This window comes from Rhinopithecus roxellana, chromosome 14 (genome assembly GCF_007565055.1).
Source record: "Rhinopithecus roxellana isolate Shanxi Qingling chromosome 14, ASM756505v1, whole genome shotgun sequence".
Classification (NCBI taxonomy): Eukaryota; Metazoa; Chordata; class Mammalia; order Primates; family Cercopithecidae; genus Rhinopithecus; species Rhinopithecus roxellana.
Genome location: NC_044562.1, coordinates 78864959 through 79153316, shown reverse-complemented (window position 1 = coordinate 79153316; position 288358 = coordinate 78864959). Strand labels below are relative to the sequence as shown.

At 39.6% G+C, this 288358-nt stretch overlaps 2 protein-coding genes and 1 pseudogene across 3 annotated transcripts; 2 read left to right on the top strand and 1 right to left on the bottom strand.

Moving 5' to 3' along the window:
• Positions 1-2392: 2392 nt before the first annotated feature.
• Positions 2393-29113, top strand: DHRS9 (dehydrogenase/reductase 9). Of its 2 annotated transcripts, XM_030916730.1 has the most exons (6): positions 2464-2657; positions 5187-5304; positions 14297-14666; positions 15852-16110; positions 24702-24865; positions 28490-29113. In XM_030916730.1, the coding sequence occupies exons 3-6, from the start codon at positions 14354-14356 to the stop codon at positions 28711-28713; spliced, it is 960 nt and encodes a 319-aa protein (XP_030772590.1). In that variant the 5' UTR covers positions 2464-2657; positions 5187-5304; positions 14297-14353; the 3' UTR covers positions 28714-29113. The 2 variants fall into 2 exon arrangements, with proteins under 2 accessions (XP_010352719.1, XP_030772590.1); XM_010354417.1 differs by lacking the exon at positions 5187-5304 and having other exon boundaries at positions 2393-2657.
• A 14651-nt stretch (positions 29114-43764) lies between these two features.
• LOC104655054 lies at positions 43765-49039 on the top strand (annotated as a pseudogene).
• An 11361-nt stretch (positions 49040-60400) lies between these two features.
• LRP2 (LDL receptor related protein 2) lies at positions 60401-287482 on the bottom strand. The gene is made up of 80 exons (XM_030916829.1): positions 287194-287482; positions 247456-247563; positions 245461-245583; positions 239109-239225; positions 225764-225874; positions 225311-225424; positions 223460-223576; positions 222044-222196; positions 220230-220349; positions 214202-214330; positions 211043-211212; positions 210067-210290; positions 207907-208113; positions 205194-205396; positions 203071-203211; positions 201343-201546; positions 195762-195954; positions 193905-194030; positions 192899-193029; positions 190219-190356; positions 189550-189831; positions 187391-187630; positions 186116-186235; positions 185683-185799; positions 183695-184072; positions 183224-183238; positions 182246-182494; positions 180824-181035; positions 179837-180021; positions 178268-178496; positions 175810-175987; positions 174123-174251; positions 168858-169024; positions 167694-167837; positions 162852-162961; positions 153370-153547; positions 150793-151006; positions 149086-149325; positions 146585-146773; positions 143449-144369; positions 143142-143307; positions 142583-142741; positions 141104-141393; positions 139862-140065; positions 138727-138969; positions 135864-135989; positions 133993-134112; positions 130840-130971; positions 128916-129117; positions 124889-125184; positions 122408-122924; positions 119074-119226; positions 118380-118550; positions 108517-108740; positions 107127-107304; positions 105914-106110; positions 104603-104848; positions 103780-103908; positions 102698-102817; positions 101258-101374; positions 100410-100526; positions 99248-99385; positions 96306-96428; positions 92860-92988; positions 88277-88408; positions 87181-87312; positions 85366-85509; positions 83714-83879; positions 81837-81965; positions 77718-77938; positions 76699-76875; positions 72906-73025; positions 70689-70779; positions 69775-69842; positions 69483-69603; positions 68802-68931; positions 67642-67743; positions 65870-65977; positions 62296-62367; positions 60401-62113 (listed from the first exon to the last, which is right to left on the bottom strand). The coding sequence occupies exons 1-80, from the start codon at positions 287270-287272 to the stop codon at positions 61946-61948; spliced, it is 13983 nt and encodes a 4660-aa protein (XP_030772689.1). The 5' UTR covers positions 287273-287482; the 3' UTR covers positions 60401-61945.
• Between the last annotated feature and the right edge of the window lie 876 nt (positions 287483-288358).

Sequence of the window (288358 nt, the reverse complement as noted above, 5' to 3'; positions counted from 1 at the left end):
GTACACTTTTAAAACATGAAGGCTTCATAGCAGTTCATAGTCGTTCAGAGAAACATGTTCCACTAGTGAGTGACCTGGGAGAGAGGATTACATTATTATGCCAGAAGGAAGAGGCCACTATGCATGCCCCATCACCAGCCTCACCCTCCTGGTCAGCCTTACAAGAGTGACACTAGATATACTCCAGGAATTGGACCCACCACAGCCTGCACACTGGAGTAAGTGCTTTCCTCCAGTCGAAGCTCATCTTAGAATTATCTGTGACTTAGACCATCCCCAGAATGGTGCAGTTGCAGGAAGCCTAATGTATGTCACCTGAGACAGCCTTGGATCTGAGTTTCCTCCTTACGTTTTGGTATTTGGAAGCGGGTGGAGAAGACACTCTTGGGTAGAAGTACGGGAGGCATACAGGTTTAGAAGAAAAAGGATGACTCTATCTTTAGTGTGTTGTCTATGGCGGTATCTAGCCTTCCCACTGTATACTTACATTCCACCTACAAACATTAAAATAAAATCCACAGTGCACTCCTTTGTTTTAAAGAGGAACTAAGAAAAAAACTCAAATTGTCAATTTGGTTCCGGATTTTTTTCTAATGTGATCTTTGATCTGAAGTCGATATAGGAAGAACTCTGAACAAAGTAGCACTTTCAAAGGTTGCATATTAAAGAGGTGAAATGAAAGACAACTTAGCACTTGAGATGTGAATTTGAATGTGTATATGGTTACAGTCTGGATAAGACACTGTTAACAAATGATTTCATTAACTCATCGCCTATGTGCGACCACTGGACAAGGGGAGGGGGTGTTCCGGCTGTGGTGCCATATACTGAAGCTGAACCCATGAATTGGGCCCACTGGAATTGAGGGACAAGCCAGATAGATGGCACGAATTCTAATTTCCAATATGCAAATCAGTCTAAACATTTGACTTTTTAAAAGTCTATTTGGAAAGGTTTTGAAACAGGGCTTCACTAGGCAAGATCATTAAGTAAGCAAAACTTTAACTATTGTCATAACCATTTCTTTGCCCGGGTGCATGAGGCTCTCTTCTTCTCTTAGTGACAATAACATGCTCACAGGAAGGGTTCAATATTAATTATTTACACCTTACTTCATGTGGATTTAAGTCAATGTATTATCTATGAGGTTTTATATTTAAGCCATACTTGTGAAACATTAAAGAGGAAAAAACATATTTAGCACATTTGGGGCACCCTAAATGTGTACCTGAGTAAATTTCAGTTTTTTGAGTTGTTTGTTTTTGTTTGTTTGTTTTGAGACAGCGTCTCACTCTGTCACCCAGGCTGGAGTGCAGTGGTACAATCTCAGCTCACTGCAAACTTTGCCTCCCAGATTCAAGCAATTCTCCTGCCTTAGCTTCCTGAGTTGCTGGGATTACAGGTGCCTGCCACCACGCCCAGCTAATTTTTGTATTTTTAGTAGAGATGGGGTTTCACCATGTTGGCCAGGCTGGTCTCGAACTTCTGACCTCACGTGATCCACCTGCCTTGGCCTCCTAAAGTGGGTTTGTTGTTCTTTTAGAGAAAAAAGATCCCTACTTATTTTAAAGGGTGATAGCAGTGTCCTGACTCTACCTAGACAGATATGTTCATTCACATGCACATTCCAGCTGAACCACAATAACTGCAATTTTCAAAGAAGGAATACAGAGCCTGGGAAATCGGAAGAATATGGCAACAAACCGGTACACAAGGAAACTGAAAATGAAAAATCAGCAAAGTGGCATTTGTACCTGCCTGAGGGACTACAGCAGTGAAGGTGAAAGGTGGAAGGCTAGATGGGGGATATTAGCATCATCTCTTCCCCTCCTCACCTGCAGCCTCAATACTTTCCATTGTGGTCCCAGGATATGCCAGGTCAACTGTGATCAACTCTGAAACAGGCAAACTCTGGGAGGGGAGGAGGCATCCTTTCCTATTCTCAATGGTCTCAGCTCCAGAGACCACTTTAGTAAGCTCTCCTTGTCATACCTTAAAACATAAATTAAAACCCATAAGCAATTCCAAAACCTCATTTTATTATGTTGTTTTTATCTCCTTGCTCACCAATCTTAAAAAAATGTGGTAACACAAATCTCAGAGACTGATTTCTCCTACTTACTCTCTTAGGAGGGAAGGAGTGTTAAATAAGCAAAGGCATGCTAACAGGAAGGAAAAAAAATGGAGATTATGAATAATAATCATAATTTGAAAATTATTAAAACAATGCACCTGGCAGTTTACAAAATATTTCTTTGTTACATTATTTCTGCTGCTGAATTTGATCAAGAGATTGTACTCATCATAGAATGAATATTACTGATCATTTTAAAGTCTCTTCTAAAAGTGGCTAAATTAATACAGCTGATTCCTTTTGAAACGTGACCTACAGCTTCTTGGCTTTTATGAGCTATTCAAGAGAGATTTAGTCATCACGTTGTGTCACAATGGAAGTGACTCACAGAGCAAGGAGAGAACCTGAGGATTCCTCACACATGTAGTACTCGGAGCTCTACGGAAACTCAGGCACCTCGACCTCAAGAGGATCAGCCTGGCCAGGGTGGCACAACTCTTCCTTCCCCGTGCACAGCAGGAAAGCTGCCGTCAACTGAGCAAGTCCACCAACAGTTTCTGTGTCCCACTTCATCTTTAATAAGGTAACTGATGACAGTTTTGTCATTTACTCTTTTATTTACCACGTCAATCTAAACTTTGTTTGATTTTCCTCACTCTTGCAGAATCAATCAGTAGTCTTTCAAGCTGTGGTCAACTGTCACTACTTCTTTGAATGTAACGCGTTAGAACCCAGTGATGGGAGCTGGGTCCATCTCACCATAGAAATGACCTCAGTGTGACCTGGGATCTTGCCTTAAACTCCTCCAGGACTCTCTTTGAATGTCCTTTATGGACATTGGAACACTAGGGTGTCCCAATTCAATTCATATTTTGTTATTTTCTCTGGGCCTTCTTGACACCCTCTGTGAATATATGATTAATTGGGAACTGGAGTGGGAAGTCTCCAAAAAGCACAGGAATCTTAGATGAGTTTCTTATTGAAGCAACAGATTCATGTCAACTGCAGGTCTGATCTGTTTGTCTGTCTGCTTTATCAATATTATCAGATGTGAGTTTGCATGAATACACACACATATACACTAAACTGAGGGAGAAAATGTCTTATAGGTCATGAAAAGCAGGGAAATTCCCAACAGTTCATATTTGATCCCTGGATCCTGGGGTGGCAGCAATAAGCCTGCTTCAGATATTTGCTCCCCATTTTATGATGCGATGGTTTGGTTTTTCAAATGATGATACGGCTCCTTTCTCAATGACTTGATGTTTAGGAGGCGTACATCAATAATTACATTTTAAAATAAACAATCAAGTTAGAGTTGTACAAATGGCTCTGAAATGTCCTGCTACACTATTAGACCAAGGGCACAGATTATGCTTCTGTACTATTTATCCTAGTACCCTCGGCATATATTAACTGCTCTAAAAATGTCCTTGGCTACACGCTGCATCAAATGAAAGTTAAATGTTATACCACTTATCTATTCTATTTTTAATATTCAAAGAGGGTGCTCAGATTTTAGAACAAATCTCAATGCTTAAGTACACACAAAAAAATCATTAACTCATACATTTCAAGGGTATGAAATGGGAACTGGTATTAAAACTCTTATAACAAATGTCACTGTCTTAAGGGACAGTGTTTAAAAACTCAGACCTTTTCTTCTGCTGAAAGTTCACTGTGGCTGAAATGTGCTGAAGTTTTAAACACACTTTTGGAATCTACACATATGTTCTATGCTCTAAGCTTTCCTTAAAGCCTTGTGACTACAAATGATAATTGTACACAACATATAATCTTTCCCAGCTAGCAATTTTTATGCAGAGACCATAAATAAAGTAATCATAGCTTTAACAATAATTCTTAACCTGCTAATACTGTCAGGAAACATTGTCAAAATAACAAATCTAGGAGGGGCTTGGGATAATTAATGAATAGTTATGGATGTGATGATGAATTATAGTTTAAAAGTTTTGAAGGAAGGCAAAAGAAAATCAGAGATGCTTTTATCCTTAGAACTAAAAATGCAAAATGTAAATCCAGCAGATATTCCCTACATGAGGCAGTTGGTACACCTCTGCTAGGAGGGAGGGAAGCTACGTCCTGAGGAGGCTGTCTGAGTGAACCAGTAGTGGAAGTACACGCAAACTCCAAGCCTCGTTGTCCCTCTACCCAAAGCACAGTCTGACTGCCAAGGTTTACCTCCCGTCCTCAGGGAAGCAGGAATCAAGGGCACTGTAACTAACCAGAGGAGGAGCTTCTTCATCCATTGAGTAAGGGAACTTACCCTCCCATGACAGTAAATACCAACTCAATTATATCATCAGCAGCATAATAATTATTATAATTATTATTTCAGTCAGAATCTCAAAAACGCATTGTTGCTTAACGCAAGCACATTTAACGTAGGGTCCCTTAGCTCTATTAAAAAAATGTTTTTTCAGATTTCTGGGTGGACCATTTGAACACATTTTTCACAGAAATATGATTTTTTAGTTTACGTCAGTAGGTTCCAGGGTTCATTTTTTTAAGTGTGGAAGAAATCTCTAAAAGCCACTTGGGTTTTTTAAAAAACAAAGCAAAACAAAAACCAGGTTTTTTTTTTTTTTACTTCAATGAAAAAGAAAAAATGAAAAAGGAATGTTGTGTAAGTTAACCAGGTTTACAATATTCAAATATACAAGGGGCATGCATGTTCAGTGGCTTTCAGTATTTAGAATGTCATGCAAGAGAACTCCAAAAAGAGAATACTTTAGAAAATCATTGCTCAATGCTTTCTATTTGATGTATTTTGGTAAACAACATAGTTGTTGATTCAACTTGGGCCACAATTGCAACACACTGGAAGTAAATAAAGATTCTACAAACTCCTGACAGTGTAGTTGACTAGCTTTCTAAAAGGAAACACTTCATGAAGTTATGCGGAAATAAAATCAACTGGTCTGGGTGGAACTATCTAGAAAGAACTCTACATTGCTTATAAAAAGTATACTTTACAATAATATTGAGATATTTTCTGTTTTTTTTTTTTAACTGTGTCATTTATTTTTAAGCAACAGAGGAAGGTGAATAAGAGAAGTGAAATTAATCCTATTTTTAACTTTTTTACTAGGAAAAGAAACTCAGAAAGAAAAGGTTAAGAAAAGCAGAAGTGATCAAGGAGAGCACTCGAGTTGCAATATTTTCCTTTGGCTGCTGACAGGCAGTTACCATAAAGCATTGAGCATGGGGTATGAAAGACAAAACCAGTTCTCCTTTCTTGGTTTCTTTTGAATCTGTGTGGTATAGTAGAGAACTTTTGATAAAGTGTTCTTGTGCCTGCTGTCAACTGATAATGTGTTCATCTCTTTGCAGTTCTGCCTTCTCTTTTCACACAGTTTAGAGTTCAGAGATCGAAGTTTTAGTTCTGGTCACTCTCTGGCAAGTGACCATAGTTATGACCTCTACTCTACACCAGAAATATCTTGACAATTACATGAGACAAATATTACATAAACACTTCCCAAAACTTTGTAATGTTATTGAAATTGGAAGTGTGAATATTATATATTATTATAATTTCTATTTTCCTTTTGCGCCAGTGATTCAGAGGTCTCAAAGATTAATCCAATTATCACTAGAACTCTGGAGCTAGAGTGGAGACTTCTTTCTTTCCTTCCTCTTTTCCTTTTTTGCTCTACAACACTTACTAAACATCAACATAATGCCAAGTATCATGCAAGGAACTGCTAATGTAGAGAGGTGTACGTATAGCCCAGAGTTGAGTGGGAATACAGACTGAAGTGGTAGAACACAATGGTCTGGGTATCAGTCCTGAAATTGCCACTACAACTGTAGCTGGAGTCAATTAAACAGAGTTTCTGGATGTGTTTCCTCCTCTATACAGTGGAGATAATTTTATTGTAAGGTATAAATAAGATAAATATTTATAGATCCTAGAAAAGGGCCTACAACATGTTAGGCACTCAATGAACCATAGCATTATTATCATTCCTCCCTGACTTGGTCAACCAGGAACTTGAGAACCATAGATTTGCTAGGAGGATATTTTGAATTCTGTAGTGTCAGTTGGCCACTTACCAAATGGTACCCCCAGAGGAGCTGGGGGTCAACAGCATGGGGTAAACCTTGAGAGAGGGAACAGATGGAAGGTGATTAGATAAAGAGATTTGGGTGAAGACACAGAGCCAAACCATATCAGCCTCCTATCCTCCTGATGACAAAATGACATTTTAAAATATTTAGAGAGAAATTAATGCTTGCAGCAGCAGGATATGAGTAATTTTTATAAGTAACCCAACTTTTCCACTGAGGCCATTAAAAAAAGAAACTCATCAATGTGACACTACCAAGGAGCCAATGACTAAGTTTCCAGAAAAGTAGTTCTAGTGCTATGATGTTCTGGACTCCCAAAACTAGGAAGTTCTAGAACAGTGGTTCTCAGCTGGGGGATATTTTGTCCCCAGGGGACATTTGCATTATCTGGAGACATTTTTGGTTGTCACAACTTGGGGAGGGGTGCTACTGCTCACTAGAGAGTAGAGGCCAGGGATGCCGCTAAACATGCTACGATGCACAGGACTAACCCCACAACAAATAATTATCTGGCCCAAAATATCAAAAGTATTCAGGTAGAGGAACCAATGCCTAAATATGAGCAATACATAGAGCAGACTGCCTCATAAAGTGAAAGCGATTCATCCTGCCATGAAGATAACAAGGTTTTTACTGTAATGGCAGACATTAGGTCTTTTTACTTCACCCAGTACTCTCCGAGGTAGATGTTGTATTTCTATTTTACAGGTAGGAAAATGGAGGCTAAGAAAAGTTAATGTGTCCAAGGGCCCTCTGACAATAGTGAAACTGGGATGGAACCTCTGCCTGCTTGCTTCTGAGGTCTGGGCTCCTAACTACTGCCTCCTGCCTCGAGCCGAGAGATTTATACGCTATTAAGCAATTTATTGTGCAAGAAATTGGAAGACACAGCAGATAAGCAAACAACTAGGTCAGTTCCTGGAGTTTCTGAATTGTTGGGACCAAGGGGCCACGCAGAGGTAACCACAGCTGGCATCGTGTGGTTGAGGTGGCCCTATTAGCCTTTTAGTTGCTGTTACTCATTTATTTCTCAGTGGTCAATGAACCAATTGCCTATCAGTCAGCTTTGTGTATAGGTCACGTTCCCATGGCTCTGACCCAGGTTACTGCTCAGAGGTGGCATCTTGGCTGAAATATTGCTAGAGGTCAAAGATATGTGTGTGTTTGTGATAGATTTAGTCGAGTGGTCTAGAGGAATGTGAACCTTAGAGACTGAAGAAGAACCAGCATTTTTGGACAATAATACTTGGGGTAAGGAGAGTGTTAGCAAAACTCTAGGTTAGCATTGGCAGTCCCTAGGATTCAGACTGTAGGCCTGAATGACCCTCAGTCCAGAGCTGTACCTAATGAGGACAACACATTTTAATGTGAGTTCATTCTTAACAGCAAAAAAGTTCCTCTTTGCTTGTTACCAGGGAAAAATGGGTTTGCATAGAGAAGGTGCAGACTGAGGGGGAAGCAGAGTGGATGAGGATTAAAGAGGGAATCCAACTACTTTGGTTTGAGCTTTTGTTCTTCTTTAGTAGTTGTAGAGGTGAGTTTACCAAAGCGTAGATGACAGGCAATGTGGTATACAAGTTACTATACTCCAGAATTCTGGGGTTCTTACTTATTTTGTGCATGACATCCAAAGCAGCCCAATAAAACCTTTTCACAGAAAAAAAAAAAAAAAAGTTTTACTCTCCTTTGCCAAATTTTTAACTTTTTTATTCAGAAATAATTTCAGAATTATTGAAAAATTTAGAGACTAGGACAACCCAGATCGCTCAAATATTAACATTTTACCACATCTGTCTTCTCATTCCTCTTTATATACACAGGTGCATGTATGGTTTTAACATGTTTATTTATATACATATCATTATTATTTTCTTAACTGTTTGAGAGTAAGTTGAAGACATGATGCTCCTTACTCTTTAAATACTTCAGTGTGTATTTCCTAAAAAGCAGGCCATGTTCTACATCATCACAGTATAATTATCAAAATTGGGAAATTAATATTAATTCAATACTATTTATCAAATTTTAAGATCTTATTCAAATTTCACTTGCTGGCCTAATAATGTTCTTTCTGAAAAAAGAAAAAAAAAATTTTGATCCAGGATCACATGTTGCATTTGGTTGTTGTATCTCGATGGTCTCCTTCAATCTGAAATGGTCCTTAGTCTTTCTTTTCTGTCATGACTTTGATGTTTTTGAAGAGTACAGCCATATATTTAGTAGCACTGGAAGATGTTTCCCCATGCATAATTAGCTTTGGATGCTCCACAGAAGAGCTGTTGTGTCCCTCCCTGTGCACCATATCAGAGGGCATGGGACGCTGGTTTGTTCCATAACTAGTGATGTGAATCCTTATCACTTGGTTAAAGTGGTATCTGTCCGATTTCTCCACTATAAAATTACCATTATTCTCTCTTTAATTTGAAAGCATATGACAAGGAGATTGAGATTCTATAATTACTGCCTGTTATCCGAATTTGACCTACTAGTTTTAGCATCCATTGATCATTCCTGCCTAAAACCATTGTTGCTATGTCAGTTGCCAAATGGTGATATTCTAATTCCAATTCCATCATTCCTCTGACACTTATTAGATGGCATATTAATTCTAAGCAAAACTTCTCCCTTTACCCTTATTTATTGATTGATTTACTGCAGAATGGATTCATGAATTCATATCTTATTCAATGAGTTATTATCCATTATCACTATTGGCTTTGATGTTCAAATTGTCTCATACTTTGCCAGTGGGAGCCCCTTCAAGCTGACACCTATGAACTAGTGATGTATCTCCAGCATTCATTGAGCACTTACTTACTTGTAGCATAAGATTCTCCAGGCTTATTTTGTACATTCCCAGTCCGAGCTCAGCCGTGATGTCAGCTTTTCCAAAGAACATGAACACAATGTTTAGAAATTGGTATCTGAGCCCTTGGTATGTTCATTGCTATTGGAGTGTCATTATTTCTAGCTCATCAGGTAGATCTAGAAAGTTACCTATCCATTTCTATATTTACTCACTCATATTTAAAACCAGGAGTTCATGCTGATTCTTCCAACTATAATCCCACTCCCCAGGGTTCATTCCAGTTTTCTCCCTTTTCATATTTGCTACTCCTCTTTCTGACAGTGTGAAGCCTGGCTTCCATCATCCACAACTTAGTTACAGTTGACCCTTAAACAACACAGGGATTAGGGGCACCAGTGCCCCATTCAGTTGAAAATTCATGTATAACTTTTGACTCCCTCAAAACTTAAGTCACAGTCTACTGTTGACCAGAAGCCTTACCAAAAACATAGTCAATTAACACATATTTTGTATATGTATTATATACTGTACTCTTATAATAAACTAGAGAAAAGAAAATATTATTAAGAGAAGCATAAGGAAGATAAAATATTCTTACTATTTTTTAAGTGGAAGTGGATCATCACAATGGTCTTCATCCTTACCATCTTCGTGTTGAGTAGGCTGAAGAGGGAAAAAGAAGAGAGGTTGCTCTTGTTGTTTCAGGGGTGGCAGAGGCTGAAGAAAATAAGCACATATGTGAATCCAGGCAGTCTGGATCCAATATGGGATCCAAACAACCCATATTGTTCAGATGTCAGCTGTGCTTATTTTCTCAATCAAATAATTGGAAATATTAGGGTTGTCTGTTTTCTAGTTCTGGTGGAGACATGGATTTTATGTTATTCTATTTGTTCTTCTCTTTGAATTGTACATAGTTTTTGGAGTTTGTCCTAGGAAATTTGGATTGACATGACTGTCACTACTACAGCTACCTCAGAAGTGAGAATACTTCTTTAACACTTGAAGTGGAATACATAGTATTACAAAAGAAACCTATGGTGTTGAAATACACCCAAATATTTATAAGCTTATTCTATTAACATGGTGGCAGGAACAATAACCACCACAATTTTGAAGTAGTAATCAGCATTAATCATATTTTGAGATAACTCCAACAAATGCAATGTAACATGAAAATATTTGTTATTTCTATAGGTAACAAAATCAAAGACAATAAAATACTACTGTGGCTTGTTGTTTCTTTCATAATTGAAGATTGTGTTAAACTTCAGTTACAGTTTAGAAAAAAAAAAAAGATGGGATCTTTTTACCATCCAAATGGAGAAACCCCTGAATTCTATCCACAGACTCTCTCAGAGCTCTAATGGCACCTCTTTGCCTGAGAAGCTTTCACAGATGCCCAAATCATCCATCCAACTGAATTCAATCCCTTTGGGGCTGGTAACCCAGTTTAATGCACAGGAAGAGAACATACCCTCCTTGTGGCTTCCCTTCCCCCATTCCCTCATCTACTTTCCCCTCTGGGACCTTGTGTCAGTTATTATACTATAACAGAGGAGACTATGAGGGGAGATGACCCTGTAGCCATAACTATTTCAGACGTCGGATGTTGCTTTTGGCCAGTGGACTTTTATCCCTTCCTCTCAGCAAGCATGGGCAAGGTGTGAAGTGTTGACTTTATCAACTCAGCTTGTCAGCTTGGACACTTCTCAGCCCAGCCCAGAGTGGAGTGCTACAGTCCCCAGAGCCCCTCATCTATCTCCTACAGTGGAAGGGCACAGCACTCTAGTCCCAGTGACCTTGGCAAATCACTTTGTTGCTTTGAGCCGGTTTCTGAGGCAAATAATATGCCCTCTCTAACTCAAAACGCTGTTGAGAGAACAAAACGAGACCTGTGTGGGAAAGCACAGCACAGAGTGCCTTACTAATGTATGACATTCTTTTACTGTGACTCCCTCATGCATACCCCTGGTAAAAATGACACCACAAAAACTTCCAACTCCCTGCTCCAGAGAACATAAAACCCCACAAATATTGTCTTCTTCAAATAATTCCCCTGGGAGTTTAGATTGCAATGAAAGCTACAGAATCCATTCAGAAAATGTATTAAACATTTAGCCATTCGGTGATTATTTACTGAAGCGATTTGAGCAAAACACTATACTAGTTGAATTTATAAATATAAAATTTCCTTAAAAGGTTTAACTATGTAATTTTGCAAGAGTTAGTTATACCACTTCCCTTCCCATAACTACACATTTGTAATGTATTTGAGAAGGGGAAATCCTGCTACATGGACACTGATTTGCAACAAATTATAACTCCTACACAGAAAAGAGTTGGAAAAACTATACCAAATTATTAAGCCATGGTAATCTAAAAACTTGACTACTTTAGAAATAGTTGTAGTTATACCACAAGAATCAAGTAGGTTCTCCAAACTTAACATATTTTAATACTCCTCTGACTTAATTTTTATCAATTGACAATTTTTTTTTTTTTTTTTTTTTTGAGACAGAGTCTTGCACCGTTGCCAGGGCTGGAGTGCAATGGCGCAATCTTGGCTCACTGCAACCACTACCTCCTGGGTTCACGATTCTCGTGCCTGATTCTCTACCCTTAGCCTCCCGAGTAGCTGGGATTACAGGCACCCACCACCACAACTGGCTGATTTTTTGTATTTTTGGTAGAGATGGGGTTTCACTATGTTGGCCAGACTGGTCTCAAACTCCAGACCTCGTGATCTGCCTGCCTCCACCTCCCAAAGTGCTGGGATTACAGGTGTGAGCCACCAGGCCCAGCTGAAAAGATAATTCTTTTATCCCCCTTTTTTTTTTCTTTAGCTATAGATCTTCTGGGGGAAGAAAGATAAAAGCAGAGCCCAAAATTTTCTTGAGAAGTGAAGAAGACATTACATTGATTTTTTAAAAAATCTGAAATAGTCTGTTTCTCAAACAGCAGTAAAAATAAAGTGTGTGTGTGTAGTGTTTAAAATTCTGTGTGCATGTTTATATTTCTTGATATAGAAAGAAAATTTTACATATACAGAAAAAATGGGGAAAATGCACTAAAATATTGAATTAAGTGTTATAATCATTACTATCTTCTTTTTCTCTCTGTTTTTTCTTGAGGATAAATTACTTTTACAAGCAGAAAAAAGTATATGATGTTTGAAAAAGATTCAAAGGAAAAATCAGGAAATAATATTAAGAAAATAAAGTCTAGGCTGGGCGCCGTGGCTCACGCCTGTAATCCCAGCACTTTGGGAGGCCAAAGCAGGCGGATCACCTGAGGTCAGGAGTTCGAGACAAGCCTGGCCAACGTGGAGAAACCCCGTCGCTACTAAAAGTAGAAAAATTAGCCAGGCATGGCAGTGGATGCTTGTAATCCCAGCTACTTGGGAGGTTGAGGCAGGAAAATCACTTGAACCCGGGAGACAGAGGTTGCAGTGAGCCGAGATTGTGCCACTGCACTCCAGCCTGGGTGACAAGAGTGAAATAAAAAAAAAAAAAAAAAAAAAACAGGGAAAAAGGGGAGGAGAGGAGGGGAGGGGAGGGGAGGGGAGCGGAGGGAGGAAAGAAGGAAAGGAAAGAAGGAAAAGGAAGGAAGGAAGGAAGGAAGGAAGGAAGGAAGGAAGGAAGGAAGGAAGGAAGGAAGGAAGGAAGGAAGGAAGGGAAAGAAAGAGAGAAAGAGAGAAAGAAAGAGAGAAAGAAAGAAAAGAAAGAAAGAAAGAAAGAAAGAAAGAAAGAAAGAAAGAAAGAAAGAAAGAAAGAAAGAAAGAAAGAAAGAAAGAAAGAAGGAAGAAAGAGAGAGAGAGAAAGAAAAAGGAAGGAAGGAAGAAAGAGGGAAAGAAAATAAAGTTCAAAGTCTATAAACTAGCTTGGCCTCTCAGTTCCTTTTTGAACTCAGTGTCCAGGAATAGCCATGATTCCAAAAGCATCTGCAAGTTCTGAACTTCAACTCAGGGCCTACTGATTGTCCTCTGTGAGGCATTTAAAGCCCCTCTTGAGTCTAAGGGTGGGTCAAGATTGAAGGCAAAGATATTGTGTGGACACAGGAGGAAGCTTTTTTCGGTCCAGAGGAAGAAAATAAGGTTTTCCCACATGTGGTGCTCTCTTCAGCCCCTCTCCCTTCCACAGGCTAGGAGAGCCAATACAGATCTGCTCCTCTGTGGGGAGGGAGCTGATGATCTCATTCTCTTGGGCTGCCCCACGGCTATGAGTGCGGAGGGCTGGGCCCATGGTACTCAGATCTGAGGCAGCCGGCCATACAGCCTTGGTACCCAGGCATAACCCTCAGGTTCTTGTTCACTTCCTCTTTCTGGATGGCTTGCTTTTCCCTGGCACCAATACCCCATGGTAAGAGCGATATATACGGAGGGGAAACGCAGATGCAGGCTTCTGAGGAAAAGGGAAAGAAAGCCCTTTACCTGCCTGATTTTAGGCCCTAGGCTACCTCTAGCCCTGACAAAATTAATTTTCCAAGTAGTTCTGCTGCACGTATGGTCAAAGCTTCAGTTTCACAGCATACGTTTGCTTTACTTTATCCTCTGTCCATGTGATTTTTTTCTCATAGGAGGCTGGTGTTCATGGAAGACAACATTTGGGGATGTGGGAGTCTGGTTTGGAACATGGTGCATTGGCCAGCATTTCTCTCTCAATCACTTCCCATTTATCTTGCTCTTTCTTGGTGAACTCACTTGTTGCCTCCCACTTTAATACTCCTCTGCACTGGGGTGTAATAATCTCAGAGTTGGGTTGAAGATTTATATTAACCCATTTACAATAAGAAAATGGAAGCCAAGTTGGGAATATCTTCTTAGTGGCAACACCAAAATGTTCTTCTTCTCCTGACAGTTTGAAGATAATTGGGAGTCTGATAGAACAATTAAAATTGAATTACTGTTTCTAATAGATTTTAGCCCATTCTGCAGTGGAATTTCATGAACTAGCAAGAGGTAAGATTTTACTGTGAGAATCTGTCTTCCTGATGGGCGAGTTCACTCCTGAGATTAATACCATCACTCCACACAGCTCCAGTTGGCCATGTCAACTCAATGGCTTGTGTCGATTTTGCCAAGGCTCCCACCTCCCTCTCTTCCATTTAATTTCTCTGAATACTACTGGGTTAGTTTTTGCATTATTTTAGAGGAGCAATTTATCATTTAAATGGCCATCTTCCCAACAACCAACCAAATAAGAGTTGTTGTTTCTTTTTCTGTTTATCCACACAAATGCATTAAAATATCATCAGTCCTGGGTTACAACGCCTTGGTGGTTCTAATTTGAATTTTCTTTTTCACTTTGAACACTCAGGACACCATCTTCTTTTATTATACAAGAAAGGAGTGTACCTATCACACACGGGGGAAAATGCTCTTTTGGGTGCTAGGCCTCCTAATCCTCTGTGGTTTTCTGTGGACTCGGAAAGGAAAACTAAAGATTGCAGACATCACTGATAAGTACATTTTTATCACCGGATGTGACTCGGGCTTTGGAAACTTGGCAGCCAGAACTTTTGATAAAAAGGGATTCCATGTAATAGCTGCCTGTCTGACTGAATCAGGATCAACCGCTTTAAAGGCAGAAACCTCAGAGAGACTTCGTACTGTGCTTCTGGATGTGACTGACCCAGAGAATGTCAAGAGGACTGCCCAGTGGGTGAAGAACCAAGTTGGGGAAAAAGGTGAGAGACATGGAAGTGGGGAGGATGGGTCAGGGGTAGGGGACAGGGAAGTAACTGAAGCTAAATAAAATGTGCTCAAGTTTTAAATGGCCTTTCGAGAAAATGTCTCCTAAATACCGGCTGTGTACTTCTCTAATCTTAGGATAGCTTCTGAGTAGTTCCAAGTACAGGCTGTCTGTGTGCATGAGAAACACAGCCCAGAAGACCCTTGGGCCTAAGTCTCATTGGGTGAATTTGGGGCTGAGATGAAAAGATTGACTTTCCAAGGTCTTCTCCTGTGAAGCACTATTCCCCCCGTCCCATATACAGCAAAGGAATTTAGACTAAAATGTACAGGAGAATATGGGGGCAATTCCCAAATTGCCATCTGGATACCTGGGACCCACTTCTCACTACAAAATGATTCTAGAGCTCACACATTTTCAATGGGCAGGGTTGAAAATGGCCTGAGAATTTGAGTGTGAGTGTCTTACATAGTTAAGGTAGAGTAGTGAGCCATTGGTTGTTCATTCTGCAATAGATTCTGCTGTGGTGACTGCATTCTGAACTAGAAGAAATTTTATTGGTTTTGAATGAAGAGTGAAACATTCTCAAGGATTAAGATGTTGGGATTCACAAAGAAAAAACAAATGTTTGTGATTTTTTTTTCTAGTATATCTTGATCATATGGCTGAGACTCTGAAGCTCAAAAGAATGATTTGATAAGGCTTCAGTTTTTAACACTTGAATTCCAACACCTTTAACAATACTAAATGTTTCCCATTTTAAACAAGTCAAGTGAATGACTCAATTCTTAAACAAAAATAAATGTGAAATAGATTGATATCACTCTTTGTCCATACAGAACATTATATAAATATTCTCTGGCCTTACCATCTAGCAAGGAAGGAAAAATAGATGAATTTACTCCACATCTGAGATTAAAAAGCAGAAAGACTCACTCATAGAGTTTCAGTATTTGACATTCAGAACCAGAACCAGAGTAACAGTGAGAACTTCAAGTACTTCAATTTAGCCTCCCACCCTCTCTGCTATCACTTCCCAAAACTACGAAGTATTTCAGAGTAGGAAAATGACTTCAAGGAGGAAATGGCACCATTGTGCAAAGCAGAGGCTGTATTTTCATCAAAGGTGGCAATTAAGTAATATCTTACCACACCTCTTTTTCTTCCCTCTCTGTTCTAGGTCTCTGGGGTCTGATCAATAATGCTGGTGTTCCTGGTGTGCTGGCTCCCACTGACTGGCTGACACTAGAGGACTACAGAGAACCTATTGAAGTGAATCTGTTTGGACTCATCAGTGTGACACTAAATATGCTTCCCTTGGTCAAGAAAGCTCAAGGGAGAGTTATTAATGTCTCCAGTGTTGGAGGTCGCCTTGCAATCGTTGGAGGGGGCTATACTCCATCCAAATATGCAGTGGAAGGTTTCAATGACAGCTTAAGGTAAATCAAATTAATTGACTTATTAGGAAACAATAGCTGCAAACATTTACTGAATGCTTATGTACAAGACATCCTATTTAGTACCTTTCAAAAAGTCTACCATATTTATCTCTAATTTTTGTGGGTACACAGTAGGCATATGTATTTATGGTTATATGAGATATTTTGATACAAGCATATAATGCATAGTAATTACATCAAGGTAAGTGAAGTATCCATCACCTCAAGCATTTATCCTTTGTGTTACAAACCAATCCAGTTATACTTTTTTAGTTATTTAGAAAACTATGATAAATTGTTGACTGTAGTCACCCTGTTGTGCTATCAAATACTAGATCTTATTCATTCTAGATAGCTATATTTCTATATTTCTGTACCCCCTAACCATTGCCCCTCACCCCTACTACCCTCTCAAGCCTCTAGTAACTAGTTCTCTACTTTCTGTCTCTATAGTTTGGTTTAATTTTTAGCTCTCACAAATAAGTGAGAACATGTGAACTTTTGTTTTTCTGTGCCTGGCTTATTTTACTTAACATAATGACCTCCGGTTCCATCCATGTTGTTGCAAATGACAGGATCTCAATCTTTTTTATGGCTCAATAGTAGTACTCCATTGTATATATGTACCACATTTTCCTTATTCATTTTTCTGTTGATGGACATTTAGGTTGCTTCCAAATTTTGGCTGTTGTGAACAGTGCTACAACGAACATGGTAGTGTGGATATCACTTTGATATATTTATTTCCTTTCTTTTGGGTATATACCCAGCAGTGGTATTGCTGGATCATATGGTAGCTCAATTTTTAGTTTTTTGAGGAACTCCCAAACTGTTTTCCATAGTGGTTGTACTAATTTACATTCCCACCAGCAGTGTTATGAGCATTCCCTTTTCTCACATCATCACCAGCATTTGTTATTACCTGTCTTTTGTATATATGCCATTTTAACTGGGGTAAGATAATATTTCGTTGTACTTTTGATATGCATTTTTCTGATGATCAAGGATGTTGAGCACCTTTCATATACCTATTTTCCACTTGTATGTCTTTTCAGAAATATCTACTCAGATCTTTTGCCCATTTTAAGTTGGATTATTAGACTTTTCCCCATAGAGTTGTTTGAGTTCCTTACATATTCCGATTTTTAATTCCTTGTCAGATGGGTAACTTTCAAATATTTTCTCCCATTCTATGGGTTGTCTTTTCACTTTTTTGATTGTTTCCTTTGCTGTGCAGAAGCCTTTCAAATTGATGTGATCCCATTTGTTCATTTTTGCCTTAGTTGCCTGTGCTTGTGGCATATTGCTCAAGAAGTCTTTGCCCAGCTAATTATCCTGGAGAGTTTCTCCAATGTTTTCTTCTAGTAGTTTCATAGTTTGAGGTCTTAGATTTAAGTCTTTAATCCATTTTGATATGATTTTTGTATGTGGTAAGAGATAAGGGTGTAGTTTCATTCTTCTGCATGTGGACATCCAGTTTTCCCAGCACCATTTATTGAAAAGACTGTCCTTTCCCCAATATATGTTCTTGACATCTTTGTCAAAAACGAATTCACTGTAGGTGTATGGATTTGTTTCTGGGTTCTCTGTCCTGTTCCATTGGTGTATGTGTCCATTTGTATGCCAGTACCATGCTGTTTTATTTGCTATAGCTTTATAGAAAATTTGAAGTCATGTAATGTAATTCCTCCAGTTTTGTTGTTTTTGTCCAGGGTGGCTTTGTCTACTCTGGGTCTTTTGTGTTTCTATATAAATTTTAGGATTGTTTTTTCTATTTCTGTAAAGAATGTCATTGGTATTTTGATAAGAATTGCATTGAATCTGAAGATTGCTTTAGGTATTATGCACATTTTAATAATATTGATTCTTCCAATCCATGAACATGGAATATCTTTCCATTTTTTGTGTCCTCTATAGTTTTTATTGCAGAGAGCTCTCATTTATTTAAGTTAACTCCTAGGCATTTTATTTTTAGCTATTGTAAATGGAATTACTTCCTCAATTTCTTTTTTGGATTGTTTGCCGTTGGCATATAGAAATTGTTTGCTGTTGGCAACAGAAATCTTTTTTGGATTGTTTGCTGTTGGCTACTGATTTTTGTATGTTGATTTTGTATCCTGCAACTTTACTGAATGTATTTGTTCTAATAGTTTTTAGGTGTGTGGAGTCTTTAGGTTTTTCCAAAGATAGTAAGATAAGATGATATCACCTGCAAACAAGGATAATTTGACTTCTTCCTTTCCAAATTGGGTTGGAGCTCCATTGTATGTTATTTGTTTTTGAGGAATCTCCGAACAAATCTTGCTGCTTTTAAGATCCTTTCTTTATAATTGACCTTTGGGAGCTTTGATTAATAAATGCCTTGAGGTAGTCTTCTTTGGTTAAATCTGCTTAGTGTTCTATAAGGTTTTTGTGCTTGAATATTGATGTCTTCCTCTAGGTTTGGAAAGTTCTCTGTTGAATAAACTTTCTACCCCATCTCTCTCTCTCTCTCTCTCTCTCTCTACCTTGTCTATAAAGCCAATAACTCTTAGATTTGCCCTTTCGAGGCTATTTTTAGATTCTGTAGTTATGCCTCATTCTTTTTTATTTCTTTTTCTTTTGTCTCCTCTGACTGTGTGTTTTCAAATAGCGTGTCTTCAAGCTTACTAATTTTTTTATTTTGCTTGATCAATTCTGCTGGTAAAAGACTGACACATTCTTGATTACGTGAATTGCATTTTTCAACTCCGGGATTCCTGCTTGATTCTTTTTAATTATTTCAGTCTCTTTGTCAAATTTCTCTGATAGGATTCTGAATTCCTTCTTTGTGTTATCTTGAATTTCATTGAGTTTCCTCAAAAGAGCTATTTTGGATTCTCTGTCGGAAAGGTCTCATGTTTCTGTCTCTCCAGGATTGGTCTCTTGCATCTTATTTAGTTCATTTGGTGAGGTCATGTTTTTCTCAGTGGTCTTGATGCTTGTGGATTTTTTTTTTTTTTTTTTTTTTTTAATGTCTGTGCATTGAAAAGTTAGGTATTTATTGCAGTCTTCACAGTCTGGGCTTGTTTGTACCCATCCTTCTGGGGAAGTCTTCCCAGGTATTTGAAGGGACTTGGGTATTGTGATCTAACTTTTTGGTTCCTGCAGCCATATCTTCATTAGGAGGCACCCCAAGCCCAGTAAGACTGTGCCTCTTATAGGCTCATAGAGGTACCACCTTGATGGTCTTGGATAAGATCCAGAAGAATTATCTGGTTTACCAGGAAGAAACTCTTGTTCTCTTCCCTTACGTTCGCCCAAACAAGTGGAGCTTCTCTCTATATACTGAGCTGCCTAGAGCTGGTGGAAGAGTGACACAAGCACTCCTGACCACCATCATTGGGACTGCACTGAGTCAGACCCAAGGCCTTCTGTAAAATTGCCTGGCTACTGCCTGTGTGTACTCAAAGCCCTGAGGCTCTACAATTAGCAGGTGGTGAAGCCAGCCAATAAGACTTGTGTTCTTCCGTTCAGGGTGGCAAGGTCTCCCTACACCTGGGTGGGGTGTCCAGAGGTGCCACCTGGAAGCCAGGGACTGGAGTCAGAAACTTTAGGAATCTACCTTATACTCTATTCTACTGTGGTTGAGCCAGCATCCAAACCACAATACAAAGTCCTTCCCACTTTTCCCTCCCCTTTTCACAAGCAGAGGAATCTCTCACCATAGCTACCACAATCTCAGGCCTGCAGCAAGTACTGCCTGGCTATGACCAATGTTTACTCAAAGCCCAAGGGCTCTTCAATCAGCTTGTGGTGAATGTTGTTAGGCTTGAGACTCTGATTTCAGGGCACTGGGCTCCCCTCTGGCCCAGGATAGGTCGAGAATGCCATCTAAGACCCAAGGCCTGGAATTGGAGACGCTAAGTACCCACTTGGTGCTCTACCCCATTGTGGTCAAACCAAGCTGGCACCTAAGCTGCAAGACAACGTCTCCTTTACTCTTCCCTCTCCTTTTCTGAAGCACAAGGAGTCTCCCCCTATAGCAATCACAGCTGGGAATGTCCTAGGTCACACCTGAGGCCAGCATGTCTCTGAGTCTCACCCAGAGCCCATGGTGAGTACCTTGGGTATTGCTCCTGATTTTTCAGGGCCCAAGGGCTCTTTAGTCAGCAGGTAATGAATTTTGCTAGGACTAGTTTCTTCCCTTCAAGGCAGAGGGTTTCCTTGTGGCTCAGGACAAGTCTAGAAGTGTTGTCCAGGAGGTAGGGCCTGGAATAGGGGCCTCAGGACTCTACCTGGTGCCCTATCCTACTGTGGCTAAGCTGGTATCCAAGTCACAAGACAAAGTCCTCTTTATTCTCCCCTTACCTCTCCTCAAACAGAGGGAAGGAGTCTCTCCCAGAGCTGTGGACTATGCTGTCTGGGGCTGGGGGAGGGGTGGCACAAGCACCCTCCTGGCTGCCCAAGCTGGCATCTTACTAGGTTGCTTGCCCCCCAAGTGTACTGTCTCTGAGCTCAGCACAGCACCAAGACTTGCCCAGGAATTGCAATCCTTGTGACCTGGACTGCCTTTCAAGTTTATTTAGAACCCCAGAGCACATGAGCCCACACTGCTGAGGCTTGCTGGCACTGGAGTTCTAACTACTGAAATGGGAAAGTCCTCCTCTGGCTAGGGCTGGTCTGAATGCTCCCTCTATGGGTGCTGGCTGAGTTCTGCCTGCTATTGCTTTCCACTGTGACAGGACAGCACTGAGTTCCAATGCAAATCCCACAATCACTGTGCTCTCCCTCCCACCTCAAGTACTCAGATTCTGTCTCCAAGCCTCACAGTTGCTGCTGGTCTATGGAGGAGGAGTAGCATCAACAATTCAAGACTGTCTTTCCTACCCTCTTCAGAGCCTCTTTCAGCGATATGAAGTTAAAGTTAGATCACTCATCTGAGATTTGGTTTTCTGAAGGTTTTTTGTGTGAAAGTTGTTTAATTTGGTGTTTCTGTGGGGAGGATGATCAGTAAAGGCTTCTATGTGGCCATCCTGCTCCACCTCTACCCTATTTAGTACTATAAGTTATTCCCAGTGTATAGATGATGCCACTAAAACTAACAGAGGTTAATTCATTTGTGAAAGGTCATCCAGCTGGTAAGTGGTAGAACTGAGATTCGAACCCAAGTTTAACTCCTTTTCACTTTTTGCCTTAATACATGATGCTTAGAGTGGCAGCGAATTTATATTCAACTGGTCAGTTTGTCAAATAGTTAGGGAATCATATAGAGAGGCTAGATCAGAATAGGCTTCTCATTGGTTTACTGTCAGTTGCAGACACAACAGTACCATCCTATTTAAACTTTCAGTAGAAAACCATTACTGCAGCTTGGGCGACAGAGCAAGACTCTGTCTCAATTTAAAAAAAAAAAAAGTGAAAGGTAACAAATGGTGAGACCGTGGAGAACTGGAACCCTTATATACGGTTGGTGTGAATATAAAATCATGCAGCCACAATGGAAAACAGTATGGTGGTTCCACAAAAAATTAAAAATAATTTGGTTGTGGTGGTGTGTACCTGTAGTCCTAACTACTCAGGAGGCTGAGGTGGGAAGATCATGTGAGCCCAGGAATTTGAGGCCAGCCTGGGCAACATAGCAATACCCTGTCTCTGAAAATATTTATATATATATCAGAACTACTATATGATCTAGTAATACCACTTCTGGGTATATATTCACCAGACCTGAAATAAAGATCTCAAAGATAAAAAAAAAAAAAAGAAAGAAAGAAAGAAAACCATTAGTTCTTAAATAGCTCCATGCATGCTGTCCAAGTTTTATAGCTTCATTCATTCCGTGGGAGAGACTGGGGGAAGTGTGCTTAATCCATCTTACCTGGAACCAGAACTTATCACCATCAGTTCAAATGCCCTAAAGTACGAGTGGTTCTTTCAGTCAAGATTCTGGCAGGAAATGGTGGCACATTAAAACTGGGGAAAAGGCAGAGTATGTTTAAAGGACTTCTAAATGTGTGAGGTATCTACTGAAATCTCAAAGGATAGAATCTATGGGCTAATGATAGCAGGGGTATTTCCCTTCAGAGGACTGAAGGGACAAGGAGACAGGGCAGTTTCCAGAACCTGGAGACGCAGAGGCTGTTGTCTTCAGTTAAGGGATAAAAATAACCAGTGTTGACACCACAGGAGGATAACTAATCTGACACTCTCACCTCTTTCCTGATCTCCCACTGGCACTTTCAATAAACTGAACTCAACAGAAGCCAGAGAATACTTAGTGCAGGTAAGACTCCCAGGATACGGTGCAGACAGAGGGTGGAGGAAAGGACTAGAGAAGCAAGTGGAAGATATTCAGCTGAGTGGTGCTGCAGTAGGCAAGTGAGAAGACAAAGTTGGATATAGTTTTTCCTTCGATTCACCCATTTATTTATTCGACTATTATTTGTTGAAGGCATATGCTAGAGTTTATGATCTATACAATGGACCGAGGTTTAGTTTACTAATAAAAGGTTAAAATTATTCCACTGAAATTAAGAAAGATAGAGCAACTTCATTTTACCATTTGATCAGGTTGCCAAGTTTGATTCTCCTAGGAAATAAACACAAAAATATTGGAACAATTCTTCCAAAAAACTAATGTGCATTTGAATCACCTGGGGATCTTTTTAAAATGCAGATTTTGATAAAGTAGATCTGGAGAAGGGTCCTGAGACCATGCATTTCTAACAAGCTCCAGATGCTACCCACGGTTCAGGGATCACACTTTGAGTAGCAAGGTCATAAAGAACCTCCATTGGTCTCTTTGGTTGACCTTTGGTTCCACTCTACAACCAGCAGTATCATAATAAAATTTCAGTACATGTACTTAGAGATTTACTCATTTTTAAAAAAGATTTCAACTGAAGGGTTTGTGAGCTTTGCCATGCAGCTATGCCATGCCTAAAAGTAATCAATAAAGAGTATTTTTCTTAAGTGAATCATGAATCTAGTATTTTAAATGGTGTTACGTAGGTACTCCACAATCCAGTGGCAGCTCCACAATTTCTATATATAGGAAGGTTTAGGGGCCGCAGTCCATCTGAGAGGGTTGGGGCTCCTTAGAGCTGTATTCCCCAGTATGCATACTGATTTAATATGGCTTTTACTTACCTGGTAAGCTTGGTTGGAGGGCTTAAAGCCACTTGTCCCTAGTATGTTATTTTTATGAGTGGGTGGGGAGAAAAGTCTTCCCAAATAGCCTCTTGGCACTGCTACTTCCACGATCTAGAGGAAATCAGGCAACAGATGAATACAACAAAAGTAAGTTGGGAAATCATCTTTTTTAATTTTAGTACAAGTCACATACCTTTCGGAATCTCTCAAGGTCAAGCTAACTTGCATTTTTAGGAAAATATGTTTCAAACTTTACAATAGTAACATTGCTAAAAAGCAGAACCTAAGAAAAAATAAATTACATTTTAAATTCACTAATAGAGTTTTAAAAAAGTTTTATGCTGAAGAGTTCTATAAAATGAATAAATACTTCCTTATAGTATATATTCCTGGTAGGAATATAAATCAAATTTAGTAAATGATTATTCATATACTGGTTTGCCATACAGGTGGTCCCTGACTTAAATGTTAAACATGACTTTTCAACTTTAGTTTAGATGCATGCATTATAAACTTTTCTTAGAATTTGGAATTTTGATCTTTTACCAGCAACAATATGTACAGTACTCTCTCATGATGCTGTGCAGTGCAGTGAACCTCAGCTCCCAGTCAGCCATTGCAATCATAGGGTAAAGAACTGCTATCCTGCAGGGCACTGTGTGGCCAGATGATTTCGCCCCACTGTGGGCCAATGTCAGTGTTCTGAGGATGTTTAATGTAGGCTAGGCTAAGCCATGATGTTCGGCAGGTTAGGTATATTAAATGCATTTTTTGACATAGGATATTTTCAACTTACAATGAGTTTATCAGGATGTGACCCCATCTGAAGTCGAGGAGCATCTGTATATTGGTTTGCTTTAAAGAAAGGCGCACCATGATTCCTGTAAAACCTAGATGCCTAGGGAATGAGTAGGCTTTCGGTTTTCTGCTGCAGCATGATAAAAAAAAAAAAAGAAAGAAAGAAAGAAAAAAAAGAAAAAAGCATGCTCAACAGCTCAACAGAATAGGGAGCAGGTTAGTCACATCAGGGATTATCGTATTGTGTCCTTCAGCACATCCTCATTTGTGCTGCAGTCTCCTTATGTTGCTAGAATGGAGGTGAACTTGTCCATCCAGGCTATCATTAGTTCATTTCACCATAAGGTGGTTTAAGTACTGATAAGAAACCTGTTCATAACCTGAATGTGCACTAATCAATGATGAGAGCATGAAGAACACTCTAGGAAGAACAACAGTAGACTGGGGGTGGTGTCTACCCAGATCCCTTTCCTATCCTGCCGTTAACTAGTCCTCACTTCACCACTCTAAACCTCAGTTTCCTCACTTGCAAAATGAAAGGGAGAGAGAATAAGATATTTCTTTCAAATGTACCCAAATCTGTGATTCCATGAAAAAATTCAAGAGAAAATAGTCACTCAAATAGAAAATATTTTCTAAGCAAACCTGGAGTAAACATCTTCCATGGGTTCTTTTCACAGACGGGACATGAAAGCTTTTGGTGTGCACGTCTCATGTATTGAACCAGGATTGTTCAAAACAAACTTGGCAGATCCAGTACAGGCAACTGAAAAAAAACTCGCCATTTGGAAGCAGCTGTCTCCAGACATCAAACAACAATATGGAGAAGGTTACATTGAAAAAAGTGAGTTTCTGGGTGGTGCCAGTGTCCTCTGGAGTTCTTTGTCCCTGAACAGCATGAAGGAGATTCAAATACAAATGAAATAACAACGTTCTGAGTAATACCCCAATAAGGATCTTAACCATGGATCAGGGATCTCCTATTAATTTCAGTGTCATCTCTTGCTTCTGTTTATAAACATTTACTGAGCAATTACAAACTGCCAAGCTATCCGCTAAGTGTCTTATGAATTATATCATTTACTCCTCAAAAACTATTAGAGTAATGAGTAGAGGCTTGGGAAAGTGAAATGTCCTGCCCAAGATTACACAACACCTCCTAGTCATGCCTGGACCTGAGCCCAGGCAGGTGACTCCAGCCCACGGTCTTCACCTTTGCCATACCTCCTCTTTTCGTCAAGCACCAGCTGTACACTTGGCATTTTTTAAGGATTTATGGTGGTTACAAAAGATAGAGAAGTTTCAGCCTCTGACCTTTAACTAGTTTACAATCTAGTTGACAAGAAGTAACCAAGTGAAAATGTAAAACAATGAAACAATGTAGCACACAATAAAATTGATCCTTTACTTCTTAGTGTAATCTAACAGCCCAGAAATGGTGCTAGATGATGTGGTTTCTAATTCCCCAGGGAATTCAGACCAGGAAAAGAGCATTGCTGGTTAAGAAACCCTAATGGGGCAGGTCAGGTTTGAATAAGACCCAAAGGACAGGAAATAATTACTTGGGTGTAAACTGTCTGGAGCAGGAACACATGGAGGAGGAGATGGAAGACACCAGGAGCCTTCCTGGTCAAGAGATTGAGTCAGAGATGGGAGAATAAGTCAGAGATTGAGTCAGTGATGGGAGAATAATAAAAAAGATGATATAATGACGGCTAACAAATAGTAAATATTTACTATGTACTTGTCACCATTCTAAGTGCTTTACATGGACACTCATTTAAAATCCCCCCAAAAACTCTACTATCATCTTCATTTTATAGAAATAGAGGCATAGAGAAGTAACTTACCAAATTTGTACCACCAGTAAGTGGAAGAGCTAGATTTGGACCCAGGCAGCCTGACCGTGCCATTTATGATTGGTGGTGGCACTATAATGTGAACAAGGCATTAAGGACTTTGGTCACACTCCTGTAATCAGGCCTTCCCTTCCACCACAAACTTGTTGGGTCAGTTAAAGTTTACTTGATATTCCTCAAATACTTACTGAGCTCCTGCTTTGAGTTGAGCAGGGTTCCACTAAGTATGTGTAGTTCTATTCCTCCAAACTGTGCCCACGCCTCTTGATCAGTGGACTTGGTAAGACAGTCAACTGTGTCAAGGTTCATGGTCAACAGTTTTCAAGGCAGAACCAAGAGCCAAGTCAGAACCCCCTGGAGAGGTTTTTAAAATGACTGACTCCTCCAACCACCACTACCCCAGACACACACATACACAGACACAGAGGTACACACATTATCTATATGTCAACTGAAATGTCTGGTCTTAAAACATCTTAGTGCTGACATGTCACTATAGGTTTAGAACCACTGCCATCAAATGCTCTACTTTTCAGTTCCTGACTCTGAAGGTTCTATGTAGGTTCCACCTAAGACTGAACTTAATACTTCATAAACAAAACCCCTCATTTAAAAGCGCTTTCTCTGTTTAATATTGACACCGATACTTTTTAAACGCCTTTAAATATATCACTGACTTCCATCTCCAATTATTTTTGGCTTGGTTCCTGGTTCTTGTGTTCTGTCTCAGAAATACCAAAAGCCAATGAGCTCAGTTTCGGACTGGTTGTCCTTATTAGAGTTTTCAAGTCAGGACTTGGAGATGAGCCAAAGGCACAGTCTCAAAGTAGACCACAAATGTAAGGTCATCTTTTCTTAATTTCCCGAGTTGGGATAGTAGGAGTTTAAAATAGCCACTAAGACTTATTAGGTTCTTTGAACAACTTGTGGCCAGTGGGACCTGAAGTTGAAAGAAAGATCTAACTTCATAGACTTTCCTTTGAGAAGACACAACTCAGGTATGTTTTAAAAGTATGTGAGAATCGTACGATAGCTCTACTTTGAATTTGAGGGGGAAATCTCTGTGCCATTTTCCATAATGGCTATACTAATTTACATTCTCAACAACAGTATACAAGAGTTCTTTTCCTCCATGCCCTTGTCAATACTTGTTACCTTTTGTCTTTTGATAATAGCCATTCTAACAAATGTGAGGTGATATCTCATGTGGTTTTAATTTGCATTTCCGTGATGATTAGTGATGACAGACATTTTTTTCATATACCTGTTGGCCATTTGTATCTTCTTTTGAGAAAAGTCTATTCAGATTCTTTTCCCATTTTTTAATCAGACTATTTTTTTTCTTGCTGTTGAGTTATCTGAGTTTCTTATATATTTTGAATATTAACTGTGTATAAGATATAAAGTTTGCAAATATTTTTTCACATTCTATATGTTGTCTCTTCACTCTTTGAACTGTTTCCTTTGCTGTGCAGAAGTTTTTTAGTTGGATATAATCCCACTTATCTAGTTTTGCGTTTGTTTAGTTTTGTGCTTTTGGGGTCATATCAAAAGAAATCATTGCCCAGACCAATATCAAGAAGTATTTCCTTTATGTTTTCTTCTAGTAGTTTTTGTTTGTTTGTTTTCAATAGAGATGAGGTCTCACTATGGTGCCCAGGATAGTCTTGAACTCCCTGGGATCAAGTGATCTTCCCACCTCAGCCCCCAAAACTGCTGTAATTACAGGTGTGAGCCACTATGCCAGTCCTCTTTTAGCAGTTTTATAATTTCAGGTCTTATGTTTAAGTCTTCAATCCATTTTGAGTTGATTCTTTTTATATGGTGTAAGATCCAGTTTCATTCTTCTGCATGTAGATATACTGTTTTCCCAACGCCATGTATTCAAAAGACTAGGGTTCTAAACCACCACTAATCCCTTGTAAAAAACCTGCCTCTGTAAAGGTACCTTCATTCATTATTCAAACATTTCATTTGCATGAGAACTGGGATCCTTGTAGCTTTCTGAGTGGGTACATTTGGGATGATTCTCTCTTTATTTACAGATTACAGAAGCCTGTGGTATACAAGTGCGCACTCACATCCACACATGCATGCACATACATGCACAAGCACATGTGCAACCCACATTTTCTCTAGATACATAATCCCCTAAAACAAATTAGAAATCAAACATACAACTTTCTAGGCTTAGGGGCCTCATGGGCTTTATGAAGTATCATTTGCTCATTGCTCTAAAGCACTGGCTCTCAAAGTTTGATCCCTGGACCAGCAACATCAGCATCATCTTGAAATTTGTTAGAAATGCACATTCTTGGGCCCCACCTCATACCTCAGTCAGAAACTCTGGAGGTGGAACCCAGAAACCTGAGTTTTAATGAGCTCTCTAGAAGATTCTGCTGCCCACCCAATCTCGAGAGCCACTGGTCTAAAGAAAGCACTGTAGTATCCTTTTCTGAGGAATAGATAGTAAATCCTCAAAATGAGCCTCCGTTATAACGGGCAAGTCAGAAAAAATCCCCTTGTATCCATCCTCCCCTTTGCACCCTAGACTTCCACTCTGCTTTCCCCTTCTTCCAAAGAGTAAATGTGCTTTTGTCTCTTTTTAGGTCTAGACAAACTGAAAGGCAATAAATCCTATGCGAACACGGACCTCTCTCCGGTGGTAGAGTGCATGGACCACGCTCTAACAAGTGTCTTCCCTAAGACTCATTATGCTGCTGGAAAAGATGCCAAAATTTTCTGGATACCTCTGTCTCACATGCCAGCAGTTTTGCAAGACTTTTTATTGTTGAAACAGAAAGCAGAGCTGGCTAATCCCAAGGCAGTGTGACTCAGCTAACCACAGGTGCCTGCTCCAGGCTATGAGATTGGCCAATTTCAAGAGCACTTCTCCTTTTCAACCCCATTCTTTACCTGCTCCTACCTGGACTCATTTAGATCCTGCTTATTTGGATTACAAAAGGGAGTCCCACCATTGCTGGTGGTGTCCTAGGGTCCCTGCTCAAGTTTTCTTTGAAAAGAGGGGCTGGAATGGTACATCACACAGGCAGGTCCTGCCCTGTATGTAGGCTTTGCCTGCTTGGTATGATGTAAGGGACATTGAAAGACTTGCCCATTCCAAATGATCTTCACCATGGCCTGCCCTGTGCTTATAGTCCCCAGTATTTAGAGTAACTTGTGAATGTTAAGTATCGTCTCTTATCTAAATATTAAAAGATAAGTCAAACATTTTCATGAGTGGATAGACGTGTTCTGTTACCTTGCTGAGGATGACTCTGAAGGACTGAAGCTCAGTTCTGATAAGCTTTGAAAAGGACAGGAAAAGGAAGAGGGATCAAGCATTGTGTGACAGTGGTATAAGCTAAGAGCAGCAGTAAAACATGAGATAGAACTGCAAATAGAAGGAAAGAAAAAGATGGGAAAAGGAATAAGAGGACAGCAAAAAATAATATATACCTAAATATGTATATATGAAGAGAGACTCCCCAACACTCAGACAAGCCTTCCTAGAGAGAGCTATGGAGGATGAACATCCTATTCAAGGCCACTAAGAACATTGATGCACACAGTTTTCTGGTGGAAAGATGTAATGACATAGTAACTAATCATTCCAAAAGAAGAAAAATGTCACAATGTCACATTTTTCTTCTGGTTAGTTTATTCTGATGATTGTGAAAGTAACAAGACCCAGACCATGTGGCACAACTTACACCTGAGATGGCTGGAAATCTTGCATTTGAGGTGTCTTTGAAGCCCCATGAAGATATAGAGCTAAATAAAAAGGCTCTCTTTAGCCTACAGTTACAGTGGGATTAGATCTGCATCTTGTTTGTATTCATGTTTCTACACTGAATTGACCCTGGGCCCACACCCTATCCAAAAGAAAGAGTTCCCTAAACAGACGTTTCCCGATTCCAGCAGCCAATACTGCTCACAAACGTTTGTAGAATATTTACAAGAAGCCTTCAGTGGCACAATGCAACATTTTTTGCATAATAATATAGTGTAAAGAGTCAGAGAAATTAGCTAATGCACATGTGCAAGTGTGCACATGTGCGCGCACACACACACACATGCATATACACACATGTTTAACACATTGCGAAGAAAGTCCACCTGTAATCCCAGCAGGTCAAGGCAGAAGGATCGCTTGAGTCCAGGAGTTCAAAACCAGCTTGGGCAATATAGTGAGATCTTGTCTCTATAAAAACTAAAAAGTTAGCTTGGCATGGTAGCGTACGTCCGTAGTCCCAGCTACTTGGGAGGCTGAGGCAGGAGGATCACTTGAGCCAGGAAGTTGAGGCTGCATTGAGCTGTGATCATGCCACTGCACTCTCATCTGGAAGACAGAGCAAGACCTTGTCTCAAAAAGAAAAAAAAAAGAAAAAATATTTAATATCTGCTGCTTGAAACCATGTCCATTTGAAGGTATTAGTAATTCTACTCATTTTTAATCACCTTTCTGGAAATATCTGCTTATGAGGTAAATTTCTGCTTTCAAGTTTACAACATATTGGTGACTGAAAAATCAAATTACAAACGGTGTCAGTCCACTTGTATATACATTTCATAATTTTGAAGAAGTATACACTCATCGTTTTTGCATCAAAATGAAAAAAAAAATCACAGCAAGAATGAGATGGAAGAATTCTCGGGCAAAGTTAGCTAACCTGCCTGCCTGTGAGGTCATCCCCATCTTGGACCTAGCCCCAGAGACAGCTCACTTGTAGATCTCTGGTTTCTTCTTGTTGCAGTTAACCACCCCACAGTCCATTCTTGGAGGTAAAGTTCACCAATGTTGTTTACTGGGAATCCCCTCGCCTTGAATTCACATCTTGGCTTCATTTCACTGCTTTAGAAATCTTGACAAGCTGCTCCCTGACTTTCCAGACCTCCCAGGGCTGCCAAGATACTTAGAATCTGAAGGAACTTTCTTTGCCAAACTTCTAACAATTTCAGTCATATTCTTGGGCCTACCTAACTGTGTTCTTTCTTTTGTTTTGCCTAGACCTGAGTTCTTTGTTCATTCCTTCTAGTAGCTACAATTTGGTAACTCCCTGTTTCATCCAACCAAAAAATTCTCTCCTTAAATGTGATCAGGCGTGATATTATTCCAAAATAATACCAAATATATTCACCTAAGCAATTTTTAAAGGTTTTTAAAGTACACGAGAAGGTGGGGTTTGGGGGGCATAGAGGCGTAAGTCTCTATAGAGGCACAAGACCTGTGTGGTAGGGAGAAATGGAGGGATGAGGATATCAGACGGTCACTATGTCAGGCATCTTGGGCATGGAGTTCCTAGACTTCTCTCCATCTTACCATAATCACTTCTAATTCTCTGTTCTTTTGGGGGAAATACCTATCACATTTTTATCTGTAAATATTTGAGGAAACATATTTTGACGATGATGGACATTCTTCTAAGTACTGGCCTGTAATAAGGAACATGATGGATGTGAGGCCTTCCTCCATAGAGCCTTTTGGAAATAATCCAAGGCTAAGGCCAATACTCAGGAAGCCTTAGAGGACCTTCTCCAGGAATGCACAGTCAAGATGAACAAAGATGTTGTTTTGTTCATCTAGCTTAAAGGATTCTTCCTCACTTAGTTTGGAGAGACCAAGAGAACCTCCCAAACCCTCCCTCTGATCTGATCCAAAAATCCAAGTGTGTCCTTCATCTGGGCAGCCACAATATATTCAAATCTGGAGTTTTATCTTCCCCACCCCACAGACATTTTCCCAGTTCAGCACCAACTACTGTCAATTTAATCTCCATAGGGATCTGGAGTCTGAATACCTCGCTTCATCTCCAGTGCGATCACCTGTTCAAGCTACCATCTCTTGTTTCTACTACAGCATATCCACCTTGTGCACCATCAGTGATTTCTCCTCATTGCAGTCAGAATTGTTCAAAATTAATATCTAATCGTTCTACTCCTTCTGTTGTTGGTTGCTTTCTTAAAATCTTCAATGTGTTTTCATTGCACTTTGGCTAAAGACTAAAATGCTTTATGTGAACCCTGCTGCCCCCATACTCCTCATTAGCCTCATTTTATAGCACTATTCTCTACACCTGGCCACCTCAGCACCTTTCCCATGCTTCTCCCTGGAAAGTTCCATCTTACCTGGTTTTCTAGTTTCTTTGTCCTACAGATCTCAACCACGTTCTCAGGGAAGCCCACACAATTTCAAATTCTGACCACCACCTCTTTATTCAGTTAGGTTCCCATCTTGTACACTCTCACTGTGCCCTGTAATTTTCTTCAGGAATCTCATCACAGTCTGTAATTGTATATGCATATGGTTAGTTAATACAGGTCTCTTGTATCATATCATAAGCTCCATGAAATCAGGAATAATGATGCTTTGCTTAATCTTTGTATCCCCTTACCTCGGACATCGCTGGCACACAGATCAATGTTCAATAAATACTTGTTGAATGAACACGAAAATTAGTCTATATTAGCCTTTCGAACTAAGGGTCAATTTATTACTCAAGATCAAGCTGGTCAGGTGCAGTGGCTCATGCCTATAATCCCAATACTTTGGGCGGGGGGCCAGTACGGGAGGATCATTTCCAGAGCAGCCTGGACAACAAAGGGAGGCCCCACCTCTACAAAAACAAATTTAAAAACTAAAAATTACCCAGGCCTGTTGGCATGTGCCTGTAGTCCTAGCTACTCGGGAGTCTGAGGCAAGAGGATGGCTTGAGCCCAGGAGTTTGAGTCTGCAATGAGCTATCATTGCACCACTATAGTTCAACCTGGGCAACAAAGCAAAACTCTGTCTCTAAAACAATTAAAAATAAGTAAGTTTTCACAAAAAGATCAAGCCTGCTGATCCCATTAGTTGTGCTGTCAGTGTGTCAGTTCAATCAAAGTCTCATAACTTCCTTGAGCCTTTCAGGTCTTCCTGAAGGCTCCCAGCTCTGGCTCTGCTCTCAGCCTCCCCTGATACTGAGCAGTGCTACTGTAGTGATTTCCCACCACCTATTGCAAAGGAGCCCGCCTCCATGCCAAGCCATCCTGGGCCCAGTAGGCACAGAGCAAAAAGATCATCAGGGATCATTGAGTCAATTTCTCTGCTTACAGGCAGGACATGTCTAAGCCATCCAGCCTGAAGAGAATCTCTTCTAGTTAAAATCTCTCCAGAAACTCTATAGCTTCTGTTATCTTAGGGTAGACCAATACTTAATGACCAACATTTCACCCTGACCAATAATTAATGAGAAAAATTTCCAGGAAACTTATTTAACAAATGATTACTTTTGGCTCTTTTGAACATTATTAGTCCCAGTAGTTCTCAAGAACACAAGAGATCACAGTCCCATCAATGTGGAGGAAATAGCTAAACATTCTCAAAATGAAAAACATTTTTATATTCATGATAACTCAATCTAAGCCACAGTTTATAAGGACATAGCTGACCAGGAGTTTTGTGAGTCTTTGCAGGTTGAAACGTAAGATAATTTGATATTCCTAATGCTAAAATTCTTCCTCAACTCTGCAATTCATTTTTTAAATTCCATCCTAGTAGATGAGGTACTAATACAGACAGAGCTTTAGTACAGATTCTGGTTTAGCAATGTTTCCAAGCATCTTTCTTTTTTTTTTCCTTCTGTTTTCTTTCTTGCATATAACACGTGCTCAAGCAGGAACAAGATCATAGTTCTTGCCTGATTAGTCCCTAGAAATAGCAATCCAGCCTAGAATAGTTCAGGTGAGGGCAATAGAGTGTTCTGTCTTTCTACAACTAACAACTCTCCTGAAGTGTTCCATTTTACTTCCTTTTGAGACACTGGAAACAGAAAGGATTCTGCTATGAATACATAGTGTATGTTCTGGGCAAAAACCATCTATCCCCAAATGTAGGTAAAATATTTACTTACAGTGTTCTGGGTCTGTTTTTTCCTCCTAGGTATGGCAACCGTAACTTGAGTATAATGCCACCCAATTAATGTTGATGCCTGAATTATGAACCAGGTAATCCAAACAACCTGGCTTGCCATGGGCATAATAGGATAAATAGTCATAATGATTGCTTAATACTTAAGTATAGGTCAGATTTTTAATACACTTTACTGTCTATTACATGAATGATTTCACGTAACCCTAATCATATCTCACTTATGTGTGTTTTTTAGAGATGGCGAAGTGAAATCACAGAGAGATGAGCAACTTGCTCAAGGTTACACTGCTAGTGAATGTGGGCCAGGGTTCAAGCCCAGGCAGCTTGATGTTGGAGCCTGTGCTCAGAACCACCATGATATATTATTAAAAAGGATTTGAGGCCAGGCATGGTGGCTCACGCCTGTAATCCCAGCACTTTGGGAAGCCAGGGCAGGTGGATCACCTGAAGTCAGGAGTTTGAGACCAGCCTGGCCAGCATGGCAAATTCTGTCTTTACCAAAAGTACAAAAATTAGCCAGGCATGGTGGCGGGCACCTAAAAAAAGAATTTGAGTCTTAGACAGTATTTCCCTAAACTTTGATTCTGGTTCAACAAAAAACAAGACTGTTATTAAATCAATCTAGCATGAGTCTTACCTGGCCAATAATCAATTATGCATAAAAAATGATGCATAATTTTGAGCAATATACAAAGATATACCCTTTTTAGTTTTCCTATATTCTATTTTCAAAATTTTCTCACTCATTTTATGAAATAATAAAGGCACTTAAACATCATTCCCTAGATCCTTAAAGTTTTCTAACTAGATTTCTGGATTTTCTTTCTTTTTTTCTTTTTTGATCTTCTTTCTCTTTTTGTTGTTATGGATTTTGTCCATTTGTTGTTGTTAGTTGTTTCAGGAATTTATTTGCAATCACTTTTTGCTAATTTCAATAAAGGCCTTACTTAGACCAACTGTTCTGACCCAAGGTCAACACTTCCCATCTTCCAGCTTTTAGGACGAGATAAAAGAAAAAGAGCAGAAGTCTGGGGTCCCACAAATACTATGTTGCCAGATGGCTGTATTTTTTTCAACAAATAGTGGGACAAACTTGTGGCTAGGGCCAGCCCTGGGAACACTAATGAGATAAATGAGGGGACCTTAGCTGGAATGAGGTCAGGACCTCCTGGCACTACCACACTGCAATCAAAAAAAATAAATAAATAAAAATACCAGTAAGTGGCTGGACTTTCTCATTTGGCTGGAAGAGGTCATATAGCTCATAATCTGTCTCACAGAGACACTTCCACTAAGAACATTCGCAAGATGACAAGTTTCTGCTCCAATACCACAAAAGAATGGGAGGTCACCACCTTCTAATTACCCTGTTGATTATTAGCTTTAGTTACTAGAACATTCTTTATAATTTTTCACCCAAAATTTCTCAGTGTGGATGAGGGGAGAAATGGCTATTGTTTCTGCTGTCATCATGATGATAATGGTTCAGATTCACTGAGCCTTTAAAATGAGCCAGAATCTACCCAGTATGCTATCTATGCACTTTCTCATGAAGTCTTTACAACTTTTACACAACAGATGCATTTATTGTCCCATTTTACAAATGAAGATTCTAAAATTCAAGATTATTTCACCTCTAGTAATCTAAGATTCCTAAATTCCCTCTTGATAAAATGCTCGTTCCCAAAAATAAATATACAAGAAAGCACAATTAGACAATGGATTTTAAAAGCCACAATTATTCATTCAAGTTCTTTCTGAACTCTGGAGCCACTGTAAATGAAAAACTCGAAAGCTCTGGGTGCTAAAAGCAGAAGTCAAGCCTCCTGGCCAGTCGTCCCCAAGCACTTTCCCCATGCCTTCAGACCTTGAGAGAAATGATGGACAGTGTGTACAGGCTCTTCCCACGTTGTTCCACTCTCTCCAACCCCTGCTGCAAACACCCTTTTAAGAAATTAGGCTTTTTTCATGAACAGAAATACATACAGGTACCTTCATGCTTTTTCAAATGTCAATGCTCATTCTGAATGAAATAAACAAGTGTTCTGGTCAGAAAACCCTCCAAGCACTCAAATGTTCTTTGGGCCCCCTCCCAGTTGGCCATTCTTTCACCTCCAAGGTGGAATGGAATCTGATCTGAGTTCTGTCCCTGCAAGGAGAATTTTCATCACTGATTTAGATGAAAACAAAGGCACGGTTTTGTTTATTTACCAGGGGAATACATGAGAAGACAGAATCTGGGTCTAAAATGCTGCTGTGAGTTCTAGCCATGGGCTAACAGGATGAAATGGTACAGGGAAAGGCTCTGTTTTGCTTCCAAAAAAGCAAACATGGGATTCAAAACCACATTGTGAAAATAATTGAGATATTTTATGTAAAAATCAGTTCAAAATGAATCAATGATGTGATATGACAATGTGACATAACTACTCCCCCCTTACCTCCAAAAGGAAAAAAAGGAAATCATGTTTTGACGTCTTCTTTTTTTTTTTTTTTTTTTTTTTTTTTGAGACGTCTTCTTAAATTTTAAATTTACAACATGTAGAGTAAGGTTGGTAATGGCTATGTCTACACCCAGCTGCTCAGGGCTCTGGTAAAACTTGCCTTCACTGTTGGGAGCCCTACACTTATAGAGCAACAGACACTTTGGAGTGGGCGGCAGGGGAGCAGATTATCTGAAGTCCAGGTTAGCTGAAGGAGATGGGGGGCTTGTTAGCTTGGAAGAGACAGAGGGAAGACAGTACAGCCCACTTAAAGGGGACTCCCTGAAAACAGGAATTAAACACATATCAGAGAGCACAGAGTGGCAGAGCCAGGGTCAACGGTGGAAGTTACATAGAGTCAAGTTCAGCACCATAGAGGGGATTTTTGTACCACTAGGAGTTTTATCGAAAGGCAGCTGCCATTGGCAGGAAAGCGCAGGAAGGACCACTCTTGGAATGGGGATGCTGGAGAAGGGAGTCAAGCAATATGGGGTTGCGCTTGCTGACTCGGATGACATTTGAGGATTCTGTGACTGAAAAAGTGCTTTGTCCAAATATGGTACATACCAGCATAAAGAGGCCTAAGCCTTTCTAATCACTAAAACCTTGGGATGCAACAAGCCAAATGTCTCTTGCCCTAGTTTTCATGAGGCCTGAAATTTCATTTCTTCAAGACTTGAAAGAAGTGCCTTAGCTTCTGATGAGGAGAAAGGAGGCGGCTGCTGAAAAGAGAGGGAATACACATCAAGATGAACTAAAGCTAAATTTCAGATCTTGCCCAGAAGTAGCCCCCAGGATTAGCACAGGGAAAAGGAGGCTGGAAGGATTCTTGGGGCAACCTGCAACCTGGGCATCCACAGCTAGTTTAGTTGTATGTGTATGCAGTTGTCAGAAACATGTGCTGACTTCTTAAAACAGGTGTTATCAATGGATTCAGTATAAATTGAACAAACAAAACTATGGAAAGAATATACAGTGAAATCTTAGTCTTCCTCTTCCCAGGCCTCTGGTCCCTAGCTAGTACTTTCTCCTGTGTCCTTCCTGAGATGTGTATATATAGGCAATGTATATATAACCTTTTCACCTACTTTTTATACAAATGGTAGCAGAGCTAGACTCCACATTTTCTCTACTTTGCTCTATAATGTTCACATTTTAATGAACAAAAGACTAGGAATCCTAAAAAATAATGCTCACAGTCATCATTTTCAAATCTTGCCCTCCTTAGGCAATAGATGGCTATGATTCCATCAGTTTTACTTCTTCAGTGCCTGACTTAACCAACATATTGTCAACTAAGTAACAAACACAGAGGCTCTCTAAAAGAAAACGATGTTTATTTGGGAGTAGGGCATTGCAATGGGAATGCATGTGCCATAGTAAACTATGAGTGCATTCAGGGAGGTTAAAAAAAAAAAAAAAAAAAGACAAAGAGTTTTAAAAGAAAAAATAAGGATACATAATTATTTTGAAATTGTATGTACCATATTTGGACAAAGCCCTTGTCCAGTCACAGAAACCTCAAATGTCATCTGAGTCAGCAAGTACAACCCCTTGGCTACAAAGATCAGTAAGAAGGGTGGTGCCAGTCTGAGGTTGGGCAGACAGTTCCCGGGCAGTGTCCTTGCAGAAGTATTTTTTGTGTAAGGTCGTGATGGCCTTTGTGCAAGGTTGTGGTTTTTGCAGAATCTTTTATGATAGACTTTTTCAAAATCAGGTCATGCAAACATAAGAACTCTCTCTTCACAGCCTTCATAGCTCTACTTGTGAGGGAGGGGTTTTTTTGTTTGTTTTGTTTTTAACACAAGTGACTCCATTTTGGTTGTGACAACTTCACAACATGAAGTCGTTAAATATCGATGCTGTTATTCCTTCATTAACGACATCTTGAAGTTAATATTCCCTATACTTTTGTTTCCTAGTGTATTGCAACAATTATATTTACCCTGGATAAAATAAGAAAGAAGATAATTGTATTGACTGTAAGCAATTCTTAAGAGTGTAATGTCATTTATCAACAATAGCATTTACGAGTGGAATCACCAATCCATTAATAAATCATTCTGAAGTTAAGTTACTCCTCTAAGTGAAGTTAGTTAATTATTTCAGGCAACTAGTTAGAAAATATGACCTTCCCTTTGGTGATCTAATTCCTGAAGAGTGTTTGATTCACTAAGAGTCAGTTCCATGACACTAACAGTCGAGGCTTCGAAAAGTAACACATTGATTGAAACTTTCCTTTTATTTATTTCTTAAACCTGTTCTTTCTGTTTTTTAAATGAGTACCAGAGATCCACTTACTTGACTATTGGCAAAAAGTAGCAAGTGAGGCACTAACAAAGCTGCCCTGCCTGATTCTAAAACCTAAACCTCCTTGACAGTTTGCTGCTAAGTAAACCACTTCCCTGCTGTGGGGAAATGGAGTCATCACACTGATTATTACCTTGAAATGACAGGGGAGCTGTTATGGGTCAAAATTTATACCCCCAGCAAAAAAATATATGTTGGAGTCCTAACCCCCACTACCTCAGAATGTGACCTTATTTGGAGACAGGGTCTTTACAGAGATAATCAAGTTAAAATGAGGTCATTGGTGTGGACTCTAATCCAATACGACAGACGCCCCTATAAAAAGGGAAATTTGGACACAGACACATGGGGGAAGATAATGTGAAGAGACGCATGAGAAGACAACCATCCACAAGCCAAGGACAGAGCCTGGAACAGATCCTTCCCTCACAGCCCTCAAAGGAACCAACCCTGCCAACACCTTGATTTCTGACATTTAGCTTCCAGGAGTGTGAGACAACATATTTCTGTTGCTCGAAACCCACAGCGTGTGGTCCTTCATTATGGAGCCACGCAATGATGTGGCTGGGGCGTTGGCTTGGCAGCATCATGGAGTAAAACACTCCTCAGAAGTTCATCTAGCCCATCTTCTTGTCTCTGAGTATCTTTCCTGGATAAGTACCTTTAAAAAGTGGTGAGAAATCTGTCTAGAAGCATTTCATAGGTGGTCAAGAACAGAGACTCTTGGATGAAGCTCCTGGGGTCAAAACCCATCTCTACTCTTAGCATTGGCTTGATCTTTGGCAGACTACTTAATTTCTGTTAGTTTTTTCATCTGTATAATAGGGGTAGGTGTACCTTGACAGTCACAGGAATTAAACAAGTAAATGCGTGTCAAATATAGCACAGTGCTTTTAATGTGTTGTAGCTATTAGTATTATTCATTTGGTTGGCACTTTTTCAAATTAGCTTAGGTTCACGGCAGAGCCTAGCTATAAGTTGGCCCCCACTTTGATCTGTTATTTGAATGGATTGGCCAAGGTCAAAGCTAAGGACAAGAGCACTCTGACTTTTGTTCTTCCCTATTTATAAGTTAGGTGTAACGAGAAGAGATCCTTAGCAGAACACTCAGAATGATGAAAGAGAGGAGATCTGAGACTTGTGAGGAAAACAACCGCACTGAACATCCATTCATCACCATTTTCTCAGCACCCACTGTGGAGAGTCCCACCCGTGGCTACAGAGGAATGGTCCAAGATGGAAGACTGGCCTGGCAATGCCTTCAGCTACCAGAAGGATGTTACTATACGTAGTGGCAGAGTTGCAAGTCCCTTCAGATCGCCAACCCTCCCCCTAATTTCAAAGAAATTACCAGCAGGTAATTTCAAAGAAAAGGGAATAGAGGCCCTGAAAGGTGGGGAGACTTAAATAATACTGTGACAGGCCGGGCGCGGTGGCTCAAGCCTGTAATCCCAGCACTTTGGGAGGCCAAGACGGGCAGATCACGAGGTCAGGAGATCAAGACCATCCTGGCTAACATAGTGAAACCCCGTCTCTACTAAAAAATACAAAAAACTAGCCGGGCAAAGTGGCGGGTGCCTGTAGTCCCAGCTACTCGGGAGGCTGAGGCAGGAGAATGGCATAAACCCAGGAGGCAGAGCTTGCAGTGAGCTGAGATCCGGCCACTGCACTCCAGCCTGGGCGACAGAGCAAGACTCTGTCTCAAAAAAAAAAAAAAAATAATAATAATAATAATAATAATAATACTGTGACAGATGCAGGACAGAGCAAGAGTTGGATAAGAAGAAATGGGCTTCCTCTATTGCGGGAAAGATAAGAGCGTTCAGTTACACAGCAGGAAAGCTGACCCCAGAGACTGACCAGAATAGAGAACTAAGAGCATGACACTCTCAGCCCTGTAAAGTTGTAGAAATAAGATGATAATGATGATGATAATGGTTATTACCAAATGTTGAGCAACTGTTCAGTAACAGCACAAATTGTGTGTTCATCGGCTAACTGTTAATTAAACTGTGTTAACTGTTTTGCATGCGTGGTTACCTCATTTAATCTTTCCACAACAACCTTGCAAGATGGCTATGAAGAAGAGCAGAGCAACTTATCCAACATCTCAGAGCTTAAGGGATAGCAGTTGGGACCACAGACCTCTACTTCAGACAGCTTCCTGCAGGCAGCCACCAGCAACAGATGCTGCTAAGGGCCCTTCTGGCTCTGTGGTTGTATGTTTTTAGAATATCCAAGTCACAGCCATGAGAAGTTTTATCTTTCATCAGTGAAGTCAATTCACTTGGTCATACAGAGTTTTGAACTATGAAAACTATTATTATCAAAAATAATTACTGCAGTCACTTTGGAGAAAGAACAGGTTCACATACCAAATCTTTGGTGAATTTGGGTCTGATATTTTCTATTTTTTTTATTTTCTAGAGACAGAGTCTCACTATGTTGCTCAGGCTGGTATCTAACTCCTGGGCTTAAGTGATCCTGCCACCTCAGCTCACAGGTAGCTGGGACTATAGGTATGTACCACCATGCCCAGCTTGGATCTGGCATTGGTTGTTTCTGTGTTACCATAAACTTGCAGAAATCCTTGCTTTTCCACAAGGTAATGACAGCAGCACTTCCCCCTTGCACTTTTCTAGCACACTGTAATGAAATGCAATAGAAACCACAGGAAATACTGTGGTCAGGTTTTGAACCTGAGTTATCACCCTCAATCCGAACACTGTGACAAAGGTACTGTGAATTTTTTTTAAAAAGAGGGCGACATAGTAAGGAGGTTTTGGTCTTTTTTTAGTGTAAAATCAGCCTGGGCATGATAAGAAACACCACTGGAGGAAGACTGCGGTAGCTGACTCATGGCTGATGGTTACTAATGCCTCCATTTAAACCCAAACTAAGAAAAAACAGGGGGCCTCACCTAGGAGACCCTCTCAGCTCCCAGAAGCAGTCTGATGGAGAAGGGATGTGATAGGAGGCCTGCCCTTGTGAGAACTGGCATATTTCCTATGCTTGGCATTTTATTTGACTCCAAGTTAGGTGACAAGCAGACCTTAAGTGCCTTCTGTTTTCAGAGCCAAGTAGAGATTGCATAAGATCTCCACATCTCATCCCTGGATGGTTAAACTACCGATTGCTCTCTCATTTCAGCAGGAAGTGAAGTAAGACCACCTGCACTTCTGTAAATTGGCAAGGAAGCTTGCAAAAGGTACACTATGAACCCAAAATAAGTTCATACAGAAAGAAAATGTGAATGAATAACAGTAGAAAGATATATCTTTTGTTGGATACATTTTATGTAGATATGTGATATATGCATCATCTAATATGATCTTCTCAATGACCTTATGTGGTAAGTGCCATGATGATGCCTCATTTTACAGATGGAAAAAATAGAGATGTGAGAGAGGTAAGTGTTGTGCCCAAGGACACAGACATACATATATACACAGGGACTAAACTGGGACTCAGCTGTCTGCCTCGTCAGACACTTGTGGGCATCTCCATCACCCCATCTCTTCCCCCATACACAAGGTGACTTTTCAAAATAACCTATTCACGTGTTCTAATTCACTTCCCTTTCTTGTAAGCATTTAAGCCTGTAGTAAAAGTGAAAAAGTCTGTCAACAGTTTTCTTTTTTTGGATAATCCCACATTTACCTGTGCTACCTACGCTACCAAGAATCCCTCTTTTCTCCTTCCACAGTAAAAATAGAAGACAGAAGAGTATTTTCTAATTAAACTCTTCTGCGATAGAAACGTGGCCCCAAAGAAATTGAAATGAAAATGAAATTGAAAGGAAATCAAAATTGAAAGCTAGAAGGTTTTGAGATTTGATAGGAACACGTTTTGATATTACGTTGGAGTGGGTCACTGGGAAAACTGATCCATGACTTTTAGTGAAGCTAGAAGCAAGACATGGCTTGTCCTGGTCTGGAGGTTCTGTGCCAGCCATCCCAGGGAAGGTGGACCCCTATTAGTGGATCACCTCACTCGGCCTGATCGGCAGCCCAGGTTCCAAGGATACAGCCTAACAGTTTCTCATAATTGTCAAAGAGCAAATGGCCACATCTAAGCTGGAAATGGTTGCACGAGATATTTTAGGGTAAACCTTAAGATTACTTTGAAAAATCAATTAAAACATCCAAAAACACACCAAAAAAACCCTCTCTATACTATATTTTTATAGACAGAAATGGCATATTCATGAACACAGCCCATGGAAGCAGTTTCAGATTTGGGGTGAGAGACAGCCAACAGGCAGAGGGGTCTAACAAACATTTGCTGAGAGTGGCAGGCACTTCAGAGGTTGTCTTTACTCTCACAGGATTCTCCTCATCACCCTGAAATAACACTTATTCCTGCCACCATTTTGAAATTGTCACCATCAGAAAGGTTAAGTGCTTAGTCCAGGGTCACGCTACTGGTTAATGGCTAAGTTAGGAGTTGAACCCTAGTCTCTCTAACTCCCAAATCCGACCTCTTTCCACTGCGTGAGCTTGGTCTCTGAATACTCAGTGGGCAAAGAAGTCCTGGACACGGTTCACTTTTCCTCCCAGTGGTTGTGGTCTGGATGCAGCTTCCAGGAGACTGGACAAGCTGCTTCCGGAAGCGGACTCCCTCCCCACTTCCACCCCTCCCTGCAACACCCCGGCCCAGGGAATGAGTGAAAATCAGTTGAGATTCCTCTCCTTATTCCCGCACCTGGGCTCGATTTGTTGCCAGGGTTAGAGCACGCAAGCTCAGTGCTCTCAGTTGGACACTAGGAGGCGCCCGATGCTCACAAAATCCCTGGGATCCCAGTGAGCGTCCCGCAGCCCCTGTTTGGTCATATTAATAGGAAAGGAATAAACATGGTCCGTCCTCTAAGAAGTTTCACTTACATGGACCAAAATCTACCATGGTTTGAAAGAAACCTGGTTAAATTACTGGGATTATCCAGTAGGCAAGCTGTTTTGGACAACCTAAAGCCAACATACTTTTAGTTCAGTACTATGAGAATACTGAACATACAAGGACAGGTCCCCACTGTCTGATGGAAAACCGCCATCCTCGCAGCCCAGCCATTGCTAACGTCTAGGATAACCCGGAGTAACCAGAACACAATCGATCAATGATAAACGAAATAAAAAGCCAAGTGATCAAAAATACTCCAAGGTATACAAGAAAAATAGCCCCCATGTCCAAAGCACTGCCCATCTCCCGCGCCTCAGCATTTGTTCACCCTTGTGGAGAGGGAACAGGCATGGGTGAAGTTGGCCACTTGGAGAAGCTGTTGTTTGTTGCACCCAGGAAGCCCAGAGAGCAGCAGAAAGAAGGGGCCGTGTGCTCTCATTTGGTGAAGCCTGGGACAGAGGCCCCAGGTGCCCGCCTCTGCGCTGAGGCCTTTCAAAGCTGTGCTCTTGGCAACAGCCTTTGAAATAACTGGGTGCTGGCAACACAGGCTTGGCATTAATATGCAAATAAGAATACTCCAGGCTCCCACTTCATGCTTTTGAATCGTTTTAAAAATCTAGCCACTTACCATGACTAACATAAAATAAAGGGGGAAGAAAAAGTGGTACGATCTTCGCTTGGTTTCTCCCACCGACCTCCTTGTGCTGGAGCCAAAGAACTTTTCAAACCAGAGAGGGGGCTGGGGTCTCAACTAGGAGCGGGGACCGCTAAGGGCTAAGGATATTTTCACCTCCCCTCTCTAACAAAAGCTTCGGGATGAATAATAGGCACTACTCAGCTCCGTCAATCAACCTCAGTTGCTCTATTTTCATTGCTACCGAGATGTATAAAAAGCTAAAGTTTGCTACAAAGCCCCCATCGAGGCATTCAGGAAATCCCGGGGAGGCTTACTGCGGGGATGACTGTGAGCTTGCCAGGCGGTGATTGTGCCTCCTTCCTGCCGCTCTGCCTTCCGTGCCTCTTACTTTGTTTGCCTGCTCCCCTGAGATAGGCCTGCAAAAAGACGCCCCAGATGCAAGCACATATCTATAATAAGATGTGACAGCGAGTTTGGGGAATTTGCTGGCTATACATCATTATAAAAATGAATTCTGCATCATTACCTGTTGCTTTTCTGAGACACGAACGTGAGTGGTAAGGCTCTCCTATCCCTAGCTCTCTGAGGACAAGGGCAAGCACAGAGCAGGTGTTGACTGGCCAACCTGCTGGCAAAGTGCCCTGCCAGTGGGAGAGGGACAATCTCCAATACAACCTGAATCAGCTGTCAAACTAAGCCTACTACAAACAGCTGAATGGTGAAGAAACAAACAACACTTGTTGAAGTCCTTAGAAGATGAATTACATCTGTTTCAACATTCCTGGCACCCTCTCAGAGGAATCAGAATTCACAGGTATTTCTTTGCCTTGGTATCCTCAGAGAGCAGGGGACTTCAAGTTTTTGCTATAGAGATAGTGCCATGAGATGAAGAGCTGGAAACAGGGGAGAGACTATATTTTAACTGATAGCACGGAACCAGGAAGAGGTGGCCTTGAATCAAACGGAATGGGATGACCATACTAACATGGATTTAAAAGAAATCCTCCCAGGTTCCACCTCTGCAGGCTGGTAAACAATGACCTCCATGTCCCCAGTCCACATTCACTCACCTGCACTCTCCATCTCCCAGCCCTTTACTCTCATGGTTCTGATCTCTGGCCTTGCCCTTAGTATAAGACACAAACATGCACCTGCTGCTTCTGTGGACACTACCCCTTGTTGGGGTTCAGGACATGCTACATCATGTCAATATGGCATCTTATGAGCACAGGTGTTCACACCTGTAATCCCAGCACTTTGGGAGGCCAAGGTGGGAGGATCACGTGAGCCCCAGAATTTGAGACTAGCCTCGGCAACACAGTGAGACCCTGTCTCTAGAAAAAAATTTAAAAATTGGCCAGGCATGAGGGCATGTACCTATAGTCCCAGCTACTTGGGAGGCTGAGGCAAGAGGATCCCTTGAGCCCAGGAGTATGAGGCTGCAGTGAGCTATGACCACACCACTGCACTCCAGCCTGGGTGGCAGAGTGAGATTCTGTCTCTAAAAATAAATAAATGGCATCTTAGTGTTTGAAAAACAACAGAAGCAAGAAGGTCACTTTCACCCCCCTGCCCCCCACTCTCTGGAAACCTGCTATAAAACCTAGGAAGGATTTCCTGATCTCCCTCTGAAGCAGATCATAAGACCTTCATTTGAGAGGTGCCCTCCCTATACTCAGAGAAAAGTTGCCAAGGACCCAGAGATACCGAGAAGAATCTGAACAAACAGGCCTTGCTAAGCTTCCCTGGTTTATTACCATTAGATCTTACCCATTTGTTCTCTAATTATCCTTCTCCTTGGATAATACTTCTCCACTTCCCATCAAACCTAACCATAAAAATACACGTTTCCTTGTTGCTTTGGGTCTTCATTTCTGACAGCTCCCATGTCACATAACACTTGCATTAAATAAATGTACATGCCTTTCTCTTTTGATAACCTGCCCTTTGTTATAGGGCCCTCAGTCATGAACCTAGAGATGGATGAGAAAAATGTTTTTCCACCCCTGCATTCTATTCAGAAACCTTCTCCAAGGAGTCAACACCTTTTAACACATTTTGGATTTTACCTTTCCTTATTGAAATGGGGATGGATAGTAGGAGTCACATTTTTTAGAAGGGAAAAGGGAGGCCCAGGGACCAAAGGTGACCTTCCCAGGGACACAGTACCAGAGCAATATTGGAGCAGCAAGGTCTTCAGCCCCATGGGCCAAGACTGTTTCCTGATTGAGCAGATGCGCCCATGGGTTCACTACCCTTGGCCTTTGTCCTTTCTCCCTGTTCTTGCAGATGAGCTGAGTCATCTCAGTGCCTTGGCTCCTTCGCTGAACAGTACTACAACCTCGGAGAAGCAGTGTTTTCAGCATCCCATCTTACAGAGGAAGGAACTGAGGCATAAAACAGTCTATCCAAGATCACACTGTGAATAAGAGGCAGAGGACTGAATAAGGAGGCTTCAGTGCAGAGTCACGTCTCTGCAACATGCTCCACGCTGCTTCTGGGCCATCTCTGCGATTCAAGGCATGACACAATGGGAAGAGCCCCATACTAAGGCATAGGAGACCTAAGTCTTAGTCCCAGTTGGCCAGAGATTAGTGATGTGATCTCACCAAGTTGCCTGTCTTTCTATTTCTTAAATGAGAGATGGAATTAGATCAGTGGTTTTAACTGTTTCATATAAGAAGACCCATTTTTGTCATTTTTGTCAATTCCATAGGGCACCCGCACTTTGAAAACTATCATTTGTCAAAAGAATTGTATTTATTGAGTAACAATTACTTTGTTTTCCTTTTTTTCATGTGACTGTAAGTAGTTTATTTTGTCAGGAGTCAGACCTTATTTTCCCACAAGTTAACATAAGTTCATGAATTACATGCAACCAAAAGTCATTGCCATTAACCCACGCAGCTTTGTAATTGGCTTTTTTTTTACTTTTAAGTTCAAGGGTACATGTGCAGGTTTTTTACATAGGTAAACCTGTGTCATGGGGGTTTGTTTTATGGATTATTTCATTTGTTTTCCATTTTTAACTAAGTTAAATGAGAGGTGTCAGTTTCAGCAAGGTCCTTTCTAACTCCTTTTTCTAGATTCTACTCTCTGTTTTTCTGTGTCACATTATTGATTACTTTTCTTTCTTCATCCTAGCCATCATATCTTGTCTAATAAATCTACATGTTTACTTGGTTTTGTCTAACTGGACCTCTAGAAAGTCAGCTTCTATATGGGCCAGGAATTCATCTGCCTATCCATCTCTGTATCATCAGGGTCTAGCATCAAGTATGTGTTAATTAATTTGTTGAACTAAAGATTAAACTGGCTTACTGGTATTGATGAGCCTGTTAGCTCCTGCTATTAAATGGTAAACACATCATTTCAATTTGGCTTTTTAAAGTATTGAAAATAACTTGAAGAACTCCAATTCTGCTTTTTAAGTCTGGACACTCCATGTTGGAAATGACCAGATGGAATGACCTCTAGGCTCTCATCTGTTTCTGAAATTTCACGGTCCAGTGGTTTCTTTTGCAAAGCTGACTGGGGAGATTCTGTGAAGACTGGGCACTAGACAGTGTTCTTCCCCACAGGAGCAGTTCATAGGGAGTTGAGGATTCTCAGGTGCCATCTGGCTCCAAACATGGTGATACTCAAGGCCAGGTAGCTGAACTACACTCACGCTGCAGAGACTTCTAGGCAGCAAAACTTCTCTCCCCTTGCTGGTAAAAAGTCAACTTCCTGTGCCATTGCTAACCTACACCCTTTCTACTCAGTTAATATACAGATGATAGAAGTGTATGATTTTCTTTTCACCCTCTCATTCAGAGAAAGGTGCTTGGATATGTCCCTTTATGAAGTTAAACATTAGTTTTTTAAGACTTCGCTAATGTTCTGGAAAGCTATGCATGTGGCTATAAAGATGAGAGGAAGGCAGGATGGGGCAAAAAGAAGCGCTGAATTGTGGTGCAATTGCTGTGGAGGCCTCAACCAATCCCATAGGACACTCTGAACCTGGGAATGATCCTTCTGAGTTGTCCCAAACTAACAGGAAGATCAAGCCATTGACTCAACACAACAGCCTGGCCTTGGCCCTGATCGTCCCTATAACCTCAAGGGAGGCAGCGTCCTGGCTGAGGGCAAGTCCGTCGAGGAGCACAGCTGTGAACTCTCCACTGCTGGGAGATGGGAACACAGGCCCTGGAGAGGAATCCAGAAAGAGCATTGTGGTATGTCTCTAGATTTCATCTGTTGCTGCTATCATGTTCTAGCATGCTTGATTTGTGAGAATTGAACAGAACAATTTGCTGAGCCAGACTGTGTTGCATTTAGCAAAAGATGAATTAAACTACAAATAAAAATGACCTGGCCCTCCATGAGCCAGGTTTTCTGACAGAGCAACCACTCCAAAAAGTAAACACTAGAGGAGTGATGCCACCATGGGCTTGGGAGTAAAAGTCCCTCAGAATTTCCAACTGTTGGAAGAACTGGAACAAGGTTAGAAAGGAGTAGGTGATGGCACAGGTAGCTGGGGTCTAGAAGACGGTGAAGACATGATACTTACAAGATGGACAGAGACGGTAATTGGGCCTCCAAGAACAATTGATGAAAACTGAATATACAGCCTTAAAATAAAATGTGGACCTAAATACCCAGAAGCACCCACTTTGTAAGATTTTTAACAAAAATTAATATGAATGGAGTTAAGAGTTCTAATGGAGTGGTAGACCAAGAGCCGTATCGGTGCTAGCAAAATGGCAGAATTCATAGAGCATCAAAGTGGTTCTGCTGGTGTGAGTTGACTGAAGGATACAAAATAAATTTTAAAAAGCAGAGATACAAAGTTGTTCTGCAAGAGCTTTAGCGCCTGATGATGTCTAAAGAAAATATGAAACTCCCTCAGCCACTTGAAGGACACTGTTATAGCAGTTAATCAAAAAGTAAAACCACGGGCCTTCACCTCTTCCCTCATTCATTGAAGCAGTCTTCATTTTCCACAGTAGTAAATTTTCTAGGTACATCTTACAGACCTAAAAGTACTGGAAAGAAAGCTTCCATTCAAAGGAAATTTATCTTAAGATACTGGAAATGATACTAATTTTTTGTCCATTTGAAATACATAAGTTGTGCTATGACAAATCATCATGTCAAGTGTAACCACTGTCCACGTAGTTGAGCTTCTGGGATCAAGAAAATATATTTAAATTGATTCCTGTCATAACTGGTGGGACACATCTAACTCAACTGTAAAAGGACACATCACACAATCACTTGGCTGCTGATAACATGGCCTGGGGTCTCTGCCTTCTCCCACTTCCCCCCCTCCTTCCCCCTGCAACAGCCCTCCAGCCTGGGGGGCGGTTTGTTAGAGTAGACGTGATGATTTAGGGTTGCAGCCTGTGGAGCTACTGCTGGGTATGCGGAGTACTTTGCCTGCATCCCTGGTTTTTTCATTTAAGCCTTAAATGATGCCTCTTCTAAGCCATCCTCTTGTCCCCACACTCCTCTATTCCCACCCTTGGCCAAAGCATAGATTGTAACCCTTCTACTCCCCTCTGAGATTAGCCTGTGGTGAGGACAGGGATATCTCCGTATCTTCTCTCTCCCACTTTATCCAGGGGTGCTGTTTTTTCTTCCCCCTCCTCAAGTCCCTTTTTGTACTGTCACCACCCAATACTTTCCATGACATTTCCTTGCTTTGGCCAGAAGCCAGGTAAAGTTGGAACAAGTCTCTTACCTGCCTTGTTTAGTTTTGGAACTGCATTTATTCACTTGCCACCAGCCTGGGAAGTAAATATTAGGTCTTCAGCTCTGCCACCCTCTGCTATCATCATCAGCTGATGAGTTTTTTTGGCTCAGATTTTGATAAGAAAAGAACAGTCAACCAGGGTTACTCAGACCTGCCAGCTCTCAGAGTCTTTGGTGGCTAAACTTGGAGAAAGGCCTCATGAAGACACTTGTAAGCACACGTGATCCCTCTAAATTGCTTTCTTTTCCTTTCATTTCTTCTTCAACTTTTAAAGATTGTAGAAGTTTTAAACAGGGCTCTCATCTGGACATCCTTTTAATCCACTGAAGTCTAGTTTGAAATCTGGCAGCTGGAACATAAAGAACCTTGAATTAAGCACATCCTTTGGTTTTGGTAGTGCTGCGTCTCAAGATCCTCAGCAGGGATTAAGAAAGAACTCAGTGGCCGGGCACGGTGGCTCACGCCTGTAATCCCAACACTTTGGGAGGCCGAGGCGGGCGGATCACGAGGTCAGGAGATCAAGACCATCCTGGCTAACACAGTGAAACCCCATCTCTACTAAAAATGCAAAAACTTAGCTGGGCGTGGCGCCACTGCACTCCAGACTGGGCGACTGAGCAAGACTCTGTCTCAAAAAAAAAAAAAGAAAGAAAGAAAGAAAGAACTCAGTGTGCACAGCAGAACCTGGAAATTGGTGGGTTTGACTTCCTGGCAAAGTGCTGCATTTTTCCACTTTCTGTTCAGGACCACTAAACGCTGAAATGTGGATGCCTACCAAAATAAAAGAAATTCATTGTGTACTGAAATAAAACAAAGAGCCCCACAGGAAGGTTTCCTAACACTCCTCTCTCTCTCTCCTCTCTCTCTCTCTCTTTCCTCCCATCACTTACCTTCTCTTTTTTTCTTGTCCTCTTCTCTGTTAGTTTTATTCTTAAGCTCTGCTGTCAGAGGCAGCCTTTGATGGATGTGTGGTTGGGCCTTTTGGGCCCCCTAAAGAAGAAGGCTGAGGGGACAGGGAGGGATGAGGCTTTGATGATAAGTGAGGAAAGGAAGAGGGGAACTTAGAGGGATGGAGGGATGGGAAGGAGGGGAAGTCCTCTTTTTGAGTCAATAGAGTCAGAATCCTTTTGCTGACCAGAAACACACATGTGATGGCTGTTTTAAGTGGAGGGAAATGATCCAGTCTTCTGAGGATACAGAATTTAAAGCTGAGCGACGTGGTACCCAAAGTTCTGTACTGCAGAAAGGGAGGCATTCTGATCTTGCAGATGAAAGGGGCATTTCTCTGATATCAAATGTTAGCACAGGAAGTGTGTCCTGGGTTATTTCCATTTGTCTTTACAGACCAGTGAGTCACCTGAAGACTTAAACTTACGTTCAGTGCTAGAAAGGTCAGGGGTGGTTGAAATTGTGCTGGCCCTGATGTCATGAGCTTGCTCTTCAGACCTCACAGGAAACTTGCCCAGCCCCTGTGAGATGGTCTCTACTTGCTTCTTCAACTCATTGACTAGTGAGTATTACATGTCTCATGCTGGAATGCAAAGTGGAATTTATTTGTTTTCTATTTTTGTGTGTGTAAAATATACCAATTATTTAGATTCCAGGGAATAGCCATTGAAGAAATCTATTGTAAATGTTTTATTTCAAGACAGACTTATTTTTGCAATTGTTACCAGATGTAAGATCTTGACTGTGAGTTGTCCGGGTTCTTAGCACGTTGAACAAAGAACTGAACAAAATGAACAAAGCAACAAAAGAACGAAGTAACAAAAGCACAGATTTATTAAAGCAAAAGTACTTTCCACAGAGTAGGAGCCTGTAGGAGCTCTTGTGGGAGCGGGCTCCAGCAAGTGGTTCAAGAGCTCCCCCACCCATTAGGATTTTTATTAAGATACATATTAATTTTTATTAAGCTTGGTAACGACCCTAGGTGCCCTTTAGAGGCCTCCAGTTAGTCACACCCTATGAAGGATTGGCTTGTGACCAATCAGTGGTTGAAGTGGAGACTTGGCTCATGGTCAATTAGAGGCTGAAGTGGAAACTTCCGTCTTGTTATCGCAGGAGCTAGGATGCATGCTGTATGCTGCTTAATGTTGCCTAGAACTGGCTGCACCTGCTGTTCTTTTGCTTATGCCTTAACCCTTGGTTAGCCTAATTCCCAATTCTCCTGCCTCACAACGACTCACTCCTTTGACAATTACCCTTTCCCTTTCAAGGAGGCATGAGAAAACCTCTAATTAGATTCATGGAGGCTGTGGTCATAAAGAAAGCCCCCAATTCACACACAACCCATAAGTCTCAGCCTTCTTGCCCATCTTCACCCTTCCCTCAGCTTGGGGGATATCTAGGATCCCTTGAGAAGTTATAAATGAAGAAGACAAAGAGAAAGAAGTTAAGGAAATCAAGAACAAGTTGGGACCACTAAGCCCACATTTTTGACCCCATCTGTGGTGGGGGCTGGGATTTGTGGAGCTCTGGCTCCCAGGTGATCAGGCCTTGTGGTAAGGACAAGGTCTCCGACATTGCAGAGAGCCTGGCATGGAGTCCTAGTCTTATGACTTAACTTGCCACGTTCTTGGGGTATGTTATTTAATCTCTTGGCACCTAAGTTATTTTACTGAATAAAATGGAGATATGACAGTACTAGCTCTGAAGCTTAGTATGAGAACTAAAGGAAATAACGCATTCAAATGCAAGCTCCATGAGATTAGAGACGTTTATTTCATTTGCACTATAACCCCTAATGCCCACAGCAGTATTCTTGGTGCTGAAATATTTGTTGAGTGAATGATATAGGTAAACCACTTAGCATAGAGCCGGAGCACAACCCATGCTCACAGCAACATAGCAGATGTTTTGCCAGAGATGCTTGCTGCACTCTGCTTCTAACCCAATCTGACATCCACCAACAGTTCCTATATTTGGCTCTCTCATGCAGATTTGTGCAGGGGAACTGTGAGATTATGGTGGTAGTTAGAGACTTAAGGTTGGTGCTTGGAGCCTACTCAGGAGTGGGCCCAGCCTGGATGGAGTGCCAAGCTGATGAATTTCACACAGCAGGGATCCTGGAATGTTTGAGGAGAGGCTGCTGGGTGCTGGTAAAGGGGTCCACTGGGGAGCTGGCAGGAAGCCGAAGATCCAGCATGCTTGGTTTGTTTCAAGAACTTTCCCAGGACTGGCCCAAGACCCAAGAAAGGAGGACGTTTTCTTTTTCTTTTTTCTGTATTCTTTTCCCTCCTGATTGTGTGACTTTCTGTTGCCAAACCTCAGAACCCAGCCTCATACAATGAATTCTACAGCTGGGCCACATTTTGGATTGGATGGGCTCTTGTTAGCTGGAGAGAGATCTGAACTATAAGTTGACACATTGTTTCTATGAGAAATTCATTCTCAATTCCAAACCGATGATTAATGGCCCAGGTCTCAGAATGAAATCCATTCTGTCCCCTGTCCTGGAATCCAGACAAATCAGGGCTTGTCTTTGTGTATGTGTGGGAGGGACACTAGGGAGTTCTGTTTGCATAATAAAGACCTTATAGGACCCCCCAAAGAAGAGTCAAGGTAGACTATGAGACAGACAGCCCCAATGCAAAAAATTCTTAAACAGATTGGAGGGATGCAAAGGAAGGCCAAGGATACTTTAGCTCCACAACACTGCAAAAAGTTTTCTAGCAGGGGAAGAGCTCTACTGAAGAGCACTGGCTTGTCTGAAGACACTCTATTGAGAGCAACCCTCTAAGTATTGTTCAGATTCCCTCCCAGGAAGCTCTTAAGGAATCCAGTGGCACTGTCCCAGGGAAGGAAGGATACGAAACCAGCAGAAAAGGCCTGAGGAAAGATGTGTAGCACTAGTTAAACCCAGAGAGGGAAGTCCCCTTTTAGTCATCTCATCGAAGATTTATCATGCTAGTGGAAGGGTTCTCACACCTCACCAAGAGCAGCAACTTTGACATGTCAGTATTGGGGATGGGGAGAAGACTGACCATTCAGCAGCCAAGGACTGACCTGGTCACCCAAGGGGAGGAGCCCACAAGTAGTGAGCCAGGACTATGGGTGCCCACAGCCTCCTCACTGCCAGGAGGACCCAGAATGCCCACCCCACCAATACCACCTGAATGCAACACTCTTAGCTTGTATGATTTGGGAGAACTGCAGCTATTCTTATAAAAACTCTTCTAGAGAGGGGCTTCAAGATGGCTGACTAGAAGCATTTCATACCCACCTCCTGCACTTAGAAGAACCAAAATAGTATATAGACATCACACTTCAAATACATTATCCCAGAAAGAATGATAAAATTCAACAGATAAGTGACAGGAAACATCAGAAGCAGGGGAAAAGAAGGGAGAGAGGCAGCCTGCCTGGCCAGGGGAAGTAAGATGGATGTGCATTCCCCCACTGCCAACCCAGGCTGTAGTCACTGAAGATGACTACACCATCTTCAGTGGCAGTGCCTTAGCATGGATGCTGCCATTCGTCACCTGAGCACTCCACCTAGGACTTGAGGATCACCTTGGCTCTCACCTTTGGGAGGCCTGAGCACAAGCTCAGCCAATGTGGCTTCACCCATCCCGAACTCCAGGATAGAGCACACAGCCCAGGGTTCTGGGGATTGCCCAACCCAACCCACCACCTTGAGAACCTGAACACTCCCCCCAGGGACGTGAGGTTGGACCTAAACTCCTGGCACTACCCTCAGCTGGTGCTGATCAGCAAAGGCCATCTGCAGGCCTGGAGACTGGCCTGCCCAGTCCATTGGAGCCACTACCAACATCAATGCATAGTGTCTGTGACCCAGAGAATCACCTTACTTCTGCTACTGCTATCACCGATGCCATGTCAGCTGTCCAAGGTGCCTGAGAACCCACCCACTCACCTGGTCCATCGTTGCCACTACTGGCATCTAAGCAAGCCACTTGGAAACCTAAGAATTGACCCACCAGTAACCATGAACACGGGCACCATTGTATAACACATTGGGGCAAAAAATATAGGCATACTCAGCCCACCACTGCCACCACTGTGGCCTGAATATTGGCACACTTGGCATGCTAGTCCCCAACACAACTTCACCACAGCCTCCACTAATAACCACACCCTAACTCACTACAGAAAGCACAGATACTCCTATGCTGTTTATAGTCCAAGAAATCATACAAAGACTACCCTACTTCATGCACTCAGAATCAAAGCCACAGTATCCTACCCAATCAACACCATAGATATAACTTCGGAAAAAGTCATCCCCTGCAAAAGTAATTCAAAAATGAGAAGAAACAACTGTTACACCAGCCATTACATCAGGTATCAACATAAGGACCCAGGAAACATGAAAAAGCATGAAAACATGACACCTCCAGAGGAACACAATAATCCTCTAGCCTCTAGCAATAGATTTTAATCAAAAAGAAATTTTTGAAATTCCTGATAAATAATTTTAAACATTGATTTAAAGAAGCTCAGTGAGATACAAGAGAATTCTGAAAAACAATATTTTAAAAAATCAGAAAACAATTCAGGATATGAATGAGAAATTTAACAAAGAAATAGATATTTTTTAAAAGAACCAAATAGAAATTCTGGAAGTGAAAAATTCATTGAAGGAAATACAAAAGCTCTCGATACATTTGAAAGCTTCAACAGTATACTAGATCAGGCAGAAGAAAGAATCTCATTATCTCAGAATCCCTTTTGAAATAATCCAGTTAGGCAAAAATTAAAAAAATAATTTTAAAAGAATTAACAAAGTATTTGTGACATTTGGGACAACATAAAGCAATTGAATATTTGCCTTATTGGTATCCTCAAGGGCAAAGTGACAAAGGATTAGAAAACCTATTTAATGAATAGATGAAAACTTCTCAAGTCTAGCGAGAGATTTAGTCATTCAGATACAGCAGACTCAGTAATCCCCAAAAAGACACAATGCAAAATGTTCTTCTCAATGGCACATTATACTCAGTCTGTTTAGTGTCAAAGGTAAAGAGTGAATCTTAAATACAGCAAGAGAAAACCATCTAGCAACCTATAAAAGAACCCTCAGCAAACTAACAGCAGATGTCTCAGCAGAAACCTAACAGGCCAGAAGAGAATGGGATGGCATACCCAAAGTGCTGAAAGGAAAACAAAAAAAAGCTGCCAGCCAAGGATATAATTTCCAGCAAAATTGCACTTCATAAATGAAGAAGAAATAAAGTCTTTCCCACACAAGTGAATGCTGAGAGAATTTATTTACCACTAGACTGAACTGGGCCTACAAGAAATACTCAAGGGAGTTCTAAATCTGGAAGTGAAAAAACAACATTTACCATCATGAAAACACACAAACATACAAAACTCACTGGTAAAGTAATCACATGAAGGAGGAAGAAAAAGGACTCAAATCGTACCACTACAGAAATTCACCAGACCACAATGACGATCAGCATGAGAAAAAGTAAAAAACAAAGAATATTTACAACAACCAGAAAACAACTAACAATATGACAGGAATGAACAGAGCTTCACATATCAATAATAATTTTGAACATAAACAAATTAAATTCTGAAAATATAACAGCTGAATGGATTAAAAAACATGATCCAACTATATGTTGCTTATAAGAAACTCATCATACCAGTAAAGACACATATAGACTGAAAGTAAAGTGATGGAAAGACATATTCCATGCAAACAGAAATCAAAAGCAAGCAGAAGTAGTTATATCAGATAAAACAGACCTTAAGTTGAGAACAGTAAAAAACCGAAACAAAAATAAAAAACATAGGAGGTCATTATATGTTGATAAAGGGATCAATCCAGCAAGAGGGCATAACAATTTTAAATAGATATGCAGCCAACACTGGAGCACCCAGATTCATGAAGCAAATATTACCAGATATAAAGAGATAGAGTGCAGTACAATAATAGTGGGGGATTTCAACACCCCACTCTCAGTATTAAACAGATCATTTAGACAGAAAGTCAACAAAGAAGCATTAAATGTGAACTGGACTTTAGACTAAATGGATCTAACAGACATTTACAGAACATTCTATCCAATAATTTCAGAATATACAATATTTTCATCAATATGTGGAACATTCTTCAGCATAGACCATATGTTACTCCACAAAACAAGTATCAACAAATTCTGAAAAATCAAAATTATATCAAGTATCTTCTCAGAGTGCAATGGAGTAAAACTAGAAATCAATACCAAGAGGAATTTTGGAAACTATACAAACACATGGGAATTAAATAATATGCTCCTGAATGACCATCGGGTAAATAAAGAAATTAAGAAGGAAATAAAAACACTTCTTGAAACACATGAAAATGGAAACACAACATACCAAAATCTGTGGGACACAGCAAAAGCAGTGTTAAAAGAGAAGTTTATGGCATTAAATGCCTATATCGAAAAGGTAGAAAAACTAACAACCTAACAATGCACCTAAAGGAACTAGAAAAGGAAGAATAAACCAAATCCCAAATGAACAGAAGAAAATAAATAATAAAGATAAGAACAGAACTAAATGAAATAGAGGCTTAAAGAAATACAAATCATTAACAAAACGAAAGTTGCTCTTCAAAAATTATAAACAAAATTAATAAACCACTGGCAAGACTAACCAAGAAAATAGCCAAATACACAAAATCAGAACTGAAAAAGAGTACATTACAACTGATACCATAGAAATACAAAAGATCATCAGAAATTATTATGAATAACTATATGCTGACAAATTGGAAAATCTAGGAAATAGATAAACTCCTGGAAACATACTACCTACCAAGATTGAATCAGGAAGAAACAGAAAACCTGAGCAGACCAATAAAAAGTAGCAAGATTGAATCCATAATAAAAAGTCTCCCAAAAAAGTTTAGTCCAGAACTGGATAGATTCACAGCTGAATTCTACCCAAGGTACAAAGAAGAACTAATACCAATCCCTCTGAAATGATTCCAAAAAAGAGGGAACTCTCCCTAATTCATTCTATAAGGCCAGCATTACCCTGATCCCCAAACTAGACAAGAACATAATAAAAAAAGAAAACCACAGACAAATACCCCTGATGAACACAGATGCAGAAATCCTCAACAAAACACTAGCAAACTGAATCCAATACCACATTAAAAAGATAATACACCAAGATCGAGTGGGATTTACACCAGGGATGCAAGGATGGTTCAACACTTGAAAATCGATAAACATGATACATCACTTTAACATAACGAAGAACAAAACCATATGATCATCTCAATAGATGCAAAAAAAAAAATCTCAATAGATGCAAAAAAAAAAAAAAAAGGTTGGATAAAATTCAACATCCCTTCAGAATGAAAACTCTGAACAAACTAGGGATACCTCAAAATAATAAAAAACATATATCATAAATCCACAGATAACATTGTGCTGAATGGAAAAAAGTTGAAAGAATTTTCTCTAAGAACTGGAACAAGATAAGTATGCCCACTTTTAACCAATTCAGCATAGTACTGGAAGTCTTAGCCAGAGCAATCGGGCAAGAGAAAGAAATAAAAGGCATCCAAATTGTAAAAGAGGAAGTCAAATTGTCCTTCTTTGCTGATATATGATCTTGTATCCAGAAGAATCTAAAGACTCCACCAAAAAACTCCTAGGTTTGATAAATGAATTTAGTCAAGTAGCAGGATACAAAATTAATGTACAAAAATCAGTAGCATTTCTATATACCAATAATGAGCCAGCTGAGAAAAAAAAAAAAATACCTAGGAATAAATTTAACCAAGGAGGTGAAAGATCTCTACAAGAAAAACTACAAAACACTGATGAAAGAAATTGAAGAGGACACAAACAAATGAAAAAATATTCCATGCTTATGGATTAGAAGAATTAATGTTGTTAAAATGACTATATTGTCCAAAGCAATCTACAAAGAATCAGCACAATCCCCATCAAAATACCAACACCATTCTTCACAGAATTAGAAAAAAATCTTCACAAACGGAACCAAATGGAACCAAAAAGAAGAGCTCAAATAGCCAAGACAATCCTGAGCAAAAAGAACAAAGTTGGAGGCATTACACTACCTGACTACAAAGGTATAGTAACCAAAATGGCACATTGGTATAAAAATAGACACCTAGACCAATAGAATGGAATAGAGAACCCAAAAATAAAGCCACATATTTAACAGCCAATTGATCTTTGACAAAGCTAACAAGAACCTACACGGGGAAAAGGACACCCTCTTCAATAAATGGTGCTGGGAAAATTGGTAGCTGCAGTGCAGAAGAAAAAAATTGGACCCTTATCTTTCACCATATGCAAAAATCACTGAAAATGGATTAAATGCTTAAAAATAAGACCCAAAATTATAAAAATACTAGAAAAAAAAGCCTAGGGGAAACTCTCCTGGACTTTCTTATAGGCAAAGAATTTATGACCAAGACCTCAAAAGAACAGGCAACAAAACCAAAAATAGACAAATGGGACTATAATAAACTAAAAAGCTTCTGCACAGCAAAGGAAACAATCAACAAAATGAAAAGACCACCTGTTAAATGGAAGAAAATTTTTGCAAACTATTCACTTGACAGGGGACTCATATCCAGAATATATGCAACAAACTCAAACAACTCCTCAGGATCCTTGGAAGAATCCAGGAAAGGTATATTTATTTCAGCGGTGGCTCAGTTCCCTGTGCTGTGATGTGAATATGCACTTCCATCTTCTCAACCTTTTCCCATTTCTATGTACAGGAGTATTTACTGCCCTTCCTATCACCTTCAAATGACAGTAAAGCAAGACCAAACTTTTTATCATCTGCTCTTCAGCCTCATTATAGACAAGATATGTGTGAATCCTTTCAAAGTCCCAGACACAATCTTGTTCACCTCCGTAACCTCCTCCACTAAAAAAGAAAGATCAGCCATTTCTATTTCGAATCATCATTTTCAACCAAGGCTCTTCATTAAATCACCCAAGGAACTTTTTAAAACACACAAATGGCTGTTCCATTTTCCCTTTACTTCATAAATCATGGCTTCCATCAATTGAGGGTATATTTTATGCTGGGTGTTGGGTTACACCCTATATACACTTCCACATTGGGGTCTCACAACCGAGCCCCCTATTTTATAGAGGCAGCAGCTGAGGCTCAGAGAGATTAACAGTGGGAAGATGGTTCACAGCCTATGCTTAAAGGAGCTGGCTGGGAAATCGTCCTCTTGAACAAATGACTGTTAGGGGAACACTAGTTATTAGAGAAACAGGAATATGCACTCCCTGCTCTGCCTTAGCCATGGACAGCATTCAACGACTGGCTATACTGGTGGTTACCTGGGACTCTAATATCTACTCATTTCTGGAGAGTTGTTTCCTATAACTTATCCCAGACTATCATGCACACAAACAAAATGAATGTGGAGGCTTGATTTTCAATCAAATTGCTCTGGATTCAATTCCGGGAGGGAGTGGTACAGAACTGGTGTGACTAAGAGCACTCAAAGCCTCAATCTTTTTACACAGCAAAATACAATTGATTCATGACCGGGGCTTATGAGGCACACAGAAAACATCTGATAAAATACACATTTATTAGAAATTTTTCAGCAGCATTATTTCCAGTTGTTTATCTAATCAAAGTACATTTCCAAGTAATTACAATCAGCACTCAAAATATGAGCAACAAATATTTTGAGAACTCTGGAATAAAATAATCAGTAGTATATGTTTCATTCATCCATCCATCCGTCCATTCATTCATTGTTCAACAAATGTGCAATATTAGCACAGAGAGTCAGGAATGCTATTTGCTATGGGAAAGTGTGTATTCCTGCCATGGTTCCTATTGTGCAGACTATACCCACTATTTAAGAGAAGAGCTGGAAGCCGGGCACAGTGGCTCACGTCCATAATCCCAACTACTCAGGAGACTGAGCTGGGAGGATCACTTGAGCCCAGGACTTCAAGATCAGCCTGGGCAACATAGCAAGACTCCATCTCTTAAAAAAAAAAAAATAAAGAAAAGATCTGGACTGTACAGTACATTCTAATGTGAAGGTACACATTTAGCCAAAGAGCCTAATAAAAAGCTTAAAAAGAATGGTTTCCCTTTCTATTCAGGTTCAACTTAGGAAATAAATAGTGATTATAATGATATTTTCATAGAAACAAAAACCCAGTTGAGGCTTTGCTTAACTGGTATTTTTTCTTTTCTTTTCTTTTTTTTTTTTTTTGCACCTTATTTTATGAAGACACAAATTTGGTTTCAGAAATTCAGCTACTGAGCTCCAGCTACTGGGGTAGGTGACCACCTTGAATGAGAAATTGCTCCAAGGTCCATCAAGCAGAAGAGCTCATTTAATTAACTACAAACTCAATGCAGGACACTGGCACTTAATGATATAGGATTTCCTCATAGACATCACAAATACAAATGCTGCCTTGGCAGCTAGTGAGAGAACACACATGAAACGAGAGTTCTGATTAGACAATCCCAACACACAGAAGGGCCAAACTGAATTGCTTTTTCTACCTTCTGTATTATCTGAGGAGTCTACAGTCGAGTCCAGATGTCTACACAACACATAGTGGCCCCTATCAACATACCCATTAATCAAATTGACATGTAATATTGAACATTAATTAAGTGCTAATGTGTAAAAATGGACCCAAGAGCGGGGCCTGGACTCCTTTCCTAGATAATTTGATGGGAAATACGAGCAGTGCCTCTTCTTTAGACACAGTTAAAGGTCCCAAGTCATTCCTTTTCTCATTGGATCATTTACTATAATGATCACCACCCAAATCAGCAGACACCTTTATTAGCAAATTCAGTAACAGGATAATTTTTCCAAAATTTACAAATATACAATATATTTATAGTATTACCTTCAGACAACTTCAGTGCAAAGATATACATATAGTACATTGTGATAATTATTTGTAAAAATATGAGACAGCATAAGTAAAAAAAGACACACAGGATATTTCCAACTATAGGCAAACAGAGAAAAATATATTTTTTCATAAAGTACTGAATGTTAACTTTTTTCATCTGTTTGTAAAAAATATATGTGCAAAAGTGTGTTTCTAATTATTCCCTAAATAGCTGGTATAGCTATACTTCAGAGTCTTCTTTAACAAGATTTGCAGTGTCTTTAAAAGTGTCTTCTGTTGCAGAATAGGTTGGAGTTGGGTCTCTTCTCGAAGGAGGCTTAGGCTTAGCAGGGAGCGAAGGTGATGGAGGTGGGGTCGCAGCAACATTTTCCTTTTGTTCGTTCTCCATCTAAGAACACAACGTAACAGGAATCAGCCATTTACTACCCCAAGGTCAACATACACGGTTTTTCATAAAGAAGACTATTTGTGGCCACTCTGCTCAGAATAATCTAAGTGTGTGTCCAATTTAACCAACCACATAATTTCTAAGAAAAAATGTCTGTGCTAAGAAAAGTTGTTAAAAATTACCTGTGCATAGATTGGATTTTCAAAGTTGGTAGTTTGTTTAGTTTTTCGTTTGAAGAGATTCCATTTTGTCACCTAAATGAAAAGGGGAAAACAAAAACCTCTCAGTAATGGTATGATTTTGTGGGTTTCTTTTCCTCCTGTCTCAATTTTAAAGCTTCTTCTTACTGAAGGGTAAAGCAATTTGGGACCTGGAACCATGATTCAGCCCATGTGGTAAATTGTTCAATTCCTCCTGTGGTCCCTGAACAGTAACTGAAACTCTCTGGGCTCTTTTCATCCAATGGTTTTAAATATTTCTTTGATTTTAAATTTATATATTATAGAATTTGTGCCATAGTATCTACAAGCACATCACCTGGTTACCTCAGTACAGAGAGAACACATGAAACAGACACACACAATATGCATCTGGAGAAAAAGAGATTTCTGGGACTGCCTGAAAATTGGGTGGGGATGGCGAAGCCCAACTATAACTTTTATTCCCTAAAGTAACACTCTTTGGTCAACTCAAGAGTATCTCTTCTCCCTTCACCATTCCCTCCTGTATCATAACAATAATAACAAAAACATCTAACATTTATTGAGTGCTTACTCTAAGCGTTTTATAAGTTTCTGATTTTTTTTTAACAAACCCCAGAGGTAGGTACACTTATTATCCTATATTTGCTGAGTCACGGCAAGATTCCACAACTGAATTGCAGGTAGAAGGGCAGGTAATGATTACTCAGGGGACCCAGGGGCCCATAAACTGGAGAACCCAAAGAGAATCACGCTGGACCATGGTACGCGGCCCACGCCTTACTGAAAAGTTGCCTGTCGTACTGACTGCCAGACAAGGGAACAGACAGTCAACTCTCAACAGAAGCTGAGGCAGCCCGCAGGTTTTATGGGGTGTCTCTCACTCTGTGAAAGCAGGGGACCAGCCTATGGAGGAGTGGGGAACACAGGGCTACAGAAGTAGAAGAGGTCTTCACTTAAACCCACATTCAAGTGAGTTCCTGCTTTGTACATAGTGCCCCCAAGGGGAACATGAAGACATTCAGGTCAGAGCCCTGCCTCTGGGCCCTTACAGTTCAGTGGGGCGGACCAAAATCTCCTAGATGCCATTGCTTCAAAATGAAATGGCTAACTTGGAGTTAAGCAATTACTAACAGGAGAAAAGGAATGCTGACTTTCGTTTCTGTCTCCTTGGGGGATCCTACGCATATCAATGTAACTTTTGGAAAATGATAGAACTGAATTTTTTTTTTTTTTTTTTTTTTTTTTTTTTTTTGAGATGAAGTCTTGCTCTGTCGCCCAGGCTGGAGTGCAGTGGTGCAGTCTCAGCTCATGGCAACCTTTGCCTCCCGGGTTCAAGCAATTCTCCTGACTCAGCCTCCTGAGTAGCTGGGACTACAGGCGTGTGCCACCACACCCAGCTAATTTTTGCATTTTTAATAGATACGGGGTTTCACTGTGTTGGCCAGGCTGGTCTTGAACTCCTGATGTCGTGATCCACCCGCCTCGGCCTCCCAAAGTGCTGGGATTACAGGCGTGAGCCACCGCGCCCAGCCCATGTTTTTAATTGTTAGATTTTTAACATATTTATGGATGAAAGACACATTTGTGAGACTCTGGCATGTTCAAGTCAACCTAGGTGATCTCACCCAAGCACTTCTACTGCTTTTAAGTCATGCTGGCTATTATCTCAGTGCCCAGGACGCAAGAAATACAGTAAGATCCCTGGACGTATCATGGAAGACACATTTTAGAGGGTCTCAGCCTCACTAATGTAAAAAAGTAAGAGGAGGAACCAAGGTATTATAAAGGGAAAGAGAAAGAAAGGACTACAATTAGCGAAGATCTGCTCTCCTTTGAAAGATCGTCAGTATACATTTTGTTTCTGATAACAGACATGCAGGTCAGAGGTAACACACATGCAGGCAGAGGTAACAGACATGCAGGCAGAGGTAACAGACATGCAGGCAGAGGTTTCAGCCTCCCCACCACAGTCACCTTCCTGCACCAGCTGGGGAAAATCTCTATTTAGTGAAGAAGATCACTAGACTAGAGATGGACTGAGAAAAAATGTTGAAAATACAAAATAAATCTGGCACTAGCTTGAGGTTGACTCAGGTTTGGAGGACCAAATATATGACATTCAAGTATCCATGTGTCTGTGGAAAATTAATCTTCTAAATCCATTTTTAATACAGCTTGAAGAAAAAATGTTTAGTCCCTTGAAAAATATGAGACTGAAAATTCCTTTCTAGACAATATTTATGTATGTTTGTGAGTGTGTGTGTGTGTGTGTGTGTGTGACATGAGAAGAAGAAATAAGGGAATTTGAGAAGGCATACAGAAACCTTATAGAGACTCTTCTCAGCATCAATTTAGTTCAAATTTTATTTTGATTTAAATGAGCAGAACAGAAATCAATGTTTAAGGTGATAGTGAGACTGCCAAGTTATCCAGATATCAATGTTTATAGATTATGAACTTTGAGAAATAAAGATTGTATAAAATGGTAAAATTTCCAACTACTCTTAGACTTTCATTTCTTTACATTACTTCACAAAATTGGTCGTAGAATCTTAGAACAGAGATATTCCAGATCCTAGTGGTTCTCAACTAAGAGTGAGTGCACATGTGTTGGGGGACAGGAGGTGATTTATGGGGTCACAATGAATTAGGGAAGACACTACTGGAATTTAGTGGACAGGAACCAGAAATACTGAAATTCCCTGAGTGCCTAGGACAGTTTTGTAGCACAAAGAACTGTCCCACTCAATATGCCAATAGTGCCGCCAGTGAGAAATATTATTGAGGACTCTAGCTCCAGAGGTAAAACAGTTTGTCCAGATTCAAACAGCAATATCGGGATAGCTGCATATGCATTCATTAAAACTAATGATACACATTAATACAGAGTTTAATATCAAATATATTTATTGAATTTTTTCCTGCAGAACAAATAGTGTACCAATTGCAAAGGACCTGCAGGCATGTTTAAGAAGCTCCATCTACTGGCATTTTTTTCTTTCAGTCTCCAGTATTAAACACCATGCCTGACACATCGAGAGCAATAACTTTAGTTAGATGATTGGTTGGCCAATAATTAACAGATGGATGATGAATGGGCAGAGTATGTAAATTCGTGCCATCTAGTGGTAAAGATTGGTAATAGCAGGAGCAGGAATAAAGATGCATGCTGTAGAGAAATCACGACACACAGAGAAGAATCTTTCATCTGTATCTTTGACACAGTGAAATCTTTATTCATACTGAGTCTATTTCTCAACTTCAACGTCCCTGGTCTGAAGGTACTGGATCCAGAAGTCTACTTGTTCTTCTTTGTGACATGTTCTCCCATGTTACAAGGAACATTATTCCCAACTCAATGTTAGAATGTAGCTTTATTTGGTGGAAAGTTTTTCAATCTATGACTTTTTAAAAAATTATATTTATTAACTGTCAACACATCTTGGGATCTTTGATCATGTCAGAGTCTCCCTTGTTTGCTTAAGGTTAATAACAACCCGGCCATCCCAAAGTTTTTCCATATCCCACATTATTTCAGGAGTCAGCAACTTACCTGAGTTCCATCAGCAGCTGGGGAAGTTGGGCTTGTCTCTGGAACTATCTCAGAAGGGTTTATGGGACTTCCATAATTCTTATTATCCACATTTCCAGATACAGTCACCTGTGGACATATTAAAGGCCTTTACCCAATTTTGAAAGAATTCAGTAGTAAATAAATTTGCTGTAAAGTTTGTACAAACTCTGGCTCTTTTTGCCATCTTGTTCTCCCACAGACATCATCAGGCACCATTTTTATTGCATGACCCAGAGGCCAGGACTAAACATCACTCCCACCGCCCCAAAAACAAGAGCAGCAACCACTAAGTTACCTCATACCTTAATCCTGGGAGGCAAATACATCCCTCACTGGTCCCACTCTCACTTACTACTTGCAATTTCTACTGTATTCTCTATGCCTTCTTACTCTCACTGTTGACCAAATTTTTGGATAAAGATACTCTAGTTATATACTGGAAGCCAAATCCTAGAAGAACAGCAGGAATAATTCCCCAACCTCACTGATGAACTGAGAATCCTATCTTTGGATCTTAATAATTTCTTTGAATATTAATAAATCCTATCTTTGGAAATTAAGATTTCATAGTACTACTAAAAAGAGGCTGAATTTTTGAAAAGATGAGAATAATAGAATTAATAATCTTCTATGCATTTTTCTATAACATTCATACAATTCCAAGGTTCCCTTTTAAGACCAAATTACCATGAATATATAATAAACTACAAGGCAGACAATTCACTCCTTTTCCTATATTTTCACATTCATTACTTGTTTATTCTCAAACTTGGATATGCATTTGTATACATGGACTCGTTTTATTTTAAGTTAAGATGTCAAATGAAATGTCATATGTTTTTTATCATGTGATTAAAGTTTTCATGTCTGTTTATCAAAGGATCAGGGAAAATGCTTTCAAGATTTAAACATTTCCAATCTTAAAATCACAAAATATTTGCAAAATAAACATTTCTAGCTTCTGTATTAAAATGTGCCATATCTCGAGTCCAAAAGGAGTATAGGTGTTAACAATGACAGTTATTCATTGTCACTAAGGCCATAGTTGTGACAAAGGAGACACATGTTCGCAGTTGACAAGCACTAGAAGTGGTGCTGCGGCTATTGATGCAGACCTTATGAAAAGTTATTCCCTTCACCTATATTCCTATTTCATCTCCCAGCTCTTCTTAAAGATGACTGAGTGACAAGGCTGCAACAAGGAAATTTAGATATCTGCCCATCAACTCTAGAGACTTTTGTACTTTTCAGGAAAGTATTGCAATAGCAAGCATAAGAGGTCCCTCTCCCTTTAATCCACCTCAAACCACATGCTTGGGATGGCAGCAACAACCAGAAAGTGGGCCCAGTCTCCAAATTCCTGTATAATGACCTGACAATTCTCCACTCATTCATTCCACAAGTATTTGTAGAGAAGCTGTGGTGCTTCAGGCACTGTGTTTACCAGGCCCCTGGAGGGACTCAGACCTCTCTTGCTCTGACACTACTCAGAATGAAAGTTTCTTGGTCAGCAGCCCCGGCATGGTTGCCAAACCTCCACCACTTGCAACAGAACAGGATTCTGATTGTTTTCAGGTCTTATGTCCTTGGGTTGGTCCTGTTCCTACAGATAGGGCAGCTGCAGCATGGACCACTCACTATGCTTCCTTCCATTTGGAGGGAAGGTTAGGAAAATCCTAAGAAGACATAACTCAATAGATTAACATCCAGCGACAGCAGTAACTGAAAGAAAAGACTGTATGGTTTCTCACCTGGGTTGGCTGAACCACTTTGACAGCACTGTCTCTGACTGAGTACATTGGGTTTTCAAATATTATGGGCTGCTTCCCCATTTCCATGACAAAGTCTTCACTCTGATGGCACAGAGAGAGAAAGAGAGATTACACCATACTAATCTGGTTCACACACAAAGAAAGGTGCCTTCCTCACACCTGGAGGTATGCTAGGTGCTATGCCAAAGTTACCCAAAAAAGAACTTGCAAAAAAAAAAAAAAAAAAAACCCAGCAAAACACAAGGCCTCCATATGGCAAATTGTTATGCAAAGTAACATAACATGCACTCATTTACCAACTCAAGGAAACAGAAGCATTTTTCTTATATCCAAACTCTGTTAAATAACTCACTTGGGAATTGGGTCTGGGCAACAGAGAAAAGGATAATAGTGGAAGAAGAAAAGAAGAATAAGGAGAGAGGGGAAGGAAAAAGAATGGATAGTATTATATTTTCAGGGAAGGGAAAAAATGAAAGATTTGAAGGAGACACAAAATTCTGAAAGTGGTTTCCCAATACTGATTACAGAAAGCCCCCTCAGTGCCAAGACTGTGGGAGCCCCCTCACAAAGTATTTCATTTGGTCCTCCCAGGAGGTATTATTGTACCTATTTTACCAACAGGGACAATGAGGGTCAGAGATATCAAGCTCCATGTCTATTTTCACATACTTAGTAGGTGGCAGAGCCGTGGTCTGGACAATGCCAACTCTAAAATCACTGTTTATTTCATCATATACATTGGCAGAAAAATATATGACACTAGGAAAAATATAGTTCCCTACTCCTTTTATACATATAAAATGTCATCAAATAAAAACAAAATATCATGTCCTCCCCACACACCACCCTCAAAAAAACCAGAAAGCTCTTCAATATTCAAGTTAAACTTAAGACTGTTCATGATTCCAATTCAACAGCGTGGCTTAGAGCAGGGGTAAATTCCAATTTTATTACCAATGTTTTTAGACACCTTTCAGCAACAAGCCTAATGTTTCCTAACTTGGTTTGTGTAGTGCAGACTTTATTCTGAGAGGCCTCCTGCTGTACTTCAGTCTTCTTTAGGTGAATTTTATTCTTTATAAAAAGTATTTATTCTATAAATGACAACCTTCAAATAATCATTTTGAAACCATACTCACCATTGCCATTGACCTGTCAATAGCAGTCTCAGGTCCAAAACCAGACACTCCAATATCCATGTTAAGATCTGCCCCTGATCTGAAGGTCACCCCATTCCCATTTTCAGAGGGCTTAACAAGACTGCTTAAGCTGGAAAGAAGCAACCAAAATAGTGTCTTGTTATTTAAAACAACAACAACAACAGCAACAAAAACAACAAATACAACCTTTCGTAATAGTACCCTTTCCTCCACATTGCTAAATCTTCCTTAAATGTAATGCTCAATTCCCACTCTGAATTTACACTGTCAAATATGGTAGTAAGTTCCCTTAGCTACCTGGAAACGTTAAAGCACATTCCTGAACCATGAGATCTAAAAGAAAAAGAGTCCAGCACATAGAAGGATAAAGCCTGGGCCATCACACAGCTGCCTTTTCACTTCTCTCTGACCTGAACACCTACCAGTAGGCACAACCATTTGGACTACAAAACACAGCTTGTCACTCAGGCTTTAGAGAAGCATTTGACTAAAGTTGTGATTTGAAGTGACTGCTTTACATCCTCACTACTTTTTGTTTCTGTGGAATAGGTGAACTGCGTATTGTGCTTTTTTAACTTAGAAAGAAAACTAAGTCCTTCCCATGGCTTCCTATGAATTACTTAGGCTTCAAACATCAACGTTCCCCATAATGAAACTGACCTTGGCAGCTTGGGCAGAGCAGGCAAAAGGGAGCCGGTTCTCCTATAGTGGAAGAATCCGCCAATTGCCAGAGCTCCAATTATGATGATCAAGAGGATTGTCAACAGCACAGCTACTGCGGCTATAGAAGAAGAGAGCAGAGAGCACATCAACACACGGGAGCCCGCAATCCTGGCAGAAACTGGGGACTAGAACCACTCCTTCAAAGACTGAGTTAAGTAGAAAAGCTGTGACAGCATTCAATGAAGGGGCTATGAGTAATTTCCAGGTTGCTCACATTCTTAAAACTTACTTGTTCCTGGAGAGATGCCTTTTGAAAACGCCATTTCACAATATTTTCCGGTGTAGCCGCTAGGACACCTGAAAGGAAAAACAAAATCATTCACTAGCTGTTATGTTCTTAGGCTTCTATTGTATTTTTCTGAGCACATCCTGAAGTAGAGAGAGCTTTGATTGCATAAATTACATGTTGAACAGACAATGTATCCTGCATGACTTTTGTTTATTCTGCCAAGAGAAGACAAGCAGAAAGAACAGTGCTCTGATTTTAGAAATTCACTTTTAATGGAGTAGCTGTGGCACCGATGGGGTGAGTCTGGTCACGAAAACCTGCTGGTGTCTAATCTATGCAATGCTTCCTTAGAGAGTACAAATGGAAACCATGGTTATGTTTTTTTCTTTTATATGCTTTCAGTAAATTCTTTTTAAAGACATCTATTTATCTTGCTCCATGTTAAGAGTTTACTCAACACAGTCTTCTTTCCAAATCTTCATCCCAGTCTTTCTGCTCATTATGAGTGCCTTGTGCTAAAGCAGCCCTGCAGACAGCTCTTCTCCCACAGCCCTGTTGTAATTAACAATACCAGGTGAGTAGGAAAATGCTGCTGCCATTTCTCTAACTCCTTGCTCCTCAAAGTGTGGTCCAAGACCCTGTGGCCTCACCCAAAGCTTGTTAGAAATGCAGAATCTGTGTGCATGACAATGGAGATCTTGAACCAGATCTCCACGGGATTCCTATGCACATTCTAGCTAAAGAAGCACTGCCTCAGTTCTCCGTGGACTCCCTCAAGGGAAGGCAAGCTGGTTAAAATGTAAGAATTAGTGAACTAGTGAGGTTCTTGTATTTGTTTTCCTGGCTACTTTAAGGTCTCAAATTTCCCCAGCAGAGGCAAGGTCTATAGCTGGGACCTCAACATTCAGACTTACTTGCATTTGGGGAGGTCAGTCTCATCAAAATAGCAATTTCCTCCGTGCATGCACCTGCATGGGGGGGGCAGGTTGATAGGCAGTTCGATGGCTGCAGGAAGGGAAAGCCATGCAAGTGTTAGTCAGCTGTACTCAGCAGAGTGCCCACACCATGCAATCCGGCCCGGGTTAGGGTTGGGAGGAGGGGCGGGCCAGCCAGCCAATTAGTCTCCCTGTCAAAGCTTACCTTCCCCCCCTAAGTCCAGTGAATTTCCTTAAGGTCTTGGAGAGTAACATACATTTAGTGGAAAGAAAGGAGGCAGTTTATAGAATTTTTCCCAAAAAACAATGGAGAGGTACTAGACTCTGGGGCACATATATTAATAGTTACAAGAACCTAGTGGTAAAATAATCTCTTAAAATGTTCACATTCTCATTTGAAGTTTTCAGAATTCTCCATGAACTCAGTTAAAACCAAGAGTTTAATGTAGGCCCACCTTGAAACTTCTACTAAAGGCACCAAAGCATCAGTAATTGATCAGTCAACAGGCAGTCACATAGCTACACATGAAGAGATATTTGATAGACAGCTAGCTAGAGAGCTCCTGAGTTTTCAAGTCCTCCCAAACTGCCCTTACTCCAGGTCCCTGCTCCCAGCTAGGCCCATACATACTCCCAGGATATGCCTGACGGGGTATTAGTGCTTCAGTGTCTTATATGTTGAAGGTGCTTAATAAGTATAGGTCACATGTGTATATTATTTAAAGAGTCTGGATACCCTCCTGGCTCAGTCCTTCAATCTGAGTCTCTACTTAATGTTCACTGTATCAGACAGGTCTTCCCTGAACACTATCTAAAGGAGAATCCCCACCCAATCCATCCTCATCCCTCTTCCCCTGCCTTCCTTTTCTCCATAGTACCACCTGACCTACTATATATTTATTGACTTCTCTATTTATTGTCCTCTTAGAATGTAAACTCAATACACACAGGGAGCTTGTCTGTTTTGTTCACTTCTGTTACCTCTAGCACTTAGAACAGTGCCTGAAACATAGCTGGCACTCAAGAAATCTCACTGGACTAATCGCTTAATTATTATACCAAACTGAAGCCCTATATGGAATGACTGCCATCATTCATGTGCTTACTTCGGTTAAAATTATTTAAAACAAGAATCTTGATGAAATCCGCTTGGCAAAAAGTTTAAATGGGAAAAGTAGTAGATGAGCTGACAACCAGGACCACGCTGCTCCTACAATGTGAAATTGCATTAAGTGGCAAAACAATCTATCCACGGTATAGAACAAATTTCATAAGCCTGAAATTGTCATTTTGTTCCAAATATTGCTCGAAATAATGGATTCCTATCAATATTTCCCCAGTAGTGTTGGGATGAGTGCAAGAGTAGGGGAAGAGGGGAGACAAGAAGCAGTTTTTTTGTCCCTGGATTCATTCCCTAAACCTGCCAACTTTTCAGCCTATTTGGAATGAATCAAACGGTGGTCCCTGGTCTAACTGCCTGCTCCCCCTGGTGGTAGAAGATGGTTAAGCGTTTTCCTTTCCCCATCAGCTAAAACTGGGGGAAGGCCCCAAGGATGTGAGCCATAAAATAGGCCACTAGTGAATTGCAGGATGACTTTTTCACAGGTTTTTCCAGCACCAGATGCTAGTTAGGGACACTAGTTGTTCCCGCCTGGCTTATTAACTCCTTAAAAGAGTCACTGAAAAAAGTCTTGCCAAGAATAGATCACCCACAGCATTTGGGACGAGAATTAAACCACAGCTTCCTCATGCTGGTCTTCATCTCTTTATAACATAAAGCACTTTTCAAAAGGTAGCCCTTTTTCAGTTGTCAAAACTGAACATGGTTCTCTACCCTGAGGAGCTCCAGTTAAGGTTGAGTGGATTCTGGGGCAACGGGAATCCAGCTTGAGGTAGAGGTCTTATAAAAAGTCACTCTTCAAAATGTTTTTACAAAACAACACAGCAATAGATTTAGGGGCACTGAATCTGTATTTCTACAGCTCTTAGCAAATAACTCTCAGCAGTCACTGGAACACGGTTCTGTTTGCCCCCTAAGTTCCACTCAGCTCTGTTCATACCTCCCACATCCCTTATTCCTCCTTCCAGCCATCCCCACTCTGCTGCAAGGACCCAGCATACAGGGATTCTTCAGACTCCTGCAGGCAGCAGAGGAGTGCTCCCAGGCCCCTGTGGCTGCTCCAGCAGTGCTCCTACCTGCATCACACTCAGTGGTACTCCCCTCTATAAAGCTGGAGCCTTGGGGACAGGCACAGCTGTATCCTCCAGGTCTCAGAAGGCAGAGGTGGCTGCAGATCTGTTTGCAAAGGTTGGGCACTGGAAAGCAGGTGAGAACAGCAGTTAGGTCCTGACAGAATGAATAACCTGACTACAGACATACCCAGCAACTGGAAGTAGCTCTGCCAGGTGACAGCAGAGTCTAGGCAGCATCCCAACACCTCTAGTCCACGTGTCAGTTGGCTACTCACCCTCATTTACACTATCATCTCTGCCACCACACTGCAGTGGGATAGTCCCTCTCTGGGCCCTCCGGATTTCTGTACCACTCACATTTTCTATTGGCATCACTTACCTTCTCTGCTGCCCTGAGAGGTTTGGAAGGTGAGTATCTGGTTCACTGACTAACCTGAAAATCTACTCAGTGCTAAACAACTTGAGATGGTTCCAAAGACCAGTGAGATCCACATATTATATCAAGATTTGTCACTACCCAAATCTGGATAGATCATAACAGATGGTCTATCCAAAGTATACTGGATGTGATTTCCACCCCAACCCTTCAAGGAGACTTTTCTTCTGGGTTTCAGTTACCTTAATTGCAAGAAAAGGGAATTTAGAGCAATGATTCCTCAGAATCATCTGGGAGCTATTCAAAACTATTGATGCCAGGCCGGGTGTGGTGGTTCCCACGCCTGTAATCCCACCACTTTGGGAGGCTGAGGTGGGTGGATCATGAGGTCAGGAGATCAAGACCATCCTGGCTAACATGGTGAAATTCCGTCTCTACTAAAAATACAAAAAACTAGCCGGGCGTGGTGGCGGGCGCCTGTAGTCCCAGCTGCTCGGGAGGCTAAGGCAGGAGAATGGCGTGAACCCGGGAGGTGGAGCTTGCAGTGAGCCGAGATCGCCACTGCACTCCAGCCTGGGCCATGGAGTGAGACTCCGTCTCAAAAAAAAAAAAAAAGAAAAGAAAAATTACTGATGCCCATTCACAGAGATTCAGATTTAAATTGGTCTGAGAGAGAGCTCAAGTATTACCATCAAAAGCTCCCCAGGTAAGTCTAGAATCTTATTATTTCTACCTTAGCATATATTATGATTTATCCAAGGGTTGCACTGGAGTGGATAATCTTTACATTCCTTTTCAGACTAACATTCTGTGATCCTGATTGTCCGTCATTCAAGATGTAACCATAGACAAAGCATAGCTATAAATTAATAAGACATTTTCCAAAAGCCTCCATCAATATCTGTCTCATTACCATTTTGTCAGCCCTCCAGAGTGGAGCTTTTCAAATGTGAATGTGCTACCAGTCACCTGGGGAATCTTGCTAAAATGCAGATTCTGATTCAGAAGGTCTGAGGTGGGCCTGAGAGACTGCATTTCTAGCCAGCTCCCATAGGATCCCAAGGTTCCTGGCCCATGACTCACACTCTGAGTAGCAAGGGACTAGAGCAGCGGTTCTCAAAATGTGGTCGCTGAACCAGCAGCATCAACGTCACAGGAGAACTTGTTAGAAATGCAAATCAAAACCACAATGAGATACCATCTCACACCAGTTAGAATGGCAATCATTAAAAAATCAGGAAACAACAGGTGTTGGAGAGGATGTGGAGAAATAGGAACACTTTTACACTGTTGGAGGGATTGTAAACTAGTTCAACCATTATGGAAAACAGTATGGCAATTCCTCAAGGATCTAGAACTAGATGTACCATATGACCCAGCCATCCCACTACTGGGTATATACCCAAAGGATTATAAATCATGCTGCTATAAAGACACATGCACCCGTATGTTTATTGCAGCACTATTCACAATAGCAAAGACTTGGAATCAACCCAAATGTCCATCTGTGACAGACTGGATTAAAAAAATGTGGCACATATACACCATGGAATACTATGCAGCCATAAAAAAGGATGAGTTTGCGTCCTTTGTAGGGACATGGATGCAGCTGGAAACCATCATTCTTAGCAAACTATCACAAGAACAGAAAACCAAACACCGCATGTTCTCACTCATAGGTGGGAACTGAACAATGAGATCACTTGGACTCGGGAAGGGGAACATCACACACCGGGGCCTATCATGGGGAGGGGGAAGGGGGAAGGGATTGCATTGGGAGTTATACCTGATATAAATGACGAATTGATGGGTGCTGACGAGTTGATGGGTGCAGCACACCAACATGGCACAAGTATACATATGTAACAAACCTGCGCATTATGCACATGTACCCTAGAACTTAAAGTATAATAAAAAAAATTAAAAATAAAAAAATAAAAAAGAAATGCAAATTCTTAGGCCACCTCAGGCATATTGCATCAGAAGTCCAACAGATGGGGCCCAAGAATCTATGTTTAACAAGTTCTCCAGATAATTCTGAGGCATGCTCAAATTTCAGAACTCTTGGTTCAAACAAGATGCTCTTCTAGCACAGCTGGGCTGGAGCTGTACTCCCCACTCCCACCCCCACTCCACCAGCACTTTCCAAAGGGGCCGCCCTTCCCTGAGCATCAGCTGGCTGAGATGCTTTTCCTTCAGGGGCAGCCTCCAGACTTTCCTCTGCCTTCTCCTCAGGGTCCAGAGGTGGTAGGGAGGGGAGATGGCCTTTCCAGGTGTACTGTGCCTTCCTCTCCTACCTTTAAAATGGCCAAGTGTGAAAGCTGCAAGGGCACTTCGGGTACAAAAGCTATTCTATTGGTAGGGTCTGGAGTTTTCTGGAGCATTTTGGAGACAGGTGGTACTACTTCCAAAACAAGGGAGCCATGACCTAGAAAAGGCATTTGCCACCCCTGTCATCTCATGGGAGTCTCAGCTCTGAGTTGCAAGTTTTCAAGGCTGATTAGGGTCTCAAAATATCAGCAGACTCAAGAAAACCCCGGACTCCACCCATGACTCACATGTGGGGACAGGAAGGGAGTGACTTGTCAAAGGCCACATATCCATAGCATTCAACCTGGGACTTTGGCATACTGAACACTGGGCCAATACAGCAAGATGCTGAGTTTTGGGTTGGATAGAATTGAACCTAAAAATTATTTCATTTCTGAGATTAAAACTCACCCATTTTTTATGTGACTTAGGCACACAAGTTACTAAATCTGTCTCAGCCTCAGTTTCTTTACTTGGGATGAGAATAAAATGTCTTTATAAGGTTTGGGAGGTCTTTATAAGGTAATTGAAGTAACAGATGTCTGAATTAACACTGAAGAGAGAATAGGCTATTTCCTTTCCTCACTTCCCTTTGCCTTTCATCTTGCTCCATACACTGCTGAAGGACGAATTAGCGCACAGGTAACCTGAGGAAGCAGGGCCCAGAACTAGGAAAGTGAGACAGAGGTGCAGGTAGGAAGGCACATGACTGGCCTAGCCTTGCAATGGGAAAGATAAGATTTTTGATGCCTATGAAACCCATTTTGTGACTTGTTAACCCAATTCACACTTAGCGGGGGACTGATGTCTGCTGGATTCTGTGGCCTAGAAGTACATATCCGTAACTCCAAACAATAATGAAGGCTAATAAATTTTTACTTATCTGCTGGTAGTTTGCATAATTTCATTTGACCTCCAATTTTATCTTTCTTTGGTTAAAATGGTTAAAACGCTCCTCTCCTCCAGCACACGTACATACACACACACCCCTTTCATGCACCAAGAGATTAGCCTGTTGTTATCTACTGCCATCTTCCAGCAATATAGCCATTATTTTGAAATAAGGTTTTCAAGTAATGAGGAGCATCTTGTACCAAAGTTGGTGATTACCTGACTTATTGTATCTGAGTTGATGAAAGATTCGAACTTGAGTAAGCCAAGGGTTCACTACCAGCGTTTTCTCTTTCTTTCCTTGCCCAAATTTATTTTGTTTCCATACTTCTCCCTTTTCCTTAGATATCCAGTATAACTGGTCTTCAAAGATGTCCAGGCTGTAAGGGTTCATTGCTGCTTACCCACAGGGGAAAAACAAAACAAAAGGTTACTGAAAAGAAAATACCCACTACACTCTACCACCACTTCTAGATGTGATGTCATTCTGTTTGAATTATTCCCTCATACAATGCCTTGAAGCTCTGGGAATATTCAGGCTGATTTTAGATACATGGGACTGTGAAAGCGTGCTGCACTAGGAGGTCAAGAAGATAGAAATTAAACCACATTGATGTATATACCACCCGACACCAATCATAGGGCCCTAGCTCACTATCAAGTGACTGATTTTGTTGCATTTTTGGAAAACAATTTACATGGCAAGATTTTATGTTTTCTTTTGAACCTAAGACATCTATCTGACCAAATAGAAAAAATGTGGTATGTGCTGGGTCATTGCAATTCTGCACAGTCTGAACAACAACAACAACAACAACAACAACAACAACAACAACAAAAAATGTTCCTCTCCTTCTAGATATTTACAGTTGTGCATACTGGGCAATCTAGTAAAGTGAAAATGAATGTGTCCAGAAGCGGTTAGATATGAATTAACATTGGTATACATGAAACCACCTCTACTGGGGCAACCTAACAGGAAACTCAGTTATTTCAATATCTTCTGCTGAGAAGCATTTTTTTTAAGTTGTATATAAAAAAAAAGGATTTAATTATTGCTAATGAACTCATCTGCATTTAATCCAGCAGGTGGGAGTTAGTGGGGGTGGAGGGGTGGTATCTAAAAAACTATATAAGCCGTTTCCTAAGAGCAGGGCTCCTTCTTGAAAAAACAGGCAAAGACATTAGAAATATATTAATTAGTAATTTAATATATTACATTCTAACTCATTTCTAACCTTCCTTTGCAATGACTCTCCTATCAGTTCCATCATATTTTATGGTTTCAATAACGTCTTCCTTGAAGTCACTCCAGTAGATTCGGTCATTGTTCAAATAATCAATAGAAAGGCCAGTTGGCCAACCAAGGTCCTCGAAAACCAGGATGTTGCGGTCCTCTCCATTCATCCAGGCAGACTCAATTTTAGGTTCCTTTCCCCAGTCAGTCCAGAACATAAGCCTGTAACAGAAGATTTCTTCATTGTAGCATCTCACCTGGTGGGACTTCTCCACTACGGCAGAGCACAGGGCATTACCTACAGGGAAACCAGCTGTTTGTCTCAGGGACCTGGGTGCTCAGTGACACCAGTTTTATATTTTACAGAACAAGGGGAGCAAAAATAGCGGCACAAGAGCATGTGTGATTTATCCTTCTTGAAAACTGCAACTCCTTAATAGAAAATTGGCCAAAGGATGGATATTCAGACCCTTTAAAATGCATTATGAAAGCTGTTCACTCTTCAAGAAATATTATTGAAGGCCTACTGTGTGAGAGGCACTGTTCTGTGTTCGGGATCTATCAGAGAACAAAACATACAAAGATTTCTATCTTCATGTAGCTACTCTGTTGCCCAGGCTGGAATGCAGCGGCACAATCATGGCTCACCACACTCCTGGGCTCAAGCGCTCCACTCACCTCAGCCTCCTGAGTAGCTAGGACTACAGGCGTGTGCCACCATGTCTGGCTAGTTTTTTGTATTTTTAGTAGAGATGTGGTTTCACCAATGTTGCCCAGGCTGGTCTTGAACTCCTGGACTCAAGCAATCTGCCCGCCTCAGCCTCCCAAAGTGTTGGGATTACAGGAGTGATCCACTACACCCGGCAACTCTTTTTAAATGTGTATTTTGCATCCAATTAATAATTAATTGTAGAGCAAGGGTGTATGTAAGCAAAGATGATCTGACATTGAAGAATTACCTAGACCAAGGATTACGTGATTTCAAATACCTGGAGAGGAACAGTTATGTAAGATGAATGAGGGAATGAGGAGAGATCCTGGTTGTAAATATCAAGTGATGGGGAGAGCAAGACCCTGTGTCAGTGCCCAGGAAGGCAGACCTACCCAGTGTAATCTGTTCCTCTGATTTCCAAAGCAACAAATACAGATTTTATTTCTTTTCTTAAATTTTAAATGTCAGCACTACATTAAAAAAAAAAATCTTAAAGCTCCGTGTTGTCCCAGCCAAATATGTTCTATGGGCCATATAGAACCAGCCGCGGCTTTTCAGTCTCTAGTCTAAACCAGTCATCAGGCACAGACCAAGTTTTAAATTCTACTGAGGAATGCATAGATTTTAGACAAACTGGGCTCTGGAAAAAATGCAGCCAGGGGCCTTTAAAGTCTCAACAGCTAGTAAATACCACCTTGTTTGGTTTTCATTCAAAAGGACACACATGTGAAAGAAGCTAGTCACAAAGAACCACATACTGCAGGATTCCATTTGTAGGAAATGTCCAGAATAGGCAAATCTATAGAGACAGAGAGCAGATGAGCAGTTACTGAGGGCAGGAAAATGGTGGCTCAGAGGAACAGGGTTTCTTTGTAGGGTGATGAGAATGCTTTAAAACTGATTGTGATGATGGATACACAACTCTGCATATACTAAAAGCCAGTGAATTGTACACTTTAAATGGGTAAGTTGTATCATACCATACATACCACATGTGAATTACATTTTAATAAAACTGTTTTTTTAAAGATAATAAGCCAGGCATGGTGCTGTGCAAGTAGAAGGCTGAGGCAGGGGACTGCTTGAGCCCAGGATTTTGAGGCTGCAGTGAGCTATGATCATGCCACTGCACTCCAGTCCGGGTGACAGAGCAAGACCCTGTTTATATAAATAAATTAATTAATTCAATTTCATTTAAAAGTATTAAATACTCAAAACTAAGAAAACAAAAGGTAAGGAATGGAATGGAAAAAACACACAAAAGATACACAGAATGATTTTTGTTTCCTCCATGACTTCGTTTATGCTATTCCCTGAGCTTCTGAACAACCGGCCTGGCTCCTTTGCCTATCTGTACCCAAGACATCTATCCAGATTCCATGTCAGTCCCACTTTCTCTAGGAAGTGGCCCTTCTCACTCTCACCCACACTGACCTCACATGTCACATACTTTATCACCGGTTATACTAGCAGTGGATCCCAACCTTCAACATTCAATTCAGTGCTACTTTCTCCATAGAGCTTCCCCGGACCCTTGTAAGGTAGGAGAACTATCACAGTGTTTTCCAGCAATTTCCGCATGACAATTCTCCCTTTCCATCTTATATTACAGTCAACAGTTGCTGACTAAAGGACCATGGTGTCATTTTACCCATCTATGTAAATAAGGGATAGAAACCTATGACTAATTTATAGGTCCTTTGTACGAATCAAATGAGTTTATATATGTAGGACACTTAGCAGAGTAGCTGACACACAGCAAGAATATAATAAACGTTGGCACTTTTCATTGCTGTCAGTGGCATTATCAGTAGTTGTCATCTTCATCATCCTTTGGACCCACTGGCAGATCTGATACCACCACAGAAGCTGTAAGAAGCTTTAACATATCACATATGTTTATGCTTATAAAACTTATGGATAATGAACCTTTCAAATGGATCATGAAATGAGAAGGTTGTAGGTTGAGTCTGGAGGCCTTAGGCAGTGTGAAACCCTTTCTCACTCCTTTCTTACTTCCTATCCCTCCCAGGACTACACTGAGCCATTCTAGAGAAAAAGGAATTACAAAGACAAAAATAAGAATTTCTGGCCGGGTGCAGTGGCTCACGCATGTAATTCCAGCACTTTGGGAGGCCGAGGCAGGTGGATCACCTGAGGTCAGGAGTTTGAGACCAGGCTGCCCAACATGGTGAAACCCTATCTCTACTGAAAATACAAAAATTAGCCAGGTGTGGTGGTGGGTGCCTATAATCCTAGCTGCCAGGAGGCTGAGGCAGGAGAATCACTTGAATCTGGGAGGCAGAGGTTGCAGTGAGCCAAGATCAGGCCACTGCACTCCACCCTGGGCAACAGAGCAAGACTCCATCTCCAAAAAAATAAAAAAGAATTTCTATGAGGGATATCAGAGTATGATCATAATATCAGATAAATTTAAACATTAGTTACAGAGGAAACATTGGAAACAGTCACATCATTCACACCATAGAACACACTGCATCTCTTTGCTCCTAAGATATTGTATAGATAAGATATAAGCAGCAATGACTAATGTTGAGGATGAGTCCTCATTACAGGTTAATCTTATCAGTCAAGTATTTTTCATATTTCATTGCTGAGTTTCTGAGGGTATGATTTAACATATGAATATAACAGAATCAAAGTAGTAACAGCTCATAGTGTTCTACCTACAAATACTGGCATATCTACAAAGGGCTAGACTGGTCCTGCCCAAGTAGGAACATCATTTGGGGTTATTCAAAAAACTTTTTTAAAGTGTCACTATTCTGAAGCTAAATATGTATGTAATATGTAAATACCAAGTCCTTTCAGCTTAGTGATTATTCAAATAAATGTCTTGATATGTAGAGAAAAATAACAAAACTTGTTCTCATTTACACTGAGATGATTTACAGATAAACTGCAAATTGGAACATTTCTACAAATGGATAATACATATTTATACATGTGTCATTTTAAATATTTATATATTTTGGATATAAATGTTTAATTTTTTAATTAAACATGACCAAATCCCTAGCTGAATTTCAATGAATGAGTTACTTTAAAACATCTAAATGAAAGGAAAAACAATTCTGCTGAAACCTTCATTTAAAACAGTTAAATCCACAAAGAACTTTAGAGTTCAGAGCTCTGATTTGGCAAGGAATCCACGTAACCAGAAAGATTCTCAGATGTGTTCTCAAAGGAATTTCCCGATCAGAAATGGTTGGTCCTATGTGATCTCAAGGGCATGTTATAATTCTTGAAACAGTCATAAGACGCTCCTCCCAAAAACCTGAAGGACAATTTCAGTATAACTAGGAAAAAACATTATAAGAAACATGGAATATGATAAGAATCCAGGGAGAAATATCTAGAACACTGAAGACTTCTCCAAGTACTTACCCTAGTTTGGGATTCACAGCAATTGCAGCTGGTTGATCCAGGTCAGTGGAAATCAGCCACTTTCTGTACCTTCCATCAAGTTTAGCCACCTCAATGCGTTTATTCTTGACATCTGACCAGTAAATATGCCTGAATTCAGAGGCACAAAGTTAAACAACCGCAAAGCCTAGAGTAATCATTACTGGGTAAGAGGTGTGAAGATGAAAGCATTTCATTTGAAAGTTCTGGCTGGTGAGAGAGTTGCTCAGATACCTATCATCGGACCATAGTCTCCCTCTCTTGGGGAACTCCAGCCAAGGGGACATCTTTGGCAGGTTACACTTGGAAGAGTAAGGAATTGAGGGGACTCCTGCCCTCAACAGCCAAAGCACCTGAATCACGCAGGATCCGCAGTGGAATTAACTCAATTCCAAAGACTAAACAGGAAAGTCAAATTTCCAATCTGTTTTAACTACAAGCCTGCTAAAAACACAAGATGTGGATTGTTCATCCGCAAGATAACTACCATAGACCCAGCAGTCAGACTGGCCTCTGACTGGCATTATTATGAGACATGGGCTTCTAGGTAGAAGTCATAAGGCACCGTGGGGCTGGTGCCTTAACTCTGACTGCCCATGAGTCTATTTCCTCCTCAGGAAAGAGCCCCATTAGAATCAATAGGAACCTGGTGTCAGCTCAAAGATGAGTGGAAACAACCTTTCAAAATAACAAACTCAACAAGACTGTCCTGCCTTATTTCCACTTCTGAGGCTGCAGGTCTCAGTCTCTTACAAGCAGAAAAAGTTCCACCACTTTCTTGATTCTCTTATTCATTAAGGCTGAGAAAGAGGTAAAACTTCAAACAAGAAGACAGATCTGCCATTCCCTGTTTGGTTTTCAGAAGAGAGTGTTAATGTCTGGAGTTTTGAGTTCCTGACTCTAGCAACAGTTCTCTAAGGCCCTGTTTCTTGACCAAAATTGCCGAAATGAGTCTCCTGCTAGCCTGCAGGCACAGCAGGACCCAATTAACTTCTTCAAAGATGCTCAAGTCTTCCAGGAACACCAGCCACATTTTTTAAAAGGTGAAAAAGAATTTACACTGAAAATAACTCTCCATTGTCCAGGAGGCAAGTGACCCCTGAACCTTCCCCATCAAACATGTTTACGTTATTAGTTCATTTTCAAGGAATCATTATCCCACCAATGTAAGTCAGTGCAAACCTCTTCCCTGAAGAAGGAGCTTACTAACTTCTCCACATCCGTTTGTACCTCACACACCTACCTCATGATAACCCTACTTAAGGTTCTACTTAAAAACCATCCAAAATGTGTGACTCTGGTCCCTGGGCTACTAGGTCTAGAAGAACAGGAGAGACTGACACCTCTATTAACTCAATTCCAAAGACTAAACAGGAAAGTCAAATTTCCGATCTGTTTTAACTACAAGCCTGCTAAAAACACAAGATGTGGATTGTTCATCCCCAAGATAACTACCATAGAAAAAAAAGTTTCATCTCAACTGCTTTGCTGGGAGAATTGTGAGGCTGTCCCATTTCTTCACAAAATGAACAGTGTTGCCATACTGAAAGTTAATTTTGGAATCCAGAACTCTGTTGGCAAGAATGCTATCCTAGCTATATAGTGAATCTTGACCTGGGTGCTTTCCCAATTTTTTTCATGGCTCACAAAGAATACAGGATATGATAATGTCTCCATGACATGCTGGGATAAGTGGAGGCAGTTGCTGGGGCTTCAGCAAGCCCAACCATTGCCCAACTGCACCCATGGCTGAATGTACCCATATCCAGACCCAGCCTCACTCATGGGCCATGGCGAGCAGTAGAGAACTCTAACTAGGAAAACAGAACAGGTAAGGGGGGAATGTATGGCAAATTTACCTTCCAACCCAGTCCACTGCTATTCCATCTGGCTGCATTACATATTTCAGTTTCAGGTCAACTTCCTGCACAAGATTATTGTGGCCGGATTCAAAGTTGGGGATGTAGGCACGTTTGATAGCACCAAACCTAGAGCCCTCCCCTCGCACAGTGTAATACACAACACCTACAGAGGAAAACACACAGGTCAGTTTCATATCAAGAGCATCAAGTAATGGAAGAACTGTAGTCTAATCAAGTGAAACAGTGTTCATTTATTGACATCTCTATCTCCCTCCTCACTATTGTTATAATATGAATAATTCAATAACAACTGTATAATCAAACCTTAAAACCCATCAAACTTGAGCTATGAGCTACAAATGCTTCAACTGAGAACTTAGTGAGATTTAGTCATCTCTATTTAAAAGTGATTCATTTAAACGTATTTCAACAAAGTGCTTATTTACTCTTATTAGGATCAAGTTCTAGTTTCCAAAACAGAATGTATAGAGATAAACCAGGGCAGGCTGTTGAGAATTTGAAATTATACTCAAGATCAGAGGCAATAAAGAAGCCATGTCAACGAGAAGTCCTATTTTATGTACAGACAGAAGGATGGTGGACAGCAGGCATGTTAAAAGCATAGGAAGACTGTGACTGTAGAGGCATGCACTGGACACCCGCTGCTTTCCTAGGTATGCACCATTCTTGAAAAGTGCATTGTATTGCATGAACATGTGTGAAAATACAACAATAATAAATCCTATGTTGACATAGTTATTAATAGTTTTCAAAGCCTTTCATCTCATTCAATCTTCAAAACAACTCTCAGAGGTAGGCAGGCAGAACAAGATTACTACTTTGATTTTGTAGATAAAAAATTGAGATTCAGAGAATCATTACAATTATTTAGGATCATAAAGCTAGTAGATAAGGGAGACTGGCATAAAAGATAAGTTTACAGGCATAGAAGACAAGTTTTCTGACTCCTACCCTACTGTCATCTCCCCCAACACCAGATAGAGCCATGAGAGATTCAACAATAAGCATTATTCATCTTTTTCCTTCATTCAACTAAATTTTTTGATTACCTACCACATAGAGTGCACTAGATGTTGGGTCAGATGCTAGGCATTTAGAGATAAGTTAGATTCAGTCTTTGTCCCCAGAAAGCAGATGTATAGAGGATAGAAAGATATTATGTGGTCAACTAGCTATATAACTTAGAGTAATATGTGCCATAAAATGACATAGGTTCATGGTGAGCAATCATAGAACTCTGCCAGGAGGAGTAATAGAAGTTGTCACAGAGGTGGTGACATTAAACTGGGTCTTTGAGGTCTGGGTAGAAATTTTCAAGGTATACAGTGGTAGGAAGGAACAAGATCTGCAGTATCAAGGACAAGGAAATTTCAAAATACAAGGAGATGTGAGATGGTCCAGAAAGGATAAACCCCAGTGATGGGAAGAGTTTTGGAAAGAAATCAGGAAAGATTGACTGGGATTCAAGGCCACACTAAGTCATCAGGAGCATGCTGGGTTGGAAGAGTATCCTCTTCCACTAATGCAACAAAATTCACTCATTAAACAATAAACTCTTTAAAAGTCAACACCTTAAAATTCTATAAAGTCACTTAATATCAGTGAAAGATGCCAAAGTTTATACTCACTGAGGCCTATGTCCTCGGGATCCCAATCATAATCAACAGCTTGGATATATTCCTCATCTTGAAGATACTCTGAGAACCTCTCAGATGAGAGATTATATTTTCGAATTCGGACATTGTCAGGCAGTAGCAACAAAGGAGAGCTACCTATAAACAAACAAAGGGCTACTTTATCTGTTTGAATTATACTTTCCTTAAAGTATGATATAAAATGCACAGTATGTACCTGCCCCTTTTTTAAAGAACATGAGTTTCTATAGGAATCGGACTACCTCTGTTAATCAATAAAGTTGACTATCCAACTGGGTTGCAAAATCCATGAGTTGACATTCTCATCTCCACTTCAAGTGGAACGCTAATATGTCTCTTAGGGACATTATCAGTTCTTTACTCTTTGTACTCAGTGGTAGTTTGGAACAAAGCTAGACTGAGAACCCTACGTAGAGTCCTCATTTTCACTGAATTGTTTTTATTTACTGACATCAAAACAGACAAGACTGCAGACATTCTATCTCACAGAAGAAACTTTTATAATCTTACTAAAACTTTACCAGAAAAGTCTCATTCCTTATGCTTTCCTGACAGATTTTATGATTCTTTTTAGCAGGTAATCAGCTCTATGACCCAATTTAGCTCCTAGTTAATGAAAAATAAACCTGACTTGTCCTTGATTTAATTTTTTTTAACCTAAAGCAGCTACTTAATGGTGACTCATCCCAAGATGCACTGTCTAGAATTTTTTAAGTTTAATTTACTTGCATAATGTCAACTGAATCCAATTTAAGTAACTTTTAGAAGTTCATTTTACGTATTTCCTCTATCTTGACATTATATTTTACATGAATATTCCAATTTGTTTCAGTCATGTCCTTAGTTAAAAGATTTAAACATTTAAAAATTTGCTGCTTAATTACAAGACCAACTGTTCAAATGCTTTCATTCTGGTTTTTATTCACTGTCAAGAGTGTTTTGAGGGTAAAATATTTAAGTATGCTAGTCAAATGTATGCTTTAAAAGCTCAATTTGTATGAAGAAATTGAACAGCCATTTTGGCCATTTACTCTTAATTTACAAAATAAAGTGCTATTTTCTTAACAAGTTCCTTAAACTCTAGTACAAACTTCGAAATCAAAATAAAGACCCATGCCTCTTAGCTAGGACATGATGATTTAGATCAGGCCTCTGGAATTTGGAGTATAATACTTCTGACTTACATTCTTTCTCTGTTTTTATCAGGCCCGATTGTCAGATACTGGCATCAACTTAAAATGTAAAACTCATGATTGAAGTTATGACTGTGCCAGACTCCTTTCTGCCTGTGATCAGTAGTCCATGAACAATACAAAAGGGACATGTCTGCAGAGTATCGTTGATTTGCCCCAGTTCATGAGCCCTCTTGGACTATTGGGACTCAAATCTTATTCTCAGTGGAGTGGTAGCTAGAGGGCCTTGTTACTTTCCTTCTATTGATGACCGTCCCACAGGCAAGATTTTGTTGTTGTTTCAGCCTTAAGAAAGATGACATCTTGTCCACTTTTTGAAGTTTTTATCAAGGTGGACAAGAGGCTACACCCATTATAAGTAACACCTGGCTCTTGTTTGAACTGATGCGTATTTGTTGGGGGATGTAGCTATTGTTTTAAGCTGGCAGGGGAGGAGAGCGAAGGAACGACTAAAGAGGTGTTAGAAGAGAAGCAGCTGGCGAGTTAAAAAGAAAAGAAAAACTCTGAGAATCTAAAGTTTCTTTCCTCGTATAGTGTACTCAGCAGTATTTATTTCCTCCAAAAGTCAATTAATCCTGACATGAACTCATCATACCCTCAGCGGCACATCGTTTTCCAGGGTGGTCACTCATAGACGTGAAGCCATCAGCACAGACACACTCATAACTTCCTTTGATATTTCTGCAGTGCTGGGGACACGTCCCAAATTGCTCACATTCATTGATATCTGTAGGCAAAGTAAAACCAAATATGCAACATCTGCTCCCATCCATTCCTTAGAGACCTTGCTTCTGTTTAAATCCATATTCACTAGCAATGAGGACTGAGAAGGATACAGATGAAAACAAGCAATGATACAAACATCTGTGAAACACTAAGTTTCAGATACTGTTTCACATGCTTTCCAAATATTTTCCTTGTTTAATCTTGCCAAAAGACTTTAAGAAGTATGGATGATTAAGCCCACAGTCCCAAAGCTGATAAGCAATGGAGACAGGATTTAAAACTCTATGACTCTGCAATAGCAGAGCACATTTTCCCTTTCAGAAGCCATATGTTGTGTTGTATTGTTCGATGTCCCTTCACTTCTGCTAACCAGCTTCAGGAACAGGAGTCATTGATTTGCTTTTTCAATTGCGTTCTTAAGCTTCAGGTCCAAAAGGAGCTCTTACAATCTTCTGACTATGACATATCATGAATTAGAAACAGTAAATTAAAATACTAAAAGGCATCTAAAATCATGCTCATCACTCACCATCTTGATAAGCTACCTTCTGACTCCATACCTTACAACTCATCTATGTCTGGCATAAGTAGGTGTGTATAAATATGTGCTGGTTGTTAGACTTACAATGAAGAAAGTAAGCCTAGTTTGTTTTTTACAAAAACTTGGATTTCACACAGTGGTGCAATAAACAGCCATCATCACCAAGGCCTTCATCATTCATATCAATTCCACAGACTCTACTGAGCACACAGTATCTGACAAGCACTTAGGTAGGCACTGGTCAGATAGCATGCATACAGGTGGGGGAAAGCAATTCTTGAGTAGTTCAATGACCTAGAACCACGAAACCATGAGTATGGTACCATTAAGGGAATTAAGTAGTGATTTATTTAATAAAGGGGAGTGGTGGAGAACCTTAAATGTAAAGTTCACCTAAACAGGAATTGGAAAAAATATACTCTACCTAGACAGGAGGTTCTGTCAAAAACATTGGTTTCGAACCCAGCTGTACAGGAGCAGATAAATCCTCCTTCATTTAATTGGGTACAATTTTGCTCGCATATATTTTCAGCACATGTTCTTTCTTTTCCTTTATCTGAGAAACAAAATCCCAGCATTACAAACCAGATCAGCCATAAATAACAGTCAAGTGGTGTATCAAAAGGAGCACCTACTCATAACCAACTATAAGACATCTTGAGATGACCCCTTTCCATAAGACTTTAAGAGGACAGAGGGCACTGGGGGAGTCTGGATTCCTATTTCTGATTGTGGCCTGAATACCGTTTAGATAAATGCATATAATGTTAAAACCTTGAGGTAATTTTCACATTATATGCAGCACTCCCAGGCTCATCCTCAGAGCATTCAATTTTGGACTCCAGAACTATGAAGCCTGACACTCCATAGCTGTTATCACCTGCTCTACTATCTTTAATCCTATCACATATAGATAGATCGATAGATAGAGAGATAGATGATAGATCGATAGAGAGATAGATAATAGACATAAATAAATAAATAAATAAAAGACATGGATACATATAGATTAGAACAAAATTACAAATAGGAGGAAATTATAAAATTTTAAGAAGACTATAATTTGCCTAACATTGACCAATTGATTATATATGTATATACACACACCCACACACAAATATATATGTGTATATCAAGTGTTGACCAGGGTGCAGTAAAATACATAGAGTTCTAAGTCATACAACTGCTCTTAGAGCCATAAATTAGTACACAGGGAAAGCAATTTTGTACTATGTATGTATGCATCAAGGCCTTTAAAAATATTCATACTCTTTTACCCAGTTATTCCATGTTAATGAATTTTCCCTTAAAAAGGAATAAAATATGCAGTATAATTTATGTTTAAGGATTATAACAATATTTATAATAAGAACATTTGAAAACTTGAATGTATGTTCAGTGATAGGGAATAAATTATTTTATAGTATACTTTAAACGAAGACATTACTGATGCACCATTACTTTATGTAACACTAAAATAGAATATGTCTGGAACTTACACTGTCATGTTATTAATTGTAAGATATATATCTTGGTTTCAAAGACATTAAAATATAAAAAAATACATCTTAGAAGCAATAAGTTATGATTATCTACATGATGAATTGCTATGTGATAATTAAAATTTATAGCTTCAAATGATACTTTGACATGGGAAATATCTATAATAAATTGAAAAAAGACTGAAAAATTCCGTTTAGTATAGAATATTTCTTAATTTTTAAAAATACTAAGAGTTATTTCTTACATATACAAGTGCAAAAAAAAGATAGCAAAAGTACACAAACTTTAAAGGTTAGTTCTCTTTTAGTGATGGGATTCAAATGCTTTTTACTTTTGATTATTATTGAACTTTCACAGTTTTAAAAAAAAAAAAAAACTCAGTTTATTTTTGTAGAGCCCATATAAATGATCCTTGTTATTCTGATCCAGATGTTCCAGGACAGACTTTTAACAGCTCACACTCCACCCTAACACTTCAGTGTTCATCACTGCCCCGAGAGCTTGTCTCTACCAATATCTATCCAAGCCGTCTGGCTTTCATCCTTGTCATTCTTATCAGTTTGCTTCTTTCATCCTCCATCTATCCCCAAACCTAGGTCTTACAGAAAAACTGGTGAAGATGAACACAGATAGTAAGTGATAATGGGGGAAAGAGAGGCAGTGGTTATCTCCAGTAAAGATTTAAGCTTCATCTACCTCTCAAATAAAAAGTCTCCTGGTCATAGGCTTCTGAGTATTTTAGCCAAAGAGACTGTGGTACCTCCTGGTTCAATTCTTTCAAATCAAAATAGATTTATATCTATCTGTCTTCTATAGTATGCACTGAAGTGAACTTAATCACTCTCAGAGTCCTTTAGCGTAAATGACCATATCAGTATATGTGGTCTGAGTAGATTAAAAACACTGAGTTTCAAAAAGAAAAATAACCAAAATAAAGTACAATGAAATTCAATGGAATGCTGCCCTTGGGGTGCAGACTTCAAGCTGTACACATGAAAGTCTTATAATAAAGATCCTAGCCTTTATTATAGGAGCTCTTAACAGTTGTACATTGCTAAAACATCTATTTAGATTTTCTATTTTTTTCATGAGCCATTTTCAGACTTTTGTGTCTTTCTAAGAATTTGTTCACTTCATGTAAGTTGTTTAATTTATCGCCATAAAATTTGTCATAGTATTTCCTTACTTTTAAATTTCTGTGAGGTTAGCAGTGATATCCCCTCTACATTGCTAAATGAATCTGACCTATGCTTATTAACTTGGATATCATGAAGGCAGTCACATAACCTCCATGGGTCTCCCATGCATCACTAGACTTTGTAATTTCCCCCCAGCTCTGAAATCTATAAAGGGACTAGGGGTCCCAGGAGTCAAGAATTTCTGGAGCAAGTGATCCACTGAATGAGTCATGCTTTTGTGAAGCAAGAGTCCTTAACAAGAGCAGAAACCACACGACACTGTAGGATTCTTCCTAAAATGTGAGGGCTTTCTTATCATTGTTTTCATTTGAAAATGATCACCATTTTAACCCATATAACTGATTTCCCCAAACCCAAACATATGGCACTCTATTTATAAAAGAAATACCCTACTTTCCATTTTATGAAGAAGGAATAAGAACTACCAGAGAAACAGCAAGTCAATCTATCTTTATGACCACATAAATAATATTTGCAACCTGAAGTTAACTTCTTTCCTTTATACCTGTATGGTGCTAGAAAAAATGCTAACGTATTTTCATCCCCAAAAATTTGCCAAGAGAGTAGATTTTAGGTGCTCTTACTACAGAAATATTTTTTTAAAGATAACTGTGTGAGACAATGGATATGTTAATTTGCTTGACTATAACACGTCACTATATATATCTAAACGTCATGTTGTACACCTTCAATTTTAAAAAATCGAACAATGTGTCTCAAACACTTCAGTGATGCTTTTGGAGGAGAAGAAGAGGAAGGAGGAGGAGGAGACGGAAGAAGAAGGAGAAGAGGAGGAAGGAAAGAAGGAAGGAGAAAAAAAGAAAGGCAAATAAATTAACAGCACCCAAGAACTAGTATTTGAAAAGAGAATTCTATGCCTCAAATTATTAGTCCAGAGAAATAAGACTGAATTCCATATCACATATCCACTTAATATCTGAAAAGAGAAGCTGCTTCCATACCTGAATTAATGTTTGTGTTACTTATTTCGTTTAAAACAAAAAAACCTGCTACTAATTAAATGCCATTTGAAAAGAAAGTACTGTAGTCTATTTGAAGCCTTTTAACTGGCACAGGCAATTAAAAGAGAAACCAGTGCTTGACTATTGGACCCAAGTCCAACTTGCAAGTACTCCAAACTCCTGGAACTGCTCACCTATCAGTCTCTGCGAGTTAGAACCCAAACTTGCCATTCAGTTTTGCGAATTCTATCACGTTCAGCTTTTAAAATATTTAATCAAGTCACTTAATTCTGTCAATAACTCCAAGTCCCACAGAAAACGTATGTGAAATAAATGGCAAGCCAACTCAATGTGGCTGGTTATTCACACCCCTTTGTAACTCATGCAGGAGAAAAATTGATAGAAAATCCTTTGGATGCCTCAGAAAAAAAAAATCAGTTAGAGCCCAAGAAGTCGAAAGCACATGGAGCTCACTAGGATGACTAAGTCACAGGCTCCTAGAGTTTGAAGAACGGCCTCCTTTTTCCTGTGAGGAAACCAAAGACTGGAAAAGTCAGTATGTGCCTAAAGTGGTACAGCTAGTGGCGGGGGTCCAGAGGCCAGCCCTCCTAACCTGGACTCACATGACTGCTCCAATTCTGCCTCTGCCATTCTGTGTGACCTCAAGCAAGTTACTTAAGCTCTCTGAGCTCTATTACATAGACAATAAAAGCAACTCAATGGGGCTAACTTGAGTAACACATTAAGTAACATATGTGAAAGCACTATGTGGGTCATAAATGGACTACAAAGGTGTGACTCAGTAACATGTCATTCTAACATTTCCATCAAAACATTGAGCTAGAATTGTTCCTTGGTTATGTTCATCATCCTTTTCCTACACAAAGTGCTTCCTCTACTTTCTTTCTTTTTGTTTGTTCATTTGTTTTGAGACAAGGTCTCTCTTTATCACTCAGGCTGGAGTACAGTGGCACAATCACAGCTCACTGCAGCCCCTGCCTGCACTCAAGCCATCCTTCTACCTTATCCTCTCGCGTATCTGGTACTAGAGGTGCGCACCACTACACCCAGCAAATTTTTGTGTATTTTGTTAAGACGGAGTTTCGCCACGCTGCCCAGGCTGTTCTTGAACTCCTAGGCTCAAGTGATCTGTCTGCCTCGGCCTCCCAAAGTATTGGGGTTACAGGCATGAGCCACTGCACCCAGCCACTCCCTCAACTTTAAAAATAAAAACAAATGTCCCTTCCCAGGTCCCCTGTGGCATTCCCTTCTTGCTCAAACACCCTCAGAAGCGTTTTCAAGTACCAAGGATACTACATTTGGCTTAAGATTTTTTTACTTACTGCAACCCAGTTCATCAGACCAATCACCACAGTCATCGGCATCATCACACACATTGTCATGTGGAATGCAATGTCCATTGCCACACTTATATTCATATTCCGTACAAGGTTTAGGGGTTGGTTTTCTACCTGTATGTAAGAACAAATTAAAATCAAAACTTTTTCTTTTGTGAAGCAAGATACTTCCTTCTACGACAGAGGCAGTTTGTGCTTACCAAATAAATAAGTGCTTCCCTACATTTCCCAGTCTCCCTTGCAGGTGGGTTAGGACCATGTGACCAGTTCTAGCCAATGTACTGTCAGTTGGAGGTGCCATGTGTCACTACTGGGCTGAAGCAATGAAAAGCGCACGTGCCTTCTCCATGTCTCCTGTGCTACTGCAACAACCTTGGAAGCCATGTGTTCCAGGCAGCACAGCTGCAAGATGCAGGCGGGCTGTGGAACCAGCATTGGCCTTTATATGAGTGTTCAATAAGCCTTCATTATGTTGCACCCCTGAGACTTTAGGATCTGTTGGTTGCAACAGCTAGTATGAATTGTTTCGAATAACAGAGTGATGAGGGAAGTAGAGTACTTCCACAACAAAAACATAAAATATTTGGCATTGGATTAACAGTCAGGAGGCAAGCAACAAGGACACTGATAGTGGAAGCAGGAAAGATGGAGATCATGTTATGCAAAGTCAAAGCATTTGATAAAGCTATCGCCTCAGAAAAACTGGAAGGCAGATCACATGCTTACTGAACCTGTCAATCATGGAGTGAGGTTAGAAGACAGAATGTTAGTAACGTGCATTGATTGCCATTCCTGAGTTTGGCAAGATAGTATAAGAAAGAGAGAAGCTAAGAGAAGAACTGGTTAACTTACAAGCAGAAATAAAATAAAGCCCAGAAATTTGCTGTGTGAGAAAAGCCAACTGTATCTACATCCCAAACAATAAAAGTCTGAAGTTTAAAAGACTTTGAGACACGAAGGCCCAATAAAACCTCCTCATTGGATAAAATGACTGCCCATCTATTTTTCTACATGGATTGGATATAAGTGACAATAAGTTCAGACAGAACTTATATGAGGGAAAGGAAGCAAAGAAAAAAGCAGATTTGAGAACTATGGCTCAAAAAGAGCATTAGATCAGGTTACTAACTTTTAGAACAAGCTAGAAGCAAACAGATCAAATGTCTGATAGGTTTCTGAGAGCAAGATATAACCAAATAAACCAAAATGCTATGACTGTTTGAGACTTGAAAAACAAAACAAAACAAAACAAAAAACTATTGGGCTCCTGGCCTTCTATAAGCAAGAAGTGGGGTGAGAAAGCTGTGCGGGTCCTAATGGGAGCATATTTCCCCTTCCCTCTTCATTTGAAGAGGAAAATAGACAAAGAAAAACTCTCAAAGGGTAGAGTCAGAAACAATGAGAGACGTTTTGACACAGGAGCTGCTGCCAGAGCAGAGGCATGAGCTAATCAATAAATACCCTCCACTCTCCAAAGAAGGGACCTTTACAATGTCTGCCCAGAGTGACTATGTGATTTACTCTCCTTTCCAGGCCAGTGTGCTTTTGAAAGTGAAGGTGGCGCTATTCATAATTCCACTGGGGCAGCAGACATGAATCAGGACTGTCCTGTGCCAACATGTGTCATCCTAGCCTAGTGGGACTTCAGAATTGCTACAGATTGGTGATTGCCACGACTCTCTAATTCTTTCTTTCCCATGGGAGTGTTTATTTCTATTGCACTGCCCCTGTTCCACCGCTACCTATCGGGCACAGATGGCACCAATTGTTTATTAGTTTATGGGTCTCCCAACCAAGAGGAACCACATCTGGAACTGATTGAGTGGCTACTGCCCATTACCCAGAGGTCCTGGATTTCAGTTTCTGAATGGACTAAGCTATGTCCCTTGGGAAGGGGTTAAGGGTGTTCCACGTATGAGAAGAAAATCGTAAAGGAGTATTTAGTGACACAAGGGTAAATTGTATGAGAATGCACATTCTTCCGTTTTCCAGTCTCCCTCACAGTTAGAGCGGGGCCATGTAACTGGTTCTGACCAATGGACCACAAGCAGGAGGATATCTGTCATTTCCAGGCTCAGGAAGTTAAGAAGCTGTGTGCTTCCACCATGTTGATCTTCTCCCGCCTTGGCAACCCTGAATGTGTTCCTGATGGCATAATTATAGGATGGAGGAAGGTTGCTAGACAGTCATTAAACTTTACATGAGTGAGAAATGAATCTTTGCCATTTTAAGCCATTGAAATGTTGCAGTTTGCTTCCTGTGGTGGCCAGTAGTGGTTTCCCAGACTAAAATCCTGCTCCTTGAAAAGAATAAAAGTTTATGGATTCTGGGATTTGACCATGTGCTACAAAGTCTTGCTCCATTTTTTTTAAAATGGCATTTTTAGTAGAGGAAATGGAAAGAGATTTTGGGGAAGGGGGAAATCTCAAATTTTTTTAAAATATTTTATTTCTGGGCTTTCATCCTTTTGTACTATGCCTCAAATAAATTAATGCTATAACCACAGATTCATCTCTGCCAATAATAATAATAACAGGAATACAAACTTGAAGGTGGCAGTAGTATCAAAGTCCTCCCTGACAGACAGTCCCCTCTGGGACGGGGGCTGGAAGTAAGCATTCTGTGGCAAAGCATTCTAATACCACATCAATACAAGAAATAGAAAGTGGAAAAATTAGGAATTTATCTTAATTTTCCCAGGTAATGTCTTTTTGGGGAAAAAAAAATAACTGGAGTCAGGGAAATGATTTTCCTCACTGACTTTTTTCTAGGCAAATTAAATTGCCCAGAAAATTGGTCAACTTTCTCCTTCAATGGATAGATTTTAAAACATTTTGAAAGTGCAGGAAAAACACAGATATATCAATGCCTGAAATGTTAAATGCAGCCAGTTTGAAACTTCTATCTTAAACTAATCTATCATTTTTCTCTTCTGGGAAATGAATTTTCATTTTCAACAAGGATATTAGATAAGCTCTGTTAACACCAGGGCTGCCTTCCTTCACATGATCTCTGCAGCTGGGCACCTGCCTAGATTAGCAATTAGCAACTCCTGAAGGCTGAAGAATGATCAAATCTTATATCTGAAAAAATAAACTATTAATTTGTGAGGTGTGGCTCAACCAGTATTTAGTGCTTGTTCTCAGTTTCTTATGAGAAAAGAGGAGGGGAAGGTTTATTAAATGTTTAAACAAAGACTGAAAAATCAATGGATTTGCCAGCATTGTGTTCAAATGAGACAGGAAGAACAGGCAGGGTTACATGTAAGCAATGCATGTGTTTGTATGGTCTTGTAAACAATTATGTCAGCAGAGATCTGCAATCATGGGCACAACTCTATAGAACAAACTGAAACCCCAGAGGTACATTTTCCAAACTGCAGACCACATGGAGTCCTTCCTTTTTCCTTCTCCCTTTTGACTTTTGCTTACAGTGCTCCTCTGTCTCATCAGTTCCATCTCCACAGTCATCCACACTGTTGCACACCTCATGACCATAAATGCAGCGATTGTTGTCACACCGGAAACGGTTTGGTGAATTACAGGGAACATTCACTGAAAGGAAAGATGGAAAAATGAAATTACAGGTTAACAGTAGAATCTAAGTGTCAATATCTAAAATACTCCAGTGCCAGCACCAGGCTTGCTTCATTCATGCACTCATTTACTCATTTGATCAATCAGCAGATACACTATATATCCAATACACGCCAAGGTACTGTGCTAGGCACTAGTTATGATGGGAAACAAGAAAGACACAGTCTTTGTCCTCATGGAACTTTCATTCTAGTAGAGAAACAGACTTTTCAAATTAACCATTCAATTACAACTACGAAACATCTACTGGGGTGATCTGACATAAGTTAGGGAGAGGAAGGCTTGGAAGAAACTTCCCATTGATTCTGAGTCAGAGAGGAGCATGGCAGGTCACTGGACCTGAATAAAGGCCTCTGTTGCTGGAACATGGAGTGTGGAGCACAATGGTGGCTGTGAGGCTGGACAGGCTGGCAGTACATGGGCTCTTATCCTAATAGTCAGGAAGTCATTTGTTTGATCCTTCTGATGGCAGTTGTCATAGAGTGTCTAGAGCCTGAGTCTTTTACTGAAGCTTTAAATTGTGTTGGATTTTCCTTCCTGAATTCTCTCACATCTTACATTTAAATTCGATATCTCACAATCAAACCCTGACACACTTGCTGTCCAGAGTGAGACCTCTAGCTGCTGCCTGTACAGCTATGAGGAACTCAAGGGTAGTCCCCAGGTCCCCTACTTGTTTGGTACAGGGAACATGGTTCACTATACATGTACCACAAATTCAGTGAACTCAACATACATGTGGTCTTCACATGTGATCTTCCACATGGAGGATTTGGGCTGTCTGATTTTCCTTCTGCCATTGTATCACGCATAGGGATCAAGAGGAGAGACTTGTAATAAGATTGGTTGAGGGGAAAAGGTCAGATCTAAGAGCTGGTTCTTGGAAGTATTGTTAATAGAACTATTGCAATAATTATTTGCTGTGAAAGGCAAGTTCAATATTATAAAACAGTGTTGGAAATTGTTTAAGGTAGCTGTGTCTCTGACTCTCCAAAGTTTATTTTTACTAGCTATGGGCATTTTACCTTACGGAGAGAAGAGATTTCCTAAGGACTTCTTTGAAAGTTAAACATGTCTAAGATATGTCTCAAGATTCATGAAGTTCAAAGCAAAACAAGGCTAGTTCCTAAGAAGTAAAGAAAAATGTTGGGATTCAACTGCGAAATATAATGAACACTAAAGTTTTCTGAGGAGAAACAAAATGCTAAGACATATCATTTTCACAAGTCAAATCTCTGGGCTAAAAATGAGTAGTGATGAAGCTGGGAAAGGGGATGGAAGATGCAACGTGAACTTCCATCAGGAGTGCTTCTCAAGGTCATGTCTCCTAGGTTAAGGGCTTTTACTTACACAAAATCCTGACACTTTAGTTTGCATCAGAATCATTTGAGGGGCCTGTTAATGTATAGATTGCTGGGCCCTTAATTTTCTCACAAAATTAAGGCCATCTTGGGGAAAGAGCTTAAAAAGCAGAGTCTTTGAGTTAATGTCTTTCCTTCCTCTACTTCTCTTGGGCTTGATTTTTTATTTCTATTTGGATAGGGTGCATCCCATGAACCTGCATTTCTAACATGTTCCCAAATGGCACTGACATTCCTAGTCCAGGGAAGACACATTTGAGAACTATTACCCTAGAGTTTCTCCAATGACTCCAAGCATGTAGCAAAATGACTGAAACAACTCTATTTTCGCTCACTTATTAAAATCAGTAGTTCTCAACCAGGGGACTAAACTAAAAAGCTAAGAAGCTTTTTAAAAATACATATGTTTGGCCGGGCGCGGTGGCTCAAGCCTGTAATCCCAGCACTTTGGGAGGCCGAGACGGGCGGATCACGAGGTCAGGAGATCGATACCATCCTGGCTAATACAGTGAAACCCTGTCTCTACTAAAAAATACAAAAAAACTAGCCGGGCGAGGTGGCGGGCGCCTGTAGTCCCAGCTACTCGAGAGGCTGAGGCAGGAGAATGGCGTAAACCCGGGAGGCGGAGCTTGCAGTGAGCTGAGAACCGGCCACTGCACTCCAGCCTGGGCGGCAGAGCAAGACTCCATCTCAGAAAAAAAAAAAAAAAAAAAAAAAAACCAAAAAAAAAAACATATGTGCAGGCTTCATTCTTGGAGATTCGCTTCATCAGGTCTAAGCCTAGGGTGAGGCCAGGGCATGTGATTTTGAAATACCCCTCCTCCACTGCTACTGATATGTACCTAAATTGAGACTCACAAACAAGCAGAGTTTAAAATATACATATATATATGTGTGTGTGTGTGTGTGTGTGTGTGTATATATATATATATATATATATATATATATATATATATGAGCATCATTCAGCAAGAGGGAATTAGATGGCCTTGACTTACCATGTTAAAAGGAAGTGACCGTAAAGATTAAGAAAGTCTTAGCATTTTCTAAAGGTGCTCCAGGAAGCTCTAGGGGTTTGGAGAGGTTACTTCCAGGGGCACCCAATGTAGGATACAGCAGGAGAGGTACAGCTTCCTCCCTACCCTTCCTCAGACTTCAACCACAACAGATCTGCCTTTATTTATGCACACTGGGTTTTCCAGCAACATTTCCTTTAAAGACATTTTTTCTAAGATCATAAAATGTTTAAAAACATGGAGGTTTTCCCAACTTTCTCAGGTTACAGAGAGAATTGAAGCTGGAAGACCCAGTGAAATAACACCAATACTTACCCTGTGTCCAGTCCTAAACAATGTAAGAAACACTGAGATTTGACAGACAAACCACTCCCATTCATTCCATTTCTCTCCCTCTTACAGCACAGGTGAAGTTCTTCATCTGAACCATCGCCACAGTCGTCATCGCCATCACATTTCCAATATGGTGGGATACAAACATGGTTTTTGCATTCAAACATAGTAGCCTGGCAGTATGCACCATCGGGAAAGCGTGTAGCTGCCATGGGGGAGAAGACATATTCAAATTATTATACAAATTGACTACTTTTGGAAAGCTTCCTGCTATTTCTCCTTTGGCTCTTGCCATTATAGCCTGCTCTTCTTTATTCATCAAGATGTATAGTGGCCTTGACCTGTCTGAAAGTCGAATGGACTATGTCTTAAGGGCAGTTGTCAGAGCTCAGTTTCCAACGGCATGAATCATCCATGGCATGGACAGCACTGGACTTAGTCTCTACAGGCAAATGTCAGGACTGGTTTTACCCACATACATTTATAAAGTCCTCTTTGGCAACCACATCATCAACAATAACCATCATAGATGGTTATCATGGATGATGGTTATTGTTGATGGATCGGCAATAATGATGTATCAACAGTTTGCATTTATTCAAGTGAGCCATAAAGATTCAAATCTGAGTAATCATATTAGCTTTCCAGTTTTTGTAGGGAAAAGAAAGAGAGATCAGACTGTTACTGTGTCTACATAGAAAAGGTAGACATAATAAACTCCATTTTGATCTCTCTCAGTCTTCTCAGTCTCTTGTCCCACCTGATGAGAAATACCCAAAGGTATGGAGGGGCTGGCCCCCTTCAAGTTTTAATCATTTTTATACCCCATCATGTGACTGAAAAAAATTTTAATGCCATAAATTCAAAATGTTCTAATACCCAACCCTTGTTCTTTATACTAGTGTATTCATTGCTTGACTATTTTTTACCTGAAATGTTTTTTATCTAATTAATGATTTGTATAGTAGCGGATAATATATACATACTTTGTTAGCACAAATTACTGAATATATTCTCCATTTAAAATAGCAAAGAAATGCACTTGAACGGCCATTGTGAAATATATGATTATGATGACTTAGAACTCAGGTGAACTGATCATTAACAGTGCATGCTGACGAGACAATACCTATGGCCTTTTAATGTAAGAAGTGGTAGCTGACTGATGTCTAAACTATCATATTCATATTCTCAGGTAAATAGTACTACATATGTGTCTAGGGACTTACGACAATCAGCTTCATCAGAGGCATCCAAACAGTCAGCGGTTCCATCACATTTCAATGCACTGGGTACACAATGTCCACTTGTACACTGAAAATATTCAGGATGGCAGGTCCTCATCTCTGAAGAGAAAAGACTGTCATTCTGAGAAGGCCTTGTCATTTTCAGGCAGAGATTAGGTACCTGGAGTACAGTGGGTACTCCATCACATTCCTATCTACACCCTGTGACTGGCTCACAGCAAACCCACAACTTGTGATCAGCATATTAATACACTCTCAAAACTCACACTTTCCCCACTCAACATATGGAGATGGAAGTACCTAGCTCCCTTTTATTAAATAATCTCCAGCTCTTAAGCTTTTCCTCAGAAATCAGATTTCTCCAATTTTCAATGTTTTCTAATTTTCCTAAGACCCAACACCAAATCAGTAAAGAGCTATAAAAATTACTTTGGGTTTAGGATTCCTTTCTCAATGACCTGATCTCTACACAAGACAGTCATAATAGTACGTGTATATTCCTTAAGGTGACTTTCGGTGGAATAGTAGCAAGATCAACGTCTTTGTTCACATCGCTAATGCAGATTAAAATCTACTCCTAAGAAGGGTTGATATTAAAATTAAATTTTGTAATTCCTTGCTATTTTCCTCTATTATGACTGATCTAGACTGCTATGAGTTGAGAATAATGCATAGAAAATACAGAGCAGAAGATACTGTGTTATGCTAAGGTTTATATATTACACATATACTAAAATCATTTTCCTCTAAAAGCCTTATAAACACTAATGTGAAGCCCCTACACTGTCACAGTACAAAATTCTATGGTAAGCTTCTCAAATGACAGTTACCACAGTCCCGTTCATCTGAGTTGTCCCCACAGTCGTTGTAATGGTCACAGATCCATCGTGAGGGAATGCACTGCTGATTGACACATCGAAACTCGCTCTCCGTGCACTCCCGGGGCGCTGGAAAGGAAAGGCACCTGGCCATGAGTGTGCACCAGGAATCACACACAGGAGACATCGTGTGAGCTGGCCAAAGTGCCCGGGTGCCCAGCGCCCTCCTGTGTCCCAAGCCCCAGAGGTGTGCTTAGGCAAATCATTCACCCTCCAAAACTAGACCTTTCACCTTAATTTTGAGTCTCTAAAGAATGGCCTTTATTAAGAAGTTTGTCCATAGGTGATTTTTTTATCCCTCTTGCTTGCTCTCTCTTTTTTTTTGGAAACAGGGTCTTTCAACATTGCCCAGGCTGGCTTTGAACTCCTGGACTAAAGTAATCCTCCCAGCTCAGGCTCCTGCGTAACTGGGACTACAGGTGTGTTCCACCATGCCCAACTTGATTTTATCTTAATTTTTTTTATTTCATGAAACTCTAGATAACCTCTTATAGGATTCAACATGAACTTTTATTAATAAAAGACAAAATGCCAATTGGATTACCCTTTTGTATAAGTTTTTAGCTAATTGATATTTGCAGATGTAGTCAGCTTCCTAAATCTCTCATTGCCTATGGCAAGTGGTGATCACTTCTTTCTTCCAAAAGATAAATAACATTAGAATGTATTTCATTAGTCAATTAGAAATTGATGCATATCATGAGTCAGTGATATACATTCTGGGCAGGGCTTCATTAAGCTTGTTTTCAGAACATACATTGAGTGTGTTCTGACCATCTAGATTGATATGATCTCAGCCTCTTGACTTCGTTTCCTCAACCTCCCTATCCAATGCCTTGTAGTCAATACCTTCAACTGGGAGAAACTAAAACCTGTCTTGTTATTTAACTATTAGCCCTCCTAAAACAGTCAGCTATTCTAGGAAGTGTAATAATGCAAACACAAGTTTTCTCTCCTCTCCTGTGAAGGCCATTTTGGGGAAAGAGCTTAGGAAGCAGTGTCTCTGGGTTAGCACCTTTCCTCTCTCTACTTCTCTGGTCCTGGTTTTCTATTTCTATTCTATTTATCTTGTTATATTTTTCCTTTATCATAAGTCACCACAACTTCTTTTGGAAAAAAGAAGTTGGGTGTGAATAAATTCGACACAGAAAAGATATACTTCGGTAAATACCTTCATCCAAAAGCTTGATTTGAAACACCTCAGAAGGAGAAGATGCTTATGTCTCTAGTGGAAGAGAAAGTAGAAATGTACTGACCAGCAGAAAGAAAGAGATCAGACAGCTTGATATCCTACCCATTGAGGATCAATGACATGGACAGTTGAATTATGGACAAAAAGCAAACATCACAGCTCTGGTGGCACATAAGGACCATAGGACTGTGAACACTCACCACAGTTCTCCTCATCTGAGTTATCTCCACAGTCATTTTGCCCATCACACTGCCAACGGAGAGGGATGCAGTGGTGATTTTTACAGCGGAAATCCCCCACAGGATGGCATGTCCTCTCCTCTGCAAAGCAGTCATTGCAAAGACTTCATAAACCATTGGCAGAGAAATGCACAAAGTAGTATTGGCTTCCTTGTGAGACAGTCTGAGAATTGTATTAGCGCACTCTTGAAGCTCCCAAAGAGAGGAATGCCAGCAACATTCATGGTCAATATTCCCTCTTTTAGCTACCCTGAACCTATCCTACCGCTTGAAACTCAATCCATTCCCTTTGGTAGAAACCGTGCAAAGAATGAAATGGTATGTGGTTTGTAATTTGCAACAAAGACCTGGTATGGGAGGCTAAAATGATGCCACAATAAATAAATATTTTGATCATATTATCTTCAGTCAATTGGACTCAGTGTCCTTAAAAGGATTTAGTATATTCTTTACTTCTCTTCCAACTAAACCCAACACACATACTCACAGATGCTTTGGTTTCAAGTTAGACTATGACTAATCTTGACAAATTCCATTAATTTATCTGATTTTCCCATGTTACCAGAGGGACTACAGATGTCCAATAGATAACAGGGAAAATCAGAGAGACTTTCAGAATATGAAAATCCCCAAATAAGAAATATCCTAATTTGGAAATATCCTTTTTAGAGATAGATACCAAGTCTTTTCTGTAACCCCTTTCTACCAATTTCAACCAATTTATAAAATTAGAGAAACAATTTAAACTTGTCAAGTATGAGTAAGAATTCTACATCTAGAAGAAATTACGCAAGTTTCTAACATCTTAATAATGTCTTCCTCAATGACAGCATGATTTAAAATGCTATAAATTCAATACTCCCGGTAATCCTGCAAAATGCTACCAAATGTAACATGTCATTAGAAGAATCAACCATTTTTTATACAGAGGTAAACAAAGAAAAAATGCTATGGAAAATACATTCTCATCTCTCATCTAATAAATGGCGCATGACATGTGGACTTGCTTGTCCCTCCCTCCACTCCCCTGCAGCCCCTCCTACCACAGCCTTGCTCATCACTGTTGTCCCTGCAGTCGTCTACACCATTGCACACGGCCCACTTTGGGATGCAGCGGTAATTTGTTCTGCAGCTGAATTCTGTGAAGTTGTCACAGAGATGGGCAGAGCTCACTGAAAAGGGAGGAGGCATCAAAGTCAGAACTAGAGGTACAAGAAAGCACGTTTCCATTGTCACATGGAGGCTGTGGTACTGAGGAGTAACAATGACCATGTTACCAAGAAAACTGACTCTGGCGTTGTGTGTCTGCTTTAGATGTGATCTGTTCACCATGAACAGAAAAATAGTTCCAAGTTTCTCACTATCTCAGCACCACTCATTTGTTTTACAGTATAATTTTGTGGGTGGGGTTGGGGAAGAACAGGGTTTGAAGTTAAAAACCTGGGTTGAAGTGTTAGGTCTGACACTAAACAGTAATGTGACCATCCACTTAATGTGAACCTTAGTTTCCTCATCTGTAAAATGGAACTGGTTCACACCCACCTTCCCTACCTCATAATATTTCTCTGTGGCCCAAGTGAGAAAGCAGTAGATATACAACATGTAAGTTCTTGGTATCATATTCTGGTTGGTTAGACATTCTATGTATCAAAAGGAGGTATTAGCCACTTGAGAAACAATGTCTGGTTCCACCTGCAAGTCATATAGCTATACTCTGCCATTCAGTGCCAGAGTTTGCAGGGAGTGCCAAGGCAGAGCATCCCATCGGGCTGAAAAAGAAAGCTCCATGTCCTCTCTCAGTCCCCATGGAAGTTTCCTCATGTCTCCCTGCTCTGGTCATGCCTTGGCCCTCCTGTAGGAACTTACTGCATTCTTCAATAGGCTCATCCGAGTGGTCTCCACAATCATTATCCACATCACACTTCCAGGCCTGCGGGATGCAGCGGCCATTAGCACACCGAAACTGGCCCGGCCGGCAGGTCCTGCTAGCACAGTGGGAACTGTCTTCATCTGAGTTATCCTCACAGTCGTTAAACGTGTCACATTGCCAGGATTCTGGGATGCAACGTTTGTTGGCGCACTGCCATTCATTGGAGTCACAGTGGTGATTCTCTGAGAGCAGGGACATTTGGTTATCAGCTTGGAAGGCATCAAGAATGAAAGCTCCTAACTGACATCAATGAATCCTGGATAGCAGGATCATGATTTCTTTTTAGAGGACTTATTTCCGAATGTACTTATCAATCAGTACTACTACATGGAGCACTTCTTCTTTGACTATTACTGTCTCCCTAATTCTTAAATATCTTTTTATTGTATAAAGACTTAAGAGATAAGAACTGAACGCCCTGATCTGTTAAGCATACCTTCCTCAGTCCCTATTCTACTGGAAAATAGTCTTCAAACTTTGTGTTTGTTACTGCTATTGATGTGTTGTTTTTAGTTTGGGGGAATTTTATTTTTTGCCTATTTGATTATTTATTTATTTTTCTTGAGACCAGGTCTTGCTCTGTCACCCAGGCTTGAGTACAGTGGCATGATCTCGGCTCACTGCAGCCTCGACCTCCCAGGATCAAGCTATTCTTCTACTGCAGCCTCTCAAGTAGCTGAGATTACAGGCACATGCCACCATGCCAGGCTAATTTTTTGTATTTTTTGTAGAGACAGGCTTTTGCCATGTTGCCTAGGCTGGTCTTGAACTCCTGGGCTCAAGCGATCGACCTGCCTCAGCCTCCCAAACTGTTGGGATTACAGGCATGAGCTGCTGTACTCAGTCTTTTTTTTTTTTTTTGCCTTTTAAATGGAAATGTAAATAAATATGGCAACTGAGGGTCCCTGTTAAAAATGGGGGTGGAAACCTCTCATTTCCTCCTCAATGTTAACTCTCAAAGGGGATTCAATGCCTAGCACATGGTGAAGAGCCACCAGTAGAGACAACTGATTATCTACTTCAACCATTTGCCTTGTAAAAACCTTAAGATTTCTAAAAAAAAAAAAAAAAAAAAAAAAAAAACACTTCATAAAAATAGAAAAAGGGTGGAGGCTGAGTTTCCTTCTAGGACTTTGAACTGGTTTTTAATTCATGATATTCAGGAAATACCCACAGAATCATGATTGTATACAATTATACAATCAACATAGAAGTGGGGAAAAGAGGCATAAAGCAATTCAACACACCACAAAGAAGACGGTCTTCATCAGACCCATCAGGGCAATTTTGGTGAGCATTGCATAAAGTCTGTGGGCTGGTGCAGTTGCCGTCATTGCACTGGAATTGTCCTAGTCGGCAGAAGCGCTGCGGGCAAAGGGCCAGTTCATCAGAGCCATCTGAGCAGTCTTTCTGTCCATCACATTTCCACCAGATAGGAATGCACCTGCACAGAGAACATACAGCACTTCTTTAGCAAACCACCAGGGGCAACAGTTATCTGGAGAGAAGGAGCCAACACTGAATTCCAAGAAATGACATGTATGAGTTCTCTCGTGGTCCCAGAAGAGGATCAATTAAATCTCACTTACAATGGTGTATTTTCAGAGAAAACATAACTTGGCAAGATAGAACAGGTTTCTTAAGATCCAAATACAAACTAAAAATGTGCTTTAAATATGATGAATAAATTCCTTCCACAAAAAACAATAAATAAATACAGAGTGTATGTTTTGAGCTGTGTTCTAGGAGCAGTGATTGCTTCAGATTGTTTGCCAGGGTGATGTAAAAGTATTGTTTGGGAAGTTGGAGGGCAAAAACAACTGCTGAGGGTCTTTCTCACAATAAATGTATGCTAGATTCTTAATCTCAGATATCTTATTTAATCACTACAATCGTCTACCGCTGCATCTTAGATGCTATGATCTGCATTGATGCCTCTCTCCATGCCACTCTCTAACTCAGGTCCCCTAGTCATCAATGGCCTGTGGACATTGTTAAGGAAATAATCTGTGGCCATGTTTCATAGCAAACACAAATGATCAAAAATGGATTTGAATGTGTAACCCTAGATCCCCTGGCATAGGCAGCTAAGGAGCTAGGCTGGCATAGGCATGGAAAAGACAGTGAAATTCTATGACTTCTGGGGAATATTTTTCAGTATGTACTTATATATACTCTGGCTCCAACACTCAGGACAATTAAAAATGAGAAATACATGACTTGCTTCCTTTCTATGAAAGTTTGCATATATAGGCATAACAGTTTGGTTAGCAAGCTCCTTCTATTCATGGAAAATATTATCTGAAGTTGGAGGCTGAGAGTCTTGCTGTGTTCCACATAAACCAAGTTAATTAACCAAAATCTTGTCTCATTAGAAAACTCCCATCCCTTGGAGCCTTGAAGGTCAATGTCTGTACAAGGGCTAGAGAGGCACTGAGGAGAGGGGAAAGAGAGCCTTACTTTTCATTGTTAGCACACAAGAACTGGGTGCTGGAGCACATGGGCATGCAGTAGGTGCTGCCACTCAGCTGAAGGGTGCGGAAGTCATCTGGACACTCACAAGTGAACCCTTTTCCTCCCGGTTTGATGAGGCAGAGATGAGAACAGCCACCATTGTTGGTACCACAGGGATTGCTCACTAGTGGAAAAGGAAGAAAATATATGTTCATTTGCTTAAAGAGAACATCAAGCATAGATTAGCTGATTACACATCTTGACATTAAACTTATCACCTCTTAGAGAATTAAAACAACCCAACTATCCTAGATTTATGATTTTCCCAAAAGTTCTTAAATAAAACGGATGATAGAGTTATACAAGCAACAACCATGTGCTTTAAGAAAGCTCATTTATATGCTACCAGAAGTGAGCTATACCCACTGGTGTTTCTGACTAGAAAAGATGTGTTTCCCCAAGTCCTGGGACAGCAGGCAGTAAACTTAGCTTATATTCATTTTCCTAGACCTAGGTTAAAGTTTTAATTTCCAACAGATGCTATATTCATTCCCTCATTCTAAGTATATAGGTAACAGAAGTTTGGCCAAAAATAATGTGGGTGAATAAACTGAGCATCATCTTTACTAATTTTCCAGGTCACCACTTTGAGATGAATATTTACTTGAACTTCTAATAAAAATTATATGAAGAACATTAACTTCCAGAAAGAAATAACTAAATTTCTTTATTTTGCTAATTCTCATTTTTCCTTAATTCCAAGTTTATCATATGTTTTAGCAAGACATCACAACAAAGCAGACCTACAAAAAACAGTCTATCCCCAAAATATACTCCAGACCTTTACTAGATTATCTCTAAATCATAAAGTTGCTTTAATTGCGTAAAAAGGGATATAAGTTTACAATCCGATAAAAACAATTTCTCTTACTTAAAAAACACTAAAATGCACTGCTCTTGACATTATCTTCTAGAAGATAAGAATAATATCTATTTTATACACAATATCATATGCATTTATTTAGTATTTAGTATTTAGGGCTGAAATGCCATATTTTTAATTCCTTTAAAGTACATCAGTCCTCCCATAGAAATAGAAAAAATAAATATGGAAACATAATAACTGTTAAATCTTATCAAAAACAAAGGAAAAAAAAGATGATCTTGAAGAATTTAGCGAGTTTTAAGAAAAAGAAGAGTTCTAGGTAGTCTTTCCAGGGAAGAGGGATAAACTCTCAAGATACTTGCCTACTGTCAACTTTCAGCATATGCTTTGAAGAAAACACTAACAAGTAACCACAAACTCTTTGTAAATCATAAAGTTCATGCTTAAAGACAATCATGACATACACATAACCCAAGGCAACCATGCCAAACCCCTCAGTCACCTACTCACCAATGGGCTGCCTATATGGATGGTAAACATGGATGTCAAATGGTCTGTGTGTTGTGTTCACCAGTGTCTGTCTATTTGATCCATCATATTTGTTTCCCTTTTCCACTGTCCTTGTATTCCAATCTGTCCAATAAACAGTATCTTCAAAAATGGTCATAGCGAAGGGGTGAGGCAGTGTCCCATCATACACTGTGTGTCGACGGTGGCCCTCCAAATCAGAGTACCTGCAGCAGTAAGCAGAAACAGTTACGTGATGAAGGTAATCCTTCTCCTCTAATGTCTTGCAGGATAAACGAATTCACAAATCAACAAAATTCTACCTCCTAGAGATAACATAAGTTCAGATCCTCAAAACTCCTAGTCTTTAATTAAAACAAAAACTAAACTTAAAGGATTTATTTGAATTGAACAAAAGATGTAGAAGTGAAAAGGCAATGCTTAACAAAATAGGAATAGTGTCAGGAGTTTAAATAATCACTAATTCCTAACCACGGCTGCCTTCCTGCAGATGAAGCTGGTATAGCTATTGTAGGTTTACGGCCTCTTATGTTGATGTTCCTCATTAAGCACCCTTTTGATATACTGGGGTGAACACCATTCTTGTTTCTTCCAACACCATTGGAAGAAATCAGTAGATAGCAATATTGTACTGGAATTCTACCTTCTCATTAACATTCCGGAGGGGACGCTATTCTAGGAGATAGTTAGGTTCTCAGTATAACCTGAGGGGAACACAACTCAGAGGCCTGCAGGGTTAACTTTGCAAACACCAGCAGGACATTTATTATTAATCGTGCCATGGCACCATTAGCGAATACTTTTCCAGATGAACAAACCTCCAGAAAAGGTTCTCTGATTTCAATATATTACAGAGGATCCACAGCCAAATTCCCAAGTCCTCTCAGTTCCAAGGGCTTTCATTACTATGGGTCTACATCAGAAATCATTTCTAAAATAGTGACAATTTAATATTTTAAAAATTTGGAACATATCCTAAAATTCAAACAGGAGATAGAACAAGCTATCAACTAAGAAGCTTGATAATGTTAGCCACGCAATGTTAAAAATATTTCCTAAAATATAATTTATGGTAACTTATAGAAGCCATAGGAAAACTTGAAGATGTGCTTGACCTCTGTTGATAAGGATGCAGGTAAATGACCAGAAATCGGGGGGCGGAGCAAGATGGCCGAATAGGAACAACTCCAGTCTCCAACTCCCAGCGCGAGCGACACAGAAGACCGGTGATTTCTGCATTTTCAACTGAGGTACTGGGGTCATCTCACTAGGGAGTGCCGGACAATCGGTGCTGGTCAGCTGCTGCAGCCTGACCAGCGAGAGCTGAAGCAGGGCGAGGCATTGCCTCACCTGGAAGCGCAAGGGGGAAGGGGATCCGTTTTCCTAGCCAGGGGAACTGAGACACACAACACCTGGAAAATCGGGTAACTCCCACCCCAATACTGCGCTGTAAGCATACAGGCATTCCAGGAGAATATATCCCACACCTGGCCGGGAGGGTCCCACGCCCACGAAGCCTCCCTCACTGCTAACACAGCGGTCTGCCGCGATCTATCGGCAAGGCAGCAGCGAGGCTGGGGGAGGGGCGCCCGCCATTGCTGAGGCTTAAGTAGGTAAACAAAGCCGCTGGGAAGCTCGAACTGGGTGGAGCTCACAGCAGCTCAAGGAAGCCTGCCTGTCTCTGTAGTCTCCACCTCTGGGGACAGCCCACAGCTGAAGACCAACAGGGGAAGTAGCGGGAGCCGGTGCAGACGCGAACGACTCTGTCTGACAGCTTTGGGAAGAGCCGCGGATCTCCCAACGCGGAGGTTGAGATCTGAGAACGGACAGACTGCCTGCTCAGGTGTGTCCCTGACCCCTGAGTAGCCTAGCTGGGAGAAATCCCCCACTAGGGGCAGTCTGACACCCCACACCTCCCAGGGTGGAGTACACCCCTGAGAGGAAACTTCCAAAGGAAGAATCAGACAGGTACACTCGCTGTTCAGCAATATTCTATCTTCGGCAACCTCTGCTGCTGATACCCAGGCAAACAGGGTCTGGAGTGGACCTCAAGCAATCTCCAACAGACCAACAGAGAGTCCTTCTGACTGTCAGAAGGAAAACTATCAAACAGGAAGGACACCTATACCAAAACCCCATCAGTTCGTCACCACCATCAAAGACCAGAGACAGATAAAACCACAAAGATGGGGAAGAAGCAGGGCAGAAAAGCTGGAAATTCAAAAAATAAGAGCGCATCTCCCCCTGCAAAGGAGCGCAGCCCATCACCAGCAACGGATCAAAGCTGGTCAGAGAATGACTTGGACGAGAGGAGAGAAGAAGGCTTCAGTCCATCAAACTTATCAGAGCTAAAGGAGGAATTACGTACCCAGCGCAAAGAAACTAAAAATCTTGAAAAAAGAGTGGAAGAATTGACAGCTAGACTCATTAATGCAGAGAAGATCATAAACGAAATGACAGAGATGAAAACCATGACACGAGAAATACGTGACAAATGCACAAGCTTCAGTAACCGACTCGATCAACTGGAAGAAAGAGTATCAGCGATTGAAGATCAAATGAATGAAATGAAGCGAGAAGAGAAACCAAAAGAAAAAAGAAGAAAAAGAAATGAGCAAAGCCTGCAAGAAGTATGGGATTACGTAAAAAGACCAAATCTACGTCTGATTGGGGTGCCTGAAAGTGAGGGGGAAAATGGAACCAAGTTGGAAAACACTCTTCAGGATATCATCCAGGAGAACTTCCCCAACCTAGTAGGGCAGGCCAACATTCAAATTCAGGAAATACAGAGAACGCCACAAAGATACTCCTCCAGAAGAGCAACTCCAAGACACATAATTGCCAGATTCACCAAAGTTGAAATGAAGGAAAAAATCTTAAGGGCAGCCAGAGAGAAAGGTCGGGTCACCCACAAAGGGAAGCCCATCAGACTAACAGCAGATCTCTCGGCAGAAACTCTACAAGCCAGAAGAGAGTGGGGGCCAATATTCAACGTTCTTCAAGAAAAGAATTTTAAACCCAGAATTTCATATCCAGCCAAACTAAGTTTCATAAGTGAAGGAGAAATAAAATCCTTTACAGATAAGCAAATGCTTAGAGATTTTGTCACCACCAGGCCTGCCTTACAAGAGACCCTGAAGGAAGCCCTAAACATGGAAAGGAACAACCGGTACCAGCCATCGCAAAAACATGCCAAAATGTAAAGACCATCGAGGCTAGGAAGAAACTGCATCAACTAACGAGCAAAATAACCAGTTAATATCATAATGGCAGGATCAAGTTCACACATAACAATATTAACCTTAAATGTTAATGGACTAAATGCTCCAATTAAAAGACACAGACTGGCAAACTGGATAAAGAGTCAAGACCCATCAGTCTGCTGTATTCAGGAGACCCATCTCACATGCAGAGACATACATAGGCTCAAAATAAAGGGATGGAGGAAGATCTACCAAGCAAATGGAGAACAAAAAAAAGCAGGGGTTGCAATCCTAGTCTCTGATAAAACAGACTTTAAACCATCAAAGATCAAAAGAGACAAAGAAGGCCATTACATAATGGTAAAGGGATCAATTCAACAGGAAGAGCTAACTCTCCTAAATATATATGCACCCAATAAAGGAGCACCCAGATTCATAAAGCAAGTCCTTAGAGACTTACAAAGAGACTTAGACTCCCATACAATAATAATGGGAGACTTCAACACTCCGCTGTCAACATTAGACAGATCAACGAGACAGAAAGTTAACAAGGATATCCAGGAATTGAACTCATCTCTGCACCAAGCGGACCTAATAGACATCTATAGAACTCTCCACCCCAAATCAACAGAATATACATTCTTCTCAGCACCACATCGCACTTATTCCAAAATTGACCACATAATTGGAAGTAAAGTACTCCTCAGCAAATGTAAAAGAACAGAAATTATAACAAACTGTCTCTCAGACCACAGTGCAATCAAACTAGAACTCAGGACTAAGAAACTCAATCAAAACCGCTCAACTACATGGAAACTGAACAACCTGCTCCTGAATGACTACTGGGTACATAACGAAATGAAAGCGGAAATAAAGATGTTCTTTGAAACCAATGAGAACAAAGATACAACATACCAGAATCTCTGGGACACATTTAAAGCAGTGTGTAGAGGGAAATTTATAGCACTAAATGCCCACAAGAGAAAACAGGAAAGATCTAAAATTGACACTCTAACATCACAATTAAAAGAACTAGAGAGGCAAGAGCAATCACATTCAAAAGCTAGCAGAAGGCAAGAAATAACTAAGATCAGAGCCGAACTGAAGGAGATAGAGACACAAAAAACCCTCCAAAAAATCAATGAATCCAGGAGTTGGTTTTTTGAAAAGATCAACAAAATTGACAGACCGCTAGCAAGGCTAATAAAGAAAAAAAGAGAGAGGAATCAAATCGATGCAATAAAAAATGATAAAGGGGATATCACCACTGACCCCACAGAAATACAAACTACCATCAGAGAATACTATAAACGCCTCTACGCAAATCAACTAGAAAATCTAGAAGAAATGGATAATTTCCTGGACACTTACACTCTCCCAAGGCTAAACCAGGAAGAAGTTGAATCCCTGAATAGACCAATAGCAGGCTCTGAAATTGAGGCAACAATTAATAGCCTACCCACCAAAAAAAGTCCAGGACCAGATGGATTCACAGCTGAATTCTACCAGAGGTACAAGGAGGAGCTGGTACCATTCCTTCTGAAACTATTCCAATCAATAGAAAAAGAGGGAATCCTCCCTAACTCATTTTATGAGACCAACATCATCCTGATACCAAAGCCTGGCAGAGACACAACAAAAAAAGAGAATTTTAGACCAATATCCCTGATGAACATTGATGCAAAAATCCTCAATAAAATACTGGCAAACCGGATTCAGCAGCACATCAAAAAGCTTATCCACCATGATCAAGTGGGCTTCATCCCTGGGATGCAAGGCTGGTTCAACATTCGCAAATCAATAAACGTAATCCAGCATATAAACAGAACCAAAGACAAGAACCACATGATCATCTCAATAGATGCAGAAAAGGCTTTTGACAAAATTCAACAGCCCTTCATGCTAAAAACGCTCAATAAATTCGGTATTGATGGAACGTACCTCAAAATAATAAGAGCTATTTATGACAAACCCACAGCTAATATCATACTGAATGGGCAAAAACTGGAAAAATTCCCTTTGAAAACTGGCACAAGACAGGGATGCCCTCTCTCACCACTCCTATTCAACATAGTGTTGGAAGTTCTGGCTAGGGCAATCAGGCAAGAGAAAGAAATCAAGGGTATCCAGTTAGGAAAAGAAGAAGTCAAATTGTCCCTGTTTGCAGATGACATGATTGTATATTTAGAAAACCCCATCGTCTCAGCCCAAAATCTCCTTAAGCTGATAAGCAACTTCAGCAAAGTCTCAGGATACAAAATTAATGTGCAAAAATCACAAGCATTCTTATACACCAGCAACAGACAAGCAGAGAGCCAAATCAGGAATGAACTTCCATTCACAATTGCTTCAAAGAGAATAAAATACCTAGGAATCCAGCTTACAAGGGATGTAAAGGACCTCTTCAAGGAGAACTACAAACCACTGCTCAGTGAAATAAAAGAGGACACAAACAAATGGAAGAACATACCATGCTCATGGATAGGAAGAATCAATATCGTGAAAATGGCTATACTCCCCAAGGTTATTTATAGATTCAATGCCATCCCCATCAAGCTACCAATGAGTTTCTTCACAGAATTGGAAAAAACTGCTTTAAAGTTCATATGGAACCAAAAAAGAGCCCGCATTGCCAAGACAATCCTAAGTCAAAAGGACAAAGCTGGAGGCGTCACGCTACCTGACTTCAAACTATACTACAAGGCTACAGTAACCAAAACAGCATGGTACTGGTACCAAAACAGAGATATAGACCAATGGAACAGAACAGAGTCCTCAGAAATAATACCGCACATCTACAGCCATCTGATCTTTGACAAACTTGAGAGAAACAAGAAATGGGGAAAGGATTCCCTATTTAATAAATGGTGCTGGGAAAATTGGCTAGCCATAAGTAGAAAGCTGAAACTGGATCCTTTCCTTACCCCTTATACGAAGATTAATTCAAGATGGATTAGAGACTTAAATGTTAGACCTAATACCATAAAAACCCTAGAAGAAAATCTAGGTAGTACCATTCAGGACATAGGCATGGGCAAGGACTTCATGTCTAAAACACCAAAAGCAACGGCAGCAAAAGCCAAAATTGACAAATGGGATCTAATTAAACTTAAGAGCTTTTGCACAGCAAAAGAAACTACCATCAGAGTGAACAGGCAACCTACAGAATGGGAGAAAATTTTTGCAACCTACTCATCTGACAAAGGGCTAATATCCAGAATCTACAAAGAACTCAAACAAATATACGAGAAAAAAACAAACAACCCCATCAAAAAGTGGGGAAAGGATATGAACAGACATTTCTCAAAAGAAGATATTCATACAGCCAACAGACACATGAAAAAACGCTCATCATCACTGGCCATCAGAGAAATGCAAATCAAAACCACAATGAGATACCATCTCACACCAGTTAGAATGGCAATCATTAAGAAGTCAGGAAACAACAGGTGTTGGAGAGGATGTGGAGAAATAGGAACACTTTTACACTGTTGGTGGGATTGTAAACTAGTTCAACCATTATGGAAAACAGTATGGCAATTCCTCAAGGATCTAGAACTAGATGTACCATATGACCCAGCCATCCCACTACTGGGTATATACCCAAAGGATTATAAATTAGTCTACTACAAAGACACATGTACACGTATGTTTATTGCGGCACTATTCACAATAGCAAAGACTTGGAATCAACCCAAATGTCCATCTGTGACAGACTGGATTAAGAAAATGTGGCACATATACACCATGGAATACTATGCAGCCATAAAAAAGGATGAGTTTGCGTCCTTTGTAGGGACATGGATGCAGCTGGAAACCATCATTCTTAGCAAACTATCACAAGAAGAGAAAACCAAACACCGCATGTTCTCACTCATAGGTGGGAACTGAACAATGAGATCACTTGGACTCGGGAAGGGGAACATCACACACTGGGGTCTATCATGGGGAGGGGGGAGGGGGGAGGAGGGAGGGATTGCATTGGGGAGTTATACATGATATAAATGATGAATTGATGGGTGCTGACGAGTTGATGGGTGCAGCACACCAGCATGGCATAAGTATACATATGTAACAAACCTGCACGTTATGCACATGTACCCTAGAACTTAGAGTATAATAAAAAAAAAAAAAAAAAAAAAAATGACCAGAAATCAGTCAAAATCTTATTTATTTATTTATTTAGAGACAGTCTCATTCTGTCGCCCAAGCTGGAGTGTAGTGGCACAATGTTGGCTCCCCGCAACCTCCTCCTCCTGGGTTCAAGTGATCCTCCTACCTCAGCCTCCTGGGTAGCTGGGACTACAGGCAGGTGCCATCACATCCAGCTAATTTTTGTAATTTTTGTAGAGACAGGGTTTTGTCATGCTGCCCAGGCTGGTGTTGAACTCCTGAGTTCATGCAATCTGCCCTGCTCAGCCTCCCAAAGTGTGGGGACTATAAGTGTGAGCCACTGCACCTAGCCACCACCTGTTTTTTTTAAAAATCATAGACCAGAAAGTAGTCCTGAGACCTTCCCTTTCGGTTCCTTTGTAATCTCTGTAGAGAGACCTCAGATACCTCTATGAGCATTTTTTGTCAAGAGTAGAACTACATGGCCATGCATGGTGGCTGACGCCTGTAATCCCAGTACTTTGGGAGGCTGAGGCAGGCAGATCACCTGAGGTCGAGAGTTCGAGATCAGCCTGACCAACATGGAGAAACCCTGTCTCTACTAAAAATACAAAATTAGCCAGGCATGGTGGTACATGCCTGTAATACCAGCTCCTCGGGAGGCTGAGGCAGGAGAATTGCTTGAACCCAGGAGGCAGAGGTTGCAGCAAGCTGAGATCATGCCATTGCACTCCAGCCTGGGCAACAAGAGTGAATCTCCATCTAAAAAAAAAAAGTAAGAGTAGAACTACAGGCACAGCTCCAGTGATGTGTTGGTGCATCCCAAGATGTACAAGGAATCAATTGGATGCTCTATAAAAATCTATTGCTTTATGTGTCTATGAAATATATTTCTGAACACAGGCATTGCTACCTCTCCAAGAGGTAACCAATTTAACATGGCTCATGAATATTAAAGTTTCCTTTATTCCCAGATCACAGGGCCTCATATTATGATTTGACTTTTAGACTGAAATCTACTGCCTAAATTTTATAATCCATCTACACAAATAATCTGTATTAGATTGTATCAAAAAGTGAACAGAATATTGTACAACTAGAAAATTCCTTTTTTCGTCTCTAATACTCCTAGAAACACTGTCTAAAGGTATGCTGAGTGAAACCTACTAAGCTTTCAAAACCAAGAATAATCTATAGGATCCAAAGAACAATAGAAGTCAGTTAGAAAATCATTGAAGCTTCTTTGAACATCTTGATGCTTCTACTAATTCAATATAGGATTGCATGGAAAGCTAACTCAGCTCTCTGATGTGCCTTTTAAGAGAGGATACACACACTGTGAGAAGGGCTAAGAGTATTACCATCAGTATATCACATCAAAATGATATAAGTAAACTAGAAATAATATTTCACTGCTTCTAATTAAAGTTAATCTCTACCCTAAGAGTGAGTTAGTATCTGCTACAGTAAATTCTGCAATGAGAATGCTAAGGGCTACCTTAGTGTAGCAAATGAACCAGTTCAAGAGAAAGTTCTGGAATTGATTAATTATGCTTGCCATGAGCACAGGAAGAAAGAGCACTAGCATGTGTGCCAGGTATTCCTTCTTTTTCAGTGGCATGTCCCAAGGGAATACGGTGTTAGAGAACTCCAAACTTTTCTACACTGACTTTGGCAGCAAAATAAACATAACAGAAGAAAGGAATTTTTAAAAATAAAATAAAATAAAAAACTTTGAAATAGCTCTACTGAATGAACGGCATTTCCATGCTTTTGAATGCAACAGGCTGTTCCTGGATCACTATCCATAAATGCTTATGCAGAAGACATTACTATGGTCCAACTAGGCCATAACTAGCAAAATTCAAACTAAACCCTCAATATGGGTATTCTTGATTAACTGTTAATTAATAATGCATATCATCTTTTTTACAATGAGTATTTTTATTGAACAGTATATTTAACACACTTAAAAAAATTATCCTATTACCAGAAAGATGTAAATGCCTTATCATATTGGATTAATGTTAACAGACTCTACTGCTACCTAAAATACTGCATTGCACTTAACCATAAATGTGCCAAAATATTTTAGGGAAAGTTTTTCAAATCCTTTTACTCTTTTCCTTTCCTCAAATACTAAAATTTATTAATCATGTATTTCATAGGGGAGAGCAAAGTAAAGAGACAAAAAAATTAAGATGAGTTGTACACTGAGCTGACTACCATGGGAAGAGATTATTAGCTCTGTTTTCTAGATGAAAAAAAAAAAAAAAAAAAAAAAAAAAACAATAAGAAGTGAAAACACCAGGTCATAAACCCTGATCCATATGATTTAAAAGTTCACCCTCTTTTTACTGCACCATCCCATAGAGCTCAGCAGTTTAAGTTAGAAGTGTGACTTCCTCCCAATGACTTCCAACAAACAGGTCTGTTAGACAATACAGGGGACTAATAGACTGGAATCACAAGCTCTGATGTTTGAAATAAACAGTCACACAATTGTTTTATGCTTTTCTATGTACGTACTCTATGTAACCCAAGTGGGCATCTGCCCAGTAGAGTAGATCATTGGTGTAATCAATGGTGATGCCATTAGGCCACTCTAACTTGGTGTAGATAATCACAGACTTGTTGGTTCCATCCATGCCTACTCTCCCAATGTATGCGCGGTGACCCCAGTCTGCCCAGTAGATGTACCTGTCAGGGCAAACACAAAAGATCAGTCCCTGATGCCAAAAGAAGTCAGTAGCCAAAATACACACCTTTTCTCCATTTAGAGAAATGGAGTCTACATTCTGTAGAGTCCCTCAGAAAGGAAAGAGAGCTAACAGCAAATAATCTAAAAAAGAAAAAGGAAGGGGACAATGTACAGAAAATGTTCACAAATAAACACAACTAACTGAATTTCAGTGGCTTTGACATGGAGAGTCCAGTAAAGAAATTGGTTTTCTGAAACCACAATTTTCTTTGCACACAGCCAAAATACATGACTCGAAAAGTGCAAAAGTGTGTCAGGGCAAAGAAAACAGAACAGCTGATGATGATGATTTGAAGAAGCCATGCTTCTACTCATTATACTAAACGATTTACCAAGTAGGAAAAGCAGAAGACAAACCCCAGCAAGACATTGGCCTTGAGATAGCTATATGAACAGCCTTTTTGGTAACAGAGGCGGAATAAGGAGGTGAAAGAAAAGCCCAGGATTGCAGGGAGACAATACCCATATTGAGGGTGAAGGGCAAGTCCTCTGGGATTATCAAAGCAGAAGGTGTTGTTGGCATCCACACAGTGCTGGGCCAGCATGCGGCGGTGTCCACCATTGAGGTCAGAGACAAAGAGGCCATCCAGGCGGGCATCCAACCAGTAGAGCTTTCTAAAATGGAGAGCCAGGAGTTAACCAATATAGTCACTCTGTGAAATGGGATATATTTAGTCACCCAGTTTCCTATCCAAGCTACCTGAGAATCACAGACAGTTGTTAGAAGTCACCTTTCTTCAGGCAAATGAGGGCAGGGGAAAGTAGGAAGTTGGTATTCCTGCAGTAAGGCAACAAAGCGTGCAAGACTGTGTATAATAATTCCCACTTTAAGGTGGTGTCATGTAGAAAATACTGGGGACACACCTCATTCGATGGGGCTGGTTTTACTTTCCTCATGCAGCATAAGACACCCTCTCCAGGCAATGCAAAGGCTTAGCAGAACAGGGAAGCAGAGGTAAGTATCATGAATTACAGTTTAAATGGTGGAGTCAAGGAAACAGACTTGTCTAAGTGTGTCACTGAAACTGCACAGAGAAACTCTGAATTATGACATGCTTAAGATAAAGATTATGACACCCTTAGGATAAAGAGACATCCCTGCCTCTGTCAGACAGGCTGTCAAAATGAGTTTCTTAACCTGTGACACGTTTTACTTAATCAAACCTAAGAAGCTTTAGAAACATATTAGGATCTATTAGAAACTGCTACCGCAAGGATATTTCTGTTATAAACACATTTTTATTTAATAAAATTTATTTTTCTTATAAGTAAGTGTTCTTAACCCAAGGTCTTTACCCAGAATCAGAGAAGCCAGCTTTGAGGATCTGTGTACTTTCTAAAGGGGCCCACGGTTTTCACCAGAGTCTTATAGTATCCATAACCCTCCAAAGGGTTAAATGCCCCTATAATGAGAAGGTCATTTAGGATTCGACAACCAATTCCAACCAGAAGGAGAATGATTTCCCTTCCAAAAGACCTGAATGCCTCTTTGCAATAAGTACGCCCTTATCCATTCATGCTGGATATCTGAATAGTTACGATAGTAGCATTGCTTCAGTCTTGAGCAAGAAGGAATGAGTATCCATATATGCACAAGTCTTGCCAGTTAATTCACTTGGGGAAATGACTAAATCCTGATGAATGAGATGGCTATAACCTTGGATTCCATCACTAGACACTAAGAACAGTAACAATAATAGTAGCTAATTATTGAACACTTGCTAAATGCCAGGCCTTAGACCAGGGACTTTTTAAAACATTACATTATTTCAGATCACAACAGGCTTAGAAGGAGTTGCTATTATTATTCTTGTTGTATTATTATTCCTGTTGCTATTACCATTCAAGTCCTGGTAGACTGGCTACCCCATAAGGCACTCTACTCTGTTGAGCTTACTGTTTTTCCATTAATTTCTCTTTATTCCACAGTCAAAAGACACCCTGTGAACAGATTCTTCTCAAGAAAACATGGAGAAGATATTCCATATCCACTCCTGGAAAAATTAAGATAACTGAGAGCCAACAGTATCTTGCAATGTACATAATGGTGGTTTAAAAAGTTATATCAAATGTAAGCAATGAAATGAAATGAAATGAAACCAAACACCCTAATGTTGACGCAGAAATCTTTACTAATATCGGAGAAGAAAATTTGTTGCTAATTTCAGTGTAGCTAGTATCTTAGAACTGCCCCCTACCAAAGTAAACATAAATGGGCTCCGTTCTGCCTTTGCGTTTTCAGGAACATTGATCCTGGTTGTGCACCATCCGGGACTTTCAAGAAAAGTTTACCCTACCCTCACCCAGACTTTCTTGGCCATCTTCCTCACATGTATTTAATTCTCTTCTGATGAAGAACACACCCTGATAGAGAGGAAAGTAGCTGAAATCCGAGGGAAATTTCATTCTAGCAGTTTCTCAGAGAGAGGGCTGAATGGCAATATCTTATAGTTCAAATACTGTTTTTTCTGCACTGGAACAAAGGATGGTGACAAGAACAGTACCATGTTCAGTTCTGTTCCTGGAAATCATTAATCACTATACTTTCTGACACGTAGGATATGTGAAACAGGAACTGATACATACAATAGGAATGCTTAGTCAATGTTCCATTCATTATTCAGCAAGCACTCAGCACCTATGTCAGGCCAGCTACTGGTCAGGGAGAAATGGGAAGCCAACTCTCCCCACCCAGTTTAGGATCTTTACCCTTAAGGGGGTCAAATAGGATGATGTGGGGAAGAGTCCTCTGGAGGTCTGGGTTGATTGCAACAAGAGCCTTTACAGCATAAGTGCCTGCAGATTGATGTCTATTGACCACAAGGCCAATTAGTTTATGCTGCCAAGAATCTGATAGATTTGATATTCAATAGAAATGTTAAGAAGTGTGGCTGATCTGGTAGTTTAGTTAAAATACCACTGGCCTGCCTTAAAGCCTGTCAGTTTCCAGAAGGGCAATCTCAAAACAAGAGTCTCGTGTTAGCCATTCTCCAGTTCTCATGACCAGCCCATGCTGGGAATTACTAGCATTGGTTGGTTTTTTTGTTTTGTTTTGTTTTGTTTTTTTTGAGACAGGGTCTCACTCTGTCACTCAGGCTGGAGTGCCATGGCATGTTCTTGGTCTCTGCAACCTCCATCTCCTGGGCTTAAGGGATCCTCCTACCTCAGCCTCATAAGTAGCCAGGACTACAGACATACACCACCATGCCTTGCTAATTTTTTCATTTTTCATAGAGACAGGTTTCGCCATATTGCCCAGGCTGGTCTTGAACTTCTGGGCTCAAGCGATCCTCTCATCTCAGCCTCGCAAAGTTCTGGGATTACAGGTGTGAGTCACTGCTCCTGGCCAATGACTAGTATTGTAAGCAAGCCTATGTACCTCAGGAGAGCAAGGGCCATGTCTGCCTTGATCCCCTCAAAACCCCTGCTGCTTGTCATCACACTGGGCATGCGGGAGGGACTCAGGAAGTGACGACTGTGAATGCACCGGTGAATGCATGAATTGTCCCTTCATATCATCTCCAGTTAAGTGAATGGCCAGCAACAGTGAATTCTCTTCCCTTGCAATTCCTGTTTCCATAAAAATGATACTATAAATTTTAAAATAATTAGATATTCTCTTCTGTATCTCTCATTTGAGTATCAGATACAAAGCAGAAAATAAATCTGCAGAAACACTGAATGTATCTGCATATTAACCCAAGTTGAAAAATTAATTTCCTATCAACATGAAAACATGGTTAGAATTTTTTTTTTTAATTTTTAACTTTTAAAAAGCTCATCAGTGTTTTCTTACCTGGAAACCCACTCTACAGCCAGACTTTCTGCAGCTGGTAGTCTGTGGTTTATGATTGTCTCCTTGTTTGTCTTATTCAGAAACATTCTCTCAATGACTTGCCTCTGTGTATCAATCCAGTACAATCTCTTTTCTATTCGGTCAAAATCTAACGCCACAACATTGCCCAGTCCTTCCAAGATGAGGGAGTAAAAATAGCCATCTATAGTTAGATTTCTCAAATAGTAACGGTTGCTAAAAATGAGATAGGGTTCGATGTTACTGTTTTGCCGGCAGGTCTTTCCATCTGGTTCTCGGAGGTAGCCTGGGGCACACTTACAGATGTAGGAGCCTATTACATTCTCACACTTCTGGCTACAGACAAAAGGCATCTCTGTGCATTCATCAATATCAACACAAGTCCGCTTGTCAGACATAAGCTTGTAACCAGGACGACAGGAACAATAGAAACTGGTTAAGGTGTCTGTGCAGTTGTGATCGCAGCCACTGATTGAAGGGTCATGGCATTCATTAACGCCTGTAGGTAAAAGGCAATTCTTAGAGATCCTAAAATATCAACAACCAACTCACTATAATGGTTCAAAGTCAACATTCTACTAAATAGTGCCAATTCTTAATGAACTATGCTAAGACAGACAACAGAGACTTCCAAATACTGTGGATTATTGAAAAGTCACTATTTTTCAACTTCCTCACCAACTTATTCCTTCATCAGCAGTTTAAACAACTAATAGAGGAGAAATGAGAAAGAAGAGGAGAAGAAAAGAGGCTGGCCAGTGTGCTGGTCAAACAGGGCTCAGGGAAAATTTTCTAAATGCTCTGATTTGTAGCATCTTCCAGTGTGACTGCTCACACCATGGTCAAGCTCAGGCTTCCAGTGTGACATCACTGAACACGGAACCACAAAGAGATACACACATTTGCCTCTCACGAGATGGCAAGAGCTCAACGCTAGGTGCAACACAACACTACACGTCCCTCTGGCTGGTCCTGTAACACGTGGGCAACCTCACCCAAAAATGATCTACAGAGGGAGGAGCACATGTTCTTATTAGTTCTCTATTCATCAAGGAGCAATAGATTAAAACTTCATGCACTGCATAATCCATGATCCAAATATCAGACCAAGCTCTGCCACTAGTTTACCGTGCACCCCCCCAAACAATTCATTTCCTGTCTATGGGCTACAGTCTTATTATCTACAAAGAGAAGAGGGTACAGAAGATCACTAGGACTCCTTCTAGTTTTAAGAGCGAATGTTTCATAGGTTTGGAAGAGACCTAATGAGATCACTTCCTCTTCAAACTAAAAATTTTAATTTCAATTATGTACTATTGAGAATTTAATTCTTACCGTTTAGGTAAGGTAAAATTAATTAAAATGCAATGGAAATCTATATGAATTAGGACTAAACATTAAAAAATTCCATATGATTTTTGTATAAATGTGTAATATAGCACATGCTTTTCTTAATTATTAAATGGTTTTTGAAACTTTGGTAGAAATTTGTAGAAGTTTCTCTTATAATAGAACAAAAGCCAGTTTTAGATGATTTTTAAATTTTTTTCATTTTTTTTTCTTCAACTTTTATTTTAAGTTCAGGGGTACATGTGCAGGATGTACAAGTTTGTTATAACAGGTAAACACATGCCATGGTGGCTTGCTGCACAGATTTTTTTAATATTATGCCTAGATATTCTCTTCTCTACATTTCCACAGTAGTTTCTGTCTAGCATTTAATTTTAATGTTATTTCATATAAATCTTATATTTCATATAAGGACAAAAACTACATTATATACTTCCGGGTCAATTAGGCAAATGCTTTCAATGAGTACTGACGATTAACCAGTGAAATGAAGAAAACAAAATAAATGAAATGATATGGTCTCTCTCTCTCAAAGTATTTAAATTGTTATTACAGAGACAATACCAACATACATGAAACAATGATTACCAGGATTAAACACCACAAACAGGATGAATTGCCAACATTATGGAGTTCAAGATGGTGCTAAGCAAAAAATACCAGTGTTATGGATTCTCAACTGCTTTACTTGCGGTGGTTGGGGTGAGAGGGATATTAAACTCTCCCATTCAATTACCTGAGGACAAAAATGAAGAACAGGCCAAGGAGTCCTAGCAGAGGGATGCTTCAGGCAAAAAGTCATCACAGGGATTCAAAGAGAATCAACACGGTTCTCTTCATTCTCGAGCACCTTATTTGGCAATGTTAAATGATGGCCTGAATATTTGTCCATCTTCTGTTCTCTCTAATGACTAAGTAAAGAATTGGTCCAAAAAAATGTGTGTCCCCATCTTATATGCCAAGAAACCTTGGTACCCTTTGCTATACCAGGAATAGTGATTTTATGGTAACTTTGTAGTTAGAGGACAGGTTGGAAAGTCTAAGTCATAAAGGGTTGAGAATCCATATTCAGTCTCCCCTGTATCCTTTCCCCAAATCCTCTGTTGTACTCACCACAGCCTTTCTCATCGCTGTTGTCCAAACAGTCATCCAGGTGGTTGCAGAGTTTCATCATCTCGATGCAGCGCCCATTGTCACACTTGAACTCATGAGGCGGACACGTGGGTTCTGGGGTGTGGCACAGGTGCATCAGCTCATCAGATCCATCTCCACAGTCATTATCCTCATCACAGACGAAGGTTTTACTAATGCAGCGCCCGTTCTGACAGGTAAACTGATTCTGCTGGCAGGTCTGGTATAAGCAGCCCCTCTCATCACTATAGTCACCACAGTCATTGTGCCGGTCACACCTGTATCATGAGATCCAGTACCACTTTTAGAGAGGTTGACAATAAACCTCAACTGTTACGCACTTGGAGCTTTGTTTCCTTCTCCATCTACCTAAATGCCAGATCAACCATTTTAAAAACATCACCAGTGTCCCACCAACATGGGACATGTACACATATGTAACAAACCTGCACGTTGTGCACATGTACACTAGAACTTAAAGTATAATAATAATAAAAAAAGATCACCAGTGTCCTTGGTCCCCTTTCCCCCAACATCTTCATCTACCCAATTCCAATTCCAGAAGAATCCAATATTTGGCATTCCATACAACTTCCTCAGGAGCTGGCTGCTACCATTAGAAATGCTACTATTAAATGCTACCATTTAATAGCTATAGACCATTAGGAGGTCTGTAGCTATTAAAAATAATTGTATTCATTTTTTCCTTAGTTGATAAACTAATCAAATACAACTTTTGTAATTTTGGCATACATCAGATCTATGAGACAGCTTATGAACACTGGCACTATCTATGTTCAACAGATAATGAGATAGCCAGTGGGTACTGGCAATGTACTGGGTAATCACATGATAAAAGTGCCCATACCCAAGTGGATACTCATAGGGTGAGTGCTACCTACATATTATAAATAATATTATTGGGTGTGTCCTCTAAGAACACATATCTTCCCACTGGAATAACGTTTACATTGTTAGTCCTGTTCCTTCCATCTTTCATTACACTCCTGCCATCTATCATGAGATGTGAGTCTTCATGGTGATGTAAATGAAAGCAAGCTAGTAGGTTAGTATGGCACACTGGCAAAGGAAGAAGGCATGCCGTAGTACTAGAAGCTATCTCGAGACCTAACATACGCAGGCATCATTATAACAATATAGTTTCCTGAAGTTCTGTGAGCCAAACTGGCCTTTCTTCTCCATATTACTCCAAGATCCCATAAAAGTTATGATGTCTAAAGGGGGTCTCACATAAGCATAAAGGAATCTTTGATAAGAATGAACAAAGCTAATGGTTTTGAACAATTTAGCATAGAAAGCATAGGAGTGGCACATAGAGCATTACGAGATGTGAAGGCAACAACGGTGAATGTGGTCAGTTTTACAACTGACCTATAACCAGGCCTGCTAACCAGCACTGCCATCCATAAACCCAGGGCCTTGTCAACATGATTTACAGCAAAATGTGTGCATGTAATTGTGAAGAAAGCTGTGGTCAAGGCAGACTGGCTCGGCTCCATTTGGTCTCCCGGGAGCTATTTAACTCATTTCCAAATGGCTTGAAAACACCAGTGCTTTCCTTTCTCTAATTTAGATCCAAAGCATGAGAAAAAACAAGTCACTAAGCAAATCACCAAGCTTTCAGACACTATTGCAAGTCAGTATTCCCGCTCACCACCAAATTGTCACCCCTCAGTCTTATCATCCATGTTTTTCAGCAGCATCAGTAATGAGTCAAGAAAAAAGAAAAAAAAGTCAATAGGAAAAATGATCTCCTGTCCCACTGTACAAAATGGACAGCACATTTTCTGCCAAGCAAGCAAGGAGATGCACACTAACAGCACACCTAGGGGAAGCTACTCCAGACACACAGATGTTGGACTTATTTAAAAGCTGATAGCTCAGGTTTTCAAACAAACAGTATTATTTTTCTCTTCTACTATAGCCCTTTTCAAGGAAATTCAGAAATCTCAAGAAAAAAAGAAAGAGAGAGAGAGAAAGGGAGAGAAAGTGAAGGAAGGAACAAGGGAGGAAGAAAGAAAGGGAGGGAGGAAATGTTACTGTGCTGTGAGGTCATAGTAATGATAAAGGAAGAACCCTGAAAGCTCAGAATGGCAGGAATAAAGGAGACAACTTGGAGTCTGATCAAAATCAACACCTGCTACAGTTCTTGTGCCTAGAGTCTAAGCCTAGGTATTCAGAATATATTTACATCTAAGACTAATGCAACTAGCTATTTACCAAATTCAGAAAAACTATAGAAGTGCAACACAATAGAACTCTTGAGCAGTAGGGAGAAAATATAGACAAAGAATTATCCACTTTAGCTGAAAAAAATAAAAATCTACACTTTACATCCATGTTACTTAAATACAAACAAAGCATATTCTACTGCAGTTTCAATACAAAAGAAGACAGCTCCATCTCTTGAATGTCTTCGGATTGTCAGTTCACAAACTACCACCTCTCAGCAATGTCCACTCATCAGAGGATGAATCATGCACAGAGTATATTTTCTTGATAGCATTTATCCATTTGCTAAATTACTGCTGAGTCCCTGCTCCTTCACCTCCTCCTCCTTCCTCAGGACCACCACAATAAACACACAATCGTACACCACACTGGACTCCAGTGGTACGTTAGCGCCTGTTGATGAGCTGTCCGCCCCTCCATTCAATGGCCCCTGCGACTCTGCTGCTCTAATCTTGTGCCTACTTAGTGTATCTTTCCCATTGTCTTCCTTCGCATGCTGTAAACTGGCCATTCCTGTTGCTCTCAATGTGCCTCTGTGTCCCTTAACAGTCCTTGGCCCAAGCAGTACCTCTTCATGGCTCCAGTTGTGCCCAAATGCCTAAGACATACTTTCACCTCAGGAAGTCCTACTATATCAAACTCACCTTCCACCTTGAGCAAGCTCCTTTCTGGACTCCCCTACTTTTGCTAATGTTCTTACTATTCTCCTAGTCAATCAGGATTGAAACTTACAAATTGTTCTTCTTCTCCATTTCCTTCCATAATCCAAGTATTTGTTAAGTGGGATGACGAGAAGTTGGGATGTTAAGAATGTATATGAACTGTTTGAAGAGGTCCATTTGGAGAAAGAGGTAAGAAGTCAAACAATGGAACATTGCAGGAGAGGTCCCCCAAACCAGCAGGCTGTGAGCCGAATCTGTTTGACCCACACAGTGTTTTAAGAATTTTAAAATTTGCTTCCAGCTTTAAAATCAGACTATTTCATATGAAAATCCAGATTTCCAACTTCTCTCAAAAACAGCATCAGAAAATTTGGCCTCCCAGCCCTCCTGCATGATATTGATCAATGTCTGCATCCTTAGTTGGAGACACTGTGTCTCAGTTCACTCCACCTGCCTCTCCTTGACCCTGAGCCTAAGAGCCAACCTCTATTTATCACTCCACCTGCCTCTCCTTGACCCTGAGCCTAACAGCCAAGCTCTATTTATCACCATGCTTATGCTGTTATTTTTCTTACAGCAGAGAAAGGAGAGTGAAACCATTCTTGTAATACCAATGCCTCTACTCCAAGTGGAAAATTAAGCGGGTCACCAGCTTCAAGAAAGAATTCTTATCTCAAGCCCTCTCCACTAATCTCCCCGGCCCTCTTTGCAAGGCCAGATTCTGTCTTTAACAGGCCCTAGGCATTTTTGCCTTGTTGGGCTCCTTCCTCCATAAAAATATTAAAAATTGTATTTAATTTTAAATTGTTAATGATATTATATATCAATAATTTATTTAAGTATCTAACTTCTTTTCATTTTAATGCAGTAATACTGGTATAAACCCAGATATGTTAATATTATACATTAAAATACTTTCTTTGATGTAAAAGGGTTTTTTTCCTCTTGATTTTAAAAGGAATCCAAACATTTTCATAGGCCACCAAAAGCAACATGGGCCCTGGGCACTGTGGTCACTGTGCCTAATAGGTAAGTGAGCCCAGACCCCATGGACATTTGAGGCTTGCTGGGTAACTTTTGAATCCTCAATTCACCTGAATATCTCTGGGATACACAGTCCGTAACCACAGGTGAATTCATTTTCAGAGCAAGTTCTCCTGGTGCAATTCTGATTCTCATCGTAGCCATCAGTACAATCCACATCGCCATCACAGACCCAAGCCTGAGGAATGCACTTCCTGTCCGGAGGTCTGTCATTTACACAGAGAAACTCCGAATCCGAGCAGTTTTGATTCTCTGAAACCAAAGCACGCAAGAATCAGAAAGCATGAGAGCTCAGTGCAGCAGTTAATTCTCTTTGCTTTAATGTTACTTACCATTCTAAGGATGAAAGGAAATGGGAGGAAAACACATAGACAAATTACATTGCTACTATAATAATAGATCATAATACAAATACCTCCAAAGGTTCCATTTTAATTGCTTTGGACCCTGGCTTTTTCAAAGAAATCAATATAATAAAACGTCTCATTTATTTTTCCATAAAATACATTAGAATGGTCATACTTTCTCCCTTAGGGTTTCAGAAAACCACTACCATTTTGTTAATCGGACACGAAATGCCTTATATTTTGGTAACTTTTTTTAGTTTACAACGTATAATCACACAAGCACAATGTGAGATAGGTATTTTTACACCAGTTGTATAGATGAGAAAACTAAAGCCCAAGATGATTAACTGGATGTCTCAAAGTCACAGAACTAGGTGAAGAGCCAAGGCTTCAAACCTAGGTCTTTCTCCTCCAAATTTGGTGCTTTTTCAACTACATTATAGCTACCACCCCAAGCAGTATTGAGGTGAAGAGGAAAGGCATATGTTAACAGAGTTGTCAGAAACCATGATGCTATGAGGAAAGAGATGAGATGCTGACATCGAATCATTAGTGTCCACAAAATGAAAGGACAAGTGTTTTATCCAGTCTCGTTGCAGGTGAATAGGAAACAAAAGAAAGGAGATGCTGGTAAAGACAGCTGGGAGAAATGCACATGCCACAATCCATGTATGTGCAGCTGTCAACCACCCATGTCAGCGGATAGGGTGGATGGAGTAAATGTGGAGTTGTGACCCGCCCCCACAGTCACAACACAGGAGGGTGCCATCAGACGCAAGCAGCAGGGAGTCACTGAGTCTATTGCTCTACCATAGAAAGACATTCTGATTAATTCTTGGACTACCTAAGACTTCCATACCCTGTTGGTAATGAAAATGATGTTCCATTTTCTACTCAAGAGGCATAACACCCCTCCCTCCATACGGCTTTAAGGTGACGAAGGAAACTAGAAGCAGTCCATTGTCATACTGTGAAGGTTGCTATTAAGAGTGGCCAACCACTGGGTGCAGTGGCTCACGCTTGTAATTCCAGCACTTTGGGAGGTCAAAGCAAGAGGATTGCTTGAGTCTAGTAGTTTGAGACTAGCCTGGGCAATATAGCGAGACCTCATCTCTACAAAAAAATATAAAACATCAGCCAGGCATGGTGGTGGGCCTATGATCCCAACTACTTGAGAGGCTGAAGTGGGAGGATCGCTTGAGCCTGGAAGGTGGAGACTGCACTGAGCCATGATCCCGCCCCTGCACTCCGGCCTGGGCAACAGAGTAAGACCTTGTCTCAAAAAATAAAAAATAAAGTAGCCAACCAAGTATTTGTGGGGTTTTTTTGTTTTGTTTTTTTGTTTTTGTTTTTGTTTTTGTTTTGCCCTAGAAATGTAGGACAAATGTTTTGTCCATTAGCCAAATGTAAGAGAAAGAAAGTAAACATAAAGTCATTTTTCATTACTCTGAAGCATTTAAGTGGATGATATCAAACACTCCCAGCATGGAGAAACAAAGGTAACATTCTATCAGTGTCCATTCAATTAAATAGAAATCTTCGATCGTACTCTCCAAACACAGAAAAACAACTCTACTGCATTTCCCTGGAATGTGACTCTGCAATGGAATTAATCAGCTTCACTTACGACACTGGTGCCTTTCATCCTCATCGCTCATATCCCCACAGTCATTATCACCATCACAGATCCATTCGCTTGGGATGCACCTCCCCCGATCACACTTGAACTCATCGGCGAGGCAGGTTCGTTCTGGGTGACCTGAAAAGAGCAATAGCATTCTCAGTGAAAAGCGTGGTTTGCAGTCCAGGAATCTGGAGACAAGCTGGCTGGAGCATGGGTTGTCTAGACAACCTGAACCAGAGCATTATTTCGTTACATACATCTAGGGTAGTCCTCCAATAAGACTAGTACCAGTGACCAACAGTTTGAGGTAAAAGTAGTCAACTGACAGTGCAAAGCCCTAATTATCTTTGGTGACTAAAATGAGATACAATATTCCCTTATGGGTATGGTAGAGAAAGAACACTTCTTTTCCCAGGGAAGATAGGAATTACCTACTATTTCACATGTTTCTATTTTAAAATCTACTTTTCATCCAAAACCATTTTGTTTCATGCAAACTCTCCCCAGCCTGCACTCCCCATCCTTGCTCCCTTTCCTTGTTTCCATAATACTTACCACCATCTTTCAACATACTAGACAATTTACTGATTGGTTGCCTGTCTCCCCTCTTTAGAATATTAGCCCATGTGGGCAGGGATTGTTGTCTTATTCACTGACACAGCCCAAAAGTTCCTAGAACATGGCTGTTCAATAAATACTGAATTAAAATAAGTCACTCCTCCACTTCAAATTAGCCACCACTGATTCAGATTCTTTAACCCTAACCCTACATGTTCCTACTTAACTAATCAAGGTGTCATAAGCTCCCAAACCCAGGGTGTACTGGAATTAGCCTAAGGCAAGAGAAAATATAAATGCAACTGATAAAGACATAGCCTAATCATAACAGTAAGAAGAAACAGGCTTTTTTAGAAGCTGCTATGAAAAGTGTGTACATTGATCCAGACCTATTTTTTTGTTGTTGAGACAGAGTCTCACTCTGTCACCAAGCTGGAGCACAGTGGCACAATCTCGGCTCACTGCAACCTCTGCCTCCCGGGTTCAAGTGATTCTCCTGCCTCAGCCTCCCGAGTAGCTAGGACTACAGGCGCCTGCCACCACCCCCGGCTAATTTTTGTATTTTCAGTAGAGACAGGTTTCACCACGTTGGCCAGGATGGTCTCGATCTCTTGACCTCGTGATCTGCCCGCCTCGGCCTCCCAAACTGCTAGGATTACAGGTGTGAGCCACCACACCAGGCCTGACCCAGATTTCTTGAAGAGACATATCCCCTTTGACACAGCAGCACCACTTGTGGACATCTAGACTATATGGATCTTTCCACATGTGCACAAAAAGGTTTCTAAAAGGATGTTCATCCTGGCACTGTTTTTCTTAGTGAAAAAATGGAAACAACCTAAATGTCCAACCACTAGGAAAAGGATAAAAATACATGGAGACCATTCATATTTCAAAGTATTCTTTGGCAGTGTACAGGAATGAGGCAGGTCTGCATTTGCTGACATGACGTTAAGCTTAAAAAATAAAAGCGAATTGCAGAAAATATGTATAGTAAGACCTCATCTGTTTTTTTAAAAAACTATATATCAAGATATATAAAAGTAAAGTAAGATATATAAAAGATAAAAGTAAGGAGAATTCACACCCATCCTTAATAGTGATTATCTTTGAGGAGTGAGGGGATTGGAGAAGGGTGAAAAAATGTAAATTTTACTTTTTTGTACATCGTATTATTTCTTTAAAATATATTTCTGAACATTATTACTTTACTACAATAAGGACATATTCATATGTGGGTTATGTGCTTATTTTATTTAAATAGATCAGGTCATTAGTACTCATTGCTATTACTATGACTCTCATTACCATAGAGAAGTTTAAAAAGTCATATTAATTCTTCATATATTTGAACCAATAATTCATACATTTGAACCAATCTCTAAGACTATTCTACTCATCTGGTAGTTATTAATTATTTCCTTTACAGGTCCTCAAAACTCTATGCGCCCTTTGCTTTCTATAAAACTTTCAGTGTTGGGGAAAAAGAACGTAGTGAAGCACTCCATATACCACTCTCCATCCAACACAGAATTTAAACCTGAGAGAAAATTGGAATCAAAAATAGTGTGACTTCAGCTATAAAACTATACTGATGATCCTAAGAAAATATCCTGAAAATAAAATGTTTTAAATATGGTGTTAATATTTACTACAACAATATATACAACAGAGAAATAAAATAAAAGAAACCTAATGCTTAATAATAGAGGCAGTTAACTTGATACTATAACCACTCAGTGGAATATTATAGTCATTAAAAGGAGTATGAAGACAAGGATGAGCAAACTTTTTATTAACTAGGTAGTAAATATTTTAGGTTTACAGGCCCTATGATCTCTGTTGCACCTACTGGACATAACCATTGTAGAAGGACAGCAGCCATAGATGTTATGGGGCTGCATTTGAGTAAAATGCTATCTATAAAGACAGGCAACTGGCCCACAGCTATAGTTTTCTGACTCCTAAATAGCAATATGATTTATTGACAGGTTTTTTAAAGCAAAGTAGAAGATTGTGTTTTTATATTTTTACAATGACGTAAAAAATGTGCATGGATATAGATTAGAATTTGTGAAAGCCAATAGCAGACTCCAAATGTAAACAGGGCATAACTGTCCCCAGGAATACAACCAAAGGCCCCTGCAACTTCTTGGGCCTCTCGTGCACAGAGACAGAACAGGAAGAGGATGCATGCCCCTAATATACTCCTTCCGCATGTATATGACTCCAATCACTTTTGGGTCTTCTTACAGCTTTGTGGGCCAGCACTCAACCAAATTCAGAAACTTCAATTGAGAGTCAACTAAAATTAAGTTCTACCAGCTAAGCACTGTATTAGGTGCATCACCAATATAATTTCACTTTATCAGCATCAATCAGCAGCTTCCACATCCTGATCAGCTCCCCACACAGTGCTCTGCACTAACAGGTCTTTAATGAATATCTGCTGAGCAGTGTCAGCATTCCAGATGAAAGCTGGGACAGGAAGTGCAAGCATTCAGCAGTCATGACCCTGGTCTGTATTTGAAGTGGTTGGAAGAGACTGAAGTTGTCTAGCTGCATCGTGATGTTTTTCATGCTTGCTTACTCTCTTACCGCAAGAGGCAGGTTCATCAGAGGCATCAAAACAATCTATTTCCTGATCGCAATACCAATGTTGAGGAATACAGCGCCCAGATGTGCATTGGAACTCACTGCTGCTGCACGTGTGAGTGGCTACAGGAGGGAAAGAAGATAAAATCCATGAGCAAAACGCAAGCATGTTCCCATCAGTCTTAACCTGCCTCTATCTCTGAGCTAGATAATAGTTACCAAAAAAGGAAGACTGAGCCCAGAAAATGGGTGTTTGTGTAAGCTTTCTGTGGGGAGCGAGAAGTACGGGAGACAGAAGGAAGTCAATCCTGCCCCAATTCCCCAGCTGTTTTTTCCGGATTCCAGAAATCAAAAAAAAATTGTATTTGTTAGAAATGCCAAAGAACTATCTTTGTGATAAATGAAATCACAAATTGTAAGTCTTGGTTTTATTTTTTCTACTATAATGTAAAATTAAATAAATTCCATTGCAATAATAATTAAAAGCAAAACAATAATATGACCATATCTAAGTTCACTCCACACACAACCTTTTAGCCATGTTAGATAATAATTCTAGAAAGTCGGCAAGGTTATCATCTTATTCATCCTTGGAATACCAGACTTTTAGTTGAGTAAGTGGGAAACTCTGCCTATGTTTGAACATTGACTCTTTTCTCGAGTAACTTTAGGTAGCTCTGGTCATATGCATTTTCCAAATTGTTATGTGGGTGCACATCTAATTAAAGTCTTGCAATTATTCTGGTCTATGAGGCTCTCTTGCTTTGGCTCCTGATATCTGATGATTTGCCAGGGGAGAACTGACATGGAAGCAGAGGTCCCTGGAAAGTCAGCAATAACTCCTATCTGTCTAGCCCTATCTAGTGGCGGCATCCTGATTCTGCTTCCTTGTGCTGCTATTATTACAACAGATTCCTCTTCCTGTGCTGTACCCTAGCTTGGTGACAAATAATTATGATGTCCTTTGGTTTTCTTGGGAGGGGACCATTGACAAGAGTTTAACTACATATACCCAGAACAGGGAAGGGCAATCACTAAATCCTTAAATTATGTAACTATTTATAGTAATAGTCTCAAAGTTATCAAACTTAAGAAAGGCTTTTTAATTTGAGCTATAAATACAGGAAATTGTTTGAATGAATCAAATTGCTAAATATGAAATAGAGATTTCTGAAATTCAAATGTACCTAGGAGATATAAAGATACTTTCAGTTACTGGTCAGGCACGGTGGTTCACACTTGTAATCCCAGAACTTTGGGAGGCTGAGGCGGGTGGATCGCTTGAGCCCAAGAGTTCCAGACCAGCCTGGGTAACACAGCGAAACCCCATATCTACAAAAAATACAAAAATTAGCCAGGCGTGGCGGCACATGCATGTAATCCCAGCTACTCAGGAGGCTGAGGTGGGAGGATGGCTTGAGCCCAGGAGGCGGAGGTTGCAGTGAGCTGTGATCATGCCACTGCACTACAGCCCAGGTGACAGAGTGAGGCTGTCTGAAAAAAAAAAATAGTTTTCAATTACTAATAGCCACTATAATAATATTAAGAGTAAATTATAAAGGCTTAACAGGCAAATTCTGCCTACGTAGATGAAGGTGAAAGGCTTTCAACACTGGGAGAAATGGCTCTCCAATAGTAGCAGATCTCTGGAAGAAATATTCAGGGTCTGGGAATTCCAGACAGAGAACAGAGAGAAAGAGTTTCTCATATCCATGCAATCACATCCGAAAGCAGCTGCTTACCACCTCTACTTAGAAGGTCAATGTGAAATGCCAACTGAAATCAGCCCAGATACCCAAGCTTCATATCTTTGTATTAGCTCACAACATGCATCTCTGGAACAATGGAAAGAAAAGCAGTTTTATCTTACTCACTGCAATAAGTAGGGTTTTCATCACTGTTATCTCCACAGTCATTGTCTCCATCACACAAATAAATGCGAGGAATACAAATATTTGAATTCTGACATTTCGTGTATCCAGACTGGCAAGTGCGATCAGCTTGAAAAAGACAACCAGATAAATATTTGGAATATATCCACCAAATATGTATTATGAACAGTATCCATGCTAACAGATCTATTGTAGAACTCAAACCACTGGAAGGGCGGCATTTTCAAAGCTATCAGAAAGGCAGGATTCATGATACTCATGTTACTTATAGACTCTATAGTAACAAGACACATTTCCAGCTGATACTGGGGAGAAGGGAGAGGAGATACTGATTTGTAGCTTAAATCAACTGTTTTCACTAGTTAATAGTATCAACGAGAGTTCCAACTCTTGGTAAAATAAACTATGGCATTTCCACACAATGGAGTAATATGTAGCTATTAAAGGAATAAAGAAGATTTCTATATACTGATAAGTAATGACAGCATAATCTTCAGGATATATTGTTAATAGTAAGAAAGCAAGATTCAAAACAGTAGGCTATATTTTGTGTAAGAAAAATGACGATATAAGTGTATGTGTGTGTGTAGCAAGAGAGAGATGCTTCTACTAAAAACAAAAACAAGAAAAGATAAACTAACAAAAATTGTCATCTCTCTGGATAGATTGAGAAGAGCACAGAGGAAGCAGAAAGGAGAGGAAGAAATGAAGGACTTCTGTAAATGCACCTCGTCATGTAGTTTTAACTTTGGAACTATGTATGTTATTTTGTACAAATAAAATCAATAAAATAAAAATGAGAAAAGAAAATAACATTTGGAAAGAGCAATAGATGAAGCTAACTATATATCAAGTTGATAGAATAACCCTAAAGAAAAAAAAATTCAAATATCACTAAAATCAGTATTTTGACTGCATATCTCTAGTGGGACATAATCTAAAATGCAAGAAGAATCTTGCATTTAGTAGATTTAGTGTTAATAGTATTATTTGAGTGGTTATAATAATGTTGAAATTATTATAGGCATTTTGAAATTACTATATAATAAAACAAGTAACTATATTCATGTCAAGAGAAACCATGATTTTAAGCATGAGAAGAGATGTGATTATAAAATCTAAAATGCAAACAACCTGTAATCTTAAATTTAAATGGGAAATATCAATAAAAAGTTTTTTCTGGCCAGGCGCGGGGGCTCACGCCTGTAATCCCACCACTTTGGGAGGCCGAGGCAGGTGGATCACGAGGTCAGGAGATTGAGACCAACCTGGCTAACACGGTGAAACCCCATCTCTACCAAAAAATGCAAAATATTAGCCAGGCATGGTGGTGGGTGCCTGTAGTCCCAGCTACTCAGGAGGCTGAGGCAGGAGAATGACGTGAACCCGGGAGGTAGACCTTGCAGTGAGCCGAGATCATGCCACTGCACTCCAGCCTGGGCGACAGAGTGAGACTCCATCTCAGAAAAGAAAAAAAAAAAAAAGTTTTGTCCTTAAAAGCTGTATTTCCTAGCTCTGACCATTGAAAAGGACTAGAAGCAATGAAAGCTAAGTAGGAATGAGCACCCCAACCCTGTGATAATTTCTAAGAATCACAAAGGGAATGAGGTCTCCTTGGAAAAGTGGTTAATTCCAGGACTGGGACAGGAAATATAAGATAAGCTTGAGCTATAAGAAGATGGATTGGGGTCATGTCAAAGAACAGAAAATCCAACTTAAGGACTCTCATTGGCCTAAGTTTGGACAACCGTGTACTAAAAAGAACAGTTGACAGCACTGTATTAAAACTCATCAAATACATAAAGATCAAAGAGTTCAATATAACACTAAACTACACTAAACAAAAACTTAATTATCCTGTGTCATCAACTCATTACTCGGAAAATTGACAAGCAAAAGGTATTTATCCTGTAGATTATAATTACCAACAAAAGCTGACAAGGGAAACATCTTCTTTATCAAACTTCAGCTAATAAATGTGGCAGGAATACTATAATTTTAAAGTGCCCATTTCATAACCCTTAAAGAAATAATGGGTTTATGGAACAACCACCCATGGATGCTAAAACCATTGGGTGAAAGGAGGATGGGAGTTTCATAAGAGAAGATTCAGGCTGACGCCAGAATCCACTTAAAGTGGGGCAACCGAACATCATGTGCCTCATGAGGTGATGCAACAGGAAACACACAACTCCACCTCTGAAACACTCTTACCCAAAGAATTGCACCTGTTACTATCAAAACTGTAGGTCTAAATACCAGTTCATAGGAAATAAGAGGGATAGGATAAATTAAATGGATCAATTATGCAAGTAGTCAAATCCAGAATGTGAGATATTCTACAGGACAAATCACCCAATCTTTCTAATGAATCAATGACATTAAAAAGTGGGAAGTGTTGTGGCATAAAAGAAATTGAAGAATTATAACAATCAAAATCAATGTGTAGATCTCATCTGAACCCTAACTTGAACAGAGTAACAGTAAAAATACATTTTGGGGATAAGTAACAAAATCTGAACATGGACTAGGTACTCTGGGATATTAAGTAAGTACTGTTGATTTTGCCAGGCATTATAACAGCATGGTAGTTGTTTTCTAAAATATCATCAGTGAAGTGCATGTCTAGGAGTCACTTTAAAATACTAGAAAAAAGGAGAGAAAAATGAAACAAGATTGGTATTTGTTGATACTTGCTACCGTGCCTAGCCAAAAATTTACATTTTAGATAAATACTTTGGCTTTCTTTTTTTTGGAAAGCCTTTTGTTTTTATATAATAATTTCATCTCCCATGATCCAAGACTTCAGACCCAAAATCACAATAAGCACTTAAGATAAACTTACGGCAATTTTTCTCATCTGAAGTGTTATTATCATGGCAGTTGTCTACACCATTGCAGACAAACTCACGAGGTATGCACCTTCTATTATTGCACATAAACTCCGTGGTGGCATTGCAGTCCCTGAACAGGCACCCTGCCTCATCACTGCCATCACCACAGTCATTGTAGTAATCACAGCGGTAAGAGTATTGGACACATCGCCCATTGGCACAGGTGAAGGCTGTCGGTGAGCAGGTGTGAAGTGCTAAGAAGAGGAAAAACATGAGAACAAACCCTCTTGATTAAAGCATTATCCTAATTTTTAAAAAGATACAATTAAATAAAAGGGACACTTTGAATTTACCTTCCAAGGCAAAAAACGCTGCAAAACGGACTGCATGCAAAGTGAGATAACACTTTTAATTAGTTAGATTAAGCAAAATATGTTGCATACCTTTTTTAAATAAATTGTTTTATGCACAAATCAAGTAATTTCAGCACAAATCAAAGTGATTCTATTTCTCGATAATCTCAATTTATCTCAATCACAGAAAAGCAAGCAATTATAGTTTATTTCAGGAAAATAAAAACTCCTAGCCCCTATCACAGTCTGCTAGGAAAAGGTAACCAACCTCAGAACTCCCTGAGAAAGTCCACCATGTTTTATTCACTCTATTCAGATGGAAGCTGAGGATTGGAAGTTATTTTCATAAAATTATTGAAATAATGACCTTTGTGCTATGAAAATTAGTAAAAATGATACGTTTCCTCAGTCCCAAGCTAAGCCAGGCTTAGCATGCACCATGTCTCATGCTAAGGGTTTTTTACATGTTGTTTCTCCTACTCCTCACAAGAACTCTAGTAGTAGCTCCATTTTACAGATGAGACATCTGAGGCTTGAGATATTAAGTAACTTTCCCAGGGCTACACAGATTACAAAATACAATCACCAGGATGATGACCGTGCTTGTGCTCTTAACCACTACAGGTGTGATTTAACAGAAACAGTCTGGATTATAAGAGCAAACATTTTTCAGCTCTACCAGGATGCCTAGGCACACAGTTCAAACCCATTCACACACAGCAGGATTCTGTACAAAACACTTGACATCAAGAAGCCATTAGCTCCTATCAAAAGCGCCAAGAGTCCAACTCACCACAGACACTTTCCATCTCATCACTGCCGTCCCCACAGTCATTGTCATTATCACACTTCCACTCTAAAGAGATGCAGCGCCCATTGGAGCAGGTGAAGGAAGATGCACCACATCGTTCACCATTGTCCACAATGCAGTGCTTCCTGTTATTGGCCAAATACCAGTTGCCCTCATGTGGACACTGGCACTCAGCACCATTTGGACCTGAAGAAAGATAATCCCAGAAGAAGCAAAAGATGGATACAGCCACCGTTCACATTGTCCCCTACACAATAGCACTTGCAACAGCTTCTACATTAAATGCTCCCTAAGACAAGCCATGGAAATTCTGCCCATTAACCTTTTAACTATATTCTGAATCACTTTTCCATGAAGAAGAGCAATCACCAATTTCTAATAAATGTGCTGATTCCTTCTAAACAACAGGAAATATCAACGTCTCTTCTCAGCAAAATTTGCAAAGCAACAACATCTAAAGGCATATCTTCCCATGAATTTGCTGTTCTTTATAAAATGCACAATGAAGCATATGATCCCACCCACAAATACCACCAGAAATATTTCAAACTATAAATAATACCTCTTAAGCAGAAAATGTACATCCTTTTATAAGGAACACAGGCTCATTGACAGAATTCCTAGTCAAGACATGAAGTAGGGCAGCCAAGCCCTTCATCTTTCTTTCTAACTGCATCAAGCTTGTATTTAAAATGCCTTCATAAGCTGAGTGCTGTGGCTCACACCTGTAATCCCTGCACTTTGGGAAGCCGAGGTGGGCGGATCACTTGAGGCCAAGAGTTTGAGACTAGCCTGGCCAACATGGTGAAGCCCCATCTCTACTAAAAATACAAAAATTAGCTGGACGTGGTGATGTACGCCTGTAGTCCCAGCTACTAGGGAGGCTGAGGCAGGAGAATTGCATGAACCCAGGAGGTGGAGGTTGCAGTGAGCCGAGATCCTGCCACTGCACTCCAGCCTGGGCAACAGAGTGAGACTCCGTCTCAAAAATAAATTAAAATAAATAAAATAAATAAAATGCTTTCATAAAAGGGCTCCATATAGAATAGAAAGGAAGCCTGCCAAGTCTTCCTCTCAAAATACAGTCCCAGGTCTATTTTATAAATTACCCTAAAATCAAGGAGAATTTGAAATTTTTTTCTCCTGTGAGAACTTCAGCCTTCCTTACCAATCGTATTGTGATCATTATTCTCCATGTTTTAATTTTCATGGTCAATGCTTTACCTGGTGCACAGATATGGCTGCAGCCCCCATTAAACTGTTCACAAGGATTGTTACACTGTTCTTTCTGGTTCTTCACAACAGTGTTGATTCCCCTGGGCTGGGAGAGCAAATTTGTGGTCATTGCAATCTGACCTGACCCGTCATATTTGTTAGCTCGGTAAATTCTTTGTGTGTACAAGTCAGTCCAGTAAATATACTGGCCATAGAGAGTCAAGCCGAAAGCATGAACGGCTGCATTGACAACGACTTCACGATCCATGCCTGTCAGAGTGCTGCGTTCAATCTTCTGCCTAAAATGAAGCAAAAAAAAAAAAAAAAATTAAAAAGTTGAAATCTCAAATGAGTTAAGTTTTCAACTGGCAACCCAATACATGTGCCTCATGATTGTTTACACAAGCCCCCAGCTTTCTTTTCAAGTGGGGCATATGACAGCTAGAAATGTTTCTTCTGGAGATGGGAGGTCTTGTTTGCTTATCAAACAATAGACTTTATAAAATCATTGACTTCCAAATATGAATAGTAATCCTACAAAAGGAACCAGGTTGACATTAGAAACAGGAAAACATGAAATAATCCATGTAATGCATGGAACTCAGTGTTGAGCACATAGCAGACTCTCAATAAAACAATAACTTTTCCATTCCACTTCCTTAGTGACTTTTTCGATTTGACATTTATTGAGTACCTTGAGGTGTTTACCTAGAATAATCCAAGCTTAGACCCAAAGCATCACTGCTTTGTTTCAAATAGGAGAATAAAGAAAAGATCAGGAGGTTAGGAGCTTGGCATCACAAGACTAAAATTCCAAAGAAATATGCAAGAAAAAGTAAGATTCCCAGTATGCAGACACCAGCCATAATAAACAAAATCATTTCATCCCTTCAACTATTCCATTAGGATGACTGGAATGTGAGACATATGGGGGGTACTTGGAGAAGTTACATATAAAATTAGAGTTGACAAAAGGAAAATATTAAGAAATGTGCTGAGGAGAAGCTTGCCAGAGAAGAAAGGGTCTATTTGAAAAGATGACCAAAAGTCAAAGAACAAAGAAAATAATTTTCTAAAAGACATTGAATGCTAAAGCCCAGAAAAAATCTTAATATCAATGGGCATTTAAAAGTCATTCAGATTTTATGGCAGTTACCTAGGGCCTGCAGAATGTAAGTTGAGTAATTTCATTTGTAATTCTAAATTGAGAAAATACATTTATAATTATAGCTGAAATTACAGATATATTTAACAAGGCACCTTCACATGTCTTTTAGTTCATAATTATTCAATGCATGATATAGATAAATTTTCACAGGTATGCTCACCAAGTTACAATATAAACATAGTTCCTAAAACTGTGATTCTATATTTTGGCAATGTCTATCTGGCATATTATATTTTCATAACATGATGCAAATCCCTCTTCTTTGGAAATGGGAGGAAAAACTCTTCTTAACATCCACATGAGTAACCAGAGACACCTACAGACTAGCGTCCACCCAGTACAGAAGGTCCTCCTCATAGTCCAGAGTCAGCCCACTGGGCATGACCAGGCTGCTGTTCACAATGGGTACCCGAAAGTTTCCTCCCAATGTGGCTCTCTCGATTTTGGCATGCATATCCCAATCAGCCCAGTACAGGTACCTAGTCATACAAAAGGAGTCAATAATTAATTCACAGGGAACCTCATAGTCCTTAAAAAAAAAAGAAAAAGAAAAGAAAGAAAAAAAGAACAACATTCTTTAATTGCAAATTGCCAGTAACATGGCAAAAGAAACCCCATTTCTACTTACGCAACTCATCCAAAAGGAATCTATTGAGTCAGGGTGTTGACTTCCTAGTATGTTGCCAACCTTTCTGCCATCAAAGGGAGCTACACGCTGCACCCTCCTTCCCAGGTAAAATCATTCAATATGCTTTCACCCTTGGATCTGTAGCCATGGTGTTATAAGCCCATAACACACTGGCTATCTATGAACATAATTTCAGGCCCCACTCTTTCCAGAAATAAGCAGACAGAAATATAACAAAGATGATGGCATACCCTTGGCAGGGATCTAACACAATTGCTCTTGGTTTTGGAACGCGGGCTATCACAGTGCGGTTAGATCCATCTTCAGCCATGGAATTAATCGTCTGGTTGAGGTAGTCACTGTAATAAATTCTTCTAGTAATCCAATCAAAGGCAATGCCATCAGCAGTCCCTATACCTGGACACATACCGGCAGACACACACACAAGCACACACAAAGACATTAGAGTCTCATATGCATTGGAAACACTCAGTCATCCATGTGTGTTGACCCCATTGTGTCTACTTGCAGGATAAGTAGCACCTGGAGTGCACTTACCTGAAGCAATGACAGTTGGAGTATGGATCCCTGAAGACAGGCTGACATAGGAAATCTGTCCAACTCCAGAGGCTAAATTTTGTGTGAAGTAGATTCTATCACTTACACTGTCATAGTCTAGAGACATGACAGTTCTTTCCACATTTATTGTTTGGAAAGGTGGGCTATGGTTTTCAGGGTCCAAGTGTAAGCTTCTCAAGGAATTAGACAAAGCAAAGATGAGGAAATTTTCTGTTGAAATGGCACAATTCTTGCCATCACTTTCCAGGGTCCCAAAGGCACAGTCACATTTTGGGGTGTGCGATCCAGGCAGAGCAAAGCAGAGATGAGAGCACCCACCATTATTTTCCAAGCAAGGGTTGTTGTTGACCTCTGCTGGCGACTGGGGCTGGACTTGCTTGTCAAAGATGGTCACATCTCTTAGCCAGTTGATATTGTCTCTTATCACTGTGGGTGGGTCTGTGTTCTCTGGTTCCTTGCTGGCTTGGAAGATTTTTTTCAAATTCCTATCTACCCATATGATAGAATTTCCAAAAACAGTGATGCCATAAGGAGTTGGGTAACGACTGCCGTAACGAATCACCTCAGAGTTCTCTCCATTGATACGAATCCTTGCAATTATATCTAAAGAATCATCAACCCAATAAACGTAGCCATCACTTCGGTCCACTGCCAAGCCCCGTGGGGTGACAATGCCCTCGGACACAAGCACAGTTCGATTGGTACAGTCAAGGAAAGAACGCTCAATCTTTGGTCTCTGCCCATAGTCAGCCCAGAAGAGGTATCTGTTCTTGGGATCTACAACGATATGCCTAGGCATGTCCACTGTGACTTTAAGAAGAACACGGCGGTAAGTAGTATTGATCCGCAGAACTTCTATCAGTGTTTCAGAAACAAAGGCATTGGTGAAATAAAGATTTCCTATGGGAAAATGAAAGTGCATGCTGATCAATGGAGAACCAAGAAGAAAAAAAGGGAGAACTTTCCAAATTCAGAACAAAATGTATAAGGTTGAAGTTTGGGTCACTATATGTTGTCTTTTCCAAGATGATAAATAAATGTCCCAGTCTAGACTTAGAAAAATAAATTCTTACTCCTAGGAATTATAGAGATTGCGTCTTCCAATTTAGAGAGAAAGTGCCTATCTTCAGCTTCTAAAGTAGATTAGAATTCATAGCAACATCATAACCCACTTTCTACTGAAAGGTATACTCTCCAGAATGTCCCCCCTTTTCTACCTGAAGCTCTAAATGCTCAATACCAACTTGAAACACTCTAAATATACATTTTCATAGGACAACTTCTACCCCAATATGATAAAAGTAGCAAAGAGGGAGCACCAGCAACATCTTAGGTTGTTATTGATGTTATCAAATGCTCTTGGTGCTTAAGGTTAACATGAAGTTTTTCCTTAGTCTTTCTAACTAATGTAGGTGCTTTCATCTCATGGGCCTTCTAAAAGTGACCATAACAAAAGTCCATTTCCCTTTAAGCCTTATGTAAATGCTAGAATAAAAAGATAACTTTGTGAAAATAGTATAATAAGTAGAGAATGGTCGCAAATTATTGATTCCATGTAGTTGAAAGCCTGTTGTTGAACTATCAATGCTAGTACCAAGACACACATATTTTGTTCCTATATCCGATTCAAACCACCTCTGGAGAAATCAGGCCAATGTGAAATATGTTACTGATACATTTTTTCGTTACCTAACTCTACGTGTTATGTATGTATTTGCTCATTTCCAATCCTTTAATCCAGGGTTGGCAAACTTTTTCTGTAAAGGGCCAGATAATAAATATTTTAGGCTTTGCAGAGCATATGGTTTCTTTAACAAGTACCCAACCCTGCCACTGTAACATGAAAGCGGCCATAGACAATACACAAATAAATGGGCATAGCTGTGTTACAATAAAACTTTATTTACAAAAACAGGCAACAGGCTGCATTTGACTCACAGACCCTAGTTTGCTGACTACTGCTTTATCTATACCCTCAGAAATAGCAATTTCTAATCAGGAACAGGAGTTAGGAACCCAGTTAAAGCTTTATTTAACCATACTACCATATTTACTTTTTGCAATAAACTCTTATTATATAGTACTTAGATTTTCATAATACATGTTAATATTTCCCTTTTTTTTTTTTTTTTTTTTTTTTTGAGACAGAGTCTCACTCTGTTACCCAGGCTTGATGGCAGTGGCATAATCTCGGCCCATTGCAACCTCTTCCTCCTGGGTTCAAACGATTATCCTGCCTCAGCCTCCTGAGTAGCTGGGATTACAGGCACACACTACCACGGCCGGCTAATTTGTGTGTTTTTAGTAGAGACGAGGTTTCACCATGTTGGTCAGGCCGGTCTCGAACTCTTGACCTCAGGTGATCCGCCTGCCTCAGCCTCCTAAAGTGCTGGGATTACAGGCATGAGCCACCGCATCCTGCCTACATGCTAATATTTTTAAGTGATGCCTACTTACCAAGCTTGATCCAATGATATTGATTTTATGTAGAAATGGATTATATTCCAAAACATATAATACCACTAATTATGAGTGGTATTCTTACTCAAATGAGTGATAAAAATGAGTGGTTATTCAAGCTTATGTGCATGAATCAATACAACTAAGTTAATATAATACTGGACCAGGTACTTAAAAAAATTGCTAATAAAGTATCTCATTAAGTGATTTTTATATATGAATAAAAGGAAGCAATTAAGAATTTGCCAACTAAAATTGCTCAGCTTCAAAGTAAATGAATGCTGTTCCATGGTTTATATTTTTATATCCCTTTCTCTTGAAAATTTAGAAAATTTCTAATGCAGAAATCAGGTGCATATCTAAGTGTAAAAAAACCAAATCCACATAATTTAATATTTTAACCATTTTTGTCTTCAGATTATGTTAATAACAGAAGAAAATGATAATGATTAATTTGTTATGAATCTGTAAACTGAAACACCATATCATTTATCAAATAGACACATAGCTTAATCTAAATTCAATGTATCTTAAATCATCTTAATAATTGTCTAGAAAAACAAACCTGTAGCACATGGAGTTAGGCTAAACTTTCTAGCATAAAATAAGACGACAGAGATGCAAATCCATTAAAATCACCATACAGCTTACATACCTGCTACCCAATCCACTGCAATACCCCGGACTCCATTTTCTCCTATTCCATGTGTAACAATGTTCATCAAAGAAGATCCATCTGGTTTAATTCTACGGATTGCATTATCAGATGCCACTGAGCTGCTAAAATCACACCAATAAATAAAGCCAGAGGACACATCCACATCCACATGCAGTGCATTTCGTCCTGGAAGTTAAGAAACGATCATTAAACAACGCTGTCACTGCAAGTAGAACTTTTAAATGTCTGCCCTTCCTCTCAAACCCTCATTCCCAACCCCCTGCTCTGAGCATCTCCCCATTACAAAATGAAACCCTTTTTTCCCAGTTGCAGTGAGCAGGCCTACAACCCACATCTTGGTTTCTAATACTCTTTCCCACAATAGGGAGCTCTGGCTCCCGGGAGAAATGCTGGTTATAGATTTAGGTAGGGAAGGTACGAAGTGAGCATGAAACATCTTATTGTACCAAGAAACAAGGCGTACACAGAAGTATACAGGTGCTCACTTGAAGAGGCTCCCTGGCCAAAATGGATCCACTAGAACATCAAAAGAAGGATTACAGTAATTGACTGTAACACACTGAATTTAAAAAATAAAAATTTGACCCCACGATGATAATAAATTTTCTAAAAGATAAATTGGGGAGAAACGAAGAGCTTTCCTTTATAGAAGAATATTATCTAACAAATATAAAGGGAATGCTAGAATAAGAAAATCACCATTTTGCAATCCTCAATTAAATAATCATTTCAAACAAGGATCATCAATGGCTGCCAAAACCAACGGGTAAAACGTACTTGAGAGCCAAGACATTCACAGGGCCCAAGTGTGACTGCATAGATTTCACCCAAATTAAGAAGGAAAAAAATACACCTTTAAAAAGCAGCAATGTAGCAGTGACCACCTTAACCAGTGATCAAACTCAAACGCCACTAAGAGCAGGACAAGCTGACATTATGTTCTTCCTGATAAGATTCTGTATCAACTAACACAGTATAACCTATAAAGTATTTTTGCTAAATGTATTTAACCTTGATCTAATCAAGCAATCAGACCTAACTTCCATTTCATGATAACTACAGGGTAAAAAATGAAAGACAGGCTAAATATTCAGACAAATCCTCAGTGTGGGATTCTCAAAGACAGCAGGTCTGCCTCTTTAAAACATCAATGTCATAGCAAAAAGCTAGAGGCAACTACTCCAAATTAGAAGAAACTAATGAGATATTCCCAGTGCAATGCATGAATCTTGATTAGATCTTGGATGGAACAAAACAGCTATATATAAAATGTTGTGAGGCCAACTGGAGAAATATGATTATGAATATTTAATAATGCCCTTTGAAACTGTATGCTAACATACGTAGGGGTAAAGTGGCATGGTATTAAAATTTATTTTCAAAAGGTTCATAAAAATGAATGTGAATGCATATGCATGTACACACACACACAGATTGAGAGCTCAAATGTGATGAAATGTTAACAACTGTTAAATCTTGGTAAAGGGTATAGGATATTTGCTAAATCTTTCAACGTTTCTGTGTTTGAACTTTTGTTAATGAAAAGCTGGGAGAAAAAACGATTGAATTTGTCATATCTGTTCAAGATGATAACTTAGATCCATAACTTTTTAGATATGGAAAAACAAAGATGAGTCATGTGTCCACAGGAACATGACCATCAGGCAGGAGGATGTGTGGGACTGGAAGCTCTCTGACTCCTTTCCCCTGGTTCGTTTCTGTATTTTCTGACCATCTCTTCCAGCCCTTCATTCACTTCATCCTTTTTTCCTTCCTTTCTACCCTGTATTTCTATCTCTAGCCTGTGACATTCTCCTAGCAGTGTTAGAAAATTCTTAGTTCCTCCTGTGCCAAGGTATACCTAAAAACCTTGGTTCATCTAGGAAGCAAGTGATCATTTTATACATTCAGAGTATGTAAGCACAAAGTGCTGCAAAAATATGATTACTAAAGAGGGACTAATACTGTGAACTCTTTTGCTTCAATTCACCAAATATATATTAATAAATCATATTTGTGGACTATTTCATTACCATATTAAATAATAGTATACCTTCTACCGTAAATCTCCATTAATAGAAATAAGGCATGGTTCTTCAGAACACTAACTCTGTAGTACTTCTTGCAAACCCATGCTACATTCTATATTGCTCTAGGCCTGTGGTTCTTAGTGTGATCCAGCACCATCAGCATGCCCTGGGAGCTTATTAGGAGTGCATTTCTCTGGCCCTACCCTAGACTACAAAATCAGAAAAATCTGGCGACGAGGCCTGGCGCTGTGTTGCTGTGAGCCCTCCAGGTGATTCTGAGACACACTAAAGTTTGAAAAACACTTTAGGCTGTGCCAGTTGATTTGAAGGGAAAGGAAAGCTTCCTTATGCACTGAATCCAGACATGAAGAAATGTTTTCATGGCACCAGGGATTTCAACCTGGTGCCAGATGAAGTCAAATCTTACTTATATTGGAGTTGGCATACCTTGGCCTGCCACTGGCACCATGGTTTCTGAATGATCTGACGATTCCAAACTAAAGCCCCTGATTGCAGACAGCATTGAAACAACAATGAAAGAGTTATATGGAGAGCAGGACCGATTATCAGGATTGAGTTTAAATCCAGTGGCACAGGCGCAGGAAAACAATCCTCCTGGTACAGGCAGGCAAATCTGCTGACAGGCATTCATGTTGTTGCTACAGCCATTTGAGGATTCGGCAGCATCTAAATGAAAACAAAATCCGTTTGTAACTTTTGATCCTAGCTACTCGCCACCCCATCTCAAATTTCTTTAATTGGGTCACCAAATAATTTATTCTAAAAATTAATAACCAACATATAGTAGCTGAGCTAATCTAAAAACAGTATTGGAGAGACTAGAGCTTATACAATAACACCTAAAGGTATGAAACCAGTAACCCAACTATTGTATAATAGTTAGGGAATGGGGCTTCAATTGTCTTTTTCTACAAATCATGTGAGGATTACGGAGGTCAGTATATAAATCTGTTCATAATTTGCCTATGAACTGGCACTTAAAAGAATACGTTCAGTTACATGATCAATAATGTGATTATTTGTTTTTTAAAATATATGAAATAAGAAGATTTAAAGAATAATCCTTGAATTAATGGCATTCCCAGTGACCTGGATGAAACTGGAGACTATTATTCAAAGTGAAGTAACGCAGGATTGGAAAACCAAACATCATATGTTCTCACTGGTATGTGGGAGCTAAGCTATGAGGACGCAAAGGCCTAAGAATGATACAATGGACTTTAGGGACTTGGGGGAAGGCTGGGAGTGGGGTGAGGGATAAAAGACTACAAATAGGGTACAGTGTATACTGCTCATGTGATGGGTGCTCCAAAATCTCACAAATCACCACTAAAGAACTTACTCATGTAACTAAACACCACCTATACCCCAAAAACCTATGGAAAAATAAAAAAAAAAAGAATATTCTTTACAGGAATAAAACATTAATTTTTATTGTATGTGTTTCTTTCACATGCAGTTAAAAAAAAATATCTAGTGACAAACCTAGGTTATAGGACAGGAAACAAATTGTTTGATCATCTTTGGCTGAAGACGAAAGCTATAAAATACATCAAAAAATATTACCTGTATCATAACACTAATTTAAAGGGGTAAATCAGAAGTTAGATTATCTTTTTAAAAAATGTTGAAATAGGCAACACCCAAAAGTATTCCTTTTAAAACTAAAAATTCCATCCCATTAACACTTTCCCAGCAGGCATCCAACTAATATGCCCTGAGCACCTTCTATGTGCCAGGCACTATTCTAATCACCGAGTATTGAGCAGTAAACAAGACAGACAAAATGCCTGCCCTTATGGAGGTTATATTCTAATAAGTAACACAAAAATAGAAAACTGATAATATGTCAGGGAGCTCCGTGAAGCAAAAGCAAAGTAAGGAATTGAAAGTAATGGAAAGAGAAACGGAATAAACTTACTCTAAAGTCAATCTGGCCTTTCAGATGCCAAATTAGCCCTTGGCACTTAACCATGCTTAAGACTTCATTAACATTTTTTTAATATTTTGGGTAATTTCAATTTGTATGCACGTGTATGTACATGAAACTGTGTGTGGGTGTGTGCTTACAAATGTAAGTTATGTGTGAATATGCATTATACACCCACGAATGTATTTCAGTGACATACTTACTGCGTCTGTGATAAACTCGAAGACCCCTCAGATTTGGAACATTATCTCTCAAGACTATTTTGTTGGCCCCAGTGGCCTTGTCAACTCTTTCAATGACCTCATACTGTTCATCAGTATAATAAAGGAAAGAATTATAGACTGCAATTCCCCAGGGGTGAGAAAGCTGGTGTACCAGGATCATTCGATCTGTTCCATCCACGTTTCCTCTTTCAATCTAAAGGAACGGAATTTTTGTTAGTTTCATGTATTCATAGTGAAATTTTTGAATATTTAAACATTAATATTCTCCTAATTATAATGTCTCACATTTATCCAGCCCTCTATCCCTTACAGAGACTTTTCACATCTACTTTCTGATTTGATCACAACTACACCAAGCAGCAGGTCAGGAAAATATCACTGTGCCCATTTCACTGATAATGAAGACAGAGCTCACATGAGTCAGTCAACCTTTTCAGGTGGCGTGGTGAAGAAAAGGGAGCTAAACCACTAGTCCCTGCATGTGATATTCTGGTCAAAGATGTACTCAAACATCTAAGTGTGGGCCATTGCACAGGAGCTGACTCACCCTGAGTTTAACAGCTTCACTGACAATTTCTGTAATACAGATCGGAAATATGCCCCCAAACAACGACAGAGGACAGCAAGACGGGACGGGGCCAAAAATGGTGCCATTATATTGGAACAGATAACAAGCTTTAATTAAAATGGCTTTGGTAAACTGGAAAAGAACCACAAGAATAAAGTCCCTAAGGGAAAATGATAAGTAGTCAGCTTCTTTTGGAAGAAAAATGAAATGTAGATGTAGCTGGTTTAATTTCACTCCAAAAACCTACCTCAAGTGCCTGCTCTGTGCCAGGATCTGGGCTGGGTATTGGTGAGAGACACAAAGTGTGGCTTTACTGCCACGGCAGACAAGGTAGCCCAGCAGTTACAAGAGTTGTTATGCCCTAGAAACTGATCAAAGTTCTAGAATTTAGAACATAAGGAACATGAGCTTGGAGGAGCGCTGCAGAGGGAGCGGAGACCAGGGCCAGATTAGCTGAGCAACCTCACAGAAGTGTTGGGAGCTAGTCCTCAGGGCAAGGCTCCAAGCTGAGCCATGATCCAATTTGCTGACTGTGGCTTTATGAAGAAAACATGTCTCCAACACGAAAACAGGTTTCACCACTGAAGGCCATGCCTAGTCAAGGCCAGAGAGAGCTTGCTCAGAATGGTGGAGGTGGCAGAAAAGATCTGGGCATGAGTGACAGGCTGAGGATGGATTGCAGGATTTGGTGATGATTAAACCAGGAGAGTGAAGGAGAAATAAGGGAACCACACTAGGAGAAAGGTTGGAGAGTCACACCACTAACAAGCTCGCACATTCAGAAGCTGTGTCCTATCAGATGTGTGTACAGAAACCATACCATGTAACAAGAGCTTCCTCATCATTGCACACATGTATCCAACTCTGCAAAGCGTTTTCACACACATCATCACTTCTTTTTAATCTCCAAAGCTTACCACCATTATAGGTCCATATTCGGAGTGAAGTTAGTACTTGTTGAACAAACAATGAACTGAAAGCCAAACCTACTGCACAATATTATGAAAAGCATCAATGTCAAGGATCTGAAATAATTACTGTTAAAAAGCAAGGAAGGGACTAGTATATATTCAATTTAGCACCCAAAGCAATGCTTCATCAATAATTATTATTGAGCACCGTCTATGTGCCTAGCCCCAGCAACATAAGCACAGCAGTGAAGGTCAAATACTATTCCAATGAGTGAATGAGACTTTACAGTTTCTGCTTCTTATTGTAGAATATAATGAACCCAACCTTGGAGTTGAAAATTACCACTAAAGAAAATTTCACATGTGCATTAATCATGTTAGAATATTAGAGAAGAATGTGTAGCTATGAGGGGATACTGAGCTCAGAACCTTGCTACATTAAATAAATAGATACACACATACATACACACACACATAGGCAGATACATGGAATATGCCTATATCCTATACAGGTATATAAATTCTATATTCTATATATAATAGATATATATTCTGTATTCCATAAATACATATTCTACATTCTACAAATATAATAGATATATATTCTGTATAGCATATATAGCATCTATATAGATTCTATACACCATATAGTATAGATATATATTCCACATTTTATATATATATATTCTCTATATATATACAGCTGTGTATATATATATTCCCTACAATTGGAGAACCCATAGTACTTTCACAGAAAAACACTGAAATCACTAAACCATGAAAGAAACTTGCTCTGAAAGGACAAGTAAAAAATGACAAATGGAATTAATTTATCCTGAAGAAAAACAAACATTGGTGGGAAAATTAATAAACATTACCCTATAGGGAAGTATCCACATACTCTAAAGAACTGAACTTCAGCTAGGGGCAAGGTATGTGCAAGGGAAAGAAGTTATTGGGAGAAAGGGCAAGTTACCAAGTAAGATTGTTCAAGAACCACTGCCTGACAGCTCAGAACACTCAGCATCAACTACACCAGCTCAGCATAAAGACCAAAAACTGAAAGGGTGCTCATACCACTCCTCTTCCAGTGACTGCCCAGTAGAGTTTCTGCTCCTCGATGTCAAGGGTGACACACTCCAGGTGTTCGAGGTTCCCAGTGAAGAGAGTTTTTACAGAGGTGCCATCCATGTTAGCACTGGCAATCTTGGCAGGAACCCCACTGTCAGTTCCCTGGTCTGACCAGTACAGCTTCCTACAACCATGAAAAACACCAGCATGTAACAAAACAGAAGGTGGATTTGAGTCAGTGACATAAATGACAATGTCTATTACTCGTCCTCAAGATGCTCACAATATAATGAGCAAAAGCTGAAAATCAATATCTCGTTGCATACAATGTGGAGGGGTACTTCACCAGTGTTCTACCAATGTCAGTATATTTATTTCTTAGCTATAATCGGAGTAGAGGCCATTTAAAATGGTGTCTGGAATAAGAGGCAAGGGTTTCCCACTGGCAGCTGAACCTTTAGCAAGGTCAGATGTGTGGGAAGCTTATGGACAAGGAAGAAGCCTACATCAATAATCCCTCCATCTTCAGTACATAGTGAAGGCCAAAGCTAATATAAAAAGCTGCCAAGTACACTCCCTGATCACTTATCAGGCCTCATTCAGTTCTTCTCCAAATCACCATCTACCACAGAACCAGCTACTTAATTACCTAACCTGATTTCTGTGATGAAAAATGCAAAGACTTTTGAAAACTGACACAGAAAATAGGAGAAATAATGAGTAACACTTTTCTGTGAGAGTGGAATCTCATTATCATGCTGTTACGGGGTCAGGAAGACTTCTTTTTTCTTTCTATTTCACAGCGATCATGTACACATGAACCATAATCACACAGCATTGCCAAACCCATGATATATGAAAAATGTATTAAAGTATATGAAGGGCTGCTTTCCATTTCCACCAAAGAAAAAATTCTACACTTGTACCCAACTTTTAATTCCTTTTGGTTGCACCTCCTTCTATATCTTCAATAGATAATCCTCCTACATTCTTTTCTGAAAAGTCCTCAAACCCCTTCATTTAAATAGTCTTTATTCACCTACCTCTTCCACCACCAAATCAATATGCTCATCCCTTGAATTTCATCTTCAACTCTAAACTTCTCTGTCTCTACGTTCTCAAACTCTGAAATGCTCTGCTTTGACCAAAAACTCATTTCTTCCTTGCTTTAATTTTTCCTATTAAACTTGTTTTTTGCCTTTAAACCCTGCCTGAGCTCCCAACCCTCCAGTCCCTCTATACCTGGACATCATATGTAACCATTTCAACAATATTCTTATTTATTCTTTTGGGATCCCATTGTGCCTAAGCTAATCTCCAACCCTGGGTTTCTGCCATTTTTTTTTCTTTCTCCTCTCCCATTTCAGATTACCAAGAATTTCCTGGACATAGCACAAAACTTTCATGAATTCTGAGTTCACTAAAAATTTAAGTTTCCTAATCTAAGCTGAGGATTCTCATCCCTAGCAGATTTTATATCATGTCCCCCATATTGACTCTTTCAAGTCATTCCTGTTCTTCATAAATTTCTAATTCCTTCCCCATAACTTTCACTCTCAATCAATTATTTCTTCATCATTGATCTTTCATCTGCTGCTAAAGAATACGCTCAGGTTTCTCTATTCTGAAAGACATTTTCCTGTTACATTTTGACCTACAAGTTTATCTTTCTCTAACTTTCCAATACAAAACTCTTAAAAGAGTATTCACATTTCCTCATCCTCCTTCCATTCTTTTAACTTCTACTATCTCTATTGAACATCCTCTCTCGAATATCACCAGAGACTCTGTGATCGCCTCAGCTCTTTATTAATGATCATCCACAAAGATATTTTTCTGCAACAACTGGTTCAGTAACATTTACCACAACTTTCTCAAGACTTTCTCTTCACTGAGAATCCAAGACGTTAGATCCTCAAGTCTCTGTCTTTTTTCTCCTCCTATGTCCTCTGACAAAATTCTAAGCTCTTCTAATTGTCTCCCAACCCAACTGGGTTGCTCTTAGTCACTTGAACAAACACTCTATTTTCTGTCCCTTTGCTCTTGACCTTCTATCCTTCATATCACATGATATATGATAAAAGCTAGCTCTGCCTAGTGAAATTCTACGTATGCTTTAAGATCCAGTCCAAATGATGTCTCTTCCACCAAGCTGAAAGGTCGCCTTTTTATAGCACTATCATCCCAATTTTTTTAGCCTCTCTTATGGCTCTTAATCATATATGAACCTGGGTTATTGTTATTTATACATGGGCCTTATCCTCCTTACTAAGCTATAAATCCTTAAGGTTGCAAAGGTTGCAAATTAGGTCTTTAATCCTTGTATCCACCCTCGAAACTCACCACCATGACCCCATGAAAGAGACTGCTTCTACTTGCCAAAATTAATGTATTCCTCTTCTCTCTAGGTAAATAGGTGGGCTGCATGTCCTTCTGTGCAGTTAGCTGTGGTCATGTGACCCAATTGTAACTGAAGGGGTGTGAGCAGAAGTGGTGCGCACTACTTGTAGGCCTGGCTCATAAAAACCTCCCAGCAAATTTCTGAATGTTCTTTCCTTTACTGCTCAAAAGATGCTGATACTTAGAATGACCTAGGAAGCCTCCTACTGAAGATGGCAGAGCATCCATCAGCCTGGGTCCTGGAATGACTATGTAGAGTAGAGCTTCCTCCCATCTTCTGCCCAAATCCCACTGCCCATATAAAAGACAAATAAATTTCTATTTTCTTTGAGCCATTACATATTTTGGAGTTTATTTGCTTCAAAAAGATGCACAATGCAGAAATGTCTGATAAATGAAAAATAAATAATAAGTGAACCTGAGTTTCAAAAGTAGAATTTAAAACCTAAGATGGTCCTTCTTCTAGAAAGAATAACTGAAAACTAGTACAAGCCAGCAGGCACAGAACAGACTGTTTGCTTCTTGTGCCATTTAAGAATTGGATTTGGTTCATTTCAACTTTGGTGAATCTGGCAATTATGTGTCTTGGAGTTGCTCTTCTCGAGGAGTATCTTTGTGGCGTTCTCTGTATTTCCTCAATTTGAATGTTGGCCTGCCCTACTAGGTTGGGGAAGTTCTCCTGGATGATATCCTGAAGAGTGTTTTCCAACTTGGTTCCATTTTCCCCCTCACTTTCAGGCACCCCAATCAGACGTAGATTTGGTCTCTTTACATAATCCCATACTTCTTGCAGGCTTTGTTCATTTCTTTTTCTTCTTTTTTCTTTTGGTTTCTCTTCTCGCTTCATTTCATTCATTTGATCCTCAATCGCTGATACTCTTTCTTCCAGTTGATCAAGTCGGTTATTGAAGCTTGTGCATTTGTCACGTATTTCTCGTGTCATGGTTTTCATCTCTGTCATTTCGTTTATGACCTTCTCTGCATTAATTAGTCTAGCTGTCAATTCTTCCACTCTTTTTTCAAGATTTTTAGTTTCTTTGCACTGGGTACATAATTCCTCCTTTAGCTCTGAGAAGTTTGAAGGACTGAAGCCTTCTTCTCTCATCTCGTCAAAGTCATTCTCTGACCAGCTTCGATCCGTTGCTGGCGATGGGCTGTGCTCCTTTGCAGGGGGAGATGCGCTCTTATTTTTTGAATTTCCAGCTTTTCTGCCCTGCTTTTTCCCCATCTTTGTGGTTTTATCTGTCTCTGGTCTTTGATGATGGTGACGTACTGATAGGGTTTTGGTATAGGTGTCCTTCCTGTTTGATAGTTTTCCTTCTGACAGTCAGACAAGGGCAGCCAGAGAGAAAGGTCGGGTTACCCACAAAGGGAAGCCCATCAGACTAACAGCAGATCTCTCAGCAGAAACTCTACAAGCCAGAAGAGAGTGGGGGCCAATATTCAACGTTCTTAAAGAAAATTTTAAACCCAGAATTTCATATCCAGCCAAACTAAGTTTCATAAGTGAAGGAGAAATAAAATCCTTTACAGATAAGCAAATGCTTAGAGATTTTGTCACCACCAGGCCTGCCTTACAAGAGACCCTGAAGGAAGCCCTAAACATGGAAAGGAACAACCGGTATCAGCCATTGCAAAAACATGCCAAAATGTAAAGACCATCGAGGCTAGGAAGAAACTGCATCAACTAACGAGCAAAATAACCAGTCAATATCATAATGGCAGGATCAAGTTCACACATAACAATATTAACCTTAAATGTAATGGACTAAATGCTCCAATTAAAAGACACAGACTGGCAAACTGGATAAAGAGTCAAGACCCATCAGTCTGCTGTATTCAGGAGACCCATCTCACATGCAGAGACATACATAGGCTCAAAATAAAGGGATGGAGGAAGATCTACCAAGCAAATGGAGAACAAAAAAGAGCAGGGGTTGCAATCCTAGTCTCTGATAAAACAGACTTGAAACCATCAAAGATCAAAAGAGACAAAGAAGGCCATTACATAATGGTAAAGGGATCAATTCAACAGGAAGAGCTAACTATCCTAAATATATATGCACCCAATACAGGAGCACCCAGATTCATAAAGCAAGTCCTTAGAGACTTACAAAGAGACTTAGACTCCCATACAATAATAATGCGAGACTTCAACACTCCACTGTCAACATTAGACAGATCAACGAGACAGAAAGTTAACAAGGATATCCAGGAATTGAACTCATCTCTGCACCAAGCGGACCTAATAGACATCTATAGAACTCTCCACCCCAAATCAACAGAATATACATTCTTCTCAGCACCACATCGCACTTATTCCAAAATTGACCACATAATTGGAAGTAAAGCACTCCTCAGCAAATGTAAAGAACAGAAATCATAACAAACTGTCTCTCAGACGACAGTGCAATCAAACTAGAACTCAGGACTAAGAAACTCAATCAAAACCGCTCAACTACATGGAAACTGAATAACCTGCTCCTGAATGACTACTGGGTACATAATGAAATGAAGGCAGAAATAAAGACGTTCTTTGAAACCAATGAGAACAAAGATACAACATACCAGAATCTCTGGGACACATTTAAAGCAGTGTGTAGAGGGAAATTTATAGCACTAAATGCCCACAAGAGAAAGCTGGAAAGATCTAAAATTGACACTCTAACATCACAATTAAAAGAACTAGAGAGGCAAGAGCAAATACATTCAAAAGCTAGCAGAAGGCAAGAAATAACTAAGATCAGAGCAGAACTGAAGGAGATAGAGACACAAAAAATCCTCCAAAAAATCAATGAATCCAGGAGTTGGTTTTATGAAAAGATCAACAAAATTGACAGACCGCTAGCAAGGCTAATAAAGAAGAAAAGAGAGAGGAATCAAATAGATGCAATAAAAAATGATAAAGGGGATATCACCACCGACCCCACAGAAATACAAACTACCATCAGAGAATACTATAAACACCTCTACGCAAATCAACTAGAAAATCTAGAAGAAATGGATAATTTCCTGGACACTTACACTCTCCCAAGACTAAACCAGGAAGAAGTTGAATCCCTGAATAGACCAATAGCAGGCTCTGAAATTGAGGCAACAATTAATAGCCTACCCACCAAAAAAAGTCCAGGACCAGATGGATTCACAGCTGAATTCTACCAGAGGTACAAGGAGGAGCTGGTACCATTCCTTCTGAAACTATTCCAATCAATAGAAAAAGAGGGAAACCTCCCTAACTCATTTCATGAGGCCAACATCATCCTGATACCAAAGCCTGGCAGAGACACAACAAAAAAAGAGAATTTTAGACCAATATCCCTGATGAACATCGATGCAAAAATCCTCAATAAAATACTGGCAAACCGGATTCAGCAGCACATCAAAAAGCTTATCCACCATGATCAAGTGGGCTTCATCCCTGGGATGCAAGGCTGGTTCAACATTCGCAAATCAATTAATATAATCCAGCATATAAACAGAACCAAAGTCAAGAACCACATGATTATCTCAATAGATGCAGAAAAGGCCTTGGACAAAATTCAACAGCCCTTCATGCTAAAAACGCTCAATAAATTCGGTATTGATGGAACGTACCTCAAAATAATAAGAGCTATTTATGACAAACCCACAGCTAATATCATACTGAATGGGCAAAAACTGGAAAAATTCCCTTTGAAAACTGGTACAAGACAGGGATGCCCTCTCTCACCACTCCTATTCAACATAGTGTTGGAAGTTCTGGCTAGGGCAATCAGGCAAGAGAAAGAAATCAAGGGTATTCAGTTAGGAAAAGAAGAAGTCAAATTGTCCCTGTTTGCAGATGACATGATTGTATATTTAGAAAACCCCATCGTCTCAGCCCAAAATCTCCTTAAGCTGATAAGCAACTTCAGCAAAGTCTCAGGATACAAAATTAATGTGCAAAAATCACAAGCATTCTTATACACCAGTAACAGACAAGCAGAGAGCCAAATCAGGAATGAACTTCCATTCACAATTGCTTCAAAGAGAATAAAATACCTAGGAATCCAACTTACAAGGGATGTCAAGGACCTCTTCAAGGAGAACTACAAACCACTGCTCAGTGAAATCAAAGAGGACACAAACAAATGGAAGAACACACCATGCTCATGGATAGGAAGAATCAATATCATGAAAATGGCCATACTGCCCAAGGTTATTTATAGATTCAATGCCATCCCCATCAAGCTACCAATGAGTTTCTTCACAGAATTGGAAAAAACGGCTTTAAAGTTCATATGGAACCAAAAAAGAGCCCGCATTGCCAAGACAATCCTAAGTCAAAAGGACAAAGCTGGAGGCGTCACGCTACCTGACTTCAAACTCTACTACAAGGCTACAGTAACCAAAACAGCATGGTACTGGTACCAAAACAGAGCTATAGACCAATGGAACAGAACAGAGTCCTCAGAAATAATACCACACATCTACAGCCATCTGATCTTTGACAAACCTGAGAGAAACAAGAAATGGGGAAAGGATTCCCTATTTAATAAATGGTGCTGGGAAAATTGGCTAGCCATAAGTAGAAAGCTGAAACTGGATCCTTTCCTTACTCCTTATACGAAGATTAATTCAAGATGGATTAGAGACTTAAATGTTAGACCTAATACCATAAAAACCCTAGAAGAAAATCTAGGTAGTACCATTCAGGACATAGGCATGGGCAAGGACTTCATGTCTAAAACACCAAAAGCAACGGCAGCAAAAGCCAAAATTGACAAATGGGATCTAATTAAACTAAAGAGCTTCTGCACAGCAAAAGAAACTACTATCAGAGTGAACAGGCAACCTACAGAATGGGAGAAAATTTTTGCAATCTACTCATCTGACAAAGGGCTAATATCCAGAATCTACAAAGAACTCAAACAAATATACAAGAAAAAAACAAACAACCCCATCAAAAAGTGGGCAAAGGATATGAACAGACATTTCTCAAAAGAAGACATTCACACAGCCAACAGACACATGAAAAAATGCTCATCATCACTCGCCATCAGAGAAATGCAAATCAAAACCACAATGAGATACCATCTCACACCAGTTAGAATGGCAATCATTAAGAAGTCAGGAAACAACAGGTGTTGGAGAGGATGTGGAGAAATAGGAACACTTTTACACTGTTGGTGGGATTGTAAACTAGTTCAACCATTATGGAAAACAGTATGGCAATTCCTCAAGGATCTAGAACTAGATGTACCATATGACCCAGCCATCCCACTACTGGGTATATACCCAAAGGATTATAAATTATTCTACTACAAAGACACATGCACACGTATGTTTATTGCGGCACTATTCACAATAGCAAAGACTTGGAATCAACCCAAATGTCCATCTGTGACAGACTGGATTAAGAAAATGTGGCACATATACACCATGGAATACTATGCAGCCATAAAAAAGGATGAGTTTGCATCCTTTGTAGGGACATGGATGCAGCTGGAAACCATCATTCTTAGCAAACTATCACAAGAGGAGAAAACCAAACACCGCATGTTCTCACTCATAGGTGGGAACTGAACAATGAGATCACTTGGACTCGGGAAGGGGAACATCACACACTGGGGCCTATCATGGGGAGGGGGGAGGAGGGAGGGATTGCATTGGGGAGTTATACATGATATAAATGATGAATTGATGGGTGCTGACGAGTTGATGGGTGCAGCACACCAACATGGCACAAATATACATATGTAACAAACCTGCACGTTATGCACATGTATCCTAGAACTTAAAGTATAATTTAAAAAAAAGTAAGATTAGATAGAGAAAATCTTGAAATTATACTTATTTAACTAAAAAAAAAAAAAAAAAAAAAAGAATTGGATTTGGTTTCCATGTCATCCTTGTTTGAAACAGCTAATACAAATTACTTCTTCAGTGCTCTCCTAGGCCTAAGAATCTGATGACTTTCAAACATTAAGCCAAAATCCACTTGGAATTATGTGACAATCTCTTTAAAAAAAATCAATGCTCATATTTTACAATTCATTATTCTGGTTTATAATATGGTATAGTAGATCAACAGAATGAAATAGCCAATCAAACAGACCAGAGAACCCCAGCTGACATCCATTAAGTCCATTTTCTCCTAACTGGTCTCCCTGGGCCTGGCCTCTCTCCACATCAATCCTGACCAATTTTTCTAAGATACAAATTTGGTTCTATCACTCCCTTTCTCACAATTCCTTGCTGGGAAGAGAAAACCAAATACTACATGTTCTCACTTATAAGTGGGAGCTAAACATTGAGCACACATGGACATAAACATGGGAACAATAGACACTGTGGACTACTAGAGAGGGGAGGAAGGGAAGACAGCGTGGGTTGAAAAACTAACTATTGGGTACTATGCTCACTATCAGGGTACAATATACCCATGTAACAAACCTGCACATGTGACCTCTATATTTAAAATAAAAGTTGAAATTTTAAAAAAATCCCTACTTGCTCCTTATTACTCAAAAGAATAAAGTTCAATTCCTTAGCATGATATTAAAGGCCCTCCATGATTTGTCCCCAAATGACCATTATCTACTGTATCTCCCATGTGGTCAACAGCTCCCTACTCTAAGCCTCTGGTTCCAGCTCTCCCCACAGTCATGCTAAGTGCCGCCATACTTCTGTGCCTTCATTGCTCCCTCGGCGTCAAGAACCACTGCCTGGTTGCAACCCATTCTCCGCCTACTAGAAGGCTTGTCATCCTTCAAGGTCTACTGCAAATGTTACACATTCCCTTAGAGCTTTCCGTGTCCTTTCAAAGTCAGAATATTTTGTCAATTCTTATAATGCTATTTTTAAATTCCTAAAAGTCTTGCTTGTTTGGAATTAATTTTAAATCCAGTGTTGTTCATTTGAAGACCACAGAATAAAATACAAACAGTATCCTGCACACTAAATATAGGTCAGAGCTATTTCTCTTCCTCACTGAGATCCATTGTTTTTCAAATGTTAACATATGAAATCAGAAGATGTCCTAAATCAGAAATCTTCCATTTTGTCAGACCCTGACATTAACAAGAACAATGCTGCATAGAAGACACGTGCCATTTATGAATACTCACCCACGAGCAGGATCAACAGTTATGCCAATTGGAAAGCCAACTCCAAGAGCTGTCCCATCATTGGCAATCAGTGTTTTTCTGTATCTGATATTTCCGTAGAGTGTCAAAACCTATAGCATAAAATAACTTATTAGAACTGAGTTTCATAAGGGGAACCAAAGGAAACTGAGATGAAGGAGAACTTATAAACAAAACAAATTCCAAAGCACAATTAGGGACGAATGAGAGAGGGTTTGCATGAGATTTCAGATCATCTCTATTGCACTTCAGGGAAATGAGGACATTAGCTCAATAGAAAATGAGAGTAAGAGAAGCAAAATCACCTCCCAAGTTCCTACTTCCAATTCACCTAAAATTTCAGGAGGGAACATTTTTATGGATAAAAGGAAGACTCAGTTGGGAAAACATACAGAGCCACCGCCTGAAGAAACTGCAAAAATCCTTCAGGAAAGCTAAGAGAAATCTCTGGAAGAGACAAATGAGAACCCACAGCTTTCCTGCACCCCGATGACCAGGCCATGGCACTTGGTGGCCAATTACTGCCAACACAGTTGATCAAAATAGTCCAAATTTACTCAGAGGTACAGTGAATTCTGTTCCAAGTCAACAACCTAAGCTGAAACACATGAGCTGAAATCTCTGCCCTGCCAGTCCTGACTGTACAACCTGAGGCAAATAAATTCACCTCTCTGAAATTGATCAGTCAAATATGGATGAAAGTATTATCTTCTGCATCGACCTCAGGTCTAAGAGATAATACAGGTAAAGCACTTAGCACAGCACCCAGCACAACTGTGTTCAATAAACTTCTATTGTTTAATTGGTCCATCTACTGGTCACTTACTATGTATGAGGTATTGGAGCAAACATTATTGTATGATCCTTACAATTCTGTGAGGTAGATCCCATCATTTTTCTCAATACAGATGAAGAAAGAGGCCTAGAGAGGTTGTGGCTTTCCCAAGGCTGTTTGTGATTATTACTGTTATAATCGCAGTGCTAACAGGGCCCTGATACAGCACATAAAAATACGGTTTATTGAACTAGAAGGAAGTTTCTTATGGTAATGAAGCTATTTAATACGTACCTAAGACAGTCTAAGAGACAACTAGTAAGAAATCAGAAAATGCCTGTTGATTTTTGCATTAAGATTTTTCTATAAAATCGCTTTTCAATACAAATAGATTATCTGTGTTTCTCCGTCTCTCATGCATGTGCACATGTGCACATGCATACACACACACACACACACACACACACACACACACATTCTTCTTCTCTCCGTCATTCTTTTCCCTAAATTTTTTTCTCTCTATTGTCTGGTATCTTTCACTCCTGCTTGGACTAAGGTAACTTTTCTTTTCTCAGTTTGCCTCTTTCTGCTACAATTTCTCTCCTTTTCCTACGACTAAGGATCTCTTTGGTTCAAAGTTCCTTTTCTTGTTTTCTGGAATATGCAGAGCTCTCTCTCTCACGGCCACTCTGTAGGCTTCACAATTCAGCTATAAAATTTCTTTTAGTGGATGGGCACACAGCTACCCCTAGTGGATAACAGTTTCTTCAATGTTTCTCTTATTTTCAAGTTGGAGTTAAACGCAAACTACTCTTAGGCAGGAAGGCATATTATACAGGTAAACAGATAGTGAATACGATTCCTATTTTCTTAATTAATCCAACAATCACCCGGAAGAATTACTTACAATTTAAATGACCTAAGGGGAAACATTAGTAAAACCATTAAAAGGGCAATTTGCCCTTGGGTCATTATTCTCATAGGTCTTTTATGGATCTTCTAAAAATATTGATCATTTGAGGGAAACAGCGCTCTGTATTTACAGGATACCTCAGTGTTATGAAGTACTTTTACTTACTCAGCCATAAATTCCACTGTACAGATGAGAAAACAGAGGCTCAGAGAAGTTAATTTGTCCAAGGTCAAAGAGTCAAATAGCTCATGAGTGGAGAAAATGCAGTGCTGTCCCCAGTCACAAAATGCATTTCCATGTTTCAGGGTCTTTGTTCAACTGTTTTTCTCTGCCTGGGACACATTTTCCCTATGTCTTCATTTGGCAGAAATAAAAACAGTAGTCCCCCCTCATCCCTGAGGGACACATTCCAAGATCACCAATGGATGCCTGAAACCTCAGATAGTACTGAACTCTACTATGTTTTTTCCTACACATACACACCTACGATAAAGTTTAATTTATAAATTAGACACGGTAAGAGATTAACAATAATCCGAAAATAGAACAATTATAACAATATACTGTAATAACAATTATGTGAATGTGGTCTCTCTCTCTCTCGCCTTTTAAATATCTTATTGTGCTGTACTCACCTATTCTCAGGCCACTGTAGGTAACTGAAACCTCAGAAAGTGAAACCCTCGGATAAGGAAGGATGTATTAGTCATCTTTCAAGACTCAGCTCACAAGTAACCACGAATGGGAAGTCTGCATGCTCTCTCCCCTCACTTATACCTCTGCTTCCAATCACTAGCACTTTATATTCACTGGCCTTATCACACTTATGACACTGGAGCACAGGTATTTGTTTATGTATCTATCTCACAGATATGTGAGCTACTTAAAGACAGAAAGAAAACATGTTTTATTCATCTTGGAATAGCCAGGACCAACTGATCCATAGAAAGCATTTCCTAGTGCTCATTAAATGAATGAATAAAATAAGCAAGCAACCCAGATTCAAAGCAAGGTCTTTGGACTCCAAATCAGAATAATTTTCCTCTGTACCTCACTGCATCGGGGCATAATTAGAAACTTTTGGTTCATGTGGTTAAAGTGGCCTTACCAATCCACACACACATGCATGCTCAGTTATTCTCCAACTGGCTGCTGTTGCAATTGTACCTAACACTAATGGGAAAGACACGTTCCCTGCTTTTGGAAAACTATCAGTTTAAAAGAAAAGAACCCCATTTACTAATCAAGAGACCAAGAGATAAAATAAGAGCATATTAATTGCCGTTTGGAATTAAGACAGCTTTGTACTGGGTGGACTCTAGAGAGATGTGAGTTTCGTAGTAAGTGTCTTAGGCAGTAGATGTTGCCGATGTGTAATGGGAGGATGATAGTTTTAGTTGAAATCATGAAAAATACTTTCTGCCACTGTCAAAGAGGGTTAAATCAGTCTGGATTGCCAGAGTTGTAGTTTATAAAAGTGCAAACAGAGAATACTGCCTAGGAATTAGAGCAGCAAAGCTGACCATTTAAGACAATCTCTTAGCTTCTGTGGGCCTTGGTTTCCTATGTAAAAAAAAAAAAAAAAAAAAATAGAGCTTGAACAGAGGAGTCTCCAAGGGGCCCTTCACATTAACACCTGGTGATTCTACCTGGTTTGAGATATTTGTGCGTACTGCAAATTTCCCTCTCATCACGAATGGCTACCACACCTGCCTGACCTCAGGAATGTTGCGAGGATTAAATTAGATGCTAGTGAAAGATCTTTGTAAACTCAAGCACTGTTCCAGCGAGAGAGCTCTTTTCTCTGCCTGGGACACCTTTTCCCTATTTCTTCATTTGGCAGAAATAAAAACAGTCGTCCGCACTCATCCATGGGGGATACATTCCAAGATCACCAATGGATGCGTGAAACCTCAGATAGTACGAAACTCTACATAGGCTGTGTTCTTAGTCTACAGAGAGTGCTTTTTAGTGTAGACAGGTGCTCTAAATTAGCCACCAGGCTGCTGTGTGCCTTCCTCATCTTCAGTATCTTTCTGAATGCTCCAAAGAAAAACCGGCTTGCCAGCTGGTGCCCACCTAAAGCAGTGGATTGTCAGGGCTCTGCTAACTATCCCCCACCAAAACCTTCTCCTTGCTTTGAGAAGTTTCACTTTCAAAATTATTATGAATTAATAATCCCTTCCATGTTTTATCCTTCTCTCAGAGTGGAGCAAACCAACACTAGTCAAGTTACCTCTGACTTCCTTCATGTGATTTCATACCTGTGCCTCATCTAGAATTTCTTCTGGGAATTAGAGTAAAAAGAACATTTATCTTGAAGAAGAGAGTATCAAAGGAATTAGAATCGAGTTTCTACTTTCTGTTTTGCTGTTAGAAAAACTGTACTGGAGCCATAGAAAGATTTCCATCTAAGAACAGAGGCAAACTATAAATTTGGTTGAGAACTGAAATAGCATTGAAGATTAGATGAGGAAACATAGTAAAAATTCCCTGCTTACCATAATCTTCCCTTTATGTTGAATTCCCTATGTAACTTTTACTGATCTTCTTATATATTATTTTTTAAATTACCTAAAATACTTTTATAGCAACAAGGTAGTATTGATAATTAGGAGGAAACAAAATAAAGCAATAGAAAGTTCAAATAATTTATTTTTGCCAGCCAGACGTGGTGGCTCATGCCTATAATCCCAGCACTTTGGGAGGTTGAGGCGGGTGGATCACTTGAGGTCAGGTGTTCAAGACCAGCCTGGCCAACATGGTGAAACCCCATCTCTACTAAAAATACAAAAAATTAGCCAGGCATGGCAGCACACACCTGTAATCCCAGCTACTCAGGTGGCTGAGATGGGAGAATTGCTTCAACCCAGGAGCTGGAGGTTGCAGTGAGCAAGATCGTGCCACTGTACTCCAGCCTGGATGATAGAGTGAGACTTTGTCTAAAAACAAACAAAAAAATTCAGGTGGTTTTCCTCTTTCACTTCAGAGACTTTGATAGTTAACACTAATATATTTTCTCTTTTTCTTCTTGCTTAAAAATGATTCCAAAAACCACATGAGATCTATTCCTGAGACTAGAGTTTACATCAGTTTAAATCCAATGTTTGTGTAAATAGTATTATAGAATCATTACCTCAATTGACTGAGTTCTAGGATTGGTAGAATAAAGGTTTCTTGAAACCCAATCTAAGGCCAGGTTCATAGAAGGCCCCACCATAGATACAGAAGCAAACACTGTCCTGTTAGTGCCATCTGTCTTCACTCTGTGAATTTCACCCTGGAAAGAAAGACAAGGGGAAGTGAGCAGTTCCAGGGCCACGGCTCCTACTAAGAACGCTTTCTTCACTGTGGCTACAGCCAGCTGCTGTATTTCTTGAACACGCCTTACACTCAGAGGAAAGGCAAACAAAGGTTCAGCACCATTGGGTAGGCTTCAAACAATTTTTCAGTGTGTCATTGGAATACACAAGGCTTACCATTCAGGCTATCTCCAGTACTGGCTACAGAGATAGTTCTTAGCTACCACAAGCATATGAGTCATAAGAAAAACCCAAGTCACAGATGTGGATCAGAAGGCTAGGAGTATATTTTGTATATGGGTGACAAACATGAAACACAAAGATCTTTCTTCTCTTCCTCCTTTATAGTCTCCTTGCCCTTTCCCTATTGTTACAGGTTTTTTCCCTGAAGGTTGAAGAAAATGTCCTATGAGGAAGAGAACTGGAAAAGTGTTCATTCTTACCCTAGAGGCAAATATTCTAAAGGATTCTAAAGGAAGGCCCCAGCACCACATCAAATGCTTTCACTAAATTCCCTTAGGGAACTACTACTTTTGTCTTGAGTTTTGATCGTTTTTATATTCGTCGAATATTTTCTACTAGCTTAAGACTTCTCTAGGGAGTTGCCTAGTATTTGTTGAGACCTTAATAAATCAATCCAATGCATAATCCCAGCAAGCATTGTGACTGCTGCTTCTTGGCATGTATACTGTGGTCAGAAGCAGGTAATTCAGTGCAGGGCGAATCACAGGCACGTCTAGAAAATACTTGCTGAATAAGTAAATAATACACAATAGCTTAAATTTGTTTCTCTTTCTAAAGCTAAAGAGTTTTATGATTTTTGCTCCAGACCAAGCTCACATTTATACCCCTCATTGAATCAAAAAACTTAGGGATAAATTTATTTCCACATCGTTTCCCTTTCACCCACACAACAAAAGTTTGCATATAAAAAAACATCAGTGCAGGCAGGCTCTTCAAGAATAAATTATATACTTTGAATGTTATTCAAAACTTACTGGATTTTCAACCCAATAGATGTATTGCTCAGCGTCATCAAATTCAACATCTAAACCATTCTGTATCCCTGCTATGGGGACCATAGCATCATTGCTCTTCACATCAGGATTGAGGGAGATTCCAAAAATTATATGTTGCCTTACAGTTATTAAGAAAGGTTGATCATCTGTGAAAATAGAAGAATATCAGTCAAAATCATATCCCACTATTCCCAGACATTTAGAGTAATGGAAGGCAGTAGCCTGTTACCATCATATGGGCTAAAATGACATTGCAGCATTGCAGCAATAAATATAATGTACTTCATCAGACAACCATGGGCCTTTCACAGGATTTCAGTGGGCTGCTGGACCACAAGACCTCCAACCCCACATACAACACTGTCTAGACTTTTTCAAGGCAGGTTGGTATTTATGTTACTCTTCATTGAGTCCTTACTTACACTGATAAACCACCCATGTTTGCTAAACCTCACAGACAGGACATTCTTCCACTTCTACACACAGACAAACCTCACTAACACTGATCTCAGGGAAAGGAGAGTTGAGTTTTGAAAAACAAAAAAGTGAAAAAAATCATTTAGACTATTCTTGTGAAAGGCAGCTTACTAGTTTTAAGAATGTTCAGAAAATAAAACAACACTACAAAGTGTTGCCTAGTATTTATTGAGACCTTAATAAATCAATCCAATGTATAATCCCATCAATTGTTACTTGAGTAGTGTCTCTCTTCCTCATAAGATTTTAACTCCCAAAGGTCAATGACTGTGTCTGATTTGCTTATTATTGTGTCCCAGGGCCTGGTACTCAGAGCCTGGCATAAAATATTTGCCCAATAAATGTTTGCTAACTAAATGGATGACCACATGACTACATCAACGTAGAAGTGAATATGTAAATAGTATCTTCCAAAGTTCTCAAAACTGTCTACACATTGTAATTTAAACATTCCCATAATATCTTAAACTATCAGTTCACTTAGCCACCTTAACAGATAATAAAAGTTCCTTTTTCAGAAACAATTTAATCTTTATCCTGATCCCCATCAAGAGTGGGGTTTTAAAATTCCTCTCTGAGAAAAGGAAAACTTTTGAATCTAAGTTTTGTGTTAAGATATATGTATAAGATATATCACATATTAAGACAAAGTATAAAATGATTAATCATTACATAACTTTCATAAGCTAAACATGACATTTTCATTATTTTTATAATCTGGGAAACTTTCCATCTTCAGCAGGATGACTTGGTCATTTTTTCTTCACTTATTTTTGCATCTCATTAGCTTTCCTTGTTCCTATCATTTCTATTACTGAGAAATAACCCAGTTTTTATTAACCTAGGACAATTTTAAATTTAGTCTAATGTAAATTTTGCAACTAGTAATGCTTTACATTTTTCAAGTACTGCAATGTATAGTCTTCCACAACAAGCCTGCAAAGTTGTTTTCAGCTGGAGCAAATGAGATTTGCAGGAGCTCTGTGACTTCTGCAGGAAACAGTAATAGGAGATGGAACCTGGCCCATTCACTTCCAAGCCCTTCCTCTCTCAGCTGCTCCACATTGCCTCTCTTCTGAACAACTGCAATTGCAATAAAAATCGCCTCTCATTGATTGAGAATGTGCGCCATACTGCATGCATCAGGTAAATATTTCCCTTAATTTATCTCCCTCAAGTTTCCTAAGTTTGTTTGTTAGACAGGTCCTCCCTCAGTTTGCAAATAAGACACAAAGAAATCAAGCAATTTAAACGAGGTCACACAACCAGACCTCCTGAACTCCAGAATCTACGTTTTTCATCACTACACTGCAAATACTGCAGGCCAGGTACTATTTATTGAGTATCAAATTACCACTCATTTCATTTGGTTTAACTGCAATTAAAAAAAAAAAAAGCTAGATTATGAGTTTCAGCTGTACCAAGAAATTATCTTGCGATGATATTTAACTATGTATTGATTATATGTTATTAATGTTCATTGGCTCAATAGAAACAATACCTCTGTCCCAGTTTTATGGGAGACTTTAAATTCTTACTCACTCAAAACCTGATTCTGCCCTTTTGAATGGCTCATCTCCCTTTGCTTAATTGGAGTAATTCTCAACCAAAGCATTGTTTAGGGCCTAAAAACTTTGCTTATCTCATCCATCATACATGGGCCTTCTTGACTCCTCCATGGCACTCTTCCCTTAAGCACCATCTGCTTCTACTCCTTCCTGGGGATCATGTCTCAAGCCCTTTATCTGATAACTGCTGGTGTACTGAGAACATTTACCACCAATGAACATTTGCAGGCAATGGACCAGAGAGCAGGATCTCCTGTAACTCTGTGCTGGCTGAAACTGTGAGCGTCATGGTGGGGGATGATGCCAGGGGAGTAATAGAAAGGAAGTGGCCAGTAAGACAACAGGTAGCACAGGGAGGTGCCTGAAAAGTGCTATATGGGAAAGCAAAAAGAATTGATTTCACACACTGCACACATATCTAAGGAGCAAATGGGTAAGAAACAGAGGACTGGGGAAGGAACAAAAATGGATATTGGAGAGTTTGTCATTCACTCAACATTTACTGAGTGCCACCATGTACCATGAAGTGCCACAGGCAATAAGCATACATCTATAGAACAGGTAGAGGCTTTATCGTCAAGGAACATAGCATCTAGAGGGCAAGACCAAGTATACGAGCCCTTACAATTCATTATGACAATGGCACGAAGGGGTAGGCACAGAGGCATCTAGGGTTGCATGGAAAGGAGTTCAGGAGGTGGTGACAGTTAAGTAGGTCAGTGTGTCTCTGTTTTTTGAAATTAAAGATCATCTCTTCATTTCTATTTTCCATGTCATAATCCCATTAATGTTAGTGTCAGTAGAGTCATGAAGACATTATAGCCAGGAATGAGAAATCAATGTTGTAATTGAATGACAATATATATGATCCCCAAACCTAGGTCCTCCTTAAGTCATACCCTGCACAAGCTGATCAGTACCGCAGCCTTCACTGGAGCAAGGACAAGGAGTGTTCTCTTATCTTGCACAAAATCACTGAAGCAAGTGCCTTGTGCCCGAGACTGAGTCAGAAGTCTATTTGTATTTGGAGTAATTTTAGGGGTGCTGAGGTGATGTTTGGCTTGAGTTTTGTTTGTTTATTTGGTTTTGGCATTGTGAGGAATATATTTTCTAAATAATTTAAAAAGTCTCATACAGAGAAAGCACTCACTATAACATAAAATTAGAAATAAATAGAACCATCTCATAATTGCCCTATCCAACTGTAACCACTATTGGCACTTGTGTGTTTTTGCTTCCAGACTTTTTTAATGCATGTTTTTACAGGGCCAATATTGTGCAGTATCTGCTTATTTTACTTAACAGTATCACAGAAGCACTTCCACATATATTCCAGCCACTTAGTAAACACCAGTTTAAAAGCTATTCAACAGTCAAATCAAGTAAAATGTTTCCACCTATAAATGTTAACAAGTTTTCTAAACTTCTTGTTGGGAAAAAAAATGTGGAAACCTTTTATCGGTTAACATATATTGGCAATCAGTTACTCAGCTGGTGCTCTGAAACCAGCTGGGAAATCCTAAAAAACAAGTTCAGTAAACTTCAGTTCAGTTGACTTCAGTAAAGTCAACCCATGAGAGAACCACTAGTGGAATTATTTGTGAAACAACAAAAGGCGCTATTTAAAATTAACACTTATCAATCATCATCAGAGAGTAATACTGATTACACCAACCCCCAATGTGCAATTCAACAATCTTTGTGTGCTGAAAGAATGCTTTGTATCTGAAATGTCTACAGCCCAGTTTAATCTTCTCCTGAAAGACTCTAGGGACACACTAAATTAAACAATGTCAACCAGGATTAGGTACATAATGAGTCTCTGAGGAAAAATGGCAAATGCCAGTCCCTCTGTGAGAATTACCAATAATTAAAATCTTTCATCATGAAAGTATCATTGCACAATATTACATGCTGATGGAATTTGCTTTTCAGTAAGCCTACATCTGCATAATATCTAAACACTAAAAGTTTCCTGAATTTAGTATATATTTTCCATTCTAGATTAGGACTAGATTTCCTTCTAGATTACGACTCTATTATCTCTTAATTTAGGAATATGTGATAATTAAACATTTAAGTTGAACTTGTCTACAACAATTTTCATCAGTATCAAAATATATTCATTCACTTCACTGAGAAATGAAAGGGAATTTGAGTTTAGAGTAAGTTCTTAGATTTTTAAGCAATAATGAATTATATTTTTAAGTGTATTATACACAAGTACACACTCCAGAAGAAATCTCTTTTGTGAACTGGCTGCAACTTTTCCTTCTTTTCTTACTCCCTTAAGTACTTGGTATAATCCTCCACATACTCTTCAATCGACCCAATAAAATATCTCTAGGATGAGATAAAGATTAAATTGCTCAAATAGTCACTTGTAATATCTCATACAGACACAATTCTCCTTCTTAAAGTATCAGATGGTAATAGTAACAGTACTGAAACTGGAGTCAGAAGACCCAGGCTAGAACACTCGTCAACTATTGGTTACAAGAATGAAAATGAGACAATGGAACCAGGTGCAGTGGTTTAGGTCTGTAATCCCAGCACACTGGGAAGCTAAGGCAGGTGGACAGTCTGAGGGCAGAACTTGAAGACCAGCCTGGGCAACATGGCAAAACCCCATCTCTACAAAAAATACAAAAATTAGCCAGGTTTGGTGGCATGTGCCTCTAGTCTCATCTACTCAGGAGGCTGAGGTGGGAGAATCACATGAGCCTGGAAAGTGGAGGCTACAGTGAGCTATGATTACACTATTGCACTACAGCCTGGGCATCAGAGCAAGACACTATCTCAAAAAAAAAAAAAAAAAAAAGCGTGAGAAAGAGACAATGGACATGAAAAATGAAGCTGTACACAAACGTTGAGAATGTTTACTTCTTAGGTGCAGAATTTGGACCTTCCCATTACCATGGATTGTCAGAGAAGTCTAACTGTACCCAGGTGAGAGAAAATGCGAGGTTACAGATTGTTCAATCACATGCACAGATAACATTAGTTCCATATACAGAAACTATATTACAACCAAGGCACTCAGTGACATCACCCCATACAACACACATCATTCTGCAGACACCTGAGGAATCAAAGGACACAGCACACGTTCAGTCGCAATTGGGTTTAGAGTTCCCACTGCTTGGCACAAACTATGACCAGATCCGTCTTCAGAGCACACATAAGGAGCATACTATACCTCTCAAGCAATTCAGGAGATCAGGAGACAGACTCCATCCTGAAGGACAAACACAGGAGTAAAAATGAGGCCCCTGTGAAGAAAGCAGGCACAGATGGCTACAGCGGGAAAAGGCACATGGATTCACAGCTGTATGAGAAAGAAAGAAAGCACCAGTGAGTGGAAAACCACCACATTAAAATCAAAACAGAGTCATGCTCTTAGCGTCTTCCCACAGGCCCCAGTACTGAGGGGCTTAAGTACGATGTTACCTCTGTTGTTTTCTTTTGTTTTGTTTTCACTGAACTACTTACAATTTCAACTTCCCTAGCATTAGGCTTTCAACTTAGCATTCATAAGGGACATGAGAGAGAAGAATGACTCAAGGTTACAGATCAATCCAGTCTATAACTAGATTATGAACAAACAGCCACTGAATAATCTGGAACTTGTAATAGAAATATGATGCTAAGTAATCTGTCTCCTTGCCTGACCTAAAAGAGATCTTTTTGCATTAAAATAAAAGTTGTGTGTTTGATGTGTGACCTTGTAGTTTACCTAGAGTTTTCCAGATTTGGTTAGATAATAATCTTTTATTTTTCTACTGATGATATCTCTGTGTGTCTCTGCACCTTGAAAATCAGGATTCTGTGTGGCCTCCACACACAGGATGTTCCATAGTTCTTATTACACATACCATGCTATTAATAGATTATTAATCCATTCATTCACCAGAAAAATGGTAGGTACTCACTGTATACCAAACACCATTCTAGGCACTGGGGACACTATAAAAGTGGAGTACATATTCGAGCAAAAAGGAACAGAACTAAACTGAGAGAGAGAGCGAGAGAGATTTCAGAACATGAGGGTAAAGAGCAAAAGAATTATGAGGGGGCAGCTATTTTAGGTAGAGTGGTCAATGAGGGCCTCCCTGAGAAAGTGACATTTGGGTAGAATCCTAAATGACACGCTGAGCAACTCATGCAGAGATCTGGAAGAGAGATGTTCCAGGCAGAGGGAAGAGCTAGCGCAGAAGCTGAGAGGCGGGAGTCGCCTGCTGTGCTTTTAGACCATAATGAAATCCAATGTGGCAACAGCGAGTGGGAGAAGAGAACAGGGAAATAGCAGCAACCACATGCTGAGGTGTGTGAGAAATAACTGCAGAGTTTTGAGAAGAGAGGATTAAGTGAAGATCAAGTGACTTATCTCCCTCTCCCACCAGAAAGAACAGTACGGATGCCAAATCTTTCACCTAGCCACCCATACCATGCACTTTAGGATGACTCGTGCTGGCTACAGCAGAGCACCTAGAAGGCAGTGCTGCCATAATAAACTAGTCCTAAAAGTAAGCTGCTTTCAATCACAGAGTGGTGGTGGTAAGAGGATCAAAGGCACTATCAGTTCTGTACTCCATTTGTCAGCTGAGGAAATGGAGACTCATGTGAGGGTCACAGAGGTAGTAGCCAAATGCTGAAATGATATAATTCAGATGTGCTGTTGTTATATCCAAGGTATGAGTTTTCCATGGTAAATAAAAGTAATGGCAATGTCAGGACTGGGGAAAGTATAGAGTGGGGTGGTTTGTAAAGAGAAAAAGAAAATGTATTGCCCAAACAAATGGGTCTGTAACAGTGTGCATTTAGCATTCCCAGAGTCAGTGTTTTCCAAGCTACTCCCAGGCAGGAGGTTTCTCTGCACCACTCACAATTTGGTTGTTTCGAAGGATGAACTGCAACAATCCCAAGGGGCCATTGAATATTATACATTACAACTGACTGGTTCCCTCCATGCCACTTGTTGGCTCGCATAACCCGACGAGTAGCACGGTCAGTCCAGTACACAGAGTCTTCAAAGAGAGTTAGAGCATAGGGATGCCGTATAATCTGTGAGGCAGAAGAGAACAGTGAGACTTCATCCAAAAATCAAAGCCAAGGTGCACTGAGTCAAAGAGGATATGTGCTCAAGCAGATGCTTTCCTTTAGCATGTCATTATTAAATAAAAACACAAGGAAGTCATAGTACAAAAGAGCGGCAAAAAATACACAATTTATCCTATATCCCACTAAACCATTCAAGATCCTTTCACATACACGTGTCATTTATTCTTTATGTTTGTCTGGGTAATTACAGTGGGCATCTATTTTACAAATGAAAACAAAACTGAAGCACAAAAAGCAAGATGACATATCAGGATCACCTACTAGTTAGAAGTTAGATGGAACTAGAGAGCTTAGAGACTCCTCATCTCCCACTCCCACACCCCAGCCCTCACTCCATCATCAGCACCTTGTGCCTGCTAGTTCCACTGTCTTGTGCTGCCACTCACTGATTCACATCAATCTGTTACAGTTTAGGTGCATCTTTCCTTCAAGTCATAGCAACTATACAATGGCAATTTTTTCTTTTTTTAAAATTATTTTTTATTTATTTTTTTTAAATTTTACTTTAGGTTCTGGGATACATGTGTAGAACATGCAAGTTTGTTACATAGGTATACGCATGCCATGGTGGTTTGCTGCACCTATCAACCCATCATCTAGGTTTTAACACTCACATGCATTAGGTATTTGTTCTAATGCTCTCCCTCCCCTTGCCCCCCACCCACCGACAGGCCCCGGTGTGTATGTTCCCCTCCCTGTGTCCATGTGTTCTCATTGTTCAACTCTTACTTATAAGTGAGAACATGCGGTATTTGGTTTTCTGTTCTTGTGTTAGTTTGCTGAAAATGACGGTTTCCAGCTTCATCCATATCCCTACAAAGGACATGAACTCATTTCTTTTTTATTACTGCATAGTATTCCATGATGTATATGTCTATCATTAATGGGCATTTGGGTTAGTTCCAAGTCTTTGCTATTGTAAATAGTGCTGCAATAAACATATGTGTGCATGTGTCTTTACAGTAGAATGATTTATAATCTTTTGGGTATATACCCAGTAATGAGATTGCTAGGTCAAATGGTATTTCTGGTTCTAGATCCTTCAGGAATTGCCACACTATCTTCCACAATAGTTGAACTAATTTACACTCCACCAACATTGTAAAAGCATTCCTATTATTAATCGGGTTCAATAATAGCTCTTTGATAAAATATGTATTTTCTTTATTTTCCCATTTAACTTGTGAAAATAAATTTATTAGAATTTATTGAATAAAAAATATTACATAAAGAACAGGACTGAGAAATATAAATCTAGTTAATCTTTTTTTGTTTTTTTGAAAACAGGGTCTCACTCTGTCACTCAGGCTGGAGTTCAGTGGCACAATCACAGCTCACTGCAGCCTTGACCTCCCTGGGCTCAGGCGATCCTCCCACCTCAGCCTTCCAAGTAGACAGGACTATAGGCACACACCACCATGCCCAGCAAATTTGTTTTTTTTTTTTTTTTTTTTTCTGTAGAAATGGGGTTTTGCCATGTCACCCAGGCTGGTCTTGAACTCCTGGGCTCAAGCAATCCACCAACCTCAACCTCTCAAAGTGCTAGGATACAGATGTGAGACAATGTGCCTGGCCAAGTTAAGTTATAAATTTTTGCTTGACAATTTTTTTATTTTATTTTATTTTATTTTATTTTATTTTGAGACAGAGTCTTACTCTGTCACCTAGGCTGGAGTGCAGTGATGCAATCTCAGCTCACTGCAACCTCTGCCTCCTGTGCTCAAGCAATTCTCCTGTCTCAGCTTCCCGAGTAGCTAGGACTATAGGCATGCACTACCACACTGGCTAATTTTTGTATTTTTAGTAGAGATGAGGTTTCACTATGTTGACCAGGCTGGTCTCAAACTCCTGACCTCAGGTGATCCACCCACCTCGGCCTCCCAAAGTGCTGGGATTACAGGCGTGAGCCACCACGCCCGGCCACTTGACACCATTTTTAAAGGTATAGAAGCAACAGATTCACATCTACAGCTCAACTAAATCACACGAGCTATAAAAATCCTCCCTGGACAAGGCACAATCTGACCATGAACTGGAATGAAAATATTCATTTTTCTGTTACTCATATGGGATAGACTGCGTCTCACTGTTGCTGGTATTTCCTGGATTGACCTGACACTGTCTATGACACAAAAATTAATTTCTTAGCTTTTTTGATACTCATGTGATTTCTACCTATCCACAACTGTAGTTTTAATTTGGTTTTCCTCACCACCAACTTACCAAATCACTGGCTATCACCTGTCTCCGATGGTGTCCATTATAATCACAAAAGTCTATGTAATCAAGATAGGAGTCCATGAAGTAGAGCAGTCTGTTGGGGTAGTCAATAGTTAAGCCACAGGGCCAGAAGATCTTGTCCTGGACAATGACAGTGCGCATGCTGCCGTCCATGCTGGCCCGCTCGATGCGAGGGTGGTGACCCCAGTCAGACCAGAACAGTAGATGCTCACTGGGAAAGGAAACGAGTTACCAATTGGAGGGGACGTATTTAAATATTTAAAATAACTGTCATTTTAAATAATACAACATCCTATTTATGCCCTGCTTAAAATAAATCATCTCTGGTTCAGAATATGTGCACAGAGTTTATTATTTCCTCTAAGCGTCACAAAGTAAAACTGTCATAACACAATCACAACCCATCTGGGTATTTTTATAATGTTTCATAAAACATGTAATACATAATGTCATAACGTAATACATTATGACATTGAAACGTCTCAATGCCAATTCATGTTTGTTTATAATCCACAAATAGTTGATCTAGAAAAATCCATCTGTCCTTGTTTGTCTACCCTGTCATGTTTTTAGATAAGGAAATCAATTTATTCTTCATCAGGGATCCATAATAAATTTCACTGGTGTGTAATACTTTACAATATCTAGGAAGTCAACATCACACTGAACATAACTTGCCTAATTTGCCACCCTGCAGCAAAGAATCTAAGTTATCAAATATAAGTAAATTCAGGGAAAGAAGCCCTCAAAGATTTCCAAACGCATGGGAGAATTTGTCTACCTTCCCTTTAGGACCAGTAGGCAAAAACTGCCTTCATTATATGACTTAAAAGGGAGCTCTCATAAACTACATAAAACTGAAGCAGAAAAATCCAGCTTTTTTGTTTTATAATCATGAGTTATCAAAGTTACATCAAACTGGCCCTTCTATGGACTATTACTGCATGCAGTAATTAGAAACTTAATTTTTTTTTTTTTTTTGAGACAGAGTCTTGTTTTGTCACCCAGGCTGGAGTGCAGTGGCATGATGTCCACTCGCTGCAAGCTCCGCTCCCCCAGGTTCATGCCATTCTCCTGCCTCAGCCTCCCGAGTAGCTGGGACTACAGATGCCCACCACCATGCCCGGCTAATTTTTTTTGTATTTTTAGTAGAGACGGGGTTTCACCATGTTTGCCAGGATGGTCTCGATCTCCTGACCTAGTGATCCGCCCGCCTCGGCCTCCCAAAGTGCTGGGATTACAGGCGTGAGCCACCACACCCGGCCAGAAACTTAATTTTTAATTATATGACATTTTGAAAATTGTATTGCCAAGCTAATAAATCAATGTGATCTAAAAATAAACAATCAATTGCTCTTACGTACTTTATGAAGAAGATAATTCAGATGAAGGAGAGATAGCAATACCCAGTTGGACACCTACCATGTTTAAACAAGGGATCATTTTAAATTTTGCATATCAGCAACATGCATATCAGCTACATCATGTTATTGTTGTTTTTCCCTCATCATAACCATGTCAAGGCAACATAATTAGAAAAAAAAGTCTTACTTCATTCTGGGATCTAATGCTAGTCCTCTTGGATTTGTTAGGTTTTTACTAATCAGCACAGTCCTGTGGCTCCCATCAATTTTGGAGACTTCAATTGTTTCCAGAGCATAGTCTGTCCAGTAAAGATTACGACCTACCCAATCTATTGCAATCGTTTCAGTCAAGATGATGCTACTGTCAAATACCTAAAGACAAAAGTGAATAAAGACTGAATTCTAGAGCAAAAAAATGAATGCAAACATGGATATTATATAAAAATCTAGATTAAACCATCTAACTTGTCCTATAATTACTTGTCAGGATTAGAAAATTTTGTCCTCTCATGTAGCTAACCACCAAATCAACAGTAGGGTTTTCCAAGAAAAGTATACAAGATTTTGTCCCACTGAATATTCTAAGATAACTTCATTGTTGGGTTAGTGCATAGTTTCGTTTTGGTTTCAAAAGGTTTTGCAATTAAGCAAAAGCTCTATCCATTTGTTTAGTTGGCAACATTACGAAACATTATAGTGTTTGCATGCAAAGAATAATATCTCTGTTAATTAAGCACCAATAATTACAAAATAAAGTTGTAAGAGGCAGAGGAAATGTAACTATCAGGAGCCAAGAAACTGAAATTCTGGGAGATGGATTGAGAAATATCACTAAATTAAAGTTAAGAAAAGCAACCCCTTAACTTTCCTGCATTTTCCTCTGCTCTCATCCACAAGAAAAGACTGCAAAGGGAAACTTAAAGACATTGTGAGGTCTCTGCATCACTGACCTGGAATTCAGAATCACACATCTGCCTTCAGAGGCCACCCTCCTATTGAAAACAGCCATAAATTCGTAGTTATGAACATGCAAGTCTCTTGGGTGTTATGTGGCCCAGAAGGTACCATGAGAGCTACCCGGACTAGGTATGGCCTTCTCTCACTGGTGAATAACAGCAAACAGACCCAAGACAGGGGAACTGGCCAGGCCAAAGGTCAACAGAAATGTACTTACTACTCTTCTGTCCGTTCCATTTTGAAATGCACTCCAGGTTTTACCCTGAGTTGCATCAGACCAAAAGATACGACCACTAATTGAATCAAAATCAACAGCTACAATGTAAGAACCATTCTCGACCAATGAATAGATATTGTGGACCTGTGAGGTGACACTGTCGGCAATAATTTTGTTCTGACTTGCCACAAGTAACAGCAGATTCTCAGATGCTGTTCAAGAAAAAAATGCAAAAATTTCAATGATACTGGGAGAAAACACAAAACAACTCTTTAAAACATTTGATTCAATACTTTTGGTAACAAAAAGAAGGTGTAATTCCAAACTATAGTAAGTTGGTGGGGAGGGGAGGAAGCCCCGTAAGAATGATTTTAATCACTTCATTCCTAACCTTAATAGTTAGCTGGTTTTCATGAGTCCTTAAAATAGACTTTCCTGGGTTATATTTAAATGTGTTTCTAAATACCAGTCTAGAGGAGACTATGCTTACATTCTTCCTTTTACTGTATTTATTTTTGTACTTTGTTTATCTTCCTTACTATTTAATAGATTGTAGGGTTCTGGACAGCAGGAATCATGTCTTAAATATTTCTGTTTTCTGAGGCTCTCAACTATGGCAGAGAGTTCTAATTCTCCTAACACCCTGTCTCTTCTTTTTCTTTTCAGTAATAAAGCATGCCAAGTTTTAGCTTGGCACAGACTCTCCAGCCAGAGACATTTCTCTCCCTCCACTGAAGTTTGGATGACCACATGACTAACTTCTGACCAATAGGATGTGAGTAGAAATTATGAATCAAATTTCAGGTCACATTCTAAAAAAGGAAGCTGCTTGCCTTCCACTTTCTCTTTCCCTGTCCTACTTTCTAAGAGAAGCTAAAGCCTGGAGCATTGGAACGCTTGATGTAAGTCACACGATGATGATAACAGAGCAGACCCATGCCGTGGACTGTCTGACATCCAGGCTCCTACTACATGTAAAAGAAAGAAACTTTCTCTTTTTGTTTTAGTTTCCTCTATTTGGTCACTTTGAAAGTGGTCAAATCAATGTCCTAATACACAGTAAAAATCACTTTCTTATAGCAGAAACTGAATTAATATTGGTTGAATTCAATTAATGAAGCATTATATAAAGATGCTTAACTACAGTATAGAAGTCATTTTAAATGATATAAAAGCCGATGATTTAAAAAATCATCGACTTGTATATGTTTTAACCTCTATTTTCCAAAATACACCAAGATTTTAATGTGTATTACCCCATTTAATCCTCACAAAAAATTGAGGTTTAAAGAGATTGCATAATCTTTCCAGGATTCAAGTCGATCTAACTCCTAATCAACATTGTCAAATGCCTACATGTGCCATTTGATTTTAAGCTCTGGGATGTGCTGATAAACTGGCTAGGGTTAATTCAGCAATTACCTGTAACTTTGCAAGTCCTCCCATCACTTTCTAACATGTAGCCTGTATCACATGAGCACCGGAAAGAACCTCTCATATTGTAACAGTGCTGGCTGCAAGAGCCCGGAATATCACATTCATCTATGTCTTCACAGGTCTTAGAATCATTGGCAAGTAAGAATCCCAATGGACATAGGCATTTCGCCCCAAAGGGCTCTTGAACACACTCGTGAGTACAACCACCATTGAAATCTGAGCAGCTGTTCCCGTCTAGAAAAAAAGAAAGAGAATAATGAAAAAAGAAAATCAAGAATCTTTGCTTCTTTGATTCACTCTTATGCAACATTTATTATGCAGTCTCATGCCACCTTCAATATGACGCCCAGACAAGAGCAAAGTGCAGCATTCACTTGGGTGAGTTCCACAGGCTGTTCAGGGTTTGCTCTAATTTGCCTGAGGACTTACCATCCTTCATATCTATTGGAGTATGATCACCTTCTTCACCACAACCCGATAGTATAACTCCATTTAATGCAATGAGAACCCTTGGAAAAATATTGTTGACATCAAGGAAGAAAAGTGTCACTGATAGAGCATGCAAAGACACCTAAAATTGTTTCTCATTTTCTGCCTCTGAAATTCTTCTATCTATACAGAAATGGAAGATAGACAAACATTTAAGAGAAAAGACTAGAAAATCTATGAAGTGAACAAATCAAAGAGGAAAGGTCATTGAAACATTAGAGTACACAGATCCAATAACACATCATCATGCCTTAGTTTCAGGGCCAAAATGAAAATGCCTAAAGCCACCCTAAGACAATTCACATGCCTGGGGATGCAAACACCCTCTATTTCCATGTGTACTCTAACATATTTGTAAGAGTCGTAACACAGACATGCATTAGAAAGGGAAGTGAGTTAATATAATCAGGACGTTTTCAGAACAAACACAACACATATGAAATCATAAGAATGTGAAATACTTCACAATCATACCTGGCTGGGGTTCATCTGAGAGTGAGCATTGATTAAAGAGGAAAGAAAGAAATGACAGTAATTAGGATTACATGCCAATCACAGCACTTTAATCACAGCAACACTTCATTTTTTTGTGACAAGTTCTGATTGAAATTAGAAAATATTAAAGTTAGAAAAATTAATAAGCACATTGCCAACAGAACCAAATTTAATTTGACAATCTAATGGCCTCAATTTAGTCTCATTTTTTGAAACAAAGACATAAAAAGAAGTAAAAACACATAACCAAGTACAAAAGATTTAATCAGAAAATTATCCAATGGTGATGTATTTGAATTCAATTATGGTTACCCCCTACACAGATGTGAACTCAGAGAGGAACTGAAATACTTCCTACAAAGCTACACAGTGACTGTGACAATGGTGATGCACACCAGGCTACTGTTCAGAATGAGTTTATGGCCAGTAAACTGTGGTCAGGAAACTTACTGCAAAGTGGGGACTCATCTGTCCCATTGGGGCAGTCAAAGATGCCATCACACACTACACTGAGATTCACACAGATGTTATGGCCAAGACACTGCCATTGCCAACTAGGACAGCGAAAGGGCTGAGTAGGGCAGTCCTTCTCATCACTCATATCCCCGCAGTCATTGTCCCGATCACAGAGCCATGCCCTGTGGATGCAGTTTCCGTTGTCACAGTGGAAATATGATGAAGGGCAAGTCTTGGGGACACAGGCATTGTGCTCATCAGATCCATAGAGGCAGTCTGGATGCCCATCGCACTCCCAGAAGTTCGGGATGCAGATGCCATCTTCTTGGCATTGAAATTCATCTGAGTGGCACATACCAGGAGGCCTGGTTGCTAGAATGAAAACATGGGGAAAATGGGCTTGTGAATGTAATTTGTGATCCCTTTTATAGTCTACACTTAGAGGAAATTATTTTGGATCCAACAGTAGGTTTATAGTAATGACTATGACCAAATTAACATTGAAGGCTAAATGATATAGAGTCTTCTCCCACATCACAGTACATAGAAACATTTCTGTGGCAACTAGAGGATCTGACAACAAACGAAGTACAGAATGCACAACTGCTGACTAGCAGATAAGTACCTGTGTCAAAAGAACATTCTGTTTCCTTTTCCTGTGTTTCTAATGTTCTTCCAATTGCAGATTCAATAATAAAGTTTATCTATTTTTCTATGAAAGAATCACTAGAACATTACAATACAGCTTAAATAGCTATGATTACTTTGAACTTCATGTGTTTAATATCATGTTTGGGTGTTACTATTTTCCCTCAGATGAACTATATCCAATGAAACCAGCACACACTAAGTAAAACTAAAGGTAATGGTAAATACTCAATTCTTTGCAAACTTTCCACTGTTCATCGAGCAATCCTGGAGAGACAGGTAAGAACTGCACAGGGGTAAACCAAAACTCTCTACCAGGGATCTCACAAGGCAACAGCAAGCCAGCACCAATTGACAGTTTAACCTCAGTTCATCACAGAATTTTATGTTTTTAATGTGAAACAGGAAAATTAGTGATTAGGAATTTCTAGATGTTGTGCAAACTATAAAGTATATAAGCATTTTATTTAACTTTTCATTTCAATCCATGGCTTTATACACTACCTTTCTGATGCAGGAGGAAAAATCACGAAAACTTACTTTTTATGGTCTGAAACACCATTGTTCAAACAAATAATCAACTCACTGATGAGTTTTTGCAAGTCTAAAATTCATTTAAAACAAAAAGTGGGCAAATAACAAATCATGTGAGTATAGGTTTCCAGTCTGTGAAGATTATAGATCCATCAGAATTATATTGTATGAAGTCCTACTTGAATCCCCCAACTGGAAGAAATTTCTTTTCTCTGAACCTCCATAGAATTTTGTCTGTGCCATTTCTAAGACCCTTGTAACTGTCTATCTTGCTTAATTGTCTCTTGCCTTCTATAATCTCCCTTACCAGAGTCTAAGGACAAAGGCCATAAATAACATCTTAGCAGATATTCAACACATAATAGCACAAAGAATGAGTTCATCAGAGTCAATACTAAATACAGCTCCATACCATTTCTACACCATGATTTGAGCTCACTTCTGAAACTTAAAAGAAACCAGTAAAATATCTTTATATGGAGTAGAGCCTCAAAAGTTTAAACCCACTAACGTGGGAAGTCCTAAGAAAAACTAAAAATGAAAACAAAAATATCTAAGAAACATTTAGCCCATCTAAGACACTATTTGAAGTATCCATTTATACAACGACTTGATTCACTAATTACACATTATATGGCAATGTCTACTCAATTTTACTGTATGTTCAATACTGCATTCCTTCGAGGATACTTTCCCCCAGTTTGTCTGAGTTAGGGAAAATGTGTGGCAATATCAGTATCAATACTGGCAAAAATGAAATGACCCCTTTGTCTGAAACATGCTGGGTTTGTGTTACTTACGACAGCCTGCTTCATCCGAGTTGTCACTGCAGTCAAAAACACCATCACAACGATTCGTGACGCTAATACATTTATCCCCACTGGCACACTTGAATTGAGAAGCAGTACAGTTTAATACTAAGAATGAAAGAGAAAAGCATTAGAAATTAACTCAGGGCTAAAATGACTAAACACTGAGATTTTTCTTTTTTGTTGTTATACTTTAAGTTCTGGAGTACATATGCAGAACGTGCAGGTTTGTTACATAGGTATACAGGTGCCATGGTGGTTTGCTGTACACATCAACCCATAATCTACATTAGGTATTTCTCCTAATGCTATCCCTTCCCCATCCCCCACCCTGCCACAGGCCCCGGTGTGTTATGTTCCCCTCCCTCTGTCCATGTGTTAACATTGAGATTTTTCTAAATAAAAACAAAAGCAATGCACTTACCACAGCCAACCTCATCAGATCCATCAACACAATCCTTGTCCCCATCACAGACAAATGATAGGTCAATACATCGATGGTTGGGGCAATTAAACTGACTAGGCTGGCATGTCTCTGTCGAATCTAATGTCATCCGAAAACAAAACCAACAAGTTTATTTCCTGTGCAACAAGTACCAGAGTCAAACTAAAAATGGGAAGTTATCTCAATTGTACATGGGTTCAAAATTCTTTCAAATCAGCCACACTATCAAAGTCAGCTAAGCAAAAGAACTCAAAACTAGGATAGGTTTTAGAATTGAGAATAAAAGATTACAGGGCAGAGTCAGAAACTGTTATTACACCTTGGAAAATAGACCACATTTAGAAAGTAAGCATCATGTGCTTGGACTGGGACTACATTTAACGAATACTACGAAGTCCATGACTCTAGACCAAAGCCAAGCAATGGAGCCCAATTAGGCAACAAAACCAGCATGACCCACATGCCTAGTAGCAACAGTGTGTAGATAGACCCCCCAAACTGGATGTAAAAGTCTAAATAGAACAATTCTAAAAACCAGGGTCCTACCTTGCTGTTAAGACCATAGCCTCGGAGTCGGATGCAGTGGCTGGCCCCACCCACAACATGAAATTATATTAAATACAGACTTATAGGGTATGAAAGCTAGAAGGGATCTTAAAGCTCATCTATTCCAAATGATAGTGACTTGCCTAGTCGTGCAAACAGAACTAGAACTTAGCCCAGGGAACTTTGCTCCATCTTAAACTATTATTGAAGACATGAAATAAAACAACAAGCTAAAGGAAAGCAGAACTGGCAAGATGGAAAACAGGTGGATAAGATCAATGGAAATTTAAATTTTCTGTGCCTCTTTATTTTGATGTCTTTTTGCTTGTACTAAATGAAAAAGAAACATCAATAGCGAAAGGTCTGGATATGTCTATATGACTTTTAATATTGTTTTAAATATATAAATAGATAGTTGAGGGATTTTCACTTTTCAATTCCTATCTGAATTGAAATGTTTGGCATCAGAGGCAGTCCTTGCTTTGCTTCCATAGAACTCAATACTTACAGGTGGACTCTAAGCATCCCATGTGCAGGCACATGCCTTTATCCTTATAACCTAGCGATACAGAGATTGACAAGTGGAATAGAAGTACTAAAGAGACAATGAAAATTGTATGAGCCTTAGAGGAAAGAATGCAAGGCTGTTTGGTTGTTGACGTCTATTTACAAGGCTGACCAACCAAGAGAAACTAGTTCAAAACTTACTGCAGTTCTTTTCATCAGATCCATCCCCACAATCATTGTCTGTGTCACAGACCCAGTTCTTTGAGATACACTGGTGATTATCACAGGTGTACTGGGTGTCAAGGCAGGAAGCAGGTGCGTGGGTGGGGCAGTTGTGCTCATCACTGCCATCCACACAGTCGTTGCGCTTGTCACAGCGCCAGTGTGCAGGAATGCACTCCCCATGGCCACAGGTGAACGCCGAAGATGAACAGGTATTATCTACAATAGTAACAAACTGGTCATGAACAAATTTGTTCTTACAGACTTTTAAATGAGTTCTTGCCTTGTAAAGGCTCAGTTCACCTTTTATAATGGAGGCATTGTATATAATAAGGAGAAATGTTCATCAAGTGATGTCATCATCATTAACATCATCATTAGGTGGCATTTATTTGGTATTTATCATAGAAAAGGCATTTTTCTAAGTTATGCACACACACATCATATAAGTTCGCTTTAAATCCTCACAAGAATACTATAAGGCTGGGCACGGTGGCTCAAGCCTGTAATCCCAGCACTTTGGGAGGCCGAGACGGGCGGATCACGAGGTCAGGAGATCGAGACCATCCTGGCTAACACGGTGAAACCCCGTCTCTACTAAAAACTACGAAAAACTAGCTGGGCGAGGTGGCGGGTGCCTGTAGTTCCAGCTACTCAGGAGGCTGAGGCAGGAGAATAGCGTAAACCCGGGAGGCAGAGCTTGCAGTGAGTCTGTCTCAAAAAAAAAAAAAAAAAAAAAAGAATACTATAAAGTACATATAATTGTCTGTATTTTACAGATAAGGAAATTGAGGCTTTGAGAGATTTAGGAACCTGCCTATGATTCACAGTCTGGTTGGACTGACTCTAAAGCTTCATCCTTAACTTTCAAGCTGTTACTTCCTCCAACCACAATTTCAAATTCAGACTATAGAAAGCTTGAAAATGTGTCATATGAAACGTGCAAATAGATAAAACATTAAGGTAAAATATTGTGCTCTTAGAAATGAGAAGATAATACACAAAAAGATGAACATTTAAGAAATTTCAGAAAAATGTACAAGTGAGCACTTTACTCTTTCAAATCTGTCACTCCTCTTTCTCTCCAAAAGAAAAGTTATTATTAGTATTAATTTCACCTTGATAGAGATTTCTGAGATTTCAACTGTCCTCTATCTTTTTTTTAATTTGAATATAATACTTTTGCCTTCTGCAATAGTGTTTATTTGGCCTCAAACTATATAGACTAGATTACCATCAAAAGAAGAATATAAAGGTTAAGATCACCATTTCATTTTTTATTTATTTTACCCTAACATGGGGGAAAAGGAATATAACACATGATATTTTCCAAAGGCTACGATTGCAAGTAGTTATTCCGTGATACTATTGCCTCAGTTGCTGAAGGTTAGGTCTAGTTTGTTTTCATTGTTGTTGTTTGTTGGCTTATTTTTTTGAGGCAGGGTTTCACTCTGTTGCACAGGCTGAAGTACAGTGGCACAGTCTTGGCTAACTGCAGCCTCAACCTCCCCAGCTCAAGCAACTCTCCCACCCCAGCCTCCTAAGTACAAATTTTTGTATTTTACAAATTTTGTGAAAATACAAAATACAAATTAGCTGGATGTGGTGACATGTGCCTGTAGTCCCAGCTACTTGTAATTTTGTTTTTTTGTATTTTGTAATTTTGTATTTTGTAATAGCCCCAGCTATTTGGAATTTTGTATTTTTTTGTAGAGACCGGGTTTCGTCATGTTTCCCAGACTGGTCTCAAACTTCTGGACTCAAGCAATCCTCCTGTCTCAGCCTCCCAAAATGCTGGGATTACAGGCATTAGCCACCTTGCCTGGCCAGATCTAGTTTATTTCGATTTGACTTTTTGAGAAGTTTGCCAAGACATAATGACTGCATTGGTCCAAACAGCCAATGTCAAAGGAAAAAATTGTTGAAGATAGTCTAAATCAAGGCTAGAAACCATCCATAACATTATGAATGAAATTTCTTGCTTAGCTTTCTAAAAGCCTTCAAAGTACTTGTCAAGAATCTGAAATTCTAAAAGATATTTTTACCCATATAAATAGCCCAAGGTTTTATTTATTTTCTTTAAAGACCACCTCTACTCTATTCATCCCAGGAAATATCGCCAGTACACAGCTACTTACTAAGTGTGCCACATAGTTGCTCATCACTGTTATCATGACAGTCGTTGACTCCATCACAGCGATAGTAACTGGGCACACATCTGCCATTTTTACAGGGGAAGGAGAATACGCCACACTGCTCCGTGGGTGGTTCATTGGTTGGGTCCCCCTCGCATGTCAAGTGATTGGAAGCCAGCCTCATTCCATAAGGGCACCCACACACTCGCTGGAAATTTGGCACCGGGAAGCAGAAGTGGCTGCAGTCACCGTTAGGATGCGTGGGTTGATTACAGGCGTTAGAACCTGCAAAAGCCAAGCCCCAAGGGAGTCAGTCATGTACATTTTCACTAGGTGGGTCACGGGTTTGATTTGTGAAGGAAAACAAATGGGACAAAACATTTTTCAGACCCAATGCTAAAAAGTAGCTTCCTCTTGGAAATCAACCTGCCAAATATAACACTCCATTTAGGTAAGGAAAAGTCCCAAAACGTGTTTTTCCTGACAACATGTTTAAGGCTAGCTAGCAGCATTGAACAGAGATTCAAACTCTTACACTCTTAGATTATGTGAACGACAAGAATATAAAACTATCAGGAGCTAGACCTTCAAGTAATAAGTACTTAAAAAGAACAGGAGCCACTATAACAAATAAATAAACCCATACAAAAAAAAAAAACTGGGCAATCTCACCAGTCTGGATGTTGACATCATATGATTTCAAATGCAGTATGTAAGCAATGCCACTTCGGATAACTGTCATTTCTCCACCATCTGTTTTCCTGACTCGGATAATGGCACCCAGTCTCCAGTCAGTAAAAAATAAATGCTCTGAGAAGAAACATGGGTAGGTTAATATTTTCAGTCACAGCTAACTTATAAATAAAGCACTTGAGAAAATGCAATAGGCTTGTAATGCTTCTTGCAGATACGATCATCTCCCCCATAAATATCTGTAATATGTTTCTGTTACCATTTTCCATGACTTGTTACTCCCTAGTAATGCTCTGTGGAAGTCTGTATGTTAATAATACCAGGGTTCAGGTTCAGGCAAGCACACATGGAGTTTTATGATGGCATTTAGTAGCAACTGGGTTTAGTTCTGCATAGGTAATAGTGAAAATAAGAATCGGAGAATTCTTCTACAGAGCAACTCAATGAGGCCTCATAGGTCTGCGCCTGCTAAAGCACTCACCTGCTGAGTGCTCGTAGGTAAATACTACACTGTGTAAAGGAGACAGTCTGAATCATTCCTGAGATCCTTCCCAGGTAAAACAGTTCATATTCTATGTTTCAATGACAGCGCTTAAATTGTATTTTTTTTCCCTTGACTTAAATAAGAAGCCATTGAGAAGGAAAAGTACAGGTCTAGATCAAAAAGGAACTTTCATTGTATGTTTGAGGATCGATAAAAATCTCAACACAAATGTGCATTCACCTATAACCACACTACTAATGTTCCATGATGCTCAGAACAGTAAGAGAGAGGCAACGTAAGACTCTAAACAACAAAAATTTAATCATGTTCACTTTACACTAACTACTGCAGCAGGAAAGTAAACATATATTTTTAAAAGAAAGAATTGCATCAACGTGGATTTTCTCTTTAATGATAGTTTAACTAGAAAACCCTAATTAATCAGAAAATGCTTAAGATGTCATAAATTTTATTCGACCAATTTCCTTATATGTGCTCTAATCAATGACCAGTCAGTCACTGGACTCCCTAAATCTTTCTAGAAACTGGCAATCCCAGTCCCACTACTCACAAAGGTATCCTAATATACTTGAATAAGTAAGGAGTTCAATAAATCTTTTAGTTCTGTGTGGTGCACAATCAAGAAGATCTAGCCCTTCAGTAAAAAGGTACATAATTTCTCTGATGTTGCACAACAAAAGAACTTTCCAAAAGAAATTCGCAATAAACGGCAATGTTGAAAGAAACAAATAATTATTGCTATTTTGGGAATGTTGTGTTGCCCTCATGGGTATGCATTCAATTTTTTTCATACTGATGAAACCAAAAGATACTAAAACTACATTTTCTTGAATCCCAAAACATCCCATCCCAGAGCAGAGAAAATTCAACATTTTCATAATGTTTCTATGTGACAGCAAATAGTATGTGTCTGACATCATTAGTAAAAGGGAGTAAATGGACGGCGGCAGCAGGAGGGGGACGGGAGGAGTATTTATAATTAACTCATCAAAAATCTCATGAGCATTTTTTAAATACCACACACTCCTCCACAGATAAACAGACAGCAGGACAAGATATGCAATATACTAACTAACTATTCATTCTACACACACATTCTATGCATGTGAGAAAGTCTTTGATTTATAGTGAGTGTCTAGTCTTTTCAAGCACTATGCTAATTATTCAAAGTAGGAGGTTTCAACCAGGGACACAACTAGCATATACACAGGGCTTTTGGTGGACCTAAACAAAACATGACCCCTCTAACTACAGTAATCATGGTTTGTCAAACAGACCCAGGATAGATTTCGGTCTCTCCTCACCCTCTTGGCCTAGCATTTTTATGCAGTGCACAAGCTGTACAACCATTCACAGAGCTCCTGTTTTCAAGACTAAGCAAACCACCTGTTTCATGGTACCAGGCTACATTCTTATTCCCAGCAACTCAACTCACAACAGCAAGCCTACGCTCAAATGGGGAGCTGAGAAGGCAGGTGAGCATTGGCTGTGCTCATTGTGACTATAGTTCCCCAGAATTCATGCTTCCCAGTAATTTTCACTAGTAGCATGAAATTATTTGGAAAGGTTGATGAAAAAACAATTATGTCTCACTGTTTTTCATAAAGCATAACCTAACACTTCTATAAAACAAAGATGATGTCAGTTCTCCGACATTCTGAATAAAAAAGTTTCAAAGTCATTCAGTGAACATATAGTTGATGAATACGTGTAATTGTTTTTTCCATAAGGATTTCTAATGAGATTCTTACAAACACTGGAGAATAATGAAATGCACAATGATGACTATAAACAGCGCTTGCTGTTTTATTCTTGAAAATGAAGGCAGTAATTTACTGTTTCCTCATGTGATACTTGTATAACTAAGTAGTTGGGATGTTGAATGGTATAATACATGTAATCTACAAAGTGCTGTACCCATATACATTGTCAACATTATACAAATATATGCAAAACAAAAATCACACTCTAAAAATGAAATACACCATCAACAAAACGAGTGTTTTGTCTATATATAATAGCGCTAGTTTAAATTTTTTCATTTTAAAGTGGCCAGCTTTTCTGGGATTGTGACAATGCCACATGAGGATGAGTTTACTGTTGTAACTTGCAATGTATAAAAACAATACATACCTTTATTGCCTTAAAACATACCTCCAAAGATGGCAAGTCCAAATGGATGTGTCATCTGCTCTATGTGGCCCAGTCTTCTTCTGTCTAAACCATCAAAGGTGCTGTGCTCAATTTTATCAAAATAGGCATCCACCCAGTATAATCGTGAAGCACTAAAATAATAAAATGTTTAATTATCTTATCCAAAAACGATCAGAGCACCCTTCACACAAACGGCATTCAAAAACAGTTGACACATTTATTAAACAAAGTTTTTAAAATTTAAATTATATTTATTAAAAATTTAATAGTTTTATGTCCCCCAGAAAGAGACAGCTACTTTCATGAAGTGACTTTCAATCAATTGTCTTAGAAAACTTAAAATGTTGCTATCTTTGAGCCAGAAATTTTATTTTCTCCTTGTGAAATCAACAAGTTAAGAAAAACATTGGTAGTAATCTATGTTTAAAAAGTTAATATATTTCTTCCATTTTTTTCTCCCATAAGTTACTTTGGCATTTTCATCTTTATAAACTTATTTACTCTATTCCTTTTCCTATGTTCCCAGATAGATCATCAATTTCTTGAGAACCATATCTTATACTTTTAAAGTTCTCCCAAAGTGCATGTAAGCAAATGTGCATTTGTTGATTAATTGACTCCAAAGATTTCCTAAACTCAAGACGCTCCCTGTAAGAAATTACATACAACCTACAGTTCATCAAATCTGTACCCTACTTCCAATGGGGCTTGGGACCCACCACCCCCATCTTAAGTTTCCACTAAATCTTATCATTCAGCTTCCTCTAGTAATTTTCTCAGAATACTCATGAATTAATTAGTTTTCACCCCAGCAGTAGCTGGCCAACTATGTTTATGTTCTTTGTGTTCTTATTCAATATCCTTCTCCCATCACCAATTAATTATTTAAAATTCCACGGGGGCAAGCAGTACCAGTTTCCTTACTCCATCACATCACCCAACCTGCCTCACTATGTGTTCTGCAGTAAAAGGGAACTAAGTCACAGGGATGATAATTCCTACTTACGCCCAATCGATGGCTAAGCCATTGGGCCATCCAAGAGTAGTGTTTACTATAGGCAAGAGGTGAGATCCATCACTCCATGCTCTCATAATTTTAGCAGGACGGAACCAATCAGTGAAGAATAGATACCTAGAAAAAGCAGTAGTAAGTCAAGGCTGTTAACATTGGGACAAACTACATGACTTCCAGAGATTTAGAACAAACAGAGATTCTCCAGATACTGCAATTAATTTCGTTTTCTTTATATGCTATCAAGTTTAACATATTTAGTGTATAACTGACATAATTGTCAGTTAAAATTTAGTTGTCAACCTGTAACCAAAGTCACAAATACAAATGGCATTTAAATGGGCGTTGAGAGAAGAGAACCACTGTCTTAGATTTTAGGAACTAAAACTATTGTCACCCAATGTATTCTCTAACAAGACACAATTCAGGTTACCTGAATACTAATATGAATATTCCATGTTGTTAAAATAAAATAATAAACAACAAGCAGAGCAAGAAAACAGATTTCAATCTCTTTCTCTCTGGATTAAACATTCAGGATCTTCTAGTCATTCTTGCATAAGAAATTGATAAATTTGCAGGAAACCATTCATCTCAGATGAAGAAAGCATCCAAATCAATGCAATGCAAACAGTATCTGACCCAAGGCATTTTTTCAATATTCTAAAGAGTGGGAAAAAGATAAGTCTAGAGGCAAAAAAAAAAAAAAAAATCTTTTTCTCTTTTATGATATCCAGAGGAATCAAAATTAGTCTTTTCCAAAACGTAACTTTCTGAAATGTAACTACTTCATATCATTTTAAACAAGAGTCATCAGGAAAGGAATTCAACAGTTTTTCAAAACCAAAGGCCAAAAGTTTAAGTTAAGACAAATCCATTTAAAAAATCAACTGTTTAACTTGCTAAAGGGCAATGAAATTTCTTATCAATAATAACATCAGTTTTAAAATGTGTCTCTTTTATTATCTTACAGAGAGAAAATTAAAGCAGACACTCTAGACGCAGCAAACAGACTTTTTTTGGGCACACAGGCATTCCAGTCAGACAGGTCTGGAATTTGAATACTGACTGTTGCCTAATAGCTGCGGGCTCTTTCACAAGTCACTTTATCTTACTGTGTCTTAGATTCATTCTCTCTAAAATGGGTATTTACACATACCTCCTTCACAAACTAGCTTTGGGATCTGATGAGATTATATATCTAATGGAAGCACAGGGGTGGATGTTCCCTGGGTAATCAGGCGTTAGTGAGTTACCGGCCATCTTTTTTATCATTCCACTCATATACAACACATAGCTCAGATTTGTTCTAAATAAACACAGTAGCTGTTAAACATATGTAAATAAGAAAGGTAAGAACCAAAAAGGAATACTGTGAAGTCTTCTGTCTTTCCTTGTTTAGTACCACCAATTATAGAATGGTAAAACATGAAACTCTGTGGTCTGAAAAACTTTTTATTCTGAAAACTACTGAATGATTAAGCAAGTTTTGCTAAGCTTATATCAATATATTAAAGCAGGGAAAGAATTTGGATCTTTCCTGTCAATTCCGTTGCCGATTCACTCCTTCTCTACTGAATCTCTATCACATTGTTTGGTCCTCTGCAGTTGTGAAAAAAACTACACTTCAGTGAAGACTGGGAAAGCCAAAAGTTAGAAGAACTGTTTTGGGTTTAAAAACAATTCTTTTACTAGTTTTTGAAGGAAAAAAGAAATAAAATTTAAGGTGATTTCAACTTATACAGTTCAATCTTATATCTGCTGAACTTACCAAATTGCTAGGGCATCACTTTTCAATGACTGTAAAAGACATACAGTTTCAAGCTCTTAGGAAAACATGAACACACTTACCCGGCAAAAGGATGAACTACCACTGATCGGGGGTTATTTAAATACTGAACTACTGTGCGTCTCGTTTTATCAGCTAGCCTCATGACACTGATACTTTTGTAATGAGAGTCTGTCCAATAGAGATTCTTTGAGATCCAATCGAAAGCCAAACTTTCAACATTTTCCACCCTGTTAGCTGCGAGAATTTCTCTTCCTATAAGTTAAAATATGGACATGTTTTAAACTAAGTATATTTTGTAAGACATCAATTTTCCTACTAATGCATATTGAAATTTTGTGTCAGAATTGGAACATATTTCAGGAATACATGTGGAATTCTTTTAAAAAAAAAAAAACTCTGTAAGCTGCTGAGCAGTAACATGAGATAAACTTAGAATCTATCCATTCCTCAAACTTTGGATCTCAAAGAGTAGATATGATACTGACAAACAGAACCAGGAATGGTATGGCCTGGATTTACTCCCATGTGCAACCTTCCAGAAAAAAATTTCTCACTGCAGAATATCTGAAGAAGAGATACCTGAGTTCACCTACTACCACCCGGAGACGGCTCTGATAAGCTGACACCACCAGGTACGACCTGAGGGTAACCTTGAGGTATCACCGCCCAACCCTCTCATCAACAGTCTTCCACAGCCACAAAGTTGCCAAGTTTGGAAAAGACCAGCAGAGATACCAGAAAGGAAATCAGAACTGATTAAAAAAAAAAAAAAAAAAAAAACCACTTTCCTCTTTATGGAGTTGTTATGCCTTCTTTTCCCCTCTTTTTTCTTTTTCTCACTAAAGAAAATCTGAATCAGAATAAACAGCCATACCTCTTTCTTTTGCGGTAGGAAGAAAAAAAAATCTTACTACTTTTTCTCTTCATTTATTCAGCAAATTGTGAAAAGAAAGTTCTCTGTGTGATAGACAACCAACTATATATTTAGAAAACACAATATTGCTAATACTGTTAATAATTACAGCTTAGATTAAATGAGCACTTACTAGGAGGCAGAAATTGGACCGAGTACTCTACATGGATTCATCCATCCTCACAGCCACTCAATCAAGTAGGCATTAGTATCGCTCCTATTCTACAGATGAGGGAACCAAGTCAAAGAGAAGTTAAGTATCTGGAAAGAAGTGTGGACACCACCCTCAAGGTAATTCATAGTGAGGTGGTGAAAGAGGAGGAGGCAACTAGGCCATGAGACAAAAATAAGAGTAATAGGTGCTGAGATGGAGAGATGCATAGGATGGTCTGAAAGCACAGATTCCCAGTGGACCACATGGCAAAGCGGAGGTCTGGGGTGGTTGACAGAGACAGAGACTGAACACTCCACATGTTCTAGGAGTATGCCTGGACGTTAATGAGTTAATGGTAGAGGTTAAAGGAGATAGAAATATTCATGATGACCACCAGGTGGGGATGGGGCACTAAGGAAGGGGTGAGTGGTCATGTCCTTCCTCTAAGGCATGTGAGAAGTTGGATGAGGCATCCACTTAGACATGTTGGTTTAGAGGTGATTGTAGGATATCCAGGTGATGTATCCAAAAGGCAGCTGGCACTATGGGTCTGAACCTCAGACAGAGAACTTGCATAGAGGTTTTTATCATGACCTACAGAAAAGTTTGCTTGGTCTTTCCCTCATTCCCCAGGTTAGGAGGAAAAACACTCAGTAAATGCACTATTATAAAAGTCTCCCCCACAATTATTTATAGTTGTTACATAGATAGTAATCAAAGGCATGAAAGGTGTGAAATTATTCAGAAAAAGGAGGATCAATGTTGAACAACCGATTTACAGCTTTTTATAGAACAGGCAAAAAAGAAAAGATCTCCAGGGTACACTAGAAAAAAAAAATGATCAAGAAATAGAAGGAAATCCAGGAGGATACTGTCATGGAAGAAAGAATTTTTGAGAGAAGATGGCCGAAGTACCAAATATAGATCTGAAAGGCATTATTTAATGTAGCAAGAAAGAGACTAGAGGTGACCAGGATGAGAGGGGTTTCAGCCACCTGGTGGGCAGATTGCGAGAGATGAGTAATCAGTGAGAAATATGGAAGAGGGGATAGGAAAGTGCAAATCAATCTTTCAAGAAACTTGACCATGAAATGCAGAGAAGGACTTATCACTAAAGAGGAACGTGGAGTGAAGGGTAAGTTGCATATTTTTTTAGGATGGGAGAAACTTGAGCATATCTGATGACAGGGAAAAGTCAGTAGAAAAAGAGAATTTAGAAAAGAGAAGGTATCATTGATGGAGGGAGTTTTCCTGAGGGCTTCATTCAGCTAATCCTGACTTTTAATATGACTTCTTTTTCTTTTTCCTTTTATTTTTCTTTTTCTTTAGAGACAGGTCTTACATCGGCTGCAGTGCAGTGGCATGATCATAGCTCACTGCAGCCTCCAACTCCTTACCTCAAGTGATCCTCCCAAGTATCTGCCACTACACCACACCACCACCACATTGGTTAATTTGATTTCTGACTCATTTCCTGCATATACTGGGTACTCATCCAAGAAAAAAAAAAAAAAGAACAATGTAATGCCTCCCTCACCAAAGCTTACAGAGTCAGCATACCACTGACGATGAAGAATACTTTAAAAGGTTGTTCAGCATATGGACTTGAAGTTTACCAAAAATACAATGAGAATTCCAGATCAACAAAGCAGAAGGAAGCTGACTTGTGGAGGTGCCTATGGGAGACTTGACCTGCATGCAGCTGAGAAACCCAGTACTACCTTTTGCTGAGCACTAAGCTCAATTGCACTTCTCCAAGCTCAGTAGGCCTGATTCTAAGTCCTCAAAAAAGATAATTTCTGGTTCAAAATAGCAGATTGACAAATGAAACATGTTTATCTCCTCTTCCTACCAAACGCTACTTAAAAGACAGTAAAATAACAGCAGATGAGCAATTCCAACAAATATTTTAAAAGGTATTGAAGGAGTGATAACTCAATCAAGAAGGGGAAAATGCTACAAACTAAGTGTCAACAGAAGACAGACACACACCCACATATGCAGAAGCCTCAGTGCACTCACACTCAGAGGCACCAGGTCCTAAGAAAGGCAGGGGCAAGGAACTAAGGGGCTCAGATAAAGTCAGGATAAGGAGCAATCCAATGCCCAGGTCCCTCCCAGATCCTGAGTGTCACGCCACTCCTCTATCTCCTCTAATGGACCACAGATCTTCTTTTCTGGAGGAGCTGAAGCAGAATGGCTATGGGTTCAGGGCACAGTCTTCAATGGAGAACTGAGATGGACGTGGAACTGAGTACAGGAGGATTATAGGAATACTGAAAGGGTGCCCTCAGCTCCCTTTCCTCTGCCCACTCCCAGAACAGACCACCATTTCCCCACATCTTCCCCTTACCCCAAGAAGGAGAATGAAAGCATCTATGAAGGAGAAATTAATCACCCCCAGAACAGACCACCATCTCCCCACATCTTCCCCTTACCCCAAGAAGGAGAATGGAGGCATCTATGAAGGATAAATTGATCATCTCCAGAAAAGACTCACTAATGCTGCCTTGGGGAGCAGTCTGGCAACCAAGCCACCTCCCTGTCTGAAGCTTACCAGCTGACAAGGCCTATCCACATGTACAGACTTTCAGGTCAGGTTTTATAACCTTACCCTAAATACCAAACTAGCAACTCGGACATTTGGAGAAAGCTTCTATCACAAAGAAGAAAGGTGAAAAGAAATCAAAAGGAAAAGGAATCCAGAGAAAATGGAAACAGAGGAGGTTAATTTTTAATGTCATATCCATATCCATATCAAGGTCATATCCATAGAAATGGTACTCAGAATGGCACTGGACTCAGCGCTAGATATTAGAGGTCACTGGAGCAATGTTTTCAAATTCCAGATTTAAATTAACTTGCAACCTGTACCCAGCCAAACAGTCAAAAGGAGAGCAAAATAAAACGCTCACAGACATTTAAAGACTCAAAATATATGCCACCTACTTATGCTTCTCAGGAAGCTATTATATAACATGTTTCAGCAAAATGAGGAAATAAATCTAGAAAAAGAAATAAACGGCCTACCACAAACAGAAGGTCCAGCACAGGGGAGCAGCAAAGAGAAGTCAGAAGATAAGAGCTGTACACCAGGCCAGAGAAAACAAGTCCCAACCAGAACACAGTATAGGGGTCTCAGAAGGAAAAAAAAATTATAGGCTGTTTTCTGTCTTTGTACAGGCATTTGATAGAGCTATTGGAGCCTTTGGGGAAAATGCATGATTGTTATATTTTAAAACTAAGCAAATGAAAATAGGGCAATTGTCAAAAATTGTCAAGAAATGTCATCCTAGAATTGGCTGTGCAGTGAACAATATTTATATTTATATTATGTTTATAATATAAACACATATTATTAATTTAACCAGAAGTATAACCTAGCTTTTTAAGGAGAATGGGGGAAGGGAACTCAGAAGCTGGGACAGAAGAATGATGTAAGAAAGCAAAATGCTCACCTAGAACAAGGAAGTAAATACCAAAAATGATAAATCAAGAAATAGAAGTATAAACAAAGCAGTTAGAAACATGGAGACAAACAAAAGAAGAAACAGTCAAAAGAACTGTTCCCTCCCCAGAGCAGGTCTGGACTGGGGACAGGGCAGGGTGGGCAATATGGCTTTATACTGATAACAGATATAATGATATCCAACATTTACTGAATACTTACTATTTTCTAGCCATTACTCTAGGTGTTTACATGTATTAGCCAAAAATTCTCTCAACAACCTTATGAGCAATATATGACCTGCATATTTTCCAGATTAGAAAATTGAGGCATAAGGAAATTGAGTAACTTGCCCAAGGTTACAAAGCTAGGAAATGTGGGAAGCTGGAATTTGGAAGCAGGCAGCATAGCTCCTAAGCTGGCCCTCTTAGTTGGTATGTTATATTGCTTACAGATTTTATTACTAATACAAGCCGAACCATTGGCATTTACATAGTCCAGCATTCCTGAAGAGATGTCTTCCCCTTTAATCAATCCGACTGCTTGAGTATGAAAAACAGCTTCTAGTCAATTAATCTGTTAATGGCTCTCATATACTTGACATTCCTTTTATGTTAATATTGGTCGTTGTTAAAATACACACACATTCGTAACTCTTTTTTTTTTTCTTTTTTTCGAGATAGGGTTGCACTCTGTTGCCCAAGCTGGAGTGCAATGGAATGGTCATAGTTCACTGCAGCCTGGAACTCCTGGGCTCAAACAATCCTTCCATTGCAGCCTCCCAAGTAGTGGGGACTACAGGTATATACCACCATGTCTGGCTAATTTTTTTCTTTTCTTTGGTACAAGTGGAATCTCACTATGTTGCCCAGGCTGGTGTCAAACTCAAGCAATCCTCCCATCTCTGTTCCCAAAAATAACTTGTTTCTAAAATAAAGGAAAGGTGTTTGTTTTACCTTAATCCATAAAAAAGCAATAAATTTATTTTCTCAATCTAAAATTATTTAGGAAGCTTAGTAAAGACTCTGCTTAAAAATTAGATACCGAGTTTTAATTATCAAGTTTTAAGTATCATTACAATAAAAAGGCAAAACATGCACACACACACAGAGAAACCTTTCTCACCTGTGCCATCAATCTTTTGTTTAAAAATCATGTGTTTTGACATATCTGAAAAAAAGATAGTGCTGTCCTGGGCATCAAAATCAATCCCAACAAAGAAAGAAGGATTCCCCGAAACTGGAACCATGACATCTTCCTGGGTAGACAAGGTGAACGGGATCCCACGAATAGCAACTTGGGATGAAAAAATGAGGAAATTCTGAACAGCTATAGGAAGAAGAACACAGCACAGTCAGCCACAGCATGGTTCTTTCCCCTCCTCCCAAATTCCAAATAAATGCATCCACAGAGCAAACTTTAAATTACAAAATATAATTCTGAAATAAATGTAAAAATAAATTTTTGGAAAGCATAGTTAGAAATAATAGAGGGAAGAAAAAAGATAAGCACCTATGAGGGTGATACGAGTATTAGAATCTTCCTTCTTCCTAAGAAATGTATCCTTAACATTTATTTATATGAAAAACGATATCCATATGCTTAATTTATAAAATAGTATTAGCTGAACTCTATAATAATTCCATAATAATCCTCAAGTTGGATTAACTTCTGCATAGAGATCTACACCAAGAACCTTACTGTAGGTACCAAGATAATTAACAGCAATCAGAAACATAAAGATATAAAGGAGTGAAAGCAGGGAAGGAAGGGGAGGGATAAAGGAAATAGGTAAGAAGAAGTAATGTTTAAAATCAAAGAGGAGATTGTGACAGTATGTCAGGGAATCAAGAAGATGAAGGAGGTATGGCCAAGACGAAGATAATAATTGCAGGTATGAAATTTAAAAGCAAAATTATTAGACAATGCACTATTTTGATATAATAGTTAGAAATACACGTTTTTTTTTAAATGAGGGTGATTTTTCTGAATCTAAAACTACCTAAGAAGTTAACAAATTTGTCTGGTTAGAATAAGAGAATTTACATACTACGCTAGAAACAGCAACATCTGGAGAGCAAGAATTTGTCACATGCACAGAAAGGAGAGTTGTAGAAGGGAAAATAAGAAAAACAAATATTGTAGGAGTGCATTTCATCATTAGCTAGGGCCCAGGCAATGGCTTAAGTATGAATAGATGTATAAGAAACCAAAGAGGAAGAAAGGAAACCTTCAAGGTAAGAATGAAATCAGGAATATGGAGGCAGATACGAGAAAGTTTGAACTGAAAGATGAAAACCTGTGTGAGGAACTGAGCTACCCCAATGCTCAGGGGTTCATTTTGGAACACAGAGAGAAAGAAAAAAAGCCAGATGGAATTCAGATGTGATTACCTGGTTGAAAGCGGCATACGTGTTGGTCTAGGAGAAGTCAAAGTGGGGAGAAGTACAATTCTTCCCATCAAAGTTAAGGCTAACATCTAAAGTGGAAAAGGTATACATGGTATAGAAAAGAGTTCAAAGTTCAACCACATGGAATTTCAAGACCATAGTTAATAGGAGAAAAAGGCTTCAGGAAACAAACAAAGGGGAAAGGGAACCCAAGAAAACCTTAGATGTGGGATTAAAGCAAAATCCCAAAAGACAGAAATTTACATTTTCGAACATAGCTCTGCGTATAGTAGAAGTGGTGCCTACCAAGGAAGATATTCTGTGGGCTACAGAAAGCTTATCTGCAGTGAAGAAGTTACACAGGGAGCTGGTCCAGTTCAAGAACAGCAGTTAGTCTAGTTAGAGGTTTGGACACACATACACCTGTGCCACCTGCGAAAAACGTCCAAAACAGACTTCTTACCAATGCAGCGGCGCTCATCCGTATCCAGCTGGAAGCCGAACGTGCACTTGCAACGGAAACCCAAACCATCATTATCTGTTCTGTGGCTGAGGACACAGACCTGCTCACAGCCCCCATTGTTATCTTTACACGGATTGGTTGCTGGAGGGAAAAATGCACAGGGTTAAATTGCAATTAGAAATGTGTAATTATCCAAGACACGAAGCCACTTCTAGCCCTTTTCACCTATAGGTGAAATAGAGTAATGGATTAGCAACGTATTGAAAACATTACTACTGGTTACTACTGAATACATCCACATCTGGCTACACTAACCCTCCCAGTATCACTGCTGCTCTCCTATCCACTCTCCAACTGATGGTGGCAAAAAAAAAAAAAAAAAAAAGAAAGCACTCCTTAAACTTTCTCCCCAATAATTATGTCAGAGTATGTCTGCTATCCTCCATGATTAGAAATAACTGCCAAAAGAAAACCCACACTTCACTGCTTTTTTTTTTTTTTTTTGCCATTTGTAGGATATAATAAATATTACTCACTGGATGCTTACTTTGTAAGTAAACCAACTTAGTAACCAATAGCTCTAAGAGGTAAGTATTAGTCCTCCAATTTTACATAGGAGGAAACCAAGAATCTAAACAGTTAAATAACTTGCCGAGCATTATTCAGCAGCTAAACAGCTTGACTGGGATTCAAAGCCAGATCTGATTCCAAAACCTTAAATGTCTGCAACACAAACTAATTAATACTTCCAAAAGCCACTCTCAAAGTAGTGACCTTAGGAAGATCACTGCCACAGCTAGAAATTTTATATCTGCTTTTAAAATTGTCTTCTTAGCCTTTGACTTATTCTTTAAAATATTCTCTTTATCTTCTCGGGTGGATTGATTTGGGGAAACAATAGGCAGATGTCATTCTGAGCCAAATAATGAAAATAGTAATTTGAGTAATCACACTGATCATTGATCTAGTGGATCTAATGTGAGGGCAGGTGTGAGGTTAGTTGTGAGTTGAGTGTAAAAACTATTCCAAATAGATATTTCCAAAAACGTTTTCAGATAAAATATCTATTTTTAGACAAATATATATTTTCCCAGGATGGTGACACTGAAGGATATTCATCTAAATGTGTCAGTTCCAGTGGCTGGGCTTTTGTTAAGTTAACTGCATTACTTTGTAGTCTTTCTTCATCCCAAATAGATCCATCACTTAACATGAGAGTTTTAAAGCAAATCTGTTTTCCTCTAAATTATTGTTCACCAATATTAAACTTTCTACCAACATAGTGTAGTTTATGTTTCTTTTTCTTTGATCCATAAGCAAATACAGAAAAGAGCCATATACAGTCCAGATAGACATATCAAAGCTCAAGCTATAACCTGGAAACATAAACAAAGCTTATGATAGGCCAGGTACAGTGGCTCACGCCTGTAATCCCAACACTTTGGGAAGCCGAGGCAGGAGGATCGCTTGAAGCCAAGAGTTCCAGATAGTGAAAACCCCATCTCAGAAAAAAGAAAAAGAAAAAAATACATGGTAAAATAACAGAAGACTAAGCAGTGTCTGAATCAAAATATTTCTTTTTTTAAATAAGTGACCAGCCAGAGAAACACCAAACCCAGCTGGCCTATGACAGATTAATCAGAACCAAAGAACAGGTGCCATACATATGCAACAGAGAAGAAGAAAAAAAATGGCTCTGACACTGCCTAAAATGGACACTTAGACATGTCATTTTCTTCTGTGTGACCTGTTTCCTTAACTGTAATATTAGAAGTTTGAAATAGATGTTTTTCCCAGTAGAATGAGGATAGGTATTTTGGTTTGGTTTGTGAGCTGCTATAGCCCCAAGCATCTTTGCAGGTGCCAATAAACATCTGTTAAATAAATCTCTAAATTCCCTCTAGATTTGGCATTTAACTCTGAAACACATCAATTTCTCCAGAATGCTCCTAATCTGTAGAACCAGTTTCATAGAGTTTAACACTCCGGGTAACCAACCCTTCATATACTTGAGAATGCCACCCAAATCACATGAGACCCCTCATTATTAACTTTCAAAGCTTTGAGAAAATCTTTCCACCAAGTCCAGTGCCAAGCATGGTTACCACTGTTCTGAGGCTTACCATAGGGCTGTCTGAGGGAATGGTAAACAGTCACTCCATAGGGCCTCAGGGAAGCCTGGTAGTATACTTGTGGGTTGGTCTCTGCGAACTTGTTTGCCTTCAGCACGGCCATCTTTGTCCAATCAGTAAAGAACACCTGACCTTCAAATAAACTTATTCCAAAGGGATGAGGAATGAGGGAGCCTCCATGAACTACGGTCTTCCTGTTATAAAAGACACATATATATCATACAATGTGTTAGTTTTGCTTTATTATCATTAAAGCTGTAGTTAGTTCAATTACATGCCTGAAAAGCTAAATAATTTCTTGTCACAAATACGGAATAGACTAGAAAAGGTATATTTTAGATGTATACATATTTCCATCTACATATGATAGAAGGATTTTCATGTTGTCTCTTGGAAAAGATGCCTGAGACTTATATTTCAGTCCCAGTCAATCCTTTAGCTTGTCCTAGACTTTTTTGGAATTTACTGTTTTCCCTTTTGATCTTCATTCCTTTTAGGTTGCCCCACATCTAAAAGGCTAAGATGTGAAATAGCATGTTGAATACCATAGGTGAAAGAGTATTCCAAGACTTTGGAAGTCTGGGAAAAGATGCCTTCGCCAATTATTTTCCACTGCACCATTGACCATTTCCTAGCAATTAGGGAGCAGGACAGTGAGTGGTAGGATTAAAGCCTCAGCAAGCGCCCAGATCTGCTCCTGACATCACTGTAAGGAGAGCAAGAAGCAATGCCACTACCACTGTTATGCATCTGCTTGATGGAACTATCAACTGATCATACTTGCAATGGAGGCCCAAAGCCACTTGACTGGGAAGAAAATAGAAGTAAAATTAGGCACTAAGCAAAGAGAGGAAATCAACAACACCCCCCCATGACTACGTCTCCACAAACCATGATTCAGTTAGACACATGAACAGAGTGAGGCAGAAGATGGTTGATATGGGAAAACTCTTATTTTCTTTATTTTGGCGTAATACAAAGACCTCAAAGAAAAATATTAGCATCCCCTGATAACTAAAAAGGACCATAGAGCTCTAAGAAAAGACTTAAAGATATTAAAGCTGGGAAACACACTAACGGGGAGTAAACAAAGAAACCTAAGGTGGCAGGTTAGTGTACACTTTGAAACATTCCATAATGACACGGTACATTAAGATTAGAGAATAGTTTCTTTTTCAGTTAGCAAATTCCAGAACCCTGAATGCCACCTGCTGGCAAAGCGAGAGGCAATGACTTTATGATTTCAGCTGTACTTGTGAGCTTTAATATTTCTTTGATGTTTCTTCACAGCCAGCAAACCACTCAAATCTTTTCGAAACTCCATTGATTTTTATCTTTTATGCTTTACTTTTTTTTACTTTAGCAAAAGTTAGACTATATAATGTAATGCTAAAATATCCCAAAGAGAAAAAATTTAGGCAATTTCACAATTATTTTATGTGACTTATTGGGTTAGCTAATTTTTTCATAAAATTTATTCATATTCCCCTTATGGAAGCCAGTTTCAGTGATAGGAAGTAACCACATTAATACCCAATCACTTCATTTAACGAAGCAGAGATTGTTCTAAGGATATATAATCCAGTGGCAAACTGTGATATTATCCTTACAAAATGGAAACATAAGAGGAAACAAAACTATAATATTGCTTTCATTGAGAAAACATAAAATCAAGTCATTGAGGAAAATTAAATTAACCAGTCTATTTGCTGAATCCACCCAAGAATAATATTTTGGGTCAAAATTTGAAGAACATGTTTTACCCAATTTTTGAAAATACCAACAGGAGAGGATCTAAAATAGGTTTTTTACATTAAGTTATAGTTAGCTCTAATCAGAGTACAAAGATGAAAAAAAAATGTGCCATATTCAGCCAGGTGTAGTGGCTCACATCTGTAATCCCAACACTTTGGGAGGCCGAGGCGGGCAAATCACTTGAGGTTAGGAGTTTGGGACCAGCTTGGGAAACGTGGTGAAATGTTATCTCTACTAAAAATACAAAAATTAGCCAGGCATGGTGGTGTATGCTTGTAATCCTAGCTACTGGGGAGGCTGAGGCAGGAGAATCACTTGAACTTGGGAGGCGGAGGTTGCGGTGAACTGAGATCGCATCACTGCACTCCAGCCTGGGTGACAGAGTGAGACTCCATCTCAAAAAAAAAAAAAAAAAAGAAAGCCATATTCTGCATTCAAATATTGCCGTTTAAGTATCTTTGTACACCAGGTAAAAGTACAATACAAAGAATTTCTCCTTGAAATTTGAAATATATAAAAGCAGAGTAAAATCCATTTAATTCCCAGTAGGCAACATCAAATACCTAATAAAACATGCATTTATTAGGGGAAGGTTAGAAAATTAAAAGGGAAAGTGATCTTGAGAAACAAAGCACAAATGAACTCTGGAGTAAATGAAAATAATGTGCATCATCTGGGACTAGGCGAGTAGTTGGAGAGGAGAAATCAAAGAACAAAGGCTGGAGGTTATAGTTAATGAGGGTTTACCTCTTGTGTTATGGGACACAAGAAGAGTTAACAAAACGGAGCAAGTCACTTCATGCAAATATCAGTACAAAGGTCATTAAAGCTATCATGCCAACCAACAAAGCAATATTTTCATTCTGGTCCTTTGATGTTTCTCTCCAGCCATTTCAAGCACTTTCCCCACAACTTATAAAACCATAAAGCCATACAAAATACTTCTTACCTTTGAATTCCATCATAAGTTACAGTTTCAATGTAATCAAACCGAGAGTCAACCCAGTAAACACGCTTCGATATCATATCCAGAGTTACCCCAGCAGGCCATCCCAGCTTCGTTTTCACCAAGTCTTTACGGTTGCTGCCATCCATGAATGCCCTTTCCAACTTAGGTTCCCCAGAAAGGCTCTCCCAATCTGAGAAAAATAAATAACTACAAAAGAAAAACAGAAGATGAAAGAATCTGGTATTTTACAAGTTTACCCGGGAATTTTTTTTTAATAGTGTGTTTGGATCAATGGAAATTTTATCCAGCTGATTAGAGAACCACAGTATAAAGCAACAGGGAAATTAAGTATTTTAAAAAGAGAGAGAGAGAGAGAGAGAGAGACTGCGGGGGTCAATCAGGAGCGTCAACAGTTCCAAATAGCAACTACTATGATGCACTAATATGGCAGTCTAAAAGTTCATATTCAGCCAGCCAGGCACAGCGGTTCATGCCTGTGGTGCCAGCACTTTGGGAGGTCAAGGCACAAGGATCGCTTGAGGCCCATATTTCGTGACCAGCCTTGTCTGGAGCCATGAGGCCCGGAATTAGCCGACCTCTGTTGCTTGATCTCCGCAAAGCGGAGACAAGACGGCACATTTCCGGGTTCTTTATTGCGGACCTTTCCCGCGCGCGCCTAAGTTTTTCCCGCGCGCGCCGAAAGCTTTTCCCGCGCGCGCCTAAGTTTTTCCCGCACGCGCCTAAACTGTTCCCGTGCGCGCCAACCTTTCCCGCGGGCGCGCAAACATTTTCCCGCCCAGGAAGATATGCAGCCTAGGGCGCAGGCTCGATCCCGCGCCCGGGAAAAGTACAAACCCATGGCGCATGCGCGATTGTAATTTGAGTAAGCCCAGCCTCCTGTCACCGCCCTGGCCCAACCTCTTCCTCTGCCAGCCTATATAAGGCATTGCACTGCCACCATTAAACGAGACTTGATCAGGCTATTTGTCTTGTCTCCATTTCTCGTGTTTTCTTGTCTCCTCCATTCCCACTCCCCCTTCCAGGGTCTGTTTGACTGTCCTGCAGGTCGGGACACAGCCTGGGCAACATGGCAAGACCCTGTCTCTACAAAAATTAGAAGATTAGCTGGGCATGATGGCACTTGCCCATAGTTTCAGCTACTCCGGAAGCTGAGGTGGGAGGATTGCTGGAGCCCAGAAATTCAAGGCTGCAGCATGCCATGATTGTGCAGCTGCACTCCAGCCTGGGCAACAGAGCAAGAACCTGTCTCACAAAAAAAAAATCATATTCACCTTCTGAACTTCCTCCTCTGTTTCCTTTATCTGTCCTTTGCTTCTCTTTTTTACGCCCAGGAAAACTTACAAATACCTTTTAAAAGAAGCTATCAAGCCATTTTGCTCCTCAATTTTCCATTCTGAAGCATAGACAGAGAACATTTCCATCATTTTCAAGAAGGATAGCTGATATAATGAAGCAGAACTGAATAATCATCATTCACCAAGACTAAAATAGCCTAAAGCTTATCCGAGGGTCCTAAGACCCAATTGTGAAATTCTAGGAGAAAGCTACATCTCCTATAACACTTCTCAAATGTGAAGATTGGGAAATTTGAATTTAAACCTGAAGAAAAGCATTATCAGTGATTCTGGGTTGATTCAGATGAACAACTTGTAATGAGATATTAGCATTGATATCTCAATCCCAGCCTGTATCAAGAAAGTTCTGAAAGGAATAGTTCCAACCTCCTTTCCCATCTTTAAAAATCTTTACAGCGAATTCAGGTTAATCGTCTTAAAAATAATGAAACATAAGTAATGTTTAGTTGTAATAATAATATTAGATTTAGTTAGAACACAGAATCCAATCTCTTAACTAGGAAAATGTGGCAAACACTAAGAATAAAATTCATACCCCCAAAACAACTAGTATTTTTAGTACACCGGTAGGTGTGTTTGGGTGACATGTCCTCACATAGGATTATATTTAATAAACTCTCTTAAAGCTTATAAAAATAAGGGCACAAAATAGACATGGGTTCTAGAGTACAGAGCCTAAAAGAAATCAGAATGAGCCTTCGATTAATCCAATGGATGTTCAATGTATAGAGGGAGAGAGAAAATTCTGAAAATGCAGGAATCAATATGTTTTCACATCACTTACCCAACAGTTGGGTCCACGGCAATTCCTCTAGGATGCCCCAAGTTTTCAGTTATAAGGGTAACCCGGTAGCTTCCATCCAAATTTACCATATCTATGCGGTTGACCTTGGTTTCCACCAGATAGATTTTATTATTAACCCAGTCCACAGCCAGGTTCTCTGGGGTTTCAACAGAAACATTGAGAACCTCTTGGATATTTAAACCATGAATGTCAACTGAAAAAACCTGAAAGAAAAACCAAAATTATTATATTTCTTCAGCATCACTAACTACATGGTTTGTTTTGATTTTTTAGCTATAATCAAACCAGAATTGCTAAAAATCTAAATTCTCAACTTTTAGAAATTTCATGCAAGTTATTTAAATAATTGAGAATTGCATTAATGGTATAATAAAATGTAAGAAGAAGAAATAAATAAAATTCCATAACTCTTTAGGAGTTTCTGAAATTTATGTTTCAAAAATCTCCATTGCATTACTCCAAGATGAAATTAAACCCATCACACTTTCCAAATAAGACAGTGGAACAAAATTTTGGCCATTAAACAAAATACTGTCAATATTTGTTACTTGATCCCGAATTACAGTTCCATTTAGAAGATGCAGGTAAAAATCTGATTTTTATCATCCAGAAAAGCAGTGTGCTTTTTACATTTTAAATGATCAAATTTCAAAAATTACCACCAAATATCTATCCAGTTTTGAAAGAATGTCTACTATTTCTTTTAATTAGGCTCTTGGACTCCACTTCGAATAAAATTAAAAGTTGCTCAAGGCTAATCCATATAATAGACTGCTTTGTTTAAGAGGTCACATGTAATAGTATAGCATGGAAAAGGTGCTGATTAACATAAAATATCTCAAGGGCCTTTTTTGTTAGAAAACAAAGGAACTTTCCCCTCTACTCCCTCTAAAAGTGAAAAGCTATCAACACTTTGTGCTCAGGGTTCCATTCAGCTCCTGCAATTTCTATTTACCTTATTTTGCACAGTGTCTGTCCAAAAAACTCTTTGCAGGTGATAGTGGAAAGCCACACCCACGGCCACTCCACGATTCTGAGACTCCACTAGGATCCGGAAGCTCCTTCCATGAATATCACCAATTAACAAATCCCGACCATTGGAGAAGATAATGGAGGCCTCGCCAACTAAATGTGAAGAAGGAAGGCATCACCACTCCTTCAGGTGAGCAAGGATGGTGAAGTAGCTTACAACTGATATGCTTTCTGCTTTTTCAAATGCTATCTTCTACGTTGTCTTACCTGATTTTAACATAAACCTCTGAGGCAGACAGATAGCTATCATTCTATCCATTTTACAGAAGGGCAAATTGAGGCACAAAAAGGTTTAATGAAGTGTCCAAAATCTCAGTAAGTTAGGAAGAATTTGGTAAGAATTCAAGCATCCTGGATGCTAGTCCAATGCACTTTCAATGACACTGAGGAGAGTATTTCTCAGAAGTTTTCAAGACTCCTTGATGATATGGGCTCCTTAGCCCCATGTGCAACTCTAGATTTTGTTAAACACAGAAGACATTTTAAAGATTACCAAGAAATCACTCTGAAAAAGATGGTAATGGTGGTTCCAAATCTGTCTATATACTCACAGGTATGCAAAATGATCTATGAACAAGGTTTTTTTTTTTTTTCTTAAATCAGAATTTATTTCAAAGTTTCACTTCAAACTTTTTTTTTTTTATACTTTAAGTTCTAGGGTACATGTGCATAACGTGCAGGTTTGTTACATATGTATACTTGTGCCATGTTGGTGTGCTGCACCCATCAACTCATCAGCACCCATCAATTCGTCATTTATATCATGTATAACTCCCCAATGCAATCCCTCCCCCCTCCCCCCTCCCCATGATAGGCCCCGGTGTGTGATGTTCCCCTTCCGGAGTCCAAGTGATCTCATTGTTCAGTTCCCACCTATGAGTGAGAACATGTGGTGTTTGGTTTTCTGTTCTTGTGATAGTTTGCTAAGAATGATGGTTTCCAGCTGCATCCATGTCCCTACAAAGGACGCAAACTCATCCTTTTTTATGGCTGCATAATATTCCATGGTGTATATGTGCCACATTTTCTTAATCCAGTCTGTCACAGATGGACATTTGGGTTGATTCCAAGTCTTTGCTATTGTGAATAGTGCCGCAACTAGATGTACCATATGTCCCAGCCATCCCACTACTGGGTATATACCCAAAGGATTATAAATCATGCTGCTATGAACAAGGTATTAACTGCAGTCTTATTGGCAATAGCAAAAGATAAGGAATGATATAAAAGTTCATCGGTAGAGGACTAGTTAAACAAATTATGAACGTCAAAAAAAAAAGGAATATTATGCCATTATAAAAAAAATAATAATAATTAAGGCCGGGCACAGTGGCTCACATTTGTAATCCCAGCACTTTGAGGGGCTGAGGCAGGAGGATCATATGAAGTCAGGAGTTCGAAATCAGTCTGGCCAACATGGGGAAACCCCATTTCTACTAAAAATACAAAAATTAGCCAGGCGTGGTGGCGGGGGCCTGTAATCTCAGCTACTCAGGAGGCTGAGGCAGGAGAACCACTCGAACCCAAGAGGTGGAGATTGCAGTGAGCCAAGATCTTGCCATTGCACTCCAGCCTGGGCAACAAGAGAGAGACTCCATCTCAAAAATAAATAAGTAAGGCTGGATGCAGTGGTTCACGCCTGTAATCCCAGCACTTTGGGAGGCCCAGCACTTTGGGAGGCCGAGGCGGGTAGATTACGAGGTGAGGAGATCAAGACCATTCTGGCTAACATGGTGAAACCCCATCTCTACTAAAAATACAAAAATTAGCCGGGCGTGGTGGCAGATGCCTGTAGTCCCAGCTACTCGGGAGGCTGAGGCAGAGAATTGCCTGAACCCAGGAGGCAGAGGTTGCAGTGAGCCAAGATGGCGCCACTGCACTCCAGCCTGGGCAACAGAGCAAGACTCATTCTCAAAAATAAATAAATATAAGTAACTAACTAAATAAATAAATGAATAAATAAAATAATTAAGAAATAACTTCATGTGCTGATATGGAAAGCTCCGGAAAATATCTTAAGTACATTCACAAGATGCAGAACTGTGCATATAGTTTACTACCATATATAGATATACAAATACATTTAAATATCTATATTTGTACAATCTTATTTATTCATTAAAAAACCTCTAGAACTGAAATGAAGAAACAGCAATTACTCATGGGAAAGAGGAAGTGAAAACCATGCAGAGGGGAATAGGTATGGAGGAAGGCATCTCACTACATATCTTCTTATAATTTAAAATATGTGAACATATAAATATGTTACTTATGCAAAAAATAAACAAATTGAAGTGTTAAAAATCTGCTGAACCTAAAAATTACTACACAGAAAATCAGGTATTTCTATGCAAAAACAAGTAGAAAATGGGCCATTCTTCAGTTGTGGGAGCAGTTAAGTTTCAGAAGACATCAAAGACACTTCAAAATCAAGTGTGAAATAACTATTGGAAAATAGGAGTTTATACTGACACCTTCGTCCAGAGAAATTGACAGTGACAAAATGCTTTGGAGCCCTCATCTATGTTTTGCAGATTTTCTCCATGACTTTTCTCTACTACTATTTACTACTCTCTACTTTCCATACTCTTACATTGATTCCAACAAAGTACCCAGAATTAGGGCATTCAAAAGAATTTTAATCCAAATTTAGCATGTCTATTTGGAAATACCCCTAAATTTTGCAAGAACACTGCAAAAATTATTTCTGTAGATAGTTGTCACCTACTTTTGTGGTAGGTAATTAATTAAAAGTTAAATGTCCAAGCCAATCAAATGTAGGCAGAGCATTTATTCCACAATTAAAGGTTGGTGATATCATAGCCTAGGTCAAAGTAAACAAGCAACCAATTTAAAAATATTAATAATGGTCACCATTAATCGACAAATTGGTCCTTAATAATCAAAGAATGAAATTAATGTTAACCAATTTTTCTAGGCAACAGGAGCCATCCCTGATTTGTAATGATAAAACCCTGCTAACAGCATAAATGCTGATAATTCTGCTGTCATCAGAAGGAAGGAAAGAAGCTATTAGAATCTGTTTCCTGTTCACAGATTCAGGTGTCCATAATTTACTCACAGGAATCATTAGCTTTGCAATGCTGTCCACGCTCCAAGATATACCCTTCTTCACAGTGGCACAGGTGATGGCCAGGTCGGCTTTCACACTTCTGGTCACAAATTCCCCATATCTGGCAATCATCAAACTCTGCCATATGGAAAATACACATTTGTAGTCAAGGTTATCAGCATTTATTGAGCACTCTCTGACAAAAATCCTAGATAAGATGGCCAAGAATGTAGTGTTGCCCGTGTCTAAATAAACACCCTCTGGAGCTAGGCACAGGTTCTCAGAATTTATAACAGCCATCTTCATGTAAGGAAAAAGAATATTTACATCATTTTTTAAACCTACATGAAGGATAACTTTACAGAAAATGCACAACACTTCCTGAATTCATAGCCCTATGGTATTGCATTTCATTTATTAATGTTAGTTTACAAATATATAAACTTTGGTGTAAATGTTTCCCTTTAATACTACGCTTTCCAAAATGGTAGCCACCAACCCCCTGTGGCTATCTAAATGTATCTTTAGATTAATTAAAATAAAATAAAATTAATAATTTGCTTTCCTAGTCACTTGCCACATTTCAAGTGCTCAATAGCCACATATGACTAGTGGTTACCATGTTAGAGAGTGAAGATACACATTTACATCACTGCAGAAAGTTCTATTGGACAGCACCATTTCTCAATAAAGTAAGACCTGCCTATAGACAGTCCCTCAAGAAGACACAAATTTATGACTGCAATAAAGTATTTGGAAAGGTCTATTTACCCAGTTCTCTTTCCTCTGATGTCAAAAAATTACAACCAAAATTAAATTGAACTTATTTTCAAGACATCAAAAATTTCTTCTCCTCTACTTATTGGTTAACTTATTATTCACTCATTTAATAAATGTTCATTGAAAGTCCCTTATATGACAGAGCTCTGTTCATTACCAGTTCTACTGTGTAAAAATACTTCCAATATAATTGACATAAACAATAGAATATAGAGTGGAGAACACAACAAAATATTAAAAGAGTCTTTCTTAAAGACTGTAAGTCTTCAGGGGTGCAGAAATTGTCTTATCCTGGGTACACCTAACTTTCCAAGTCCATGTCCACTCTCCATCATCCTTTACCCTGCTCTCTTCCCTGGAGGATGGCCCATGCAAACTATAACAGTAGAGTTCCCACACCCTCTGGTTTCAGGAAGTTCTCAAGTAGATTACAATTTCTGAAACCACTGCACTCCCAAGTCTAGAATTCTCCAGAGCTCTATGATCTGATTACATTTGAAGCAACTGTCAGAACTGTGAATTGGGTTCAACCATTCCTGCTGGGTGGCCCACCATTCCATAAACCACCAAAAGCCCAAGGTTCTTCCCTTTTCTTTTCTGTTGCCCAGGCTGGAGTGCAGTGGCACAATCTCGGCTCACTGCAACCTCTGCCTCCCAGGTTCAAGCAATCCTTCCACCTCAGCCTCCCGAGTAGCTGGGACTACAGGTGCATACCACCACACCCGGCTAATATTTTTGTATTTTTAGTAGAGACAGCATTTCCCCATGTTGGCCAGGCTGGTCTCAAACTCCTGATCTCAAATGATCAGCCCGCCTTGGCCTCCCAAAGTGATGGGATTGCAGGCATGAGCCACTGTACCCAACCCCAAGAAGGTTCTTCTAATAATCCCATTTGCCTGCAGATTAAACATAACGACATGAGCCAGCATACCTATCTTTCCAAAGACTGTGACTAACCAAAGGAAAAAACCCCAATCCGATCTGGACACTAGCAGGTTGAAAGGCCACGTGAGGGTGTGAAATGCCCTCACTGATGATTCCCTTCTGTCCCCTCAACTCAGCCCTGAGAAAGCTTCACCTAAGGCTTTGCCTCAGCAGGAAAAGAAGTACAGGACATTCTCCCTCAAATCCCCAGAATGTCATAACTTCATTTTGAATGCAAGATCCATGAGACTACATCTAAGGATTTGGAGTCACTCTGAGAAGAAGTTCTGATGTCAAACAGAAGGAAACCAAAGGTGGAGAAGTCATAACTAGGAATTCTCTAGCACAAATGCCCTTCCTATCACCTGCACTACAAGTGGTTTAAAGATTTGAATGAGTGGGCCAGGCACGGTGGCTCATGTCTATAATCCCAGCACTTTGGGAGGGCAAGGTGGGAGGATTGATTGAGTCCAAGGGTTTGAGACTAGCCTGGGCAATATAGCAAGGGTTTATCTCTACTAAGAATTTAAAAAAAAAAAAAAATAGCCAGGCATGGAGGCGCGTGCCTGTAGCCCCAGATACTCAGGAGGCTTAGGTGGGAGGTTGCAGTGAGCAGCGTGATTGAGCCACTGCACTCCAGCCTGGACAACAGTAAGACCCTATCTCAAAAAACAGGATTTGAATGAGTGTGTAAAATTGCTGTCACTTTTGTGACAATAAGATTGTATCCTTGGATCACTATAGAGAAATATGAAAGTTAATTAACATCCATCAGCAGCCAGAGTGAAGACAAGAAAAATAAAAGTAGAATTGAGGGTTTTCATGAGAGTAGAAAAGATAGTGGAAACCACACAAAACACTGAAACACTACTTTACAATCCCCCTCTCACTCCAATACCTTTATCTATTTTCTTTCCTTTTTATTCTTTGTCTCCTCCCACCAACAAATACTGCTGTGAAAATAATTCAAAAACCCCTTTTTAACCGAGACCCTCTTGGCCACCCTCTGATCCATCTGGCTGTGTGAAACCCCACTATGCTGAATGACCTCCCTGCCCTCACTCTGCACCACGATGTCATTCTGTCAACAAACAGCATGTCCTGTCAATCAGAAACAATGAGCCCAGTAAACTGCTTCAGCATGCCTCAGAGCTTCCACTGCCAGGTCAAGACTACCAGGGGCAGATGAATGGTAGAAAGACACAAGATTTCGTGTCAAGATTATTCAATGTTATTCTTGATTACCACCGAGGTATTCACTGGGGAGCCATGTCTAAGATAATAAATGGTACATAGGTTTCCAACACCTGAAGCCTCTGTAATGTGTCAGCCATGCAGAGGGTTATAGCCATACAGAGAGTATTTGTTGAAATGAAATGCTTGAGAGAGCAAACCAAAGCAACAATTCCCCTAAAAATTCAGCTCAGCTGAAACAAGTGTAACTGGTTTCCTAATGTCATGTATTTAAAGAGTTCTCTATAAAGAGAGAAAAATAGTCTTCTTTGAAACAAATGTGAAATAAATGTTAACCCAGCCTCAAAACTCAGAGGCAAATGACACATTCTTGAAGGACAGCAAAGGTCACAGAAAAGGTCTCTGCAGGTGGCAGGGGGCCTCATATTCACAAAGGCCCTCAAATGTAGACTTTTGAGATTATCTCCAAATGAGGTTGTCTGTACTAAAGTCCCAGAAATGCGCTGGCGGGAATGAAAGAAGATGTCTGTTGTGGAACTTAGAATTAGTGCCCCAGTATTAGAACACACTACTTCCAACGTGTTATTAATGTGCGGTACGTTCTCTAATCCTGAAATTATCTTGTGCATGCATAATACTGCAATATTCTGTCTTACATTCACTAGTAGGTTAAATGCAAAATTTTATAAAACAACAACTTTGTTATGACAGCCTTTCACTTTGTAAGGGGCTATTGAAAATTGAAGTGGCCTGAATTTCTGACATTTAGGAAACCCTAGACATTTGGAAATACAACCCAAGGCTCACCACAGACTTATATGTTGGAAAATATGGAAAATGTGTTATCTGGGCTCTAGGGTGGAACAAAACACTGAGAACAGCTTGTGGGGCATCACAAGACTGAATCAGGGATTCTGAAAGAACAAATCACTTTTCCTGAAAGGACTTCATGGCCTATCAAGTTTCAACTGTAAGACAACTCCTCTTTGGGAGTTGATAAAGGAAAAAGAGAGAAAAGCTGATGTAATACTGAGAATGTGGCTTCTGGTATTTCTATTGGAACTTCTTTTCTACTAAGAGAAAAGGAAAATGCCTAGAGAACTAAAAGGCTGGGAATGGGATTGGCAGCTGGGTAGAAGTGAAGGGGGGCAAAGGAGCCTGACATTTGCCAAAGACACAGGAGCAGATTCACACCCACAGCGGATTCAGCCCCACTCTGAGCAGAAGCGAGGCTGCCCCTCTGCCCAGGGCTACCTGAAATCCAGGCAGGACTCCCAGAGTCAGGTCACCACCTAACCAACAAGGGCATTTGTGTGAAAAGTATCTGTACATTACTAGAATGCATCCCTAATATAATGGTAATGATAACCATAAAACACAAAAAGTGGCCCCCAATCTTATTTAAGGCCAGTTGCAGATCATAACTTTTATGTATAAAATGTTTTAAAATGATTAGAAATGCAGGGGCCTTCTTAAATTATTCCAGAGTTCACTTAAGTCACTTGATCTTAAAGTACCTTGTTTAATACAGTTACTTAAGAGGAGCAATTAGATGGGCAACTTTGGGACTTGGTCCTGACATTAAAAACCTACAATTACCTACTATGAACACAAGGAAAAGCTCACATGGATTGCTTTCGTGGATATGAAAATCCAGTTTTTCTTGGCATATGATAAGTAAGTGAGCCCAACGATTATAGTTTTCAGTAACGCTAAGGAGCAGACTTTCTCAAGAATTTCAAGTTTAATTTGCAAACCAGAGTTTATTTCTGGTATCAATACATTTTTCTGTTTGCTAGCACTTCTGCTGAAAATAATAATAATAATAATAAAATAAAGAAAAAAAGAAAGGTTTTTCTGGCTATGAGTAGTTAGTAAGATTAACCATGTTTGACAAAGTATAATTATGTTGGAAGCCATGAGCTGAGACTAAAGACTTTGAATAACTTCATTAGGTTTATCTAAATTCAATATTTTTTTACCAAATTTTACCAAAGAGTTCTAAAATATTAACATTTTAATATTTTAATAATATTAAAATAATAATTTCAGAAGAAATACTTTTCTAGGGAGCGTTTCTCACACATTTCATGTTTGTTTTTATCTCAAAAGCCCTAAAGAATATCTCATATTTCTAAGGAATATCAAAAGAATACAAATATCCTGGGAAAATTCTGAATCACTTTGGATACCCATAGAAGACTATCAGATTTAAATGAATAGTTTCAATTGCCTTCCATATGCCTTTTCCCAACAGCAGTAAAAACAGTTTTCTTTAAACCTCTGTGATCACTTCCTGCTAGTATGTTTGTTGTTCATGTTGTTCAGATCGAAGGAAAAAAAGATCAGAGCACCAAAAACTCACTAAGAAAATGGAAACTGATGATAGTTGGCCATGTCTAATTCTCCCATGGTAAGGCCCCATCCTAATCACAGTGAGATACAAAGATGGCATCAAAATCAAAAATCTCCCAATGGGAGAAATCATTTCTGAAGTCAGAGAGGAGAGATATGAGGAAATAGTTGGTGTACCGGTATCTAGTTTAATGCCAGCCACCATCTGGAAGCATCATGATAAAGAATCTGCTCATCTCGAATGATGGTTCCAAGTAGATGTCACAATCAGTGGAATGAGTAGCCAGCCCAGCATAGGCACTGACCCACCAAGTGTAGTCACCTGAGCAATGACCTGGTGATCCTCTGCTGTGATGTTTGTGCATCCTGGAGAAGAGGCCAGGGGAGTAAGGTAGGGGTACTTGCTGGGCTTAAGCAGCAGCTATCTACCAACCTCATGGAAGTAGTTCAGTATTCAGTAACCAGATGGCTGCACCAATCCTGATGCCAAATACTTGAAAAGAAAACAGAAAAGGACTACCACCCTCAACAAGTAGTGGATAGGTTCCAGGTAGCTAGTCAACTCGCTCATGACAGAACCACTCTTTTGTCTTGTACACCACACCAAACCTTCTCAGAGTTAAAATTCCCTATTTGCCAGGTTTTCTGTGAGGTCTGGGTTGCTTTGTTATGACTGACCATGACGATTCTCCACAAGTGCAACCTCCTTGATGTCAGAGATCAGGGGACCTGTCGATGTACTCTAATGAAAGACAAGTAGCCCCCACCCCCCCCCATCACTTACCAACACAGGTACGGCTGTCATTGTGGTTGATGATATAACCTGGGGGACAAAAACACGCTCCTCCATAAGGCGTCGCATGGCACTGGTACTGGCAGTTCAAGGCAGAGCACAGAGTCGTACCTAAACGAAGAAAAGAACTTTGTTAAATGAATGGTGACTTCTGGACAACACTGATTAACCTAATAGCTTCTTTTTCCATCAGTAGCAGCTAAGTAAGCATGTAGTAGATGTACAGAAAAATCTGTCACCCTTCAAAGCTTACTGCAAAACTTGGCAATAAAAGCTCATCTGAGACAGGATGATTGCTTGAAGCCAGGAGATCAAGACCAGCCTGGGTAACATAGCTAGACCTCATCTTCACAAAAAGTTAAAAGTATAAACATTAGCCGGGAACAGTGGCTCACACCTGTAATCTCAGCACTTTTGGAGGCCAATGCAAGAGGATCACTTGAGCCCAGAAGTTTGAGGCTGCAGTAAGCTATGACTGCACCACTGTACTCTAACCTGGGTGACAGAACAAGAGCCTGTCTCGAGTGGAAACAAAAGAAAAAAAGAATAAAAGCTCCTTTTTAAAGTTATAACTATGTGCAAGTGTAAGTCATTATAAGTCTTATTTATGAAAAAAAAAAACAGGTCATGCATGGGTCTATCTTTGTGTCTACACAGTAAAAAGGGCTAAGAACTCCCAAGTGACTGGAGCAAGAATGAGCCTAAAAGTATTAACTGTGGCTGGCTTCAAGAGATGGGATTTCAGGTGATTATATTTTTTTCTTTTGGTTAATTTTTATTTTCCAACTTTCATACTGTGACTACACATCTTTTATTAATTTTTGAGCCTTTTTAAATGGGCTTCCAAATGAAATAGAGAAAAAAAAACCATAGAGGTATCTGCCTGTTTAAATATTATGTACAATTTTTGTCAGGAAACAAAAAATAACCTTGGGGTTGCAGTTACATGGGCACTTCTAGGCAACCACAGATTTAGTCAGAGTATATTATTGATGAAATCAAGGTTTTAAATGGTATTCCCTTACAGGACAGTCAGCTGTCCACAGAGTTGATGGGTTGTTGGTGGGGTGAATATTCTACAGTCACAAAAAAGGAGGAAAAAATCCCTAGTTCCAGTCAGTTTCCTCATAAATGAATATGGACACACAAATAACACTGTTCGTGGCCAACTCAGTTTTGCCGTTGGAGAGTAACTCAAAGTACGTAACCCAGGAACCAGAAGGTTTTTTTTTTTTTTTTTTTTTTTTAGTACAGGCAGACAAGGCCTTTTTCCATAAGTATACGCCAGGTAATAAAATCTCCAACACATCTTTAAGGTCATCAAAATTGCCATTGAAACAATCCTCCCTGTGTGTGTGTTAGGGATTAGGGACGGGGAGTTTCTCCAAAACTTGTTAAGCTCCTCCCATCAATAGATGGAGTCTATTTCTTCCATCCACTCTGGGTTTGGCCAAGTGTCTTGCTTTGAACAATAAGACTTGAGCAAACTTGGCATAAGTAGAACCTTGAAAGTACTTGAGCCCGAGGGTTTGCTCTTTCAGTCTCTGGGTCAACAAAGCTAGGCTAGCCCAGGCTTTTACTGCAACATCCTGACGTTTGAGTGAGCTGATATAGGCCAGAGAAACTACTTAGCCAACCCACAGAACTGTGAGAAATAAGACGACACATTTGTCAGTTTAAGCCACTAAGTCTTGGGGTGCTTTGTTATGCAAACGCCAACAGATACACTGTATTTGAACATCTGTTCTAGAAAACAGAAATATCTTTATCTGAAAGTTACCCAGGTAAATGCCTATTATACTCACTACAGTATTTTCCAGTAGTAGTACTGTTTTCATCTTCTCTTCCTGGGCAATCTAAAATCCCATCACAAACTTTATAAATGGAGATGCATCGTCCTGACTCTGGGCAAGACCATTCTCTTGGGGAACATTTATGAACACCATGAGAACTGCTTTCTGTGGGGGGAAAAAGAGAGAGTTACAGGCCACAGGGGAGGTACAGCAAGCTCTTTTTCAATCAGTGGTTAAAAGGGGATGTAGAGCAAGTTGGACAAGAGAAATCCATAAATGATCTATATTTTACAATAAGTTAGTGATTTCTAACTCTACCACTAGTCTTTTACTGAGATTCTAAGGACAGGCGTAATGGAATTACTCCACTTTCCCTGGAAGAGGCAGCCCCCAGCCGGGTTATAAGAGTAAGAAGCAGATACGGTCTCAATTATCAACAAACTAGATTCATAATCCCCTAGGAAAAGATGCAGTTATTTAAATCCTGAATTATCGAAGTAGGACCATCAAGTTAGGTCCAGAATTACTTGAGTTTGTGGTTGAGCTTTTTGATTTGCTTTGTTTATTTAGTGAAATGTCAATAGTATAAGAAAAACCATAACCCAAATGTAGAAAAACCACTTTCTGGAACATAAAAACATAAAACCATGTTTTATGCTCCCAGAACAAGTATTTCCCTTATCATACCTGGGATTGGAATGGTGCAGGTAACTTACTGTAGGCTGTGGGTATTAGTAAGGGCTAAATTGTTGGAGGTGCTGCTGATGATATCAGCAACATAAAAGGGTGAATATCAGTAACGTAAAAGGGTGAATATCACTGGCAATTTCCTTCTCACAGAATCTTTAAGCACTTCTCTGGATAGTAGCTTCTCCTACACTTACCAATCCCCAGCTCCACCCCACATGTTCCTAAGGTGGCCTCTCTTTCACCACTAAACGTCAGTGACTCATTTGGGAATCAGAATTTACAAAACCAAAACAAAAAAATAAGCTGAACTGTTACCAAGGTTCAAAGTCATTTTTAAAGATTGTAAGGTCTAAGACAAATGACATTTTCCCTATTTTCTCTCCTTCCCCAGCCTATTAATTTTATATAGGTAAATCTATTTAAAACAGACAGTCTTAAAGGGAGAAAGTCAGACTGAGATATAGAAGAGGGAGAGACTGTCCTACCTATTTTGCCTTAAAGATAGAAAGGAGAGGATTATAATTTAATCTGTATTTGAGTTCTGAATCTTCTTAGGAAAAGTTAGTGAAGTCACCTCCTTCTTCCCCACCCACTAAGTACCTAAACAACTCCTTCAACTCCAGCCAGTCCTGAGGCTTGCTTGTCACACAAAATTTTTAAAAAGGAAAAGAGAAAAAGCAAGCACTGGAAAACACTTGAAGAAAATGCTTTTCAGTAGGAACCTCTTCCCCTCCTTACCACATCCATCTTCATCTCCATTATCTTTACAGTCATCTTCTCCATCACAAACCCAGTTCTGATAAATGCATCGGCCACTGGGGCAAGTGAACTGGTAACCACCGCAGGTCGGATAGTCTGGAACAAAGCAACAGCTGCACTCTAAAGACACAAATCACCTGGAAAAACTCAAAGTGCTCTCACCTCAGTGCCTAAGCAGAACTATTTCTTAAATATCTTGACAAAAATTTTAAAAAGCAGGAAAAAAAAAAGAGAGAGAGAGAAAGAAGGTAACAGCAGCTTTGGGTCTAGGAAATGAATTCAGATGCCGGTTTCTGTTTTTCAGGATTAAAAATTAGATCAGCCTGGGAAACATGGTGAGACCTCATCTCTACCAAAAACACACACACACAAAAAAAATAGCCAGGCATACTGGTACATGTCTGTAGTCCCAGCTACTCGGGAGGCTGAGGTGGGAGGATGGCATGAGCCTGGCCTGGGGATGTGGAGTTGCAGTGAGCTGAGATCGTACAACTGCACTCCAGCCTGGGTGACACAGTGAGACCCTGTCTCAAAAAAGAAAAAAAATTAAAAATTAAAAACAAGATGGTTTGCAATGTGTTGGCACAGAACAGAAAATGCAGACAAAGATGCTGCAGACATGACAACATCCAATGTTCTCATATTTTACTATAAGCTCCGTAATTGCTAATCTATGACCAAATGATTCTGAGTCAACCATTCCATGATGTCACATTCTCTATGATTCTCTGTCGCTGAAATAAGCCCAGGTTCCAGAAAGGAAGTCAGGCATGACTCATTGAAAATTAGGGTGATATCGAAAATATTTAACAACACCCTAAGGCATGGGTACCAACCAATCAAAAGAGGTAAGGAGGGAAATCATACATTCTAGTAAATAAATCACCACAAAAAGCTGTCAACTTACTGGAAATAGTAAAACTCTTTCACAGAGTCTTCTAACTTTACTCATTCTGAAAAAATAAGTGGAGGTGGCAACAAGCAGACAACAGCATGGACATAAAAGCAAGGTCAGAGTGAAGAAGTGGAGGCAAGAAAGCCACCTATACCACACTGTAACTTTCAGTCTGGGCGCAGTGGCTCATGTCCATAATCCCAGCACTTTGGGAGGCTGAGGCGGGCGGATCACTTGAGGTCAGGAGTTCGCGACCAGCCTGGCCAACATGGTGAAATCCCATCTCTACTAAAAACACAAAATTAGCCGGACATGGTGGCGCATGCCTGTGATCCCAGCTACTTAGGAGGCTGAAGCAGGAGAATTGCTTGAACCCAGGAGGTGGAGGTTGCAATAAGTCGAGATCACGCCACTGTACTCCTGCCTGGGCAACAAAGCAAAACTCCGTCTCCAAAAAAAAAAAAAAAGAAGAAGAAAAAGAAACTTTCCTGACCCTCCAACTTTAATGCAGTAGAAATTTCAAAGTAAAGAGGAGAGTTAGAGCCACTCCTAGGGAAATTCCTTTCCCTTAAAAACACTTCTCTTACTCGACTACCAAGGTTCTCAGAGGTACGGGTCATTTGAGAATGCAGTGATACAATATATCCTGTACCCCTGGAGCCTAAGGAAAGAAGGCAAACTGTCCATCACTAGCCCTTTACATCTACGCAGATCCTTGAAAGATAAAGGAGCCCAGGTCCAGCAACACCACAAAGGCTCGTGTCATGGCCCCTAGTGACCTGTGACCTTCTGATTCCATCTGCCATCAAATGTAGTGACTCTTTTCCTTGAAAAAAGTAGTACATTGGTGGGGGAGGTGGGAATAAAACAAAACCAAACTGAAACAAAACAAAACACTCCCAACAACATGACCCAGCATAAAGAAATCACCGTACTGCAAGCATGTTCATCACTGCCGTCTTGGCAATCACTGTCATGGTCACAGACATAAACGTGAGGGATACACTCTCCACTGCCACATGAGAACTCATTGTGCAAGCATATCTCAGCTGCAACAGAAAGTTAGGAAGGGAAAGAAAAGAGAGAAGTTAACTCCATTGTAGCCATTTAATCTCAAAGGAAGATCATCTCCAATTTAAGAAGGGATTCTTATTAAGCAGTGGTGTGCTGGTAAATGTTTAAGAATCAGTTATCCAGGAACAAAAAGGCCCTGGTTTGTAATGTTTGCTGATTTCCAGTGTGTAAATACTCCTACCAACGGCTGACTTCAAACTACCAACATGAATTCACTGAAACTGAACTTGGGAAGAGATGCACATAATTGGCTCTCTCAAGCCAGTATAAACCAGCTTCAGCACACCATTGCACATCTTGTGCGCAATACTTACTGCAGTTGATTTCATCTGAGGAGTCCCTGCAATCAACTTTCCAATCACACTTCTGACTGGTGTTATAGCAGGCTCCATTGTCACAAGTAAGCTGCTCACATGTTGCGTATTCTATTGTTTAAAAAAAAAAAAAAAGGAAACAGCAAACAAACCTTAAATTTCCTTCAGCAAACATTTATTGAGTGATTACTATATGCAAGTCACTAAATGCTGAGCACATATTGATAGACACACAAAAAAATATGCTCCCTGGCTTCATGGAGAGTACGGCTGGACAGGGGAGACAAATATTAGTCAAGTAAGACACAAATGGTAAATTACAAACTGGGATAAGTGCCAATGTGGAAAGTACAGAGGACTGTGAGACTGCATAGCAGAAAAGTCTCCCCTAAAGAAGTGACTTTAGAGCTAAAAGATGAAGAATGAGAAAGAATTTAACTTTAGCTCAAAATGGAACATTATTTTACATAATACAAATAACATCCCAGGAAACTAAAGTACCACCGCACAAGCTTGGAAGAAAGAAAAGCCATTTCTTCCACTGGGGGGTGGAGAAAGAAAGCAGGCCTAGAGTTCAGGAGCCCTGGTGGCCCAGAGGTACCACTCGGCAGCTATTTACTGTGACTCAAGCTTCATGTCCTATGTTTCTACTTCCCTATCTGCACATTTGGATAATCTACTGCACAGGGTAGAGAGGCCTGAAAAGACCCTGTCTGGTGAAGCATGTTGAAAAGCATAATGTGCCCTCAAAGCACAAATTATTGTTGCCATGTTATGTACATGTGACCACCTCACTGCTACTCACTGGACCTGGTTTTCTAGGTCACAGTGGAAAATCAGGAAGTCCCTTACAGGAATAACATGCTATCTGTCCCTCCTCTCTACTTACCAGACTTGGACCACCTGTCTCTCGTGACTTCTTACTGGAGGCTTTATTCTGTGGATTGTTGATCTCTTTCCCCCATGACATAACGAAACTCCCTGAGATCAAGGATCCTGTCTTACTCATTTTAGAATCCCCAACACTTAGTACAGGGGTGGTGGAACATTACTCACTGTGCTCAAGAAATGTTCAATATTGCTATTATTTATCACAGGTGAACATTTTAGTCATTTGGCTTTTTAAAATATTTTGAAGTTCTGCCTTTTATGGCCTTTGAATACCCTCCTTTTCACAAATGTGATATCTTCCTTGGTCTGACCATCTTTTTCATGAAAGATTATTTTTGTATTGATTAGCAGGTCATCTTCTGATTTCTTTTTAACAAAGGAAAAGGTATGTCTTAGTTAACTTTGAGTCTCAATTTTGCACTTAAGAACCCCATTTGAGATTTTATAGAGATATAAATATATTGAAGATAATTCTTTGGATAGTCCCAAGTCTTTTCAAGCAGAAGCTGTGTACAAAATTCTGTGCTGAAACTGTACTAAACTTGTGCCATGTTAACAACCTGCACTTTTTAAAAACGGACTCTCCAATGATCTTTTTTCTTTTCTTTTTTTTTTTTTTTTTTTTTTTTTTTGGTATAGTAAAGGAATAAGCCTAACTCTTCTCATCTCCAGAGGTTCAAAGTTAGTCTGTTAAGTGTCCTTAAATATCTCAATTGCCAGAGATACGTATAGTCGATCATATGTTAAAATGGAAGGTGTTTTTAAATAGCTAGTTAACATTTAAAATTTTTTCTGAATTTTATTTTGTTTTTTAATAGTCCAAAAGTGAGCCGGTGCCTAGAGTTATTGCTGTATTTCCTCGCTGAGAAGATATGCCTTACAAATGTACCTTCAAATGGGTCACACAACTCTCCCTTCAAGTGATGTTTACTAATTCTGCTTTCAAGAGATGCAAAAGACCAGGTGAGGCCAGCAAGCAATTCCTTTGCCCTTGTGAGCCAGATAGCTCCTAGAGTCAATGTGTTATCTAGCCTTTTAAGAGCAGGAGAAAAACCCATAGAAAACCCAGCTCTTTGCAACAGATAAGCTACTTGTCAGGAGGAAAATTAATCTGGGCTTGAACAGTGGCTACTTCATTTAAGGTGATAATTATAAAGAATCTGGAATAAGTGTGCTGGGTGGCTCTCTCATTTTCCTCATCCTGCTTTTTGAGAACCAGTGCCAGATAATTGAAAGGAAAAGGATTAAAACAGTAACCACTGACATGACTAAAAGTTTACTGACATGGCCCCATCCCCACCCAACAAACAAGGCCAGCTTGATATCATCAGGGAGGGTATTGTGATGGCCAGAGGTCAGCAGTTCGACTTTTGGAATGAAGAACGAACAGCTTTCTTGTCTCCATCCACACTGATAAAGAATCTCTCTCAATCAGCAGGGGACCCCTCTCAACCCCTGCACACCTTGATCTCTTCTGTGCATAGTTAACCTGAGATGTATACTTATAGGAAAGATTGCACAGAGCTCACTAACTCCACAAAATACTGAAAATACTTGGAAATATGTTTCCAAATGGTTTTCCCCCTTTGGAGATCCACACAGAGAGAACAGGTCCAAACTGTTAACACTGATCAAAGAAAGAAATGAATGGATTCTACTATCATTGCTAAAGATGTTAATGAGTTTCAGTCTCTACTCCAGAAAACAATAAGTCACAATCCTTTGAGCTTCCAACTGGGAGATATCTAAAACCTTATTTTTTGGTTTATTTGCTTGGCAAGCCTGAGTCTAACCTTCTTCCCAAAGAGCAAATCCATCATGTGGCTAAAATGTCCTGCAAGATTTTAAGTATAGGGTAAAGTGCAATATGAGAGGCGACCATATAAAAGAACACCAAGGAAACTCTTATTTCTGAATTCGGTTTTAATGGAAAGATCAACAAGTAGCTATAAAAAACCTTAAAGGTCTGGGGTTTTTCTTTAAGGTTTTCCTAACACAAAAAGGTGAGAATATCCTTCCTCACACCACTCCTTGCTTCCCCTTTCTTTATTTTCTCCCGGTCCCAAAGATACATGTTCAGATTTGTTATCCCATAATTGGGAGCTGCCCCCAAAATATGCAGACAAGAGTTTTTATATTTTTTCACTGATTTGGTTTGGAGCAAGAAAGTTCCATGCTATAGTTCTGTTTACATAATCAGGGAGGAGGGTGTAGAAATGTAGTTTGAAGACCTTGTAGACCTCTTAGAATGGAACTCATTTTAAGCAGAGTATCATACAGCAGAATAACATACAAATATAAGGCACTATTCATTATTATCTTGACAGGAAGACTGTAGACATGTTTTATTCTCACAATTTGACAACATGGCTGAAAAGAACATAGAAAAGATCATTATTATGAAGAAGGGATCTTAAAAGTAGGTTAGGAAACTTAAGCCAAGATTGGGAAACACACACACAAAAGAACTTACCGATACAAGTCCAGCCCAGACACCTGGGACTTTTCAAGGTCCTAGAGTCGTCCTTTATAAGTTACTTTATGTTATTTACTCTGGCTCCAAGACAGATTTATCCAGTCAATGTAATGATTTGCCAGAAAGAATCTACCAGTTTGGCCACGAGCACTTACTTGCAAGTACTACCCACAAAGTTGAACAAGCAATCATCATCATCATCATCATCATCATCATCATTATCAATAACATATGTTAAAAACTATGTGCCACACATGTGTCAAAGTAGTCAATATGTATAAACTCACTTCATCTTCATAACAACCTCATGAAGTAAATACTATGATGACTCCCATTTTATAGAGGAAGAACTTGAGGCATTAAGAGGTTAAGGAATTTGAGAACGATCACATAACTGGTAAAGTTGGAGAGCCAGAATTCAAATCCAAGCAACTTGGCTCCATAACCCATGTTACTAACCATTGCCACAGATACAACTACCACTTACAGGCTGCAGAGTAAGTAACAGGAAGAAGCGAAAAATTAAAGAAGAAAGAAATTGAATGGAATGGTAATAGGAAGTTTTTAAAAGAGATTATGACAAGAAAAAGGAGAAACCCAAGAGGAAGGGGGGAAGATTTTCTTTCTGCCAGACAGTTTCCCATCCACATTAGGAAAAAGGGAGAAGTGAGGCCAACTCTAGTTTCCCACAACTTATGGCATAGTCAACAAAGTACTTCAGTATGATATAATCTAGGAATTCTAGGAAACCTACACAGGAAAAACAACTTTCCAGAAGGAGTACCAGGAAAAACAGGAGAGTCAATACCAAAAAACAGGCCATAAAGTTAAAGTCTCACAAAGGTACCACCACCACTCCCCAAGCCCCCATTCCTGGTGAATTTCAAGTCCCTAAAGTGACTGCCATCATGGACTAGCTCCTAGGGAGTGTAGCAATATACAAGGGGAAAAAACAGAGAAGTATTTCCTGCCTCTGTCCAAAAGTAATTTGAAAAAGCGTTCAATAAAAAGTTATATAAAACCAGATTTATTAAAAAAGAAATTCAGAAAAAAAAAGAAAAGGAAGGAAGGAAGGACAGGAGGAAGGAGGGAAATGGAGGGAGGGAAGGGGAGGGAGGGAGGGAGGAGGGAGTAAGGAACGAAGAAGAAAGAAAGGAAAGTTAAAGGAAAGAAAGAAGGTAGGACGAAAGAAGAAAGACAGACGTGAAGGAGAAAGAAAAAAAAAAAACACATAACGACAGTAAAAAGAAAGAACAATCACACAACAGAAAACAACACAACATCAAGCAAGAAAGACCAGAACGACAGACCAACGAAGGAAGAAAGAAAGAGAGAAAGAAAGAAATTCAGCACCTTGGAAAGAGAAAGAAAATATGGTCATCCCCGAGGACTAGTAGAATTGAAGTAACATCAAGTTTAGTCTGGGTGGCTTTCAGGAAGCCAAAGCAAAAAGAGAAACAAACTAAATTATTTAGTTTTACTTAGCTCACTCCCTTTGTACTAGCTGGGTCTTAAGGCCCAGACTCCTTGCTGGTCTTTATCCATGGCGACCTAATCTTAGCCCTCAATTAGAAATGTGCCTGAGAGCGTTGCTGCAAGGATTCCAGATCCACAGCACTACCTTCTTCCCATACACAGAGCTGTCACCAAAAACTGCAAAGGAGATAAAAACTGACATAGTTCCTTATTTCTTTTAAAAAAATAAATAAATAAAACCTCACACAAGCTATATTACAAAAGTGGCCAAGCAACAAGATGGAAAAATGTGCATCAAATGTTCCAAGGAAGAGTACAAAGAAGTAAGATGCCTTCTAAGGGGTAAACAAATGTTTATAATGTACATCATGTTTAGTGGCACTGGGCTACATGTTTCCATTGAAGGCCAGACAACACCATGGTTCCATACCTTAGTAGTTATTCCCAGGGACCCACCCGGGCAGAACAAAAGACAAAATCTAATCAAAGAGACAGGAAAACTAGCTGCACCCCAGCATTATAAGAGTAGCCACTTTCCAATCACTAGAAATGGCGTGGTTCAGCCTCCCTGCTGGAAACCTAGCCCCAAATAATTTGAGTACTTATCAGTAAATCATTGCTGGGTGAATGTCAATATCCTAGAAACCAGTTATTCTACAGAGTGATGCCTTCTTCTTAATTAGAATTCTCTTGCGTTCAACATATATTTATTGAAATGTGACTTCATAGATACTGTGCTAAAAATTAAATTAAAAGGTAAACAAAATTATAAGTGAAGTAGCAATTCCCACAGCATTTTATTAATCAATCCATACAAAAATAATTATTGCACACCTATAGGTGTGCAAGGTACTAAAGAATGAAATAAAATCCCATTTCTCCTGGAACTGACATTCTGTTTGGGAAGAGTGGAATTACAGCTATTAAAGTAAATGTAGCAATGGGAAAAAAAGTTCCAAAAATAGAGCTGGGTAAAAGGTAAAGAGTAACTATGGGGACTAGCTCTCTGAGAAGTGACATTTGAACAAGAACTATTCGGCTTAGCATAATGGCGGTCATTGGTAGCATTGAAAGAATGTTTTCAGGAGATTGGTGAAGATGAAGGACTATTTTCAGTGAGTTCTAAAAAAAAGGACAATCAGTTGGATATATTACATAGGTTAAAAAAAATTTTTTTTAAAGAAAGAAACAGGACGCGAGTAAATGGAAACAGCCGTTAACGATAATGCTAGGAAACTCTGTTGTTAAAGGGAGCAGAGTAATTGGCAACAGCTAAAAGGGATCTTAGGATCTTTTTAAAGACAGCGGATGTTTATAACATCCTTGTATGATGGAAACTAAATAAAAGAGAGTTTTCTCTCCTTCCTCCAGGTTTCAGGGCTCTGAATCCTATCTCAATTGTGAGAATGCTAAAAAGGTACATGTGATGTGACAGGTAAGATGGGGTCCTTTGGAGAGTCGCCTGCTTCTTCTTTCTAGCTTCAGGGAGAGAGAGAATAGCAAGGGCAAGGCTCATTGGGCAGCTTAAATGTGGAACTGAGTTTGAAGAACATGTTCTTCATGCACCCTCACAGTCCACAAAATGACTTTAAGCATCTTCTTTATTCCCCTCCCACTGTTCCCTCAGCTGGAGTTTCAGCAGTTAGAGATATAAAGAAAAATGTTTAAATTCTAAAGACCAGAAAGTCAATAGAAATAAAACTTCTGAGACAAAGCAGCCCCAGTTGCAGGCAGACCAAATACTGCTGATTACCGGCAAGAAAGCCTTCATTGTAACAGGGATTTTACCCTTTCTTTGGCATTCCTAAGTAACAAAAGAGAAGTGCTGCAAACCAACGATAATTAGCAATAGTTTTATTCACACCAAAATCATTCTAATATGGTGCTTGAAAAAGCAAAATAATCTTTTCACTTAACAGAAAAAAAACTGTACTATTTTTGAGCAACTGAAGGTCACTTCAATATATTAATTGAATGACCTATAATTGCTGCATTGTTCTGATGTTTATCTTAGACCCTGCATGAGTGGTTTTTCCTTGATGCTAATCCCATTAGAAGTAAAATGGACCACAGTTTTTAATCTCTCTGTTCCTTTAAAAAAAAAAAAAGTTAATTGACAAGCCGTTTAATATAAGATGCCATTTTACAGATGACCAGATTGAATAATAAAAGAACTAAGGGTGAAAATGAGCTTTTACCTGTTTCGCAACTATATATATATATACACACACACACATACATATACACACACACACATATATATTCAGAAATTTTTCTAAAAGGGTAAAATAACCACCAATACCTTATGCATATAAAGACGAAGCAGACTTTAAAAAGACCAAACGCAGTAAGAATCACTCATACTATACCAAATTTATCTCAAAAATAATCTTTTTGTTGAGACCCTAATACCCTCGCCTTCCTCACCATCTCGACCATTCTCTCACCTCCTCTCTCCCTGCCTGCCTCCCTAAGAGGACTCGTACACACCACTCTTTGTTCTGTAAAGGAATGCCTGGAATGGACACAAGGTACTCTGTCTTGGAGCTCAGTGTCTTAATTTTAGAAGCTTGAAAGGGTATGAACTACAACGTAGGGGTCTGGAATGACAGGCAGGGCTATGAACTACAACATCAAGCTCCCTAATCCTTTTGAATATTGGAGGAAAGAATTGAGTCCTTCTTTGGAGTTTTTCCAACATCCATTACTATTTTTAGGTGGTTTCCAGGTACCTAATATATTCATTCCTATAGGCCATTCTATTTCTGAGAAATAGAAAAACAAAAGCCCCATTCACAGGCTGATTCTAAGTTTGTCCACAAGTAATGATTTCCATGCATCGTCACTGCAGAAATAATAAAGTGTCATGTCTCATGGAGATGATTTCTGACTAAGTCTCACTTAATCTTTGATCACATGAAAACATTCTAATTTAAAGCAACTAATAACAGCTGTTAGATACCTAATGCAGCATTTAAAATAACTAAGTACTGCTATGACTAAATGGATTTCAGCAATGATCATCAATGGCTACTCACATCACAGACAGCTAGCTATCCTGTGTCTCCTAATGAAAATACACACATTTACATATAAAGTATTCTTGCCTTCTCTTGTTTCCGCCCCCCCCCCCCACCTCCAAGAAAACCCTTGCACCTGTTCAGTCTCCCAAATTAGTGGTTCTCAACTGGATGATTTTGCTCCTGGAGGACATTGACAATGTCCAGAGTCACCATACTTGGAACTAGAAGACAAATTAAGCCCTATCTCTACTATACAACCTCAAACAAGTCACTCTTCTCTCTGAAGTTTTCATTTATTCATAAGACATTATAATAGTGCCTGCCCTATTGTCCTCATAAAGGAACCTAACAGTAACAACTAGAATTTAATAATGCTCTGAAATTTACAAAAGGCTACAAAATATAACATATGATTTATCATTATTATTAATCAAAAGTATCTTCTTCATTTGCCTCAATGAAGAATCTACTGTGTGCTTTACAATTTTGTGACAATTTTGGATTGTCACAACTGGGCAATGCTACTGACATCTAATGGATAGAGGTCAGGGATACTGTTAGACATTCTACAATGCACAAGAAAGAACTGTCCGGTTCCAAATGTCATTAGTGTCAAGGTCGAGAAACCCTGCTCCAGGTCTAGCTACTAATTGCCAGGAAATACAGAGGACAGAGAACATGTTAAAGGACATCAGGGAACACAATGAGCACAACCCAGACTGTGGGAAACTCCAGGACAAGTGACCTGGGTTTTTTTTTAACAAGTAAATTGCAAGGGGTAAAGAACAGAAATAGAAGGAAACCCCACAAATTGAAAGGCTTATGAGACACATCAACTAACTTGAACATAAATATTTTATTTGGACTTCAATTTAAATAATCAAACTGTAAAAAATAACAAGATGATTGGGGAATTTTAAAAACGGACTTGATATCTGATTATTTTAAAGAAGAGTTGTTTAATTTTTAGGTGTGATAATGATATTATGTTTATGTTTTAGTCCTTATTTTTTGGGACAAATACTGAAATATTTACAGGTGGAATTATATAATGTCTAAGAAATACTTCAAAATAATGGGGAGAATAAAGAGAATAAATAAAACAATACTAGTTATGAGTTCATCATTGATGTAATTATTTGATGCATAAAAAGGGGTTCACTATACAATTCATGCTTTTGTATATGTTAAAAAAAAAAAACCTTCCATACTAAAAAATGTTTAGACAATAATATGTAAAAATAATAAAATAGCTAAGTAACCTTTAAACAAAAATAAGTTACACATTTCTATTCCTAAAGCAAAATCTTTTAAGAGCACAGACATACGGTTGAGACCTAGGTTAAAATCCTGGCTCCCCTACTCTTACATCTTGATAATCTTTACACTCTCTGTAAAACAGAGCTGGTCCTCATACCCGCCTTGCAGCATTGATGTGAAAAGTAGGCAAGATGGTGGCTGGTGCTCGGTGACTGGCAGTTCCCTATCCCATTTTCCACAAGAGCTTTAAACAAAGAAGGAAAACAAAATGGGACCACTCCTGTGGCCCGTCCCCTATACTAGCATTTTCTAAGGCTTTGATCTAGGCCATTCATTTCCTTCTTGTACATATCTGACTGTGACCAGATCAAAGCACTAACAAAGAATAAGAAGATTCTTTTCTACCTTTCCCCTGATTTCTGAGGTGTTTTATTTTTATTTTATTTTTTACACTCTTTCATAAATGAAACTTAGCAATCAATAAACAAGGTAGAGGGAAATAGGAAAGAATACCTCACTGCAAAATCCCTTACATGCATGTGATTCATTTTAGGCCACAATGTGCCCTGAAGGGTTCATAACTTACATGATTCCAGAAACAATAAGCCAAATTTAGTTTTCTTTCCTTAGTGAATCATTATTTCACCAACTATTTGTACTTAAATTTTTTTAATTAAAAAAACTTGATTAAAATCTCCTGCCCAGATATAATAGCTTATAAATCTCACTTCCTCTGCTTCATTCCCTTTTACAGCAGCCACTTGCATATTCGTAGCCTGCCAGGTTTTTGCCAGAAGGTTCACTGGCAAAGTTGTGAGCCGGTTGTATTAGTGACTTTAGACTTGGCTGCAAACATTCTGTTTCAGGTGATTTTTATTTTCCCCAAAGTAGCAATTCCTTTAGTCCCACTGCATTTGCAATGAAGCACTCATTTTCATCTACTTGTAAATAAGGGATAAAGACACAGACTTTTGGCTGGTGGCACAGGCCTCTGGTGGTCTCTTAACTCGTACAAGATAGGACTTTCTCCTTCTGTAAATAAAGCCCTCCACGAAGAGCAATCACCATACTTGGAACTAGGAGACAAATTAAGCCCTATCTCTATTATACAATCTCAAACAAGTAACTCTTCTCTCTGAAGTTTTCATTTATTCATAAGACATTATAATAGTGCTTGCCCTATTGTCCTCATAAAGGAACCTTATAGTAACAACTATAATTTAATAATGCTCTGAAATTTATAAAATGCTACAAAATATAACATACAATTTATCATTATTATTAATCAAAAATATCTTCTTCATTTGCCTCAATGAAGAACCTACTGTGTGCTTTACAAAGCACTGAAAGGAGAATCCTTGACCCCTGAACTTGCTATTCTGTGGCATCCAGACACATGCCACCATCTCTAAACTTGCCAGAGTTTAGTCTAAATTCTTTGCATAATTTCCAGAGTGAAGGTAAATCCAAAGTGGAAACACTGTAATCTCTTTCAAAAAATAAAGACACATACACATGTATGTTTATTGTAGCACTATTTATAATAGCAAAGACTTGGAACCAACCCAAATGCCCATCAATGATAGACTGGATAAAGAAAATGTAGCATATATACACCATGGAATACTATGCAGCCATAAAAAGGAATGAGTTCATGTCTTTTACAAGGACATGGATGAAGCTGGAAGCCATCATTCTCAGCAAACTAACACAAGAACAGAAAACCAAACACCACATGTTCTCACTCATAAGTGGGAGTTGAACGATGAGAATACATGTATACAGAGAGGGGAATATCACACACTGGGGCCTGTCATGGGGGTGGGGGTCAAGGGAACGGAGAGCATTAGGACAAATACCTAATGCACATGGGGCTTAAAACCTAGATGATGGGTTGATATGTGCAGCAAACTACCATGGCACGTGTATATCTATGTAACAAACCTACACATTCTGTACATGTGCCCCAGAACTTAAAGTAAAATAAAAAATAATTAAATAGATAAATAAGAATACTTAAGATGAAAATTAGAACAGAACTATACTAGGAACTGTGCGAGGAAATGGAGAGACAAGGACAAATAGCACAGACGCTTCTCTCAAAGAAAAATAACATGCAAGGAAGAAAGCACTGGAGAAGCATCTTTTTAAAAAATGCACCATGTGGTCATGGTATGGATGGAAGTATAGGTCTTGCCTTTGCACATATACAAGTATGTCTTCCATGAACAGTATAGTTTGAAATGTACAGTGACTAGAAACAATTTGCTTGCCATAATCAATGTATGTTAGCTCCTACCCTAGTCACGGCACCATATTGGGAAGTTTAACAAAGTTTACACAAGATAGCTCCTTTATCAGAAAGTGTAAAGTCAACCACTTGTATCAAAGGAAGGAATTTAGAGACAATCCAGAGAACTAAAATTAAATCAGAATTATAAAACAATAGAGGAAATATCCCATGATAATAGGCTAAAACCTTAAATTTTCAGTCGGAGACATAATAACTGAAAATAATAACTGAAAAGTTTATGATCAAGGTTTCTAAGGTACACAAAAATCTGCTCACCAATTAACGGAAAACTGGGATAATTCCTTGAAGTTTGAAATATAAATTTAAGAGCAAACAAAAGGAAGTACAGTCATGAACCGCATATGGCTCTTTCGGACAACGACAAACAGGATGGGTTACATGTACTACAATGGTCCCCTAAGATTATAATACCATATTTTTGCTGTACCTTTTCTATGTTTACATATGATTAGATACATAAATACTTAACATTGTGTTCCAATTGCCTATAGTATTTAGCACAGTAACATGGTGTGCAGGTTTGCAGCTGAGGAGCAAGAGTAAATGCCTAGGGTATATACTGTTTACCCTGGGTGTGCAGTAGGTTAGACCATCCAGGTTTGCTTAACTACACTCTATCGTGTTCACACAACAACATAATTGCCTAACAACACGTTTCTCAGAATGTGTCCCCCTCATTAAATGACACATGACTATTGCTTTACATAGCACATAGTAAACTTATGAAATGCAGGAGTGCACTAAAAGGCCTGTCAGAAATATATACAATATATATATATTAAAAACATATATATAAACATATATATATTAAAAACTCAAGGAACTTATGGAAAAATTCATAAATGATAGACTTGTAAGAGCTTTTAAGAGAAACTAGGGGCCAGACACGGTGGCTCATGCCTGTAATCCCAGCACTTTGGGAGGCCGAGGCGGGTGAATCACCTGAGGTCAGAAGTTCAACACCAGCCTGACCAACATGGTGAAATGCCATCTCTACTAAAAATACAAAAATTAGCCAGGCATGGTGGCGCACGCCTGTAATCCCCGCTACTCAGGAGGCTGAGGCAGAAGAATAGCTTGAACCCGGGAGGCGGAGGTTGCGGTGTGCCGAGTTCATACCACTGCACTCCAGCCTGGGCAACAAGAGTGAAACTCCTTCTCAAAAAAATAAAAAATAAAAAGAGAGAGAGAAAGAAACTGTGGTATGTCTGACATTAAAGACAATTATATGGACTATAGGACTGACACAGCAGACTAATTCCTATCTTCTCGTATCCTAACAGTTCTATAGAAGCCTCAAAAGAGGAAGATTATTCTTTACTTCCCTGTTACTACATAATGAACTATGATTGCACTTTCTTATTTTGGTGTGGTAATACTTATACATTATACATAGAGTACTATGATTTGTATGTCTTATTTTGTGGTGATCAGTTACAGACAGACATAGTGTGCTGCTGTTATAGGAAAAGCCATTTTCAAAATGTAACACTTTTCCAAAGATAATCTGAAAAATGTTGAGTCCATAAAAGCAGGAAAACTAGTGAGAAATTTGACCTAGAAACTTACTATAGCTGTGCAATAACAGTTAAAATTGACCAAACTAGATTCTGTACTTGATGTATTTATCCTTCCTGTTGGAATCTATGTTCACATTAAAAGTTTCTTACCATAAAAAATACAGAAACTTGATGCACTAAGGCAGAACACTCTTAGAATGTCTTGTTAAAAATAGACTCTTATCAGAACATCACCTCTAATCCACAAAAGAATCTGCCAAGAGATTGCAATAACAAGAGGCATATTGTAGGCATTTATGTCCATCAGCAAATCTAACAAATTGATTAAAATGCCAAAGGGACAAGGGTGAAACCAAACACAGTGCAAGGACTAAAACAGACTTACGGCAGTCATTCTCGTCAGCTCCATCTGGGCAGTCTCTGACGTGGTCGCACCTGTATTCACCTGGGATACACTGACCGTTGGAGCATGCTATCTGATGACTTGAGCATGTACTTTGTGCTGTGAAGAGAAAAAATTATTACTTAATTTATAATTATTGCTACACACAGACGAATCTATTGGCATTAACAAGGATATTGGAAAGCAGAAAGTTCATGGGGACACAAGATAAAGTACCCGCTACCACCAAGCTGAGCTTACAATGCAAAAGCAAAAGTATAATATTATCAAAATGCCCAGAGAATAGTGTCCACATTCAAGCGTGCTACGTACACAATTACATTATCAACATGTGTAAAGAATACAATATAGATTTTTAAACTATATGGTGAAAAGGTTAATGAAATAAAAATTTTGCAGATAGGTATTAACCAAGGACGGGCAAGGTCCCCCCCAACCCACCCATTGAAATCCTAGTATAAACAAGAAGGAAATATACCAAAGCTTTAATAGCAGTTATTCCAGAGTGGTGTGAATATGAATATGAGTGATTTTATTTTTTCTATATAGTTTCCTCTATTCTATAAACTGTTTACATTGACCATGCATCAATTTTATAAAGAGGAAAAAAAAATTTTAAGCTAGCTTGATTTTATCCCATGTTGATTAACACAGGTGAAAGCAGGGCATCAGCAGTTCATCAAATTTGCCTCCAGATAAAACAGATAAAATCCAGTGAACTGATGCCCACAACCATGATGTGAAAGCTATCCTGTAAATCTGAGGCAGGAATTACCATAACATGGTAACATTATCTTATCGTAGGATTTTAAATCATCTACATACAAAGAGCTTTGGGGGGAAACGTGATCCACTAAAAATTATAATATAATCCCCTGATGGAAGAAAAAAGGTTTGCCCTCAATTTTTACAGAGCTTCTTATACTTACATATAGTATAGCTATTTAGGTTCAGCAAAACTTGGTTTTCTGATAATATTAGATATCTGTTAAGGAATGTACGACCAAAACTTAACATGAAAAACCTTTTCAAACAACAAGTAAACCTGACACTATGGCTCGTGCCTGTAATCCCAGCTACGGGAGACTGAGGCAAGATCACCCGAGGCCAGGAATTCAAGACTAGCCTGGGCAACATAGTGAGATCCTTATATCTTAAAAAAAAAAAAAAATTTAGTTGGACACAGTGGCTCACTTTCAAGTAGCTGTAGTCCTAGCTACTTGGAAGGCTGAGGTAGGAGGATCACTTCAGCCAAAAAAAACTTCTCTTTTTATGTAGTTACAGTGAGCTATAATCATGCCACTGCACTCCAGCCTGGGCAGCAAAGCAAGACCCCGTCTCTAAAAAAAAAAAAAATATGTAAAAGGTAAGTAGACAGTGACAGTTTTCAAGGTGGTACTTGAAAATTCAAACATAAAAAAATTATCATGTGATAAGATACTTTATAAAACCATAATTAACACCCTTCTCCATGCTTAATTGATTACATCTTCCTTGTCATTTTGTTCCTTCTTTCTGTTTAATTAATAAAATGGTGTCATATAATTCTGGAATAGCAAACAAAATTTTTCCAGTCAGCCTATTTCTAACACTAAATAATTTCATATTTTCTCTAAGTACCTGATACCTGTGGGTCCAATTTTACTTCTATTAATAAAGGTAGAATAGGTAGATTTTTCCAGAAGGCACTTAAATGTCTGAATTATGCCCATGGCAGAGAGACAATTTTATCTGAAAAAGGTTAAAGAGATTAATGCTTCCTCATTAAATTTCCATATAATTTATTTAAGTATATATTGCCAATTTTCACATAAAATTAAAGAACTTTCTTTTATTCCCGAGAAGGCAAGTCATGAGTGTCTCAAACAAAATATGAAAAGAAACTAGGTCAGGTATCAGTACTATTTCAATTACCTTGGCTTTCTTCTTTACATCAAGCCCAAATAATTCTAAATTTTGTGCTTAGGTTTTCAAAGGGCTTATGAAGGAGCAATTAAAAGCTCATTCAAATGTGAGGAAACAAATTAAAATTATATAATTCCATCAACCAATCTAATGCTGAGATTCATCTATTCATTAATTACACAAACATCTGTTGAAGGTCTATTATGTACCACACAGTATAGCAATATGGGAATCTGCAAATGAATAAGGCACAATCCCTACCCTCAAGAAGCTCATAGTCTTCTAGTGGACGCTTTAAGGAGTAATTAGAAATATGAAAATGGACTATAGGCACACAGGAATGATAGAACCATCAATCTGGGAACTTAATGCACTCTGGGATGGCAACATGCATGGGGACAGTTTCCTTGAAAAGGTGATACCTCCCTGGGTCTTAAAGAAGCAGCAGTCAGGTAGGCCAAAAGCAAAGAAGAACCATCTAGCACCGAGCATTCAGCATTCAGGCAGCTTGCACAGACACAAAAGGCTAGGACACAGCATGGCACGCCCACAGGAACTGAAAGCACTGCTGTGCCCAAGTGGCCACTTCAAGGCAAGAATAGCAAATGACAGACATAGGAAAATAAGCACCAGCCACATCCTGGAAGCCACTGTAAACCATGTTAGGGAATTGGAACTTTCTCCTGGAATTAATGGAGAGCTACCAAAGAATCTTAGTTAGATCAACATCAGTGTCAGAGAGAATCTAAGGATGCACAGGACTAGAGGCAGGGAGGCCAACCCAGAGGCTACTGCTGACACCCAAATGAGAGATGTTGGCAGTGGGAGCAGAAATAAAGAGATGGGCCAGACATGGTGGCTTACACCTATAATCCCAGCACTTGGGAGGCCAAGGTGGGTGGATTACTTGAGGCCAGGAGTTGGAGACCAGCCTGGGCAACATGGGAAAATCCCATCTCTACAAAAAAAATACAAAATTAGCCAGGTGTGGTGCCATGTGCCTATAGACCCAGCTACTCAGGAGGCTGAGAAGTGGGAGGACCATTGGAGCCCAGGAGGTCAAGGCTACAGTGAGCCATGATTGCACCACTGCACTCCAGCCTGGGCAACAGAGCAAGACCCTGTCTCAAAAAAAAAAAAAAATCTGTCCTTACAAAAAAAAAAGAGAGAGAGAAATAAAGAGATGAACTTTAGAAATATTTATAAGGCAAATTAGGCAGGAGTTGGTGATTCAATGTGGGCAGTGAAAAAGAGGAAGGAATCAAGAATAACTTCCAAGTTTCTAGCGTGGGTGCTTAGGGGATTGTGATAGCCTTTTCATGCTAATTGATTATATATTTCATGTCACTTACAGCAATCTTTCTTCTTCATCTAATAAAATATTTTCATTTTGAAATATGTTTCACAAATTCAACAAGTAAAAGAGCTTCCATCTGCCTATTTCTGATAATTTAAGACTGATTTCGTATTTTCTGCCAGTGCCTCATAGTGGGTTAAATGCTATTTATATTAATAAAGATAAAATATGTAGCCTAGCAAATATAGAAGGAAAATCCAGTTCAGGAAGGAAGATGATTATTTTCAGTTGGGACACCTTGAGTTCAAGGCACCTTGCAGAGGTTCAAAGGTAGTTGAGTATAAAAGACTGAAGTGTGGACAAAACTCTGGGTTGTAAACACAGATTTAGGTCTCATCAGGCCACAGAGGGTCACTAAAATCATAAGAATGATGAGACTATCCTGAGATTATCTAGAATGAGAAAAGCTGCTCAGGGCAGGGCTCTGAGCAACACCAATACTCAAGGTCTGAGTAGAAGAGGAAAATAAAATGGAATGACCAAAGCAGCTCAAAAGAGAGCCAGGACTGCTGGGAGTCATGGCAGCCAAGGGAGTGGTGTCAAGAAGGAGGAATTGTCTCCAGAGTCAAGTGCAGTCAAAATGCCCATTCAGTGTGACAAGGAAGGAAAAGTGCCCATCGGCAATCAGGAGTTCTCTGGTGACTTTAGTGAACACAGAGGTGGCATATTCTGTTTGTGGTTAAAAGATATCTAATGGAGAATTTTTATATCATTAAAAATGGGATAATTGCCTTATGAAATCCATGGTCATTTAAAATGATACACAATATTGTTTTAAAATGACTGCTATAAACTTATCTCCAGCCTCTTCTCCCAAGCAGTTGCCCTTAGTAGTTCCAATCCCCTCTGTATTATTATTAGCAAAGGGTCATCCACCACACACTGAATCGCAAAATAAAGCTCAGCTTTCTTCCCACTCTGTGAGAGGAATAAGGGAAAATAAACTCAAAACTATATAGCCAAAAGATGAACAACCCATCATTTATGCATTTAGTATCTATACTGTTAAAATGTCTGTACTGTCAAAAGTGATCTACAGATTTAATGCTATTTCTATCAAACTTCCAATATTATTTTTTACAGAACTGGAAAAAACTATTGTAAAATTTATATGGAAACAAAAAAAAGCCAAAAGAGCCAAAGTAATCCTAATAAAAAGAACAAACCATAAGCATCACATGACCCAACTTCAAACTGCAGTGTAAGACTAGAGTAAGCAAATCATCATGGCACTAGTACAAAAACAGCCACGTAGATCAATGGAACAGAATTAAGAACAAAGAAATAAAGCCACACACCTACAGACATTTGATCTTTGACAAAGTTGACAAAAATAAACAATGGAGGAAGGATTCCCTATTCAGTAAGTGGTACCGGGATAACTGGCTAGCCAGATGAAAAGAATGAAACTGGACTCCTATTTTCACCATATACCAAAATTAAATCAAGATGCATTGAACATTTAAATATATGATGTCAAATTACAAGAATTCTAGAAGGAAACCTAGGAAACATCATTCTGGACATTAACCTTGGCAAACAATATTTCTCCTCAGCCTGCAGATGGCCTATAAGTTTTGGAAATCAGACTGGCTCCCCTTGCTCCTCAGCCTGCAGGCAACCTATTGGGAGACCTTGTGATCATGTGAGCTAACACTTAATAAACTCCCATATATATATAAAAAAAAAAAAAAAAAAAAAGAACCTCTTCTCTACTTGAGAGAATGTCAGGTCTTCAGGATGCAAATTTTGAGACTTGAGCAGCTTTTGTGCAATCAAGAAAGGCCAATAGGATAAATATGGCAGAGCAAAAGAGTGAGGAAAAACTGGATAATGTTACTGAGCTGGGAATTAATCAACCCTAGAACAATCCTACAGTTAGGTTTCTTATTATGTGAGATAATAAATCCCCTTTTTGTTTAACTTTTGTGAGTTGTGTTTTTCTTTCCTTGCAGCCAACAACATCCGCAATGATACAAGAATGATTTTAAATTATACAAATCTCCTTAATAGAGAAAGGAATGGAATGATACACATGATAGACAAATTGCTCACAGGTCGCCATCTTATATTTACCTGACATGACTCTCATCTGAAATTACTTTCAGGCCAGGCATAGTGGGTCATGCCTATAATCCCAACATTTTGGGAGGCCAAGGCAGGAGGATCACTTTAGCCCAGGATTCCAGACCAGCCTGGGCAACGAAACAAGATCATATCTCTACAAAAAATTTAAAAATTAGCTGGGCATGGTGGTGCACACCTATAGTCCCAGCTACTCAGGAGACTGAAGCAGGAGGACTACCTGAGCCCAGGTGTTTGAGGCTGCAGTGAGCTGTGATCGCACCACTGCACTCCAGTCTGGGTGAGAGAGTGAGACCCTGACTCTAAAAATAATAATAATATAAAAATAAATAAAATAAAATTATCTTTAAACCTATTAAAACAGTCTTTTCCAGTTTGATCCCAAAGAAATTAGAATTTAAAGGTTTTTTCGAGGTAACTGAACCAAACCACCTCAATGTCCAGAGATGCCTCAGTTGCCAAGATCTGCTTCATCGCTACTATTTTCTTTCTTGTTCCAACTCATCCTATGGTGGCTGCAGCAGCAGTCACTGAAGTAACCACCAAGAAGCCCTCCAACAGACCTACCTACTTCCACTAAGTCAAAAAGAAGAGAGTTTAATATTGGGGCAGAGGGGGTGGAAAGTTTGAATACAAAGTATGCCACAGAGCCAAAGGACTCATTCAGCTGTCAACCACACACATGAAGACACCCAGCTATACACACCAATAAATATTTGGTTTCTTTCTTGAGCATAACATAATCAAAATTAAAGACTGGGAACCTATCTCATTTCCAAATTGCTGGGGTATATTCATAATTCTTCAGTACATCTGTACTTTCAATATCATCCAACCCCTGAATGAGATTGCTGGCATAGGTTCCCTTATGATTTAAGGCCCCGCTCCACATTTATAAAGAATCATCCCATAATGTGTAACCTCTCTGTGACAGGTTGGGTTTTAGGTGTCCACAAAGCCAAGCAAGATTCCTCTCCAAACACTTACAGCAACCTTGATGTTCATCTGAGCCATCATCACAGTCTTGATCTTGGTCACACACCCAGGAGTTGGGGATGCATTGTCCCTCACTCTGGCACTTGAAATAGCCCTGCTGGCAGGTCACAACAGCTAAAACAAACCAAAAGAGAACTCATTACGGCAATCATCCTCCCCACTATACTAGCAAGCAATGCTTGTTCCAGAAGAGTGTATCATGTCAACTGCCGTTCAATTTATTTGAAGGCAAATAGTAAACAACCCTTATACTAGAGTCTGTGGATGCCAGAGTTCACTTTCAGATAAACTCAGCAACAGCATCACAACAAACTCATGAACCAAAGCAACTTAAAAACACAGAGAATAAAACAAACAGCAGACATACACACAAATTATGGTAATGGTGTTAGATTAAAAGCTTCACTCAAGTAAAAATTAACCATGAGTTATTGTTAAACTATTCGTTTCATAATAACTAATAGTAAAGTATCATGATGAACTGGAAAATTCATGAGATTTGGAAAAGAAAACCCAGAATCAAATAATTATTATTTCCATGATTTACTTGCTTTAGGATCTTTGGCAGGTTCTCTGAACCTCAATGTATGCATCATAAAATGGGGACTATACTCATCTCACGGTTTGTTGTGAAAAATAAGTTAAATAATGTATGTGAAAGCACCATGTAATGTTAGTTGCTCTCACTAGCGTCATTGGTATTGTTGTTATTGTTATTATTTTTACAGGTCAATAAAATATAATACAGGTAACAACCTCTGAAGAGTTGTTGGCATAGCTGTTCACTTATTCCTTTACCCCAGATACACTGCTCTTGCCTTTTTGCTTTTATTGTTTAATCAAAATGAACTCAGTAAGGAGGCAAACAGTTAGCACATGATCGTGTCTCTACAAATATAGTTTAGTCCCTTGTTCAGAGTGTAGTCCACAAAGTAGCAGCATCAACATTAGCAGGAAGTTTACAGAAATGCAGAAGTTCAGGTCCCACCTCAAAATACGGAATCCAAATTTGCACTTTAATGAGCTCCCAGGTGATCCATTTGTGCATGAGTGTTTGAGGAGCACTGTACAGGACCCAGTCCTTACCCTTCCTCCCATTTTCAAATGCATTGTCATCTAAATGACACACCAAAGTTTGACTGCTATGGTATGCTATAAGATGACCAACAATTCAAAACAAAAATTTTTCACCTGCTTTCCTGATTTTTGAAAGATAACCTTCATTAGTTCACCTGCTGAAATGAAGGAAATTGCAGATGTATGATTGATCACCTATGGGAAATTGGGAAGAGCAACAGGATCTGTGCACAGACTTACCAACTGTAAGAACTTTAATAAATGACTTAACTTATCCAAGTCTCAATTTCCTAATCTGAAACCTACCTCAGAAGATTAGTGAGAAAACTAAATGACAAAATGTATGTGAAAGTCATTTAATAATTAATTAGATTTGAGGTTTACTACATTATCATATTTTTAAAATTTTTTTAAACTAGAATTTTTAAAAAACATAAATCACACTAACCAATTATGTGATTTCTTTTTGGTAATTCCAACAAGTTACTCTACATCCTTTACATAAAAATGGACTCCTCCTTGACTTACAAATCATAGTAGTTCAGATAACATTTTTTATTTGTTCTTGTGGGTGCACAAAATTCACAGAGTGAATATCAGTAATAATGACTTACAGGCTTCAGAAAACTGCACCCAAATATGTTTCCATATTGAAGTTGTGGTCAGGGATAAGGGTGAGATAGAAACTAATGTTCTATCATCAATGTGAATTGAACCCCTACTTCAGAAGGGAATGAAATTATTGTTAATGCCACCAGTTCTCTATTTAACCACACAGATCTCAAAACACTTTGGCCCAGACCCGGCTCTGTCACTAAAAGGCATACTCTTCTCTTTGTTGCAGGTGAAATCACCACGAAGCACTTACATTACTCAAAATAGAACTTAGCCTGGCCCCTCCTCACTTACCACAACCAATTTCATCCGCATCATCTGGACAGTCTTTGGTCCCATCACACCTCCAGTCTGCAGGGATGCAATGCCCACTTCCACAGCGAAAATGCTCACTGTCACATTCTGCAATAACAGACAGAAATTTTAAAAACGTATGCCATGCAGATATTTAACCGAAGAAATATAAATTTTTGATAAAAATGAAAAATTATTCAACTAATTATATAATCAAAGAAATACAAATTAGAAAATTAGGAAAACATTCTCCCAATGATAATATAAAAATATTTATTTGAATATCCACAGGAAGAGAGTGATTTTCATACATAGTTGATTAGTGTATACCTTGATGGAACTCATTGGGAAAGCTGTTTGACAACATGTATCTTGCTTTTTAAAAACACTTGATCTTTAATTTAGCACTTTTACTTCAAGGATTTTTTTCCTAAGGAACAAATCAAAGAAGTAGACAAAAATGTATGTATAAAGATTTTCATCACAACATTATTTGTAACAAAGGAAATTGCAAATTTCCTAAATGTCCAACAATAAAAGGATTTTTTTTTTTACATCTCTTTTTGACATATTAGTAACTTATAAAACGGTTATGGAGAAATTCTAAGTACTTAGATAAATACTGATAATGTAATGTAACAAAAACAAGGATGTAAATTTTTACTGATAACAGAGTTACATATGCAAAGAAAAAAAAAAAACAGCATAAAAAAGACCAGAATGTTAAGAGTGGTTATCTCTGATTGATAACATCATGAGTAACTTTTCATTTGCTTGACAATACTTTTTTGAGTTCCTCGCCTTATTTTTTAAGTGATTTTTTTATTACTAAATCATATACAGCAGGTTATGGCCTTTCATTCTTAGATTCAGACTAATATTTTGTCTTAATTTTTAAAAATTAAATTATAACTTGCCAGATCTATAAGCTCATCTCTGCAAACAATTTTTTTAAACCAAAGAGCCAAAAACAAAACAAAACAAAATCTCTGCAGCCAACCAGAGTATACAAACTTGACACCAAAAGTTTGACAGCCCAAGTGGCAGTGATAGTCCCTAGTGATACTGGAAGGACAATATAACTTAAACAAGCTCACTTCACTGAACAAATATATCCTGTGATTTTCCTAGGTCGCCCCAAAGGACAAAGTTCCCCAAATACCTGGCCAGTGACCTTCCCAAGCATTATGTGCCACACAGAAAAATTTTTCAAAGAGAGCAGCCACTACTAGCCCCACTTAAAGACTCAAAATTATTTTATTCTTTCACAAACTCATGGGATAAAGGAGCAATTTTTGGAGTTGGAAGAATAATTATATCTTCTCCGTGTATTTAAGCAATCATGCTAAATTACCCATTTCAGTTTTTGGCTAATTAACCAAAATTAGGTAAATATACAGATCAATTACCTACTCCTAAAATAAATAAGCAATGTGCTGTCCTGATTTGTGTAAATGCAGGCATATCAACAGCATGACATAAACATAGTTAAGTAATCTATTTCTAGGGTATATAGGCTACTTTGTTCATGGAATGTTCAAATCTGATTGTCTGGTAGTGACATCCTGATTTATAATGTATGCTGCAAATGGTCAGAAACTTCGCTTGGCTAAATGGTGGTACCGAGTGGTACAGGAGTACGTACACCCAAATACCTTCTATAGACTAATGCATGATGGTGGTTGGTGGTGCAGGTCTGGGGTTGGTGGTGCAGGTCTCTTATCAACTACCTTTAAAGCACAACAACCTCCCTTGCAAAAATGCCCCTAAGGAATGTACAAATTCACTCTGGAATCCCAGAACTTCTCATTGGATTTTGTTCTACAAAGCAATATTTCCATGGGAGATTAGGGGCTTTGGAGGTTTAGCTATTAACACAACATATATTAAATCACTTTTATCAATTAGGTCTATTGTTAGTAATCCAACATAATACATTTGTAAGTTCAGTGTATTTGTCTCCCTTAGTATCTGAGGTTGTAAAGGTAGTATCTTCTGGTTGAAAAATTATAACAATCATAAAGAACAGTCCTCTTACAGACAGTTTCATATTGCTATGGAGAAAAGAAAAGTATAAACGTAGAGACTGAGTACTTAGGAGGAAATTATCAGAACAATATATATTGCCTGTTTTGAAAATATATATAATTAATGCTATTTCTTAAGCAACTTTTATTACAAGTCCCATTTTTGAGGAGTGGGGTGGGGGGACTTGTTTGTTTTTGCCAAGCTAAAATGCCAAGTTAAACACATCATGAAAAGAACACAAAATAGAGACCCAAAAGTCATTTTATAAAACACTTTGAAGTCAGTTATTTAAAATCACACATGTGAAAAATGAAACTAATGGGGAAATGTTGCGATTAAGTAATTTTTATGGGCAGTGATTTTCACACTTGATCTCCTCACTCCATTATCTAATATATCAAATCCAATTTACTCAGTTTATCAACAGATCTATAATTCGTTTGTCAAATTCACCTTTTCAGTAGTAACTTCGATGCCTGTTTCTAACTCCCAAATGACTATTGTTTGGAAATATCTCTCCAGAAAAAACAAACTGATACTTTATCATTGCTGGCTGACCTCTCAGCAATCAGCCAAATGCTTCACTGGCCTCAGAAGCTCATTCTCTCATAAAGGGAGTATGTGTTGTTTAAAAATAAACCAAATATAAACCACTAGTGGAAAGGTCTGGATTAGGTCTAATAACAATTGCAAATGCCCCTGACTTCAGTTGGTCCATATGCACTTTATTTTGAGTGTTTTGTTTTAAATAAGTAGCCTTTATTCACAAGCCCTCCAAAAGTTTTATCTAGATATTATCTACCTTTTTGTTATTTAAGTATTTGAAGTTTAAAAAAAGGGGGGGGGGGATGATTTCATACATTGGAGCCACCCACAGGGAGAAAAAAAAATCTACATAGAGCCAGTTTTAAAACTTTGTTCAGAAAATAGTCTCAAAACTGCCATATTCAACCAATCCAGTTTTAGCCAAGAAGTAACCTTGCAAACAATCATTTACGTAACTTGAAAACATTCTCCAGGAGCCTCTCTGGTTTGGGGGCTGCCTGATTTTAAAAAAGAAAAAAAAAATCCCTCTAGTAAAAACCAAGGATGAAAGGAGGAAAATACAATCCACATTGAAATAAAAACATTTTGTTAAGAACCAGGCAATCATCGCAAAGGAACCATTAGAACCAAATGAACACCCTATCTCTCCAGCACCAACCCCTGCCTGTCCCATGAATCAGAATAGATGATGCAAAGATGAAAAGTAGTACTCATATGGTGCTTAAATGGCACACACCATTCTAAGTGCTCTGCCAACATTAGCTCATTTAATCCTCATAATAACCCTATGAAATAGATGCTGTTATTATGAACATTTTGCAAATAAATAAATTGAAGCACAGAGCAATTCAGTAACTTGCCCAAGATCCAACAGCAAATATGTGCAAAGCAAGGATTTGAATCTGACAGTTCTGATTCCAGTATTCGTGCTACTTGACCACTACTCTATGTTTCCTTCCACCAAAAGAAAAAGTTTATTCCACTAAACTCAAGAATGAATGGAAAAATCTGATTTTTTACCCCCAAAGCTGCTCTCAGTTAACATTAACTGAGTTCATTATTGGGCTGGCGTAGAATCCATAGTGCTCATATACTTCAGTTGGAGAAAAAGAGTAGTCTACTTGGTGACTAACATAGCATTAAAAAATTATTGGGCTTAGGAAACATTGCAGCAATCAAAAGCAATGCAAAAAAAAATTTAAGCATTTTGATATCTGTAGTAAAATTTATATTAGATGTAGGAATAAACTTGTTTCCCAACCTCAACCTCATAAAGAGCCCAAAGCTAGGGAAAAAAAAACAAGAGTAATCCTTTCTTCATAAGTAGCCATATTCCAAGCTTCCTGGGTAAGGGTTGGACTAAGAATGTGTTAAGATAAGATATTAGAGTAAGAGATAGCACCCAGAGAAGAGAAGTCATTTGCCTGTTTGTTTTCCACAGCAAGGAACAACACTGGATTGAGAACATTCCTCTGTGTCATTTACAGCCTCTGGCACAGCACCGGGTGCTCATGGAATAGCTAATGCATGTTCGTCAGGAAGTGTAGAATTCTCTTTGTAAAACTCAGCCTGCTGAGACCATAATATATCAGAGATATAAAAGCTATCAGAGCAAACAATGAGACTTTAAATAGAAATTTACTATCTTAAATCCATAGAAAGAAAAATGGAATCTGGAATAATCTGAAAAAGAGGAATATCTAGAAGTTTTTATAAAAAAAAAAAAAAAAAGAAAGAAAGAAAAAAACATTGAGTCATAATAATAGCAGTTTCATTCTTTTACCCTTTCCTTGTAAGTTTCCTTTTCCTTCCATAAATTCTCTTCTTATAAGATAAAGGCAAGTGGTAGTCAATGGAACATTGTCCAAAGTTAACAGAGTAAGGTAATTTCTATGGCAAATCCTATTTCCCCACTAGATCCTCTTAACACATACTGGTCCTTCCAAACAGTTGGTCTACCTGAGGAGGTACAGTCCTCTTTTTAAAAATGTGTACGACTAAATCACATTTTAATAGTCCCACCTTTACTGAACTCAAAGAAACAAACAAATTTAAGAGGCAATTCCTTAACTTATCCATAATTTTTGCTTCACTTTTTCTGTACTTAATTTTGATTCCTTTGGTATTGATAGACATACTTCTGATATTCATAAGTTGGCTGACAGTTTACCACAATTCCCATACCTTGCCCACATAAACAAGGCCAGTCCCCTTTTGAAGATTTAGGGTCACTGGCTTATTTCCAAAACTTTACACTATAGTGATGATAGCCAAAGGTAGCAAATTATATGGAGCACCCTACCCTGTCTAGTGTCAAATTGATAGAATAGTCAAGGATTCAGTTAATGAAACTGAAACAAGACAAGACAGCAAACCAACCATTCTCTTTCTGTGCAACATTTTAACTGCCTGGTTTTCCTTACAGATCACCAAATAGGTGGCAGGAATTCTTTTGGTTTTTTTTTTTTTTTTAATCCAGTTTATAAACCACTGAATAGACTGCTTTGTCCCAATTATTGTTTCAGAGTCCTGATGTTTTCTTAGAGCAAAACAATACTATAAGGACATTTCAAGAAATCAGAGATTTGGGGACAAAACCCACAACGCAGGTTGATGCATTATCATGTAGACATAATTTAAGTGTAAAAATAAATGAATAAATAAATAAGGACCAAAAGAATATGATGCCAGATTCACTAAAGCCACAAATAAATTCATAACTACTATGTGCAGTTGTCTGAGGATCAGTGGAAGAACAAAGAAAAATAAGATATGGTTCCTTTTTGACAGAGCGTATAAGTTTAGTGGTGGCAAAAGTGATTTATATGTTATAAATTAAATATCCATGCAATAACAATAGCTGATATTGTTTACTGAGTACCTACTATGTGTTAGACAATATATAAAGCTTTATACATATTCACTGGATCCTCATAGAACTGTATGATGTGAGTTTTATACTTATTTAACAGAAGGGGAACCTGAGCCTCAGTGACATTAACCAACTCCCCCAGGGCCACAAAGGTAAAAAATGTCAAAGCCTGATATAGCCCCAGGACCTGTGTGATTCCAGAGCCTGTACTTATTTCATCATTTCATGTCCTGCAAAGCAAATGACAGCATCTGTTCACCCAGAACTTGCCAGCAATATTTTCAGTGTTTCCCATGCATTACCTTACTTATCCTCACAACAGCTTTGTGAGATGGTATCAATAGCCCCATTTCATAGATGAGGACAACGAGACTTGAACAAATCTAGTAGGTAGTGGAGCATGGATTTACACTGAGGCAGTCTGACTCCAAAGCTATGCCATATGACAACAGACAATTTGGTTCCAAATAAGCAATGGAGATAATAAAAAAACAACTGGCCTTGGGGGGAAAAAATAACACTTCAGGCTGGTGTCATCAGAGAAGTCTTCACGAAGAATTATAAGACTACACTGGGTCTTTGTGAATGAGCAAGATTTGGGGAGATGAAGAGGGAGACCAGGCTTTGTCTGTAGGGTCAAAACAACTTGACAGGCCAGGCATGATCCCAGCACTTTGGGAGGCCGAGCCGGGCAGATCACTTGAGGCCAGGAGTTCAAGACCAGCCTGGCCAACATGGTGAAACCTGTCTCTAAGAAGAAAAAAAAAAAAAACTTGACAGAAGCTTAGCATGTGTGAGGGTCAAATAAGTGTGGCCCAAGCAGTGGGGACCTCTTGGAGAGTGGTAGGCAACAAGGCTGAGAAGATGGAGAAAAAAGAGCTTTGAGTGCCAAGCCAAAAAGTGACTATCAAGTGAGTATGAGGGTGATTACTCAGGAAATAACTGTGTTAAAAGTGAAGGTCACTCTGAGTAGGTAAAGCCTGAACTAGCATACAGACTTTGACCATGAGAAGAGCTTGGAGCTCCACTTCAATCACCAGAACCTCACCACAACCATGAGCCCAGTGAGCAGGCTGGTAGGTGCTTCACCAAGAGGCTGCTAGCAGAGAAGGGTCTCACCTTGCAGCCCCTCCAGCTGCCCCAGGAGGATCCAAAGCAGGTCTACTTGCATGGCAAACTACCAACAGGTTCCATGAGGCAGGGGTCCCCTGTCCCTGGGCTACAGACCGGTACTGGTCCGTGGCCTGCTACATAGCAGCAGGTGAGAGGTGGGTGAGCAAGCATTATTGCCTGAGTTCCACCTCCTGTCAGATGAGTGGCTGCATTAGACTCTCATAGGAGCACAAACCCTACCATGAACTGCACATGAGAGGGATCTAGGTTGTGCATTCCTTATGAGAATCTAATGCCTGATGATCTGAGGTGAAACAGTGTCATCCCAAAACCATCCCTCCCCCACCACCACCCCGCTGTCCATGGAAAAATTGTCTTCCATGAAACCAGTCCCTGGTGCTAAAAAGGTTGGGGACCACTGCCTTAGGGCATTGCCAACAACATCCTAGTGACCATCCCCCACCATCCTCTCCAAGCTGGACGTGTCTGCGTATCCAGCCCACAGAATCCAGTCAGCTCTCAAGATAGTTGATCTCAAAGATTACTTAAATATTTGCTTAGTAATTAAAATAATGTGCCCTTCCAATAACCAAATGGCAGCAGAATGAGATGTACTACTTGAGCAGCCTCTCAATTCTGAGCAATGAGAGATTAAAACTGAGCCATTTATAACTGAGCTACCCTTCTCCGTTTCCATTTAAACACTAGTCACCTGTCTTTCTCCCTGCCCCCAAGGCAAGGCTCTCACATCCCACTTGTTTTTTCATTATGCACCTCTCACCTCTACAATCAGGCAGTCCATCAGCACTACGGAACATTATAAGCAAAGTCACACTTCTCAGAGGTTCTTCGGAGGATGCTATCGCCATTTAGGTTGGGATAATTACTCACTTTGCAGAACTGTCCTGGGCAAAGCAGTATATACACCATCCCTGGCCCCCACCTGTGGAACACCAGTAGTGCCCCGCCACATCACTGTGACAAAACACACTCCCAGGCACGTCCATGCCGCTTGAGAGTGGCAGTACCACCCCCAGTGGAAAACAACTCAGAACCTCTAAGCAGCTTCGACAGTCAGAGCTCAAAATTATCTTAGCCCACATGAAAGAGACCATAAAAAAAACCATAATAAATTCTTCCCTTCTAAAGATAATAAAATTTCTTAAACAGCAATCCCACTCCTCCCCACCCATCAATAAGAGCACCTAGGATTGGGCAATTGCACGCTGCATCTGCTAGTACCAGCAACTGGAAACGAACTCCCCTCGGAGTGTGATAAAGAATGTAAGTTCCAGAAAGGCCTGTTTAACCCTGGAATGCTCCATTCCATCACACGTCCACAGGTCTGCCCCTTCAAGGGGAAGGGACCACACTGGAAAAACACAAGCATCTGAAATCCTCAAGTAGTTCATCATTAATATAAAGGATTGTGGCTATGAAAACCAGTCATAAACACATCTGCGTTATGGTGCAAACTTTTCCCATCCGTATTCATTATCAGAGCAAAAAAAAATAATTTCTCCCCACCCCAACTGCATACACTCACAAAAAAATAAAAATATAAATTGACAATCACTCAAGTGCCCAGACATTCAAAAGAATGTCCAAGTTTTTACTAAGGACGCCGAGCAATGAAAATTTCCTATTAGCGAGCATCAAAGCACTGAAACTGTATTTGTATCAGTCTTTTCTGTGCTCCCCCTGAATAGCTCATGCAGTGCTTCCTCTATCAACTAAGTCACTGAGGTTCCTAAAGAGGAATCTTCCCTCCACATGGAAGGAAACTAAGCCCAGGACCTTCATCTCCTCTGCCCCCGATCCCCACTAGGGACTAACTGGTTATTTACATCTTTCATGGCAAAAGAGCTACACTTACAGGATGTTGAAAAGAGCACTATCCAAACAGAAGAAAATTTAAGATGGCTTGCCTGCCCAGGTAAATAAGGACCCAATGAATCAAACTACTTGCAAGAATAGCATGCCCTTCAGCACCTGATGACTTAACACACCCTGTGCAAAAACTACAAATCATTCCCATTTCAGAGCACATTTCCAGTCCCTATCACCCAGAGAATTCCTATACGGCTTTTTGATTAGCAATATAAATTACTGGAAAATGGTTGAGTGGAATCAAACGCTGAAAAAGAAAATGGACATTCATGAGAAATAGATGACAAGAGAGACTTTAGAAAGGCAGCTTTCTTGCTTAAGGCTTCTGAATGGTGTTTCAGACTAGCATTAATAGATAGCATCAAATTAGGGTTTTTCTGATTAATTAGGTCCAAGTGTTGAACCATAAATCAAACTGACATCGATATGTTAAAGCTATAAGCATCACTTTCATTTTGGTCATCTTAATAATCAGATGAGATCACCAGGTTATCAAATGAACAATAGTTTGATACTGCAAATTATGATAATAGCAACAAGAAGAGAAGAAATTGACTGTCAATTGGTAGATTTGGTAATTCCCCATAGTAATAGGCTAAATTATTTATAACCACTAAATGGACCTTCCTGACTGAATCATACAAACACCTTGCTGTATTCCTTCTCCCTAACTCCATGTTATTTAGTTCTTGACTATTGCAATAGTTACAACAAGCTCTAAAGACATGAGAAGAGAGAGAAGAGGCAAAAATCGGGAGAAAAGGAAAAGGGAGAGAAAAAGAGAGAGGGCAGAAAGGAGAGACGTTAAGGTTAGCAATCAGTGTCCAGACACTAAATTTCATAAGACCTAGTATCTTGCATCCTAACCTTGGTTTAAATGACACCTGGCATCTTGCACCTCAACCTCAATTTTGTACAAAATGGCAACTCACCCTTATTTGGCTATGGCCCAAATTCAGACTGAAGCAGTATGTAATTGCTAAGTGGGCTTATAAGTCACAAGTTACATGATAGGAATTAAATAACTTCCATTCTAAATGTGTAAATTTTCAGAAAGTAGAGATCAGGTATATACATAAATATATACACACACACATACATACACACACACACATATATATAATTGACTCTAACGAAATCAATGCTTCAACATCAATAAGCAACTCTGATGACAACTCTTATCAGAAATGTTTATGCTTGGTGATGGTGAGGCTCACTGCATTGTTATTCACACAAACACTACACTTTATCCACAGTTCATTCGTTAGATGAATAACTGAGTTGCACACACACAGGCATGCCTCAACCTTGACCATTTAGTGATGGTCATGTATGGCTTCTGCCAACAGAGTAAGAATTTTCTTAAACTATTAAGAAATATTGTGCAGCAAGAGTGCCAAAAAGATTTTCAACAGTAAGTTTAAAAGCCTCTTCTTGGGCAGTAAGTACTGATAAACATCTAGTAAACTGAAGTCAATATTTTTAATAAAAATGTAATATATCATTCCCTTTTTTAAAAACTAGTTTTGCTGTTGTTTCACACAATATTTTTGTATTTTTCCCCTTTAGTGACAAGTTATGCCTTGGAAAGGATTTTATAAGCAGAAAGTTCAAAATTCTCCTGCCATGACCTGGATATATGAACTATAAAGAACAGAACAGATGAGACGAAGTGTATTCCCAGGGCCTGTTACAGGACCTCCTAGTACCCAGCCTACCCTCAATAAATGAACTATATATGGTGTGTTAGAATATATGTGTGAAACCAAGATGATGTCCGAAAGATAACAAAGAGATCTACAAGGAAGGTAGGAGGGAAGGAAGAAAAGAAGGAAGGAGGAAAGGAAGGAAGGAAGGAAGGAAGGAAGGAAGGAAGGAAGGAAGGAAGGAAGGAAGGAAGGAAGGAAGGAAGGAAGGAAGGAAGGAAGGAAGGAAAGAGGTGGGTAGGCAGGTAGGGAGGGAGGGAGTGAGGGAGGGAAAGAAGGAAGGAAGGAAGGAAGGAGAGAAGGAAGGGAGGGAGGGAGGGAGGGAGGGAGGGAGGGAAGGAGGGAGGGAAAAGGGCTACAAGAGTACATCTTACCTTACAATCAAAAACTGTAATGTGTATTAGAAGCGATTTACTAATATAGCATAATCATGATTTTAATTTCCCTATACAGAAACAAATGTAACACCAAATCATTGCCTTGTAAATCTATAAAGAAGGACCTATTATATTTGCAAATACTCTCATGGTAGAATGACACTAAATTTCCTGTGTCTCCCCTACTATATTGCTTTTAACAGACTGAGCAAAAAGAACTTCAGAACATGCCTCACCAGCAGGTTATCTTTACGCCAGAAGTCCCTTGGCCCTGGTTTGTTATGCCTGGGCTCAAATAGCATGAGCAGGCCTCCAAACCACTTTCAGGCTCTGCCAATGTCATCACTTCGTGTTATAATGTGATTGTGATGACTTGAAACAATCCAATAGCTTGTTGACACAGAATCAACAATATTACATTGTCACCAACTGATACCCACGTGTAATAAAGTGGTGTTCAGGTTTCTGCACAGACATGATAAATTTATAATGTCCCCATATTAGTAGCAACATGAATAAAATTACAAGTTTATCCGCAATGACTGTCAGAAATGGAAGGAAAAAAAGCAAAGTATATTTCCTAAGATTTTGCCTACTCTGTGCTTTAAATATCATTAGTAATTACAGTAAAAAACCATTGTCACTATTATAAATATAAAATGTTAGAATTTTAATGCTAAAAAAAAGTATGGCTTCAGTAATAAACTAAACCAGAAATAAAATCTCTACTAACTGACCACAAATAATTAAAGCCATTTGCTTACTGGAGTTTTGTTTGTATTATACTTTTTTAAAAGGCAATTAAATAAAATGATATTAGAGAGTTGGTCAAGAATAGAGTTTTCAGTGACCATCTCAATTCTGAGTGTTGGGTACCTATAGTTACAGTCTTGAATTAGCATGAATGAGCTAATACACAGAACATGGATCCATAGGCATTATAACAATTAAGTAAAATTTAAATTAAATTCAGTAAGAATGGCTAAAGTGAGAAGAATAACAATGGAAAAAACAATAGCCAAAAAGCCAAGAGATGTATGGCTTTCAACTCTGGCAAAGCACTGACTGTCCCTATGTCATTCCAAACTCTAAGTTCCATGAGGGCAGGAACTGTTTGTGTCTCATTTACCACTGAACTTTCACTCAATAAATATTTGTTACTGAACTGGTTTAGCTTGGTGAACTTGAATTTAAACTGATACAGTGTGCAGTTTTCTTACCTACAAAGTTTCTGACCTGCAAAATCAGGTTATGGTGAGGATTAAAGAGGTCCCTGTAAACCTCTGGCACAATGCCTGCAGCGCAGCCGTCCCTCCATGAAAAGTAGTTCCTTCCGGGGCATTGCCACCACTCATCTAACATTCTAAGAGTTGTTCCCCTACTATCTGACTGAGAGAAACTTTCAAAATCTAAGCCACCTTCCTCGGTAGGATGCTCAACGCTGAAAGCACAGATGGTGGTGGTTGCCTCCACTGACCTAGTCTTGGGTCAAGGGCAAGAGTGAAAATCAAGATTTATTCTAAGAAACACAGGTCAAACTAGAGCCAAAAGCAAGCTTGCTCCCAATTTGCTATTTTCTTGTTTATGTATTTTTATGTTGATTTTCTCATTTATATATTGTTCTATCTTCCTACAATGAGCATTTTTATTATTTTGTCTATTGTAAATCATTCATATTTCAGGTATTCCTCTGGAGTTTTACATGAAATACTGTAGGTGTATAATTCCAACACCAAAAAGAAATTAATGATAAATATACAGGCTTTCCCAGAATGGACCTTAAGTCATTATACTGTACATTAAACTTGGACATTGTTATCTTTCTATTATCATAAAAGGAGTTCTGTTAACCTCAACTCATGCCTTGGCATAAGCCATAGAATTGAGGACATAAAGAAATTCAGGATTAATCTACTGAAACCAAGCTAAAAAGTTTCCCATTTAAAAAGTCTGGCCAGCACAGTAGCTCATGCCTGTAACCCCAGCACTTTGGGAGGCCATAGCAGGAGGATCTCTTAAGTTCAGGAGTCCATAATCAGCATAGATAGCAGAGAGAAATCCTGTCTCAATAGAAGAAGAAAAAAAAAAAAGTTCAGTGATTCTCCAGGTCCCATGTTTAAAAGAATTAATTTCAAATTTTTCCTAAAAGCATTAAAGGCCAGGTGTGGTAGATCACTCCTGCAATCCCAGCAGTTTGGGAGGCCAAGGTGGGCGGATCACTTGAGGTCAGGAGTTCAAGACCAGCCTGGCCAACATGGCGAAACTTCATCCCTACTAAAAATACAAAAAGTTAGCCAGGCACGGTGGCGCGCACCTGTAGTCCAAGCTACTTGGGAGGCTGAGGTGGGAGAATCTCTTGAACCAGGGAGGCTGAAGTTGCAGTGAGCCGAGATAGTGCCATTGCACTCCAGCCTGGGTGACAGAGTGAGACTTTATCTCAAAAAAAAAAAAGCATTAAAAATATTCACTATCCTAATTCTCTAAACTTTCTCTTATATAACAGAAGAATGCATCAAATGTAAAAATATTCTTTGACTAAAATAACATAAAATAATTCCTTTCTAATTCATTCAAAGAAAAACTTAATATTATCTTAAGTTGTTACCTTATTTCTGGTTGAATAAGAATAGATTTACATAAACCTAGACATCCTGTCCCTGCAAAAGAAGGAATGAGGCCAGGCGCAGTGGCTCGTGCCTGTAATCACAGCACTTTGGGAGACCGAGGCAGTTGGATCACTGGAGGTCAGGAGTTCAACACTAGCCTGGGCAACATGGTGAAACCCCGTCTCTACTAAAAATACAAAAAAATTAGCCAGGCGCGGTGGCATGCACCTGTAATCCCAGCTACTCAGGAGGCTGAGGCAGGAGAATCACTTGAAACCAGGAGGCAGAGGCTGCAGTGAGCTAAGATTGGGCTACTACACTCCAGCCTGGGTGACAGAGCAAGACTCCATCACACACACACACACACACACACACACACACACACACACACAGAGGAATGAAATACCCCATTGCCATGACCCCACTCCTATTCTTTTTCAGTAATGAAACAGACAGACCTTACCACCCTCCAAAGTATTCTCCACTGCACAGAGCAAACACTCCAAACTAAATGCAACCCAACGAACAGGTACTGAAGCTCTGGTAGACTATTTATCTTTGCACTCTTAAGGCAGAATAACATTTGTCAGGAAACAAGCCCTCTTGTCCACAACCATTTGGCTATCCTCAAGCAAGCCAATACAACTATCCCATCTCCTTCCAGAAACCAAGAAACTAAAGTCAGCCAGTTCTTCCTTGGGAAGAGTTATGTTCACTCTGTTTACTATAAGCACTCAACACTTCACAAAGTTTAGTGAGTAAGGTTACAAAGAGGGAAAAGCAACTTAAACTTAAAAGGCTGTTCTGATAGTCCAGGAATGAGACGATTAGAGCCTTATCTAGTTAAATGGCCCCACCTCCGCCTGACTTCCCCCACCCTTGTCTAAAAATCCTTTCCTTCTCTCTCCCTCAGATCCCCATAACATGACTCGAGTTTTCATGGCTCGTGACCCTGGCCCCAAAAATCTGCTCCCAGGTGAACTTATTCACAGGAAGGTGAGTGATTCTTAAAGCCTTCTACGGGTATTTGCACTTTCAGCAGAAAACAGAAGCCCTCCAAGGAATGAATTTTCTAATTGTGGCATTTCAGGTATTCCTAATGCCTAAATACCTTCCTCACTGGCTTGATGGAGCAGATTGTAGGGGAATAGAGTATCTTATCAGGGCTCCTAACATCGTACCACATAGGTTGTGGCACCATGTATAAGGCCATCTTTGCTAATGCCAGAAACCTCATCAGCAGTGAGATAGCATTTTTCCATAAAAGCACAGGCCAGTCCAAATACAGTCAAAGGGCCTTTCAGGAGAATTTAGTGACATCTCTGGATCAGCACAATGTATTTTAGATTAATCTGGACTGAAGAAAAAGGCCCTAAGGAAATATTGCAAAAGCAATGACTCCAAAGGTCTCAAGAGAATTCATTAACACATGAACATGATTAATGAAACACTGTCATTTGGGTTCTGTTGTAAACTGAAAGCCCTTATTCTACTATTTGTAACTCAAAGAACTCCTTCCACTGGAAACAAAATATTCATCCATTCCACCTAAAGTGGAATATGTGTTATGTATGCATGTACATCTACATATATGCACACAAGAGAGCCCAATGTTACCAGGCGTACTGATCAAGAAACAGACTTGAGGCCAGGTATGGTGGCTCACACCTAAAATCCCAACACTTTGGGAGGCTGAGGCAGGAAGATCCCTTGAGCCCAGGAGTTTGAGACCACCCTGGACAACATAGTGAGAGCTAGTATCTACAAAAACAAAACAAATTAACCAGGTGTGGTGGTGCACACCTGTATTCCTACCTATTCAGGAGGCTGAGGTGGGAGGATTGCTTGAGCCCAGGAGTTTGAAGCTGCAGTGAGCTATGATCATGCCACTGCACTGTGCTCTAGCCTGAGTGACAGAGCAAACCCAGAGCAAAAGAAAGAGAAAAAGAAATAGGGAAGGAGGGAGGGAGGGAGTAGGGGAGGAGAGGAAAGAAAGAAGGAAGGAAGGAAGGAAAGAAGGAAGGAAGGAAGGAAGGAAGGAAGGAAGGAAGGAAGGAAGGAAGGAAGGAAGGAAGGAAGAGAAAGAAGGAAGGAAGGAAAAAAGAAAGGAAGGAAGGAAGGAAAAAGAAGGGAGGAAGGGAGGGAGGGAGGAAGGGAGGGAGGAAGGAAGGAAAGAAGGAAAGAAGGAAGGAAGGAAGGAAAGAAGGAAGGAAGGGAAAAGAAAAGACAAGACAATATGCATTCCAGAAGGCACACTTTTATAGAGTGCTCATTTGGCCATGTGTTTGTTTACCATCACTGGCTTAACTCAAGAAGTTTCAGTAAATTCGTCCACCTATTGATTCAACTACTGCTACATATGAAATCATTATTTCTCCAAGTATTACAGTCTGTATTTTCCTTCCTCCATTCTGCCCAACATATCTGAAAGTCAACAGCTTTTCCACAGAAGGTTAAGAGAGAAAATCTGGATAGCCAGATGGCTGCATACTACTGGGAAACTACTATAATATTACAGTAGGGCGAGGAAGGGGAAGAGCATGCGAAGACTGCTTAGAAGCCAACTAACTGTCCAGGAGTGAAGTCCCTCTAGTCATATACTAGGGGTTCAAACCACTGCTTCACCTCTTACTAACTCTCTGACAGCCATTTTAATTTCTGTGCCTCAATTTCCTCATCTAAAAATGGAGATAATAAGAGCTCTTACTCATAACATTAATATGAGGGTAGAGTGAGGATTATGGGTCTGGCATATCAGTAAGTGTTTAATAAAAACTGATTACTGATACTACTTTTAGGCTAGTGTTTTCTGATCCTTTAAACTCCAAATATTGTCTCCCTCTCAATTCTACAGGCTTTTTATTTTTTTGCTTCATAAATATTTGCTTATATAAGAGTTTATACATATACATAGCTCTTCTATATTCATCATCTGCTACCTGGTTGGAAAATCTATTAAAATAACCTAATTATGTAGCTCATTCCCCCAAAAGCTAATTTAATACAGAAATTTGAGTATTTTATTATTACTAAATTTTATTATTACTTTTATTTTACACTATACTCTCTCCTCAACTAAATCTTGCTGATGTCTGAGATTCACAAAAGAACAACATATCCATATTCAAGGTAAAATTGAACTAGAAAAATAAAACTTAATTCACAAAGATAGTCAAGTTTACAGGCACACATCCATTCCACATACTTTCAAAAATATATCATTACTTAGTGAAATAAAGTAACTCTTTGCTAAATTATTTCTCTGGTTGATACTAGCTGTGTTTTTAAGACATTTTCAACAATTATAGTTCAAGGGTGTTTAAGAAATTCAGTAATAATTAAAAAACACATGCTTAACTAAATAACATTAACCAGTTGCCTAAACATAGCTATCTTAATCCAAAGAAGTTGATAGTGGCAATATTTATTGAATCACTGAGTTATACAATATAGAATTACTAACCCGTTACTAGTATCTATGATTTTAAAATTCTCCTCACTTCACTCTGATAAATTTGGAAATTGTTTCTGACTTGATGACATTTTGAAAAAGGCCAAGCATGGGGGAAACATAGAGACCACATCTCACTAAAGGAAAAGTCCAAAGCTTTTCAAAATGCAGACTGCTAAGGGTGTTGTCCCCATAGCAATCCTCGGGTAAAGGGAATTCCAATATGAAGAAACCAGAGAATAAGCAATTTTAACCTCAAAAGCACAAACTTACGGATACATCTATATGGTATGCATCTGTACTATATAAGGTCAAAGATTAAAAGTGACCTTAAAGTTGAATTCCAGCATTCTTTTAGTGCATATGATATATCTACAATTTCCCATCTCTTAGAGTCATTTAGAATAAGTTTTATCCTTCTTCATATAATAGTTCCTCAAATATTTGGAGAGCTAGCCATTGTTCCCCTATTCTTCTTTTGTCCAAAAGAAACATCTCCAGTTTTTCCATCATTCCCCCATAACATTGTTTCCAGTTTTCTCATCATTCTTGTTTCTCTCTTTCAAATAAGGTTCAAATTTTCTATGCCTTTCCCAAAATGTGGTGCTCAAAGCTGAAGAGAAGATGCCCAGTGTCACCCAACCAGCTTTGGCCAGGACCAGTCGTAGCATACTTTAACATTCATTTCCCTCTTCCTCCTCAGTAATAGAACCCAGCGTTACTCAGGTGAACCATGTGCTGAGCTAAAAAGCTACGTTTTCCAAACTTCAGCCAAATGTGGTCATAGGACTAAGTCTTAATCGATGAGATCAAATGCAAGCAGTCGTGTTGTGTGGGACTTCTGGAAAGTCTCCTTTAAACAGAGAAGGCATATCCTTCTTTGTCCTTCTGCAATCCCACTACCTGGCATAAAGAAAGGATGGCTATGGCTATACCAGCCATTTTCGACAATGAGGTGACTTCAGGAATGGGAGTCACCTGCAGAGTACAGTGGAGCCTGAGTCTCTACTGGTATCATGGAAGCACCAGACCAGCCTTCTACTGCTGGTTATATGAGAATTAAATGTTTGTCTTGTGCAAGCCAAATAAAATCCTCTCTGCAACAGAAGCCCAGAGTAGAACATGCCTATTACCTCCCCAATGTGATGGAATTTACTATAACACATGTTGTTCTTTTGACTTTCTATTAAACAAAGATTTCTTGAGTGCCTGCTTATGCCTGGCACTGTGCCAGACACAAGAGCCCAGAGGAGCTAGGCATACTCTTAGCATCAGTGGTCCTATTCTATGCCTCTTCCAAAATGTGGTACTCTTCTAGAGGAAGAGATAAAATGCATACACAAATGATTGTATCTCATGGCATGATGAGACATGCTGTAAGAGAGGTTCAGATAACATTCAGTGGAGGTCAAGAAAGGTCCTGTACAGGAAGGTGCATTTAAGCTACAGATAGATGGATCTGAGGGGAGGAGATGCCTCACAAAGGAAACAAACTAGAACTGGCACAGAAACAGGGAAGTGCAAGGTATGTCCAAGAAAAAGCCATATTCCTCATCAATGTCACTGGCACGTCTTCAAATGACAAAGATTGTACTTGAGGCAGATTCGCTTTTATGTGAAGTAAAAAAATAAAAATAAAAATAAATTTGCAAGATCTATGACACCCTCTAAAGCCACTAAGTGCCTCCATAGAGCCAACTCAATTCCCCAGGCATTTATGGAGTACCAACTGTTTTTTCATCAAATAAGAGTTTCTTCCAATCTGCAAAGCAAAGCCATCTTAATTTTAAACAAATTTCATCCAACATTTTCCATATTTTAAAAAATGCTTGGGCCGGGCGCGGTGGCTCAAGCCTGTAATCCCAGCACTTTGGGAGGCCGAGACAGGCAGATCACGAGGTCAGGAGATCGAGACCATCCTGGCTAACATGGTGAAACCCTGTCTCTACTAAAAAATACAAAAGAACTAGCCGGGCGAGGTGGCGGGCACCTGTAGTCCCAGCTACTCGGGAGGCTGAGGCAGAAGAATGGCGTAAACCCGGGAGGCAAAGCTTGCAGTGAGCCAAGATCCTGCCACTGCACTCCAGCCTGGGCGACAGAGCAAGACTCCGTCTCAAAAAAAAAAAAAAAAAAAAAATGCTTGAAGGTGATAACTTGTCAATATTCTGCTAAACTGGCAGAAATGTTTCCAGGATGTATATTCTGATATTTAACAAACTATAAAGCACAAAGTAAATGTGGTTCTCCTTTTCCTCTTATTATTGATTAATTTAAATTTACAAGAAAATAAATCTTGTGGGAAAACAGAGCATTAGAGTTAAATACGCGAGGCCCAGAGCCAAATATCCTACTCTGCCTTAGTTCATTCATTAGTAAAAAGGGGATAGTAATGGTATATACCTCCCTGGACTGTCATAGAATGAAATGCTATAGCTATGGTGACTATATACCAGGCATATAGTAAGTTTCAGTGTATGACCGCTCTTATTACCAATAGCATCCCTTCCTGCCTCTCTATTCACTTCCTATCAACCAAGATGAGCTCTCAACAGAGGCACTACTGCCATTTGAGCCCAGACAATTCTTTGTAGTATGGAACTATCCTGTGTATTGCAATGGTTTAGCATTCCTGTCCTCTGCCCTCCAAATGCTGGCAGGGATACTCAGGCATAGTGACAATCAAAAAATGCTACATGTTTCCAAACGTTCCCTGAGGGAGATGAACCAACTAGGAATCAATGAACTAAAACAAAGAAAATATCACACACCGTGCCCAGATGGACAGTAAGCTGGAAATTTTTCAGGCAGGAAAATTTAAAAAAAAAAAAAACCCCATTGCATATTTATGGATGTAATTAGCATACACATACATTGAAAAGACATGTCTAATATTCCCAAAAATAAAACATACCAACTTATAAAACAAATAACAGGAATTATCAAAAACAGCAACAGATAAAAGCTTTCTCTTTGTTCCATGGTGACTCTCTCCTTTTCTCATCACTTCCAGGTGCACAAGTCTAGTTCTGCCCTCATCATCTGTCACCCAGATAATCCCAGTAATCCTCTAACTTAACTAGTTCATCTGCTTTCTCTCATTGCAGCAAGTATTCTTTTTATAAAATGAAAGTCTGATCATTGTACTTCCCAGCTTATATTTCTTCAAAGGCACCAAAATTCTCAGCTTGACATACAAAATCCTCCACAGTCCACTCTCCCAGCTCCTTCAAGGCTCAGTTCATATGGCATTCTGTGCGGTCTTCCTTGGCCCTTGGTCCTCTCAGGCCTAGCTGACTACATCACTGCCTTTTCTGTGCTCCCAAACTTCTATTATAGACCTCTCACCCTGTAGCACAATTGTTTATTTGCATGTCTTATTCATCTATGCATGTCAGTTCCTGACAAAATATGCTTGTAATAAATGTGTGTGAAATAAATACATCAGTAATTATTTTAACTGTAATTATTAACCAAGTCTAGCTTGACAGCTTTCTCACCTATTGAACATCTCACTACCCTTTTTGGAGTTTCATGAAATAATAAGAAACTCTTACAAGAGAGAAAACTCTTCACTGACTGTGATTCTTACATGCTCTGCCTAAAACCTCTCACAAAATCCAGTGCTCCTCTTCAAGTATAGTCTTCCCTGGGCAAATCCTTCTCCTTGCCCAGAGGACACATCTGACCTCCACTGAGACCCACGCTTCCATCATTCCTGTTCTCAGAGTTACAGAGACATCATCAGCAAGTTCTGCATAAAACCAAGTTTACAGGAAGCATGCACAGGACACCTAAAATGGAAACACTGGGTCCACCAAAGTTTGAACTTCTTGGCAACTTGACATTTGGATCTGCGCCTTTAAGACCCGGGAGGTGAAGAACCAAACGTTCTTGGGGGAAGAAAGGCAGGTGGCAAGGCCTGTCTTCTAACAATTTTTGTCTAGTAGTTTCATCTCCTTTAAAAAGCTGTATTTTTGCCCAGCAATTTCCATGGATAGAGAATTTGACAAGTGGTTTCTTTATTTCAAAAAACCACAGCATGGTGGCTGCTCTGCTGCATGACCTAACCAAGAGCTGGTCAACTATGAATCATTTAATATCAGGTTCCCTGTGGGGCCAAATGTTTACTGAATACTCAGCAAGTGTCAGGAACTTGCATGTTCACAATGTTCTTTAAATACTCCCAGGTACTTGTAAGGTAGAAATTACTAACACCCATTGTATAATCCAGGAAACTGAAGCTCAGAGAGCTTCAGGGGCACACATCTGGAAAGCAGTCAAGCTAAATCTCTGAGCTCTGATTCCAGACTGTGTCCCAGTATCAGAAAGGGTTTGGCCACAGGTTAACTATGTCCAGGGTAGATCCTGCTGAGACTGGAGATCCTTAGGGAAGTTGGGAAGGAGTAGTGGGGGTACGGCCAGGAAGTTTCTATAATAATAGGAAGAGCCCAAAATTTTGCTTGGCAGCCAGAGATTTAAATTTACAACAGTGGCTTCGGCTCCATTTCACAATTTAGTCTACCCTTAATATCTTAAAAGAAGCCATAGAAATTTTCTCTTTATAAAATGTGAGCATAGCATAGAATTTTTGCAAATACACAAATATTGACTAACTCCTCAAAACTTATTCAAGATGCCTTCTTGAAGCAACCATAAATAACCCTATATCATCTGTCCTACAGTGAAAATCCTCAGAGAATGCAATGGCATATTCAGGGGCATAGGATATGGTTTTATAATTTTCCAGCTCATATTTCTTTCTTTTTTATGATTATTATTATACTTTAAGTTCTCGGGTACATGCGCAGAATGTGCTGGTTTGTTACATAGTTATACACGTGCCATGGTTGTTTGCTGCACCCATCAACCCGTCATCTATACTAGGTATTTCTCCTAATGCTATCCCTCCCCTAGCCCCCCATCCCCAATAGGTCCTGGTGTGTAATGATCCCCTCCCTGTGTCCATGTGTTCTCGTTGTTCAACTCCCACTTATGAGTGAGAATATGCGGTGTTTTGTTTTCTGTTCTTATATTAGTTTGTCCAGCTCACATTTCATTGGAGACAAAGACATGTAAGTTATGTAAGCAGGGAAGAGAATTTTCGATTATAAAGATTCTAAAAAGTAATATTTTAATTGTATATTTGTGTGGTATTTTTTAATGCAATCAAGCTTTACAAATGAATGCAATCAGTATATCCCAGGATTTTGTGAAATTCCCTCTAAATAGAGCATGTAAGATACCCATTAAAGTTTATTTTTAGCTAAGAGCCAAACCCTGTTTCATTTTATTATACCCCTCATCGAGTTTTAACTTAGAAAAGATAAATAAAACAAGACATTAAGTGACTTAATAATAAAAGCTTATCCTAGAGTGTGTTTCAGGATTACTTTCCACACCCACCCCAACCACTGCTCTCCCTAAATCATTCTTTCAAAATGTGCTGAGATGAAGGAGCAAAGGTGTCTAAAGCCTGACTTTTCCTTAAAACCATATATTAAAAGTTTCCCTGGTGTGCTCCTCTCAAACTAAAACTGGCTTATGATTAAGAGTAAGAGTGGCAGGGAGGGAATGAGATGAGAAGGAAACACTCTCTAATTTGTCATCAAAAAAATAAATCAGAAAATAGCCTTTAATCTTAAGAGTACAATTTACTGATTTAGTCATTTATTTACAAAATTGATGGAAATTGTTAACAAGGAGTTAATTGATTTAAGTCACCTGATTACCACAGTTAATTAACCACACTGACTTAATCTTCTTTGAAAACATCAACTAATCATTTCCCAGGTGTCAAGGGGTAAATCGTTAAATAAAAAATAAACCTCTGTCCTCCTCTTCAAGAGAGATTTCTTGAGTGTGTTTTCTTTATGGATTCCAATCTAGCAACAAGCCAAGTTTAGGGAAATTTTGTTCTTACATGGCTATACTGAAAGAGCTGCCATCTTTCCAGAGTTTTTTCTCCGTTATAATGAAGGAAAGGCAGTCTTGCAACCTTACCATGTGTGTCATTTTGAATTACTTCAAAAATGAGCAAGGAACACTGCGTAAATAAAAATGAACAAATAAAAGGCAATGGAGACATTCATCTGGGAAAGTCAGTTTTCAAAAAAGGAAGCTAAAAACCACTTTATTGGGAGGGTGTGACTACAAAGGAGTAGCACAAGGGAATTAGTGGGGGTGACTGAACTGTTCTAATCCTGATTGAGGTTGTGGCTACACAAATACATACATGCATTACAATTTACAGAACTGTACACATACACAGCAATTTTAGCCTATGGTAATTTTTAAAATAAAATAAAGCACTTCATAAAGGCCAACTCTCTTTTTCACAGATAGAAAAATGGAGGTTTGACCACTTGGCCCCACCTCAAAAGGAAAAGAGGGGACGGTCAAAAAAAAAAACCGAGCAATGTTAGAGAAACTCAGAAAAACATCCTACATGACTCTTGTTGCTCTTGTTCTGAGTTAGCAGAACCATTGCTTCTCTTCAAAAACAAAACAAAACAAAAAAGTCAATTGTCTTTGATCCACCAATGTGCCCATGGAACAGGAAGGCCCTGGAGGGAACCAAAGTCCCAGGTCACTGTGACAAGTCACACTTAGACCTCCTGAAGGGAAGAAGTAACTACAGCTTTAATAAAACTCCATCCTTCTTCCTATCCCTTTCTCCTTTCTTCAATCACGGCAAAATGCTTGAAAACTAAATCTGGATTACAGTGGGATTTTGTTGCACTTATTCACAATCAGCAACAACTATTAAAGACCCTTTTGATTTCCCTTACAGGGAAACGAAAGTGTTCAATACAATATGATCCTTCTTAGCCCAAGTCCCTCTTGGTGCCATGTTCTCTCGTCTGCACTGTTGGGTTTAATTATTTACAGCTAGAAGCATCTAACTTCCACTGTCTTTTAGTTAGTACGTTCAATTTTTAAACCATGCATTTTGTTTTTCACTAGAATCTTAGCTTTCAATGATTACTTAGCAAATTCTTTCAACACCTCACTGCACCAAATATTAGGGAAGAAGTAAATTCTTATATCAGAAGTGACCTTGAAAAAAAATGCAGAATTTTGGTACATCAAAACCAATCATTTAACAATTGACTTGGGACATGTGTATATTCAACTTTACACATTTGCAAATCGTTTTTTTATTACACAGTAACTTAAAAGAAAAACAGAGCTAGGCACAATGGCACACACCTTAGTCCCAGCTACTCAGGAGGCTGAGGCAGGAGGGTTGTTTGAGCCTAGGAGTTTGAATCCAGCCTGGGCAACATAGTGAGACCCCCATCTCTAAAACATAAAAATTTAAAAAATTTTTCAAAATAGAAAAAAACAGGATTCCCTATAGCAATCATCATGGCCTAGACAAATTATAACTGCCATGTACATTAAAATCCAAGGGTCTCTTCTCAAACTTACCAGGCACTGTTGAATCCCCAACGAATGGTTGATAGAGTCTTGCAACTGTGTTGCTTTTAAGGACAACTTTTCCTATTGTTGTAACAACTTAATTTCAATTGCTAACTAGAGGAAGGACAGCCACACTGGAAGTTTGTAAGTTCTATCTTTGAGGCCCTCCCAATAGATCACAGCTGAAATTCCCCATAAAGCCATTCTAAGAAAAAGCACAAGCATAATAACCTTTTCTTCCCCAGAAAAGGAAGTTGGCTTATTTTCAAGACTATATTACAACTCTGGTGCCTTCTTTCCCTCTTTCCTCCCCATTAAAACATACCAGCTTTGTGTCTCCTTCTCTCTGAACCTCGCTCTGACAAACATTTACTGTGCATTGCTATCTCAACTAACTAGTTTACCCTACAGGAGTGAACATTTCCACATTGTAATAGGGGTTTCAGGAGGAAACAATGTCTTACTCTGAAGAACTGACTTTAGTAATGACAGAACAGAGGTCTTTGGCCATAGTGAGAGATACTTTGGGGCCAAGAAGCCTTTAAGCACACCCAGCACACAGGAAACGTCTTCTCCATCTCTACAACAGCAGTCTTCTCTGGGAAGTAAAGAAACTCAGCTCTCACTTGGTTGTTCATTTTTTTCTTCAATGACTTTAAATAAGAGAACTTAATAATTTTTTCATTAATAGTAAACAACAACAACTTCGGAAAATCTATGGATGACTGCTGTCCCTACTGGAAGGTTAGAATTGAACGCTCTGATTAGGTAAGGGTCCTTTGAATTAAAAGACATATAATTATAGAGGAAAACAAGAGGTGTTCCCAGATAATGAAATAGTAGTATAGGAGAAACCCAGCAGCAGACAGAAATCAATCTGTACCTAAAAAGTACAGTCTTCTAGTCTTCTAGAAGGAAGTGGAAATATACTCTGTTCAACAGTAAGCTGTTTTGGATGTGGTTTACGTTGAGGGACTCTCTCTATACTCTGCAGTACCTAGTTACATCATGCCTAGAGCATGATAAGGCTACAACATATGTTGAATGAATGAATGAATGAATGAACTGCCAAGAGTAGCATAAAAATGTCCAAAAGTTGGGTCGCAATGGTACCAGCCTCTAAAATGAGGTCAGCTGATCATAACATGAGAAATTAAATGAGACTTTGTTTGATTACGTACAGAGGAAATATCTTCCACCTGCTCCAAATTATCAATGGTGGCAACATATGCAAATAAGGGTTCTGGGTTCAAATGTTGGTTCTGCCACTTAGTAAATGAATCACTTTGGGTAAATTACCTCACCTGTCATTGTCTTGGTCCTTTATCCATAAAAGTTTTACTGTTACTACATAAGTAGGTAAACTAATACCTACAAAGCACCTAGGCCAGTGCCTGGTATAGAAAGCACTCAAATAATTTAGTCATTTTTATTGTGGCTTATTTCCCAACTTCTCTACTCATCTATGTGTGGAACTCCATCATTCTCCTGCCTCCAACCTATTTGTTACGTACAGAGTCCTCAAAAGAATGGGGATTGAGATGAGGGAGACTATGCCCAGGAGACAAGTGGCCATGGGTCCTTTTCAGCAGTCAGGGGCCCTCTTGGGCTGTGCCCATTTTTCCTTCATTCATCAGGAACAAGACCCATGAATGTCCTGACTTGACATGTGATGTTCTTTCCACCACAATCCATGCTGCCTCCCTGAGTGGAGAAACCACTCCCCTCTTCAAAGAGGGCCTTTTGTTTGATCAAGGCTGTTTTCACTGTGTCATGGTCTCAGACAGCTTTCTTTTGTATTCTGTTTAAATACAGAATGACAGTCCACTAACATGAAGTCTAAAAACGTTGGCTTATCTTTTTGTAAAAGCTACTGTATCAAATCTGTCCTAAAAATAGCAGAATGACCCATTCTGTATGTACAGGGGAATTCTCGCAGGGTAACCAAGTATCTGGGATGGAAGTTACAAAGAAGGAGGCAGATTCAACTACTCTCAAATGCATTGGGAATCACCAGCAGGGCGGGAGTGGGAGGCATTGGGGTGGAGAAAAGGGGGGAGTCAAATGTAGAGAAACAGCGTTGCTAAGCCACTTGCTTTGATAGAGACAGCAATTTTCCTTTTCCTCCATCAGGACCCTGACTGGGCCTCCAGGGGCCTCGAGGAATTAAGAGCTGGTAGTACCAGGGAATGGTGATGAGCTGAGGATGCCCCTTCTTAGCACTCATGGTGGCATCTGTCCATTCATTTATTCAATGTATATTCCTTTATTTAGCCCTTTTCTGGACACTAGGGAAAGCAATGGATAAAAGAGATGAAAATCCCTGCCCTTGTGCCATTTACATCTTAGGGAAAGGAAGATAATAAGTAAGGAAACAAACAAACAATTAAGTTACATACCTTATGTCAGATGGTGGTAAGTGCAATGGAGAAAGTAAATCAGGAAAGAGGAGATCAGGAAAGAATCAGAGAAGGCCACACTGAGAGGGTGACCTATGAGCAAAGACCTGTAGGAGGAACGGAAGTAAATCATGCACCATCTGAGGCAAGAGCACTCAGGAAAAGGGGGAGCAAGCACAAAGGCCCAGAAGTGCTCATCATGTCAGGGAAAACAAGGATATCACTGTGCCTGGTACACTGTGCCTGGGGAGAGGAGAAGGAAATGAGGTCAGGGAGGTGATGGGAAGGCCAAATGGTTAGGGTCTTGTAGATCATAGTAAGGACTTGGACTGTGACTCTTCATGAGATGGAAAGCAGTGGTACACCCAGAGATGTGCCATGCAGCTTCCCCTTATAGGAAGGACCAGCTACAAGGAAGGACTTTCTTCCTGCAATCAGCTCCTTTGGGGTCTGCCTCAGCTATAGAAAGCTACCTGTCCATGGTCGTGTCCTTCCAGGACTAAGTGACTAAGCAAGGCCATTTCAGCCTGACACAGGACACTCTAATAGGCAACTCTTGCTCCAGAGCTTCCTCTGGGTTGACCAAGGGCTGCCAGAGTTCAACTTCTTCTTCTGCCCATCCTGCTTCCTCCCTTTCCCTTCACAGGCATTGATCTTACTAAATATCATATACTCCAAGCTGCATTTCAGTGTCTGTTTTTGGGCAACCCGACTTGTGTATGACAGAAACCATGGAAGCTTCTGAGCAGAGGGGTGCTGTGATCTGACTGATGTTCTAAAAAAGTTGCTACAGCAAGCAAATCAGTATGGAAGCTATTGCAATCATCAAGGCAAGAGAGAGCAGTCAATTGAATCAGGGGGGCAGAAGTGAAGATGGTGAAAAGTAGTTGGATTCTAGATATATTTTGAAGATCAAAACAATGGGATTTTCTAAGAAATTCTATATGGGGTAGAAAAGCAAAAGAAAAGTCAATGTAGAATACAGTTTGAGGCCTGAGGAAGGATGAGGAAGCCATTTGCTGAGATGAGAAATTCTACATGGAAAGCAGGTTTGGGCATTAGTGGAGATCATGAGTTCAATTTTGGGCATGTTAAGTCTGAGATGACTGTTGGCCAGCCAGGTGGACATGTCAAATGAGCAGCTGGATACATGGGTCTAGACTATAGGGTAGTGGTCTCGATTAGATTCATAAATTTGAAAGCTGTCAGCATGTACATGGTAAAGAAGTACATACGGAGTCCTCAAAAGTATGGGGACTGAGGCCAGGCACAGTGGCTCACGCCTGTAATGCCAGCACTTTGAGAGGCCGAGGGAGGAGGATGACTTGAGGTCAGGAGTTTGAGACCAGCCTGGTCAGCATGGCAAAACCCCATCTCTACAAAAATACAAAAATTATCCGGGCATGGTGGTGCGTGCCTGTAATCCCAGCTTACTTGGGAGGCTGAGGCAGGAGAATCGCTTGAACCTGGGAGGCAGAGTTTGCAGTGAAACAAGATCATGCCTCTGCACTCCAGCCTGGGTGACAGAGCGAGACTCCATTGAAAAAAAAAAAACAAAACTATGGGGACTGAGATGAGAGAGACTATCCCCAGAGGACAAGTGGCCCTGGGTCCTTTTCAGCAGCCTGGGGCCCTCTTTGGTTGTGCCTATTTTTCCTTCTTTCTTCAGGAACAAGACCCATGAATGTCCTGACTTGACATGTGATGTTCTTTCCACCACAGTCCGTGCCGCCTCCCTGAGTTGGGAAACCACTCCCTGCTTCAAAGAGGGCCATGAGACAGGATGAGGCCACCAAGGAGGCAGTGTAGCTAGAGATGAAAACAGGTCAGGAAAATAGGAACAAGCATGAGATACCCGGGGAAGGCGAGCAAGGAAGAAAATAAACCAAGAGAATACAATTTCTTGAAAATCTAATTGTTTCAAGGAGGAAGTCAGGATATACTGTGTCTGATGCTGCTAACCAGTTAAATAAGACCAGAGCTGAAAATAGATCATTGGATTTAACAACATGGAGGTCATGAGTGACTTTGACCAAAAAGAAAAATCTAGCATGGATGGGGACTAAAGCAAAATGGCATGGATTTGAGGAAAAATTGAAAGGTAATTACAGTGGATATAGGCACATCTGTACAAGAATTTTACTGTAAAGTGGAACAGAAAAAAGAGAGTGATAGCTAGAAGGTAATGCAGAAGACAGGATTTCATAAAAGAAAGAGGGACAATTGCAGAGAGGTGAGAGGGAATGGGATCTAGAACATGAATGAAATGGCTGGACTTAAGAGCATGGAAAATTCTTCCAGCGTAATAGGAGGAAAGACAGAGGATATAAGTTGAAGTTCAAATGATGATGGCTGAGTTATAGAAGTTTATGGAATTCTCTGCTGGTTGCTTCTATTTTCACAGCTTTAAAAAGCTCACTCTATATCTAAGGAGGTGATGTCAGAGGTTTGAGGAAAGAGGAGAAGACATAAGGAAGCAGGAGAGGCAATGGACAGGCTAGGAAGCAAGTCCTAAGCTTGAGATTGGCTTCATGAATGTCAAGCGAGGCTAGTCAGTATAGTTGTGTTTTTCTCCTGCCATGTTTGGCTACAGAGATGCAGATGTGGAGAATTGGATTTAACCACAATCAGGGTCTTGCCAAGCACAATAGAGCCAGATAAAGGGGCCAAGCTGCTGAGGGCGTATGTAAGCAGGGAAGTGAAATTAATCATGGCCATAAAATACAAGCTGAGGAAGTAAATAGGTGAGGGATTTGAGGGACGGTGAAGAGGCGGTAGGATCAACAAACTGTAAGTCCCAATGAGGTCAACAAATAGTTGAGGCTAGGATACAAAGGAAATGAGCTATGAAGTTTTTCAATACTCCCGTTCCAAACATGGAACAGACAGCTTCTCTAGAAGCCAGTGGGCTGTGACAGCGGTGCTCTGAGATGAATTCCTGACATAGGTGAGAAAAGATTAGAAGACCTGCAACAGTTATTTACCTCAAAGAATCTAATGAATCTAATGTTCTTAGGAGGGTCTGGGGAGAACTTCAAAGGTGACCAAGGTAAGAGCAAAACATAACAATTAAGACACAAACAGTGGCACATTTAGGGAGAGGTTCAGAACCTGCCACACTGGCCAAAAATGGAGGTGGCCAGGAATGAGGGCAGTACTTCATGTCACCCTCAGACTTAAAAGAGTCCTGTCCTTGTTGTAGCTACCTTGTAACATTCCCATCCAAAAGAAAGAGATTAACAGAGTATATTTAACTGCCACTGAAGAAATTTGCAGTGGCAAGTCAGTTCATCTGTAAGTCTGTTTATAAAACTGAAAAATGAGAGGGTACCTAGATTGGATGTTCCCAAAATTTGTCCAGCCCTCATAATCACCTGGAAACTTTTAAAAATACAGATTTTCCACATTTTCTTTATCTAGTCTATCATTGATGGGCATTTGGGTTGGTTGTGGCACATATACATCATGGAATAATATGCAGCCATAAAAAATAATGAGTTCATGTCCTTTGCAGGGACATGAATGACGCTGGAAGCCATCATTCTTAGCAAAGTAACATAGGAACAGAAAACCAAACACCGCATGTTCTCACTCATAAGTGGGAGTTGAACAATGAGAACACATGGTCACAGGGAGGGGAACATCACACACAGAGAGGGGAACATCACACACCAGGGCCTGTCAGGGGGTGGGGGTAAAGGGGAGGGAGAGCATTAGGACAAATACCTAATGCATGTGGGGCTTAAAACCTAGATGAAAGGTTGATAGGTACAGCAAACCACCATGGCACATGTATACCTATGTAACAAACCTGCACGTTCTGCATATGTATCCAAGAACTGAAAGTAAAATAAAATAAAATTTTAAAAAATGCAGATTTTCATACCCCTGCTTTAGTAAGAGTGGGTTTTAAGAATCTATATTCTTTTTTAAGTTCTTCAGGTGATTTTGATGATATGCCAAGTTTGGGGAGCTAGCTGACTTTATCTAGGGTCCTTAGAAATTATAACAATCTGTAAGTTATTGTGATGAAATAATACTTTCGAGAACATAACTAAAACCTTCTCAAAGTTGGATTCCCCTAGATAGGATCAAGGAAACATGTAGCCCCATTTGCCCTGGCAGCCATATCAGAATCATATGGAAAGCCAGACTACACACAAAGGTGAAACTTAGAGGGGAGTAGGGTCAAGGAAAACACAAAGAAAGAGAACTGGAACTCTGACTGCACCTCGCCTGAACCCCACTCTGCCTCAGTATTTTTTACTCACATAAGCCAACAAATACCCTTTATTGTGTAGGCCATTTTGAGTTGGGTTTTCTGTTTCTTGCAACAAAAAGCATCCTCCACACCCTTCCCCACATCAAAATTAAACCATGCTAGCATGTATCACCTCCCTTCTAGTGAGATTAAAATGTGGGTAGGATTGCCATATTTCTGATAAAGTACTTTCATTCTTAAATTCAACTTTAAGAATTCCCTGATAAAATAAATGATTTTGGCTGGGCATGGTGGCTAGCGCCTATAATCCCAGCACTTTGGGAGGCTGAGGCAGGAGGATCATTTGAGCTCAGGGGTTTGAGGCCAGCCTGAACAATATGGAGAAACCCAATCTCTGCAAAAAATATAGAAATTAACTGTGCATGGTGGTCCATGTCTGTAGTCCTAGCTTCTTGGGGGGCTAAGCCAAGAGGATCGCTTCAGCCTGGGAAGTTGAGGCTGTAGGGAGCCATGCTTACATCACTGCACTCCAGCCTGGGTGATAAAGTGAGACCCTGTCCAGCCTGGGTGATAAAGTGAGACCTTGTCTCAAAAAATAAAGATAACGATTTTGATTTTTTCAACCTTTACTCAGGAAATTTTCTCCTTGTTAATGACATAAAAACCAAAGAACTGGGCCCAAAGTGACAGGCAAATCACTGACACTATAAGACAGAATATTTTTATATAGGAATTCAAGAATGTCCAGCATAACAGAAGTGTAGCTACTTTCCTTTTTGTCTTTTTCAGGTTTCCTCAACACCTTCAAAAGTACATATGCTGTTACTTAATGTGAATCAGTAGATCAGTGAGGAAAGACTTATTTTCAAAGTTACTAGGAATCTTCATGTGCTATTGGCTGATAGGACATAAATTTAAAGGAGATCTTGCATATTGCTTACAAACTTGGATCTCAAGATCTGGACAATAAATGCACCATTGTATCCATGGTAACAGTGGCTCAACTATTCAATGCACAGAATGGTAATTACATTTCCTCCTTTCATTCATTTCTCACTGTTTCCAGTAACCTTGGGGTCAGGCATGACCTGAGGGCTAATGACCAAAAGTGAAACTTCAAATTGTCTAATCTGTCATTACCTAGGAAAGACTTACATTTCTTTGCACTGAATTTCAGTGCTATCCTAAATCAGAAGTGCCCTAATATAAAAGTTAGCTGTCTTACTTTTAGAATGATAATATCTCCATTTTCTCAGCAAATGTGATTAGAGATAAGACTTAAATTAGAGACCAACAAAGTAATCATCAGCAAAGAGTACACATATCTGGCATTTCTGAATTAATCCAATAAGGTATGATGGATACCTGTTCTACCATTTATGAAAGAAGTCCGTAGGTGAAGTGCTAAGGACACTCAGATATGCACCAAGATGTATTCTGTCTCCACAGAAGCATCTTAAACTGTCTCTAAACTCTTTGAACTTCTTTCTCTCTACCCTATCCTTATAGCCAAGGACTAGTGCTTGGAAAAGGGACAAAGTCTTAGGAACACAAACATTGGAGTGAAGTAAATTGGAAAAGGAGCAGGAGCCTAAGATTCACCAAAAAAAAAAAAAAAAAATGAAATACTACACTGGACTCAAGGGATCTTGTAGTCTGATCTCTCAGCTCATTTTCCAGAACTTTCCTGTCTATCACAAAGCTCTGCTCCAAATAAGAAAACTAGGATCCAAATAAAGCTTCTAAAAGTCCTTCTTTCTCCTGTTCTCCTTCTAAACTTAAAGTTGCAACATGGTCACATGGGCACAGATCACCATGTCTTTTTCCTTAATGTTTCCAATACATTTCTCCTTTCAATTCTGTAAGTTACCCCAGGGCTGCCAGCTCTTGAGAAATTTCTGCAGCTGTTTCAAGTGTGTCTTCACATATAAAATGAAAATAACATCATCAGTCAATTTTATCTGATAAGGTATACCGGACACTTTATATTTTTGCATCCCAGCATCTGGTCACCATTCTCCCAATAATTACCCCCATTTCTCTCTGGACTCCACCCCTTAGTACATGATCTCAAAGACTGAGAATATAGCCCAGGCTTAAGCCATGGGAACACAGCATGACCCAGGATTCAGTGGTTGGTTCTTCAATGAGCTTATGACCTAAGCAGAGCCCCTGAGATGCAACTGAAACTTTTGCTGGGAATAGTTAAGATAAAAACTCTTATTCTTTCCCAGTGGACATGATCTGATAGGAGGTGGCTCCAGAGCCACTGACAGCCACTTTACATCAAAGGAGAACATGTTTAAGAATGGAGTCATCTCAGAACCAGGAGATGGAAAGAAAAACAAGATTGGCATGACATAGTTTGAGCCTCTATTTTTTGTTAGGTTGAACCAAATGAAATTGCCAATATTTGACTATTGCTGCGCAGGAAAAAAATCAATCTCAAATGGATCAACCTAATTATCTGTATCTTTTCAACTATGTATTTATTTTCTTTGAGACAAGGTCTCACTTTATCGCTGAGGCTGGAGTGCAGTGGCACGATCACAGCTCACTGCAGCCTCAACCTCCTGGGCTCAAGGGATCATCTCACCTCAGCCTCCCAAGTAGCTGGGACCACAAGGACACACCACCATGCCTGGCTAATTTTTTGTATTTTTTGTAGAGATAGAGTCCCACTATGTTGCCCAGGCTGGTCTCAAACTCCTGGGCTCAAGCAATCCACTCACCTCAGACTCCCAAAGTGCTGAGATTTATAGGCATGAGCCACCACACCCACCCTCAACTATGTATTTCAATAAATTTCCTTTTTAGCTTCAGGCAGTTTAACTTGGTTTTGCGACATTCACAAACATAACAGTACTTGAATAATATGTGAAGTTGTGGTAGCCACTATAAGGATGTAACAACATGCACAGATGCATCATTCACAGACCCACTTGTAAAGAAGGTACCAAAATACTGCAATACCTTCCTCCCCTCAAGTTTGGCAAAAGTAAAATTCTCGTAAAGGGTAATAATGATGAATGGAAATATACATCAGACTTCACACTTTATTAAACATTTCACATTCATTGCCTCTGCATAACCACCCCGTGAGGTAGATATATGCCCATTTTACAGATAAGAAAACTGCCCCAGAGCACCCAGAGTGTGTGGTACTGGATTTCCCAGATAATAAAGGGCAAAGCGAGGCATCAAACCAAGATCCTCTAAATTCAAAATCACAAGCCCTTCCCACTTCATCTCAAAATGCTGTAACTGTCAAGAAATTACTTAGGAAACATTTGCATTAGGAACATATGAAGAACCACTGAAATGCTCTTGACATTTCAAAACAACTACTATCTGATCATTAACAAGAAGCATCCCAAAACTCTGTTGCTGAAACATCTCCAATTTTTCTAATGCTGATGAGATCCTGGGCAGGGTTATTAGGAATGAGTCAATGACTATTTCAGAATCTTAAATGCAAAACTGCAGTCCATTTTAATTGTGAGATATCTAGACACCTCTTTTCAGTTCTCATCTTCCTTAATCTTTCTATAGTATTGATACTATTGACTCATCAGCACACTGTTGATATTTAATAAATTTTCATGGAAAAAATAAAATAAACATTCACAGAATACACAATAGTGGTAAAATTTTTTTAATTACTCAAGACTATAAAGTTAATAGGATATGATAGAACCATTTGATTTATACCAAAGGTTCCATCGAGCTTATTTTTTCCACGCTAGAATAGGGCTTCACAATTAGTACTTTTTTAGTTGCTCTAGATTCATGCAATCAACCTTGAGAACCCCTTTCCTATCCATTCAACACTCTTTCATAAGCACCTTCTACTTTCTTTTCTTTTTTTCTTTTTTAAATTTATTTTTATTTTATTTTGTTTATTTATTTACTTTGAGACGGATTTTTGCTCTGTCGCCCAGGCTTGAGTGCAGTGGCACAATCTCAGCTCACTGCAACCTCTGCCTCCCGGGTTCAAGCAATCCTCCTGCCTCAGCCTCCCGAGTAGCTGGGATTACAGGCACGCGTCACTACACCCAGCTAATTTTTGTATTTTAAATAGAAATGGGGTTTCACCATGTTGGCCAGACTGGTCTCCATCTCCTGACCTCATGATCCTCCCGCCTCAGCCTCCCAAAGTGCTGGGATTACAGGCATGAACTTTCTACTTACCTTGTTCTAGCTACTAGGACTTAACAGAAACTCCAAAGCCAGTATGACAATGCACTAGCTTCTGATTACACAGGAAGTACATCTAGGATCTTGGTATCATTATTTTTACATGCAAATTTTAAATTTTAATTTAAAACTTTTAAAAACCTGTCAGTGTTCTTACAGTGCCTGACTAGAGAACATGAGCAATAATTATGACCTAATAATTACCTTTAGTAAGACAGAAAACCTAGTCTTACAGCAGCCTGCACTACAAAACCCAAAGATCTTCAGGAATGTGCTTTGATGGCTCAAGAATTTGAAAAATGGATCTGGAGGTATGGTCTTTGGGAGTAGGGGCACTGACATGGCATCAGTTCTGGACCAGGCTGAAAGCACATGGTACATGGTTGTAATAACCTACCACAGGATTCCTCTTTGACCTGGGACAGGTAACCCATCCAGTTGTTTAAGATTCATCTGCTCATCAGACTGTGCCTTATCTGGTAAGTCAGGATTCCAAAAGGAATCTAGAAATCTCAACCAACCAAACAGGCTGGGGACATTCAGAAGGCATGAATCTAAATGGGGATATTCAGAAGGCATGAATCTAAAAGATGGTCCACTGCAAATTTATATGTTAGCTCTATCACAGGCTGTATGTCCTTCGGCAAGAAACCTATTAACCACCTTCCCTTTCATCCTCTCAGCCCCTTTCTTTTCCCTCCTGGGCTAATTGCTTATCTGTAAGGGAAAAAAATGCAAGCAGACCAGTTGATATCTAAGGTTCCCTCCAGCTGTAAGAAGTCTGAGTTTCTATTAAAATGAGACAGGTGCATGACTGAAGGGAGTTCAGGCAGAAATCTTATGAAGACTGGTAAAGAGAAACTTTTTCACATAGAGAAAGAGAAGTCAACAACTGTGAAATGAAAGCAGCAGTGAGGTTCCAGAGTTGTGATGGAATAAAAACAATACATGTTTGCTATTGTCCCCACAATCCTTTTAAACATATAAACTTCATGTGAAGATGCAGTTGTCATAAAAGCTGATACAAGCTCTTTAAAACATTACCACATTTTTATTGGATTAAAGAATATAATGTTGGGCCCGGTAAGGTGGCTCCTGCCTGTAACCTCAGCACTTTGGGAAGCAGAGGTAGGAGGATCATTTGAGGACAAGAGTTCGAGACCAGCCTGGGCAACACAGTGAGACCCCCATTTCTATTTTTGAAAAATAAGTTTTTTAACTTAATAAATAGAATACAACTTTGTTTAAGGCCAATAATATTTTCTCAAAAAAAAAAGAAAAGAAAAAGAAAAAAACTTCCAATCACATGCTAAGGTCTGAGAAGTCTTCAGAGAACTGTTAGTGAAAAAATGCTTAAAGAAGACTTTCCTATGTATACTTGAAAATTGGAAATATGAATAGGAAGCAAAACAATATGTTACTTTAAGTGTTGATAAATATAATAAAAATATTATATTTTTAGATTATTTTCTAGTTTATTTTCACTGTCTATACACTTTACACCATGCTAAGCACTTGGCATATTTTATCTCTTTATGCTTACAAGATGTCATTGGGTGAATTCTCTTATTATCTTGTCAATTTTGCAGATAAGCCATCTGAGCTATGCAAAGTTGGTTGACTTTCTCAAGGTGACACAGCTAGAAAGTGGTAAAGCCGTTGTTGGAACTCAAACAGCTTGACTCAGAGTTCAGGCTCTCCAAAATGTTTTTTCTTGAAAAGCATTACACAAAAGATAAGGAAAATGCAGATGTGGTATGATTTTTTTCAAAGACTAAACATAGACTACTCGGAACCTTTTTTTTCTTTCCTCCAATTTTTAGTGATGTGAAGTTTGCCTTGGTAGCCTACCTAAAATGTAGTGCTTAAATAAAAGCTCTTAATACCTCATTGGATTTTACTTCATATATTAAGTCAGGATCATTACAACAGGATTCTAGAAATCTCAACATATCAGGCTGAGGACATTCAGAGGAAATGCATCTTAAAATGATCAAGTAGGAGGACTGGGAATGAGGAAACTTGGGTTCAGTTCTTAGAAACCTGAGGAGAGATTCTGGGAAAAGGTCCACAGTTATGAAGCAGCAGGTGGTAAGGAGTTGCATATTGCCCCTCAGTTTCTTTAGGAACCTCACACACGGACAGTAACTTAGGGAGCATGACATTTTTTGTACAAAAGAAAAAAGAAATTGGGCCAGGCGCGGTGACTCGTGTCTGTAATCCTAGCACTCTGGGAGGCCGAGGCGGGCAGATCACTTGAGGTCAGGAGTTCAAGACCAGCCTGGCCAACATAGCAAAACCCTGTCTCTACTAAAAATACAAAATATTAGCCAGGCATAGTGCCCAGGGCTTGTAGTCCCAGCTACTTGGGAGGCTGAGGTGTGAGGATCGCTTGAACCGGGGAGGCAGAGGTTGCAGTGAGCTGAGATTGCACACTGCACTCCAGCCTGGGTGACAAAGCGAGACTGGGTCTCTCTCAGAAAAAAAAAAAAAAAAAAAAAAAAAAAAGAAAGAGAGACAGAGAGAGAGAGAACATATACTGTGTACTGTAGCAATTACAGACTCTGAATTCAGAATCCCTTGAGTTTGCCATTTTCTAGCAGTATGAACTGAGACAAATTACTGAATTGCTCTGTGCCTCCACTTTCTCATCTGTAAAACAGTGATAATAAGAGTACTTACCTTCAAGGGATATTATGAAGATTAATTGAGTCAATAAGTATATTGCCGGGCGCAGTGGCTCAAGCCTGTAATCCCAGCACTTTGGGAGGCCAAGGCGGGCGGATCACGAGGTCAGGAGATCGAGACCCTCCTGGCTAACATGGTGAAACCCCGTCTCTACTAAAAATACAAAAAACTAGCCGGGCGAGGTGGCGGGCGCCTGTAGTCCCAGCTACTCGGGAGGCTGAGGCAGGAGAATGGCAGGAACCCGGGAGGCGGAGCTTGCAGTGAGCTGAGATCCGGCCACTGCACTCCAGCCCGGGCCACAGAGCGAAACTCCGTCTCAAAAAAAAAAAAAAAAAAAAAGTATAAAGTGCTTAGAACAAAGCCTGCAACATATATGTGTATGATGGGTTACTATTACTATACACATTATTATTATATATTATTATCATAGAATGGAAGATGGATGGTGCAAAAAACTATCAAGAAGAGTAGGTATTGGTTATTTAGTGACTAAACCATCAACCCAGGAAAAAGAGTATCTGTTTTGGTTATACAAGGACATAGATGAATCAAGGTAAGATTTCCTTTTGCCAGGCACTGACAGGAACATATAGTAAATCCTATAGCTATATTTAGGACATGAGATATAACCCTAAGCATTGTGCAAACTCTGCACAATAGTAATAAAACCCTCTTTCTGTGTTACCAACACTGAGAAAGGGTGTTCAAAGGAAGATTATTAATGATCGCTCCCTGCCTCTCCTGCCTTTCCGAAGACTTTTGCAAGACCCGTGGGGTTTGTTAGCGTTTCCAAACTTCTTCCCAGGAAGTCTGAAATGGGTGCTGCTAGGAGTTGCTGTATAATTACTTACTTGATTCCCTCTAAGGAGCTTACGCTAAGAATTGAGGAAAGAAAGCAGATTAACCATTTGAATACATGCCACGGCCCATCCACAAGCCCTCCCCTCACTCCTCCGTAAATGGAGGCTTCCACATTCCCCACCCGTCAACCCCAATATGTGATCCAGGAAAATCAATTTATTGCTTTGGCTAATCCTACAACAATAGGGGTTTCATTTTCATTGTAGGGCAATTAAGTTGTCCGACGGGAGGGAAGGAGCAGGAGGGGAAAGGGGGGACTCTCCCATCCCCACAGACAGATTAGTCCCCGCGGTGGCAGCAGCGTCCCCTCTGTCTGTCTGGTGGTCGGTCACACGCAGCTCCTGGCTGCTACCTAGCAACGCAAAGCCAGAGGGAGAGCTCGCCGGTTCCAGCCTCCTTCTCGCCCTTCCCATTCATCCTCGGTCGGGTCTCGGTCTCTCTCTCTCTCTCTCTCTTTCCTCTCTCTCTCTCTTCCCCCACCCCAGTCGTTCTCTCTCCCCTCCTTCTTTCCTTATTCCTCTATATTTGTTTTTCCTCTTCCCTTCTTACTATTTTTATTCTCTCCGTTTCTTTCTCCCTCTCTTTCCCTCTTCTCTGTTTCTGTTAAAACATAAACTCTCGGACAACTTGAGAGAAGTTTAAAGCACTTCATACCAAAAACTATCTGCATTCGATCCCCAAAACTCTGGCCATGCAGACGGGTCCCATTCATCAACACAAAAGCCCCCAGCTCCCAGCTGGAAAGGAAAACTTCAAGAAAAGACTCCAGTCCCTCAGCCGCTCTCTCGGCCAATCCCACCTCCCGGCCTTATCTTGGCTCGTAAATGATCTGTACGGTGAGAGCGGTCTCTGGGGGTCACCGCGGGACCAAGTTTCACCAGTGGTGGGAGGGGTGCTCTGGCCCGCGGCCCTGGGCGCGCGAAGGGATCCCGGGAGGGGCGCTGCAGGTGGAATGCTGCGCTCGGAGCAGAGCCCGGGACCCCGCCGCCCAGGAGAGAACTCCGCTTGGGAGGGCAGGCTGCAAACCGCAGAGAACCTCGTTCTCCCGTAAAGTGCTTTCCAGGAGGGTCGGACAAACGCCCGTGGGAACAAAGACAGGGTCTCCGTGGGGTGCGCTGTCACCGAAACTGGCGGGGCTGCTTTCTCAAGTTTGCTGCGGTTCAGTTCGTGGCGAGCGAAGGAGGGGCGCTCCCGCTCCGGGTTTGCGAAGCAACCTGAGCGCCCCACCGGGAGCAGCTCCCGCGCCTCCGCCCGGCGCTAGCCTCTGCCTGGCCGCGCTCCCCTCCGGTCTCCCGCGGACCCGACCCTGTCACAGCCGGCCAAGTGGGCGCTCCACGAGAGGCTCCGGCCCGGGGCTTACCTTGGCCACTGGCCGGCGCTAGGCAGGCGACGAGAGCCAGGAGCAGCGTGCACGCCACTGCAGCCGGCCCGCGATCCATCCCCGCGACGGTCCCCGGCCTCGCCGTTCCTTCCACGGGAGGTGGGCGCGCGTAGCACACCGCACCGGCAGCGCCTCTGCTAGCGAACGCTCCTTTAGGTCTGCACCTCCGCCAGCTCCTAGTGACCAAAAGCCTGCCCCCGCGCCCGAGGCATCCCGTTTTCTACCCGCGCCAGTCCCCACCCTCCAGACAGTGCATAAAGCCCTTTAGACCCGACCGCCCCGGAACAAGCATGCGGGAATCCAGCGGGCAGGCCCCCTGCCGCCCGGCCCGCCCCCTGCACTTTGCAGCGCGGGGAGGAGTGGGTACTCGAACACACGCGCACTCACACATGGACACTCCACAGGCGTGTGCACACTCACACACGCACTCATACAGCCGCATGCACTCCTAAGTGTCATACTGACGCAGATTCACAGATTCACTCATACACGCCTGTCACACACGCGCGCACATTCCACAGTCACACTTCCACGCCAACATACGTAGTCCCCTTTAAGCGTGCATACACGAGCACAATCCGATGCGCACACTCTCACAGGCACACTCACACGTGCACACGCGCTGCCCTCGCCTCTCCGCAGGGTTCGCCCAGCAGAGAAGCCGGTGAGGCGGCTCACGGGGAAATCTGCACGGACGCAGTTTTACTAAATGAGCAACGGAAAGGAATGGACGAGGAGGAAAGTCAAGAATAGAGAAGAGAAAGAAAAAATAAGAAATGAAAAAGGAAAGAAAAACCAGACAAGTGGAAATGAAGGAAAGAGAAAGAAAGGGAAAGAGGCGGAAGTAGGGAAGGGAAGGAGTAAAGAGCCTGCTGGATGGAGTTCTGTGACCTTCATTCCTGGCCTGATCTCTCTAGGCTCCTTCGGATATCCTGGTTTCCCCTGATAGGATACAGGCTGCTGAGATGGGGTGCTCTGTGTTTTTACAAATTAGAGAGGGAGGTGGATCTTTGTTGGGGAGGTTGGATCCTTATTTAGCAATTATTCAGCACCACATCTACAGGTGTCATGGCCAGATCGCGCTTCTTACAAGTCTGTTCATTTTGAAGCAAAATTGAAAAAGAGCGAACGTCTTCTCCATGCT

Coding starts and splice junctions, on each gene's coding strand:
- DHRS9 (XM_010354417.1), top strand. CDS start 14,354: ATGCTCTTTTGGGTGCTAGGCCTCCTAATCCTCTGTGGTTTTCTGTGG. Junction 14,667..15,851: donor GAACCAAGTTGGGGAAAAAG/GTGAGAGACATG, acceptor TCTCTGTTCTAG/GTCTCTGGGGTCTGATCAAT. Junction 24,866..28,489: donor AGAAGGTTACATTGAAAAAA/GTGAGTTTCTGG, acceptor GTCTCTTTTTAG/GTCTAGACAAACTGAAAGGC.
- LRP2 (XM_030916829.1), bottom strand. CDS start 287,272: ATGGATCGCGGGCCGGCTGCAGTGGCGTGCACGCTGCTCCTGGCTCTC. Junction 239,226..245,460: donor AGATGAACATCAAGGTTGCT/GTAAGTGTTTGG, acceptor TTCTCTTCACAG/CACAAAGTACATGCTCAAGT. Junction 187,631..189,549: donor GCAACTATGTGGCACACTTA/GTAAGTAGCTGT, acceptor TTACTATTGTAG/ATAATACCTGTTCATCTTCG.